The 288,358-nt window shown below is 42.9% G+C and overlaps 1 protein-coding gene across 1 annotated transcript; it reads right to left on the reverse strand.

Annotated features, from left to right (window-relative positions):
* Positions 1-7,737: 7,737 nt before the first annotated feature.
* Positions 7,738-207,696, reverse strand: NRP1 (neuropilin 1). The gene is given in 19 exon segments (XM_073677632.1): positions 7,738-13,122; positions 13,125-13,361; positions 15,349-15,405; positions 15,953-16,046; positions 16,626-16,900; positions 20,791-20,928; positions 31,498-31,554; positions 36,525-36,629; positions 38,510-38,654; positions 40,192-40,526; positions 43,129-43,273; positions 46,846-47,001; positions 100,896-101,062; positions 102,098-102,253; positions 119,379-119,606; positions 125,861-126,042; positions 201,998-202,178; positions 205,814-206,181; positions 207,415-207,696. Coding segments are annotated over 18 exon segments (2,856 nt in total). The 5' UTR covers positions 205,887-206,181; positions 207,415-207,696; the 3' UTR covers positions 7,738-12,997.
* Between the last annotated feature and the right edge of the window lie 80,662 nt (positions 207,697-288,358).

The following is a 288,358-nucleotide window of genomic DNA, read 5'->3' on the forward strand; positions in this document are numbered from 1 at the left end:
TGCGCTTCTCAGTGTCTGCGGGATGACAGGCTGGATGGCAGCGTTCTGCTGCGGTCCAGCCTGTCATCTCAATGTAGCAGAGCTGAAGCTGTCCTGGGAACCATGGAAAGGTAAGGATGAGGTTGCTTTATTATTTTACTTTTATTGCAGGAGATCGTTGGCTTCAGCTGGAATGGGCGTGGTGGTAAGTATGGTTTAATTTAGAACAATAAAGGATTGTGTCTTTATTTCAATTAAAGGACTTTATTCTGGGTGTTTGTGTTTTCTTTTAACTTTGTCTATGGGGTTAGTAATGGGGGTGTCTTATAGACGCCTCTCCATTACTAACCTGGGCTTGATGTCAGCTGGCATTATAAGCTGACATCAACCCCAGCCCTATTACCCCACTGCCACCGCTACAGGGCAGTGGGAAGAGCGAGGCTAAGTGCCAGAATTGGCGCATCCTATGGATGCGCCATTTCTGGGGCGGCTGACGGCTGGTGTTTCTAGCCTGGGAGGGGGCCAATATTCATGGCACCCTTCCTGGGCTATTAATATCAGCCCCCAGCTGTCTGCCTAGCCTTTGCTAGCTATTAAAATAGGGGGACCCCACGTCATTTTTTTGGGGGGGTCCCCCATTTTAATAGCTAGTAAAGGCTAGGTATTCCGCTGGGGGCTGATATTAGTAGCCTGGGAAGCTCCGTGGATATTACCCCCTTCCCAGGCTTCAAACATCTGCCCCAGCTGTCTGCTTAACCTCCGCTAGAGACTAAAATTAAGGGGAACCCCACTCCAATTTTTTTTTAAATAAATCCTTTATTTTAACACTAAATGACAAGTACAGTAATCAACACTATCACTGTACTTCTTATATATGTGACTGACATGTTTCTATCTATCTAATCTATGTGTGATGCTCTATTCCTTCTGTTCTAAATTGTCGGGTACAGATGCTGAAATGCCGGCCGGCTTTTTTAAAGAGACAGTGCATGAAAACACTATTATTTTTTTTAATAAATCCTTTACACTAAATGACAAGTACAGTAAGCAACACTGTCACTGTACTTCATATATATGTGACTGACATGTTTCTATCTATCTAACCTATGTGTGAGTCTCTATTCTTTCTATTATAAATTGTCGGGTACCGATGCTGAATTGCCGGCCGGCTTTTGTAAAGAGATGGTGCATGAAAACACTATTATTTTTTTTGATAAATCCTTTACACTAAATGACAAGTACAGTAAGCAACACTGTCACTGTACTTCATATATATGTGGCTGACATGTTTCTATCTATCTAATCTATGTGTGAAGCTCTATTCTTTCGGTTCTAAATTGTCGGGTACCGGTGTATGCCGCTGCTGAATTGCCGGCTTTTCATGTTTCACTGTTGGCACTGTTCCCATCGATTTGGCCAATCACTGTAATGCCACAACCACCATGGCTGTGGCATTACAGTGAGTGGCAGACAATCCCTGCATGATTGGTGCTCTAAATAGCGCCAGACATGCAGGACACGCTTTTGGTGCACGAACAGTTATCGAACATAACCTCGAACAGCCGAATTTTTTGCAAATCGTTCGGGTTCGTCGAACAACTCGAACACCGCCCAAAACAGCTCGAATTTGAGATTGGCGAACAGTTCTAGTCGAACACCGCTCATCTCTACTGGCAACCTCCTGTCTTTTAACCCAAACGACCGTGACCATTGGCATTCCTTGGCATAATGTCCTTCCTCACCACATCTTAGACAGTGAACACACACCGTACTCTGATTTGATGAACAGCACGCTTCACAAGCTGGGCATATTCTCTTTTGGAACCCACTCTTGGGTCTGAGGGATACAGGTTCTGGCCTGGAACGAATCAACTTTTTCACCTCAATCAACTCGGCTCGCAGTTATCCTATTACTTCTTCCCAGTCAGCGCTGGCGGTCCTCTCTTTTCTTGGTGATTTAAGGTTCCCTCTCGGAGGTGGCACTGGAGGGTCTCCATGATGATCTTCGGACAGGCCATCGGGGGTCTCCAACTTCAGCTGACACATTTTGGTGATTTTAGGAGCAGAGCCTTTCTTTAACTTCTGTTCGCTCCCTGACTCCAAACTAGTTGCCTCATTCATTTTTTCAATTAGGACTTTGTCTAGAATGCCAGGATCTCTAGGTACTGTTTCAGCTGCAACTTGATGTCTTTGCTGATAAACCCCATTCCCAATAATCTCAAGAACTTCTTCTGGACTAGTTCAGCACCAAACTTCTCCTCTGCTTCTACATCTCTGGATGCAAACAACAGTCTATCCTTCAGATCAATTGCTCTGAACAAGAAACTTTGGGGTGATTCATTATTTTTCTGTGAGAGGTTAATGAGTCAGTGGAACAATTCTGAAGTACTCTCTTCTTTATAGTGCCCTTTTAAAATCATCTTCAGCTGTTGTATTTAGCTGTCAATTGACTCTTCATTTCTAGCATACTACGGAGGTTCAGTCCTGGGCTGATCACTTTCACCACCCCCTCAACGATCTCATCTGGCTGGTAGCCTTTCTGTAAGCCTGCATCGATCTGGTGCAACAAGTTCATATAAGACAATTTCTCTTCCTGTTCACACTCTCCAATTTGTCCCAGGATCTTGAATTCTTTCCTTATGGCGATTTGCGGTGTTAGAGAGGACTGTCTTCCTGATTTATCTAACCCAAGCAGGGTAAAGGTTCTATCTGAGTCTGTCACCCGTTAAGAGGTTTTGGTCGATTCCTTCAGGGCTGTTGTTAGGGCTTTGAATTGTTCTTTCAATTCCTGTAGTTCTGCCTGCGGACGGAGATTTCCGCTTTTGGTAATTGGTGCCGCCCCTCCATCCTCCAACTTCAACCTGGTTAGAAACTGTGTTAGCTCCTGGAGGAACGTCACCATGGCGTCCTCAGCTTCTTTCTCCCCCAGCTGACCCATTTTTGCATTAATGGCAGCTAACAGTTGCCTGCAGTTGTGTGCTTTAGAAATCTATTCTTCTGACATCTTTATATGTTCTGCTACTGTTCTCAATTCTTCACAGGTTAACTAAAGAAGCAGCTCACTAATTCTGTCCATTTGTATTTCCACATCCATTGCTGCTACTGAGTTTTCTTTTAGGGCTGGTCCCTTTTAACTGGAGTAGCAGAGTTGAGTTGAGGTGCTGTGCTGCTGTGTTTTTCCAGACACTTTTCCTCTTCTCCCTCTACACGCTAATTCCCGCTCAGGATTCCCCACCAATGTTACACGCACTCTACTAGGTTCAGATAGCGCGAGACGGGTTTCATGAATTCTTTGGAATCCTGGGGGAACAGTTATTCAGGGCGACCATAGGCTGCAGCTTCTCTCAGGCACAGGATAGATTCAATTGCTGACCAGACACATCTGACAAGAATCTTTTTCAACAGTTTAACAGTGGAATTTAATCTGAAGTACGGCCAGTGCAATTCAGGGATATTACAGCAACAATCTTCATTACAGTACAGTCTAAGTTTTTTGAGCAACCAGTTACAGTAACAATACAGTAGTTTCTTCACAAGGCACAGTATTACAGTCTCTTCAGTAGCATAATTCAGCATAGATTAGATCACTTCTATGCATACACAACCACAGGTTTTTCCTTCACAAGGACACAATAGTACACAGCATTCTTTATCCTGCATGGAGATGGAGGGGAGGAGGGTTTGATGAGGGAGATGATCCCTGTGACACAGTTCCTTCCAGTCCTTATCTTCCTGCCCGATAATACACTGTTAGTTCAGGGAGTTTATCTGACCTGTGTTTAGTTTCTCTCCTGATCTGAATCCTGTTCAGTTGCCTTCTGTCAGATACAGATAACACACAACCTCTCCCTTCGGCTTTAGCCAGACTACAATAACAAGTTCCCCACAATCCCCCTGGTGCTCTGCTAAAACACTCCCTGTCTCCTGTGACTGTGTTAACCTCTGTAGTTGCTGGATGCTTCTGAAGCACAACACTTCCTGTCTCCTGTGCTTATGTTATTTCTAATAGTCGTTGGATGCTTTTGAAGCAACAGCACTACTTCTGCATGTCACAGTGGTACAGTGCCCCTATATGTAATAAAAAGCAGTGATATCACTAACAAGCCCTTGCAGCATGTGCCATTAATGAGGAGAGACTGCCATCTGCTGGCCAGGTGAAATCAAGTTGAACCAAATTGTGCTGGAAGATTTGCAAAGGGAGCGACTTTGTGTGCTGGACCTGATCAGGTGACCCAGAGCAAGAACTTCTTTGACATGAAAGCCCTGCGTGCCTGATCGTAGGGGGCTTTGGTGCCAAGAGAGCTCAAGGTGCAGATTTGCACAGGAGAAGACGCTGCAGCCAGAGAAACATGCAGCAGCAGGAAGCGTGTGCCAGCAGAGTGCTGGCTGCTTGCAGACAAGGTCCACATGACACCCGGTGAGATTCAGAGTCCAGATTGCAGCGGTCAAGACCAGGACCTGCACTCTACAACGGTCAAGCCTCGGAGACCAGACATCGACTATCAGAAGCCGAGGCCCAGTCCTGTCTGCCCCAAGCCCAAGAGACTTCCGCCAACAGTCAAGCAGAGAAGATCCACGAGAAGACTGCCAGGAGAGGCACGCCTGCGATTGAGGAGAGACGAGAGAGAGCAGGGCCGTCACTTCCAGCTATAACCTACGGTACTGGGGTCGGCTGGGATTAAGACAACAGGTTGGGAGGGGGCCGGTTGGTGTATCTGAAGCTCAACATGCTTTAATAGACTACGTCAGAGAGATATTTGAGGCCTAGTGGGAAAACCCAGTGACACCCGCTAGGGCCAGAGCTGCAGAAGGAACTTGCGTGGTGACTCCAACGAGGGTGCACCACCATTGTTAAAGGAACATTAACGTTATATAGTGAAATACTTTATTTGATATTCCAAGCTTATAGTTATTCGTTTCATTGTTCATTTGCCTAGTTACTAACGCCAGTTGTTCAGAGTTACTTTAAATTACTGTAGAATTTCTTCTGCATTTAAATAGAATTATATCTATCACTGACTGTTATTGCCTTCTGTTCTCTGTGCGGTTCATGCAGGCACCTGCATTACCCATACACAGGGTAGCCCCATACATGATGGTACAGTGCCCCCATTTTTCAAGAGCAAGGTGTCCCTTTACATTGTGGTACAGTGCCTCCATAAACAGGGGTGAGGTGTCCCCATATATGATGGTACAGTGCCCCCATAAACAGGAGTGAGGTATCCCCATATATGATGGTACAGTGCCCCCATACACAGAGATAAGTAGCCCCATAGATGGTGGTACAAGGTGTCCCCATACATGGTTCTAAAGTGTCCCCATTAGTAGTGCTAAAGTGCCCCCTAGAACCACCCAGAGGGTGTCCCCATAAATACAGTAACAGTTTGTGAAGCTGAAAAAATGCGTTTGTCCGTCCAGTTCAGCCTATTCTCATGCAATGTTAAATTAGAGGATGGAAAAAACTTCATGAAACAAAAGTCGCCTTTCTTAATCTTAGAGTAAAAATTCCTCTGGACTCCAAATAAATCCTTGGATCAACATCCCATAATTAAATAAAGTGAAAAAATCTCAGCACTAACGTGTTTTCTATTAGCTGCTTCTTTATTCTATTAAGTGATTAGGTGATGAAATAAAGAAAAATCTAACAAAACATCACAAGAGTACTGAGAATACTTTACCATATGTAATATGGACAGGAGCATTATGCTGAGCACCACATACAGCGGAGTGCTGTTCATCCACACTCATACTGTATATGATGCGCTAACATGTAAAAAATAGACCTTAGGGGAGCCTTTAATATATATTCATAGCTATTAGGTCCCCTCTCAATCATCTTTTTTGTAGACTAATTAATCTTCATTTTGATAGTTTTTCTTGGGTCTGTACTCTACCCATTCCATTTATAACATTAGCTGTCCATCTTTGAACCCACTGAGGCTCTCCTATGTTTTTATTGTATGTTAATGCTCAAATCTGAGGACAATACTCCATGTACGGTCTAGTGATATATAAGGTGGGGAAAATATGTACCCATCATGAACACCAACTTTTTTTTATTATTTTAAAGTGCAAAGTGTCTAATGAGCGTGTGCAAATTGTCATTGTGAAGGGGGGGGGGGGCGGCAAGGTCAGCCGAGTCATCGCCTATTATCATTGGTAGCTCCTGTGTTATCAGCTACAGGAGAGTTACCTGTCACTGTAATCTTGACTCTGATGATAAGAAAACTCCCGTAAACTCTACCCAAAAGTACCTGAAGACTTCAATTTATCAAAGTGTTTACAAAGGAAATCTCGAATAAAACAATTTAAAAAATTGCTAAATTTTTGTGACTTTTGGTGTTTTCACACAAGTTTTGGCTGACTACTCCAAAATGGGTTGAACTGGTTGGGGCGTGGTGAAGCAGTTGGGGTGTGGTGAAGCCTCCTCATCTAATTCAGGATGAGCTGTGGCATGCTGTACGCCAAAACATGTACTCCAGCATATGTGTGTGGAGGCGCACATCACTTTTAGGGCAGGTGTAGACAACTGTTTTCTCTCCATCTAAAAAAATCGGTCTGATTATGCTAATCAGACTCTGATCAGAGTTTCATTCATCAGAGTGGGATCCGATTTTCTCGAAGGAGAGAACAAAAAGAAGTTTCTCCTCCTTCTCCATTATGTCTTGTCCTTGAAAATCCGACCGCACTTGGATGTCGGATAGCACAGTCCAGTAAAATAACATGGGTTCGTTAAAACCATGGATATCACTCATCCGATTAAAACAGTCATCTGCACAAGGTGTTAGGAGGGGGTAGTGCCATTGGCCAGTGTAAAAATTACTTTTTTTTTTTAATTTTTGTTTAATAAAGATAAAAAAATAACTGTAAAACAAAACCTGATATAAACATTAGGTCATTTTCTGATCATAGATTCTTTTTAAGGCAGTAAAACATGTTGATTAAATGTTCTTAGCTACAGTATAGTGCCTTGTGCATAACCTTATGCACCTGAAAACCTGATTCCAGGAATGTGTTACTTGCTCAGCAGATTGCTATAGTTTCAAGACAATCAGTGTTTTATCAGCAGGAGATTAGCGCTGTAGGACAAGGTGCCATGTGACAAGCAGTCCAGCTAATCAGTGTAATCCCACCCACCACTATTGATTGGCAGCTTGTACACAGGAAGCTGCCAATCGATGGTGTGGGCGGGGTTATACACAGCTCAGCATTTAGAGCACTGATAGATCTACAGGAGAGACAACAGTGATTTTTTCAAAACTGCAGCAAGCAGTCCAGTAAGTGATACATCACTGGAAACAGGGTCTCTGCCCCTACATTATGATGATTTCAGAATACATAGCAAAAACATGATAACAGATTCCCTTTAATGAATTGCCCCCATAGTGCACTAATAGTGAATGAAAGTAGCACACAGAACTAAAATAATTTTTAACTTGCTTCCTTTCAGAGCCATTCACATATGCGCATTAAAGCATATAAAAATTACGTTTTAGCTTCTCTTTTAGGGTTAGGCTGCTTACTAGTGGCTCTATATTTCCTTTTAGTATTGTAACTCTATTCCAACAGGGTACTTCAGAGTCCTGTCCGATGGGGGTCCCAGGCATCAGCAATTATCAACTTTTCTTCGGATAATTTGATTAAAAGAGAATAATCCTTTAATCACAAAGCCAACCATGTTTACTTGTAGAAAATAAATTTTTTGATATCAATAAGATACTGTAAATATAAAAAAAAAAAGTTATGCAAAAGTGGAAATATTTTATGAAAATGTTTATTTCAACTGTATCTTTGGAATGTAGTAGTCATCGTTTGGGAATTAAGTTACAGTTCTATTTTATGTGATATTATGCAATTCAATGTCCAAGAATACAAATGTCGTTCAAAGTTAAGGCTTTGCAGTTCATTCCAAAACAACAGTTTACAAGTGTCATATTGTCATACAAAATAAAAATTTCTGTAAAAAAATTTGCACAAAATTTCATGATGATACAAAACATGAAGCAATAATATATACCAGTAAAATGAAATCATTTTACTACAGAAAAGTTTTTTTTTTTTTTTTAATAGTTTTCGATAAAGAAAAAAATATGTTATTTTTACATTTTAAAAATTATGAAACAATCTAAAACAAATATAAATGAACAATTTTTTTTTTTTAACACTGCCTTTACAAACAAAACCCTTCTGTCCAAGCGGAAGGGGGCGGCAACAAACTACCACGCAAATGTTGGCCGCCCTTTCTGGCTGGTAAAGGGTTAATAATAATGTTATCAACATATAATTTTAAATATAGTTTTCAGTGCAAGATTCCTTTCTCTCGGGTTCTAAAGATTCAGTATCATTTTTCCCAGAATCATCTCTAATGTGACGCAGATATGATAACAACTCAAACTTGACTGTAGAAATTTCTGAATTGTTTTTGACCATTACATTTTCAAAAAGGAGTAAATTAAAAGCAAATAAAAGTAATACACACAATATACAGAAAAGATCAAAATGCCCAAAGAAATCAAAGAGAAATCACTCCAGCCATAAGTGGGTGATTCTTACAAGGTGCTGGAAGAGTTGTCAAATACAACCTTCTCTACTGATAGCTACTTTGGGGTCCCTTTGTTTCAAAGCAACCAATCAGATTCTAGATAATCGTTTTGTAACATATTTTAGAGATCTAGGGCCTGATTCATTAAGACTAGCTATTTGTATGTCTTACTGAAGGCACCGGTGGAGTAAGATTTGCCTAATTTATTAAGAGGTGCAGACCTTTCAATAAATTAGGCTTATATTACAACTGCCGTGTTCGTCAACAAGAAATGTTACTCCAGTCAGGGACTGGAATATATTTCTGTCATAATTTATGCCACTAAAGTCTCGTAAATTCTGATGAATTTGTATGAGCTTCACCATGCACAGTTCTGTCTAACCACTTTGGCAGAGCTTGCTGGGACTGGAGAAAAAACACCAAAAGTCACAACATTTTTTAGCAACTTCGAGTTACGCAAAAATATTGCAACATATCAAGGTATTGTATACCAGAAAACACCTTAAAGAGCACCTATCACCAATTTTCTAATTTTTAACTGGATACATGATGTTATAGTGGCTGCAAAGAAGAACAATATATATATATATATATATATATATATATATATATATTTTAATTTCGCCTCGCCGTTGAGATATTATCAATCAAAGTATTTGGTAGCTAATAAGTTAATTCTTATTAAGTCAAAGTGGGTGTCTTCAGAGAGTTTTCACTGGTGGCGTGTACTTCTTCCCCCTATATGATATTTACCAGTCATGTGCAGGCAGCAACATTTAAGAGGAAGAAGAACACGCCGCCACCATAGCTTAGAGCAGGCTTTCTCCTGTGTGAGACGTACAGTGACAAGACAGCCACAATCTCACTGCAGAGCCATTACAAGTTGAGCTCAAAAGACATAAGTGTGATTACTGACATCTTTAAGCTCTCACCTCCAGACAGACAGTGTGAGGGGACGGGCGGTACAGCTTAGGTGACAGTGTTCTGAGATGAGGAAAGCTGATAGAACGATTTGTAATGTGACACAGCTAAACTCAGCTGTACTGCACCTTCCCCCACATGGCCTGTTTGGAGATGAAAGCTCAAAAATGTCAGTAATCAAACTTATGTCTGTTGTGATCACAGCAACTTGTAATGGCTCTGCAGTCAGAGCAGCGCAGGCTGTCATTACATCTCACATAGAAGTAGACTGTTCTAAGCTATGGTGGGGGAGTGTTCTTCTTTCTCCCTGAGAGTTGCTACCCACTTATGATTAGTCAACATCATACAGAGGGAAGAAGTACACGCCCTCAGTGAAAACTATCTGATAACACCCACTTGAACTTAACAAAAATGAACTCATCATCTACGAAATACTTTGATTGCGGATATCTACAAAACAGATAAATGGTTACATTCTACTCTGCAGCCACTATTACATTGTGTGTCCAGTTCAACATGAACAATTTGGTGGAAGATCCTCTTTAATGAATCAGGCCTAGAGTTTAATTTTATGCAATATTATTACATTACTTTTTACAAAACCTATATATTTTTTTGAAGTTAAGTTTAGCCCATATCTTTTTGACATTTCAGCTAGGAGCGGTTTGACTGTGTTGGTATAGGCTGTGGCAAAGTCATGTAACCAGGGGCCAGCCAAAAAATAAATGTCACATAGGAGAATACTAAGAGTAGTTATCCCTAAATCCTATAAGAAAATGACTGTTGAGTTGTTGCATAAGAGACATCAGAGAAAGCCCATCACTTGGGATCTACTCAGATCTTAATGTTCATTTTGTAACTGATATTCATTTCAATTAATTGGATTTGGAACCAGTAATTACAGCCATTTCTCGATTGGAAATTGTGACCTGCTCCTCCTTAGTTATAAATCAAACTAGTCAACATTTCATCATTTATTCCGAACGGACAACCGGAACTAAAAATGGGGTGGAACAAGATTCTTTCACAATATTGTTTATACAGATTTTCTAAAGTATTATAACAAACCCATTCTATCCCTTTTTACTCTGAGAGGGAAGAGGTATTTATTGCCGAGAGAGTATACACAAAATGGGCGGGTGTACCATAGACCTCTAGTATCGATGAGACATCTGCCTAGCATTTGTTTGATATGAGCAACATGTAACAAACAGACTGGGGTATGTAGCACCTTAAATATATTCCCGTCTCTTTTTTGTGATGCCGTAGGGATGTCACCAACCGAGTACCATACTACTCCCGACAAAGCACAAGGTCATTTCTAGGTTGTAATTTTATTATAACAGTTAATCCTGTTCTGAAATCACAAGCGCACAAGTCATCCAGACCCGTCAGATGACTTTTCTTGCAGGTTCATATTGTTGCCATAATTTAAGAATCCATTTGCCGTCTCAGTTTTCTGCTCTCCAGGAGCACACGAGACAGAACATAGGGGACATCAAATATTCTAACATGTTACAAAGAAGTAATAAATAATAAATTACAAAAGTTACTAACTGTGAAGAATTTGAACCTAACACACCCAACAAAAGCGATAAACATCAAAGCAATCATCAGCCTAAATAACATGTAAAAGGAGAACAATTTGGGTATAATAATAAGTACATCTTCTATTGGATGAGGGAAAATTAGGAATTTGGTAGAAATGAGTAAATTCATCCACCTGTTTTGATAGCAAACCAATTCATTTGTGAGAAAAGGGACATGATGATGGCACAAAGTAACGACTACGTACTTAGGGTAACACAAAGTTACATTCCTCTAAGTATATGGTCAATGACATATCATCTCATCATGGTCCCACATATATGAGCCCAAAGTCCAGAGTGTAATCCAAGTCCTCATACTATGAGGTCCAAGTTACATAGGTCTGCATATTGATAAGGTGATCATCTTATTAAAACCATTTGTAATTTACTTAGTCTGTAGCACAATGCAGGTTCTTGGGATGCCGGTGGCACACTACCTATTGCGCTACCTTAAGCAATTCCAAGTTAAAGGGTTATTTCCAACTTAGTTATGACCTATCCACAGAATAGATGATAACTTGTAGATCGGTGGAGGTCCGACCACTTGGATCCCTGCAGGACCTGAGATTGGAGTTCTAAAATGCCCCGTCAGTATAGGGTGGTGTCAAATCCAGTAACAATGAATTAAACATTTTAGAGCCCCATTCTTGGGATCAGTAGGGTTCTGAGGAATTAACCTATCACCTATTACGTGATTCCCTTTAAATCATAGAATTAAGACTTAATTAAGTTCCATAAAGGGCAACTGAACTTGGAACATTTTCATGTAGATAAGCCTAGAAAGCAATGATGTGTCATAACAACAGGTTAGACATCAACTACCATTGGTCTACCTGCGTTAAGACCCAACACTCTTCCACAAGGAATGAACAACACTTTTTTCGGGGGAAAAATGATACCGAAGCTTCTGATCTCCTGACAGAAAGTCAAAGTTAAACTTTGTAGGGTTAATGTCAAAACTTTCCCTTATTTGATAGAAACAAAGGATGGTCTTCAGCATGAGAGCTGCTTTTTTTTTGCCTTTGAGTCAATGGCAAAACCATTACATTGTCTACTCAGAGCTGAGTACAGATTGTAAGATACATTCTACAGAGAAGAACATACAAGGGATATTGCAGCTTTTTTACAATAAAGTTGTGGTTTCGACTTAAAAGAAAAACAAAAAACAAACAAAAAGAAATGAAATTCAGACTAAAAGCTTTTCAGCCAAAATGGTGGTTTTTCTAGAGCCCTTGCCTTATCGAGGCCATAAAAAAAAATGACCGTTCTATTACACAGTTATTGACAAGGGCCTATGATAAAAAAAGAACATTATTGTAATCAGTGAGAATACAGTCAAAACTAACACAAACACAAAAAGGCACTTGAGAGGACATCCACTAGCTAGTGCCGCAACATTTCCTCGAAGGGTAGACCGATACCCCCTATTGCCATTGCATTTGATGATGGTGCATGTACTGTATAGACATTTTTAAGCACTATGCTTCAGAACAACACTGAAACACAACAATAATGGATAGCTTTGCTTCAAAAATGCCAAAAAACATCATAGTGGCACATTTTAGGACTTCCTAAGCCTTTGTTACAGCACAAACAGATATGCACAAACATGAAATAGTCGTGCCGCGAGTCTGATGATGTGTAGGGGTAGGACACACAGGGTCTAGGTGTCCATCCGAAACCCCCCAGTGAGTGTTATCTCTGGGTTCTGTGCACAACCAAGAAGTATCCGCAGCAGGAAACAGAACAAAACGAAACAGAGGTTACAAAACCATAAAATCGATCATAATTGGTCTCAACACCAGCATCTGATTATCCATAAACAAAATAACGAACAGAAAAGCCAGCTGTACATGATTCAGATTGTATATACGTTCATAGTTTTCAGGTATATTCACTGAAGCTCCTGAGAGAAGTTTTGGCTTCACGACAACCAACGCACTTTTTTAGCCTAAACAGTAAAAGATCATCGGTCCGTCTTCACCAAGATTGACTTTAGTCTTTCCACCAAAAGTTTCTGCAACATTACGTTTCCTTTTCGCTGCTTCATGCCTCTGAATATGTATTCTGTGTGTTTAGTTTGTCCTTTTTCAACTTGACACCGTCCACAAGTTCGAAATTGTAATTTTCAAGGGCTGACAAGTTCCTCTGTGACATGACATGATGCCAACAAGCACAGTAGAGGACCACTCCACATATCGCTCCTAGGAGTACCCCCAGAGCACTCATTGCGATGATAGTGATAAGAATGGGGTCCAAAGCCTTCATTACTCCGCCTGGATGCCTGACGACTGTATCGTTATTCCAACCAGGATAGTTAGGTGTGATACCTGAAGAAAAAGAATCACCACTGTAAGTTTCACGCATTCATGGCTTTATTTTAGATGGTCTACTAAGAGATCGTACATCATGTTCATGTCCTTGTGTGCTTGCTCCTTACATAAACTTCTACTAACCCAATGTATGGATAGTCAAAGGGACATTTTGTATAAGACTGATATATATATACTGATATATGTTTAGTCCAGGGCCTTAGTAGTGGTCCTGGAAACAGGGATCCATGCCTCATGCTCCTTTCCTTCAGCCTCTGCACTAAGGGCTGTATCAGTCTGGCTACAAATGTCTCTTTTAACTTCATTGTCCATTATAAACAATCACAGTAAAATCCCCATGTACCAGGAGTGAAATGTGTTTAATCTGTGCCAAATTTTTCCACTTTTTTAAAAAACGTTGCATTTTATGAATCACACATCTGTAAAAGGCACATTAATGTAAAAATCATAAAACTAACTGAAGCATAAAAGTCAACTTGAAAAAAGAAGCAAATCATTTGATGAATTTGTTGCATGTCGCAAAGTCGCTAATTGAGAGGTGTTCACACCCAAAAAAATGGCGGAGATGCAATGGTGAATCAGGCCCTTAGAGCCTTGAAAAAAGACAGAAACAAAAAGCCAGTTTTAAAAAGTTAAACACATAATTGGGGACAAAACAAAAAAATAAAGATTCTTGTTTAGGGTTGTGCCTATTTTTCAAACTTCTCAACCCACCATGTATAGCAATCCAAGTGGCGCCATCTGGTACATAAATAAAAGCCGCAGCTCTGCTTCATCAGTATATGAGATGTCAGTTTAATGACATTCCCTGTAGAATAAGTCCTGCCCATAGCCGAAATGCATGGGCTCTTATATATGTCTTTGCAGCGGAGTGACACTACAACTCTCAGCATGGGGCAGATCTACGGTCACATGCATGTACAAGTCTACGTGCTGACGGGACCCTGTACTTTGTAGACTTAATGCAGGCAATTTCCTTACTTGATTTAAACAAAGGGATAATATCTGTCTTATTGATCGAGCATCACAGCTGCATATTGTAGATAAGCCCGGAGCAAAAATGATGCTGCGTTTGAGATAACTGGTAAATCAATTTGGCATTGGGACAATATTGCTGCTTGTTTATGATAAAGACATAGATTAGACGGCAAAATTATGCCGTAGCCCAAAGTGAAAAATCCCATTACATCAGATATTCAGGATTCGTGAAATGTATGATCGGCTTCTGTTCCATATTTTCACTTTTGACATTCTGCAGCGTCCTGTAATATTGATAGGGCAGGAAGTTGTATATCTGAGTCCGTTCATAAAACATCTCCCTCTGTAGCACATCCTGCCTGCATCGACATCTGCTGTAAAGCTCCATTTACAAGGATCACATATGGAGAATGGATGAATTGGGCAAAACAGTGTAGTGTTACCGGAGGTACATTTATGGCCTCGCCATGGAGTGATGACACAGGTCAAGAGCAGTCTCCATATGATGGCACGTTCCAACACATGGTATCATGGCACCATTTTTTTTGTAATATTGCAAATGCATGTTACAAATCATTGCTTTCAGCCAGTTGGAGGGTATTTTTGCCTTACTGATGCTATTGTACAGCCCTTACCTACCAACATTACTTGAAACAATCGATCATGGCTCCCACCATGCTTCTCCAATGCCTCCTTTTGAGCTTTTAACACTCCCCTTTACACCTCTTCCATGCCCCCTAAAGTGTGTTTGGATGCAGGGGCTCCATCTAATGTCAGTATATCGTGGCATCACACACAGGAGACCATCCAGGTCCCTCCAAAAGGTTTTGGCGGCCCCAGGAAATTTGCTAACTATTCTGGGATTCCGGTACTGTCTACTCATTTTTACAGGATCTTACAAGATGTGAGAGTAGTTAGGTATGCTATTATCGCTACTACTCCACCCTACATGATCAGTACCATGACTAAATGCAATGGTTGTGTAACATGCCGGCATAGGACATACCTTGTTGAACATTTGTTTGGTCCACGGTACCTGCTCCGGATTCTGGAGGCGGAGGCCCTAAATAAACCAAAAGAGTGTTATAAATATGATTGCACAAGTTCATATTCTACAATTAATCTGTGCTTTTGAGAAGGCATCATACACATGGTCAAATTATGGCTCTATACTACGAATTTAAAAAAAAAAACATGGAGTCCTCCCAATTGTCACCCGACAGATTTAGTTGGGGGGATATAAGGATCCGGTAGTTAGAACTTAACCAATCGTCTGATTCTTTGTTCAGTCGGAAAATAAGTTGCTGATTGGCGAAAGCTAAATGTACACAGTATACAGAGCCGGGAACAGCACAGCTCCGTTCACTGTCCAGTGGCTGTTCCTGGGTACTACAGCTCAGCTCGGAACTGAGCTATAGTACCCAACAATGACCACTACACAGTGAACGGAGCTGTGCCATTCCGGCTCTAAGTACTACCGGCTGTCACCGGGTGTCGGATCCCCACCAATCCTATACTGATGACCTATCCTAAGAATGGGTCATCATTATCAAAAACCTGGAAAACCCCTTTAAGTTGTGCAATAATAGACATTATTACCAATCTCATACCTTTACAATCTTCAGGAGCAATTTTATTAGCAATGATGATATCATCCACGGCAATTCCTCCAGTACCTTTGCCAATTGTACCCTCAACCACCACCTGGACACAGAAAAATTGCAAAAAAAAAAAAATGAAAAATTAAATTTTAATCAGCTAAATTATATATGCCCAATCTAGGCTTCCGTGTAAATGCTAAAATATTAACAGTAGCGAAAATCACTTTGGGTTTCCTTTACGGGAATGGGGGCCCTAGGGCATAAGCATATATAATTGTCACCTTAAAGAGAAAATAAATAGTAAGTTATACTATGAAGGTATTTCCCGCAATCCTTAAGGTAGCTGTATTAAGGGGCGTAGATATAGGGGTGCAGAGGAGTCAGTCAGACCTTGGTCTTGGAGCATAAATGGCACATAGTTGGTGGGAGATGGGGGTCCTATTAGATTCTGTATTTGACCCAGGATCTTCACCTTAGATTTTGAACATTTGTGTCTATACCAATATTTTTACATCATAAAATACCCAGGAAACAAATGGTAAAGTCAGGTCATGAGAACACTGCTGATCTCTATCCTTGGAATTTACCCAAAAGTAAACATCCCATCTTCCTACAGAAGGCTGGTACCAGCGACAGATACCAATGGAGAATCCACAAAGAAAACACAAGTGTTTCATCGTACCCGATAAGGCTTTATCGGCTTGTGCAGGGGGACTCGAGCTTCTCGCCATGTGTTATGATATTTGCTGTCGCTAGCTACCCAGAGAAGTTGGTCAAAGCCGTCTTGTCTTTCATAATGTAGCTTTATGCTCAAAGAGCCGACGTGAGATCCGGATATATGGTACCAGAATGTCAGGCATTGGACGGCATTCATGGGAGGCACAACAGGGCTGAGGAGGCGGACAACTTTACCACTGTGTCTTTCATCAGCTTCAGAGTAGATGAAGTTGCCATCTCCTGTAAAAGACAGATATATTGTATTTTCAGTGACATTTGTATTGATATGGAACGGATATATCTCTCTATGGTACTGGTATGGTACTCTATTACACTAGCATGGTACTCTATTACACTGGTATTGTAATATATTAAACTAGTGTAGTACTCTATGGTACAGGTATGGTATTCTATGGTATATGTATGGTACTCTATTACACTGGTATAGTACTATATTACACTCTTATACTGGTATGAATCTCTATGGTACTGGTCTGGTATGATACTCTATTACACTAGCATGATACTCTATGACACTGGTATATACTATATTACACTCTTATACTGGTATGGTACTCTGTAGTACTGTTATGGTACTCTATTACACTCTTATACTGGTATGGTACTCTGTGGTATTAATATGCTACTCTATAGTACTGGTATGGTACTCTATTATACTCTTATACTGGTAAGGTACTCTGTGGTACTAGTATGGTACGCTATAGTACTGGTATTGTACTCTATTATACTGTTATACTGGTATGGTACTCTGTGGTACTGGTATGGTACTCTATTACACTCTTATACTGGTATGGTACTATATTACACTCTTATACTGGTATGGTACTCTGTGGTACTGGCATGGTACTCTATTACACTCTCATACTTGTATGGTACTCTGTAGTACTGGTATGGTACTTTATTACACTCTTATACTGGTATGGTACTATATTACACTCTTATACTGGTATGGTACTCTGTGGTACTGGCATGGTACTCTATTACACTCTCAAACTTGTGTGGTACTCTGTGGTACAGGTATGGTACTATATTACACTCTTATACTGGTATGGTACTCTGTTCTACTGGTATGGTACTCCATAGTACTGTTATGGTACTCTATTACACTCTTATACTGGTATGGTACTCTGTAGTACTGTTATGGTACTCTATTACACTCTCATACTTGTATGGTACTCTGTGGTACTGGTATGGTACTATATTACACTCTTATACTGGTATGGTACTCTGTGGTACTGGTATGGTACTCTATAGTACTGGTAAGATACTCTATCACACTCTTATACTGGTATGACTCTTTATGGTACTCTATGATACAGATACTCTATTATACTAGCAATATAGTATTCTCCTTTATACTGGTATGGTACTCTATTACATTAGTATGGTAATCTTTTAGATTGGCATAGTATTTTATGGTACAGGTATGGTACTCTATTACACTAGTATGGTACACAATGGTGGTACTCTATTACACTCTTATACTGGTATGGTACTCTATGATACTTGATTACACAAGTAATGTACCCCTTTATACTTGTATTACACCAGTATGGTAGTGGTATTAGTGGTATGGCACTCTATGGTACTGCTGTGGTACTCTTTTATATTGGATTGGTACTCTATGGTACTGGTAGGTTCTTTACATTACTGTGTGGTATCCTACTGTACAGATTTGGTACTATATGGTACTGGTCTGACACTCTATTAGACAGGTAGGAAAGCTTAGTTATGGTTCTGTTGCTTGTCAGCCTGAGGGGATCTGCCTGGCAGCAGCAAGGCGTGGGAACGCCGTTCTTCCATCCTCCATACTGGCACCTTGAACCTTGCCCTATCTTAGGCGCTGGAGCATCATCTCCTTACAGTTGCAGATCCCCTCTGGCTGACAAGCAACAGAACCATAACTAAGCTTTCCTACTGTGTTTGATTCCCACCTTGGTATTTGATCCCTGATATATGCTCATATCTAAACACATTAGCGACCAAATGAATAAGGCCTATGTAGTGGCCGAAACGTCTTACTGTCACTTTCACGTCTATTGTCTGATTTCAGTTTTTGCCTGTAAATAAATGTACAATGCAATCAAAAAATTCTTTTGAGTGTGCGATTAATTAATTTCCGCATTGTCTGGGCACCATAGGCCCATTCCATCTGCACCGCTCTATATTGACCGAATGCTTGCTAATTATCTATCTATAGTATTATGTAGAAGCAGAGGTACCATTGTGAATGAAGGTAATGTAATATTTGCATATGCTAGAAAAGTGGGTCCCAAGAGTCAATGTAACCCCAGTCCGACACTGCTGATATGGTACTCTATTGTACTGTGTGGTACCCTACAGTATTAATTTGGCACTGTATGGTACTGGTATGACACTCTTAGACTAGTATGGTATGTTTTGATACTGGTGTTACACTCTTTTATACTGGTATAGTACTGTATGGTATTCTGTGCTACTGTATGGTACCCTCTGTACTAATTGGGTATTATATGGTACTAGTATGACACTCTATAAGACTACTATGTTACTTTTTGATTCTGGTATGGTACTATTTGTACTAATATGGTATTGTATGATACTGGTATTGTTCTCTATTGTACTAGTATAGTACTCTGTTAAGCAGTACGGAACTCTATGGTACTTTATTGTTCTGGTATAGTACTTGGCACTCTATGATTCTAGTATAGTTCCCTATAGTACTGGAATTGTACTCTATGGTAGTGGTATGGTTCTCCATGATACTGGTATGGTTGTGATATGTTACTCTATGATAATGGTATAGTCCTCCATGATACTGCCATGATACTCTACAAAAGTTCTCCATGGTACTGGTAAGGTACACAGAATTTCAAACCAAGTTAGATGGTGTTCTAGGACGAATATTCCCTTTAAAATCTACATTTTAGTAAAAAGTCTCATGTGAGCACCATCACCTTCTCGGGAGGGTGCCTGAAAATCCTTAACACATTTCTTAATAGCAGTTTTGTCATTTTACTTGGTTAAAAAAAATAGAAAAATAATGATTAAATATAAAAACTGCAATTTTATAGCTGCAATGAACTAGTGATGCCATTGTACTCGGGACCAACTGTGTGGAACAGATAACCAGTCTATTTAATGTGTGACTGCATGAGATGTGTACGGCTCACTGTCCAAAATGAAGAAAACTTGGCCGTTCGAGTACATTAGATCATGTTTCATTAGCAGCTCAATTCATCAAACACAGTTGTTAATTTTCTGCCCACTGCCCATCAAACAGTAGGGGAGAGCCTACAAACAATGGCATCCAGGAGTAAATTGATATAAATCTACTCTTTTACAAGAAAGCTCTTGTGTAATGCATGGAACTGAGCAGGATTTAGGAGTGAACCATCGCTGGCACTGCATGAATACTAATAGGTACTGTCAGCAACTACCGTCAATGTGCCCAATATGGTGGTAAAGTGGTCAATACAAAGTATATGTCAACAGTTAAAGGGTATGTACATTGTATACAGTCTGTACCTAACCTATATAAAAGTTGTAACCGGAGTTACTGCCTGTATTATTCTCCAGAGCTGCATTCACAGTTCTGCTGGTTGTCATTGGACATGGTTGGTAAGCTTTGTCACAACACTCCTAAAATGAAGCAGGACAGGTATTTTATTCTAAATCAGGTTACTTACTGCAACTAGTCTACTGATAGGGAATCTAGATTGTGAGCTCCAATGGGGACAGTGATGATGATGTCTGTAAAGCACAGTGGAATACGATGGCGCTACATAAGCAATGCATAATAAATAATTGTCTAATATTACAGTCAGTGTTGGACTAGGGTGCCAAGGGCCCACCAGTAACATCAACTCCAAGGCCCCACTCTTCAGCTATATGCAAATATTACATTATTCTCATACACAAATTTCAATATCAATAAACATGGGTTGATTGATAAATTAATAAGATACTGCCTCTATCTGTATATAGTGAGTTAAGTGTATTGTGCCAAAGTACTGCTCATAAAAGAGGGTAGTGGACCATTCCAGAATGGTGGCCCACCAGAGGATTCTTCTGTTCTCCGGTGGGCCAGTCCAAGCCTGGCCACAGTCATATAATGTAGTTGCGCTCACCTGTGTGATCCTGTACCGGGCCGGTCTTGCTGTTCAACACTGTCCATTTCAGTCCTGGCGTACCGTCGTGTTCCCATTTACAGATTGTCTTCTCTGATCCCCATCCAAATTTACAGTCGAGATCACTTGGCGGTGGCTCTGTAGAAACATAAAAACACATTGGTATTGAGAAACTTTGTAAGTAAATCCCTTTAGAAAGGGAAAAAGGCGGACTGAGATTGATCTCAGACTTCGGGCACCTTTACCACCAATCATGATTATATTGACTTAAAGGGGTATTCCTATCTCAGGCACTTATGGGAAATCCATAAGGATATGCCATGAAAGTCTTCTAGATGCCATCTCTGCCTCCAGAATAGGAGGGGGGTCCCCTGACTCCCGTCCTGCCTTGGATTACAGCCATTGTGAATGGAATAATAGGAAATCTCTCCATTCGCTTCTGCAGGGGCTGTGAATACTACATAACAGGCTTTCTTGGATAGTTTCCCATAGAAGTGAATGGAGAGAGCCACAATTCCATTTAAAGCAGCAATCAGACGGGGATGAAGGCACCCCTTTTTCCATGAGAAAAAAGTGGGTCTCAGAATCGCACATTTTTGGCACATGAGAAGGCAGTACACATTTAACCTGTCGATTTTTACATTTGAGAGACCCTGCAACTTTAATGTATTTGTGGGCCCCTTATGAACACTGACTCTCAGGCCCTGCTCAATTGTTCAAATGGGTAATCCACACTTTGGAAAATGGATACCGAAAATACATACTAATGTAAAATATTACAAAATTGAAAAATGGAGAGAAGGAATGAAAAGAAGGATTACATTATATATGCAACGCTGTGGATTATGTTGGCGCTAGTATTTTTACTATTGTATTTTTATTTTTAACCCTTTTTGTTGTCCAATGCACAGACTATAGGGTTGTAGTAGAAATACATAACGGGCGAGTGCAAATAAACGTTTCCACAAACTTGCCTTGCAGTTACACAGAAGAAGCCACTAGATGTCACTGTGCATCAAGATTCCCTATACACAAAGGCACAATGCCAAAACAGTCTCTGGCGTACAGCAAGGGAGCGGGTATTAGATGACACTATGAGATCCTATAAAATTGTGTGCATTTTATTCCGAGCTTCCCAACAGCCGTATACAATGTAATTGCTTTTCTTTTTTTTCCTAAAGGTTTAGGAAGATGAATAGAAGGATGTGTACAGCAGATAAAACTAATCTTGTTTATGTTTTTGACTTCTGCTGTAAAAATCAGGTCTCCAACATCCCTTCAACTCCCTGACTGCTTCGCTTTTTACTCAAGGAAGGAAACCCGTCTCAAAGAACAAAAAAATATTCTTCCAGGAATGTTGCCATTGTTCACAACAAAGTCAAATAAGGTCTTAGAAATCCGACATCCTTCCCCGGCTGGTGCATATTTTTCTCGTGATCTAATTGCCTTAATTTTCTGTATTTTGGATGCCATAACCTCAAAAACAGCATTTACATTCAACCCCTCTTTTTTTTCCCATCTGCTGCCAAACAATGTAATACTCTACAGAGAAGACGACTTTACAATGGTTAGCACCTCCGGTGCCCAGGGGGCGACGCGTGAAGTGCGTCTCCTTGGAGGATTCTTGTGTTTTGCTGACAAAGAAAAACACACATCCTATAAATGCACATATTAATGCAACACAACACTAGATGTCTGAAATCAGGCGCAAAGGGTTAACACTTGGATATCCATAGTCTGCTCAGTGCACTGAACTGCTCTACTCAGAATATTACTGACCCCTATAGAACGTCCATATCTCTAATAGGTCATATATAGGACCCTAAGACATGCAGAACATGAACATTTTTTTCTCCCCTGTAATCAAGCAATGGCAAAAGAAAAAGTGGTTGTCAAATTGTTAAACTTAGAACAATCCCTTTAATATTCACATACTGAAAATTATTTTGCTATGGGAAGAGTTTATTCATAGTTTTGCACCTGATCTTTGTCTTAAAAAGTCTTTAAAACTCCTATAAATATGTCATACTTCAGTATTTCAAGTACTGAGAAAAGTGGCCGAAAGCTTCATTTTATCGACAGATTGATTGATTCTTATGCCATAAATGTATGGTTGCTTATACTTTGAGACAATTCATTATTGCGTAATTTATCAAGATGTGTGCTTTTTTGTGTGTTAATCTTCATTTAGATCTCTGCTTACTATCAGTGTATAGATACTTGTAGTCTCTATATCCAGAGGCTAAAACTGCTCACAACTGAAGGTTTGCAACAATTGCAAAGCTAGCCATGCATATTAGTTAGCTGTTGGCTAAACAATTATTCGGCTAGGAGCTATCTCCCCCAAACCCATATGTCATGACTCTGTTGTTGGTTATCCCCGGGCTAGGGGTTCCTTGCCTGTACTAGATATCCCTGCTCCCCGATTACTTCTAATGTTGAAGATGCTGGGGACACATACCTTGCTGAGCTCCTGAATCCGCCCTCAGTCTGTTCCCTCCCCCCACCCAGGGAAGAGGGGAGTAGTAGTGAATGGCAATACATCAGCCAGGCTTACAAGGTAATATGTACAGGGATAAAGGAAAACACCAATCATACAAATATGCTCTCACAAACAACAGAGGGGAACACCGGGAGTGAAGGAAGGGAAAAATCTAAGTAGGAGAAGAAGAGGATTTGGACACAACCAAAACCAAGCAATAGTCTTTAGATAAATCCACCAAACACCTCCTCAAACAACAAAACTCCACCAACTCCTGAACCATGCGGCATGAAGCTAACTCTGGAAATGCCTGCTTGCCAGAGGCTAGTATATATAGGAGAGGGGATTGGCCAACACTGAACAGTTGAGAGCATCAGGGCAGGTAAGCTTCCAGGAGCTCTCAACTGAACAGATTAACCCCTGCACTGCTAGAAGAAACCTGCACTGTTTAATATGAAGGTGGAGTGCTTCTAATTAGTGCAGAGTAGGAGAAATCAGACAGAGCGGTCTCCTGGCTCCACTCTGACCCATGTCACTATACACAATGGGCGCTTGGCTGAACACTCCTGTGTTCTCTATGATAGGCAGATTTCTCTAGCAGCAACTTTTATCCGTGACAAACAAAATGATCAGCCATTGGAATTCAACATGCCGGATCCTTTTCTCCCCTGGCATCATCTTTCAGGGTAGAGTTGGGAGACCCCCATATACATTAGATGATCTGTCAATCCTGCGGAAATCTGTGGGTTCAGCTAACTTTTATCTAATGTGTTTGGGGGCGCGGTGGCTTAAAGGGTTATTCGAACGCCCCCCCCCCAAAAAAAAAGTTATTCCTTATCTGTGGGACAGGGGACAACTTATGGATCACTAGGGGTGCAATTGCTGGGACCCCAGTGATCCTGAGATCCAAGAAGAGCACTGACATTCCACTTAGAACAGAGCTGCAGAGCTTTGTTCTTGGGGTTCCAAAGTTCCGATCTTGAAATCATTGAGTGTCCCAGCAGTTGGACCCCCAGCGATAAGCAGTTTATCCCCTATCCAATGCATAGATAGATATTTGGGAATAATCCCTTTCACTAGCCTAGGAAATTGTCTGTAAGATAAAGGCGATGTTCCCATGTTCAGTATTTGGTCAGTATTTTACATCAGTATTTATAAGTCAAAACCAGGTTTGGAACAATCAGAGGAAAAGTATAATAGAAACACGTCACCACATCTGCATTTATCACCCACTCCTGGTTTTATCTTACAAATACTGATATAAAATTCTGACCAAATACTGAATGTGTGAACGTGGCCATAAGCAGCACAAATCTCTCCTGTGCTGATGGTTAGGCGCAATGTATAAGTTTAGATCAACGTTATCTGCTTGAATTCCGGACTGTTTAGCTCACAGAGGATTGTCTGATCTGGATACTATTGAAGCAAATCTTCAGCTGGAGACGTATAAGATTAGTAGTAATAATAACAGTATGCCCAATGCCTGGAGAGTCGACTAGGGCAGCTTCTGCACAGATGAAAATATTTTTAACAAACAGTCTTTGTCGCTGTTGTGCTGCTTCCATTATCTCAGTCCCAATGTTCATCCCTATGGTATTGTCTCTAGTCCTAAAAAAAGCAGATTTTCCAGCGTGCGCTGTCTCAGGACGCAGATCAGGTGGATGGGAAGTCAGCGCGTCTAGTGGCATCTTATGACTGCGCCAAGGTTATTACTACTAAGTAGCTCACAGGGAAACCAAATAGGTTTTCTTCTTCTACTGCACGGTGTAATAGCCCTGAAATCATGAATGAAGCTGCATAGTAATAATGGGTTTTGCTTCGAGACTGCAGGAATAGATGGCAGCGGATCGCTGTGGTTTCTGTGGTGACAGCACATCTGGGGCGCTTGAAATCATTCTTTGGAGACAATCCATCTACAAGATTCACATTGTGATTTGGTTGATGGAATTATGCTGTGACACACGGCTCTGCCAGGTACCGAAGCCATAGGCAGGACAGAATGAGGATACAATGAGGTTATGTAACCAGCCCACTAAATTATTATTATTTTCTTTTATTCACTATTTCAGTCCTTTACTCTGCACATTGTGACAAGGGGTATGTGTATATTGGAATGTCATATATACACTATATGGACAGTAGTATAAGGATGTCCCTCTTAATCATTCCCATTGCCGCAAACGTATGAAATCAAGTTCCTGGCCATGTCGTCTTCCTTTAATAACATTTGTGAAGAATGATGCAGTTCTGTATTAGAACGTCACCAGTATAACAAGTCAGGTCATGACATTTCTTTCCTAAATATTTTCCCCATCTCCTGTGAGTGATATTAAAAAGAGGAAGAACCACAACTACTCAGTAACGAAATAATGTCCCCCATCCTGGTATAATGTCCCCCATCCTGGGACCCTATCTAGTATAATGCCCCTCATTCTGGTCCAATGTCCCCATCCAGTCCCCTTACAGTAAAATGGTCCCCTGTCTGATATAATGTCTTCCATCGTGGTATAATGTCCCGCATCCTGGGTCCCTGTCTGGTATAATGCTGTCCATCCTTGGTCCCTGTCTGGTAAAATGTCCCCCATCCTGGTATAATGTCCCGCATCCTGGAACCCTATCTGGTATAATGCCGCCCATCCTGGGTCCCTGTCTGGTATAATGCCCCCCATTCTGGTATAATGTCCCGCATCCTGGGTCCCTGTCTGGTATAATGTCCTGCATCCTGGGTCCCTGTCTGGTATAATGTCCCCCATGCTGGTATAATGTCCTGCATCCTGGGCCCCTGTCTGGTATAATGCCCCCCATCCTGGAACCCTGTCTGGTATCATGCCCCCCATTGTGTCCCCATCCAGTCATCTTCCAGTAAATTTGTCCCCCCTAAAATTGTCCCCCCCCTTCTTGGTATAATATACCCCACCCCCTCCTGAGCCCATCCTGTGATAATGTTCCCCGTTCTGCCGCTGTTCTCTTACATGTTAAAAACAAAAAAAAGGATTCTTCTCACCTTCCCCCACTCTCATGACATGCAGCTTCCTCTTTTATAGCTAGAGTCCAGCAGCTGACTTCGGCGTGCCTGCTATTGGTGACCGTCACTGCTATGCGCCACCTCCGACTGGTACAGTGATGTCAGCTGCCGGCTTTTGATTGGCCAGAGGTATGTATTGCAGTGCAGGGAGCCAGCGGGTCACAGTGCCGCAATACATTTCAGCTGAATATGCATCCTCTGACTCACATCTAACTGAAATAGGCACTAGCGTCAGCGAGACCTGCTCTAGCACAGGCCCAGTCACGGTCGCAGAGGTTGCATCAGTATGGCTATGTTCATACGTTGCATTTTTGCAGCGTTTTTTTTTTTGCAGCATTTCTTTATGCAAATTTTCAGCTGTGTTTACAGTACCAGCAAAGTCTGAGGAGATTTCAGAAATCTCATGCACACAGCTTGTTTTTTTATTCCTGACTGTTTTGTCAAAGAGCTGTGTTTTTGCAAAATGAAGCATGTCACTTCTTTCAGCATTTTTGCAGCATTTTTCACCCATAGAAAGAAATGAGTAAGTGCAAAAATGCAGGCATCGGGTTTTGCTGCGTTTTTGGTGCCAAAACCTGCTGAAGCTGAATTAGGTTATTTTTTTTCTGCACTAAACTTTATCAGCAAGCACAAGAGACAAATGAACATTGACAAAACCACAGTAAAAATACGCAGCAATAACGCAGCAAAAAACAATGCAAAACTTGCTTTTTTGACGCTGCTTCTTTAATGCCAAGAGAGCAGGTTTTGCCTGCGGAAAAAATAAACGCTGCAAAAATGCAACATGTGAAAATAGCCTATGAGTGAAATCTGCAGGAAAAACGCTGAAAGAATTCACATGCTGCAGATTTAAATCTGCAAGTCAAAAATAAGCAACGTGTGCATGAGTCGTCAGGATTCTCGTTCACTTTGCTGGCATCAGGAAACCCATCAGGTTTTGTGACAAATCTGCGCAGAAAAAATTTCGTAAAAAACTTGATAAATCTGCACAGGCCCTAAAGTTGCAAATGCAGCTCTGCTACCTCCGTCACTACAATATCACTACATTTACCAGTGTTGATACCAAACCTAGTCTATTTGGAGATAAGGTTTCTTGCAAGCAGTTATGCAATTACTGAGATCGATGTCTCATGACTGTTGACAGCTGTACAAACTGAACAATAAAATATTATCTAGAATTGTAAATTTGGAGACAGAACAGTGTTGGAATGAGGCCCTCCTCTGCAGTCTTATCATGCGGCTCTGACAGATAAAAATTGGAAGATTCCAACAACTTATAATACAGAAACAACAGCTGCAGGGAACACTATGTGGCTCTACATGTCGATAGGTGGAACGTGGGAACGTATGCTTAGTTGTAATTTTACTTTAATCTGAATGTGAGAAACAGATAATGTCATGCTTCACTACTGAGAACGTATGACAGCAATAATGGAGGCAATGTTTTAATCATAGTATATGTTGTCTGTTACAGATTATTGGCACGTATGCAATCACGTAAGTCTGCTACTGTCCTACTTCGATCCGTGTTGTGGACCAAACTCACCAATGGAAGTCAATGGTCCCATGATAAAGAACGGCACACATATGTCATCCGTATGCTCTGTGTATTTTATTATTAAAGGGGTAAAAGATGGTAAGATTTTATCTTTATTCACTCAAGAATAACAGATGCAACAAGGATTGTACAAAATGACAACTGGACCAAAAATGGATCCAGCACACTGAAAAAAAAATCAATAATTTTTCACGTAAGAGAAACTGACGTTATACAGATTGACTGGTTGGCTAAATAGAAAAGGATGATGAATAAGAGAACGTTTTTGTGAGTCAGGAATCAGAAATATGACCTATGGCATAGGAGGGAAACCCAACTTTCCGACACTGAGCACTACATTGTGACCCAAAATCCTTTGGTAATCTTCAGATTGCATGATACCTCGTACACAGTCAAGGCACCCAGTGCCTGAGGCATCAAAACAACCCCAAAATAACTTTCAACCGCCACCATATTTGACTGTAGGTAGTGTGTTCTTTTCTTTGTAAGCCTCATTTAGTTTTCAGTAAACAGTAGAATGATGTGCTTTACTAAAAAGCTCTATCTTGGTTCCTGCGGTGTCGACACTTGCATTCCCTGGGCTCACATGAGGTTGTTATGTCACACGAGCCCTGAGCAAATCAGTGCTGGCATCACTATCCCCACGTTCGGATGTATTGAACATCAACAGGAAATCAGGGCTGCTCTCTCACTTCCTCCTGATGTTCGATTTGTCCGAAGGTGGGGACAGTGATGATTGGGCACAAGGCTCAGGTGACAAGCGCTCTTGAGCCCCGGGAAGGCGAGTGCTGACACTGCTGGAATGGCACCGACACCACTGGAACGGCACCAGCACCGGAGGCAAGTATGGCTGTTTTTATTTTAACGGGGCCAAACATGAGGAATGAGAAGGGGTTGTCTAAGTAGTGGACAACCCTTTAATCTTTCTATTGCATGCAATATAATGGATGTATTCTTCTCTACAAATAATGTTTTTAGAGGAAATTATGGAAGACAGAGAGAGCGCCAACAGGTTCATAGAGGCTCAATGCATGCCATACAGAATCCAAATGATTTTCCTTGCTGAATCTATTAATAGTTTTGTGAAAAAAAAAAAAAAACGATGCCGTCATTGACCTGCACTACACAGTGACTGTGTGACTTTACCCATATGGAAGAGTGAAACAAGCGATTAGGCCATAAAAGTCTGACTGTGAAATAGAGGTGGTTCAGACACTTAACATTTACATGGCAATGATTATCTTTAAAAAAAAGGTCCTTATTATTTTTCCGCCAGAGTAAGCCATTGATCCTCACCCACATCGCTGTCATCCTATTTAATTAAGTTTGCAAATAAAAAGGAGGTAAACGAAAAAAGTTTTGAAAAGGTCTCGTTAAATCCTCTCATAGTAAATCGAGCTGCTTAGTATTCACACAAACATGGCACATTCCTCTGCTCACCATGGAGAATCTACATGCGGAGAAAGGGACCAAATATATTTATGGAACAAACAGGAACAGATGCTAAGAAGTTTTACACAGAGAGAAAGAAAAAAACGCAGCTGTCTGTGGATCTTTCTTCCTCAGCCTGAGGTGTTTAGCTCGGAAAATAAGATATTATATCCCTAAGAGGAAAAAAATGTCCACCCAAGAAGCACAAATCACCAAGCAATGGCATACTTGTCAACTCTCCAGGGATGCCCAAGTGGCTCCTCAAACAAGGGGAGTCCTCCGGGATTCCCAAAACAGATGGAAAACCTCTGACAATGCAGAGCTTCCCTATGCATTTCCTATGCTCTGATGTTGGGATGCTGCTTTCATCAGACTCCGTAACAAGGCGCACGTTTAAGGGACAAAAGGGGTTATAGTAAAAGAAAATGGTGGGTTTATGCAAAAAAAAAGGCAATTTGTAAAAATTGGCATATATGAGTGAGATTGGGCCTACAAGGTGACCTTGGTCGTGACACAGGTTGTTGGATCAAAGATCCCTGTTCAAGGGACCACGAGTGTGACAGGCAAGTCACAAAGTCCAGAGCAGTTGTATTTTTTGCAACTTTTTGCCGTAGTGTTTTGCAGGTTGCAATAGAAACCCATTCACTTGCAATATGTAGCAGTGGCATAGAGCAGTGTTTCTCAACTCTAGTCGTCGGGACCCCCCAACAGATCATGTTTTCAGGATCTACTTAGTATTGCACAGGTGATGGAATTATTATCAAGGCATCTCACCTGTTCAATACTAAGGAGATCCTGAAAACCTGATCTGTTGGGGGGTCCTGAGGACTGGAGTATAGGAACACTGGCATAGAGTGATCTTTGGTCGCATGACCTGTGTCGTGGCCTAAAGGATGTCTATACGCAATAAAAAATATTGCATCTGAATTCTTCTGATTCTTTGCTGCAGGAGTGTAGCTTTTGGGGGCCCAGCCCTGATTCCCGAGTTCACCCAAAGGCCCTTTTGCCATTTGAAAGGCACCTGTCTTATAAATGGCACATGCTAGGTGGGGGGAATCAGTCAAGACGTTGCATTATGGGGCACAACCCACATGGAAAGATGCAGCAAATTATTTGGAAACTTGGCAATCTGTTCCACACTGATGCATGTAAATGCAACCACATAGTTCTTGGCAGTGGTCAACTTCTTCTGGCTTACAATTACAATTCCCAGCAATCCATCTAAGCTTGAGGCTCTCAAGCAAAGAATGTAGGTTGTATTTTTAATTGTATTATTGTCAATTTGTGGCCACAGACAAGATTCTAGCAAGATCCAAAACCATTCATGAATTCTTGAAAATAATTATGGCTTCTTGCTGAATGAAGCAGTATTATGGGTGACGGCTTATGATTAGAAACATAAGACTGATTTATTTTTACCTTTTAGTTGCTATTTATATAGCACTAACATATTCCAAAGAGCCGTACACAGAATGCCAACTTCATAGAAAGTCAATAAAACTTATTGGCTCCAGATTCATCAAAGCTTTTACTCCATAAAACTGGCTTAAAAAGCTTTAAAAAAAATTCCGCAATGCAAACCTGAGCAAAGGTGTTGCATGTTAACATGATTTTTCCTCAGTTCCACCAAAGTGTGCGGAACTGTGGAAAGACAGGGTGTGATCTCCCCCACTCATCAAATTCATGACGAGAGGTGCGGTTTCTTAAGCAACAAATCTTACTCCAGTCCCTGACTGGAGTAAGTTTTGTGGCAAGGCACACATGCAGGTTCGTGCCTCGCCTCGTCATCAAGACAGGCGTAAAGAACACCGGTTTTGTTGAATCGGGGCTATTATGCTTTTAAAGAGTAGTGGGAAACGGAGTACCTGCAGAAAACCCTCATAAGCAGAGGAGACTGTACATGCAATTATATACATATAAGAAGGCATAATTTTTGTCTAAAGGACCCCTAGACAGGCAGTACACATTGTATTCCAGTTCTTAGGTGGTCGTTATGTCCAAAAATTTTAATTGGTTGGACTAAAATGACCTGGTAGTTAACTTTATCTTGACCATGATATTGAAAAAGGACAACTCAGATAAGCAAGTGGGTTGGTTGTTCCACCACATAGAGCCCTCACCTGCTGACACATGGGCAGCAGCCATACTCAAAGTCCATGCTGCAGCTACAGTATGGTTTCTATAAATAAGCAAGTAGTGTATCTGATTTACCTGATTTTGTGATGTCTTCCGTTGTTGGTGTCTCCGTACTTTGAATTGTAGTTCCAGCTAAAATAAATAAAGGATATTATTAATATTATTATTGCAATTTGCAATAATCACTGATTCCAATATAGTACGACGGCTAAAAAGTAGAGTCTCTAATAAAAATGGTAAAATATTGCGCATCAGTCATATTAATAGGGCGATAACGTTGTGCAGATCATACGCTATACATCAAATGCATCATCATAAAGTGTTCACCGGAGTGAGAGAGGACGGGTGCATGAGTGCTGGGAACTTGTTTGATTGGCGTATATTAGCTCTCTTTTATTTTTATTATGTTGAGTGCATGGATTATTGGAAAACAGCAAATGTTGCGTTGGCAGTAATCATTGTTGTCTATGAAAAATTGCTTGTAAGGTAATTGGTGAAAACCAGCCATTCTATGCACGAAGCTAACAGTCAATTGTCAAGGCTGGCAGCACTCTCTAAGTTCAATAGTGATGTATGTGGTGCTCTTCCCGAGGAGTTCACAGCCTTGAACACATAGCAGTTTACAAGCAGAACAGCAAACACTTGGTTTAATGCAAAAAGTAAAGACAAATTAACATGAATTACAGAATATAATAGGGTTTAAATCATTAGAGTTTTCTAAAGGATTGCTCATAGAGTTGAACAAAATTATTTGGTCCGGCTGCCACTTTGGTAGTTCATAGCCCTGCAAACCTCCTTCTACCTGCCAGCATCCCGTACACTTCTTTTGTATAGTAGGCCTGGCGTAGCGGCATGACAGCTGCTTGATATTGTGCCAGACCTACTAGTAAGAAGAAGTGCCATGGATTATGATACTTCTTCTTACTAGTAGGTAGAGATGATGGTAGGTAGATGATGATGGCAGGTAGAAAGGACTTTTATTTGGCAGCCTTGACTATCAGTATGGTACCTGCAAGTCTTTTGCTTAACTCTAAATGCTCAAGGAAATTAAGGTCACTAATAACAAGTAAGATGTCCCACCATTAGAGATCTTATTGGTACCATGGCTCACCATGTATCCGTCATGTGATGGATCAAGTGATGTTACGTACATACAGTAGCTCTACCTCTATTTCACATTTTCGAATACCTCATTCAGCATTTTGATTCCAGTAGGATTCAAGTAATACTTTAAGGACCTGACCATTTTTTTGTTTTTGCTTTTTCATTTTTTTGCTTCCTTATCCAAGAGTTATAGGCCGATTTATCAAAGCAATTACCGTACTTGAGAATTTTGTGAAAAGTTACAAAACTTTTGCGCAACGTAGAGTTGTGCAAATAATTTACGAATTTTGGTGTTTTCATGCCAGTTTCGCCCACGTCCACCAAAATTGGTGAAGCTGGGGGAAAATGGGGCATGACGCGCAAAGCTTGTCTAATTCATAACGAGAGGCAGCGTGCCTTATGTTAAAAATCTCCCTGACTGGAGTAAGATTTGTGGAGAGCCGCACAGAGGTGCACACCACTATTCAGATGCACCTAATTCATAAAAAGGCTCTTAAGGCATGTCTGACTTCAGCTTGCCCCCTCTTCAAGATTGTCGAGAACAGCGCAGGTCTTGATGAATTGGGGCCATTATGTTCATGCTTTTCCTTGTCCATATCCATATGACAGCTTATTTTTTGCGGAACGAGTTGTAGTTTTGATTGACACCATTCACTTTAACATATCATGTATTAAAAAACGCAAAACAAAATAAAAGTGGGGTGAAATGGTGAAAAAAACAAAATTCAGCCATTATTTTCTGGTTTTGTTTTTTATTGGAGCTAATAAAAATAACCTGGCAAACTGATTTCTTCTTAGTTCAATTATAGGTATAGCTTTTTTAAAAAATTTTTTATTTCATTAAACTTTTATATTTGAAAAATATATATATTTTTTACTTTTCACTGTATTTGTTACCCCTCAATGGGACGTGGAATCGCTTTAGTATTGCAGTATATAGTCAAAATCACAGTCTCCTATGAATCCCAGCCTGTAGCATAGCTCAGCGGGTCCACCAAGATGATAATGTGGTTAAAAAGAAGTGATGAAAGCATGCTTCAGTCGCTCCTATCAAAGGCAGATGCTGGCTGTATAACACAGCTGGCATCTGCTGTGGATATCGGGCTCAGGTCCTGAACCCGCTCCATACAGCAGCACTTGACGTGTGCCAAAAATATGTCATACAGTATGTTGTTTAGGGTTTAAACGATTTTAACAAATACAATATCGTAATTCTTTTTGACCATGAAGGACGATCTTGAAGATTATGTATATCAGTAGATGCCTGCCATGTAAACAAATACAGGGAAGGCTGTAGACGTGGTTGCCGAAATCTGCTGTTGAGGACCTCGTCTTCCCATGTCAATGTAGAGTAGTTTGCAAAGTATGAGCTTTTAAAATACTTTTTTTCTTTGTAATAAAGGTAATTGCTAAGAATGTATTACATTTTTTTCTTGAAATTCAATAGTAACAGTATTACAAGGTATTTATATAGTCCAAAACTTAAAAAAAATGAAAAAGACGACTTTTCTTCTATTCGGATGAACTCCTGGCAATATCAAAGGGTATAGGTTTACTGTAATAAACTTTGATGTGAAGTGAAACTGGCATCGATTAAAATGAGATTCACACTTAAGGCGCTGGTAACAATTACAGGGGGCTTGTGTCACTCATGTGTTTTTTATTCATTTTATAACCTACACTCACTAAATGATCCCAAATGATCTACATCTGACTATCGCGTTACATATGAATGGCAGCTTGTGTGAGTTGTTGAAAATATTAACAGGTGTAATAGATCTCAGAGCAATCTGGGCAATTATTGGATTATTGGTTTTACAACAGTTCTGGGAAACTCAAATATCCTGCTCCATTCTCCACCTTTCCATATAAGATAATGAACTTTCAAGCCAGGAAAGTAAAGAGGTTTTTAATGATCCAGTAATTATTGCACAAAAAAGGCGAAAACATCCACACTTATAATACCATGTGGATATTTAACAAGGACCATGTGGTAATTCGTCACAACCATCAATGGTTTATATTACACTTTGCATAGTTGGGTTGGGATTTCTCAACAATTAAAATTAAAATTACCAACGAAAGAAATTCTAAACCGGACTATTGTTGACTTATTGCCCAATACCGACCCTAAAACAACCTTTATTTCAACTGCATAAGATAATATACTCCAGGCTTAATTGTAATAAAATAGTTAGGATTTCATAACTAAATCCGTTCCTGGGTTCTACACATATTTTTTCTCCCAAATATTTAATAATTAGGGCCTGGAAAAGTTATATAAAGCACTGAGCAGATGATGTGTTAATAACATAAAGTTTTATGACATGGAACCAAAGAGGTCTGCGGAGATGAATGAATTTCTAGAATTGATTAATTCATTGACTTTAGTCACGTGACTAATGGTCTTGGAGGTTGAGATGGTGATAAAAAAACATCTATTGTTGGGTCTAGTTTTTTGGCTTACACACATAACTATTTTTTGGGGATTAGTGTTATATAGTTTCATAATACGTCACCTACAGAAATTTAAAGGCTATATGTGCCACAATGCATCTATGGAACAATGCCTATTTAATACCGCATGCAGTGCATAATAAAGGATCATTGGGACTCTGCGGATATGGCTTAGCCCATACATGTCAAACTCTGGGCCATAGGCCAAATCTGGCCCGCAGGGTGATTTTATTTGGCCCACGACACCAGAACCACCACTCTTATGTGGGACTATTATGGTGTATGGAGGACTATGTGGGGCCCATTATTCTGTATGGAGGACTATGTGGGTGACATTATTCTGTATGGAGGACTATGTGGGGCCATTTTTCTGAATGGAGGACTATGTGGGACCCATTATTCTGTATGGAGGACTATGTGGGGCCCATTATTCTGTATGGTGGACTATAGGGGGGCATTATTCTGTATGGAGGACTATAGGGGGCCATTATTCTGTATGGAGGACTATGTGGGGCCCATTATTCTGTATGGAGGACTATGTGGTGTCCATTATACTGTATGGAGGACTATGTGGGGCCATTATTCTGTATGGAGGACTATGTGGGGCCCATTATTCTGTATGGAGGACTATGTGGGGCCCATTATTCTATATGGAGGACTATGTGGTGCCTATAATACTGGATGAAGGACTATGTGGGGCCCATTATTCTGTATGGAGGACTATGTGAGGCCCATTATTCTGTATGGAGGACTATGTGGGGCCCATTATTCTGTATGATGGACTATGTGGGGCCCATTATACTGTATACTGGTTGGCCCGCGACTTTGTCCATGTTTTTCATCTTGGCCCTCTGTGTGTTTGGATTTGGCATCCCTGGCTTAGCCTATAACTTTTGCCTTTAGATTATAATTCTACAACATTATATGCCATTATTCTGTTACGGCTCATGTACAAGCCTGTATTAGACATTTGTGTTATATGTATTCTTAAATGGCTTGTCCATTACTTCTTAGGTATTGATGATTTGCGGAGGCCACAAGTAAAGTGTCCCAGACTCCATAGTTCCATACACTATGAAGTGGAAGTTCTTTGGTACGACAGCTTGGCTCTTTTGCAAGTAAATGGTAGTTGATCTGCAGTACCTGTAAGTGGCCACTACATAGTGAATGAATTCTTGGTGTTCTGGCTCTGCAGAGTGTGCCGATGCCGTTGTTCAACTCCCACAAATTTGATATTGATGATATATGCAGTGTGCCACTGACTATATACAAAGGTACACAAAAGCTTAATGTATGGGAAAGGACATTTCCGGTACGCATTTTGATTTTGGGCAAAAATGTGGTTTATCCCAGAGACACCACCCAACCATACAGGGACTCTGTTTGGGCTTAGCCATTGGGAAGGGCGGTGGGCCATTGCTTCAAGCACCCAAGCTACAATTCACATTGAGTGATCAAATTAACTTATTCTGCTTCATGTAATTGTTTCATCAACTTTTCATACTAGCAAAATGAAAATGGCCCCAGACCAGTAACATTACCTGTCAGCTTGTAGTCTTCACTGGTTCCACTGTGGCAGGGAATCTGGTCATCGTCACAATCATCTTCCGCACTGATCTTGGGTGTGGTTGGAATAACTGTTGGTGCTGAAAAAAACATGATCAGATTTTTAGATTCAAGGTTTCTTTTCCCACTATTATTTTCATATGTAGTTTTATATTCATCTGTAGTGAATACTGGGATAATGATATTGCAGGTTCTAAACATAGACCTTAAGCCACAGCAATATAATTAATTGTTTTCACCATTATAGAATGGACTATACTTCTTGAAATTTGGTTGAAATTAAGTCTAAAATCAGGTTAATTAATTTGTATATTAAAGGGTTTTGCTGTTTTAGGTTAATAAAGCTGAACCACTACATGAATAAAAAAGTTTTATAACTTTCATTAGAAAGTTATAAAACTTTATAATAAATTATATTAATACTTCATGTTTCAATTCTGTTATTATTACGTTCAAACAAGTTATTGTTACATTTTCATCCAGGCAAAATTCTGGTGTATATTTCTTAACTAGGGATGAGCGGACCTGTGGATGTTCGGGTGCGAGCGAACTTAGTCCAAAGTTCGGTTCAGGTATCAGAGCTCTTTCCGAACTTGAACCCGACCCCATAGAAGTCAATGGCAATCTGAACCTTGGTGCTGTAAAATGGTCGTAGTAAGTGCTAGGGGGCTGCAAAAGTGTGTCTCTCTCTCACTAGGTGTCTGGTATGAACCTTAAACTTTTTAGTTTGGGTTCGCTCATCTCTACCCTTAACTAAATTCCCCCAAAATATATTTAGTTAAAAACTCTCTAATTGAAGGGGTTGTCCACTACTCAGACAACCCCTTCTCAATACCTACGTTTCCCCCTTGTAAAATACCTTTGATGCTGGCGTTGATCCAGCAGTGTTGGCATTGGCTCTATGGGGAAGGCTGCTGCTCTCTCACTTTCGCCAAATGTATGTGATTTTTTAAGATATGGGAGAGTGTAGTTAGTGCTTATTGGTCGTAGGGATCATTGTTGTATCAAGTGATCCCCAGGAGAGCGAGTGTCGACAACCGCTGGAACAGTGTCGGCACCGAAGGTGAGTATAAGTGTTATTATTTTACTGGGGGGAAACATAGGGATTGAGAAGGTGTTGTCCGATTAATGGGCAACCCCTTTAAATAGATATTATTTTTTTTTAGCCTATATTTTTACTGTCTTCTGTAAGTTAAGCTATTTCTAAAAGTTTCCCTCATCTTTAGAAATGAGCTAATACTGTATTATGGAATATAATCAGGTTTTTCTGTATCTCCTCTAAGCTTATGGGTTCCCAAAAGAGATACTACCAGACAGCCGAGAGTCCTTAATGTAATGCCAGATTCCTGTCTTTCTTTGTAGTGATAAGACATAGTGATGGCCTCTAGCTCTGAATACTTAATGTGGCTGAGATGTAATCGAATTCCAAAGCATCTGATCCAAAAAAGCATACATTGTGGCCATGAGAAAATATTCTGTGGTTACGTTTGAGTGAAGTGCTGCTTCCATTCTACATATATATGCCCACCTTTCCCCCACTATATGCAATAATAATCAGTTTTAGGGACCTCGGCCCTCTTCCTCCCAGAACACTGTACCATAATATGTCATAGTTGACATTGATTCATTAACCAATTAAGAGCAAGACACAATGTGGTCATTTGCTGAATAAATGCTAGGCCCCTAACAATATGCATTAGCGATGACAGATGCAAATGACCATAATGGGCCATCTACAGGATATGGAAAGAGGACATTGTGGGTAACATTAATGTTCCTACTATTAAGGACTGTAAATCCAAGAAGATTGGCCATAGGATAGATTATCAATGACAGAACACAAAAGCATTAGCGATAATGTAACTGGGCTCCAAGTACAATAAATACATATGTCAGGCTTTATTCTTTGGCAGACGAAAGTAAGGAAGTGTGTGCATATATAATCAATGGAGATCGTTACCTTCAACTTCACAACCCAGCAGCTCCATTCGTAACCCAAGACCTAACACCGATGCTCTTTCGGGAATGATGCGGATGTATCTGGTAGGTATGGAGGCAAAAGTGCGTAATTCTGGCGTGTCGTAGTTTGTGTTGCCTTCAAATGTCTACAAATATAAAATGAAAGAGTATTAACAAGATTATTGCATTGGGGTGACTGGCTTTACTTGTAGAGATCAGCTGAGTATGGATTCTTATAGTCAAAGAGCAGCACAGTGGCTCAGTGGTTAGCATTTCAGCACTGGGGTCTTGAGTAGAAAACCCACAAAGGACAACATCTGCAAGGAGTTTGTATGTTCTCCCCATGTTTATGTGGGTTTCCTCCGGGTTCTCCAGGTTTCCTTTCACACTCCAAAGACATACTGATAGGGAATGTAGATTATGAGTCTCAATGGGGACTGTGATGATGAAGCGCTGGGGAATATGATGGTGCTATATAGGCAAAGCATAATGAATAATAATAATGCTCTATGCAAAAAAAAAATAGAAATTGAGCTCTTTCCCAGAATGAATCAAAAGCACTTTGCTTGTGCCACCTATGAAGGTAGATAACTAACCCTGTAAGTCAATGTTTTGCAACATGACAAAAAATATTTTTCAAGCCAGAGACCATCTATAGACAGATTGGTACAGGGTACTTGCCCTTTAATCAGGTTTAGTTGGCTGAGATTCAGAATAGGAAGCTATCTCATTAGTGACCTGCAAGTAGCTACCTCCAAAAAGTGGCACTTCTGGGAGAGAGCTAATTTGCATGTCGTAGTAGTTCGAATTGGTAATGGAACAGCCACACATGAATCCTACTGCCCTAGAATCAGGTATTAGCACCAAACCCTGGATATTATAATTTGCACTCAATAGACAATTCTAAATTGTAGAGATAATGTAAATATGACATATAGATTGACATATATGCAAGACAAGCTGTCGGATATCCACCCATTCCTGCTATTGCAATGCCCTTGGCAACTGTCTGCCTAAATGTGTCTATTCGTGAAGGCTCTCAAAAGTTACGGAAGGTCTAGCTGCATCATGCAATGTATTAAACATAATCACCTTGTTCACATTTGTACCAATTGACTGTGGCAGCGAAGTAATAAGATCCACTTCAAGCAATTTGTCATCTAATCAAAAGATGTTTGACTGAAAGTTACTCCATTATTTGCATGCAAGACTAACCCGTTCCTGGCTTTAAAAATTTAAACATGTCAAGCTTCATTCTTGTAATTCGACTCAAGTCAAGACTTATCCTTGAGATTTTCTAAAATTCTCTTTTATTAAGAAAAGGTCTTTGAATATTTTGCATAAATAATGCCGCACTTATAAAAGACGCCATCTATTTATATGAATATTTGATACAGATGAAAGCGTTACATATAAGGCGATGCCGTGTTTGACTGGTAATTATGTTCTTTAATTTCACCTTACATCGTTCTTAGCCTTTGGTGTTGTGAAGACTAAAACCTAAATTTCTAAAGTAGTAGAAAGAAATCTTCATCCAAAATTTAAAGAAATAACATAATATTTTGATAGCAAAAGCTTGGCCACTCTCAAGTTCTTTAGAGCTTGGTGATAGATCCACCAGATCTACCAAGATCTACTGATACCAGAACTGTCTAAATCATTGGTCTGGATGCTCTTCCTTACCTTTGCTTTGTTCTTTCTTGAGTCCATGATATGTTCCCAGTCATGCCCATTATTGCTATATCCAATTTTGAACTTTCTCATGAAGACTTTATTCTCCCTGTGTTTTCCACCCTGAATGATAATGCCACGTACAGTCTTCTCCTCTCCAAGGTCAATCTGAAGCCACTCGTTGGTATATACATGATCGGTTGGGGGTAGAAGTGCCCAGCCGTTGTGGCTGGTTAACAGACGAGCATGCTCTGGTAGCCACTTACGATCTACCTCATTGGAGGCTGTAATTTGGGAATCGGATATAAGTCCTGAAACCATTCCCAACATTCCGGAACATGGATAATCTGCAAGGTATAAAATATCGAAATATGGAAATCTGTACATTTTTTTGTAATAGCAACATATTCTGAAGAACTTGATGGATAATATGGCATTCATATGAGTTACTAAATTATTAAAACCTATCTCTAATTTCTCTATATACGATTATTTTTGGACAGCTTCACCACTGAGCCATCTACCAGGCTACAAGAGCATTCAGGGGAAAGTAAATAATGGATTTTCTTATCCTATGTCCCCTTATCAAAGTAAGTGTTTCCAGAGCTGTTTGCCAGCTGCCATCCCTCAATACTTCACAGGAGTTCATGCTTCTGACCCAAACATAACACATATAATTCAATCTACAAACATACAGTTGTCAAAAGGGAAAGCCTAATTTTTTTTTTATAGTAACATTATATTAGCGAATCACTATTCATGTAACTTCCTTAAGCATGTGTGTAAGGTGGAGTTCAGCTTGCAGATGAACCTGAGCTTAAGGTCCTAGAAAGGTCTTTCCTTAGACAGGTATTCCCATTTCATTAAGTGATGGCATGACTCTTTGATATGCTGTCACTTAATGACTAAGGGTCACTTAATCACTTAATTACAAGTGGTTATTCCCCTGATCCTTAAAATGAACATCAGTTTTACCTTTGGACAGAGGTAAGTAAAACTGTGAAGTAAATGTAGTACCGTGGTAGCACTTTGGTACCTACATTCACAGGATTGGTGGATGTCCCAGAGGTTGGACCCCCAATAATTATTAAGTGATGGCATAGGTGTTACACACCTGTCCCGGGTATTCTGCTTTCTTCCCTTGGGTCCGCTGCCCTCTGTTGTGCTCCGCGATGGGATTTGCAAATTGCATGGATTTGTGATAAGATTTCCCTAAGACTATTTGAGGTCCATTAAGGCACAAACCTGTGTCTTGGGAGGGATTGAGACTCTAGTCCTATATTTGGTGTGCTCCACCTTCTGTGCTTTTTGTTTGTGCATACTATGCTATACGTCATTCCATCCCTGCTGGGTTTCCCTTCATCCATCTTGTTGCTCCTGAGATTCTGTGTGTACCAACTCCTCACTGCCTACATGCTTTCCAGCTTGCTATATCAATGCCTGGGGTCTGTGTGCTCACACAGACCTATGGCTTAGAAGACCACCTCAACTGGTTAGCCTAAAACTAGCCATATACCAGCCACATACCATCACTAAGATGAGAATATCCCTTTGAGGGCTAAACAGTAGCAGAAATGGTAGGTACTTAATGGCATCTCCATACACCAATGTCCCCAAGTGTGATAGTGGCCCTATATCTTAAAAGGTATGTGTCACAAAGTCTTTAAAGAGGTTTTCCCAAAATCACAAGTTATCCCTTTGTTGCTGATCGCTGTGAATCCAACTGCTGGGACCAGCAGCAATCCTAACAATGTGTCTACAGAATCCTGAAAGCAGATCTGCAAGATCTAAGGTGTGCAAGCTCAACTTTTGAATTTCCAAAAAAGACTGAGTACAACATTTGGATATTTTCAGCTGTCCCATTGACAATGGATGGAGTGCAAGTTGAGCATGTGCACCTCTGCTCTAATCAAGTCAGGGCTTTGCAGAGACCTGTTCTCAAGGATCTAAGGATGGTTGCAGGTCCCAGTGCTCAACAAATAATCTCCTAACCTATTGAAAGGGGATAACTTGTGATTTTGGGCAACATCCTCATAGTAAGGCACAACTCGGCACACGTGCTCTTTCCACATGCATAGAGTAATTTTTCATTTTTTCCATCTCATATCTCTCTATAACAAAGCTATAATTAGCAGTTTTCATAAAAATCTTCATTCCCTCTACTGTTAGATGTGCCTCTCAGAGCTGTAGTAGCTGTTCAGTGTGACATGATATTATAAATGGTTTTATGTTTTTTGCTTTAGCTGCGGGAGCAAAAACTCCAAACGTTTTCTTAGTTTGGTATATGGATGACATACTAAATGAAGCCACACAGCTGTGCTCAGGTGTTTATATCACATTAAATGGATACCTGGGGACTAGAGACGGTGGGAGTCAGGCGCAATCAACTCCTAATTGCACACACAGGGGCCTTGCGAACATCAGCAATGTAGTACACTTGGTGCTAAATTGGCTTGCTAACCCAAAACAATAATGTAGCATGTATTGTGTGTGAATAAGTAATTGTATCAATTAATAACCAGGGTGCAGCCTCAACAGTGAGGCAGCCAAACTACAAAGTTACCTTGTAAAAGGGAAAAAATGTAACTCCGCTTGTCGCAAAAAAACTAGGGATCTATAGTGCCAAAGGGCACGAAGAACAATGTGATGTGAGGTCAAAGCCCGCTATAATTGTACAGGTGAAGGAGCCTTCAAGGGCCTATTATTTCTCTAATAAAGGCTTTTATTATGTGGTTATTACGAGTTGACTTATTACAGTTTACTCTGCAGAGTATTGCTGATTGGCGAGAGCAGTGAACTCCATAATTACATATATTTTCCCGATTTCCATTCCAATAGACGTCAATGTAATTATTGCGCCCCCCCCCCCATTTTGCGGTCATTGAATTTTATAGAAAGGTGTCACGTAAAAGTTAACACATGAGCGTTATTCTTTTAACACGCACTCACCTGAAATTTTACAGCCGTAGACCTCAAATCTCAATGAGATGCCCGTCTCCCAAGTGACAGGGCGTATTTTAACAAACCGAGTCAAGACCGGCTTCGGGAATGGGCTGTATACAACGTCAATTGGGTTAGTGTTTCCTGGAAATACCTGTAGGATACAAATACTATCATTTCAAATTTATTGCATTTATAGAAATTTGCAGAAAAATTCATTTTTCTATATATTAACCCAATCCAACGCTGTGCAAATGAACACGATGCAGTTATACGATACAGTTATAATGGCAGGCGACTGTTCTTTAGTAACAGACCATATGGCGCATGGGGACCACTAGTCAGAACTGTAGATAAACTTTTTTCATATCGGGTAAAGGTTCAGTTCACTGACTTAAACTTGTAACTAAATACCTGGGTCAAGGAAAAGTGACTTTTTGGCGCTCCTCTGACATCCAACATAAGAGGAGCATGCTCTAATCTTTCCCAACTTTGCCAGTGCCCAGGGCTTTGGTTTCTGTATAATGTAATAGTCAACTTCCTTGAGGGAGCAATAAATGCACTGGTTTACACAATTATCTAGGCACAGATAGTACTGTCTCCTAATACCTTTTTCTATACTTTGTAGGTATAAATAGTACTGTCTCCCAATACCTTTTCCTATACTTTGTAGGTACAAATAGTACTGTTTCTCAATACCGTTTTCTATAATTTGTAGGTACAGATAGTACTGCCTCCTTGTCTCTTCCTGTAAATTATATTGGCAAATATAGTACTGCCTCTAAGTCTATTACTGAAAATTTTACAGGTACAGCCTCCTAGTCTCTACTCAGTCTATAAATGATATAGGCACATATAGTACAGTTTCCCAGCCTGTAAATGTTACACATACGGATAGTACTGCCTCCTTTTCTCAGTCTATAAATGATATAGGCACATATAGTACTGTCTCCCAGTCTGTAACTGTTACATGTTTGGATAGTACTGCCTCCTTGTCTTTTCTTGTAAATGATATAAGCACATACAGTATTGCCTCCCAATCTATTATTGTAGCTATTGCAAATACAGAAAGTATTGCCTCCTAGTCTCTTTCTCTGAACTTTGCAGGTACACTACTAACCTGTGTCTGTTTCCCTCAATTGTACTGCCTCCTTGTCTCTCCCTGTAAATTATATAGGTATGGATAATATAATATTATTTTCTTTTTATGTGATGTTTTTTGAATTTATGTCCCTTTTCTGTATGCCATTTATGGAGACTATTGTCTATTCATTTTCCCTATATATCATATAGGTACAGAGAGTATTGTCTTACTGCCTCTTCCTGTAAGTGATATAGGTACAGTTAACAACTCCTCTCTCTCCAGTTAAAGTGTGTAGGCACAGACAGTACTGCCTCATTGTCTCTCCCTCAGACCAGAGGTGTGATATTCCACTCCCGGGTAAGGGTGGAGTATGGACCAGGGCTCAGTTAGCTGCATACAGCACACACACCCCATTTCCGAGGGACAGCTCAACGGTACTCCCACTAGACAGAAGTGCAGGCACGACTGACTATGTCCCTGCCTGGAGTGGGGAGGGGGGTGGAACACCCAGTGCTGTAGGGGCAGATAGGGGTTGGTTCCTGAGCGTAGGGAGGAGCTCATTGGTTGCTGGTCACCTGGGCTCATGGCTAGAGGGAGGTATAAAAGGTGGGCACCATCTTAGTTCAGTGTTCAGTCTGTGAGGAGAGGAGAGCTGACAGGGAGCAGCAGCTCAGGCTGAGTGCTGCTCCAGAGGCAGGCCTAGAGAAAAGGCCGGAGCCTGAGAGGAGAAGGAGAAGTGGGCCTGGAGAAGAGGCCAAGGGAAGGAGGAGAAGACAGAACAGGAAAGAAGGAGAAGAGAGAGAGAAACAGAAGGGCTCAGGAACAAGAAGGTGGAAGGGACCCTAAGAACCCACGAGAATCCAGGGTGAAGGGTCAGGCAGATTAAGGGTACCGGATCCCAAGTTGGTGGAGGAGAAACTACCCTCAGCCAAAGACCGGTCGTCGTGATCATTTATTGGTGCGACACCTCATCAAACCTGCTAGGAAGGCACCATATAGGACAGCGGAGGACGGGGCCCACGTTTACCCGCACAAGTCCGCGGCAGCTGGACAAAAGTGGGTCACTGGTGAGGCAGGCCAGAGAAAGGATTAAAGGGGGTCCTGTGCCATGCTCCTGAACTGCCTGGGAGTTGACCGAGCCCCTCACCTGGTGGACGCAGCACGGCTTGGGCAGTCACCGCCGGTACCAAGGTGACTAGGACCAGTAAAGAACTGTGAGTAAAGACCCTGGACTGTAACTTGTTGTCTGTGTGCTCCTTCGCGCCTCCAGCACTACCGGTACTGGGACCTTCACCACCATCACTCCCACCATACACTACACTGCCCTGGGGCTGCACTCTTCCCGTGGGGAGTCACACTACTCTAGCTGCACACCTCATCAGCCCCAGCGGTCTGCATGCAGCGGCGGTTCCTAATAACCGCAATCCACGGGTGGCGTAGTCGGACATAATCAATAGCACATAACGGACTGCCACTGGTTTGACCACCCTGAGCCACGGACCGGGTCGCCACTACTACCCCCATCGTCTCCCTATCGCCCGGTTCCGAGTGCCCCACGGCCCAGGGGGCGAGTCATATGGATAATATTGCCTTTGTCTTTCTCTATGAATCATATAGATACAGATAGTATTGTCTTCCTGCCTATTCTTATAATTGATATAGCTACATTTAACAAGTCCTCTCCATCTCTCTCCAGTTAAATTGTGTAGGCACAGACAGTACTGCCTCCTTGTCTTTTACTATAAATGATTCAGACGCAGCCTCTGTAATTCGTTCATTCCTTATTTTTTCTGTTTATTCATTTCTGCAGACAGAATTAAGCAATAAAAGTAGAAACCTTCTGATATGAGAAATGAGAAAAACATGGCAGATAAGTTCACAAATGAAAAGATGAATATTTCAAAATTGTAAATGGCTTTTGCTGTGAATATATGAATAAGAACTGGAGATTGCTTATCAGCCTGTGTTAGTAAAATGTGAAAAATTGGGGCGGAGGGTGTTGGATCTTATACCAGCTTTATGTACCTGCAGACTATACAATGTAAAAGTAGTCTATACTATATATATACTAGATGTGAGCGACATTCTGGGACTATACAGCCTATGTACCCTCGCTCTGGTCTGAAATACGTATGCATAAATCTTGTTTTGCTATTGTTTTAGTTTCAATTGTAAAACCATGTAAAATTAAATAGTCTCCCTCCTAAGGACCATTCGTTTTATTTCAGCCATTAACAGAAGTGAGCAATGGCCTAAAATAACAATTTACCACAAATCATGTTTTATGTATTTCAACTGCGCTTTATAAACATTCACATATAATTCAGAGTCTAGAGAGATGTGTGTTCAGTTGCTTTTTACTTCTTTTTTTTCATCAGAGCTGGGGCGCTTTGTGTTTTTATAGTCCCCGTATCTTGAATTCTATATACGAGTCTCTTAAGTCCTTTTAAATTGCCCAGACCTGTTAGGGGAACTCTAGTACTGGCGAGCGACCGGAGAGGTATTAAACCAAAATGAGGCCTACCTCTAATAACGACTTTCATGGTATTTTAATATTAGTATGATCTTTTATTATAAATTCTTACTAGTTCCTATGATTTTTAATTTACGGGCTGCAAAATAAAAGGACCTTTGACTCTTACCAGATGTTTATTTCCATCTTTAAGGGTAATCCAGTCTTCTCCATTGGAGCTAATATCCACTTTATATAACTTCACGTAATACTTTTTCTTGGTTTCCTTTGATACGGCTCCCTGCATTCCAATTCCAGAAACAAATCGGAGCAGTCCAAGGTCTACCTGTATAATGGAAACAGAGAGGACATGTTAGTTTATATGTCATACACTGGGATCTTCATCTAGAGCAGGGATGTCAAACTCAAACACACAGAGGGCCAAAATGAAAGACTTGGACAAAGTCGCGGGTCAACCAATATACAGCATAATGGGCTGACATAGTCCTCTATAAAGAATAATGGGCTCCACATAGTCCTCCACACAGAATAATGAGCCCCACATAGTCCTCCATACAGAATAATGGGCTCCACATAGTCCTCCATGTAGAATAATGGCCCCACATAGTCCTCCATATAGAATAATGGGCTCCAGATAGTCCTCCACACAGAATAATAAGCCTCACATAGTCCCCCATACAGAATAATGGGCCCCACATAGTCCTCCATACAGAATAATGGCCCTACATAGTCCTCCATACAGAATAATGGGCCCCACTTAGTCCTCCATACAGAATAATGGCCCCCACATAGTCCTCCATACAGTATAATGGGCGCCACATAGTCTACCATACAAAATAATGGGCCCCACATAGGGGTGGTGGTTCTCGTGTCGCAGGCCAAATAAAACCACCCTGTGGGCCAGATTTGGTTCACGGGCCAGAGTTTGACATGTATGATCTAGTGAATAGTTGGATCTGGTAGTACAGAGTGGAAACAGAATGAGATTCCCTGTACACCTCTGGCGGTGGCTTATTTCTCTTAGGAATGAGAGGATTATCACCACCAGAAAGATTAGATGATTCCAAAATTTATGGTTTGGTGGATATTTATCTAAGGCCACGGCCCCACTATCAGTATTCGGTCAGTATTTTTTCTCAGGAGTGGGAGCCAAAACCAGGTGAGGAACAATCAGAGAAAAGGCATAATAGAAACAAGTCACCAATTCTGCATTTATCACCCACTCCTGGTTTAGGCTTCCACTCCTGAGAAAAAATACTGACAGAATACTGACCAAACACTGATAGTGGGACCGTGGCCTTATGTTAATAGTCACCTTAAGACTGAAGCATGTTTCTTGATTTATTCCTCTTTTGGCACAATACTAGTTTTATGAGTGGAGATGGAAATAGAAGCTTCTTGGCTTTCTTTGAACACTATTTGTTTACAATTTTACTTAAAAATATATGTCCATTATATCCAGAGGCGGGCATGCTTTTTAAAGGGAATCTCTCACCAGGTTTTTGCTACTACATCTATGAGCAGTATGATGTAGGGGTAGAGACCTTGATTCCAGCAATGTGTCACTTACTGGGCTGCTTGATGTCGTTTTGATACAATCCCTGTTTTCTCTGCTGCAGATATAGCAGTTCTCTGAATGCTGAGCTCTGTATAACCCCGCCCACACCACTGATTTGCTGTTTTCTGTGTGCACTGTGCATAGGCAGAAAGCTGCCAATCAGTGGTGGGGGCGGGGTTGTACAGAGCTCATGAATATGGAGGACTACATGCAGATTTACTAGTCTTCTAGTGATAATCTCCTACTGGTTAAATGGTGATTTTATCAAAACTGCAGCAAGCAGCCCAGTAAGTGACACATCACTGGAATCAGGATCTCTGTCTCTACATTATGCTGCTCTCAGAATAGGCGGCAAAAATCTAGTGACAGATTCCCTTGAAGTACTTACATGGCAGATCATACACAAGTCCGTTCAGAGTATAATACAATAGTTTGCCAAAAAAAATGCCTTCAACCTTCTGTCAATGTTTCCTTACTGAAATATTTACACATAGACATAGGAAATCTGTGTACGCTGACTAGCCTGCCACTTTGCATGTCCATATGTAGCTACATTTGTATAAAATCTATGCAATAATGTTGACAACGACTTCCAGAGCCCGCAGTACAGACCCTGTTTTGCCGCCTACATATATATTGGGCTTCCTATTAAGTCTCCGTTGAAGCGTAAGCGCAGACAGATTGATTCCATGAGTGCTCACTTCAAGAGCGAACACATCCTGCTCCCAGCAATACTTTATATAGCAGACATGTTATTTATTCCCCTGCAAATAAAATGCAGCAATATCCTGTCTTGTGGATTAGAGACTTTCTGTATCTGGCGTTACGCTCATATCTGCATATGCTAATTTATATTGTAGAAGGAGCTTCTGTTGTTTTGTGCCAGCACATGGGTTAACGTAACGCACACATATACGATGTATCCTTATTATGATTAGCATGGATTTGCAATAAGCTCATATACTACTCTGCAACTGAAAATGTAAACCCTCTCCTCTCAAGTGATTTCAGAGTGGTCTTAGGAGCTCATGTCCCATCCTGTGCTCTTACCGCTCTCAAGAGCCCTTTAAATCTCATGATCTCTCTGCTGTATCTCCTCATGTTTTCTGCTGTAATTAAATTATCCAGACTAAAAATATAAGCTTTTACTAACAGGCTGGAAGAAAGAAATCATGTAATTTCTACCATTAGTTTTGGAGGTACCTGCGTCATTCCTTGTTGAGGGAATGTAGTCGAAGGTCTCATGCAGATGGTTGTATTATAGCTCTGAGTTGTATAAAGTTATTTAGAAGTCTAAGGGAGCTATGCTAAGACCAGTAACTTTAAATTTATCATATGAAATGATGCCTAAATTATGGAATTTCCTATTAAATGCATATTACATCAAAGGGAAAAAATCTCCCTACTATGGTGGCACCATATGGTTGTCCATGGAGTGCCTATAGTTCAGTAGTATTGAATCACAGATACCTTTTAATGTGATCGTACAAACCTTAGTACAGTTATATGTGGGGAATTATAGAAAAGACCATTGAAGCAAACTGATATTCATAAGTAGGTGGTGTATTATCATATGTGATAGTTCTGAATTCAATTATAATAAATATTTTTCACTAATCCTGAATGAAATTACATCAACCAAACTGTGACTAGGTTGTATTAGGTTTCCAAAAAGATTCATTTATGGAATAAAACATTATAAAACATTGGGAAAAAAATAATAACATAGGAAAAAATACTGAAGTTGTGGTATGGTATGGAAAAATTAACAATTTATTTAACTATATAATTATTAGTACTCATTTTCAGCTTTGAATTACGTAGAATTTTTGCAGGATAAAAAGTTAGTGGGAACCTGTCATCTGATTTATGTTGCTGTATGTATTTTACTCTGAAACGTTGCGACATACTTTGAAAATTCAGCCAGGGACTCGGATGATTAGTCCAAGAAGAAACCAGTCCCGCCCTGCTCCTCAGACTGACAGGTCTTTCCATATACACACACATAGGAGAGAGAGACCTGGCAGTCTAAAGGAACTGCTGACGAAACTGCAGTCGAGGTAACTATTGAGCCAGAGAATCTACCATCCGAGACTACACCTAATGTTTACAGGTAAGCTACTCTTCCAAATTTTATATTTCAGACACCTATAGTATATATTATATATACATCTCTATTACCTCCTATTCTAATGAGACTTACTATATTGACTATAAGGTAGCCTCTTATATTTATTCTATTGCCCATTACTCTATACCCTAGACTCATGGGTCAAACAACATTGTAGTCCAGCTCACTGGTCTCTTACTCTATTGTATTAAGTTATGTCCTATTCCTATGTATATGTATAACTTTTTCTATCATGGTTTTAAAAAATTTTTTTTGCTAAAATAAACTTGTGATATATAAAAAATATATTGATCTATTGCTCCCTCCTTTTGTTCGTGATTGGTAAAGTCTAAAGAAGCATAGCAGGGAGAACTCATCGGAGGCCAGCCTCGGACTAATCATCCTAGTTGTGTGGTCCTCAGCTGACTTTTCAAAATATGTTATCTATCTTTGAAACGCTGTAGTGTTTCAGAGCAAAAACATGCACAGCTACAATAACGCACCCAGAGTCCGATTCATGCTGCCCATGGGTTCCCTTTAGGGTGCAGTCAGCAAATAAAAGAAAATAATATCATGGAAAAAAAAACTTCTAGAACCCAAAAAAACACTTCTGTCTTCTAAATAGTTATCTCTCGAAGTCAGACGGCCATATAAATCAGAACAAGATTGGAACGCAGTGCACAGACTGGCCGGAGGGGCTCCAAGTGTGACAGCTGCATAGAAATATATGAAGCTGTCACGCTCAGATTGGGATAGCCATTGGCCAGTCTGTACACTACGTTAAGATCTCAGTCCAATTTATATGGACGTCTGACTTTGAGAGATAACCATTTAGAAGTCAGAAGTTTTCTTTTGGGTTCTAATCTCCCTAGAAGTTTTTTTTTTCCCTTATATTATTTTCTTTTCTTTTGCTAATTTTAAAGTCAAGAATACTTGTTTATCAGGGATTTGCTAATACATTAATTATTTTCACTTTCTATTTATACCACTTCCAATTATGTTGGTTTATTTAGCTTTTTAGGGCTCAATTTCTAAAATGTAAAATCTCACATCTCAGCAAGACAAGCCCTGTTCACATCAGCCTGGTGATCAGCTGTTTTTGCTGAGAGAAGATGCAGCGCCCACTGAAGGTTAAATATTGTATTACATTCTGTCCATTCAAGTGTCAATGACCATGAATCTAAAAAGAGCAAAAAAAACTGTGGTTACTTGTATTTCAATTTAAGTAGACTTTTCCCATTGACTGAAAGCCACAGAAAAGTCTATAAAAAGAGCATGTTAACTAAAAAAAATAAAATATCTGGCAAAAGCTCCTGAACTGCATAAATTGATGAGAGAATCTGTTTAAGGAGAAAAAAAAGTGAATTCTTGTGCATTTGGCAGACATTCAATGTTCACATAGCAACCAGAGAAACTAATTACACAGAAATTACAGAATTTTACTTCGTTAATAATTTTTTTCTTATTCCACATATGATAACGGAAACTATAACTCCCTTGTGTAGGGTCGCACGAAATGTGTTACGTTATATCATACGTTCTTTATGATTGGATTATATTGGCATAATATTGCACAAATATTGAGATGCCAACCTATGAACTCATTCTTGTAATTTAATGGTATTACTAGAGTTTCTGAGTAATAAACTGGAGACTTGTGCAAAGAACAATTCACTGGAGGAAAATATCATGCATTACCTAATATTAACGTGTGAAAACCATTCACCGAATCGGAAATCTCAAATTGGCTTTCTCTTTGCTGTAGTTTGTAGTGGATGATCAGCACTTGTTGACCGATAGAGGGGTGATGATATAAAGCTGACCATCCTCTTGAGATAGCAATTGGGCAAATCGCACACCCATCAATAGATATCTGCCATCATGGAAGAGTTGGGAGTTCTCCTTATACATTGCTTCTCGGTTGATGATGCCGATATTTGCAATCAAGTATGCTTAATATTAAATGTCTTTGGCCAACGTAAGACCCGTTCCATATGTACTTATAAACTAAAACATATAGAAAACTGAAGCAGAGGTTGGAAGATTTGATCATGGAAGATTTGGAAGCCCTTGGACGATTTGACCATGTAATATGGGATTTACCCCCATGTAAACTGCCTGTGATATTATTTAGATCCTGATACCAAGTTTTGGTTACACTAAGGCATCTCTGTTGCAAAAAGTATCTTCAGTTGCCAACACCTATAGGCACGGTCAAGCTTCTGTAAATGGATCATTTATAGGTGGCTTTTCACTGCTGGTCCCCAGGAGCTGAGATACTCATGGAGGTTAAGGAGCTAAGATATGTTCTCCTCAATGCCTCCAATAGGACTTTCATTTTTTCTGGTGGAGAGCTAATTTGCATATTTTTTCCCAAGAAGCATTGCCCTGCCTATAAGACACATGTCTTCACAAGGAGAAACACACCCCTACACTGCTTTATTGTTTACATCAGAGAGAGTCCCAACTGTTGGACCACCACATACTGTATATGTATCTGATTAACATGCCATGTACATAAATGATAGGCACCCATGTTTAGATTGGGGGACAGGTGAATCCCCCGGTGGGCGCTTTGGCAGGAGTAGCCCAATCAATCCCACTTATATGGGCAGTGGTTGTCATATTTCACCATGTACAGACAAAATCAGCATCTCATAATTCATTCAACAAACTACCTAGTTTATTAATATATAGAAGCAGAGATAAATTTGTGAATGAGAGTAATGTACTGTTTGCCTATAGCTGAACATTGGCCCCCAGAGTCAGTGCTGCTGGTGGGCCCTTGGTGCCCTAGCCCAACACGGAGTACACCCTTTTGAATCTTATGTATGGAATCTGACACACCACCCAAGTCCCATTTCGTCATACTCATCGAGTAATATGGTTTTTGCTCAACTACTTTAGGATATTGGACTCCATCCTGTTTACCCAAACACAATACCAAATGGTTTTGGTCTCTGTATATCAATGAATAAGAAATTGGTTTATTGAAGACATTCAAGTTTTATTACTGGAGATATTACATAACGCAGCTGTAAATACAAAATGGGGAACAGTGTTGTTTTTGTTGGGTTTTTATTCCCATATTCCTTTATTACCGCTCATATTACATAAAACAGCTGTATATACAGAAAAAAAAGGAGGATGCTGCTTTTGTTATATGTTGATGCCTTGTTCCATTAAAATGTATCAGAAAACACTAATTATGTTGCTCTCTCTGGGACCAATACAGCATAAGTGAAGAGGAGGCCTGTGCGGTCTCGGAGCTTACGCAACACAATGTAGCTGCAGAATGATTAGCTGGCTGATTAGTATGTATCACAATGAGCAAAGTACAAGCACTGGATTCCCTTCGGGATTAGTGCAATTTATAGACATTGTAAGGTAGCGCTATTGATCATGTTGAGGGGCACTCACTTCACCGGGTCAATCAAAGCACACATGCAACATTTTCCGGTAATATGAAGTCCAGCAGTTTATTACACATCATAAACTGCTTATAACATAGTCCATCTCAGTGGCTAGCAGGAATGTTACACATGTAATATCCTAGAGCCTTTTTGGGGGCAGCTATGCCCGCTTAGCTTCAGATACAGACTTCAGCAAGGTACAACATCAATATTCATTTAAAGCACTGATTTACCTTAGCTGCTTCTATCAGCTCTGTTCTGCCACAGCTGTGGATTAAGGCTCCCGAGACTTGGTCTCCAGGCCACGTGCCTTCCAGGGCCAACGGTGTCCCAGACACAGGGATCAGGCCTCTAGCCTTCCAAGACTACTGGTGTCCCAGGCACAGGGATCAGGCCTCTGGCCTTCCAAGACTACTGGTGTCCCAGACACAGGGATCAGGCCTCTTGCCTTCCAAGGCTACTGGTGTCCCAGACACAGGGATCAGGCCTCTTGCCTTCCAAGACTACTGGTGTCCCAGACACAGGGATCAGGCCTCTTGCCTTCCAAAGCTACTGGTGTCCCAGATACAGGGATCAGGCCTCTTGCCTTCCAAGGCTACTGGTGTCCCAGACACAGGGATCAGGCCTCTGGCCTTCCAAGACTACTGGTGTCCCAGACACAGGGATCAGGCCTCTTGCCTTCCAAGGCTACTGGTGTCTCAGACACAGGGACCAGGCCTCTTGCCTCTCCAAGCTAATGGTGTCCCAGACACAGGGACCAGGCCTCTTGCCTTCCAAGGCTACTGGTGTCCCAGACACAGGGACCAGGCCTCTTGCCTCTCCAGGCTAATGGTGTCCCAGACACAGGGACCAGGCCTCTTGCCTTCCAAGGCTACTGGTGTCCCAGACACAGGGACCAGGCCTCTTGCCTCTCCAGGCTAATGGTGTCCCAGACACAGGGACCAGGCCTCTTGCCTTCCAAGGCTACTGGTGTCCCAGACACAGGGACCAGGCCTCTTGCCTCTCCAGGCTAATGGTGTCCCAGACACAGGGACCAGGCTTCACCACTGTTTCAAAAACCACCAGGATTTATATATCCTTCTGTGCGCACAGGACCTGTGATGATGTCACAGTCATGTGATCAGTCACCTGAAGGGGAGGTATGTGGTCAGCCAGAACACACCCCCTGGGCATTTTAGTAATACAGCAAGCCGCTGCATTACAACATGTACAGTCTTTTATGCATGAAGTCAATGTTTTGCAAACTTTACAAATGGACATAACAATTAGTCAGAGCAAATACAAAGAACCAAAACGTCAATTCATTGGAAAACATCTCAAGGTGACATAGATAGTACCTCTAAAGAAGTCTATGAAAGAGGCCGGTCTGTGGGTCTTGAGACCACCAACATTTGCTCAAAGGAATGAGCAGAAAACTCAGCTTATACTCAATTGTATGGACTCATAAGCTCCTTTTGAGATTGTACACTGCTTGGCTTGTGGTCGAGGATAAAGTGATTGCTTTTCCTTCTGGACCTCCACAAATATGTATGTGATTGACATGTCATGTACATAAATAATAAGCACACCCAAGTTCGAACTGGCCTACAGGGGAACAGGTAAATACCCTGTTGGTTCTCTGGGCAGGAGTAGCCATCACTAACAGGAGGAACAATTGGTAGTGATCTCAAGACCTGGACCCTCACCAATCAAAACTACTATGCTGTACTACATTGGCAGCACGGTGGCTCAGTGGTTAGCACTGTTGCTTTACAGCACTGGGGTCGTTAGGTTAAATCCCACCAAGGACAACATCTGCATGGAGTTTGTATGTTTCCTACGTGTTTGCGTGGTTTTCCTTTCGACAGTCCAGTTTCCTTCCAAAGAAATACTGATCAAATAATCTGGCGGGGACTATTGGAAGAGATGAGAGTAGTCTGGCGCCGCCCCCAGCTGGATTCTCCCCTCCTCACTTCAGGTGATTGACAGGTCTCTTCTTATGTACACATGAGAGAGAGCTGTCAATCAACTAACATTTCACAGAAAATATTCCTTGCTGCAATCGTGCAACCAGGCTCTGATTCATGCTGCCCATTGTTTTTACTATCTATTGAATTATATGTAATGAATGTTATAGCTCAATATTACTTGGACATAAGGGGGCGCTCTATGCTGAGCTCTTCCAGAGGAAGGGAGGAATATATTGAACAGGGGTCTCTGTTTCTTTCCACCCCGGACTGACCTGAATGTATAGGTTTAGCCATATAGTGAATATCATTATAATTAGGTCACTTTATCCACTATATCTTCTGTTCTCTTCATAAATTAATGACTGACTACCTAATAGTGGAACCTTGGAGTTGAAGAAGCAGCTTATTAAAATTCTCATGTATTTCCAGCTTTATTTTAATTACTGTTCGGTAGCGCAACCCTTCAATTTCCCAGCATGTGTCATGCACAGCAATTATTTTATGTAATTGAAATGAGAAACATGGCTGGACCGTCATGATGAAAAAAAAAAATGAAATAAATAACAATATCTATAGAGTGCAGAATCTCCCCCCAGACCTGCTGTGAAGCATCACAATTGTGTCTTTTTTTTTCTTTAGATAAGACGGAATAATTTTTTTTATCTTAATTTATCTTTTTTAATCTTTTTCTTGTTTAACAAGTTATTATCAATGTTACCTGACGTTATAGTCAATGTTCTATTATGCTGCAGTAAATTGGAAATATTGTAAATGTGACTTTCAGGATTTAGCAAAAGTTGTAAGATCAGTCATGTCGGTCGTTGCCTATAAATGAGGTTTACAACAACTTACCAACAGAAAATGGAAAATATATTACAGGCAGCCCCCGACTTATGAACATCCGACTCCTAGTTACGAAAGCAAGATGTTAAAAAAACAACAACTAATACTTACATAATCGTTCACCTCTCCGACTGACCGCTGCTAGTTGCCTTATATCCGGGCTACTTCTTTCCGATGTTGCACGCTGCATCTCCGGCCTCTTCACTACAGGTGCGGACTACCGGACACGTCCAGGCCTCAGAGGTCACTGCAAGTTGTAAGGTCGCAATGTTGTGATAGAAAGACGTGTACTGTGACCTTATAATGTGCAGAGATGTCAGAGGCCTGGACCAGAAGTCCGGGCCTGTAATGAAGAGGCCGGAGATGCGGCATGCAACGGTGGAAAGAAGAGAACCGGATGTCGTGCAGCGAGATGACCACAGAGGAGAGCAATGAGGTGAGTATTGGCAAAATCCCCCTCCAAAAAAACAAATACTCATCTCTCCAGCCGCTCTGATGCTCGTTGACCGCCGTCCAGTCCTCTTGTTTCCACTGTTGAACGCCGCATCTCAGCCTCTTCACTATAGGCCAAGACTTTTGGCGGCATCCAGGTCTCAGAGGTCACTCCGTAGCATATGTTTGCGCTGCACGTCTTCACGTTGTGATCCTTCAACACTCATTGACCTCTAAGGCCTGGATCCGACTGGAAGTACTGGCATATAAAGAGGTCAGAGATGCGATGCACTACAGTGGAAAGAAGAGGACCGGACATTGGGCAGTGAGCAGTGGGGCAGCCGGAGAGGTCCGCGATGAGGTATTAGGGTTTTTTTTGCCCACCCTGTTCCATCTTACATACAGATTTTTAGTTACAAACAAACCTACAGAACCTATCTAGATCATAACCCGGTGACTGCCTATATTTTGATATTCTAGTGAATAGAGTGGGGTTCGCTGATCTGGATTCCCAACTATTAGACACTGCAGAGAGTGACTATAAAGAATTTTTTTTCACCATGGAGATCTTGACACTTCCATGCCCATTGATTTCATTGAGAAATTCCTAATTATTGTAGCAACATTTAACACGTACTGCTGTATTCTCTTAAAGACCAGAGCTAATCATTGGGCAACCATCCTAACAAAAAGAAAATAAAAATGGACAACCCTGCTAAATTAATTTACAGCTATGTACCTGACCCCAAAAAGAAGGTATATAGTGAGCACAATAGGAATATTTTATATATTTTTTATAGTGTTTATATATGTTACCAGCCCCCTCCATCGCCTATAGATCTATAATTCCCAGAATGTTACTATCATGAGATCCATAGTATATGCTGCATTTTGTAGGGTGTCTATGGGATGCACAATTCTTATCATAATTGCTGTACTCTGCATTGATTTGGAATTTCGTAAAATTACACATATTCCTATTCCCCCGGTCTCGCGTGTGTCATGTCTACGGTGCAGGAATAACATCTGATTTATTGTAACGTTGGACAATATCCAGGAGGATCTATTTTGCAGTTGTAAAACTTGTAATGACCCTGATTTAAAATGATTAATCACATGTACGGTAGGTTTCAGGGATTTTTTTTTGTTCTACTCATCTGAAGCTATTTTTAGGCTTTCAGCGCTCAAACTTCCTCCAATACTCCGAGTATTCGAGGGCTTGATGAAAAAAACCTTTAATTACTGACCAGTTGTCTAGCGTGAGCAATTCATTATTGCTGGCAGGGAAAAGTGGCAGTAATTTCAGAGAAATTCCAGCCATAGTGTTCAATTAAACCCATAAAGTAAAATGCATCCATTAAAATATCAGGAAGTGGTTGGGAACACAGGCGGCCGTACATCTGAAACACAAGCGCTGCTATTATGCGCATAGGTAGATCAATGCTTACAGATGGCTCCAGGCCACAGAGCACCACAACAGCCGTCATTACAAGGATGCCAGAACTATCCACATATGTTATTATGGACAGCTCCATTTTGGACCCTATTTTACAAATTGAAGTCATAGTCCACTGGCGAGGGGAGGGGTCGGCAATTATCCTCTTTTAGACTTTTATGATTTTGAAAAAAAAAAAGGAAAATGAAGCAAAAACGTCAGAAGTGTTTCTTATCTGTGTTCTGGAGTAATTGTGATAATGATCTCACGTTTTAGGCTGTATAATGGGTTTCTACTATGAGTAATTACGGAAAGGCTTTAGAGACAGGTTCATAAAATTCACTCCGCTTTGCGTCTGAGCCATAGGATGAAGGTCTGTGCCAAGAAGCGCTATGGGCATAGGCGTCCATTCATCCAACGAGGGTCTTTTGGCCTCTTGATGGGTGGGATAAATTGGCATACTTTATCCAACACCCTGGGTTTTTCTATATAGTGAGGCCTCCACAAAAAATTACATTTTTTTTTTTACATTGGGACTATAAAGGTTTATACTATGGTAGCCACATGGATCAGGTGCTTGAATAAATCCGACAATGCACACAGTAGACTACATAGCTTGAGACCAAATCTCGAACTCCCATGCGCCATTTTTTTTATGGTCTCTATATGACAGTTTTCAGTAACCAATTCTCTTTTAAAGGGTACCAATCACCTAGAGAAAAGCTATTTATTTGGAGATATAAAGGTAATCTGCAGGTAAATAGAGTTTAAATCCTGTGTAGCTGGCTACAGGGAGAAAGTGATCTTATTTCCTCACTGTAGCTGCTTGCTTCCAGTTATTGGGCGGTGCCGAGATCTATTACAGTAAGGGATCGTGCAGATGACCATATAACTCGGGCGAGGGCTCTCTGTCCTTTTGACGGATAGCACTCAGTCTCATGTTAGTTATTCTATGGGGCTGTGCATATTGCCGATTTTTTCCTCAGAGTGAGACGACACAATTTGCCTCCGTGAATCAGACCCATTCAACTCTATAGGTCTGTGGAAAAAAAAAATCGGACTGCACTCGGATTACATCCCTGTGCGGTCTGATGTTCACTTGACATCATAGAGAAGGTGGAGAAACTGTTTTTTTTTTTGCACCTCTGAGAAAACCGGATCACACTCTGATCAAACTCTGATCAGAGTGTGTTTAGCATAATCGGACCAATTTTTTCGGATATGGAGAAAACGGTAGTCTGAAATTGCCAGCTCTTTATAGTGTGAGTGTGCTGTAATTACTCCCTGGCACATTGATTGACAGCCTGTTTTGCAGCATATGTGTGCAGTGTGTGTGTGTGCAATGTTAGTCAATGTGCTGCTGAGTGATTACAGCGTGCTTTCAGTATAGTGAGCAGTGACTGTGTAATTTCCCTGCACTGACACAATGACTGGATGTGAACGGCTACAGAGAGGAAATATGTTCACGTTCTCCCTGCAGCTGTTGCTCCAGTAAGCCTGCCAGACATAATATAAACGCTCTGTACTTGCAAACGACTCCAATATTTACAGGGAAAAAGTGTTTCTAGAGGTGACAGGTTCCCTTTAATCGCTTACCCATGACTCAAGCCCGTTCAGCCATTATAAGAGCCTAGTTCTTTCCCATAAAAAAAACTTGAATGGCCCAAAGCTTTCTGCATCATAAAACAGTTGCAAAAAATCCTGTTGTCGAACATGTAGGTGTGCAAAATTTTTGCGACATTTGGCATTTTTATGCTACTTCCGCTAAGTTTTTAAAATGATATCAGCCCCAAAGTATATGTGTTTCTTTTTCAGAAACAGCATCACTCTCGTCAACTGACAATGTCTGGAATTGTATCGTATCCCAAATTCTCTTAATTTGATCCTATCGAGCCTTGGAATGGGGAATGCCACACCAATAATGTTGTTGCTCCCAATAATTTTGGGCTTCCAGAAGAGTTATAGTACAGACTTATGTACTTTGGTTTTATCTGGAAAATAGCAAGAGTCGCCCAATATTATTCCTACACGTGCTGCTAATACAGAGAATACAGACAGAGTTATGAGAAGGGTGACCTTATACTCGGCCTCAAGAAAAAAGGTTTCGAAATCTTTGACGATGTATTCTTAGTATAGACTGAGGCAATAAGTAACATTTCCCAGCAGGAGGGAGGTTTTTACACATTGAGGAAATGTCATTGGAAACTGTCAGTCTTCGCTTTTTCGTTCCTATCTAAGTAAATAATGCTTACAAAATAGATTTCTTTTTAATTGATTTGCCTCTTCAAACTAATCTATTAAGAGAGGCTGTAATCCGCCAGCTCGAGGCCGATCACTCAGAAATGCTTTTAGACTTTGAAGCCTTCCATACTTCAACCATTGACCTGTCTATCGACTACATTGAGCTTCATTAGCTGCGGAGCATAGAAAATGATTGCGCAAAGGATTAGAAACGGTCTTGCTTTAAATATGGCGTCCGACAGAACCATTAATTACTGGAAAGCAGGTCACGACGGAGTATAACGGGTTACTTGTTAAAACAAGCAAATATAAATGTGTTACATTGCTGTACAATTAATTATGGATTAATCTTTTCTTTTTTTTTTTTAAAAAAAGTTCAAAGATTTTTAATTCCAAAAAAATAGGCTTAAACGGAATTGTTAGTTGGCCATTGGAAGACTAGACTAGAACCAAAGGCCCCCATAATCGCTAGATCACAGTTGTCCAATTTTTGAGCCCTGGAAAAGCGAATGCTGACACCACTAGAACGGCGCCGGCATGGGAGGTGAGTATAAGTGTTTTTATTTTAACAGGGGCAAACACTCAGATTGAGAAGGGGTTGTCCTTGTAATGGACAACCCCTTTTAAATTTTAATTCAGGAGATTCATTCAAATTCGGCTGAAAAGTTTCCAGATTGCAATTATAAGACATTTATGATGTTCTCAATTCTCTCCAGAAACCAAAGCATAATAAACAGAAAGACCTAGAAAGGGTTCATAAGTAGTGATGAGCGAGTATGTTCGGTTAACCCTTTCGGCGAGTACGCTCGGGCGAGTACCGAGTATCTTCAGTGTACTCGGTGATATGTTTTGATCACTCCCGTGTGCATGATTTGCGACTGTTTGACAGCTTTATTATATGTGAGGAATGCTTGTTTCTTAAGCATTCCTCACATGTATTAAAGCTGTCAAACAGTCGCAAATCATGCACACAGGAGTGATTCAAACATATCACCGAGTACGCTGAAGATACTCGGTACTCGCCCGAGCATACTCGCCAAAAGGGTTAACCAAACATACTCACTCATCACTATTCATAAGTATTAAAATACTACTCACCTCTCCTCTCATCAGTATTGCAGCTCCCCATCTGGTCCACCGCTTCATCCTTTACTCTCCCGTTGCTAACTCCAAGGCCTCTGGGATGTCCCATGCTGACTGGGCTGCTTGCATGTGATTGACGTCTATGAGGAGCATCCTGCCTAGTCAATGTATGTTGTGCTGGAGGCCGAGCGAGTATGTTCTGTTAACCCTTTCGGCGAGCATGCTCGGGTGCTCGCTGAGTATCTTCAGCAGTGCTCATATCTTCAGTGGTGATCCGTGTTATGTTTTAGTCACTCAGTGCTCATGATTTGCAACTGATTGACAGCTTTAATACATGTGAAGTATGTCTAAGAAACAGGCATTCCTCACTAGTATTAAAGCTGTCAAACAGTCGCAAATCATGAGCACTGAGTGACTAAAACATAACACCCGAGCACGCTCAAGATACTCGGGAAACACCCGAGCATGCTCACTCATCACTACTGAGGAGTCAGCGCCGGAAGACTGGAGTCATCGAGCGGGGATCTGCGGTTGCAGGACAGGTGAGAGGCAATGTGAGTATAATATATATATATTTTTTTTCTCTTCCCGGCCTTAACCACAATGCTTCAAATTACTTAAAAAAAATCATATCATGGCGAATCCATAATTAAACTCGTAATAAATTCGATACATCTAATCCTTTTCCTTCCCCCCAGGGAGATAAATTGCCACCAGAGTTATTGCAATTGTTGACTACAGTGTAGTAATTCATTCTGAATAAGAAAATATTTTAAAAACTCTTAAAGAAAAAATGAAATAAAATAAATAAAATAAATAATCCAATTTCAAACAATATAATTCGGCACTCAACAAATGTCCATTCAGTTTCCTTTATTTATGGATAGTAGGTACGTGGACATAATATTCCAAAAGGGACCTACGGCCGTTTCACGTGTGAATTCGCTTTCACCCTTGGATTATTCTGTGGTTTTGCTTTGTATCACTGAGCACCACTAACCAGCCACGAGTAAGGATCCCTATCTGTCCCTTTAATGGGGTGTTTCCCTTAATGTGATTGCTGCCGGTGGATAGTGCAGGTGAATTTTCTCATTCTTTGCTACTAATGAAAAAAAAGAAATGTTGATGATTTTTCAAGCTCGATCAGCTTCATCTCAGGCCTTTAGGACATACAGACTTGTAAAGGGTTGTATGACATTGCTCTCTATCACCTGCTTAATGACATCATATGTGGGTAGGGGCCATTGGGTTAAAAATGTAGTAGACATCTTTAAGGAGCCAAAACACCGACTCCTGGTGCCTTAAGGATGTAAATATTTTGATGGATCTCTGAATAACGCTGTCTATTTCATGTTCGTAAATGAATTGTGTGACATGTAATAAAACGAGTTATACATAGCGGTTCCTAGATACATAAATATTCTTGAAAGGTTACATGTAGCAAAAATGGATTATAGTCTTGAGAAGCAGCCAAGGCTCTTACTGAGCTCCCAGAGCTGTTATATTGGATAACAAATGGCTGCAGGTAAAAACAGTCTTCGAACGTGTCACCATAGACCAGTACGTATTCCCTACATAAAACTATCCCAAGGCTGTACAGAGCTACAAACACAAAAACAGATATGTTATGGGACTGATGCAATTGTCACATCTGGGAATTGCATCACTATATACAATGTGTACATTATACTGTTGCGAGCGGTTCCTTGGGTACATTACCATTAGCGTTGATTTGCTCACATGGGCCTTAATGTCAGACAAATATCTATTGTACTAAGTAGGTATCTGCAATGGCCACATGGGAATTAAGGAACACAGTTGCAATGTAAAAATACTCCCACCGGTAGGATTTGCATCAGCTCATTAAGTAATAAATTCGACATATTTTTGTATCATATTCCCTTAGAAAAATTTGGGTTTGTAAACATCAACAAACACGCACTTTCACATGGGACACTTTTTAAAGAAGTAGACAAAAAGAGGTACCGTATTTCCCCGAGGCATCAACCAATCAAATTACTTATGGACTCAGGATAGTTTTTTGCTATGTGATTTAGAGGCCAATGATTGAAATTTGTGACTTGCTGCAAAATATATGTCTGGTCAACAGCAGAGGTGAGAATTGTACTAGCAACTGATCATCCTAAGGAAAAGCATAAAAAAATAACACTTTGATTTGACATCTCCCATATGGGATAAGCTATGGTCATATGTACCGAAGGAGCTGTGGGTTTTCCATCCAGAGTTTTGGATGGTGGTAACCAAGAGGTAATGTTTCTCCTTGTGGAGAATGACATGTCAAGCCTTACATGCCGAGGTGAGGAGACTTTTAAGCCGCAATGCTCCTCAGGGAAATATGCAAATTTTCTCTTCAGAAAGGAGGATGGTGGTAACATAAACTTTGTCCCCTGCTGAGTTCTGCATACCCAGCCTCCAACAATGATGTCCTGTCACTTTTGACTACTACTTAGGCCTCATTCAGAGGCACGATTATTCTAACCAGAGAGTGGCCCGAGCGTCATCCAATTTTCTTGTACGTGGAGAAATTTAAGAAAAATTTTCTAAATCTTCTCAATCCTGACAGTACGTGAAAATCAGATCACACTTGGATGTCATCCGATTACAGTCCGATTTTTTCATGGGGACATTGACTGACTTTGCTGATTTTGATCCGACCTTCGGATCAAAATTGAACATGTCTCCGATATTTTTCGCGGACCACTCAGTCCGAGGAAAAAAATCAGACATGTGACTGGCCCCATAGACTATCACAGGTACGAGTGATATCTGTGAAAAACATGAATAGCACTCGTACACGAAAATTGCTTGTATGAATGAGGCCTTACAAGTAATTAGTGGGCAAAAGGGAAACTTGACACAAAATCAACACTTATGACTAGTGATGAACGAGTATGTTCTGTTAACCCTTTCGGCGAGCATACTCGGGCGGACACCGAGTATCTTCAGGGTGGCTTGGGTGTTATGTTTCAGTCTCTCTGTGTGCATGATTTGCGACTGTTTGACAGCTTTAATACATGTGAGGAATGTCTATTTCTTACACATTCCTCACATGTATTAAAGCTGTCAAACAGTCGCAAATCCTGCACATGGAGTGAGTGAAACATAACACCCAAGCCACCCTGAAGATACTCGGTGTTCGCCCGAGCATGCCCGCCGAAAGGGTTAACAGAAAACACTCGCTCATCACTACTTATGACCACTCTAGCCAATCCCAGGCTACAGATGTCACATGTGACAAGGCATCATCGTTGGAGGCCAGGATACAAATATTGCAAGGGAACCAGGATACCATCCCCTTGTGAGATCCTGTGGAGATACAGTAAGTATAAACAATTTTTTATTTTTAGCTGATCCATAGTGGCAAAATCACGAGCAAATGGTCCAAAAACGCATGATTCTGCTTGGATTGGTCAGTGCACATTTTTCGGCGGTTTTATGCAGATGTTGCAACATATGAACATACAACTATACTGGGGAAAAAATTGTGCGGATCGATGCAAACATCAAAGCAATGTTTATGGGTATCTTTTTGATTGTCTGGGTACAAAAAAAAATTGATTTAGAGAATTCAAGGAAATAGAAGAAGGTTCAGATTCAGAACCATTGGAATGGCCACAAAGAGTTTGTCTCTCTCTGTAGCACTTAACATTTCCACGTACTACAGGAACAAACTATTGATTTGTTAAGGATATTTTGTAATGCTTCATTGCGCCTGTGGTGGCGCTCCAAAGGAATTGAATACTTGCTACCAGATCCTTCCCCAGATTACAGCTCATCGCTGGGGGTCTCGACACCAAAACACTGGGTAAAAATAATGTTATTATGGAATTCTAACAAATAGGCATTGTATTTCAACCAGAGGCTTTAGGAAACAAAGGCAAATTTCTATGATAATTTAAAAGGAGTTTGCAATAAAATATTGCAATATGTCCAATATTTAATAATAAGCTGTTAAAAATGAAATCTAGATATTGTTGCACTGTCAGCGTTACAAGAAATGTCAAAAGGAGTTCGCTTTCTCTATTCTTCTGTAGCACAATTTGTACAATGCGAAAAGTTGAGTCCCTTTCTAAAAACTGAAAGAAGCTGTCTTGTAAGAATCGCATGAAAGAAAGGACTAATTTTAAACATTAAGATGCAATGGCTTGAAACAGAGAGGCAACACGCTGCTTTTAGTTTTAATTGTGTCATAAAACGTTAGATCTTATGAATGAATCCTTCCAGCCATTGAAACATAACATAATTAACCGTTTTGCTATTGATTTCCTCGGAACTGGCACGGTGCTGAGTTTTTCTTTCCGAGCAGCGTCTAATAGCCAGATACAAATGCACATTCCAGTGCCTACATCTCAGCCATGAATAGGAAGCGTCCTTGTCCAAAATCTAAGATAGAGAAATCTTAGAAAACTCAACACAAAGCTGGTACAGTGGGGAAGTGCTGTAGCCAAGTGGCGTTGGTGTTGTGTCTTAGAAGTCAACAATATGAAGAAGAACGCAAAGGAAATAATAGAGTCTAGAAGATTAAAAACTGAATGTGTTTCTGGAAGATTAAAGGAGACAATGCTTGCGGGGACGGTCGGTCTTGTGTGCGGAGTCTTTCGACTCTTTAATGCTTTTGTGTTCTTCATGCATAAATCAGAAGCAAAGGAAGAAAAATTATTTAATTCAGATGGATCCTTTGAACTTCCATTCCATCTGGTTCTCTTTCAATAATGAAATCTGTTTTAGTCGTAAAATATTGGCAAGAATGAGCTTCAGTCAAAATGGAAACAAAAGGAACTCAGTGCTCCAGGTTAGGAAACAGCCATGTCACAGTGTGTGAAAAGGGGAAAAACACTAACACTGTGGGGCTAAGAGAGTCCATGAACGGCCTCAATGATAGCTACAACAGGCATGTATTGTCATGGCACAAAGGCAATGGTTTCTTTTCGCTCGATTATGGCTTTGAGTAACGTATTAAGACTGCCTTTTCTCTGAAAGCAAATACTTTCAGTTATTGTGTGAAATACGTCAAAGTCATTTTGAACATGCATTGAATAAAAAAAAAAATCTGAGGCTGTGCCAGTGATTCATTTGGGTAACATTGGGACCTGATGGATTGCCATCTTTTTTTTGGCAGAAGAAAAAATGGGTTGTAGTTTTAATGTAACTTACTGGATTCTCCATTGAAAACTCTTGATAAGTTGTAATTACTTTAAAAACTAGATAACTTAAAGAAATAAAACCTTCTATGGATATGTGAACCGAAGGGTCTATCAATATACAGCATATTGTAATTAGTTGTGTTGTAGGGTTTCCTAGTATTATTACATTGTCTTCCGACGTCTCAAAAATGTTTCTGATGAAATTCCTTCTTAGGTGATAAACTGTAGCCATTGGTAGTAGAAACGTTTCTAAAGTCTCATGCATCTGGCCATGTTATGTATCTGTGCGGTCCGGAACTAATATTGATATTCATCCTAAATGTATAATACTAATATAATAGTTTAATTAGAAAAACTAATCTAACTGCTTTATTTATTTATTTTTTTACCTATTTCTGTTTTGATGATGATTCGTTTGAGAATCCCCAGTACATACTGGTGTGCTCAAACGGGACATTATCATGGGGCAGAGGCTGTGGTCACTGCCGTAGCCTCGGTCACCACCCTGAAACGAAGTGTCATCAGTAACCTCCATTTCAGGGGCTGGATTAGTCTCTTATGTACCGTTGGTTGTCAAAAGTGACATCGGTTTCAGGGCGGGGCTGGTCTCTGTTCTCCCTGCTTGCTGGGTGATCTCTTTAAAATGAGTACTGACAGTGCGCTCTGTTGATTCGGCTCATCACTTCTCATCAGAGCCAGCGAGGGAGCGCACTGTCACTGTGCACTGAAAAGAATATTGCACAGTAAGAAGGGAGCTTGTAATGAGTAAACATCAGAATTGACCAGAGACACATGCTCAGCAGAGGAGGAACTAGCCTACTCCATGAAATGGATGTCACTGATGATGCTTCGTTTAAGTGTGGGGATAGAGGCTGTGGCATTGACCGGGTCTTCTGCCCCCTGATGACATCCCATTTTAGTGTCACAGTATGCACTGTGGATTCTCAAATGAAGCGTCATCAAAATGGAAATAGGTAAAAAAAAATAAAGCAGTTAGGTTAGAGAGGGAAGCATATGGACATTTTAATTAAACCATATAAGAAAAGCTATTTTATTATGAAAATGAATATTAGCTTTGGACCACCCATTTAAAGGGGTATTCAAGTCATTATCTATTTAAAGATAACAACAGTGTTTGACACCCCCACTGAGTACAGCACTTGGCAGTCCCATAAAGATTTAATGTAGTGGCAGCGTGCATGCACCACTGTCCCCCCATTCAAATAGATGACACAATTCTGATGATTAGTGTGGGCCAGACCCCTACTGATTTTGTAGTTACCACCTGTTGTGTGGATAAATGATAACTTGTTAGAACTGGAACATCACTTTAATATGGTAACCGTGGATAAATGATAACTTGTTATAACTGGAATATCACTTTAATATGATAACCACAATAAGCTACGCACAGATGCTGCATGTCTATGGGCAGCTGGAGTTATATGGAGGATTTTTTTCCAAAGAAAAATATTGAAGCATGCTTCATTGTATAACCAATGACTCAAGATAGTTAATGGAGTCACCATTTGGGTTGGGTTCCTCCGGGTCTACAATATAGGTCTCCATGGGTCTTCCATAAGACGTTCATTTAGTACAGCACAGTCCATACTTTATGCACATTTCTCTTCATCATTTGTTCAAAAATATCTAATATTTTAATCATTCAGAGCTATTTTTCAGCACTCGGTATTCACCTGTTTCTAATAGAAATGAAAACCACAGACAACCAATTTACAATCCCAAATCTTTAAAGCTGGTTTAATAGAAGCCACATAACTCGACTCCTAAACTTAATTACAATTTAATTGCCAGATGGAAAAAAACATGGTATCTCTGCCACTTTATTAAAAATGCCTAGCAAAACTTATTCCAACTGGATTATTTTTTACTTAATTTAATTTGTCCTAAGAGGGATGACTTTTACAGCCGGCAGACTGCTCACAACAGCAGAAAACACATTACGGAAATCTACAATAACATTACGTAAAGTAAAACAGAAAGAGTACACTGTTCTATTCTGCATTAATTATTTTAAAATTTATTTAAAAAATATTGCTTAGAGTTTTGCAAATTTTTGCAACACTTTATAATTTCCATTTTTTTCTATCCCACGTATGCTACTTTACAGTTGCCTTTATCTCCGACTGTTGAGTGTTGGGAGTTGAGCGGCGGTTGTTTTCTCTCATTAGTAACGCTTTATCTCACAAAGCAACGTCATCTGTACAGTTTAAGACAAAAATATTAGATAATGTAGAATTTATCAAGGCTAAAACATGCTTCCTTCCAAATACAGGAAAATTAAGCTCTATTCTATCAAGGTTTATCTGTTCAGAGTGGTTAATGTGAAGAAGAAATGATAGTTTAAACTTTCGACTCCCGGGTCACAGGGTATGTAAGGGAGTTCATCTTGTGCTTAAAATGTCAGAGAATTTTCAACAAAAGCAATTTTTTATACAAATAAAAATTGTATAAAAACGACCAATACAAGATTTAAAACTGGTGTTTAGGCTAAGAGTAATAAGGAATTGGCTCAAATAAACTCTTAAGAATGCTCATCTGTCAACAGTCATATCTCTGATTCAGCTTAGCTGAACTTGCATGTTTCGCAGTTGAAGAAATCTAGATGTGAGGAATGAAGCGCACAATATGGAGGGAGAGTGGGTAAGAGCTTGGCTAAAGCTCACCTGGTGGAGAACAACTCGTATCTACTGTATGAAGTCATGAAGAAAAAACAGCTGCTGCTGCCCCGTGGCTGGTGGATAGATCCTCCAGGAAATATTGCATCCAGTTGGTTTAACGGTGGGCTGCGATAAATGGAGTGAACTGATTCTTCAAGTGGTTTGTTTTTTCGGCACTGAAACGCGTTGGAATAAAAAACCTTATTATCATCATTGTTGAAGAATCGGTTCACTCCAGGAGCGCATGCCACCTAATGTGTTTCATCCACCTGGATCCCATGTTTTACAGTTTTCAGAGGAAATAAAAAGTATTCCTAGATAAGTTATCCTCTATCTTTAGCATTCTTGGGATCACTGCAAGTTCCGTTAGTTGGACCCTCAGTGATCAGTAAGTTCTCTTCATCCTATGGATAGGGGATAACTTTTCATTCTGGGAATACCCCTACAGTATTTCTGGTCACAGCTTATATTCCTGGTCATTGAAATCCAATACCCTGCCATCTGCCACAGTGGGAGAAGGAGTCAGGGGACTCCCATACACATTGCCATCCTCACTGAAATAGTTGGGTTGGGTTTGGCCAATATAGCTGAGTATGGCCAACTTTAAAATTCTCAGTTCTTAAAGGGAATCTGTCACCAAGTTTTTGCTATGTAATCTAAGAGCAGCATGATGTAGGGGCAGAGACCCTGATTCTAGAAATGTGTCCCTTGCTCGTCTATCATTTTGATAAAATCACAATTTTCATTGCTGCAGATCTCTTAATGCTGAGCCCTGTATAACCCCGCCCACATCCCTGATTGGCAGCTTTCTGTGTACAGTGTATATTGACAGAAAGCTTCCAATCATTGGTGGGGGCGTGGTTACATTTGACTAGGAGGCCTGAGACACCTAGTCCTGTAGTAATAATCTCCTGCTGATAAAACACTGATGTTATTGAAACAGCAACACACATCCTAGTAAGTGATACATCAATGGAATCAGGGTCACTGCCCCTACATCATTCTGCTCTCTGATTACACAGCAAAAACCTGCTGACATATTCCCTTTAATCCATTCAAGAGTGTACACAGTATACAAACAGGTTATCTGGCTATTATTAACATCCTACATGTTGAATAATGAAATCTTTCTGCACTTCATTTGAAATTACTATCATATTGTTGCAGACCAAGAATGGTTTATGATTAGTGTTGAGCATTCCGATACTGAAATATCGGGTATCGGCCGATATTCGCGGTATCGGAATTCCGATACTTAATTCCGATACTATTGCAATATCGTATACCGGAATCGGAAGTTCCCATAATGCAATGAGACATTTTCATTTTATTCAGCCAATGAGGATCCTAAGAAGTGTGGGCACATCCTGTTAGGCATGTAGGCATCTTAACTAATGGCATGGCTGTGATTGGCTGCTGAAATGATGTCATGATGCACTATAAAAGCCACCGCCGCCATTTTGAGCTCACTCTGCTGTGAATTCAGTTAGGGATAGGACGCTGTTGTTCTGAGGGACAGTTTTAGCTACCTATTTGCTCTATACTGCTTTACCCAAGCTACTTTCTAAATCACTGTGCCTTGCAGTGCTAGTGCACAGTTCCCTGTGCTGTTCACCGCTATCTGCAAGGTCTGTGTGTGTGAGTGCAGCTCACCCTGTAGTGTGTGCTTCAGCCAAGTCTGGTTGTAGTGCACTCAGTGTGTGTCACTGCCTCATACATTGTCCTTTTTTGCCAATTCATAATTTTTCCTGATATCTCCTATTAGTGTGGTGGTTCCATCTGTATTCAGCTAAATTGGTTCCAAACACACTATATAGGAGTAGATAGAGAAATTTTTTTCCGTCTTGCAGCACTAGTGCACAGTGCTCTGCATCTGTACTGTTCACCGCTGTCTGCAAGGTCTGGTGTGTGAGTGCAGCTCACCCTGTAGTGTGTGCTTCAACCCCGTCTGGTTGTAGTGCACTCAGTGTGTGTCACTGCCTCATACATTGTCCTTTATTGCCAATTCATAATTTTTCCTGATATCTCCTATTAGTGTGGTGGTTCCATCTGTATTCAGCTAAATTGGTTCCAAACACACTATATAGGAGTAGATAGAGAATTTTTTTCCGTCTTGCAGCACTAGTGCACAGTGCTCTGCATCTGTACTGTTCACCGCTGTCTGCAAGGTCTGGTGTGTGAGTGCAGCTCACCCTGTAGTGTGTGCTTCAACCCCGTCTGGTTGTAGTGCACTCAGTGTGTGTCACTGCCTCATACATTGTCCTTTATTGCCAATTCATAATTTTTCCTGATATCTCCTATTAGTGTGGTGGATCCATCCATATTCAGCTAAATTGATTCCAAACACACTATATAGGAGTAGATAGAGGAGCCTTTCTGCAGCATTGGGCCCTGCAGCCCCAGCCAGATTAGTATTAGCCTATTTTTTGCAGCCTCATCTATTGCATTGTAGGTTACCTTCCTACATTGTAATAGCTACAAAAAGTTTGTGATACTATCGTTATTACATCTTTAGGCACATCCAGTGTCTTTTTGTGACAAAAAAAACCTAAATAAAGTTCACCAAACACTCCACTTTACAGTTGTGTAGGCCACATTAGCTCATATTAAAGTCTAGTCCACACTTTATAAAATTAGTGTTTCTTATACCTGTTAGCAGCTGTTCAGGAATAAGCACACTAAGCCCTTAGTACTTTTCTGCCTATCTTTATCAGTCTACCAAGATGAAGAAGGCAGGGAGTAAGGCATGTGGTCGTGGTCGTGGGCGTGGGCGTGGAGTTTCTGCAGGGAGAGGACGTGAGGATTCTGTGCCTGCAGGGAGAGGACGTGGGGATTCTGTGCCTGCTGCGGGCACCAGTGACTCAGCATCCCCCAGTTTTACCAGGGAACAGTCCTTTATGCGCAGCTTTGTAGGAGCTAGCCGTACCCCACTGCTGCGCGAGGACCAAATTGAAGCCGTTGTCGGATGGATGGCAGCTAACGCATCGACTTCAATTAGTTCCAGATCCTCTCAGGTCCTGAGCACTGAAGAGCACCCATCTGTCTCTTCACCACCTGCCAAATTGCCCAGGCAGTCAGAGAGCCCTGGACAGGAGCCATCTCTACTTCTGTTCTCTGAATCTCTTGGCTTGGAAAGAGGGGGCCAGCCAAGCAGAATTCGAGAATTTGAAGAAGAGGTAGTATGCAGTGATGCGCAACCGTTTTGTCTCTCTGAATCTGAAGAGGCGGGTGGGCCAGTGCCTATGGTCAGCAGCACACCTCAGTACGCATCTGATGATGAGACTCAGGTGCCACTTTCTGGTGCGTACTGTGCTGTCGAGACTACCCAGGAGAAGCAGTTGTTTGAAGAGGGTGGTGTAGATGATGAGGTCCTTGACCCATCATGGCGTGAGGGACAGGAAGGTGGTGGGAGCAGCTCTGAGGAAGAGATTCCCCGAACGGCCCAAAAAGGAGGGAGAGGGAGGGGGCAGACTTGGTTGCCTGTAGCCTCCACTTCGGCACCCATTAGGAGCATGGCTCTTCCAAAATCCAAAGCGGGCGCTCCCAAGACTTGCAGTGCCTGGTCCTTTTTTGACACAGTTGCAGATGACATTTGCTTTGTCAAATGCAAGCTGTGTAATCAGAAGGTGAAAAGAGGGAAAAGTGTCAGCAACCTCAATACCACAAATATGTGGAAACATGTGCGGACCAAGCACGTGGTGGAGTTACACAAACACACTGAAGACCTAGGCCAACCTACAGCGCCACCTACCACCTCTTCAGCTCGTGTTGTAGCCTCTTCCTCCAGCTCACACACAGCTGGTTCGGCTTCCTCACAGGATCGCCATGGAAGAATCTCTGGCACTGTTGTACAGAGACACAGTGTAATTCCACCCACAGCACCACTTTCCCAGTCATCCTCACACTCCCAGGCCAGTCTACAGCCATCGTTAGCACAGGCATGGGAGAAAAGGCGCCCATACTCGGCAAACCACCCCCGAGCACAGGCTCTGAATGCTGGCATTGCTAAACTACTGGCCCTTGAAATGCTATCATTCAGGCTGGTGGAGACTGACACATTCCGTAACTTTATGGCATTGGCAGTCCCACAATACAACGTGCCCAGCCGCTTTTATTTCAGCAGGCAAGCCGTCCCTGCCCTGCAACATCATGTGGAGGGAAAAATTAAACATGCGCTACAAAACGCCGTCAGTAGCAAGGTCCACCTGACCACTGATGCGTGGACCAGTAAGCATGGACAGGGACGATACCTTTCCCTCACTGCCCATTGGGTAAATGTTGTGGAGCCGGGTACAGATCTTGAGAGTGGCGCTGTACGTGTTCTGCCAACTCCAAGGATTGCAGGAATCCAGTCTGTACACATTGACTCCTCCTCATACTCCAGTTCCTCTGAATCAGCGCTGCAGGAGCCGTCACGGTCTACCTCCACATCGACCCGTGAACGGTTACCTGTTATGATGACCGATATGAGCACAGCCGTGGCCAAACGTCAACAGGCCGTATTAAAATTAATTTCTTTGGGGAATCGAAGCCACACAGCGCAGGAGCTCTGGAATGCCATCAAGCAGCAGAGTGACGTGTGGTTTGTGCCAGCGAATCTCCAGCCAGGCATGGTAGTGTGTGACAATGGCCGAAATCTGGTGGCAGCTCTGGGCCTAGGCAACCTCACTCACATCCCATGTCTGGCACATGTGCTCAACTTGGTCGTGCAGAGTTTTTTGAGGGACTATCCGGATCTTGATGCACTGCTTCACAAGGTCCGCATAGAGTGCGCTCACTTGCGGCGTTCCAGCAATGCAAGATCACGCATTGCAGCTCTGCAGCGCCGATTATGTCTTCCGGAACATCGCATCATATGTGACCTACCCACCAGGTGGAATTCAACGTTACATATGTTGGAGAGGTTGTGTGAGCAGCAGGCAGCAGTAATGGAGTACCAGCTGCAGCAGGCGCAAACAAGTCGCAGTGCGCGCCGTTCACACTTCACCACCACTGAGTGGGCCTCTATGAAGGACATTTGCCACGTTTTGCGTGCCTTCGATTATTCCACGCGGATGGCGAGTGCAGATGATGCACTAGTCAGCATGACTATCCCCCTTATCTGCCTGCTTGAAAAAACACTGCAAGCACTAAGGGACGAGGTTTTGGAAGAGGTGGAGGATGAGGAGTCACAAATGCCATCTGCTTCTCTACAGTCTGTGCAACGTGGTTCCTCACAAAGGCCTAGGCAGGGGACACTTTGTGAGGAGGATGAGGAGGAGTCAATGGATGAGGAAGACATCTGTCCAGAGGAGGGAGGTACACAATGCTCTAGTAGTCAGTATCTAGAGCGAGGGTGGGGTGATGCAGAGCAGGCAGAGATCACGCCTCAAGCAGGGGACAGCGTTTCTTGGCCAGTTGGCAGTCTGCAGCACATGGTTGATTTCATGCTGCAGTGCCTCAGAAACGACCGCCGCATCGCCCACATTCTCAACACGGCTGATTATTGGGTGTCCACCCTCCTAGATCCTCGCTACCGGGACAACTTACAAAGCCTCATAACACCATTGAACCGGGAGCGTAAAATGCGGGAGTACCAAGACGCACTGGTGCATTCCATCATATTCTCCATTCCAACCGAGAGCAGTGCTGCTAGTGCTTTACAAAGCAGCTCAGTGCGTCGAGGCAGTGGAGGAAGCTCTGCACAAAGAGGGAGCAGAAGCAGCGCCTCAGCACAAGGCAAGACCAGTATGGCCGAAATGTGGCAAAGTTTTGTGTCCCCGCCGCCACAAATGTCTACACCATCACAGACAGCTCCAGTCAGCAGGAGGCAACGTTTCCGTCAGATGGTGACAGACTACATGTCTTGCCCTCTTAGTGTACTCCCAGACGGCTCTTCTCCCTTCAAGTTTTGGGTCTGTAAGCTGGATACATGGCCAGAGCTTAGTCAGTATGCACTGGAGGTGCTAGCTTGCCCTGCTGCTAGTGTATTATCGGAACGCGTCTTTAGTGCCGCAGGTGGTGTACTAACAGACCGTCGCATGCGACTATCCTCCGATAACGTTGACCGGCTTACTTTTCTCAAAATTAACAAGGCCTGGATCTCTCATGAATTTGCCAGTCCTCTTCCAGAATAAATAATTGGTTGGCAACAGTATCCAGGTCTCCTGTTCTGTTCATGTTTCTACCACCTGAACTGTAATCCCTGAGCTCCAACACCGCCAGTTGGCGCTCGGAAGTGCCGTCTGCACAGTCAACACTTGCTGCCGTGTTATTGGGGTTCAGTAACGTCAGCTGTTCTCCTGCTGTGCGGACGGCAATTTCTCCTGATTTGTCCACATCCACTGTACTACACATTTTAAAGTTGCTCCAATTACTCCTCTGGCTCCTCTGTTTTCATTCTTATCCCTGGGCTCCAGCACCGCCAGTTGGCGCTCGGAAGTGCTGTCTGCACAGTCAACACTTGCTACCATGTTATTGGGGTTCAGTAACGTCAGCTGTTCCCCTGCTGTGCGGACGGCAATTTCTCCTGCTCTGTCCACATTCTCACTACTACAGATTTTAAAGTTGCTCCAATTACACCTCTGGCTCCTCTGTTTTCATTCTTATCCCTGGGCTCCAGCACCGCCAGTTGGCGCTCGGAAGTGCCGTCTGCACAGTCAACACTTGCTGCGGTGTTATTGGGGTTCGGTAACGTCAGCTGTTCCCCTGCTGTGTTCACGGCAATTTCTCCTGCTCTGTCCATATTCACTGTGCTACTTATTTAAAACTTGCTCCAATTACACCTCTGGCTCCTCCGTTTTTAGTATTTACCCTGGGCTCCAACACCGCCAGTTGGCGCTCGGAAGTGCTGTCTGCACAGTCAACACTTGCTGCCGTGTTATTGGGGTTCAGTAACGTCAGCTGTTCCCCTGCTGTGCGGACGGCAATTTCTCCTGCTCTGTCCACATTCTCACTACTACAGATTTTAAAGTTGCTCCAATTACACCTCTGGCTCCTCTGTTTTCATTCTTATCCCTGGGCTCCAGCACCGCCAGTTGGCGCTCGGAAGTGCTGTCTGCACAGTCAACACTTGCTACCATGTTATTGGGGTTCAGTAACGTCAGCTGTTCCCCTGCTGTGCGGACGGCAATTTCTCCTGCTCTGTCCACATTCTCACTACTACAGATTTTAAAGTTGCTCCAATTACACCTCTGGCTCCTCTGTTTTCATTCTTATCCCTGGGCTCCAGCACCGCCAGTTGGCGCTCGGAAGTGCCGTCTGCACAGTCAACACTTGCTGCGGTGTTATTGGGGTTCGGTAACGTCAGCTGTTCCCCTGCTGTGTTCACGGCAATTTCTCCTGCTCTGTCCATATTCACTGTGCTACTTATTTAAAACTTGCTCCAATTACACCTCTGGCTCCTCCGTTTTTAGTATTTACCCTGGGCTCCAACACCGCCAGTTGGCGCTCGGAAGTGCTGTCTGCACAGTCAACACTTGCTGCCGTGTTATTGGGGTTCAGTAACGTCAGCTGTTCTCCTGCTGTGCGGACGGCAATTTCTCCTGCTCTGTCCACATTCTCACTACTACACATTTTAAAGTTGCTCGAATTACACCTCTGGCTCCTCTGTTTTCATTCTTATCCCTGGGCTCCAGCACCGCCAGTTGGCGCTCGGAAGTGCCGTCTGCACAGTCAACACTTGCTGCGGTGTTATTGGGGTTCGGTAACGTCAGCTGTTCCCCTGCTGTGTTCACGGCAATTTCTCCTGCTCTGTCCATATTCACTGTGCTACTTATTTAAAACTTGCTCCAATTACACCTCTGGCTCCTCCGTTTTTAGTATTTACCCTGGGCTCCAATACCGCTAGTTGCTGCTCAGAAGTGCCGTCTGCACAGTCAACGCTTGCTCCAGTGTTATTGGGATTCAGTAACGTCAGCTGATCCCCAGCTGTGTGTCCGGCAAATTCTCCTGCTTTGTCCACATCCACTGTAGTACGGATTTAAAACCTCCTCCAAATACACCTCTGGCTCTTCTGTTTTTAGTATTTACCCTGGGCTCCAGCACCGCCAGCTGGTTCTCGGCAGTTCCATTGGCTCTTGTACCTTCTGCTACCCATCCGGGTTCCAGTACCGTCAGCTGGTTCTCGGCAGTGTCTTTGGCACGGGTACTCCCTCCTGCCCAGCCTGGTTCCAGCACGCCAGCTGTTTCCGGGTAGTGTCAACGTCACTTTGCCTCCAATGCGTTGTCCTGTCGTGTTGCGGTCGGGTGCCTGCAGTTTAGGTGACTCCTATGTGGGCTGCGGGATCTGGCAATGAAGGCTGGTTCCATAGTGCCAATAGGACAAGCACCCTCTGTAGGACTGTGGGTTTTGGTAACTGCGGCCGGCTCGCGGCCTTGAACTTTTTTTTTACATGGGTACCTTCTGCTACCCATCCGGGTTCCAGTACCGTCAGCTGGTTCTCGGCAGTGCCTTTGGATTAGGTGCCTCCTTCTCGGTATCCAAGTTCCACCAACGTCTGCTGGTCCTTGGTAGTGCTTTCTGGCACAGGTACCTCCTGCTTAGTAACCGAGTTCCAGTAACATCAGCTGGTCCTCGGTAGTTCCATTGGCTCTTGTACCTTCTGCTATCCATCCGGGTTCCAGTACCGTCAGCTGGTCCTCGGTAGTTCCTCAGCTTTCTTGTACCTTCTGCTACATTTCCAAGTTCAAGCTTTTTGAAATGGTTCTTGGTAATCACTCTGGATCTCCCTGACGAGGACCCTGAAGACGAGGACCCTGAAGACCAACCCTAAGAAGACGAGGACCCCGAAGACAATGACCCTGAAGACGAGGACCCTGAAGACCACCCCGAAGAAGACGAGGACCCTGAAGACCACCCCGAAGAAGACGAGGACCCTGAAGACCACCCCGAAGAAGACGAGGACCCCGAAGACGAGGACCCAGAAGACCAACCCGAAGAAGACGAGGACCCCGAAGACGAGGACCCCCGAAGACGACGACCCTGAAGACCACCCCGAAGAAGACCAAGAAGATGACCCTGAAGAAGTTGACCAAGAAGACAAAGAAGAGAAGACAAGCACCAAGATACAGAAAAACAAGAGACAGAAAACCAAGAAGCAGAAATACAAGAAGCTGCAGAACAAAAAGCGGAAGAACATTAAGCATAAGACTAAAAATCAGAGCAAAAGATAATATCTAAATTATAAGCAGAAGATGACTAAGCAGTGTATGGGGGTGAGTCCGTTCCTCCTCGTGGTGCCCCTGGAAAAGACCTGCTGCTGCAGGCCAAACTGAACGCGGACAAATCCTGTTGTAAATCTTTTGTGACGGGCAGAACGAAAGGTGTAATGTCCAACCTTTTATAGATAACAACTACAGGAATGCCTGTCACAAATAAGAATATGATGAAGAAGAAGAATATGAAGAAGATGAAGAAGTAGAATATGAAGAATGTAAAAAAAAGAATAATACGAAGAAGGTGAAGAAGAAGAAGGTGAAGAAGAAGTGGATGAAAAAGATGCTGAGGATGATGAAGGAGAAAGTGTGGGAGAAGTAAAAAAGAAGGTGAAGAGCATGGAAGTAGTGAAACATAAATATCTGACAAAATATAAAAATACTTAACATAGTTAATATTTCCGTAACTCAGAACATAATAAAAAAATATTAATTCCTGCTATTGCATTTGACTGGGCTAAACCTCTATGCCTTTATTGTCTCCCCCACCTCCCCCAATACATTCTACATTATTCTTAGTTGTTTTCCTTCATGTAGAAATAACCTACAAGGAAAGAAAGGGTTTATTTTAATTCCGATATTTATGTCCCATTGACTTGCATTGGTTTCCGGTATCGGAATCGGCGATATCCGATACTTTTTCGGTATCGGTCCGATCCAATCCGATCCGATATTTCCCGATATCGGAAGGTATCGCTCAACACTATTTATGATAAATGTAATGCACATGACTACTTTACATTTATACCAAACCAGGTTAAGTTCACTATTAAAAACCTACCGGTAGACTGTCGTACCTGCTATCCACAAGACATGAGGTACATAGCAAAGTAAAGGTTTTGTCCACAGGCGTTTAAAACAAAATATGAGAGCTATTACATTGTAATGATTTGTGCTGCTCTGTGTCAACATAACCGCTGATTCCTAATGCAAGGACTTATGATCTCTGTGGAAATGGACAATTATGGCTTCCAGTACAGAAATCAGCACTCTCTTCTCAGTGAACGTCTTGAAAATTGCAATCATAAAATCTGAGAATGTTGTGGATTTCATTAACATTTTCTTCCCTTAGGATTCCCTCTTGGACAAGAACAGAGGTTTTCTAACATTTAAATACCACAGGCTAAAATAGTTTCACAAAAAAACAGATGTAGAGCATTGAGACCTGATGGGATCCGAGTTTCTCAGCAATTGTTGGCCAGTTCTTCCTGGACCTGTTTTTTTTTTTTCTTGAGAAAAATGGCAAAAAAGTAAAAAAAAAAAAAAATCAGGTGTGTTTCTTTGCTTTTGATCAAAACCGACAGATTTAAAACTCGTTTAACTACTGAAAGGAATGTTACAAAAATAAAGATAACTCCCTTAAAGAATTTCTAAAGCAGCTGTTTATTCTTCAGGCTTTATTTTTTACATGACCCAAAAAAATGAAGATGACTACCTTGCATTATGTGATATGAAAAAGGACACAAAAAAGGAGAAAAGGGGAATCTGATTGTATATCAATTTTATTTTACTTAAACTGTGATAAAATATCTGTACTCAAATTAAAAGGAAGGTAAGCGGCCATTATTGTTTTTAAGTTAAGGAGAATAGTTAGAGATTCCACTTAGTTGAAAATTTCACTTTTTGGTTACAAATTTTTTTTTTTTTCGCTTTGTGCTTAGAATACATCTTTCAATTTATATTGTAAGCAGTCATTTAAAAGGTTTGTATGAAGACTGCAAGACCATAGGATAGGTGATAAATTGCTGTTCACTGGGTTCCATCCCTGCGACCTTCACTCATCACAAAAATGGCGGTCTGATGGAAATAGCCGAACACTGTACTCAGCTATCTTTGGCAGATTCATAGACTCTTAATAAAGCAGAAGAGTGCATACTCAACTGGCACCCTATGGGGACTCCGAAGAATCCCTGATCTCTTAATTGGTGGGAGTCTTTGTAATAGATTCACCAAGGAATTATCTATCCTGCAGATGGGGGATAACTTGCAATTGTTGTACAACCTTTAGTTAATAACAAGTAAAGGGTGGCTAGATGTGAGATCAGATGGCTATGTGCACACTGAGTCTTTTTGATGAGTTTTCTGAGCAGAACCTGATTGGAGACGCAAAGTTTTTAGATTTTTGAGGAGGACTTGGAATGTTTCCGTTCAGTTTCTGTTCCTAAAATTCCTCAAAAAACTCTGTGTAGCCTAAGGGCGCATTTACAATTGGCGAATACTAATACTGTTCGTTTCGCTGTAACCTGCCAGTGTAAGCAGGCTGTCAATCACCCAACGTACGAGCAAAACGCCCATTCGTAGGCTGCAATGATTTTAAGCTTGCTTAAAAATCATCGTTCTCGGCAACACACCATTCTGTGCAAACAGAACATAGACTTACTGTTTGTACGCATACAACGATCAATTAGCGATCATTCTGTGTGCATAAGAAGTGCGGTTGGCCTGTCTGAACAGGTATTAAATGACCACCGATCGGCAAACTTGTATCCAACTGGCGGTCATTGAAGGCCTCAAGTCAACTAATGTAAACCCTCCCTAAGGCACAATAGGTAGTACTTACTAACTAGATAACGACTTCTTCATAGAAACTGAAAGCGAGAAGATACAGATTAGATATTAGAAAAAACTTTTTGACAGTGAGGGTGATCGGTGAGTGGATCAGGCGGCCACGAGAGGTGGTGAGTTCTCCTTCAATGGACGTCTTCAAACAGAGGCTGGACAGACATCTGTCTGAGATGATCTAGTGAATCCTGCTTTGAGCAGGGGGTTGGACACGATGACCCTGGAGGTCCCCTCCAACTCTAACATTCTATGATCTATGATTCTTAGAATGAAAGTTACTTCATTGCATGCTGCTCATTCAAATGAATAGGTGACCAAGTAATAAATGGTTGCTTTGAAACTGCTATCTAATCTCATCTGAGGCTTATAGAGGGGTTCAAGAGAGGATGACCACCTTTTATGATGTCCATGTGCCTTAATAGGGTATAGGAACAAAAAAGCTGTAGTCTAAATCCTGAAAAAAAAACAAAGAATTACAGTTTTTATCTTGATTAGTACTGGAGGGAGAATCAACGTTCACCTACTTATTTCCAGATACCCCATTTATATGGACAAGATATGTTCAAGAACACGAGTCTTGTTCATGTTTTAGGGGATTCTTAATAGTCTCTACAGAGAGAGATACTGGGTGCACATAAATCATCCATATGTAGAAGACCTATGTAAAGAATAAATTCTTAGAAATAACTAAGTATTAATGTGGGTCTTTCTATGTGACGAGCTGTAGTGTATTTATTTGTAATGTAGAGGTTCATTAAAAAGTAAGAAATGAAGAAAGATGCTCAGCACTTTGTATGTTAATTTTTCTAGGGTCTCTAAGATACTGTAGCGAGCAAACATGTAATTTCCCATTACTCCTGCACCTTTCACAGGCTGAAGGATGTGCATGTATAGAGCTGAGCAATCTTTGCATTACACTTCTCAGCTGATTGCAGCCGTTGCTTTTAGTGTTTCATTAAAGTGCCAATTTATCTTAGCCCAGAGCAAATCCAGCTGAAAAATGATCGTCGCTCCATAAAGCCGCTCTGTGCACTTTTTACCTTAAACTTGTATGCCCAGAATAGATGTATCATTGGAGGAGCCTATCTTATTTACTCTGACATTGCAATAATGTAATCCTCTGTCAGATACAAAGCGAAAAGTTCATGTCTATAGATCAGTGAAAACCAACAATCAATGCTTGGTTAGCCAAAGAATAAAGTGAGGGAGGAAAGGTGGTCATGGGTGCTCTATGATTGCAGAAGCAATGTAGGATTACGATTATATTTTAAAGGGGTTATACATGACAAAAAAAATCATGACTGCTTTCTTTGTGAGACAGCGCCACTCCTGACCTTAGGTTGTGTGTGGTATTGCAACTCAGCCCAACTCGCTGCAATGGAGCTGAGCTGCACAAATGCACATCAGACAAGTCATTTTTTTCTGGAAAAAAAAATAACAACTATGTTTTTCAAATCCTGGACAACTCCCTTAAAGAAGCACTCCTCCTCCCATTAAAATTTTTAGCCTCTTAATATATTGCAGTCATCATATTATATAGCACTGTGCACTTACAATTGTTCATTTTGCCTTTCTACCCAGCTAATTCTTCTCTTTTCCATTAGGTTTATGACATCATGTGGTTAAAAACTGACTACCTGATTCCTTTTAAGCTCTATGTAGAAACAGGAAGTCTCTTTTTCTTGCATGAGTCATAAGTCACTGCAAAAGTTCCTGGTAGGGGGAGAAGCGGAGCAGCTGGATCAGGAATTGCAGGGGGGAATGACTCATGCAGAGAAAAGAGACTTCCTGTTCCTATATAGAGCTGAGAAAAGAGAAGAATTAAAGAAGTTGTCCACTACTTTTACATTGATGCCCTATCCATATCCATATCCCGCACGCGGCACCCCCACCGATAAGCTGTTACCAATGCCGACAGCGGCGGCCGCCGGCCGGAAGCGCTCACCTGCGGGGCTCTGCCATCAAGTGGTAGTAGCCGCTGCGGGGTACTGCACATCCCCCTCTTGAATAGGAGGCGGATGTGCAGTACACCGCAGCGGATGTACAGTACTATCGCGTGCGGGACCCCGGCCGATCATACATTGATGCCCTATCCTTTGGACAGGGCATCAATGTAAAAGTAGTGGACAACCCCTTTAACTGGGTAGAAAGGCATAATGAGCAATTATAAGTACACAGTGCTGTATAATATCATGATTGCAATATATTAAAAGAATAAAAACTTTTAAGGGGTGCTTCTTTATATAAAGGAAAATAATAGAATGAAATTTACTAGATTTTTTTTTTAAGAATTAATAAATGTTGATTAACCACTGACTATCATTAGAGATTTCCAGCATGAGAGACACCGAGATGTTACCACTTACTGGTTGAGTTGAGCTGCTACTGGAATCAGTCTTTTTATTAGATGTCATGTACTCTGCTGTGTATGAAGCCTAGCCTCTCCTAAATGAAGCGAGAAAACAACTGGGATGGGAAAACGGTAGCAGTAAAAGTATGTGACTCGCCCCCTGGGCCGTGGGGCACGCGGAACCGGGCAATAGGGAGACCCTGGGAGTAGTAGTGGCGGCCCGGTCCCGCGGCTCAGGGTGGTCAGACCAATGGTAGTCTGCTACTGTACTTTAGATAATGTCCGACTATGCCACCCGTGGATTGCGGTTATTAGGAACTGCTGCTGCAAGGCAGTCCGCTGGGGCTGATGATGTATGCAGCTGGGATGGTGTGACTCCCCACAGGAAGAGTGCGGCCCCAGGGCAGTGTAGTGGATGGTGGGAGTGATGGTGGTGAGAGTCCCAGTACCGGTAGTGCTGGAGGCGCGAAGGAGCACACAGACAACAAGTTACAGTCCAGGGTCTTTACTCACAGTTAGTTTCCAAGTCACTTCAGCTGGCAATGACTGCCCGAGCCGTGCTGCGTCCACCAGGTGCGGGGCTCGGTCAACTCCCAGGCAGTTCAGGAGTATGGCACAGGACCCCCTTCTTTCCTTTCTCTGGCCTGCCTCACCAGTGACCCACTTTTGTCCAGCTGCCGCGGACCTGCGCAGGTAAACGTGGGCCCCGTCCTCCGCTGTCCTTTATGGTGCCTTCCTAGCAGGTTTGATGAGGTGTCGCACCAATAAATGATCACGACCTCCGGTCTTTGGCTGAGGGTTGTTTCTCCTCCACCAACTTGGGATCCGGTACCCTTAATCTGCCTGACCCTTCACCCTGGATTCTCGTGGGTTCTTAGGGTCCCTTCCACCTTCTTGTTCCTGAGCCCCTCTGTTCCTCTCTCTCTTCCTTTCTTGTTCCTTCTCCTCCTGTTCCCACTTCTCCTCCTTCCTCGGCCTCTTCTCCAGGCCCACTTCTCCTTCTCCTCTCAGGCTCCGGCCTCTTCTCTAGGCCTGCCTCTGGAGCAGCACTCAGCCTGAGCTGCTGCTTCCTGTCAGCTCTCCTCTCAACTTCTCCTCACTGACTGAACCCAGATCAAAGATGGCTCCTCCCTTTTATACTTCCCTCTAGCCATGAGCCCAGGTGACCAGCAACCAATGGGCTCCTACCTACGCTCAGGAACCAACCCCTACCTGCCCCTACAGCACTGGGTGTTCCACCCCCCCTCCCCACTCCAGACAGGGACATAGTCGGTCGTGCCTGCACTTCTGTCTAGTGGGAGCACCGTTGAGCTGTCCCTTGGAAATGGTTTGTGTGTTACTGTATGCAGCTAACTGAGCCCTGGTCCATACTCCATCCTTACCTGGGAGTGGAATATCACACCTCTGGTTTGAGGTGCAATACCCCTGTAGCGGCCGAACCCTCGGGGCGCTACATATGCATCCAAGAAAAAGCCAATGGTCAGTTGACCCACCACTGCATATCACATCCGCTGTATAGATCTTACAAAATGAATAATATTTGCAATTTACATCATGTTAAAAAATGATCCAATAAAAACTTATGAAATTTCTTACATTGTAAGGTGTGATTCCGCTTGGCGTTCAGTGTCTAACAATGTGCAGGTGCATCTCATGGCATCAAACTATGTAAGAAAATATCACAACTCTTTACCGGCATGTGAATTGCAAATATTAGTTATTTTTTATAATCTATACATTGTATGTGATATATAACGGTGGGATAACCCCTTTAATGTTTTTCTATTTAGCCAGATGGACATTGGCTAAGCTGCTGAAGTTTCCAGGGCACCAAGGGTGCTTCTTATTTTTGACAGGGATCATTTAAAAGAATGGTTGTCAAACCAACAGCTGTACTAAGACCAAGAAAACTTGTCCTCGCCCTGACTTTCAAGATCCAAAAACATATTGCAGTATTTCTCGATTGTATTTTACTTGCTCCACTAAATAACGGTTGCATTATCTGGGAAACCAGTGTTCTGGAGACATTTATCTCAACGGTGCTTTGCTTCTCTGACATTTTTGGCTGTCATCCATGATTCCTAGCTATAAAAACCTTCAAAAGTTAATGCACCAACTAGTAAGTTGGAGAATGCAGCAAATAAATGTAAAAATACAACTATCCCTCTACTGTTGGAAAACCCCCAAAGTTTCGCATTCGGCTTTATATCCGATAGGTGTAAATATTTCATGCGCTTACATCACTGTTTCAGTGACTGTTTATAAAACAAAACCTGTTGTTAAAACAGATGATTAATGGAATTATTTTTCACCCGAGGCTAAAAAGCTTCATAAAATATTTATTTTATATACTAAAACATACATGCTGGCAACAAGCAGCGGTGCATAACGGTGACTTATTCCCCCAAGGAAGGTTTTACTGCAATTTACAGCGCAACTTCAAAACATCCCTTAAATAGTTGTGAAATTTTTATCAGGTTTTCTTAAAATTAATTACAGTATCGTATTAAAAGCTGAGTACTGTATGAAGCCAGATGTCTTTAACATGTGTGTACTGCTACATTGTAGCTTTGTGTTCCTAACGCTCATGCAATTTTCAAAATGACTTGTTAATAGAGTTGGATTTGTAGAAAAAGCCATGCAAGCCAGGAGCTGGGTTTTAGGGCAGGATTGGGATTAATAAACAGCACTGGCAATCCAGTAATGCCAGACTGCGTAGGTTTGTTTGGTTTATGCCCATAAAAGAAAAAATGGGCAGAGGAATAGGTAGTGGTCTTTGTTGATTGTTCTGGGCCATAGCCAAAATATAATTGTAGGCATAAACTATGGTGCGTAGGCAATTTTGTTAGTAGCATCTCTCAGAGTCAAGAGCAGTGACCCTCTAGCAGAGTTCCTGGGGGTCTTTGAGCTTTGATCAATGGTTCTCCAGAATACAGCAACATCAAGACCTATTCTTTTACAATAGTTTTTTCAGATTTCAGCCTTCTCAAACATAAATCAAATGTATCTGAGCCAAATTATGGCATTGGACAAGAATTATAGAAAGCATTACCCTCTCCTACACCAAGCTTCCTTGAGTCAAGAATGACATGACAGTAAGGCTGAGTTCACACGATGCGTATTTCATGCGTTTCCGCGGCGTTTTTGCAGTTGCGTAAACGCCGCGGAAACGCATGAAAAACGCATGGTAGAAGGGAAGCAATGTTCCCCAATGGAAATCCGCATGTGCTGTGCCCATGATGCGGATTTTTCCGCAGCGTTAACGCTGCGGTCAAAAATCCGCAGCATGTCAATTAATTTTGCGGAAACGCGGCGATTTCGCCGCCATTGACTTGCATTAGAACGCGCCAATTCCGCAAGACAGCATTTGTACTTGCGTTATTGGCGCGTTCTAATATGCGGATGGTACCCGGGTGTGGAGGAGAGGAGAGTCTCATCCACACCCAGGTACCATTAAAAAAGCTGTAAAAAAAGAATAAAATAAAAAATAAATGTATTCTTACCTTCTGTCGGCCCGCGCAGCGCTCCCGCTTGGTTCCCGGCACTTGCAGTGAGTTGTAGGACCTGCGGTGACGTCAGAGTCATGTGACGGGTCACGTGACGCTGACGTCGGCAGGTCTTTCAATTCAAAGTTGCCGGCAGCCGGGAACTTTGTAAAGCAGGACAGCGAGGGCCATCGGAGGTAAGTATATACACTCTCTCGGGTCACACTATATAAATCCATGCTGTTTGCATGGATTTATATAGTGTGACCTAGTTGTCAAGCACTTTCCAGGTGATGCTAAAATCGCCTGGAAAGCGCTTGTCAATCTGCATGCGGAAACGCATGTCAATCTGCATGTGGATCCGCATGTATTCTGCAGGAAAAACGCATGCACAATCTGCATGCGTTTTTTCTGCCAGGGAGATGCAGAAATGATGCAGAAATTTTCTGCTTCATTTCTGCATCGTGTGCACATACCCTAAAGGGACTCAGCAAAATGAAAGTTCACACCAAGCATAGGCGCTTGGTGCACCCATGGTGTGGCCAAACAGTTCAGTGCACCTTCCCCTCCTACTTGTTTTCCAGCTATCTCCGCCCTTCTCTATCTCCTTTAAAGCCAGAGCTGTCAATTGTGGAATAAGAGGGCGATGATAGATGCAAAATATGGAGTTGGAAATGTGCAATGAAGTGCTTGGCCATAACAAGGGTGCACAGAGCGCCTGGGCTTGGTTTGAAGAGTTTGTGCCGATAGATACTCCTTTAAAGAATAATTCCCAATAAATAAATGGCTGCACATTATTAGGTTACGCCATCACTTCATGCCCGACCTTTGGGAAACACCACCAATTATGAGAATACAGGGGAGTTTCATACATTTATCTATTTATTTTAATTGCTTAGAAAGCGCCATTAATTCCACAGTGCTTTACAGACATTATCAGTACTGTCCCCATTGGGGCTCACAATCAAAATTCCCTATCAGTATGTCTTTAGAGCGTGGGAGGAAACCGGAGAACCCAGAGGAAACCCACGAAAACACGGGGAGAACATACAAACACCTTGAAGATGTTGTCCTTGGTGGGATTAAAACCCAGGACCCCAGGCACAGTGCTAACCACTGAGCGACGGTGCCACCCCCACATCCATTTTATAGCTCTTTCTCTGAATGGGGGCATTCCCAGTCATCCGTTGCAGCATGCTCTTGGGAGTATGGGAGAAACATTGTGCAGGGAAAACCATGTAGGCAACGCAGTGCTGACATTGCCTCATTTTCAAGATCAGTGAAGGTGTAGATCAGACCCAATCTTTATGTGATGGCATATCGTAAAGACTTACTAGGAACATTCTTTTAAATGGTTCTCCGTGTATCTATAAGGTTGGGATTTACTGATCTAGAGTCAATGGTGGAACCATGAATGTTACCATGTAGGAAAAGTATCAAGTATCACTAATAGGTTTCTGAAATATGCTAAACATTACAGGTAGTGAAACTAATATTGACATTTTTGTAATTGCTAGATCAAATTTAACAAAACCATTAGAGGGGTATCTAGGATTAAAAACAGCATGGCAGCATTCCTTCCAAAAAAAACTGTCATTTATGGCCATTGGTTCTGGGTCACAGGCCACCATACATATGAAATATAAATTGTCCGAAACTGCCAATTTTGGCAGGATCATCAGACCAACCAATGTGTATGGGGGCCTCATGACTGTCCGATGATAAATGTTGGGGACATAACGATTACGTGAATTGAATTCTAGCACTCAGTCCTTTTGTTCTTTAACGAAAAAAGCTCCTGCCAGATGATTCTGGCGGCAGCTCTTTGATGAAAGACACAGGAGCGCTTGGCTGGGCCATGTAATCCTGTATATGGGAAGTCGGGAGAGACAGGAGTCAGCCGAATGATAGTCCAGCCAACATTTATACAGATAAACCCTATTCTAGTCAAGCTTCGAATTATGAAGCCCTAAATCCTCAGCCACAGAGAGAATAAGAGAAGGAAAAATATTACTCATTGTCCTCACAATCATGATTCATTATCTTCCTTTCCTTTTTATTCCCGAAACTTCAAATGATTACGATATAAACTACCAATCTTCCGCTCAGCACCACATGGTGACACAGCCGGCACAGCGTTCGTGCCTACTAAAGCCTTTATTTAAATTAACTTGTTTTTGAGAAACTTCAAAAGAAGAGCCTTATATTCGGGAAGTAGTATTTATAGAACCAAATCCCTTTCAGAGATGAGAATGGAGCCGATCCCTGATCACATATGTTATAAGCAGCTGTTTGTATATAGTTTATCACTTTGTTCTGTTTTGATAAAAAAAAAAAAAAGTAGACGAGGTTCTCACTAGTTTCATCTATTGTTACTATGGTAACCAGGTTATTTAGAATTTTCAAAAAGCTGTATAAATTAGTTATTAGCAGCATTTAGAATTCATTATTATTAAAAGAAATGTATCCTTATATATGTTTTTTGAAGCGACAGATGGTCTAATGTATATTTAAAAAAAAGTCTTGTTTTGCTAACGAAGTGCTTAAAATAGATGTGTGTAGTCGCATGATTGCTAGATCCCCCACGTGGCCGGCAGAAGAGTCTAATAAAATGGCGGAGGCGTGCTTGTCAATTAAGTAACGCAAGGTCTTTCTGAAGTGGCATTGTAAATTTGAGAATGTGTGTGAAGTACAATGACAATGGCTAGAGATGAGCGAACCCGAACTTAAAAGTTCGGGGTTCATACCGGACAGTTAACCCCGAACACGGACTTTTCTCAGAATATTTTCCAGCTCAAAATTTCAGCTTCCCATTGTTTTCAATGGGGTTTGGTTCTGGTTCCAATTCGTGTACAGTTCTGGTACCCGAACCGAACTTTGGAATAAAGGTCACTGCGCTTGGCATTACAGACGCCTTCTTAATCCTTCTGCCTTTAGGACCCAGCGGCGACCTCCCTCCTGCTGCTGATTGACACACTCTTGCCTGGTAGTTAAAAATACTCAGTTTGCTCAAGGGAATCACCGGTGATACTTCTATGTACCTTTGTGCAGGCTTAGAGCACTAGCAGTCGGCTAGCTTCTTCTCTGGTGCCCTTGGAGGACAGTTGGCGTTACTCCTCTGGTGTCTGTGTAGCACCCTGAGGATTCGGCTGCTACAGGGGTATTGCACCTCAGCCAGAGGTGTGGTATTCCACTCCCGGGTAAGGATGGAGTGTGGAACTGAGCTCAGTTAGCTGCATGCACTACACACATCCCATTTCCGGGGAACAGACCGATGGTACTCCCACTAGAGAAATGTGCAGGTACGACAGTGTCTGTTCCTGGCTGGAGTGGGAGGGGGGTGGAACATCCCAGTAGTGTAGGGGCAGATAGGGGGAGCAGCCTGGGTAAAGCTAGGAGCTCATTGGGTGCTGGTCACCTGAGCTCACACATAGAGGGAGTATATAAGGTGGGAACCATCTTAGATCAGGGTCAGTCTGTGAGACGTCAGTCAGTTGTCAGTCAGCCAGTCAGACAGTCTGTCTGAGAGCCTGAGAAGCAGAGCAGAGGAGAAGGAAGAGAGACCCAGAGGCGCAGAGGGGACTCCAAGAACCCAAAATTAGATCAGAGGGTGAAGAGTTGGCAAAAGGGTACCGGATCCCAAGCTGGCAGAGGCTACAGCACACCTTAGCCAGGAACCGGAGGTCGTGGGCAGGATCTGCCACGACCCTCACCAAATCCACTAGAAAGGCATACCAAGCATAGGGTCAGGGAGCCCAGAGGAGGCTTGACCACCAAGAGACCCGAGGGAGCCGGCCAAAAGTGGATCCCTGGTGGGAACGGCCAGAAGAAGGGAGAGTCAGAAAGGAGCTCAGGACCATACTCAAGAATTGCCCGGGAGTTGACCGAGTCCAGGACCTGGTGGACGTAGCACGGCTTGGGTGGTCACTGCTGTACACAGTGACCCGAGCAACACCAGTAAGTAAAACCCTGGAACTGCATTTTATGTCTCTGAGTCTCCTTGCTGCACCTTCACAACCACCATCCTCCACGGCTGACCCCCTGAGGCTATACCCCTCCCGTTGGGGGTTATACTACCAAAGCTGCACACATACCAACAGCCTCAGCGGACCCTGCTGCAGCGGCGGCCTTTTGACCGCAAATCAACGGGTGGCGTAGTCGACACAAAGAACTCTAATAACATCTGTAGGACTGCCACACACTGAGTTTGACACCCTGGGCACGGACCGGGTCACAGCCACTCGGAGACTACAACCCCCATCTGATCCGGCTCCGGGTAACCCTAACAGCACTGGCCCAGGGGGCGCGTCATCTGCTCAAGCTAAGTGTATCCAATTTGTTTGTCTACCTTGTTGTCTTTAGTTTGTAGTGGGGCCTGACCAGTGCTCTCCCTTCCCCCTCCCTATCTAGGACCAAGCTCCAGGGTCATCCAGGGCTTAGGGTCCTACTCGGCGATAGGTGTGGAACCTATCTAAGGACAGTAGGGTAGGCAGGGTGATATTAGATCTGCCTAGGGGTCTCCACTCCCCCCTTTCCCTAGTGTTTGGGCTTCCTCCCCATTTTCCCTACATGTTGCACTTAGTCTTTCCAACACCTTGCGTGACAGATGGCCACAGAATGTCAATGTGGCCACTAGACTGAATCTTTTTGCTCAACTCGATTGCCAAACTTTACATGTCTTCTACTTATACATTCTCTGTCTTAAAATCAGAATTTTTAAAATTTAAAAATTCCAAAATTTTAAAGAAAAACGAGGCTGATGAGATTTCTTTCAATACTAGAAATATTTTAAATATATTTCAAACGTTATGGCGGATTGTTTTCAATTTTTCAGAAACAGATGAAGATTAAAAGTTGACCATATTTGTCTTTAATTCGTGGATCTTGTGCTCGCACTATTGCATTTCTCCCATCTCACCATCAGGGTATAAGTTTCCTGCCTATATCCACTGGATTGTACAGCAGTAAGATGGTCGAGGATGGAGATAAAGGAGCAGATGCAGACAGTGAAGAATCACTTCATAAATAAGAAACACTCGTTGCTCGATTCCAATACATCCCACGTTTTCCCATGCACGTCGGCCGGACTTTATGAGTGGGTAATTGTTGCTGAATACCATGTTATTTGGCAAAGACAGATGACATTTTTAGTCGGCAGAATTGCAGCAGGAATATGTATAAAGGCTTGGAAGATCTGCTGATTGACCATCCATTATTCATTACATTCATTTTAGCAGCACGGTGTTTACAGTTTTGCTATGATGCGGTTTCTCAAGTGTTTCATTGCGCATTCAAGCTCTTCCCGAAGATATACGATGGAACGTCAGTCCTGATTCCTCATCTCCCTAACTACTTGTTCGCCTGTCATTTTAGATGTAGAGCAGCTTGGACATGTGTGTTAAATTTTTATGCCTCCCTATTATTAATGGTCGGTGAGTAAAAATGTAGTGAAATGCACTTTCATTAAGATATTATAAGCCGCATGGGAAATATGCTCAAAAGCCAGGTAGTGAGGAAAAGGAGGACGCCTGTGACCTTCTTTTCTATTGTTCTAGTTCCCAATACACAATGGAATAAAGTCATATTAATAGTAAGTCTGCATTGCTTCCGGGCGTTAAATCTACATTGTTATAAGGAAAGCTGTAATTAAAATCCTAGATAGACAGACAAACACATAGATAGATAGATAGATAGATAGATAGATAGATAGATAGATAGATAGATAGATAGATAGATAGAATAAAAAAGTAGATATCAATCCAAAATGGAACTCAGGTTCACACAGAAACAAAATAAAAAGGTAGACGGCACTGCAAAATTAATGATCAAAAATTAGCGCTACTTTGTTGACCCATCTCAAAGATTGCCCAAGAAAAAAACAGCAGTGCGTCTTTCACTAGTATACTTTCTTCTACAGCCAAAATCACTTTGAGATAGGTCAATAAAGAACCCCCACTTTTTGCTTATTAATTTTGGAGTGCCGTCTACCTTTTTATTTTGTTTCTGTGTGAACTTGGGTCAGTGTTCAGAGGCCAGCAACCTACATTTCACTGGTAGATAGAATTTTAGAATAATGGGTAGTCAATAGGTTAATCAAAAGATTAATGGAAAAAAATGACAGATAAATGGATGGATAGATAGAAGAACGATAGGCAGAAAGAAAGAGATATTAAAGGAATGGCAAGAGATAGATAAATAGATAAAATAACAGTATATAGAAATTTAGAATAGTGGGTAGTCAATAAATTAATCAATAGCTTGATAGAAAACAGATAGATAAATAGATGATAGATAGATGGATAGATAGATATGGGGTATATAGATAGATAGATGGATAGATAGATGATAGATAGATAGATAGATAGATAGAAAGATATGGACAGATAGATAGATATGGACAGATACGTATATCAGAGATAGAGGGATAGATAGATATGAAGACGATAGATGGATAGATTGATAGATAGATAGATAGATAAATAGATATTCATAGATAGATAGATAGATAGATAGATAGATAAATAGATATTGATAGATAGCTACAGTGGTGGCCAAAAGTATTGGCACCCCTGCAATTCTGTCAGATAATACTCAGTTTCTTCCTGAAAATGATTGCAATCACAAATTCTTTGGTCTTATTCTCTTCTTTTAATTTGCTTGCAAGGAAAAAACACAAAAGAGAATGAAGCAAAAATCAAATCATTGATCATTTCACACAAAACTCCAAAAATGGGCCAGACAAAAGTATTGGCACCCTCAGCCTAATACTTGGTTGCACAACCTTTAGCCAAAATAACTGCAAACGCTTCAGGTAACCATCAATGAGTTTCTTACAATGCTCTGCTGGAATTGTAGACCATTCTTCTTTGGCAAACTGCTCCAGATCCCTGATATTTGAAGGGTGCCTTCTCCAAACTGCCATTTTGAGATCTCTCCACAGGTGTTCTATGGGATTCAGGTCTGGACTCATTGCTGGCCACCTTAGAAGTCTCCAGTGCTTTCTCTCAAACCATTTTATAGTGCTTTTGGAAGTGTGTTTTGGGTCATTGTCCTGCTGGAAGACCCATGACCTCTGAGGGAGACCCAGCTTTCTCACACTGGGCCCTACATTATGCTGCAAAATTTGTTGTTAGTCTTCAGACTTCATAATGCCATGCACACGGTCAAGCAGTCCAGTGCCAGAGGCAGCAAAGCAACCCCAAAACATCAGGAAACCTCCGCCAGGTTTGACTGAAGGGACCGTGTTCTTTTCTTTGAATCCCTCTTTTTTTTCCTGTACACTCTATGTTGATGCTTTTTCCCAAAAAGCTCTACTTTTGTCTCATCTGACCAGAGAACATTCTTCCAAAACGTTTTAGGCTTTCTCAGGTAAGTTTTGGCAAACTCCAGCCTGGCTTTTTTATGTCTCGGGGTAAGAAGTGGGGTCTTCCTGGGTATCCTACCATACAGTCCCTTTTCATTCAGACGCCGACGGATAGTACGGGTTGACACTGTTGTACCCTCGGACTGCAGGGCAGCTTGAACTTGTTTGGATGTTAGTCGAGGTTCTTTATCCACCATCCGCACAATCTTGCATTGAAATCTCTCGTCAATTTTTCTTTTCCGTCCACATCTAGGGAGGTTAGCCACAGTGCCATGGGCTTTAAACTTCTTGATGACACTGCGCACGGAAGACACAGGAACATTCAGGTCTTTGGAGATGGACTTGTAGCCTTGAGATTGCTCATGCTTCCTCAAAATTTGGTTTCTCAAGTCCTCAGACAGTTCTTTGGTCTTCTTTCTTTTCTCCATGCTCAATGTGGTACACACAAGGACACAGGACAGAGGTTGAGTCAACTTTAATCCATGTTAACTGGCTGCAAGTGTGATTTAGTTATTGCCAACACCTGTTAGGTGCCACAGGTAAGTTACAGGTGCTGTTAATTACACGAATTAGAGAAGCATCACATGACTTTTCAAACAGTGCCAATACTTTGGTCCACCCCCTTTTTTAGGTTTGGTGGGAAATTATATCCAATTTGGCTTTAGGACAATTCTTTTTGTGTTTTTTCATTGAAGACAAATTAAATGAAGATAATAATACCAAAGAATTTGTGATTGCAATCATTTTCAGGAAGAAACTGAGTATTATCTGACAGAATTGCAGGGGTGCCAATACTTTTGGCCACCACTGTAGATAGATAGATAGATAGATAGATAGATAGATAGACATTTCTTAAATCATCTTGAGGAAGCTGTAACATTTTTGTGTCAAGTGCCTTTTCCTCCCACTGGAAATTGCAGTAGTTCAAGGGTCACACCGTTCACCCATTAGATATGTCAAGAGGGCGAACTGCTGGATGTTTTGTAAGGAACATCAACATTTTTTGAGGCGTAAAAGACAAGTTAGCAGGCTGTCGGCACGTATAGTGGTATTGTGTCATCCTACTTACAGAAAGGCATTGCTCTGTTGTCAGCCGATATTCCCCAATGAATGCAGCTATTCACTTACATAAAATAATGGTATGAGAGGAGAACATTTTATAGAAAGTTCCCTGACCGTGAATACTTACCACTGTCCTGACCCATTAATCATAGTTAAACCTAAGGTCTGTGAAAAATATAGATTCATTCCCTTTCTTAATAATTCTAGAATTTTCTAATAAAAGTCTCCAGCCATTGTAAAGATATATGAAAAAATGTATCAGACCAACACTTTGCATTTCCTTGGCATAAAAAAAAGTCTCAAAGAGGAATTCAAGGGTGGATATTCACAACATACCAAAACAGAGTTTAATGAAACACTTCCTTAATATAACCCCCCTTCCCAAAAGAAACATTGCCAACATTAAATCTCATGGTGAAGCACAAACGTAATGAATGCAGAGGCTCAAAATGAAGGTTTTCTGAGGTTCTCTCTAACTAAGCACAGAGGAGACAAAGAAAGAAAGAAGGAAATCCAAGGTATCTCAGTGATCCAAGCGAGGACAACTGCAGGTCTAAAGCTAGGACAACAAAGTAGACCTTTGCTAGGCTTAGAACAAATGACAATGTAGCTCCATCAATCAAAGCAACTTCCAACCACCACTATTTTATATTATAATGGACGTGTGTATCACTGAAAGTTGAAACTATCATCTTCCCAATCCAAAAGTATCTGCCCAATTTTTCCATGAAGTCCACCTTCTTGTCCCAAAAACCTACGAACTACAAAAATCATTTCAGTTCAACCTCACATATCAATAAGGTGGGTCTAGACTAAAAGCAGCCATACGCATTGAAACACTAGGCAAGCAGCTATTCATCAAAATCCTCCGCCCCCATACACACACGTTCAGTTTGATGGAGCGTGTATGTGTTTTAAATGAGGAGAGGAGAGTAAACCAATGCCAGACACCCCTGGTTGTGGTTTATCTTCCTTGAAAACAAAAATATAGGCCTTGCTGACCTTTTTGTCCATGACTTAGGTCGATTGAACACCCACCGAAGATTAAAACATACAACAGAAGGTTGGTCGTTCTCGGAGCTTTGGTCTTATGTGCATAACCACCTTTAGATTAGTGCAATCCATGACCGGCAGGTAAAAATCATCATCTTCTGGATCAATGTAACTTCAAACTGAGTTGTTCTCAACAAGAGCAAAAATAATACCTCATAGATAGGCATCAATGAAATATAGAAGCAGACTCAGATCTTTTATCCACAGTGACAGATTCTTAAGATATTGCAGCAATAGCAGCACAGCAGGGAACACCTAAATTAAAAATCTTAATTAAAATATCCTTTGCATCCGGTATTTTATGCATATGATGTAATATGCAAATGTCTCTGCTGTAATTGCTTGGCACATTGCCTCCCAGCGTGATCTGCCTCTTTTGCGTGGAGCAGAATCTCCATATTTTTATAAGCTTTATATGTGTTTTCTTCATTCTTGCTGATTACTTACTTTCATATCTATAAACAAGACCAAGAGTGCATGTACCGTAGAAACAACTGTTAGATCAGCCTAATCCGCCAACTCCCATCTGTCCTGGGATAGGCATCAATTATGGTGACATGAACCAGCACCATAAGGTGGCATCATTTTGATTTTGCTGTACCTTCCTCTATGTACATTAGTGAATTGGCGAGTTTATATAGGTTCTAAAGGGGATCTAAGATTTTTTTTAAATGCCCAGAAAGTAGAGGATGTATGAAAATAATTCATACTTGCTCGGTAAGTCTCCTGCCGCTCCAGATCTGCTGCTCCAGTGGTTGACGGGCTTTATTAGCTGTTCTGCAGTAAGTTTCCATCTCACTTAAGTGGCCACTCATCGGCCTTGTACCAATAAAGCTACTATCCCTGACTATCCCTGATAAGGCCATTAGTAGGTGGCAGAGATCATGTGAGTGGAATCAGAATACCATCAGTGACAAGCTAGGAAGATCGGCTGGAGCACTGAAGTATTTGTGGATCTACTGGGTGACTATAAATTTTCTTACTATTTTAAAGGGGTTGTCCAGGCTTTGGGTACAAGTCTGCAATCACTCTATGTGACTTCAGGTTTGTGTATCCTGACAGGGTGCACATTACACACTGTCAGGATTCTTCTGTGCCATTGGTCATGTGACCGCAAATATGCGATTTGCATACTTCCAGCAACATTTCGACTAGACGTGTCCGGCCTCACTCAATTCACTGGTATTGAGCAAGGCCGCACACGTCTAGTCAGCACGTGACCACATGTATGCAAATTACATACTTTCTGTCATGCCCCCACCCGCTCCCAGCGCTGGTATCGGTGAATCCTGACAGCACGCACACTGCATGCTGTGAGGATTAACAAGGCTGCACAACCCCTTTAATGCTTTCTGTCCATTTTTTTTTTAAATCATGGAAAACCCTATTAAATTCATGAGAATGCCTGTTATTATGGACTTTACTAACTTTTTCAACTTCAGTATATGTGTAAGAAATCTAAAAAACGACAAAAGGCAAGCATGTGCAAATTCAGGATTTTCACTATGAAATACCTGTATCCTAAAGAGAGCTATAAAATCACTAACAGTTTGGTCTCTGTTTCAGTTTCCCTAATAATCTACTAAATTGAGTTATATTATGTGTATGAACCTTCATGGCACTAAAGTGCAGCTTATTATATTAGAAATAGATGTTCAGGTATAATTCTGCATTGGCGTCTCTCCAGAACTAATGAGCCTGGGTCTTATTAGGGTATTTAGAACTGTACTAGTTCAAGGAGCTACAACTGCAAAGTCCCCAGAGTTTACCTAGGCTTGCTTATAAAGGTTAGGAAAAACTCATGTTACAACACTGTGATTTATTAGAAAGAGGTCCCCATTCAGAACCATCATCACCGAAATGAAAGTGTGTACAAATAGCCACCTTTGCTCTGGAGGCACCACTATTTCTGTGTAGTACATGTACAGACCACTGATTTTACTGTGTAATGCTTCATATTTCCTGAGGAGGCACTGCAGGGAAATTAAACACAAGCAGTTGGGTTTCCCAGCAGATGATTGCTAAAGGTCTCAGCTATGGACCACAGTAATCAGAGAACAAAACTATTTCTGTAGAATATATACAGAGAACAAAACTATTTCTGTAGAATACATACAGAGAACAAAACTATTTCTATAGAATATATACAGAGAACAAAACTATTTCTGTAGATTATATATATATATATATTCAGTGGGCACGGAAAGTATTCAGACCCCTTTACATTTTTCACTCTTTGTTTCATTACAGCCGTTTGGTAAATTCTAAGAAGTTCATTTTTTTTCTCATTAAAGTACACTCTGCACCCCATCTTGACTGAAAAAAAACAGAAATGTTGAAATTTTTGCAAATTTATTAAAAAAGAAAAAATGAAATATCACATGGTCATAAGTATTCAGCCCCTTTGCTCAGACACTCATATTTAAGTCACATGCTGTCCATTTCCTTGTGATCCTCCTTGAAATGGTTCTACTCCTTCATTGGAGTCCAGCTGTGTTTAATTAAACTGATAGGACTTGATTTGGAAAGGCACACACCTGTCTATATAAGACCTCACAGCTCACAGTGCATGTCAGACCAAATGAGAACTATGAGCTCAAAGGAACTACCCAAGGAGCTCAGAGACAGAATTGTGGCAAGGCACAGATCTGGCCAAGGTTACAAAAGAATTTCTGCATTACTCAAGGTTCCTAAGTGCACAGTGGCCTCCATAATCCTTAAATGGAAGAAGTTTGGGACCACCAGAAGTCTTCCTAGACCTGGCCGTCCAGCCAAACTGAGCAATCGTGGGAGAAGAAGCTTGGTGAGCGAAGTAAAGAAGAACCCCAACATCATTGTGGATGAGCTCCAGAGATGCAGTAGGGAGATGGGAGAAAGTTCCACAAAGGCAGCTATCACTGCAGCCCTCGACCAGTCAGACCTTTATGGCAGAGTGGCCCGACGGAAGCCTCTCCTCAGTGCAAGACATATGAAAGCCCGCATAGAGTTTGCTCAAAAACACATGAAAGACTCCCAGTCTATGAGAAATAAGATTCTCTGGTCTGATGAAACGAAGATAGAACTTTTTGGTGATAATTCTAAGCGATATGTGTGGAGAAAACCAGGCACGGCTGGTCACCTGCCCAATACAATCCCAACAGTGAAACATGGTGGTGGCAGCATCATGCTATGGAGGTGTTTTTCAGCTGCAGGGACAGGACGACTGGTTGCAATTGAAGGAAACATGAATGGGGACAAGTACAGAGATATCCTGGATGAAAACTTCTTCCAGTGTGCTCTGGACCTCAGACTTGGCCGAAGGTTCACCTTCCAACAAGACAATGACCCTTAGCACACAGCTAAAATAACAAAGGAGTGGCTTCAGAACAACTCTGTGACCATTCTTGACTGGCCCAGCCAGAGCCCTGACCTAAACCCAATTGAGCATCTCTGGAGAGACCTGAAAATGGCTGTCCACCAACGTTCACCATCTAACCTGACGGAACTGGAGAGGATCTGCAAGGAAGAATGGCAGAGGATCCCCAAATCCAGGTGTGAAAAACTTGTTTCCTCATTCCCAAGACGACTCATGGCTGTACTAGCTCAAAAGGTGCTTCTACTCAATACTGAGCAAAGGGTCTGAATACTTATGACCATGTGATATTTCAGTTTTTCCTTTTTAATAAATTTGCAAACATTTCTACATTTCTGTTCTTTTTCAGTCAAGATGGGGTGCAGAGTGAACTTTAATGAGAGAAAAAATGAACTTTTTAGAATTTACCAAATGACTGCAGTGAAACTGAGCGTGAAAAATTTAAAGGGGTCTGAGTACCCACTGTATATATATGGTGATTATGGTCCATCACTAGGACCTTTTGCAATCATGTGCTGGGAAACCCAACAGCGCATGTTTAATTTCCCTGCAGTGCCTCCGCAGGAAAAATGAAGCATTACACACAACCCATATGTAACTTATTTTAACTCTCCAATATATGATACTATACGTCACTCTATGAGAGAGATGGTGACCGGGTAGGGGTCCAGTCTGTATAGAGAAGAACAAAATTACAAAATATATTAACGTTTTGGTTCTAAGTTCTGTACCTTCATCAGAATATTACGGATTGCCGTGAATGGAACAGTATAGGAAGAGTAGCACAAAGGCATAGCGAGCATAGTCTATGGTTTGCTATACCTTTACGCTAAGTTCTCCTCTATATATTTATTTTAACTCTTTGGCATAATATAAGTGGTATGTACCTGTATCCATTCTTTAACTGTATCCTCACCAGGGGTCCATCCATTCTCAATATAGTTGAGTCTTGACCTTTCTGTCGACCAGTTAGTGCTATAATGTGAAGATGCGGTGATTTGGTCGGAAGTTATTTCCCCAGATTCCATCCCAAGGGCTTCTTTGCACACAAAATCTTAAAAAAAAAATCATGATACATAAGATCAGCAGTGTGATTTAGGAATCACCTTTGATACATGTATAACAGGATCTATATCACTTTTTCAGTACAACAAACAGTAGCATGACTATAGTAATGTAGCATGGAAGTCATTTAGTTGTTCATCCATATTGGACATGTGATTTTCTACAGAGGGGTCATCCATGTTGACAAATATAAGTCTCATTTCATTTTTCTATGGATTTCAGGGCTGTCCAACCTGACACCCTTTTCCTGCCAGTGGGCTTAAAGTAATATATGATGTTTTCCTTGTAATTGAGGTCACATATGAAAGCTTTGAAGTTAAGCTGATTTGCTGTTGCTGCTATAATGGATACTAACCTTACTAAATGCTACGAGGTCAGAACATTGCTCTTCCATGACAATAAAACGGAACTGCAGAAGGCCACATAATCTTTTCCAGTTGTTCTCATCCATGCCCTTCAAAAGTTCCAAAACTCCAAAATAACTTTCATGGAAGAGGCTCTGGCATGTTTGTTTAAGTGATATGTACTTAGATAACTGTAACCTTTTTAAAGCGTAACTCCAACTTTCAAAAAACTTTTAACATATCATAATATCATATCAGCAGTTTCGATTGGGTTTGATTATGACTTTGAATGATAAGGAGCTTGGAGAGGCAGGGTTAACACAAGACAGGTTAATCCTAACTCTCCAAACTTCTGATCCTTATTTTCTGGTCTCAGCACTTCATCTACCCTCAGATGAGAGCTGCTACCGTTTAATTTTAGAAACTGGTGGGTTTCCGGTAGAGATCAAAATTTCTGACTTGTCACTAAGAGATGTCAAAAGTTTTTTTGAAAGTTTCGTTACTCTTAAAATGTTTGTATCTATATGTCACACTATTTCTAAGTCATCTAGATAATAACTTCGCCTTGTATAAGAAAGGTGTCATATTCTTCATCTATTCTGTTTTATGCCGAAGTTTTTTCAATGCTTTATATGACTGGCCGCGCAGTAGAAAATATATATATAACATGCCGTGCTGACCTTGTTCTGCATTGCTCTGTAATACGGAATAGTTGGCTGAAAATCCTTCCTTTGCTATTGCATTGTCTGCATGAAAAACAACCGACATGATTCCAGATGAGGCTCTAACTCGCCCCGGGTTGTTCTGTCCACAGTAACGGCCAATGTGAGGACCCACTGTAAGAGAGAGGAAAAAAAATTGGTTAGCAAAAAAATTACATTTAGTAGAAAAATTATAATAAATACAAAAAAATGATTTAGCAACCTTTCCACCGACAATTGTATGTCATGCACACACATATTTATTGTCCTCTGATGAGACGCCACCGTAAAGGTCAGGAAATAGCTTTACTCGATGGTCGCCCACAATAATAGATACAGATCATAAACAAGATAATGGGCTTCTGTCTCTCTGACCTGAGCGAAGAGACCTTCAATTACCTAAGAGATCGTTGCTTTGAATCAGCAACAGCATCTACCATCCGCGCTGTATATTAAGTCTAGATGGAAAAATCGCTGCTATCAGGAGGAAATATAGGCAAAATGAGTTTGAAGTTTGTTAAATAAAAAGATGGAAAAACACAGCTGTATCGGCTAAGCAACAAATCAGTAAAAAGATAGAAATTTACCGAACCCAAAAGTCAATGTTTGCATGTGTAAATTATACAGAGTGAACACACACAAGCCATTTCCCATTATTTTAAGGCATCTGCCCTACTGGACGCTACTCAAAAGAATAAATAAATGTAAGATCTAGAGCTAAAAATATAATAAAAATATAGACAAAAATTCATCAAAAACATACGTACTATATGTTTTAGAGCTACCGTATATGAAGTTGCTAACATGACTTGGGGATGACTTCCCAAGGGTGTTTCCCAATTGGAAAGAATCATCTTGGAACAATCGCAATGTGACTTTCTTAATGGCAGTAACTTTTTACTCACAGGGAAAACGGTAAAAGTTTTCTTTTCCCAGGACTGAGATAGGTCATCAAAATCAAAAAGGAGTGGGAACTACTGACACCAGAGGCGGACATACCAATGGTGCAATCTATTCAGCTACATAGGGGCCCAAGAGGTAAGGGAGAAGGGAGCCCCTTTCCACCTCCAAAGCAGGTGGAATTGGGCGTTATGATGAGCTATTGGACTGTAATGGGCCCTTACACTGTTCTTGCATAGTGGCCAATTTTTGTCTGTGTCCACCAGTGACTGACACTCTTATCCAGTGGCATAAATTGACACTTATGGGCCCCAATGCACAATCTCCAATAGGGTTCCCAATGGTGGCTCAGTGGTTAGCACTGTTGCTTTGCAGATCTGTGGTCATGGGCTTAAATCCCACCAAGGACAACATCTGCAAGGAGTCTGTATGTTCTCCCTGTGTTTGTGTGGGTTTCCTCTGGTTTCCTCCCAAACTCCAAATACATAATGATAAGAAATTTAGATCATGAGCCCCAATGGGGACAGCGATGATGATGTTAGTAAAGTGCTATGGAGTAAGTGGCAATATATAAGTAAGCTAAATAGTAATAGTTTTTTCATACTTGTCAAAGGGACTTTTCCGTTTTCCGTTCCCCTAGGCTCCAGGGCCTGGGTGCGATTGCAACCCCTGCATGTATTATAGCTATGCCCCTGCCGCTACTGATCAGATTGTACCACATCTTCAATCAGATAATTGATGGGGTATCTGGAGCTGGATCTGGTGACCCATCTTTTTCAAATATTTTCAAAGTCTTGAAAAACCTCTTTAAAGTAACTCATTCCATGATTCTGCTGTGAATTGTTGGCAACTTTGAGTTACCGTTGAGCATTAAGGCCTAAGGGGCACTTAGAGTGGCTGACCGAAGCAGCAAAATGACCACCAATTGGCTACATTTCCCACACTTCTATGTGCACAGAACGATCATAACAATGATTGTTCTGTGAGCATAGAACAGTGTGAGATCGGCATCAAACCACCTGTTTGCACAGGACGATGTGCTGCTAAAAAACATGAGTCTTAAGTCTGCCTAAAAATATCTCACCCAAAGAAGGAGTGTTTTGCTCATTCATTAGGTGATTGCAGGCCTGGTTTAGACAGACCAAAAATGTGGAAACAAGCATTTGTAGGAACTCTTATTCTCGATTATCGGCGGTCTGTCTAAATGGGCCCTTAATGTTCTAGATTCCATCTCTCACAATTGATCATATTATTCCCAGGTTGTAAAATAGAAGAGGTGCACTGTAATCAGTCTCTGGTCCTTGATAGTTGAGCCCAGTTGGTGTCGTTGGCACAGTCGAGGACTGATGTACATTATTAATGTGAATCTTATGATACTGATGATGATGAGAGCCCTTATTGTCCATATGGGGGGAAAAGATGCCTCTCTAATAAGGTATAAATTAGAGAAATGCAGAATCGTCCAATTCTATTCAGAATAATTGCAGCATTGTGTTTTATTAAAGTTGAGTTTGAAATAATCTAAAATTACATTAAAATAAAAAAAACCTGTAACTTCTAATCTGTATTAAGTCTATATAGAGGAATTTCTTTAGACCGCAGCAGTCTCTATGGCCATTTAGTATTAATGTGAACTGTTAATTAGCTCCCTTTCCTTACAGAAAAAACCCCCATACAGACACAGTCATAAAAATGGGTTGAAACCACTTAAACAATAAATGTCAGCAGCTGAACTCAGGTGCCTTCTTTGAAATATACACAAGTCAGCCATTGAAGGGGAAACAGAAGAACACTGTTGGGTTGGGAGCTGTGATTGAAGACCCCGTTTGTGACTCACTGGCTTATAATTTTCATGGAATCATTTGGGATGTCTACATTTAGTTGGGCTGGATTTTGCCCTCTGGACATCTCAGTACTTTGCTGTGTCTGTGATTATTATATGGTCAGGAGTCGCAGAGACAACACCACACAAAGGAGTATTGAATTTCTAGGAATGGGCATTCCCAGTCCAGCTAATGCAATATTGATCAGTGGTGAGCCGGATAATGCACAAATTATTAATAAAGCACATACCAGAAAATATCTGTCTGTCTATGTATCTACAGTGGGTACGGAAAGTGTTAAGACCCCTTTAAATTTTTCATTCTTTGTTTCATTGCAGCCATTTCGTAAATTCTAAAAAGTTCATTTTTTTCTCAATAAAGTCCACTCTGCACCCCATCTTGACTGAAAAAAAAAACAGAAATGTAGAAATTTTTGCAAATTTATTAAAAAAGAAAAACAGAAATATCACATGGTCATAAGTATTCAGACTCTTTGCTCAGTATTGAGTAGAAGCACCCTTTTGAGCTAGTATAGCCACGAGTCTTCTTGGGAATGATGCAACAAGTTTTTCACACCTGGATTTGGGGATCCTCTGCTATTCTTCCTTGCAGATCCTCTCCAGTTCCGTCAGGTTGGATGGTGAACGTTGGTGGACAGCCATCTTCATGTCTCTCCAGAGATGCTCAATTGAGTTGAGGTCAGGGCTCTGGCTGAGCCAGTCAAGAATGGTCACAGAATTGTTCTGAAGCCACTCCTTTGTTATTTTAGTTGTGTGCTTAGGGTCATTGTCTTGTTGGAAGCTGAACCTTTGGCCAAGTCTGAGGTCCAGAGCATTCTGGAAGAGGTTTTCATCCAGGATATCTCTGTACTTGGCCGGATTCATGTTTCCTTCAATTGCAACCAGTCGTCCTGTCCCTGCAGCTGAAAAATACCCCCATAGCATGATGCTGCCACCACCATGTTTCACTGTTGGGATTGTATTGGACAAGTGATGAGCAGTGCCTGGTTTTCTCCACTCATACCACTTAGAATTATCACCAAAAAGTTCTATCTTCGTCTCATCAGACCAGAGCATCTTATTTCTCATAGTCTGGGAGTCCTTCATGTGTTTTTGAGCAAACTCTATGGGGGCTTTCATATGAGGAGAGGCTTCCGTCGGGCCACTCTGCCATAAAGGCCCGACTGGTGGAGGGCTGCAGCGATAGTTGATTTTGTGGAACTTTCTCCCATCTCCCTACTACATCTCTGGAGCTCAGCCACAGTGATCTTGGGGTTCTTCTTTACCTCTCTCACCAAGGCTCTTCTTCCACAATTGCTCAGTTTGGCAGGACGGCCAGGTCTAGGAAGACTTCTGGTGGTCCCAAACTTCTTCCATTTAAGGATTATGGAGGCCACTGTGCTCTTAGGAACCTTGAGTAATGCAGAAATTCTTTTGTAACCTTGGCCAGATCTGTGCCTTGCCACAATTCTGTCTCTGAGCTCCTTGGGCAGTTCCTTTGAGCTCATGATTCTCATTTGGTCTGACATGCACTGTGAGCTGTGAGGTCTTATATAGACAGGTGTGTGCCTTTCCAAATCAAGTCCTATCAGTTTAATTAAACACAGCTGGACTCCAATGAAGGAGTAGAACCATCTCAAGGAGGATCACAAGGAAATGAACAGCATGTGACTTAAATATGAGTGTCTGAGCAAAGGGTCTGAATACGTATGACCATGTGATATTTCAGTTTTTCTTTTTTAATAAATTTGCAAAAATTTCTACATTTCTGTTTTTTTCAGTCAAGATGGGGTGCAGAGTGTACTTTAATCAGAAAAAAATTAACTTTTTAGAATTTACCAAATGGCTGCAATGAAACAAAGAGTGAAACATTTAAAGGGGTCTGAATAATTTCCGTACCCACTATCTATCTAGCAAAAAATGGCAGCACTCCAGATGTGGGATAGTGGAAAAAATGTGGTCTTTATTCACCCATGTATGTGTGACGATTCGGCTCTTCAAACTCTGTGCCTTTCTCAAGCCATCTATCTATCTATCTATCTATCTATCTATCTATCTATCTATCTATCTAGTAATGAATGGAGACAGCACACCAAGTAATATGGCAAAAAAAACACAGTGGTTTATTAGCCCATAGTGGCAGTGGCAACATTTCGGTTCTGAGGTATGAACCTTTCTCCTACCATAGATATTTCTTAAGTTATCTATCTATTTGTCTGTCTGTCTGTCTGTCCGTCCGTCCATCCGTCCGTCTGCCTGTCTGTCAATCGAGGAAACAGAGGTTGCACTCCAAACATAGCAAAAAATGTGAAAAAAAATGTATTCCATGCCAAATGTACGCAATGTTTCGACGAAAGGTGTCAGCCTTTCTCAAGTTGAGAAAGGCTTACACCTTGAGCCGAAATGTAGTGTACCTTTGGCATGGAATACATTTGTTTTCATGTTTTTTTTTATATTCTTGGAGTGCAACCTCTTTTTCTCTTTTACTATAATACATTATTATTATCCATTGGCCAGTAGATTTGGAAGACAGCACCCACATTTTGCAAGACTGGTACAACTCCACTTTCTTTTTTCTTTTATCTATTTATCTAGCTAAAGTATCTATCTATCTATCTATCTATCTATCTATCTATCTATCTATCTATCTATCTATCTATCATCTATCTTTAAAAAAGATGAAGGCAGCACTCCAAAGTCCAATTTTCAGTGATTTATTGACCCATGGTCCCATGGTGACAAGACAACGTTTCGTTCCAAGTATGGAATTGGAACAAAATGTTTCCTTATCACCATGGGTCAATAAACCACTGAAAATTGGACTTTGGAGTGCTGCCTTCATCTTTTTGAAAATAAGTTGAGGTTTGGTATTGCGTGGAGGGCTTTGCAGCCCCTATATCTTTTTTTCCTCTGCTAGTGCTGAACCTCTATTTTTGTATCTATCTATCTATCTATCTATCTATCTATCTATCTATCTATCTATCTATCTATGTTTTTATTTATTTATCCATTTATCCATCTAGTTTGTCACTGGCCCCAGTTCATACATATAATTTCTATAATACTATATTTGCAAGACCTTGCTAGTCAAATTAAATCTATGAGCCATGGCAAATCATCCACTTACATTGCCAGTGTATCTATTATTAACGCTTATAATTAACAACTTCAGCCCAAATGTCTAGTCAGAGATGAGAGGAAGTAATTAAACTCGGCTTATCTCTCTGTAGCTAATTATATACTTATATTTATATGACCTTTCCCATTCCAGTTTATGGAAAAGGCTCCAACCATGTAATGTCAGCTCGGGAAACAAGGAACAACAGACGGCTCCTGATCGATGGAGATGTATGAGGAGGGAATCTATAGGCATGATGGTCTGTTTGCAGATTAATCTATACAAAGGACGGGTCTATGTGGTCAATAATTATGGAGGAAGGTAATCCTATTAGAGTCGCTGTAATTCTAGAATTATTTTTTTACAGGGAACACATTGCTTGACCCTAGAAATGGCCACAAATTACACAATGAAACTTTTTGGGCTCAGATGAATCAAATAGATCTATGTCTTCTCCTATTCAAGATTATGTCAAATTTTCATGCATCAGATGGACCGCTGGTTCTGTCGAAATCAGTGGTTTCAGTTGAATTTCCTAAAAGTATATGGGAGCATTCAGAGTCCATTCAACAAGCATCAACACGCGCATGTTCTCAAAATGACTCTGATTTTTTTTTTTTGCCTAAACCTGACTTTATAGAAAATAATTTTCCCCTTTAAATAATTTTTCATTTTTTACCTCTCCAGTTTCATCTAGCTGAATATGATCATGGACAATGGGCAAGTAGAATCCTAGTAACAAAATCAATTAAATTTCATTGCTAAGTACAATTCTTCTATCGACCGCACGAAACAAAAGGTTAAAGTAACACCGTTTATATTCCCTATAAATCTGATCTGATTACTTTCAGAGATAATTGGAGAAGCTGCGATTTCTGTTCTTAAGTGTTGTCATATCATCACGGCTGACTTTTTCTTCATTAAGCATACTTCCTGATATAAAACCAATAAAAAGTAAAAATGGAGAAATAAAACTAGAAGTAATAGAATCTCTGTAGCTGGCGGTAGGCAATATACAAGAGTCAATTGAGCCCTCTAATTTTTTGGGGGGATCGACTGATAAACTAACATATAGGGGGTCTCCTGCGTTGCTCAGGATTTCAATATTCGACTTCTTGTGCCCGCCTATGCCACTCTCTTTCCATAGTAGTACAGATGTTCATCTTTTCTCCTGCAAGTAAGATGTTAGGAAGTATAAAGCAAGAACAGGACGGCAACTTCTTTTGAGTTTTTACTGTATGTAGCCCTAATTTCCATATTGACCAAAAAATGTTGTATACATTGTAAAATTTATGTTCTGACGCAACAGATTTTTTTGTTCACTTATTAGCCACGATTTCTGCCTCGTTAGGTTGTGTTCCCACAATGAATTTTTGACGCTGCGTCTTTTCGCTGCATCAAAAACGCAGAATCTTACAGTTCCAGCAAAGTGGATGGGATTTATAGATATTTATGCAACTTGTCAATTTTTTTGCCGGCTACGCTGAGTTTTCGATGAGGATTTTCCCCATAGATTTTTTATAGATGTAGAAAATCTACAGGTAAAACACTCATATAATACGGAATGACTGTATCAATAGAGTTTTGTCCAAGCCAAAGTATCAAAAACAAAAGAGCTTAATTTAAAACATGACATGACAAAAAGAGACAAAAAAGGCAGCGATAGAAACTAGAAAAAAAAGTAAGAAAACGTACTCAAAAACTCAATGAAAAAAACCTAATAACCTAATTTAGCTAATAGGTGCAGAAATACTGTAGAAAATCTGCAACACCAAAAACTCACCAAATAATCATCATGACAATGATCATTGGGAAAATGATGCAATATATATTTACCCCTTTAAACGGTACAATTAAAGATAGAAGCTACAATTCACCCAAGTTGTAATATGACACCAATAGATTCAGGCACCAGATGGAGGCATGGGAAGGTGCCACAGGGGGGATCCATGTGCCTCCATGCAGCCTCTGTTGTGCACATGTGGTGTTTCACCAAACTTAGTGCCATAACCATCACTCCTGCTCAGGCTCGGACTGGCCGACCGGAGAACAGCAGAATCCTCTGGTAGGCCACCCCTGTGAAGGCGTGCTTATGAGTATTGTTATTACACTTGATTCTTATTGCAGAAAAAGGTATAATTAATTAAACAAGCTGGCCAAATTATTATTACATAGAAGCAAAAGTAAATTTGTGTACTAGGGTCAGGTTATTTTTGCATGTAACTGAACAGTGAACCCCAAGAATCACTGTTACTGGTGGCCTTTGCCAACCCTGTCCGACACTGCTCCTGCTCTTCACTGTGCTCAGTGTTAAAGGGGAATGACCCTTTAGTGTTTAAAGCTGCTCTTAAAGTCACCACCTCCTTAAAGGATAAGTGATAACTTGCTGAGTGGTGGGGGTCTGACCACTGGAATCCCCACCCATCCTGACAATTGGGCTCATCATATACCTGGATATGAGTACCAGTCCATTCATTCTCTATGGCACCGCTGAAGATAGCTGAGTACAACATTTATCTTTTTCCAGTAGTCCCAAAGAAACGCATGCTCGGGAATAACCTTTTAAAGGAGGTTAAACAGGACTTAATAAACATGGCAATTTTCTTCTGGAAATAGCGCCACATATGTCCGAAGGCCATGTTTGGTATTGCATCTAAGCTCCCTTTACTATGGGGTAGAAATGCACACAAGATCTGCAAACAGGTATGGTGCTGTTTTTGGAAGATAAAGCATAAAATATAAATTGATTTGTAACTTTTCTCTTATATGGATGGAAGTTACAAGGAAGCTGCGAACACGCAAATAATTGGCTGCAAAATATTGCTCCTCTTCTTTCACATTGCCTATAAATCTTACAGCGATTGTCCTCTGATTGCATTACCAGATCTTTTACGTTTTGAAGTATTGCTTTATTAAGCTGTTCACGTTTTTTTATACTTCTCTCCTGTTTGGATTGGTCCAATTGTAAGAGGCTCCGTTCCATCATTTCTATGTACACATTACTTTCAGAAGTGCAAGTCCCAATGACAGCAAAGTTAGACAAGAGGCAGAGGAAGTTGAGATAAAAGAGATTAATAGAGTGTTTAATTTGCTATGGCATTACCATCTATCGGCGCTCGGAGACACTGCTTTCTGTGCCTTCATTCACAAGTGTGTTTATTTTATTGACTTTAGCGTTGATGTCATGCCAAGGCGATCGCTCCGATACTGTATTCATACCCTAAATTACATTTCACTCTCAATATTACAGGGAGGAGAACTAGGGCTACAAACAATATGGATTGTTTTTTATTTTGTATTCTCATTACTGCTATTATTATATATAAAATATAAAACAAAAACTACACAACTTGCAACAAAGTAATAACAAACCGCTATGTCCATTCACTGGACCTCCACCCTCACCCTGCATTTACTAGATAGTCCTGTAATTACCTGGTGCTTCTTCATGCCTCATTGAGGTCACTATTTCACCACTGACACTCCCGTGAACATAAACCTGAGATCTGACCCTGAAACTTCAGAGATTTTAGGCACATCTCAGGGTCTGGGGATTTATAGCTGAATGTACAGGGTCATCCAGACCAGGCATCCGTCTATCATCTTACTGCTGTGATGTCTCTTAGCTGTTACTATGTATTAGTACTTACACCTAGTGATTGCATGTAGACATAGTGGATTGGGTGTGAATTGTAAAATCACATGGAAACACTGCTGGGAAAAATCATTGAAAATGGTTGGAAATGGCACTTGTATAACGGATATACACTGTGTTCCGAATTATTAGGCAAATGAGTATTTTGATCACATGATACTTTTTATACATGTTGTCCTACTCCAATCTGCATAGGCTTGAGAGGCAACTACCAATTAAGTAAATCTGGTGATGTGCATCTCTGTAATGAGGAGGGGTGTTGACTAATGACATCAACACCCTATATAAGGTGTGCTTAATTATTAGGCAACTTCCTTTCCTTTGGCAAAATGGGTCAGAAGAGAGTTTTGACGGGCTCTGAAAAGTCCAAAATTGTGAGATGTCTTGCAGAGGGATGCAGCAGTCTTGAAATTTCCAAACTTTTGAAGTGTGATCACCGAACAATCAAGCGTTTCATGGAAAATAGCCAACAGGGTCGCAAGAAGCGTGTTGGCCAAAAAAGGCACAAAAGAACTGCCCATGAATTGAGGAAAATCAAGCGTGAAGCTGCCAAGATGCCATTCGCCACCAGTTTTGCCATATTTCAGGGCTGCAACATTACTGGAGTATCAAAAAGCACAAGGTGTGCGATACTCAGGGACATGGCCAAGGTAAGGAAGGCTGAAAAACGACCACCTTTGAACAAGAAACATAAGATAAAACTTCAAGAATGGTTCAAGAAATATCTTAAGACTGATTTCTCAAAGGTTTTATGGACTGATGAAATGAGAGTGACTCTTGATGGGCCAGATGGATGGGCCAGAGGCTGGATCAGTAAAGGGCAGAGAGCTCCACTCCGACTCAGACGCCAGCAAGGTGGAGGTGGGGTACTGGTATGAGCTGGTATCATCAAAGATGAACTTGTGGGACCTTTTCGGGTTGAGGATGGAGTGAAGCTCAACTCCCAGACCTACTGCCAGTTTCTGGAAGACAACTTCTTCAAGCAGTGATACAGGAAGAAGTCAGTATTGTTCAAGAAAAACATGATTTTCATGCAGGACAATGCGCCATCACATGCATCCAACTACTCCACAGCGTGGCTGGCCAGTAAAGGTCTAAAAGAAGAAAAAATAATGACATGGGCCCCTTGTTCACCTGATCTGAACCCCATAGAGAACCTGTGGTCCATCATAAAATGTGAGATCTACAGGGAGGGAAAACAGTACACCTCTCGGAACAGTGTCTGGGAGGCTGTGGTGGCTGCTGCACGCAATGTTGATCGAAAACAGATCAAGCAACTAACAGAATCTATGGATGGAAGGCTGTTGAGTGCCATCATAAAGAAAGGTGGCTATATTGATCACTAATTATTTTGGTTTTTGTTTTTGCATGTCAGAAATGTTTATTTCTAAATTTTGTGCACTGATATTGGTTTACCCGGTGAAAATAAACAAGTGAGATGGGATTATATTTGTTTTTTATTAAGTTGCCTAATAATTCGGGACAGTAATAGTTACCTGCACAAAGAGATATCCTCCTAAGATAGCCAAATCTAAAAAAAAACCACTCCAACTTCCAAAAATATTAAGCTTGGATATTTATGAGTCTTTTGGGTTGATTGAGAACATAGTTGTTGATCAATAATAAAAATAATCCTCTAAAATACAACTTGCCTAATAATTCAGAACACAGTGTAGAGTATTAGAATTATGGGAAGAGACTCCTTTGTGATCTTTTTTTTAAATGACAACATTTAGTATCAATCTATAGCCTTCATATCTATCTATCTATATCTATCAATCTATCTATCTATGGATCTTTGTGCACATGTTAAGTATTTGCTGCACACATTTGTGCACCAAAAATGTGTCCCTGGGCATCTATCTATCTATCTATCTATCTATCTATCTATCTATCTATCTATCTATCTATCAATATATATGTATATATCTATATCCATATCTATCTATCTATCTATCTATCTATCTATCTATCTATCTATCTATCTATCTATCTATCTATCTATATCCATATCTATCTATCTATCAATATATATGTATATATATATATCCATATCTATCTATCTATCTATCTATCTATATCCATATCTATCTGTCTATCTATCTATCTATCTATCTATCTATCTCTATATATATCTCTATCTATGTATCTATCTATCTATCTATCTCCATATCTATCCATTATCCATTATCTATCTATCTATCAATATATATGTATATATATATATATATATATATATCCATTATCTATCTATCTATCTATCTTTCTGTCTGTCTCTATATCTATCATATCTATTTATCTATCTATCTATCTATCTATATCCATTTCTATCTATCTATCTATCTATCTATCAATATATATATATATCCATATATATCTCTATCTATCTATCTATCTATCTCTATATATATCTCTATCTATCTATCTATCTATATCCATATCTATCTATTATCTATCTATCTATCTATCTATCCATATATCTATCTATCTACCCCATATCTATCTATCTATCTATCTATCTATCTATCTATCTATCTATCTATCTATCCATCTGTCTGTCTCTATATCTATCTATCTATCTATCTATCTATCTATTTATCTATCTATCGTTCTATCTTTTTATTCCCCTAATTTTACATACTTTGTACATATTTTTATTTCTTCCATACTTTTCTTTCCTTCCAATAAATAATATGTGAGTGCTTTTATCCATCCGATGTCAGGATTTCTTGGCTAGCGTGACAATGGCTACTTGTTTTCCACCCTAGGATGTGTGAGTGACAAACTGGTGATGTGTTCCGGCTCCAGCATGAGGTGAGAAACTTTAATCAACGTGCCGGCTGCAGATTGCTTCAGCAAGAGACCTACAGCTGCGGGTGTAAAATAATATGTTGTGAATCTCAGGGAAGGGATTTTTAGCTAAATGAGGAAGCCGGGCACCTGTGCACGTTCACTCTGCGCCTGACCTTAGTGGAGAGGACGTGTGCATGTTTGCTTGGTTTTTACATTTCTACAGGTGGGTCCTTGTCCTGATCGTTTAGTCTTATGACCTAATTCCGGCAATAATATTTTTTAGATGAGACCCTGAGGGTTATATGCAAATATGTGCATTGGAGTCTATGAATAATGCATGCTAGAGTATCAAGTGAATATCATGGTAGTTAATTAACTATCTAGAAAAGTGAGCCACAGGTAAAATAGAATTGAAATTGTTTTCTACCACACAAAACAAGAGCATTCATAAACATTCGGAGATGCGGCTTCGCTGAGGGCTGCATTAAAGGTCACCTTTTACTTTTAGATGAGCAGAGAGATACCTTAACAATGGCCCATGCGGCACGTGGAGAAGGAGAAGCACCTAGCCATATGTGGATCCAGTGTCAGACTGAAGAACATTGGGCCCACCAGAGGATTTGATTCTGAGGGCTCACCTTTCTCCCCCACTCAAGAGCCCCATAGCAGTTGAAAGGTTTGCACTATGAACTCTCCTGAGGGAGAAGCTAGGGCCCACCGGAGGATTCTCCGGTTCTCTGGTGGGCCAGTCCAACCCTGTGTGGATCCATCCTACCACGCAGGTTGGCTTCCTAAAGGAGGATTACTATGTAATGGACAATTAGGATTTCTAAGCATCTACCACTGAGGGATAATTTGTGGGTCTCACTAATTTCAGGGGGGATATTTCAGCATTCATTTATTTGATATGGACAGTATAAGGTTAACTAATGAAGAATGCCCCACGATAACGTCACATTACCCCACATTTCTCATATGATATTTATAGTATTGGCATCTTCTTTTGTAGCAGAGAGGGCATTTGGTCTCTCTCACACCATACCCATGTGCAACTGGTACTTCTGCATCTTCTATACGTACGCCACATGCATCACCCCGTGGAGCCTAGTCCTTCCCTAAGTTCACACATCCGTTCCAAAATCCATATCAAAATCAGCTTCAAATACTCTTTGAATACTATTCCTATTCATTTCACTGGAAAATCCACTTTGCGGTTGATATAGCTAGTTTTTTTTTTCAGAGCTTTTTTTTTTTTAAGTTTTTTTGCAATGAGATTTTGAAAATATCGCCTTGGAAAAAAAATTAACAGAACACTTCTTTAAGGCGGATTCCTTGTAGAATCTTCTCCAAACTTGACGTTGTTAAGTCAAAAGTCACAAAATACAGTGTAGAAAATAAGTCTTCAAAGAACCGTTCAATACCTCTTCAGGAGAAAAAAAATGAAAAGAAAACTGACAATAAAAAAGAAGCGTTTCTTAAAGTGGATTTCTATTGGAAAAATGTTCTAAGCCAGGGACGTCAAACTCAAACACAGAGGGCCAAAATGAAAAACTAACCATACTGACCAACCAGTATATAGTATAATGGGCCCGACATAGTCCTCCATACAGAATAATGGGCCCCACACAGTCCTCCATACAGTATAATGGGCCCACATAGACCTCCATATAGAATAATGGCCCTACATAGTCCTCCATACAGAATAATGGGCCCCACATAGTCCTCCATACAGAATAATGGACCCCACATAGTCCTCCATACAGAATAATGGGCCCCACATAGTCCTCCATATAGAATAATGGCCCTACATAGTCCTCCATACAGTATAATGGGCCCCACATAGGGTTGGCGGTTCTGGTGTCGCGGGCCAAACATAATCACCCTGTGGGCCAGAGTTTGACATGCATGTTCTAAGCTCTCAGCAAGAAGAGCCTTATGGTATGTGCAGACGATCAGTGTTCGCTGCAGATTGGACACAGCACAAGTGCGCTGTGTGCAATCCGCAGCAGCCAGATGTTACAGCATAGTGGATGGGATTTTTAAAAATCCCATGCCCACTATGCGTCTGCGGCACACCCACGGAAACAGACATGCGGCGCGTCTTTCCAGACCGCAGCATGTCTATTTCCTCCTGCAGGTCTGCATGCGGGCTTTCCCCATAGACCTACCTTCTATGGGGAAAGCTCGCCTGTTAGAAAAAAAAAAAAATCATCCACCGCTCATTTGCATAATGAGCGGAAGCCAGAGGTGACTTCTCGGCCGCCTCGGGGCTGCAGCCGGCTCCAGATCGTCTGCACATACCATTAGGGTATGTACACATGAGTCTTTTTGCTGAGTTTTTGGTGCAGAAACTCCCAAGTATTTGAAGAGTTTTGCGTTTTTGAGGAGAATTTGGAGAGTTTCTTCTCAGTTTCTGCTCCAAAATCTCTTCTGAAAACTTAAGAGACAAAGCTAAATTTTTGAAGAGTAATCATGAAAGTTAAAAAGCAACTTTGCCATGGCATGTTTCATATCCAGATCTTACAGAAATGATGACAGACAGAAGATTTCATTACCAAGAAGCTTTTTTCCAGAGGAGAACTCCGATAAGCCAAACTATGGGCACCTGTAGACCTGATTTTCAGAATACTGGTGCTTAGGTATGGCATTACTGACACGGGCGTATGACTTGGGAGATCTCTTTGCATATTACTTCCCTGTTTTTTGCATTCAAGTATATATTGGGGTAAGTTATGGCAAATAATTGACAATGGGACTTCACATGGTTCTGTTATAGAAAAGGCGGGGTAATTATAGGAAAGAAAGAAGTCCATTTTAGCAGTGTAACCTTGGTCATTGTTGTTCTGTGAATTTCATTAATATGATTCGGAGTTGATACAGTTCCTCACACCCCTGTTGCCATGCGAGCTTCAGCTATATAACACATAGGATTTCTATTATTCTGAGAACTAATTAACATGTAAGAACTCCGTCAATGTTCAGGGAAGGAAATGTTCTTGACTGTAATATATTGCTCTGCAGAGGTGAGAAATGTCATTAGCTGCTATAGACAGCAGAAATAAATGAATTTCTGGTTTGTTTCGGAAATCTTCTTTTGCAAGAAAGTGGGGTAAACTTTGGCAACAAAAATGATACTAAACCTGGATGTGCACGGTAGAGCAATTGTGGCTATTTTCTTTGCAGATTGTTTGCACAAGCTCCATACACTTTTTACGAGTGTGTTAGTAAGTAGGCTTAAAAAAGTTACAATATGGCGTAAAAAATAGAATTTCTTGAAAAGTTTTCCAAAGTTTCTTAAAGTTATGAACAGCAAACCTGCTATACACATAAAAAAAAAAAAGCTTTGAAACCCGGCCAAAGTACTTGTTTATTAACTCGGTATTGTACTGGATAAGGCAAAAACTGTTACACTTCTACCTTAGAGACTCTACTGATTTGCAGAATGGGGGATTTGTGTCTCCTGACCTCAAGACGTTAGCCAGGAGGAGTTAAATAGAGAGCAGGTCGCGCATATGCCCTGTTGCTCTATTCTAGTCAACGACATTGACCAAACAGTCGGGCACAGCTCAGCGGAGAACGAGTGTAACAGGTTCCCATCTTGGCGATTAGTCGGAGCCATAATGGTTGGACCTACACTGATCTAACAACTATTACCTATAGGGCTCGTGCACACTACTGTAATAATCGGACTAGTGCTATCCATCATTTTGATGGATAGTATTCGTCTCGATGTTATTCTTTGGCACCGTGCACATGTCTGATTTTTTCCTCAGACAGAGGAAAAAATCGCAGCGTGCACAATTTGCCTCCATTAATCAGATAGAACTCGCCCATTCATGTCTATGGGTCCATTCAAAACATTGGATCGCACTTGGGAGACATCTGAGTGCGGTTCGATTTTCACAGACACACTGAATGGTGAAGATGGGTAGATTTTTTTAAATTCTCCACATCTGAGAAAATTGGATCACACTCTACGCAAAGTGTGATTAGCATAGTCAGACCGAGACAAAATCGGTCGAGTGACCCAAGCCGTACAGTGTAAACAGGTGATAACTTGTTTAGGCTGCCATATTCCTTTAAGACCATGCCAAGTGTCAGAAGAAAAAAGACTGGATCATGTTGGATTCCACCATGGATGTAGTCCAAAACCCCAGCAATCCTTCTGGTCTTTGTTTTCAGGTGGAAAAACTTTTGCAACCAATCAGTGGCATCATTTACATGGAACACTAATACCATGGCTGTGTTGCCAGTAGTAAGGAATATGACCACTGTGGCCACTGATTGGTTGCAGGGGTCATATAAACCACTGGAGCATCAGCGCTTGATCAGCAGGTGAAATAAGTGTGAATACAGTTTTGTGATTTTCAACTTTTTTTTTACATTTTGCAAATATATATGTTTTTTGGAACTGTATTGACAGCTTATAAAACAATGAAAGAGAGCATTAACTTTCCAATGATTCATATGTAGCAAATATGCGCTCATAATAAACATAAGTGTCCTTCTACTCACACAACTGCCCAAAAATAATGTTAAAAGTCTGAAACATGAACCGATCATCCAATGTGGCATTTGCACTTGTCGTTTATTCACCCATGACTGTGAATAGACTTTATAAGCAGATCCACAAGTCAGATTCATATCGATGGAATATTTGTACAACTTTACCACTGTCACACAAAAGGCTTTCTGAGACTCTAACAGCGGAAAGTGGGAACAAAAATTCACTATTGTTCTCTCGTGTGGTCAAAAGTGTGAAAACTGGGTTTGTGAATGATGTCCTTTGTGTCCAAAATGCTTGTAAATCCAGGACAGTTGGTTGCACATTTCTGCTCGCAGAATCCAGTGGTGATGCCAAACTGTTTTCTGCTACAAAAAGAAAAGCAAACTCATATTCGCAAATTATCATCTATCCTTTGGATTTGGGAACAACCCTTTAAATCACACAGACTTGATTTCAATCACTCACCTTCTGGAAATCCATCCCATATTTCCAAGTAATCATATCGACATGGTCGCCCAACTTGAGCATTAGTGTCTGGCTCCAATTCAAAGTTTTCAAATTCCATTAAGATCTCCGACATTTTTGGTGCAAAAATAATATATGTACACTGGGCGTTATTGGGGTATTTCTCAGGGTATTTTGGAGATTTGATAACTCCGTTTGCTGATGTGAAGTTCTGGGAGCATTCCGGACCTGAAGAAGGAGGGAAAAAGTATGCATCATTAAAAAAAAAAAAATACTCTCATCTCTAAAAAAAAATCCAAGATTTTATAGTTCTACAGGTCTCAAAGCTAATTGCAAGAAACAAGGGCTCTGTAGAAACATATCTCAGCAACTGCGCTAGTCAAATCTGAACTTCCATTTGTACGTAGCAATTTAAGCAGAAGGATTGTGACAAATATTAAGTCATGTGGGAACAATAAAAATCCAAGTTGTAAAAATTTTGACATATCCCCCGAGATATAATTATAGGCCCGTGAATCTTAAATCTTTAAAGCTACAGGTTGACAGCCATTTATTTCTGAATTACAAAGAAATCTCCGCACAAAGTGGGCGCAATGTGAAATCTGCAGAGGGAGCTTTTTTTTTTCTTTTTCCATCTATGCTCTTGCAACATAGATCCTAACATTGCCAGATGTGACCTCTGCCTTTAAAAAAAGTTAATGTGAAAAGTAATTCTTGGTTGCAGCCCGGGTGAGTGAGTGTTTCTGAGAGATGTTGACACAGGTGGGGCAGTAAAGTATTCTGTATGGGTCGCTCGCTTGATAAACTGTGTGGTCATATGCGGTGTGGCCCATAGTCTCTGGACACTACTGTTCACATGCAAAGCGTTAGCAAACTGGCTGTATTAGCCATGGTCAAATAAGCCTTTCCTACATGAAACAGGGAGGGCAAATAATACATAAATTATCCAAACATCCTTGTATTGGAAATATTTGCCGTTCATTTGTAAGACATATATTTGGTGTGAAAAGTTCTTGAAAGTTTTTCTATTTCCCAGATTCCATGACTCGCTAAGTATATGGATAGTTCATTCTGCCATTTTGCATTTTTCCTATTAGTCATGTAGATTTCCATAAAAAAAAGTGCCTAAACACAAGACAGGACAGCTATAAACTATGAGAAACTCAAGCATTGTCATCATACGGGAAACGATACCACTGCTTTTTCTTTTTTACTTAGAAGTGGTGGTTAAATCGCTGAACCACGACTTCCTGAATGATGCCAAAATTGGTGCATAAATAGGGGATCTTTGTAACCCTTCTTCCAATTCTGGGGGTGCTATGAAACACTAACAATGTGAAGTGGGAAGATGAAACTTATTTGGGAAGTGTCAAATGTAAGCTCAAATCGTGTTGTATAATTTATAGTTCCACAAATGGCCCTTTCCCCCTTACGACCACTCTGTATTTCAGGCATGCCTACAAATACTTGCTGTAGTGAGTGCTACCTAAAAGTGGCTGTACATGTTTAATAATTGTTGGTTGAATGAGCCACAACCCCTCTATATACATGAATGCTCAGCTCAGCCAAGCATTCATGGACTTTTGGTGGAAAGTGGAGAGTAAACCCTGGCCATTCACCTCTGGCGGCGTCTTATTTGCCATAAAAACAAAGGATTAGGCATATTGATATTCAGCATTCTTTATTTTTCTGACATCATCTGTTGGGGGAGAGTTGGATATCCTCCATATTATATATATATATACATATATGTATATTAAATAGTCCATGTGTCCCACCAAAATCAGAAGTTTTTTTATTGACTTTGCTTTATGTGTCATCTAATTCGTGCTGTGTGAATAAATTATAAATCAGCATGATTCTCAGACCAGCACCTGCTTTCTAAGCATCTATGTTTTCCTTTGAAACATTACAGCATTTCATAAAGAAACAAAGTTGAACGTGCAGATGGGACAATTTGATGGGTCCAGGAGGTATGTGCCAACCATTTTCTCCCTGCACACTCAACTCCTACTGACTACATTCACCTGACCATATGCTCGATCCGAGTGCTGTCCATGAAAATACATGGACTGAATATGTGAAAAGACTCGCAGTATGCACTAGTCTCACCTATTCAAGTCTATGGGTGCGCAAAAGAAATCGGATCCCTTACGGATCAGTAGTATAGCATCTGATTTGTATGGATACGTTGCAATTCTTTAACATCGGAAACTGTTTTTATTCTTGTGAAGTTTAATAACTGCTGATATATGAAATACAGATGTCACATGGATGACAATACAGATGAACAGACGTCTATTTTTTCTGTATGAAACAATTTTTTTTAGATTCTCATGTGAGGCTAGCCTATGTGTGTATATAGATAGAGACCTGTCAGTGTAGTTGAGCGGGCGTCGAGTGGTCAGCGGAGTTCTACCTCTTGTCCCCGCGTTTCAGATTAATACTTAAATGTTTGTAATGCTGGAGCCGGTCACTGATCCATGCTGGTTCGGGTACCATGAATCAACTGGTATGGGCAGCACGGTGGCTCAGTGGTTAGCACTGCAGCCTTGCAGCACTGGGGTCCTGGATTCAAATCCCACCAAGATCATCATCTGCAAGGAGGTTGTATGTTCTCCCCGTGTTTGTGTGGGTTTCCTCCAGGTTCTCCGGTTTCCTCCCACACTCTAAAGACATACTGATAGGGAATTTAGATTGTGAGCCCCAATGGGGACAGTGGTGATGATTCCTGTAAAGCGCTGTGGAATATGGTGGCGCTTTATAAGCAAAGCATAATAATAACTGGCAAGTTTCCTTTAACTGTATATACCGCCAAGCTTATAATTGAAGGGTGCAAACTAATTAAAAAGGAACAGTCAGAGCAATTTCAGAATCAATTCGAGGAAGAAGCCATTGTGAGATTGCACATCACTCCTTCTGTTGAAGTGAGTGCATTACATACAGCAAATTTCCAGGATAATTGACAAATCACCTATTTATTTTAGGGACTTCACCTTCCTTAGTTCATATCACAACACAAACAATCCCAAATCCTTTAATTTCCCTGTAATATTTCCTAGAATCCCATTCAATATTGGATGTGACCTGCCGCGTATGCCCCTACTGAGGATGACTTATATAGAACGGCATATTTCTCCAAGCATGACCATTTCATCTCCTGAACCCTGAGAAAGGTGCTGGGTGATTGACATATTCTTCTGTTTGCAGATCTCATTCCAGATGGCTGTGTTAATAAATGTAGACCAGGTTATGATGAGACGGAAGTAAGGAACTGATTATTGGGTTGTAGCGACTGGATTAGAATATTGTATGCAAGTCAGCAGGCTGTGGTGCAATAACAAATGCAATCAGCACAGCATAGATATAAAAGCAAGAAATAAAAGTGAGATTGTGAGGACCTGGGGAAGATTCAATTGATTTAGATGGTCCTGAGACAGGTATCATTATAGCACATGCTGCGGCTGTGAGTAGCTACCTTGATTTAATGAAGCTTTATATTCCTCTGTTATATCTTTGTACACAGTGAAATGTCACTTTCTTCCACGCATCAAGTCAAATTACTTGTTTAGATGAACATCAAGACACAGCAGGTTTTTGATTATCCAATAGTGTCAGAACGAGTCCCCACGTTACCCTCTAAATCAAGCAATATCGCATTTTACAAGCCATTTTGCGGCAGTTCCAAATGAAAACACGTCTTGGCCGAATGATCTACTTGTTCACATGGAAAGGCGTTTTCTCCCTTTTAATATCGTCATTGCGTCTGTAGCGTTATAATCACATAGGAACTAAGAACTACGTAAGGTACATGGAGCAAAATAACTTTCTAACTGTTGTCTTTTTGTAGACGATTTTCTTTTTTTGTCTACTGGATTACGTCGCCGTTTCTTTCTTCGAGGTTCCTGAATTTTGCGGCAAAAGTCAAAAATGGTCTTCATGTTTGTTTGACACTAACAGTTTTTTGTTGAATTTAGTTTAAAAAGCTGTAAAATGGTTCATTTTTTGGCAAAAATTTATGGCGTACGTAAAATCACTCCAGGTGGCGGACAAGTTTTTGGAAAGTCACAAATGATGAATCAAGTGAAAACATCTGGAAACCCTAAACTCTGACCACAATGGTGAACAAAAAAAAAGAGCAAAAACAGAAACAAACAGGCGAACACATGTAAAATAATCTTTAAAAAAAAGTACAAATTAAAAGAAGAATTAGGAACGAATGGAAAACAGGTGAAAACACCAAAAATAGACAAAAAAGGCACAAATTCAATCGTGAATCGAGACCAATCTGTTTTTCAATTTAATCCGGGAGGGTTGATTTTGGGCACCTGGCAGCAAGGATTGTAAAGCGCTGCGGAATATGTTGGCGCTACATAAATAAAAAGATTATTATTATTATTATTACTATTATTATTATTATAAGGAGGGTACAGTCTATGCTTACATTTACATAGGTTAGTACACTATGCTAATTTATATAAAGCAATAAATGGGCCTGCCCCAGAAGAATCACAGTGCAATGGGGACATACTTTAACATATATTTTTTATTACATACTTTGTAATATACTGACTGTAAACTTTAGTCCTATAATTTTGACTCAGGGAAGTATATATAGTGTATGTTGTGTGGCATGTGAGTGCTACAGTCAAATGGTGGCCATGTGTTGTACTTAGGAGTCATAATCGCTTGGCAGAGAGCTGAGTTGTCGTTGGTATGGCACTTGCCCACTGTGGCCAATGACTGGTTACTGCAGTCTCATGTTGGCCACGTGTAAATACATAACAGGAGTGGTTCTGGGTTGTTTGTGTTAGATCACTGGTGGAAAGAACAGGTATGCGAGAGTCCTAAAACATTGTAAGAAAGCTTGGTTGCTGCAGTTCTTCTTGTTTTAAGAGGCCACATGATATTTTTTATTGCCATTCACCAAGCACCTCATTATCACCAAGAAGGCACAGATCTTCAACGTAACAGACAACTCGCTTAATTCCAGAGGCAAATGGGGATGTGAATTACATTAACAAATGATGTAATATTAAACCATTGTAAAAGAAACCATGCTGTTCTCTCTATAGGAAGCTTCAGCTGAAGGAGAAATAGACCACGGGATTCTCAATATCAACGTGACGTTGAACTGAACAGCTGTGCAAACAGCACACTAGACTGGAGAGACATGGTGGGACTCAAACTGGACTTTCCATGGGGTGTGGGTGTGTTGAATTATAGGATTGTCAGTTTCCTTTCTCTTCAAGGGTAGAACCTCAAGAAAAAAGTTACTAAAAACTTTTTAGCATTATTCTTCTAATCACGCTACTCGAGTGACCACAAAATCAGAGTCCACATGTTATGAATAGGACAACATTTTCTCCAGTCTTTCACAGCGATATGCAGTTATATAGAGCTATCTAAATTTTTATCCAGTGGCATTGTAGCATATGGGGAACATGTCTGACTAAAGTCACATGAACAACCACATTTAATTTTATCTAGACCACTCCGCCAGTGTCCCATAGCTCACAGTCTACCTTTTTTTAAAGGGACTCTATCAGTAGGATCTACCCTCCTAATAAGCCATCTATATGGGCATACAGTCATAGGAAGCTGAATAAAATGATACCTTGATATTTGTGATCCGATGTCTTATTCCTGAGAAATCCATGTTTTTCTTAATATATAAATGAGCTGTTAGGATCTATGGGCCGGAACTAGATCTCCCTGAGAATTTTCCTCCAGAGCTTATTTTAAATGAAAGGAAGAGTTACCAGTGTGAGACATGTAGATCAGGTGAGCAGGTTGCATTTCATTACATGTCTCACACTGGTAACGCCGCCTTTCATTTAAAATAAGCTCTTGAAGCATATTCTTAGGGAGTCTTATACAGTATAAGAAAAATGTGGATATCTCTGGAATAAGACATCAGATCGCAGATATTAAGGTATCATTTTATTCAACTTTCTATGACCTACATGCCCATATAGACGGCTTAGGAGGGTTGATATACTGACAGAATCCCATTAAGGCATAATTTAAAGTGTTGTTCAAATATACTCTCCTGGTGCAGTGAATGCTGGGTGGTACACATGCTACGGCAATCATCCAGCACCCAGAGAATATGGTTCACGGGTACCATTTATTAAATAGGATCCATGCCCAATATTCAATGGACTTCCAATGATTGCATTGTACCACTCTGCGCGAACTAGGGTTTCTCCACCACCAATGTTAAATTTCACAGTAGAGTATGCCTGGACAACCCCTTGAAGCAGCAACATGTCAAGACATTAGTGCTGGATTGTCCCAATTTGTAGAAATGCTGCCTACTTATGCTTTGACACCACAAGCAGATTGGACATTGTCAACCTAATGTAAAAAAAAAGTATTTTTGGCAATGGGGGGTTAATAACAAGACCCAATAATCTGGATCCATGGTGCCAAAATTATAGGGAACTATAAAAGGAGATAAGATTGACTTGGAAACTGACCTGCTTTAAAGATTTCATAGCGAATTGAGAATCCTGCTCCATGTGTTTCATAGTCTGATACGAATCTGATGAATAGGGAAGGTCCGGTAGATACCACAGCCGATGGTGCGATTTTTCCACAATATTTGCCTAAAAGAAGACCATCTGCATTCTCCCCGCTGTAGACCTCTACGTAATCGTATCTAAGGAAAGCAAGGAAATGGTTAAAGTTAGTCCCATCATTCACTATTTTTGAGACATTATGAATGCGAAGAATCCTCATACATTGGAATACTGATACCATGGGCACAGCTGTACAAGGGTGCAGACTTTTTTTAAATTTCTCAGTTACCCCTATGTCATATAAGAAACCATCGGTCTTATAATTGGCACATAGTCGGGGGCCCTATTTTCTTGTGGATCAAGGACCTTCGTGTAATATGATGGAGCTATAGAAAAAAAGTATATTAAATACTATTTGGGGTAAAGTAGTTTAATAGCAAAATGAAGCCGAAAGTTCTGTTTGCATTAACTTTTTAGAACCACTTAAAAATCCATTTTTAAAACTATAGATAGTGTCAAAGTCTTGCTAAAATAGAAACGTCAAAATGACAATGAAAAGTATTATCTGTTATCATCAAAGAAAGCTTTGAAACTTGTGGAACATTTGTAGTTTTATAAAACGTGGTGTGGCTGGAGACAAGCAGTTAAAGGGCTTTCATATCTAGATAAATACAGTACCATCATCATTCTGGTTGAGATGTAAAAACATATTTATCTCATAGATTTGGAATGCAAAGCTGGCTATAAAGCTGTGAGGGTGCCAGTCCTGCTCGTGTTTGATGATGAATTACTAGCATGACTTTCTGGGCCGCTTGGATCACGACATCATCGCAAGTATAAAAACATTATGTCATCTCAAAGAAACCATTGGAAAATTCATTTTAAAAACAACAAAGGGTGTAAAATGTAATTGGTATCACATTATATTGCAGACATTGAACTGACTTTGATTAAGAGTGGTGAAAAGACAGTTCGACTGGCCAGGAAACTTAAGCATCCCTAGGAAACCCATGCAACCGTGGGTCTAAAATAAAACAAGAAATCTACGTACATGTTGTTATGATTTGTAGAACATGCTGGACTCGATTATAGAACAGGCAGAAAATGCAAGTGACCTCCATTGCTTAGGAGCATCTATTTCCCCCATAGCTGCCCCCAAGACATAGGAGAAATCCAACGTTATAAAAGATCTGGAAGGAGTGAAGAAGGGCTCTCCTAAATATATATTACTTTTGCTTGGATGGTACCTGATGTTCGTAAAATGGTATCAAGAAAAAGCCTGGTGACCATGTATATATGTTTTTTGCCATATAAGTAGCTGTTGTAGGGATGTTTGCCATTGTGGTCAAGTACTCTGAAGTAGACATCATCATGTATCAGTATAGACAAGGATGTGTGAAGGACAGAGGACATCATTAGAGAGGCAGCGGAAAGGTATCAATTAGGATAGTTTTATATTGTCATATATGTTCCGCAAACCCTTTATTTATCCGACACAATATATGATACTGTTAATGGGAATCTATGATCAGGTTTTTGATATGTAATTTGAGAGCAGCTTGTTGTAGAAGCTGAGAGCCTGATTCCATTGATGTGTCATTTACTAGGCTGTGTTTTGCTGTTTCAGTACAATCAGTGTTTTATCAGGAGGATTATCGCTACAGGACAGCTGGCCCTGTGCCTCCTAGTCCAATCCCACCCCCACCACTGATTTTCGGTTCTCTGTCACTATACAATGTACACAGAAAGCTGTGGTGTGTGCGAGGTGCGAGGTTATACAATAACTCAGCTCTGCTAGAACTTCAGCAGAGAAAACTGTGCCTTTATCATAATGGCAGCACACAGTAAACTAAGTGATACATCACTGGGATCAGGGTCTCTGTCCCTACATAATGCTGCTGTCAGATTACATAGCAAAATCCGTATGACATATTGCCTTTAATGAGCAATGGTAAGGACAAACCCTTTTATTTTTTCGCACATGGGTCTCCATCAACCCTGCTTTTTTCTCTTGGCCATAGAGCTGCAAAGAAACAATGCTAGCAGTAGGGACATGTTGTCCTACTTCTTAAGCTGGCCTTAGAAACTACATAGCTAGCTCTCCTCACTTCTCCATACACTGAAATGCTCGTGCGCTCTTGTGTTCTCTATAAGAGCCGCAGCCAGACTCATCTGGCAGTGGCCTATCTTCCTTCCGAACAAAAAGGGTCATGTATTAAAAATCCAACGGCCAAATCTTTCTTCGCCAAACATCTGTCTCGGGAGAGTCAGATGGCCCCCACACATTAGATAGTGAGCCGATTCTGCCGAAATCATGGGGTGATTTTTATCTAATGCGTATGGGGGGTTTTTAGAAGTGAATTCTCTTGGTCAAAATCTTTACTCCATTTTGCTCGAAATTACCAATCATAGAAAGTTTGTTAAAAAAACTTTTAGGCACATTGTAATCTCATGAAACGTAGCAATAGATGTTAATGGAATAGAATATCTTTACCAAGAGCGCCAAATATTTGTGTGCTTATCAAGTATGGCAAATTCCATTGCGAGTCCTCTCAGGGGCGTACATTTTCTAATCGAGAAACCACAAATAGTTTTTATGAAATTGGCTTTTAACATAAATAAAAAATAAATATAAAAATCAGTATCACATTTTTACAATCGGTAGGATACCGAATAATTCAAGTTAAAAACTGTAGATATTTATTTCCAAAAACTAAATGTGGCTATGAATGATATCCCGTAAGACCCACAAAGAAATTTAATTATCAGCTCCATCCATTTCTAAAACAAGCACAGTAATACAATTATCTATTTGTGTAGGCAATGCGTTTCCCAACATATGTATAATTTTTGGATGCAAAATTCAGCTATAACATCAATTTCTGACATGGTAATAATAAATTGGGTCTAGTTCTGCCTTTATGATGAACAAATATGAGATAACCCTGGACGATTAATTATTTTATCATGCGTAATGCTTCCTATAACAGCCTTGTACGCAGGTTTAAAGAGCACAAGACAAATGTTTGGTGGAGGTCCTTTGGGACCATTGCTGAGATGATATCACTGGTTAAAGTAGACAGGTAATGGGTCTTCCATGAAAAAAATAGCATTACCTCATCAACTTAATTTGTATTCCAGTATTGCTGAGCATCAAAAAGAAAGAAAAATGACACTGATGGGGTCATGGACATTAGCATACGTGGATTATTGAATTAACTGCACACAGCTCGATACATGTAGACCATCATGGTGGCTCTTGGGCTTTGTGCTACCTTAATATTCCATGTTCCGGGTAATTTGTAGAAAATTGGTTAGAAGTTGAAACTATTCAGAAGTCAAGGATTAATGAGCATTCAGAATTTTCTGCTTTCTTTTTTTTTTCCTAATAAGCACTGCACAAAGACACTGCATCTATTATTCCTCTATAAACTAATGCTGGCTATAAAACTGGAACGATTGCCTGGTTAAAAAAAAAAAAGAGAAAAAAAGTCACTTCCTGTAACTCGGTATGCTAAATGGCCAAGTTACAACTTTCCACAATCCATTTGGCAATGTATTTGTGCATAAAGGATATACAAATGATTTGTATTTCATTTGTTTGGCCTCAACTTATTAATTCCTTGTCTCGTCTCATATGTTGCTAATTTGTGAAAACAAAAATAACGTCGTAGAATGTACGTCTGTCGTGGATAGACCAGATTGGAAAACCTTAAAGGAGCTTTATGTAATAAAGAGTCTCATTTTATTTGGCGAAATAATGTAAATAGCGGATAAATTGGCTCAGCCATCAGTCAGATTTATAGATTGGCAAAATGGAGAACTGCCCAAAACCTCTGTTTTATAAGAGAGCCCTGAGAGCAGAAAATATTCCAGAATTATAGTAATGTTATTTTGGAATTGCAGCATTATCTAGGAACTATATTTTTAGGATTCAAGATGGCTTCATTCAGAGTATATATTTGCCTAGGATAAAGTGGATATTTAAACAAGGTTTAATTTAAATATAATCTAAGTATTTTTAAGGTGACTGTGGTATCACATTTTTTTTTATTTTGTTAATGAAAGGTTATGCTTAAAGAAGAGCAAACCTGAACTATAAAGCCCGGGGTTCGTACCGGCTGAACTCCGAAGACGGACTTCTCCTGGAAGTCCGTTTTACAGTTCGGGAGTTTTAATGGAGGAGAGAGATTTTCTAGCTCCAAAGTTTGGGTCCACATTGATTTCTATGGGATTTGGGTTTAGGTTCAAGTTTAGGTACAGTTCTTGTACCCAAATCGAACTTTGGACTAAAGTTTGGTCGAACCAGATGAACCCAAACTTCCACAGGTCCACTCATCCCAAGTTATGTTTAAGAATCTCTTCCTTCCAAAATTGCCCATTAAATGTGGAAAATTTACCCTATGACCAAATAAAGCTTTATCTCAGGGCTTTCCAAACTATTCTAACTATTGGAACCACGTCCAAAAAAAGTGGCACCCCAGTTGTCATCCAGATTTCCCAACAAAGAAGCCCATTCAAAAATTGATCTCTTACCTGTTCTGTCTTGAAGACTTACGGAGGGATACAACTGTCTAAATTTGCCATTTTGGAAACGAGTCTACTTGTCCATTAAAAATAAATTTGGAAACTGTTTTAGTGAATTTCGCTTGGTTCTATTTAAAAATCCTTACTATTTTCCAACTCTCGGAATTAAAGACATGCAGAAACCGAATAAGTCTGATTTATGTTCTGCCCATGTAGACATTTCCTCAACGAGAAGACAACAGCCCCTAAATTATGTGTGTCATGCTTACAAACATGCCGACGCTAAAACAAGAACGATATCCACCAGGGATGTTTTGTTCTGGCAAGCCTGTGGCAAGATCACTCCTGCATATTTCATTGCTACACTAGATGTGTAAGAACTGAATATTGCTTTATATCTGGGCCAGGAGAAATTATTTGCCTTATAGTAAAAATAAAAAGAAAAGACAATGTCCCCAACACTGGCAGCGATTGACCCCCTCCAGGGCAAGAAACTGTCACTCGCTCACAGGAAAATAACTAACTGAAAGGTTCACCAAGGAATCCGTCCAAGAAAGTGTTCTTTACAAAATCTGTAACAGCTATTATTGGCGGCTTAATTGTCCTTTTATTTTTGTCTCTGCTGATTTTGTAGAGTTTACTGGAGGGCACAACCACTGGGGAAATGTAATACACAGCAATAATAGGAAAAGAATCGCAAGAAAAGTCTATTCAACTATCTTTGTATAAATGCTGATCTCCAAGGTAAAGAAAACCATCGTTCATTCTAAAATGTCACATTGATGAGAACCTTCAGGATAACTTTGATCATGAGGCTTGAAAACTTTAAAATATAATTTTTGCTACAATTTTCTACATTTTTCCCATAGTGGGAGACAATAGTGGACACAGACAGAAGAGGGTCCCTGTGCAAGAACATGATATGGGCCCATTGTAGTCCAATAGCTCATCATAATGCACAATGCCACCTGCTTTGGAAGTAGAACTGGGCCCCCTTACCTCTTGGGGCGGCAGCACAAGTTATACCAAAGATATGTCCGCCACTGGTGGGAGAAGCTGGCCATTCACTAAGAGTCAAGTCGATCCATTTGATCTGTTAATAATCTAATGTGCGATGAGCTGCCAAACATCCCCTGAATTCAGATATAAGGGGAAAAGGGTTAGACATTTTGGATCTCAACATGCGCCAATCTTTTATATGTTGTAAGAATAAGACTAAGTTCATATGTCTGTTTAGGAAGTCCATTTGTCTTATACATTTTAGGAACAGACAAACAACATTCATGTACTGCGGAACTGTTTGATAACTGAAGCATAGGGGCCCCATTGATTATTATGGGCTCTGTCTGGTTTCCATTTGGTTTCAGATTTTAGAATGGAAGAAAAATTTCTGAATGTCATGCTTTCTAAAATCTGACACCAAATGGAAACCAGACAGAGCCCATAATACTCTATGGTGCTCCTCTGCTTCTGTTTACATCAGTTAACAAAATGATCCATTTTGGGCATTCAATCTGTTTGTCTGTTTCTAAAACGCAGCAGAAAAACACGCTGCTAATGGCCAACAGACTAATGTTTATGGGGTCTCCTGGCTCTCCCCAACAGATGATGATGTCTGTTCCAATTTATCCATTGGAATTTCGGAGCCCAATCTTTTTGTTCTTTAGAGAGATAAACTGGTGCCAGAGAAGTCTGGCAGAGAGAACATAGAAATAATCGGTAGAGCTGGGTAGGGGAATGGGTAAAGATTACTGTCTGCTAAACAATCATTTGGTCAACAGTTATCTCATGTGTTTGGGGGTTCTTAACAGTAATTGTAATTGAAAAACACAAAGCCTTCACAATACTGTACAATATTTCATGTTAGTGAGAAGTATAACCAATTTACTACCCATCTTATCTTTTATGCCATAAAGCAGAGGCCCCCAACCTTTCTGACCTTGTTAGTCACAATCAGCTATAAAAAAGGCTCGTGAGCCACATCCAGCTCTGAGAGAGGGTCGCGAGTCACATCCAGCTCTGAGAGAGGGTTGCGAGCCACATTCAGCTCAGAGAGGGTCGCGGGCCACATTAAGCTCTGAGAGAGGGTCACGAGTCACATCCAGCTCTGAGAAAGGGTCACGAGCCACATTCAGCTCCGAGAGAGGGTCGCAAGCTACATTCAGCTCTGAAGGAGGGTCGCGAGTAACATCCAGCTCCGAGACAGGGACGGGAGCCACATTCAGCTCTGAGAGAGGGTCACGAGCCACATTCAGCTCTGAGAGAGAGTCATGAGCCGCATTCAGCTCCGAAAGAGGGTCGCGAGTAACATCCAGCTCTGAGAGAGGGTTGCGAGTCACATCCAGCTCCGAGAGAGGGTTGCGAGCCACATCCAGCTCCGAGAGAGGGTCGCAAGTCACATCCAGCTCTGAGAGAGAGTCGCAAGCCACATTCAGCTCTGAGAGAGGGTCGCGAGCCACATTCAGCTCTGAGAGACGGTCGCGAGCCACATTCACATCCGAGAGAGGGTCGCGAGCCACATTCAGCTCCGAGAGAGGGTCGCAAGTCACATCCAGCTCCGAGAGAGGGTCGCGAGCCATATTCAGCTTCAAGAGAGGGTCGCGAGTCACATCCAGCTCTGAGAGAGGGTCACGAGTCACATTCAGCTCCGAGAGAGAGTTGCTAGTAACATCCAGCTCTGAGAGAGGGTTTCGAGTCACATCCAGCTCCGAGAGAGGGTCGCGAGCCACATTCAGCTCTGAGAGAGGGTCGCAAGTCACATCCAGCTCTGAGAGAGAGTGGCGAGACACATTCAGCTCTGAGAGAGGGTCGCGAGCCACATTCAGCTCTGAGAGAGGGTTGCGAGCCACATTCAGCTCTGAGAGAGGGTCGCGAGCCACATGTGGCTCTCGAGCTACAGGTTGGGGGACCCCTGCCATAGAGAATTATTTTATTGAACTGTTATAGGGGCTTCAATGTGGTGACTGAGATGAGATGCACTACAACTCTATTCAGAAAAGAACACATTTTCTCACATAATATACAGGGCCTAAAATCTCTAAAAATAAACTTGAGTTTTTAGTAGCAGGAATCTCCAGGAGATAATGTGATTTTGTTCAAGACAGGAAATAAACAATCTTTTCTCACAAGCTCCCTAGTGTCGTATATTTATAGTTGGCTGTGTGTCGTGTATTGTGTGACGCTTGGTGGAAATAGTGAGGTATTCAGGTGCACATAGGGCTGTATTCTCACAGATGCTCCTAATAACACATACACAGGAAGAAATAATAATGAAATACTGTCTCTAAGGGTAACGGCTTTACTAACGCAAGACGGGATGCAAATATAAGAAAAAAAAAACAAGAATTGAGATGTTTTATTAACGCCTTATGGATTGATTGTGATTTAATTTTCTATCCTAGCCTAGGTTACTACAATGAAATTAAAGGGTTTGTATAAAATAAAAATGGTTGCCTTCTCAGAAACAACAGAAAACTTGCCCATCGGCTGCGTATTACTGCAGTTCGGTCCTATGTTAGTGAATGAGGCTGTCTTGAAATTGCCAACTCAGACAATGGATAAAAGTGTCTCATCATCTTAAATGGATAAAATTGCAAATTTCTTGTAAAAACAAACAAATGTGGAATTTATTTGGTATTAAAAATCCTGAAGAACAGAGGGAATTTTAATTTTATTGTTTACTGCTCATTGCCAAAGTTGCCAGCTAATTTTTCAGTCTACCAGTGGTGAAAGCTCTCCCAGGTAAGGAGTGCAGTGCTTAGAAGCTCTTTGCTGCAGAGCTTGAAAGCACTGCTCTAAAGCAGCCAGTTTCAGTACCACTGCCCTCCCCTGGTGCTCAAAAGGCAAAACTGCTTGTCTTTGCCGCATGATAGAGCGTAGAGTTCAGGCTAATGGCACAACCATGCTGCTGGTCCAAGCTGATAAGCATTCAGGAGAGCACTGCCCCCAGCGAGGAGGAGTCTAAGAGGCAAGGGAGCAGTGTGTTCCCGTTCAACAAGATGAGAAAGTTGATTAATGAATGGAGACTTTAGATGTGGTGATGAAGACCTCTTTTGAAGGCCACGTTCAGTATTTGGTCAGTATTTTACATGAGTATTTGTAAGCCAAAACCAGGAGTGGAAAAATCAGAGAAAAAGTATAATAGAGACACGTCACCACTTCTGTATTTATCACCCACACCTGATTTTGGCTTATAAATACTGATGTGAAATACTAAAGTGTGAACGTGGCTTAGATCTCATCAATTAGCTAGAGCAAAGAGCTGCCACAAAGCATGTCCATTGACCTGAATGAGCACCATGTAATGCATCATTTCTCCAGACGTGGCGCTGTAACGGAATTGAACACTTGCTTCTGAATCCCCCACAGATTACAGCTGATGACTGTGGTTCATTGTAATCAACTGATTGTCAGTGCTCCCACCTTCTTACAGAATGTTCTAAGAAAAAAATATTCTTCTCTTCAAAGAATTATAAAATCATAATACTAATTTAAAAGAAAATATTCTACTCAATTTAGCAACTCATATGAGCGTTCCTAATAATAATAATAATAATAATAATAAAGTACAGTCAAAACTTGGAGACACATTGAAATGACACCTTCAAGCGTGGCTCCACATATAAAAAGCTGTTCATGGTTGAGTTACAAAACCATCCAAACACTATACCAGCATTTATAAATCACCGTTTCAAAACAAAAGGGAAAAAAAAAATAATAAAGTGGGTAGGCTGATACGATTTCCATATGAAATGATGTTCTGTAATAAGCTCATTCAGATGCAGGCAGTTTCATTCGGAAAACAAAATGCCTGTATATCAAGTATGTGTTTACCTTCCGTGCCAGAATGAAATACATAATACATACAGTATGTCTCCGCAGTCTGTTCCCGTAAATGATAAGGTTCAGGAGAGGGTCTCCGGCAGAACCATCTGGGCAGGACTGCTCAGCATTACTAAGTACAGAGCCTCAGACAAGTCTAATGAGAGGAAAAGATGCCCCGTTGTGTTCTCCGCAGAGAGTTGCACATAGCGCACATTCGATCCATGTATTAAAACTTTCTAAAAACAGCACATTCCGCTTCCACATACACTCAGAAAAACCTTTAGATCTTACCAACCAGTTTTCATGACCTAACAAAGCCGACAATGATTCTAGATTCTGGCCCATGCAAGATGAAAAGTACTTTCAAAAGAGGGCATACTACTGTACATTCTACTGATCTTTAAAGAGTCATGGGGGTGGAGCAATTCCTTTGAGGAGTCCAGCTGGCCAATCCTCCTCTCACATTGAATGATGTCCCAAAAGTCAGGTACAAGTGAGGTGTATGCGGTTTTAATCTCAACGCGTTTCGAATTTAACAAACGTCTTCCTCAGGAGAACCACGACTCATTGACAATTCCTACACCGCCTTTGGATCTTTATTGAGGATACAGTACCAGCAGCGTAGGTAACCAAATTTTTTCCATTTCTTGATTGACCACGTTGGAGCCTCCAACCTGTTGGTGTTACAGCAGCGGGAACAATTGCTTTTAAAGTATATAATCTTTGTAGTGAGTCACACAACCTCACAAACTGAGCTGTTAGGCTACGTTCACATGTCTTTCTTAATCTTAATCTTCTTTTTATTTATATAGCGCCAACATATTCCGCTTTACAATTCAGACAATTTACAGACATTATCGGCGCTGTCCCCATTGGGGCTCATAATCTTCATTCCCTATCAGTATGTCTTTGGAGTGTGGGAGGAAACAGGAGGAAACCCACACAAACACGGGGAGAACATACAAACTCCTTGCAGATGTTGTCCTTGGTGGGATTTGAACCCAGGACTCCAGCCCTACAAGGCTGCAGTGCTAACCACTGAGCCACCATGCATGTCCAGTAGTTACCCATTAGAACAAATCCAGCAGAAATCTTTCACAACTTTTTAGTCCGTTATTCACTAACTGATCTCTGCTGGATCTGTTATTTAACATTGGAGTCCATGGGCAATGGACCCATTAATGCAGCATCCGTTGTCGTCCATTTCTAACAGATCTGGCAAGAAAAGGCTTTTTCATGCCGGATCCGTTAGATATCATAGAATCATAGAATGGTAGAGTTGGAAGGGACCTCCTGGGTCATCTGGTCCAACCCCCTGCTCAAAGCAGGATTCACTAGATCATTTCAGACAGATGTCTGTCCAGCCTCTGTTTGAAGACGTCCATTGAAGGGGAACTCACCACCTCTCGTGGCAGCCTGTTCCACTCATTAATCACCCTAACTGTCAAAAAGTTTTTTCTAATATCTAATCTGTGTCTCCTCCCATTTAGTTTCATCCCATTGCTTCTAGTCTTTCCTTGTGCAAATGAGAATAAAGATGATCCTTCTACAATGTGACAGCCCTTGACATATTTGTAGACAGCTATTAAGTCTCCTCTCAGTCTTCTTTTTTGCAAGCTAAACATTCCCAAATCCTGCAACCGTTCCTCATAGGACATGGTTTGCAGACCAGTCACCATTCTGGTCGCTCTTCTCTGAACTTGCTCCAGTTTGTCTATGTCTTTTTTAAAATGTGGTGCCCAAAACTGTACACAGTATTCCAGATGAGGTCTGACCAAAGAGGAGTAAAGACCGATAATGACTTCACGTGATCTAGACTGTATGCTTCTGTTAATACATCCCAGAATTGTATTTGCCTTTTTTGCTGCTGCATCACACTGTTGACTCATGTTCAGTCTATGATCTATTAGTATACCTAAGTCTTTTTCACATGTACTGTTGCTTAGCTCTATTCCTCCCATTCTGTATATGCTTTTTTCATTTTTATTGCCCAGATGTAGTACTTTGCATTTGTCCCTGTTAAAAACCATTCTGTTGGTTGCTGCCCACTGCTCCAGTTTATTTAGGTCTTTTTGAATCCTCTCTCTCTCTTCTCTAGTATTAGCTATCCCTCCTAGCTTTGTGTCATCAGCAAATTTAATCAGCTTACCCTCAATTCCTTCATCTAAATCATTGATAAAGATGTTGAACAATACAGGTCCCAGGACGGAGCCCTGTGGTACCCCACTTGAGACATTCATCCAGCTGGATGTGAAGCCATTTACAACCACCCTTTGAGTCCGATCACTAAGCCAGTTATGAATCCACCTAACAGTTGCCTGGTCCATTGCATACTTGGTCATTTTTTCAATAAGGATGGTGTGAGATACTTTGTCAAATGCTTTGCTGAAGTCAAGATATACTATATCTACAGCATTTCCCTGATCCACCCAGTCAGTGATTCTGTCATAGAAGGAAATTAAGTTAGTCTGACATGACTTGTTAGTTACAAACCCATGCTGACTCTGGTTAATCACTTCATTCTTATCCATGTACTTACATACATGTTGTTTAATAATTTGTTCAAAGATCTTTCCTGGTATAGAAGTCAGACTCACCGGCCTATAGTTCCCTGGGTCCACCTTCTTCCCCTTTTTGAAGATAGGAACAACATTTGCTCTTCTCCAGTCTTCTGGGACTTCTCCTGTTCTCCAAGAATTTTCAAAGATTATGGAGAGTGGTTCTAAAATTTCTTCTACAATCTCCTTCAGTACTTTGGGGTGTAATTCATCTGGACCTGGAGACTTGAACTCATTTATGTTAGCTAAATATTCCCTCACAATCTTTCGGTTTACAGATAACTTGGATTCCTCTATTCCTTTAATAGGACAGTGAAGATCAGTTGATGTTACATTTTCTTTCTGAGAGAAAACAGATGCAAAATAGGAATTAAAAAGTTCGGCCTTCTCAACATCCTCTCTTACCATTTCTCCATTTTCATCCTGTAAAAATCCTATAGCATCTTTGACTTTTCTTTTACTTTTGACATACCCCCAAAATCCTTTTTTATTGCTTTTGACATCTCTTGCAAGCCTTAATTCATTGTCAGCTTTAGCTAACCTGATACGTGCCCTACAGGATCTGCAGACTGCATTATAATCTTCTTTAGATATGCCTCCCTCTTTCCATTTAATAAACATTTCTTTCTTTCTTTTTAGCATGTGTTTAAGTTCTGTGTTCATCCATCCTGGTTTCCTTAAATGCTTCCCATTCTTCCTACTTTTCGGGATTGTTAACGATTGTGCTTTGAGAATCTCATTTTTAAAAATTTCCCATCCTTCCTGGACATTTTTGTCCTTAAGGACATCCAGCCATTGGATCCCTCCTATTCTCTTTCTGAGTCTCTTAAAATCTGCCTTTCTAAAATCTAACCTTGAAGTTTGAGTCTTCACATGTCTTCCTCCTCTAGTTATCCAAAATTCTATAATAGCATGATCGCTGCCTCCTAGGGTCCCAGCCACCTTTACCTCCTCAACCATTTCCTCCCTGTTTATAAGGATTAGATCCAAAGTAGCAGATCCCCTTGTTTTCTCCCCTACCTTTTGGAAGATAAAGTTGTCAGCAAGAGAGGATAAGAATTTGCTTGACCTGTTAGTTTTACTTGAGAGAGATTCCCAACAAATGTCTGGATAGTTGAAATCTCCCATGACCACTACGTCATATTTTTTGGAGAACTTGGTCATTTGATACATAAAGAGTTCATCCATATCTTCAGCTTGCCCAGGTGGCCTGTAGTAAATGCCTACAATGGTGTCCTTTCCGTTGTTCTCTCCTTGTATTCTTACCCAAACAGTTTCCACAGAACTCCCAGTCTCTGAAGCTTCAATCTCTGTGCAGATATACGCTTTTCTAACATACAATGCAACACCTCCTCCTCGTTTATCAAGTCTGTTTCTTGCAAATAAGTTGTATCCTTTTAGCCTTTTATTCCAATCATGTGTATCGTCCCACCAAGTTTCAGTGATTCCAATGACATCATATTCCTTTTCCTGCATTAGTAGTTCCAATTCTCCTTGTTTGTTGCCCATGCTTTGTGCATTTGTATAAAAACATTTTAGTTTGTGATTGGTTTCTCTTCCTCCCATATTTTTATTATTTAAATTGTTTTGTCTTTGTTCTTCCTTTCCACTTCCAGTAGCAGAGATCTCAATAGTATTTGTCAGCTGTATGGCTTTTTCTGGCCTTTTGCTTCCCTTCCCACATTGTTCTAGTTTAAAGCTCTTCTGATGAGTGTAGCAAGGCGACTTCCAAATACATGTTTTCCAGTCTTCGTAAGGTGCACCCCATCTCTAGCAAGTAGTCCATCGTATAGGTAATTCATTCCGTGATCCAGAAATCCAAATCCTTGTTGACGGCACCATCGACGTAGCCAGTTGTTCACCTGTAGAATCTTATTCCACCTCATTGTTCCATGGCCATCCACTGGGAGGATGGATGAGAAGACCACCTGCGCTCCCAATTCTTTCACTTTCTTGCCTAAGTCTTCAAAGTCACTGCAGATGGTTTCCAGGTCCTTTCTTGCGGTGTCATTTGTCCCCACATGTATTAGCAGGAATGGGTAGTGATCTGTAGGTCTGAAGAGTCTTGATATCCTGTCAGACACATCTTTAATTTTTGCTCCTGGAAGACAGCACATTTCTCTTGAGGTTATGTCTGGTCTGCAGATAGTGGCCTCTGTTCCTCTTAATAGGGAATCCCCCATAACCACCACTCTCCGTTTTTTCTTCACAACATTCTTCTTTCTCCATCCAGGAGGATTCTGAGGGCTTACAAGGTTATTCATTGCTGGCAAAGTCTTATTTTGCTGTATTTCTTCATGGTTCTCCTGCGTGAGAGCCTGGTACTGGTTCCTGAGCAGTATGGGTGCTGACTGCCTCTCGATCCTCCTGCTTCTGTGGGTCACATGCTTCCATTCCTCTGTTTCGTCAGGTGCAGTTCGAATTTCTTCTCTTTCTGAATCATGAAGAGATAATTCTGCTCTGTCTAAGAACTCTTCACCTTCCTTAATGATTTTCAAGGTAGTTAACCTCTCTTCTAGATTTCGCAACTTTTCCTCCAACAGGGACACAAGCTTGCATTTCTGGCATGTGAAGTTTGGCTTTTCCACTGGCAAGTCTGTGAACATGTAGCAGGATATGCAGCTCACCAAATGGCTCCTGGACTCTTCCATGTTCTTATTGTTAATGTTCTGAAAACAGTGAAAAAAGCTTAAAAAAAAAGCTGCAAAATGCAAATTATCTCCTCAGGACTCCTCCCCTGGTTTACCGATGTCCTCTTTTCAGCTCCAACAGCCAAAATCCAGTGTTCTTTGAGCTCGCGGAGACTCTTCACTTACCCCAAAATGCAGTGGGAATATGCAAATTATCTCCTCAGGACTCCTCCCCTGGTTTACCGATGTCCTCTTTTCAGCTCCAACAGCCAAAATCCAGTGTTCTTTGAGCTCGCGGAGACTCTTCACTTACCCCAAAATGCAGTGGGAATATGCAAATTATCTCCTCAGGACTCCTCCCCTGGTTTACCGATGTCCTCTTTTCAGCTCCAACAGCCAAAATCCAGTGTTCTTTATAGATGACAATGGATGCTGTTCTAATGAATCATTACTGGACATGTGAACACAGCCTTACCTTATTCTTAATCTTACATTGTTTATTGGATAAGACCTTATTGCGCTTGCATTGTCCTCCTTGTCTCTCTAGTGGCTTGTAATGACATACTTGGTCTGTCAGACATCAATCAAGCCTGAAGGAGGACTGGACAATGTGCCTGGAGGAGCTTTTCCTCTGATGACTCCTTATTGGTCTTTAGAATATAACTAGCACTCTTTTCATAGTACTTTATCTACTGTATATAATGCATCAGAAGCCAGAATCTAGATGAGCAGCATTGTCAACCTCTTACCATACCTGCTTAGGGACCTGACAGGTTCCCCTCCAAGGGTGTTGTCTCTTCCCTTCGTATAAAAGGAGGTGCCAGGGTGAAGAGTTACTAACTAAAAAAATAGTTTTGTGGACCTATGGCACCATGATCAGCCATTGTAATGGTTGGCTTGTAATACTACGTTTCCCCTGCAGGAGCCCATTCAGATGGCTACTGGGGGTTTCAGAAGTCGGACCTGCAGCAAACAGCTGATCACTGGCTTGGATTTTCTTTTGGAAAAGCTTGCTGTCTTAAAGAGATAAACTATTTCTTTTAAAACATACTATTCAATTGACCACAAATATGTTACAGGGATATCTGATGGTTTACTAATGGAATTTGGCGGCAGCTGCAATCTTGAAAAGCCCATTTAACCACTAATCCAGCTAGTTAAGAACCATCTGCCTGTACCCTAAAGGCAAAACCCACATCTGCCTACAGACCTGCTACTGTATATACTTTATTTGCTTATTATTTCCTTAAAACAGAACCATTTCTTGTACCTAAAGAGATTAGATAGTTAGATAGATAGATAGATAGATAGAATCTGCCATATTTATGAGCTGCAATGAGTCAACTTCACCTTTGGACACAGCCGACCGTAAAACTGAGTATCTTAATATCCTGTGCAGTTCTGAAATTCCCTGATAACCTTATCACACAGGATCTCTGATATTTATGGGAAATCCAAATTACTCCTCTAAATATGGTGTTCAAGTAAAATTCTGCCATCTGGTACATATTATAAAGCCATTTGTAGCATATCTCGCTCAGAGCAAAATCTTCCTTCCTGCCAATTTTCCACCAAATAAAAAGCTTGTAATTTATATGCATTCTCCAAGCCCAGATTACCTCAAATTAATTGATAAGGCCAAAATGCAGAGTAAATAACTCAGGGATAGTTAAGCAAGAGGTCTACTACCACTATATCAATATTTGCATAGTGATGCCATTCCTGTTGTTTTGGTATTTCGGTTGTATGTAAAACTCTTGGTGCCAGGTGATCTGCGTGAGGATTTTCAGGTATGCCAAGAATTTCAAGTAAAGCTACTGTAATCTTCATCATCGGACTGTGAGAAATGGGAGGAAAATAATGTATAATTTAATAGAATAATAGTATAGAAGACACATAACTAACTACAATGGACTTGTAGTGGATTTTTCCATGGATTATTCTCCTTATGTCCCATATTAGAAAGTTCATTTATTTACTTGATCTATGTTTGATGTTGTTGCCTGCCAAATAAAACTCTATCTATCTATCTATCTATCTATCTATCTATCTATCTATCTATCTATCTATCTATCTGTCTGTCTATCATAACATACTACTGAAGTAAAAGAGAGGTTGATCAATGGGTGGGCAAATTCATGAAAATACTGTAAGTGTCCATGTCACGGGTTTACCAGAAGACCGCGGCGTCTGATTCCACATACTCCTGCACTGATTATAAGCATTCCACCATCGTATTAAACGGTGAAAGCAGAAACCTAGCAGTGCAGGGGTAAAATCTGTTCAGTTGAGAGTCTTTGAAGCTTTCCTGCTTTGATGGTCTCAGCTGTTCAGTGTTGGCCACTCCCCTCTGCTATTTATACTTGCCGCTGGCAATCAGGATTGACAGTGTTAGTTTTATACTGCCTGGTTCAGGAGTTGAAGGTGTTTGTTGTGGAGGTGTTTAGAGTGTTTTCTTAAGACTGTTGCTTGGTGATTTGTCTGTGTGCATTTCTCCATCCTCTTATATTTGTTTTTTCCTTCCTTTTACTTCCCGGTGGTCCTCTCTGTTGTTTGTGAGTGCATATTTTTATAATTGGTATTTTCATTTATCCCTGTGCGTCTTCCTTTGTTAGTCTGGTTTATGTATTCTTATACATAACTACTCCCCACTTCCCTGGGTGGGGACAGGACAGATAAGGGCTGATTCAGGAGCTCAGCAAGGTACATGGCCCCGGCGTCTTCACCATTCAAAATAATCCAGGGAGCAGAGATAGCTAGGGTGCCCCTAGCTTTAGGAATAGGGAAGGAGCCCCTGGCCCTGGGATATCAAACAACAGTCACGTGACAGTCCAAAAACATTGGGGGACATTTATTCAGACTGATGTACTTGATGCTGGTCTTAATATAAACTTGTTTGAGTAAAAAGCACCAAAATTATTAAAAAGCTCAAGCTATTTAATACGTCTGGTACATCCCTTGCTGTGCACATGCCAAACAATAAAATCTATGCCAGCCATTGGCATTTTAATTTACAGCACTTGCTGGTAAAAATTATGGAAATTTTGTTGAGGGGTAAAGATAGAACCCTCCCCCTTCCACAAAGCTCTTCCCACTTTCTACAAAGGTCCCGCGAGAAGCCAATGAAAGTTTAAAAAGCCTTAAATTATAGCATCTGCCACAGTTTGCAACTTTTTACAGCATAAAGTGTGGTAAACATGATAACAAGTGAAATCTGAGAGCATTCAAGATTCCTTCTAGTCACTATTCTTTGCATCTGTGTGCCTAATATGTACAGAATTTTGTCAAATTTTGCCCATTGAAGGGGTTATCTGGGACTCTAAGAAAGTTATCTAAAAGCATGATATGGTATAAAATAAAACTGTAAGCTATATTCCGCTGTTAAATTCCTCAGTGCCGTGCTGGTCAATCCCCATCAATCCTGTAATGATGATGCCAAGTACAAAATTCACAGTACTGCTGCAGCCAATCACTGAAAACAATACTGATGCAGCACGGACAGCACATGATGACTCTCGAGGTCTGTGATTGACTGCAGCTGTTCTATGGATGATGTACATGATGTTATCACCGCACGACCGGCAAATAACCTACTAAAATAGTCAACGGAGACCCTGCGGTTCCATACTATAGCGTTGTAGGCACTCCTAGTGGTGCCATATGATGTCTTACTGCGGTGCCATGTTACTTAGAAATTTTCCCTTATAACAAAGTATTTTAGGAGAATTTTCATATGGGAAAAATGGTCTTATATATGGAATAAAACAGAAAAACCTCTGCACGGCCCTATAGAGGTTATCATATGAATTCATAACTCGAGCCTTCATGGTGGGCCACTGCAAATAGGGTTGAGATAGGTTGTCTTTAAATCTCCTTTGAAGACGAAAAAGGGGTTTCATATGACGTGAAAGAACTTCTTCATTGGCTGATATCCCCCCATATAGTGCTGAATACTCAACATGTATTAAGGGAAAAATGCAGTAGAGTAATGTACAGCACCAAGGACTATGTGTTTTCCATTGGCTGTTGTGTTGACCAAAGCCCTAAGCTTTATTCTCCACCTCTTGCATCTTCTGCATGTCAATGTACATTGTACAAAAGCAAAGGAAGACGCTGAAATATCCATACAGAGGAGATTTGCAAAATTGTGCATGAGCCAACAACATGAAGAACAGCGGCTTAATGCTGCCGAAGCACTTCGGACCACGAAACTCAAACAAGAATTTAGGGAAGCTCCTTCTATGTAAACACATATTCCACCTCCGGATCTGGAGGTGTTTGCAGATGAACGTTCCTCCGTCTCATCTCATAAACCCCAAGTGTAGATCTTTTGTGCCAGCACAGTTAAAATAACTTAATTAGTGCAATTAGACAGGAATAACCATTTAATTGTAGATATAAAAAAATCTAAATCCATTAAGTGTCTCCTTTGATGTAGCCGACTGATTTAATGATTGGAATTAGTGCTTTTAGTATGTAATGCTGAATTCAAGAGAAAAAAAAATCTAATTAGTATGTGAAGCCACTACTACAGTGATCCACGTGACTCGCCAGAGCTTGGAATGACTTGTATTAATATGATTTCATGGATCCCTAATTCTTTAGATTTCCATGGAACAGGAAAAATTGCTGCAAGTAGATATTACCTATGTCGCCTGCAGGCATTGAATATGCTGGGTCATATTTACTGATTAATTAGTAATAATTAGAAGAGTAGGTAGGTATTAATTACCGTTTGCTGCATATTCTCATATATGCTAATATTCTAATATTGAGGACATTCAGTTTTAGCACCTTACAAGGTGTTCAGATGATTGCGGCAATTATTATTTTTCTAGACGCTTAGACTTATAATAACCTCTCTAGTCTACAGCGCTTATAGTGCAGCCACTTAGGATGGAGAGGGAGTGTTACTCTGAAATGTTGCTGTTTTCTATCCCTAATTTGTCACATAAGATATGAGCTGATGATTTAGTTCATCACTGTATATGGGATGCTTTCTATAGACAAGGTCTATGATTTACATATCAAGAGTGTGAACAGATGCCAAACAGCACAGATTCCTGATAGAAGGAAACCAACATTAACTTACACGCAGATATTCATATGTCAAGCACGTGGGTTTGAGAAAGAGGGATTTTTGAGGTCACTACCACCGATCTATCTGCAGTACATTGGTATACAATGGAATACATTGAAGTACATTGGAAATACCGTGTCCAGTTCTGGGCACCACGTTTTAAAAAATACATCGAAAAACTGCAACAAATTCAGAAAAGAGCTACCAGGATGGTGAGCGGACTGCAAACTATTTCATACGAGGAAAGGTTAAACGATCTGGGTATGTTTAGCTTGTAAAAAAGAATCATAAGAGGAGACTTAATAGCTGTCTACAACTATCTGAAGGGCTGTCACATTGTAGAGGGATCATCCTTATTCTCATTTCACAAAGAAAGACTAGAAGCTATGGAATGAAACTGAAAGGGAGAAGATACAGATTAGATATTAGAAAAAACTTTTTGACAGTGAGGTTGATCAATGAGTGGAACAGGCGGCCACGAGAGGTGGTGAGTTCTCCTTCAATGGAAGTCTTCACACAGAGGCTGGACAGACATCTGTCTGAGATGGTTTAGTGAATCCTGCATTGAGCAGGGGGTTGGACACGATGACCCTGGAGGTCCCTTCCAACTCTAACATTCTAGGATTCTATGACATATTGTTACTCTAAGATCAACTTTAATGCAGGTTGTCTGTTTTGCATAATTTTTTGTTTTATACATTAATAGGAAGTTATCTACTATGAAGCATAAATACAAGGGCACTGCGCTCACTTATATAAACAAAACTTTAAAAGAAAACAAAAAATGATAAGTACCTGATTTTTAAGGAATTAAAGGGTGAGGTTGTCTTTGGATTTTTTGATTGATTTCTGGTATGTATTAATATCCAGATGGAATAATGGGTCGTCTAATTATAATGCAAAAATATAGATGAAAAAAGAAAGCAGTGTTTGAAAACACACTGACAAGTGGAATCTTTCCAAACTTTTTTTTAGTTTAGTTCAGCATCTAGAAGCTTGGTATAACATATACCTGTATCTAGATAACACATCTCTTCACAGTGAAATATTCTAATTGTTTATTTAAACCCACAGTTCTCAGTCTTCAAACTATCCATAGGAAAACAACATCCACTCAAGTTTGTTTTCCGCATGTTATAGGTAGTGTTGAGCATTCCGATACTGAAATATCGGGTATCGGCCGATATTCGCGGTATCGGAATTCCGATACTTAATTCCGATACTTTTACAATATCGAATACCGGAATCGGAAGTTCCCATAATGCCTGCGCTCTGCAGTGTCTCTGAAGGATGACAAGCTGGATGGCAGAGCTCAGCTGAGATCCAGCCTGTCATCAGAATGCCATCCCAGCGTGGGAGAATTCTCCTGATCGTTTAAAAGCCGGCGGGCGGTAAAAAGCCGCCGGCTTTTAAACAATCACACAGCCCCATACTGCTTCCCCGCAGCCTCCCACCCCGATCCTCCGCTCCTCTCGCCACCTCCCATCCCGATCGTAAGTTAGGACCGGGCGGTGAGCGCAGCACCAAGGAGCGGGGAGCGAAGGACCCGGGCGGGGAAGCCGGCAGTGAAAAGACTTCACCGCCGGCTTTCCCGTTCTGTGCTGCGCTTTCCCGCCGGTTATTTCAAATGAACAGCTGAGGTATCAGGTGATGCTGATCATCTGTTCATTTGAAGTAGCCGCGGTGCCCTCAGAGGGTTCATGTGAGTTCATGCTTGACTGCATTGCATGAACTCACATGAACTTTCCCACGGCCACACAGGTCAGCCTCACCTCCCAGACGATCAGCCCGTCATGATTGGTGTGTGCGGGGTGTCTATGCGATGTCTGCGGGTGTGTGTGGTGTCTGTGCGATGTGTGCGGGTGTGCGCGGTGTCTGTGCGGTGTCTGTGCGATGTCTGGGGGTGTGTGCGTGCAGGCAGACATAGGCCGATGTGACACTACTACTCCCATCGGCCTATGTCTGTCCCCCGTCCACTCGTGCCAGCAGGATCAGCTCGATGGGAGCAGTAGTTCCCATCAGCCTGATCCTGCTATTTAAATTGCTCTACTGTGTCCCCAATAAATGTTAAATACATGTCATTGGTGGCCAGTGGTTACCTACAATAAATTAGTTCATACATTACCTGTCCCGGCCGATCGCCACCTAAAATAAAGTAAAAAATAAAAAACTACACCTATACTCACCTAGACACCTAATTCCCCGAAGCCATCGATCTCCTGTAATAAAATATAAAATAATAAACCACAACCTTATCCTTACCCCTCCGTAGTAGTCCACGAGTGTGCCACGAAGATCTCCAGTTCAGAGCAGCCACATAGAATGTGACCGCTCTGAACCGCTGCCGCCGCTAGAATGCCGGGGCCGTAAAGCAGCCCCGTCATTGCATAAGCGGGTTCGCCGGAGTTCAGGCAGCGCTGCTCCGGTTAGCTCCTTTACGGCCCTGCTGTATCGTGAGAAATTCCCACGGCACAGCAGTGCCGTAAAGGAGGTCTCCGGAGCTGCGCTGCCTGAATGCACTCCAGTGACCTCAGTCAGTGGCTGCCGTTGCCGGGAGCGGACGTGTTCCCGGCAGCGTGAGCTTACAGCAGCCATGACAGCTGTCACCATCTCCAGATGTGACAGCTGTGCATGGGAGATCAGCGCAGGAACGTGGACAGGTAACTATTTTTTTTTTTAGTAAACTAAGAATTAAATAAAATGGTGTGTTTTATTTCAAATAAATTATTTTTTTCTGGGTGTAGTGTGTTTTTTCTTTTTAACACTTTGTAGGTTAGTAATGGGGGTGTCTTATAGACGCCCATCATTACTAACCTGGGCTTCATGGCAGCTGGCGCTGACATGAACCCCAACCCTATTACCCCCTGCCACCGCACCAGGGCAGCGTGGAAGAGCGAGGCTAAGTGCCAGAGTTGGCGCATCCTATGGATGCACCATTTCTGGGGCGGCTGACGGCTGGTGTTTCTAGCCTGGGAGGGGGCCAATATTCATGGCACCCTTCCTGGGCTATTAATATCAGCCCCCAGCTGTCTGCCTAGCCTTTGCTAGCTATTAAAATAGGGGGGACCCCACGTCATTTTTTTTGGGGGGTCCCCCATTTTAATAGCTAGTAAAGGCTAGGTATTCAGCTGGGGGCTGATATTAGTAGCCTGGGGAGCTCCGTGGGTATTACCCCCTTCCCAAGCTTCAAACATCTGCCCCAGCCGTCTGCTTAACCTCCGCTAGAGACTAAAATTATGGGGGATCCCACGCCAATTTTTTTTTTAAATAAATCCTTTATTTTAACACTAAATGACATTTGAGGAGTTAATAAAGATGCAGTCCCTAAATTATTATTTATTTTTTAATTAATTTTTCCCAAAAATTTTGACGTGGGCTTTGCTATATTTTTGTATGCCAGCCAGGTACAGCATCCAGCTTCTATGAACGCTCCATTTTCCGGGGTGGCTGCGGACTGCAATTTGCAGCGGGGGGGGGCAGAAAGCTTGGGCCTCCCTGCGCTGCAGATTTCATCCCCCAGCTGCCTAGTTGTACCTGGCTGGACACAAAAATAGGGAGAAGCCCCACGTATTTTTTTTTTTTAATTATTTCATGAAATTCATGAAATAATAAAGAAAAATAGGGCTTCCCTATATTGTTGTGTCCGGCCAGGTACAAATAGGCAGCTGGTGGTTGGGGGCAGCCCGTTCCTGCCTGCTGTACCTGGCTGGACCCAAATATAGTGCGAAGCCCCACGTCAATTTTTTTTAAATTATTTTAGGAAATTCATGAAATAATTAAAAAAAAATTGATGTGGGGCTTCGCCCTATATTTGTGTCCAGCCAGGTACAGCAGGCAGGAACGGGCTGCCCCCAACCACCAGCTGCCTATTTGTACCTGGCCGGACACAACAATATAGGGAAGCCCTTTTTTTAAAAAATTATTTCATGAAATAATTAAAAAAAAATTGACGTGGAGCTTCGCACTATATTTGGGTCCAGCCAGGTACAGCAGGCAGGAACGGGCTGCCCCCAACCACCAGCTGCCTATTTGTACCTGGCCGGACACAACAATATAGGGAAGCCCTTTTTTTCTTATTTCATGAATTTCATGAAATAATTAAAAAAAAAAATACGTGGAGCTTCGCCCTATTTTTGTTTCCAGCCAGGTACAGCTAGGCAGCTGGGGGCTGGAATCTGCAGCGCAGGGAGACCCAAGCTTTCTGGGCCCCACCCGCTGCAAATTGCAGTCCGCAGCCGCCCCGGAAAATGGCGCGTTCATAGAAGCGCCATCTTCTGGCGCTGTACCCAACTCATCCAGGGCCCTGGTGCGGTGGCTCACTGGGTAATAAAGGGGTTAAGGCCAGCTTGGCATTATCAGCTGGCCCTAAGCCCGAAATTCATGGGGTCACGCCAATATTAGACATGACCGCCATGAATTTCTAGTAAAGTATTTAAAAAAAACACAACACCCAGAATAAAGTCCTTTAATTGAAATAAAGACACAATTCTTTATTGTTCTAAATTAAACCATACTTACCATCACGCCCATTCCAGCTGAAGCCAACGATCTCCTGCAATAAAAGAAAAATAATAAACCAACATCATCCTTACCTTTCCATGATTCCCACGACAGCTTCAGCTCTGCTACATCGAGATGACAGGCTGGACCGCAGCAGAACGCTGCCATCCAGCCTGTCATCCCGCAGACACTGAGAAGCGCAGGCATGCTTGCGCTCCTCAGTGTCTCTCTGTGACGGCATAAAGATGAGCCGAGGTCATGTCCAATGAACTCAGCTCACCTCATGCACGTCACTGCCAGCGTGGGAAAATTCTCACGCTGAAGCGCTGAGTGCAGGAGAATTTTCCCACGCTGTCAGTGACGTGCATGAGGTGAGCCGAGTTCATTGTCGGCTCATCTGGATGCCGTCACAGAGAGACACTGAGGAGCGCAAGCATGCCTGCGCTTCTCAGTGTCCGCGGGATGACAGGCTGGATGGCAGCGTTCTGCTGCGGTCCAGCCTGTCATCTCGATGTAGCAGAGCTGGAGCCATCGTGGGAACCATGGAAAGGTAAGGATGAGGTTGCTTTATTATTTTTCTTTTATTGCAGGAGATCGTTAGCTTCAGCTGGAATGGGCGTGATGGTAAGTATGGTTTAATTTAGAACAATAAAGAATTGTGTGTTTATTTCAATTAAAGGACTTTATTCTGGGTGTTTGTGTTCTTTTTTTAACTTTGACTATGGGGTTAGTAATGGGGGTGTCTTATAGACGCCTCTCCATTACTAACCTGGGCTTGATGTCAGCTGGCATTATAAGCTGACATCAACCCCAGCCCTATTACCCCACTGCCACCGCTACAGGGCAGTGGGAAGAGCGAGGCTAAGTGCCAGAATTGGCGCATCCTATGGATGCGCCATTTCTGGGGCGGCTGACGGCTGGTGTTTCTAGCCTGGGAGGGGGCCAATATTCATGGCACCCTTCCTGGGCTATTAATATCAGCCCCCAGCTGTCTGCCTAGCCTTTGCTAGCTATTAAAATAGGGGGGACCCCACGTCATTTTTTTTGGGGGGGGTCCCCCATTTTAATAGCTAGTAAAGGCTAGGTATTCAGCTGGGGGCTGATATTAGTAGTCTGGGAAGCTCCATGGGTATTACCCCCTTCCCAGGCTTCAAACATCTGCCCCAGCTGTCTGCTTAACCTCCGCTAGAGTCTGAAATTAAGGGGAACCCCACGCCAATTTTTTTTAAAATAAATCCTTTATTTTAACATTAAATGACAAGTACAGTAATCAACACTATCACTGTACTTATTATATATGTGTCTGACATGTTTCTATCTATCTAATCTATGTATGATTCTCTATTCCTTCTATTCTAAATTGTCGGGTACAGATGCTGAATTGCCGGCCGGCTTTCTTAAAGAGACGGTGCATGAAAACACTATTATTTTTTTAAATAAATCCTTTACACTAAATGACAAGTACAGTAACCAACACTGTCACTGTACTTCATATATATGTGACTGACATGTTTCTATCTATATAATCTATGTGTGATGCTCTATCTTTCTGTTCTAAATTGTCGGGTACCGATGCTGAATTGCCGGCCGGCTTTTTTAAAGAGACGGTGCATGAAAACACTATTATTTTTTTTAATAAATCCTTTACACTAAATGACAAGTACAGTAAGCAACACTGTCGCTGTACTTCATATATATGTGACTGACATGTTTCTATCTATCTAATCTATGTGTGAAGCTCTATTCTTTCTGTTGTAAATTGTCGGGTACCGGTGTATGCCGCTGATGAATTGCCGGCTTTTCGCATAATACATTCTACATTATTCTTAGTTGTTTTACTTCATGTAGAATTAACCTACAAGGAAAGAAAGGGTTTATTTTCATTCCGATATTAGTGTCCCATTGACTTGCATTGGTTTCCGGTATCGGAATCGGCGATACCCGATACTTTTTGAGTATCGGTCCGATCCAATCCGATACGATATTTCCTGATATCGGAAGGTATCGCTCAACACTAGTTATAGGTAAGACTCCCTGACATTGTGCATATATGCTTACACACATGTTTTTCAAACACTGCTTTCTTTTTTCATCTATATTTTTGTATTATAATACATACCAGAAATCAATCGAAAAATCCATAGACAACCTCACCCAATTCCTTAAAAATCAGGTACTTATCATTTTTTGTTTTCTTTTAAAGTTTTCTTTATATAAGTGAGCGCAGTGGCCTTGTATTTATGCTTTATATTTTGCCTTGACAGGTGTGGATGCAGACCCTGTTGTGCACTTGCAGCTCCTTTTAATTTTTCTTTTTAACTAGTCACTGCGACATTTTTTAACCCAATTTAAATAAAAATTTGTCTTCATACTAAACTTTCCTTCTATTAAGTGTAGAGTGCCAGTGCATCATTTATTATTTAGTTATCTACTATGGACTTTACTAGAGATGTCTCTGGTTTAAAATAGTTGTCCATTTTGAGTATAATTTTTTTAGTCTACACTGGATTTGCACAATAATAATAATAACAATAATAATTTTTATTTCTATAGCGCCAAAATATTCCGCAGCACTTTACAATTCAGAGGATGTTTATACAAACAAGAAAAGGCATTACAGAATAACTCGTAGTTCAACACATACCAAGAGGAGTGAGGGCTCTGCTCAAAAGCTTACAATCTATAAGGAAATAAGGAGGACACAAACGGTAAAAATAAAGTGCTTGTCATGTAAGGTCCATCCATCAGTATAATTAACAGAGGCATTCAAATAACGCTGCATGAACCAGTCACCAGCCAGTATCTGTACAAACATAAAGTGCTATATTGAGCGCATTGAAGAGAGAATAGAGAAGAGATGAGTGCGGTGAGTTGATAGGCCAGTCTAAAGAAATTTGTTTTTAGGACACGCTTAAAACTGTGGATATTGGGAATTAACCGGATTGTCTGGGGTAGTGCATTCCGGAAAACTGGGGCAGCATGAGAGAAATCCTGGAGACGGGAGTGGGATGTTCGGATTAAAGAGGATGTAGAGAGGACGAGTAGGGTGGTGAACAAAAATGAGGAAGGAGATGTAGGGCGGTGCAGAACTGCGGAGAGCTTTGTTGGTGAGAGTGCTAAATTTATATTGTATTCTGTAGTCAATGGGCAACCAGTGCAATGATTGGCACAGGGTGGAGGCATCAGTGTAGCTGTTGGACAAAAATAATCCTGGCTGTTGCATTCAGGACAGATTGGAGAGTAGAGAATTTAGTAAGAGGGAGACCGATCAGTAGAGAGTTGCCGTAGTGCGGACGAGAAAGTATCAGAGCAACAGTAAGTTGTTGCAGCGTCAAAGGTAAGGAAAGGTCGAATTCCATCATCTTGGGACCTGCCACCAGCACTTACAGAAGAGGATGTCCATAGTGCTTGAGCATGGAGTAATTCTTTCAATATACATTTTTTTTAAACAAGTGGATTTTTGGGGGGCTTAAGATAACTAAAGTCCTATCTCTCCGCTTGAAGTCTTCTTTAATATTCTTAGTCAGTAAAGAAAAAAGTATTTCTTCTCTATTATCCAAGGAAGTCACAAAGTACAAACAGCATAGACTGTTCACAGCCAGACCACAACAGGCTGACACGTTGGCTGAAAGCCATGTGTGCTATTCAAACAAGCTTTGTAATGCAATGTGGGATTTAAAGTAGATAGCCAGCCCTGTCTAATGAACTGTTCTATCCTGTGTGTGCCCAGATGATGTATGACTTCTTCATGGCCTCATCACATCGTAGACTCCCTGGACACTTAGCTTACTGAAAAAAAAAAAAAAAACCTTTTTCAAAAAATCTATACGCATTATGGTGGGGCGAGACATCGTTGCCTTTGGATACGAGATGAAATTAATATAAAATGCATCCTGGGTGTAGATGTGAAGAGTGGAGAGGTCTTCTCTGATTAGCCTCCCTTTGTAGAGCTGTATACAAGTCATATAGTCCTCGCTGGATATAGACCCTCTCAGCAGAGATCTGAACTCATTAGTTATAAATACCTTTCCCCTCCCCGTACATGGCACACAACAAACGTTAAATAGCCTCTTTACATGATTGAAATGTGTGTTGTCTTTATTAGTTCATCCCCATGGGAATTTTAAGGTCACTCGCTCTCCGCCTCGTCTTCTCCCTACCCCCTACACTTGCCTTCATACTTGTTGAAAAGGTCTTGGCTATTTCCAAAAGTGATGTATGCGTGTCTCGCTGAAATGTAAAACCCTTCTGTACTATCCTTAATTCAAACAAAGATTATGTTTTATTGAAATTGAAAATCATAGCGAGACCTCTAGGACCGGTGAAAATAAAATCCAGAAACCTTTCTGGTAAAAAGCTGATTTATTGCCAGGATTATACAATAGACATTATAAAGTCCATTCGGCCATATATATTAGGTTTAACCTTTAATGAGGAATTTGCAATGACCCTTAGTGTGAAAATCCCATTTATTTCCCATCAGTGGCAAAAGAGAGTTTCTTTCTAATGACAATAGACTCATTTTCTGTTCTGTTTCATTTGCAATCGTACAACGGTAACGGTGTAATGTACTTTCAATAAAAAAAATGTGAATTTGAAAAACATTTTAAAGAAATTGTAATGAATTCCATGTGTCCACTTGAGGCAATATCCAATTTTGTCATTGTTGGATATTTTTTTTTTTCATTTACAAGGATGTATTTTTATTGATTAGAAGTTATACCACATATTATTATTATTATTTTATTATTATTATTTATTATTATAGCGACATTTATTCCATGGCGCTTTACATGTGAAAAAGGGGTTTAATACAAGAACAATTACAATAACCTTGAACACAATGTGACAGCGACTGGTACAGGAGGAGCGAGGACCCTGCCCGCGAGGGCTCACAATTTACAAATTAGGGAAATCAGTAACAATAATATTATTGGAACATATTTTAATTTGTACCATTGGGACTATCTAATGGTAGGGTGGTCTATCCTTTTAATCTAGGGGGGGACTATCCCATTAAATAAAAGAGTCCCAACATATAGGAAGAGGATTGGGAAAAGGTTAGATATTGAACTTTGTAGAAGCCCCAATGTCATAGGTTCATCCAATCTAAGTCAATGATTATTGTATGTCACATGTATAGGAAATGTATGCAAAGCATACAAAGCAGATGCAGATGATCGTATTTTTGCTCTAAGTGCATCTGACGCGCCCCCTGGGCCAGTGCTGTTGGGGATACCCGGAGCCGGATCAGATGGGGGTTGTAGTCTCCGAGTGGCTGTGACCCGGTCCGTGCCCAGGGTGTCAAGCTCAGTGTGTGGCAGTCCTTATGATGTTACTAGATGTTCTTTTGTGTCGACTACGCCACCCGTTGAATTGCGGTCAATACGGCCGCCGCTGCAGCAGGGTCCACTGAGGCTGGTGATGTGTGTGCAGCTTAGGTAGTATAACCCCCAACGGGAGGGGTATAGCCTCAGGGGGTCAGTTGCAGAGGATGGGGGTTGTGGTGGTGCAGCGAGGATGGAAATGAGACGCAGAGTCGGGCTGTGCAGTTCAGGGCTTGTTTACTTACTGCAGTTGTTCTGGTCACTCCGGCCTTAAGTGACCACCCGAGCCGTGCTGCGTCCACCAGGTCCTGGACTCGGCCAACCCCCAGGTGATTCTGGAGCGTGGTCCTGAGCTCCCTTTCTGTCCTGTCCTCTTCTCTGGCCTTGGAGCTGCTCTTCTCCTCTGCTCTCTTCCTCTACAAAGACTGACAGACTGACTGACCCTGATCTAAGATGGTGCCCACCTTATATACTCCCTCTATGTGTGAGCTCAGGTGACCAGCACCCAATGAGCTCCTAGCTTTACCCAGGCTGCTCCCCCTATCTGCCCCTACACTACTGGGATGTTCCACCCCCCTCCCACTCCAGCCAGGAACAGACACTGTCGTACCTGCACATTTCTCTAGTGGGAGTACCATCGGTCTGTTCCCCGGAAATGGGATGTGTGTAGTGCATGCAGCTAACTGAGCTCAGTTCCACACTCCATCCTTACCCGGGAGTGGAATACCACACCTCTGGCTGAGGTGCAATACCCCTGTAGCAGCCGAATCCTCAGGGTGCTACATTCCCCCCTGGTAAATCACAGCACGTCCTCGGGCTGTAAGATATAAACATCCACAAACATACATTTTTTTTTCATAAAACATAAACATATAAAACATATAAAACATCATCAGCAGCAATAAACTTTTCATATAAACAACATTTTTGTAAACATTCCTGTCTCTGGTTCCTCCGGTCACGGTGCAACTTGTGACCGGGTAAAGTGCGACAGTCTCTTTTGGAAGAAAACAGTTTCCTATAAAACCGGTAGGGGGCGCTTTAGGAAGCGCAACTATATACAAGGGGATATGGCCGCTCTCAGTCCTCGGCCAGGTATTAGGAAGGATTGACCGCTCTCAGTCCTCGGTCAGTGGGAATAGGGACACACGGGATTAACAGTTCACTCTTGGCTGGTCCCAACGGGGACTATATTTTAACTAGAACAGTTCTTATACCCTGACGGGTAACTTTATACAGTCTCTTCACTACCGTACTCAACGACGGCGTCCTCCTGCTCTTTCTTTGTGGACAGTTTCAGTTTCAGGTTCAGACCCGTCCGGGTCCTCTTGCTCCTCCTCACACCGCAGCTCCTCCTCCGTCAGGCGATGCACATGGAGGGCGTAGGGTCCTTTGGCACATTTGTGCCGGGTGAAGGTGACCTCGTCTCCTACATACAGGTCACGACCTCTGTATCCCTCCGGCAGATGGCTTTCTACGTCTCTGCGGGTTACAAAGACGTCGCCGGGGGTCTGATGGTCTCTAATGAAGCCCCATCTGTGCTGCATGTTGAATTTTATCACAGTCCCGGTGGAAGGGGGACCATGAGCTGCACGGGATTCCTCCTGGTCCGGCTCTTCTGCTCCGCGCTCCTTATCTGCGCTTGCTGTTCCCGGACCCGCCTCTCTCTCCGCTCCCTCTCAAAGACCTCGAGCTGCTGGCGGCAGCACTCTGCACGCTCCGCTGCGGCTGCCCGAGTCTCCTGAGTGAACCCCATGAGGTCTTCTCCAGTGGGATCCCACTCAAACTGGGTCTCTTCTAGCGGGGGCGAGATCCTCTTTATGGGCTTTGGAGCCGGGATCAGGGGTTCGCACATGGCCCTTGCTTTTTGCAGCTCCAGCTGGATGTATTCCTGGGGCCATACGAAGGGCTGCCCATCCGGGCACGTATGCTGGGCAAATAGATTTTCACCCAGGTGCGGTACTTTGGGTGTTATGGGCGCTGTGGTGGTAGCGGCGCCCGGGTTGACCAGGCCTTGCGACCAGGCTTGGGGCACCCTAAAGGCAAAGGGCACCGTAAGAACGGCGGCGCCCTGGGTTACTCGGCCCTGCGACCAGGCCGGTGGCTCCGCGGAGGTAGGGGGCGCTGTTGGAATAGCGGCACCCGGAGGTACTAGGCCTTGCGACCAGGCCGGTGGTATTTCCTGCTTTGCCACGCTCGAGGTCGAGGCGTGTGACGTCACAGGGGTCGCGGCCGCGGTTTCCGGTTGAGGCCTAGTCTGCGGCGGTGACGATGCAGCGACGGGCACGGCAGGGGGAATTTCGGGCTCTGCGACGGGGAGCTGGGGCAGGCACGCGGTTTCCCGGCTCGGGGTAGAGACGTCCCCTTTACCTGCCTCCGTCCGTTCGGCTCCCTTCTCGGCGCCGTCTCCTGCCTTCATTCCTCCTGCGCCATCCTCAGAGGCGGTCTGTCTCCTCGTCTCGGGTGGCGTGCTCCGCTGACGGGTTTCGGTCTGCTGGGCCATCTCTCGGCTCCACTCCGCCAACGTCTCTCGTTGCACCCAGGCCAACCTCTGTGCGAGGCCCTCCAGCGCGGTCTGTGCACACTCCCGATCTCGGGGGAGCTGTGCTAGAATCTCCAGCAGGCCTTCTGGAGTGGCGACCTGCAACAGGCTCCTGACCACTGGGTCGGTGCTGCCTGGAGTGGCGGCCCGCATCAGGCTCCTGACCACTGGGTCGGTGCTGCCTGGCTCTCCCTCCATCTCCGGGTGTGCTTTCTCTGGACTCTCTTCCAGACGTCTTGTCTCCGGGTGCGCTCTCTCCAGACTGCTCCAGGCGACACCCATCTTTGTTCTCTTGTTCTGTCTCCGCCCACATCGAGGGTGGTCCCGGGGCAACTTCAGTTCCAGGGGCAGTTCTCTTACGCTGATGGACACTTCCAGCATCACAGTCTCTGTTGGTGGGGGCGGTTTCCGCTTTTGGCGCCATTCTTCGACCTGGCCAACGATGGGAGGTGGCCTCTTGCCACCCTCTGGCACGCCCATAATGGCGTCCGCTCCCCCAAGGCGGGAAATCTTCAGAAATGGCGGGAATCGTCTCCCAGTGGCGGGAAACTCCATGGATGGCGGGAAAAAGCTGCAAATGGCGGACAACCGGCGGGAAACGACCTGTGATGGGGCCCGATGGCGGGGACCCTCCGGAACCGGCGGGAGACTTCTTTTTAAGGTAATGGTGAACTTTTCTTCAGGCACGCAGTACCCGGTTGTTGCGGGTACGTTATCCTGCCGACTACGCCAAAGTTGACGCGCCCCCTGGGCCAGTGCTGTTGGGGATACCCGGAGCCGGATCAGATGGGGGTTGTAGTCTCCGAGTGGCTGTGACCCGGTCCGTGCCCAGGGTGTCAAGCTCAGTGTGTGGCAGTCCTTATGATGTTACTAGATTTTATTTTGTGTCGACTACGCCACCCGTTGAATTGCGGTCAATACGGCCGCCGCTGCAGCAGGGTCCACTGAGGCTGGTGATGTGTGTGCAGCTTAGGTAGTATAACCCCCAACGGGAGGGGTATAGCCTCAGGGGGTCAGTTGCAGAGGATGGGGGTTGTGGTGGTGCAGCGAGGATGGAAATGAGACGCAGAGTCGGGCTGTGCAGTTCAGGGCTTGTTTACTTACTGCAGTTGTTCTGGTCACTCCGGCCTTAAGTGACCACCCGAGCCGTGCTGCGTCCACCAGGTCCTGGACTCGGCCAACCCCCAGGTGATTCTGGAGCGTGGTCCTGAGCTCTCTTTCTGTCCTGTCCTCTTCTCTGGCCTTGGAGCTGCTCTTCTCCTCTGCTCTCTTCCTCTACAAAGACTGACAGACTGACTGACCCTGATCTAAGATGGTGCCCACCTTATATACTCCCTCTATGTGTGAGCTCAGGTGACCAGCACCCAATGAGCTCCTAGCTTTACCCAGGCTGCTCCCCCTATCTGCCCCTACACTACTGGGATGTTCCACCCCCCTCCCACTCCAGCCAGGAACAGACCCTGTCGTACCTGCACATTTCTCTAGTGGGAGTACCATCGGTCTGTTCCCCGGAAATGGGATGTGTGTAGTGCATGCAGCTAACTGAGCTCAGTTCCACACTCCATCCTTACCCGGGAGTGGAATACCACACCTCTGGCTGAGGTGCAATACCCCTGTAGCAGCCGAATCCTCAGGGTGCTACACATCCGACAAAACATGGAATTGCACTCGGGCCAATGTTATTCTATGGGGCTGTGCAAATGTTCGATTTTTTCTTCGGACAGAGCCGATCCGAGTGAAAAGTCACTGCATGCCCGAGTTTGATCCAATTATGGGATCGCACTTGGCCATGCAAGTCAAGGAAAAAATCGGACTGATCAGATGACATCTGAGTGACGTTCAATTTTTGTGGACTGACAGAATGGAGAGAATTGAAATATATTTTTTTTACATCTTCTCATTCTAGAAAATTGATCACACTATGATCAGAGTTTGATCAGAGTGTGATTAGCGTAATCGGCCCGATTCTCTCCGATGAGAGAATCTACGGCCATCTGCACCTAACCTAACACTAAGGCCAAGAGATTTTTAAAGACTTGTTTTACTATCCGACCCAGGATAGTAAATGACAGTCAATCAGCTACAGAGAAGCCGAGCGACTGTTGTTTAATAGCTTGTTTAGACAGTCGGACAGCATTTCCATATGCACAGAACGATTAGTAATAGATTATTCTGTGTGCGTAGACTGTGGTTGCTGTTGGCAGCACATCATCTGTTTACATAGGATGATGTGCTGCTGAGAATGATGAAAATTTAGAGCAAGCTTAAAAAACATTTCACTTAAGAAATGTATCTTGCTCATTCGTTAGGTGATTGGCAGCCTGTTTACACTACATGATGGTTGGGAGACGAGTTCCTTTGAACACTCGTTCACAATATCATCCATGGTGAATGAATCCTAATTGTTCAATGTAATCAAAGTTACCAAACTATATGTTTTTCCATAGGCAGGTCCAACACATAGGATAACTAAATTTTTTTGACTGACGGTGGGGTGTTTCAGTGGGAGGTTTCTTTACCATCTATGGGCCCGATTCATCAAAGCTTTTATGGCTAGAATTTTGTCGTAAAAAGCTTTGAAGTGTTGCAAAATTTTGTGACTTTAGGCATTTTCATGCCATTTTTTCCCAAGCTCCGACAAAGAGATGGGGCAGGATGTGGGTGTGGCGACAGCTGATTGTTCAAGTCATGACGATCGGCGCTTTCGCTACGCCACAAATATGGAAGAGCACTCCACTTGTCAAACGCTCCTGATTCATTAAAAGGCGAATAAGGAGCCTCACACTCCATCCCGCTCCCTCATCAAGACAGGTGTGAAGAAAAAGTTAAATTTCAATATGCCCAATCGTTATGTTCTCTGGGTAGGTATGCTGCTGCAAGTGAAGTCTGGCTACAGCTTACGTTCCTCTTCCAATTCGAACTCTGTCGAACCGAGTGTGAATGTTGATAGGGAACTTGGAAGCAGTAGTTGTATCTTAAGTGTATGGCCAACTATACTCATAGGACAACTACGCATCTATCTATGCCAAGGCTGGACATATCTGTGGTTCAACCTCTGCAGCCGAACAGAGGCCCAAGAGGTAAGGGGGCCCACTTCCATCTCCAATTAAGGCAGAATAATGCATTTTGGTGAGCTATTGGACTCCAAACGACCCATATACAGTATTATTCTTGCACAGGGGTCCTCTTCTGTCTGTGTCTGTCGGTGATTTATGCCCTTAGCAGAAAGCAATAGATACACTATGTACCACCATATTGCGCCTCAGCATTGTTTCAGGAATAGAATATCTCCATTATATGTCATCTAAATTAACAGTGCACAATTTATTGCTCTTAATGATTTCAAGACATATAGAGGTAAAATATGGGCATCTACTTCTCTGTAAGCGCCATTTCACGAAGAAATATAACGTGGACTTGTATTTTAAATATGCGCATGATTCCAAACTCTTTAGAAAACTTCAATAAAGCTAAATTAAGAAATTAAAGCAATTTAAAATATAAGTAGTGCACATTGTTGTTGTTTTTTTTTTTTAATTTGAAACAAAATAAAGACAATTGGTACATTGTTATTGTTTTTTTATTGTTTTTTTTTAATTAGAATTCTTTCAGAACAATGACCAAATTGTGTCTTTGTGAAATATGGGTAAAGTGTATTTCTACGTTCCGGAAAAATGTTCTAATCATGAACTACCTCTATTTTCTGGAACTCACAATCTAAAAAAGAAGGAGTTAAAGTCCAAGGTGTTTTAAATGCTGCTAAAAGCAAGACTGAATTCCCAACTACTAATTTATCCATGACCCTGTCCTCCCACCATTCTCTCTCTCTCTCTGCCAGATCCCTGTGATGTTTTTCAATGTAGACCATGGGCTTGGAAAGGTTATTGATTTAATATCAAGACTTTTTCCCTGCCAATACTTTTTTTAAGTAACAGAAATTATTGGGTGTTTTTTTATATAAATAAGCACTCTGTGGGTGTCTTTAGAAAGCAACCTTTTCACAAAGCTTTTAAATCCGCCAGCTTTTTAGTCACGAGGCAATCCATAAAACTGCCAAGTTCAGATTTTCAGCTATTACAGAAGCAATAATTCTTCTGTATTTCGATAGGTGGAGTTGACATCTTACCCTTGCGCTAATTAGGATTCAAGGCTTGGCTATTGTAACCGAATGTGCGAAATCATTTCATAGCAGCCTATGGAAGGAAAACCCTACTGATTCTAATTTGTCATAAGCTCAAAAAATGCACAAATATTCATTCGATTTCCCAACGCAAAACCATAAACTGTAATCTGACAATGTTTTTATTTTTCCTACTTGTCTTAGATTTATAACATATATTCTGCTTTTATTTCCAGGTTTGAATTTTGGCGATGTGTCAGATTTGAAGGGAAATGAGTGTCAGATAGAAAATGGAAAAGGTTAAATATCATCATAAATTGGAAATTTAATCATTTCTTTCTCATTTTATACGTCATCAGCTATCAGGAAAAGAGTTGCATCAGAACTCGACAATGTAGCTGTGATTAGCCAATAAAATCTGACTTCCCATAATTTCACCAAAATATCCACCAAAATATAGTTTCAGATGCAATTCATATGTGCCATAGTCAGCTGCAATAAATAATCACTTTTTTAAAAAATGAATGTTGATTTTTTTAACCTCGCGCCATTGTTATAGCTCAACAGATGATGCATCTCTGACACACGCATGACATATCTTCTCACCATTGGCCACATTTTAATTGAGGCATAGATTAAATACTCACCTTTTTTTGACATGCTTCCTGATGAAGCTGGGTGAAACGTTTGTTGGGGCATAGGGCTCCATATTATTGCTATGTAAGTTTGCATTCAATATTTTTGTAATTGATGTATATACGCAACCCACTAGGGAACGTACTTTAATGATCATATGGTTCCACTGTTATCTACTGTTTGTATACGGTTATCTACGGTTGTATGTTGTTAGCCCTCCATTGAGCTTCTCTGTTTTTATTTTTTTTTTAATGATTTGTGAAATTTTATATTCAATAAAAGTTTGTAATATTTGTGAGATATTTTGCAGCCCCATTTTCTTTTTTTTTGATTTATCTAATTTATGTCATAGTCAACTGCAACACATAATTACTTTTTTTAATCGATGCTGATTTTTGTTTTAGTCTTTTTGGCATAAATCTTTTTGAAATCATAAGATTGGTTGCAATGCTTAGACAGTGGAATATAATTTATGGGTTCTAGAAGAATTGTTTTCTTTCTATTGTCAGTAAATGAAAATTACAGCTTCTGCAAAATGTCTTTCTTACCCAGTATGCATGAATGGTCTACTGCCACTATCGGGCACCTCTGATGGTGGCTTACCTTCCGCGGGAACAAAAGGATTGGACATTGAATTTCAACATTCCCAATTCTTTGTTTTACCAACATCATTAGTCGGAGAGTCAAGAAGTCACCCTAAACATTATATATTTAGCTGTTCCATAGTAAAATATGGACGGTTCAACCACCAATAATGTTTATGGTCAGCTTAACAGTGGTGACATTCTGGGCCAGACTGAAGATCTTTTCTGTTGCTGGTGGTGGCCACCAGGTGTTATGTCTAGAAAAGTCAGACAATGTGCTAAAAGGCAGGTACAACTCAGCTGGTTTATTCTATTTACTGCCATCTGATATCCATTTACTTCCAGTTCTGTAAAAGAAAGCTGAGGTTTTTCTCAGTGCAGACTACAAGGGACCGGACCTAACATCTTGTTCTAGGTCTTCGTCGTACAGATGTCAGTTAAGAGGAGTGAGTAAAAACGTTGACTCATGCCGTTTAATAGAAAAATAATATATGTTTGTTGTCACATTCAAGGCAAGCCTCCGACAGACGTCCACTGAATTGCTGCTATACTTCTCAAGCCATTATTGAGTTATGGCTCTCCAAGGGCTGTGTCAATATATTGTTACACTGTAACATAGTGAGACACGGCAATGTGTGCAAAAACAGATTGAATGACGTGTCATGGGAGCCATGAATGTTCACCCTCAATATTGGACTTGTCTTCACAGAGGTCAGATTATTTTCATTGGTAAACATTCCCAACTCAATCTCCCGTATCTTCCACATGTTAATAATCAAGCAAAAACACCATTTAAGGACATGGTGCGAGGAATTCACATAAAGTGCTGGAAATCCACATTCCTTAAGTACAGAAAACATTCACGTTGCCGAGAAGTCAATACAATTTGGATACAATGTTACATTTACAATACATCACATTAAATGTAGTCTATGATCTCATATATATCTATATACTGTATGTAGCAACAATGTCATAAATGTCTGCCCGACAGGTGGTACTCAAAGCCCGTTACTCTTTGCTAAGTACAATTTATTGTTGTATAGACCCTGCTGACCCATTATATCATACAAGGCATTGTAGATGGGTCTACAGCTGTTCCTATTAATACCCATCTGTCCACTAAATCTTTTATAAGTATTTCAATACAAAGTGGCATCATATTAAAGTACATGTATTTTCGGAACATAATAAGATATATTCTGAGCAAAAAGGACATCCTATCAAGGATAGGTAGCCGGCTATGTAGCCTTCAGAACATTCTAATTCTTGTCTCCAGATATTGATGGTCCAGGACATCTGTTATTATGGCACCTGACAAAAATAATCCCAATATCAAGCTAGCAAGACTTCGAATCAATGGTATTTTACTATAACAGTTTATATTGGCACCATTAATATTCCAGCAATCACCAATGATCTTAGTCAGGAGTGAAGAGTAATGCTGTACAAATGGAACAGCCTCTAGAGTTCGGCAGCTCATGGAGTTCACAGACTTTGACTTCAAACCTATAAAGACAGCGGACTCCCACCCTAAGCTGTTAGTGGAGTGAATTACTTTCTCTTACACTTCAGATTTTTTTAACTTTTGTGCGGTGACATCACTCATTCCACTATACCCAGAGACTCATAAATTTGTCATGCTCGGCTTATATGGTTAGGACTTGTGTTCATTAGTGAATTTATTGGATTCTGTGCTATATCTGGTCCTGCTGCACCTTATCCACCAATATATATGTTCAAGGCTGTTTTTAATTAGAAAAGTATATGGATTCCACTTTCCCAGGTTTATTTGGAGGTGTATGCCTAAAATAAGGAGAAGTTTTTACTGTAGGGTCCCAACAGTAAGAGTTGATCTGACTAGGGTGGTGGAGTGCGCGATGTTCTGTTACTTTTGTGTTTGGGTTTGTATTGCATCCACAGTGTATGTGCATCTAATTCTGTAGGAAGTGCTGTCATTGTGTTTTGTGACTACTTTCGTCTATTTTTTTACTTTTTCTTTTTTTGCTGATGGTTTCACCTTTAATGATGTGGTCATGCCTGCCTTGTTGACATCATTAAAGGCATTCTCAACTCTTAGGAGAACCCCTTTTTGATCTAAATGTTTGGCGCTGATAAAATAAAAAAGCTTATACTCACCTCCGTGTCGGCGCCATTCCAGCGGTGTCGGCACTCATGTGTCCAGGACTCTTGTGCGGTTGTTGTGACATATGAGCCAGCGCCCAATCAGCATTGGCGTCACTGTCCCTGCCTTCGTACGAATCGAATGCCAACAAGAAGTCAGGACAGTGACTGCTCTATGACATCCTCTTGATGATCAACCACATGAGAGCCCCGGGAACGCGAGTGCCGACACTGCTGGCACAGGAGGTATGAGTTTTTTATTTTATTGGCGCCAAGCGTGGGGTATGAGAAGGGTTTGTCCTAGTAGTGAACAACTTGAACTGAGGCTGGCCATACACGGCTAGTGGCCAAACGATGCTTTGGCTGATTGTTTGGCCGACAGCTATCTCAACTGACACTCCAATGCACTGGAGGGTTCACACAGCCGAACTCTTCTATATTGTATATGAGAAAGCCTCCGATTGACAGTTTATTTCAGGCAGAACAATGCGATAGATGGTCTGAAATCGGACATGTGTGATCGACATCTCTCCCGACCATTAGTCTACCAGTGCCCCTTTAGACTCTTAACCAAATCTGTTGATATCAGCGAGTTCAGCCAACATTAATCTAATGTGTATTGGGCCTTAATACCTATAGACCTATAGACTAGTCAAGCCTTGCTTATTTGGTTGGGACTAGGTAATTGAGAAGAAAATGTTTTCATTTGGAAAGTATCCGAATAGAAGTACAAAATAAAAATAGAATCTTAATTGTCACAACTTGCACTTGGTAACTACCATGAATTTTTAGCCTGTTTTTCTCTTTTGTGTTCTTTTTTGTTCCACTTACAATAGCGCATTAAATATTTATGAGACGGCGAGGCTTGGAAAATGCACAACACATTTGTGCGCCGTGAAGTCATTGTCACCTGTGGAGAGCAATGCTTTATAAATTAGGACTGGTGCTGCCTCATTGTGCACCCTCACACTTCTTGCATCTTGGTGGGATTTCAGCATTAACAGACAAAGCTCTGCAAATTCCCTCTGAATCCAGTTAGCACCTCATTGACACAAGTCCATGGCTTACAAGCACCTGCAGTCCACAAAGCGCCTGCACATTATTAAATGTCTCGTGCAAGCCAATGCAATGTAAACAGACAGCAACTCTCTATCAGTTCATGGTATGTAAAACATATGTTAAAGGAGCACTCCGGTGATTATTTTTTTATTTTTCCCTTTGGTTTCAATGATGTGTATGTGTAATGAGTGCAGTAACATACTCACTGGTCGCTGTCTTCTGCCGTTTTCAGCAGAGCTCCGCTCAGTTCCAGCATCATGTGTCCTGTCGAATCAAACAATGTCTTCTGTGTGAAGTGGAGGTAACTTTTAAAATTTTCTTTATGCAAATCTATGAGACTCAGAACAAAACTAGAGAGTCTCGTAGACTTTCAGTGAAAAAGTAACCACTGCTCCACACAGAGGACACTATCTGATCTGACAGGTTACAAATACGGTTTTGTGGTGCCGGAATGGACCGGAGCACCGCTGAAAACGGCAGAAGATGGCAATTGGTGAGTATGTTACTGCACTCATTATACAAAGATCATTGCTGCCATAGGGAGAAATTTAAAAAAAAATTACCGAAGAGCTCCTTTAAAGGGAGTCTTTCAACACAAAATGACTGTCCACACCAAGTACAGACACTCGGTGCACCCTTGGTGTGGCGAAACATTTAAGTGCACATTCCCACCTACTTGTTTTCCATCTTTCGGCTTTACATACATGTTATTTTTTTCTAATATTTATCTCCAACCATTTAGATATGGTTCTGCCATTGTCCTTGAGTTGAATGTAAGACTATTGAAGCATTTGACTTCAATCAGATTTTTTACGGTCTGTCTAGAATAATTAATCTGTTTCCAGAATGCATAACTTTCCCTAGGTTTACCTGTTCCAATAAAGTATGCAGCGCAGCTGGCAGACAATAAATACAACTGCTCAAGTGCAGAACGGTTTAATCAGGAATAAAAGAAAAACACATTCATTATCTACAGAGAATTGAATATTTGCCATCTGCCAAAATACAGTAAAACCAGAAGGCGCTAAAAAAAAAAATAGCATAAAACCCTCAAGAGCTCATTCGTACAATGAAAATGTGAAATAGCTTATTGTAGTAATTTGACATCATGTGGAAAAAGATTCACAAACTCCATATGAAGAACAATTTGGTCATAATTGTATAGCTCAGTGTCTCTGTAATTTATAGCCTTAGTATTCATCAAATCTAATCTAAGACTGAAGATTTCTTAGTATTCCATTCATCTTTTTTATTGGGCAAATACAGGAATTTCTGTGCCTACCCAAGTTAGGGTCTTTATTCCATGAACTTACGTCCATGGGGTCTTCTGATGCTGAGATCTTTGGGCACAGCTCACATATTGACCCATGATCATTCCACCTTCAACATCAACACACTGGTGGTGTCAAAGATTTCTCTATCAAAACTGCATGACATTAAGATTCAGAACTACTCTAAGGGGTCTGCTCTGATCTCTTCAGTAAAATTTAGTGGGTCGGAGGTGGGATCATAAAATGGGCAAAAATTCTGTTCTTTGGTTTATAGTTAGACTTCGACTAAAGGCCTCCACACGCATTAGACTAACGTCAGCCGAACCCGCTGATATCGACGATCTAAGGACATGTGCAGATGATCGTATCTTTGGTCCAATTTTATTCTATGGGGCCTCGCACATGTCTAATTTTTTCCTCGGACAGAGTCAGTCCAAGGAAAAAAAATCACAGCATGCTTGATTTGGATACGATATTTGGATCGCACTCGGCCATGCAAGTCAATGTGTCCATCACGGACTGACAGAATGGAAAAGATGGAGAATTGTTTTTTCCAATCTTCTCCTCATCCGTGAAAATCGGAGCATGCTGTGTTCAAACTCTAATCGAATTCTGATCAGAATTTGATCAGAGTGTGATTATCATAATCGGCCCGATTCTCTTGGATGAGAGAAAGTACTGTCGTGTGACCCTAGCCTAATGTGTATGGGTGAACAAATTGACTGATGGTTGGGAGAGATGTTGATTGTGCATGTCTGATTTCGGAATGCCAATTGCATTGTTCTACCAGAGATAAGCCACTGGCCAACATGTCAACCGGCAGCTTTCTCATAGAGTAGACAGGAGCGTTCAGTCAAGTGATCACTCATGTGTATGGGAGTGTCGGCTTATGCTCCTGCTGGCCAAACGATCGATCGGTCAAAGCATTGTTCGGCCGACATCTGCCTAATGTGTATGGCCAGCTTAAGACTAAACTCCCAAGATTAGACGAACAGGGAGATACTGGCCATAAGATTTGCTTGCAACCCAGAAAGGAAAATTATTTGTGTAAATGGTTAAGATACTCAGTTCTGCGAATTCACACAAACATTGACCTGATTTCTCAAAAGTGTTAGTGAATGTCACATAATATCATGCTGTATATAGGAAATGCATAGATTAGATATACTTTTCCTTAGTGTCAGTTCTCTGGTGAGTATTATCTTCATACACCGCTCATACCCAGGAGCACAGTCATCCTCTGATACAAAGAAATAGCAAAACACTTCATTCCCTCCACGTGAATGAGGTGCTAAGTAGAATTAGAAAGGCTGTGCACAGCCTGCGTATATTTGTGTGTGTAAGCTCTACTTGTAGAAAACCACATGCAGAAATCTATGTCCTGGAAATTAGTTCATCACCTCCTATTTTACCAGCATCTCGCTGAGCATCTGTATTTGTCAGTCCCACCAACAAATTTTAAATGAAATATCGCTTCCAAGTACAGTCAGAGTCTCAACATCTTTTTGTATTGTTTTCATTTCCTATTGATATTTGCATCCCCAGTTTATTTGAGAATCAAATCAATGGAATCACAGCAGCAGCAGAAGATGAGCATGTTGAACTCTACAGCATGCAGTGACCTGTTTTTATGTGTTATGGACCATTTAGCTTCGCCAACACAATTGTTCTGTTCCTACATAATATCATGTTATTGGCAATATATCACATATTTACTAAGGGCAATTTGCTGCCAAAAACAATGATTTTTATGCATGCACCCAATGAATGAGCATTTTTGGGTGATTGCCAACCTGTTCAGCATTTATGGGCTCCTCTACATGACCCATTACATCCAGAATTGTTTTGCAACAACAGACCTACATGTCATATTGTTAAAGTGGACAAGCAATGAGTGCAAAAGATGCAAAAAAGAAGCTACAGACTGATGTAGATTTATATGGAAGGAAGTACAGGGTCTCCTAGAAATTATGTGCTCTATTACCCGGCAGTGAGGACTACGACAATTCTGGATTGGGTCCACCAAAGTGATTTGATATCTATATATCAATGCCCTTTTATACCTAAATATAAATCAAACTTGCATCAAATTTGCAGATGATGCAAAGCTAGAAGGAACAACTAACACTATAGAAGACAGAGAAAGGATTCTGAAGGACCTAGATAAGCTTGAACAATGGGCAATGACTAATAGAATGGCAAGAAAAACAAAAATTACATCTATAGAATGGGAAAAATAGAGCTAAGCAACAGCACATGTGAAAAAGACTTGAGTATAGTAATAGATCACAGACTGCACATGAGTCAACAGTGTGATGCAGCAGCAAAAAAGGCAAACACATTTCTGGGAAGTATTAAGAGAAGCAAAGAGTCTAGATCACGTGAAGTAATTATCTCCCTCTACTCCTCCTTGGTCAGGCCTCATCTGGAATACTGTGTGCAGTTCTTGGCACCGCATTTTAGAAAAGACATTGAAAAACTGGAGCCAGTTCAGAGGAGAGCTACCAGGATAGTGAGCAGACTGCAAACTATGTCACACGAGAAACGGTTAAAGGATTTGGGAATGTTTAGCTTGCAAAAAAGAAGTCTAAGAGGAGACTTAATAGCAGTCTACAAATATCTCAATGGCTGTCACAGTATAGAGGGATCATCCTTATTCCCTTTTTGCACATGTAAACACAAGAAGCAATGGAATGAAACGGAAAGGGGGAAGATACAGATTAGACATTAGAAAAAACTTTTTGACAGTGAGCGTGATCAATGAGTGGAACAGGCGGCCACGAGAGGTGGTGAGTTCTCCTTCAATGGAAGTCTTCACACAGAGGCTGGACAGACATCAGTCTGAGATGGTTTAGTGACTCCTGCATTGAGCAGGGGGTTGGACACGATGATCCTGGAGGTCCCCTCCAACTCTAATATTCTAGGATTCTAAACTAACAAAAAATGGGTATGCGGAGCTTAAAAAAAGTAGAATAATTTCATTCCCCTTATAGTGGGGCTGAAGTTTGCGCTAAGCGGTGGCTGACATTTTGAAATTTAGTGACCTCACCATTGCTTACTGACATCTTGATGTCAAGGAAACTCAGAGTAATAAGATGTATGTGTCTCTGCATGTTGTCTAATGACATTTTTATCATATTATAGAAGCTTTACATATGGGACCTTCTCTCTCACACTAAAATTGACATTATCTATAGATGGGAAACATGTCTCTTCATTCTTCCCCAGAATATAAATAGGACATTCCTGTAACAAGTTATATATAGAGGAAGACATTAATTTCATCTTTGCATAATGTAATTATCCATATATGCTTGGAGACTATTTGATTCTAATCTGTAGCCGTCTCCTGAGTGGTCACTTCCTGTTTTGTGCTGATTTTATGTGGTTTTATGCATTTTTATCTCCTTATATTTATAGCTGCATTCTCCATTACTCTTGCTGCATGTTGATATATTAATGTATTAATAACCCCAAAACGGACCTATTGATCAAAAGCCCTCACAAGGCTATGTTCATGCTGCCACCAGAGCTTACGATTTAACAAGAGCCATGTCACTTTTGTAATGGATCCCAACTGATCCCTTTGACTTGTATTAGTTTTTAAGAGTTTTGCATCAAAACTGTTTGGGTTACAATACAGAAAACAAACCGTCAGCTCAGATTTTTTTTCTTTTCTACAAAGCAACACTTGGAGGCTTTTAAGACAGATGACAGCAATTGAATAATGGGAATAATTTTGAATCCAGGTTCATTTAAACTCCATTTAACACAGAATAGCAAATAACCAGGGTTGTTAATTATTCAATATGTTCATTCACATAAAAGAGCAAGATGGAGACAGAACTTATTGTTAATGAGCCCTGTGACTTTAGTCCATTGAAGAAGGACAAATACTCTGGATTGATAGGATTGATAGCTCCGGGCTCCTTGCATGGTTCCTGCAGATGCATGCTGGGACCTGAACCACAGTGGATGCTGAGCCAGCTGGATATTGCAGTTAATGATTACTAGGGAATACTGATGTGCACTTTATTGACTCCACTACCCCACTGTACTTATGGAAACCTACTGAAATCTGCTTAAAATCTCTCCACTGTGTGTTATTCAGACAGTTTAAAGTTGTTGCTTTTACAAACCAACCAGGTTTCTGCTGTAAGCAGAAAACAATAGCTGGCCCTTTAAAATAAGAGCAGTCACACTGATCAGATGATCGTCACAGCTAAAATCATCTGTTTTTCCATTCAGTTATTCTGCAGTGGCCACTACAGGTAAGATGTGGTATTACATTCAGCCGTTCATTTAAACAGCCATCCATTATTATTATGCTTTCCTTTTATAGTGCCATAATATCCTTCAGCGCTTTACATTCATTACTATCACTGTCCCCATTGGGGCTCACAATCTACATTCCCTATCAGTATGTCTTTGGAGTGTGGGAGGAAACTGGAGAACCCAGAGGAAACCCACTGAAACACGGGGAGAACATACAAACTCCTTGCAGATGTTGTTCTTGGTGGGATTTGAACCCAGGACCCCAGCGCTGCAAGGCTGCAGTGCTAACCACTGAGCCAACGTAGTGCCCATTCATTTCCATGTAAATTTAGGACCAGAACAAGAGCTGTTGTATATTAGTGGTCTCCTTACAAAAAAAGTTCATGAGTGAAAGAATCCCTTCTCAGATGACCCAACAGGAGGTTTTTTAAGCCTCTAAAAAAAGAAATTGTTTTGATAAACCTCACCAATCAAATTTTGCTTATATTAAAACACAAAGATATTTTTAAATGGAAACGTTAGCATGTTTTCTACTCTATTTGATACACAGGAAATTCATTAAGTGCTGTATGCAAAACAACAACAACAAAAAGTTTCTGCATCTAGAGCATATTCCTTTCTTTCGAGCTGTCAGACATTTTTCTGCAAAGAAAAGCTGGTATCGAGCCTAAACAATAAACCCTCCATAACAAACAAGGAAGACCCGTCTTACAATTATGCAAAAGTAAGAAAGTAATTATTAACCTGCATAATAAATATATAAAGTAAGTAAAATAAAGTGCATTTTTAACAATATACAGACTAGGGATATTAGCGGGAAGAGGTGCGGAAATGGTTGCTAGAGAAGTGTGATAGCTTTGGACACCTTATAGATTTAGCATTGGGGCTCAAGAACTCCAAGCAGTTATGCCATACTCTATAACTAGATGCATAACTATATACAAATAAAACATAAGCATGAAAAGAACAGTGCCACCTTGTGGTCAAATTATCATGATATTGAATAAAATGCACCCAATAAGAAATAAACATTGTGAACACCATGATGGAACACCAATATTTTAAGAATACACAGACACTATTATTTTTTTTTCAATAAAGTGCCTCTCGATGGCAAGATTAAAAGAAATCAGCCGAGGTGAGTCCCGGAAATAAATAATAGAAATAAGAGTAAATAAAAGAAGAGCCTTCAGTTTTACCAATAAGATAATATAATTCCACATCATTTAAATTGCGGGGGCATAAAGTACATTAGAAACGTAAATCCCCCCACCTATATGTTTCACTCCCACCTTGTACTGAAATTCTGTGATCTCGCTTTTTATCGAGGGTTCATGCTGTTTTCCTCTCTTCAAAACTGTTAAGAAGTCTTACTGCTCTCAGTGTGGCATATTTTTCAAAGTATAGGATCAATACGGAAAACAACCTTAAATGTCTCGGGGGTCATCTTTCCATTTCTTTTAACTTGGTTGAATTTCCCTTGAAACGTTCACAGCCTTGGTAACAGTTTACTAGAATTGTCGGGAAATATTTGTCGGTTGCTACATAAAATAGTGTAAACATAATATGAAGAAAACACAGAGGAAAATGCACGTTTTGTATATATATATATCATTGTTAACAACTGCTTAGTATAAATTTTAGTAATTATAATTTGCACTTATACCTGGATATAAAATTAGAGGACATCTGGCCAATAACATGGTCCACGGTTTAAGCAAAAGATGGCTGCAATAATAGATGTGCAGAGGTCACAAGTGGCAACCTGCCAAATTACAGCAATAAAGTTAAAGTATAAAATCTAAAGTGGTTATTATGGGGCACCGTGGGCATATAAGTGCACCATGGGTGCAATAATTGATATTGGCCCCAGGTTTTGAACATTTTTAGATGCTCCATTTTTTCGGCACCTAGTCGCAATAAGTTGAATGCAACGTTGCCACAGAGGAAATCTGTCAGTAGGATCAACTCTCCATCTATATGGGCATGCAGCTCATAGAAAGTTGAATAAAATGATACCTTGATATCTGGTGTCTTATTCAGGAGAAATCCACATTTTTCTTAATAAGTAAATGAGCTGTTAAGATCTATGGGCCGGACACAGATCTCCCTGAGAATCGGCCTCCAAAGCTTATTTTAAATGAAAGGCGGCGTTACCAATGGGAGACATGTAATGACTGATAGTCTGCTCTCCTGTCTCACATTTGTAATGCCCCTTTTCATTTAAAATAGGCTTTGGAGGCAGATTCTCTGGGAGATCTATGTCCGGCCCGTAGATCTTAACAGCTTGTTTACATATTAAGAAAAATGTAGATTTCTCTTGAACAAGACATTACATTGCCGATATCAAGGTATCATTTTATGCAAATTTATATGACCTACATGCCCATATAGACGGCTTAGGAGGTTTGTTCCTACTGACAGATTCCCTTTAAAATGTTTGTCTTGTTAAGGAAATTTCTTTTATGAAGATAACCGTCCAAGTAATCTGTTGATCATTGAAGATCTGACTCTTAGAATCCCAGTAGATTAACTCCTATAGGTGGGAAAGGTTTCTTTATGGATATAGGCCACTACAAATGTAGTATTAAATGTTGGCCTTTCAAACAAATGGTTGGCCATGTAATTCATGTATGGGCTGGATCTTCACAGTAGAAGTCTTCTTACACACTGGTACTCTTCTCCGGCTCATAGAGGCATGGAATACCCCCATGAGATCTAAATGCTCTTATAGAGAGTATCGAAATGGGTAGTACAAAAGGGGGTTTCCATAAAAGTTTACAGTTGGAAGGCATAGTTATAAAAGAAAGATAATAGTGTTACTTACAAGTGGAATCTCTCCTGCTTTGACAGTCACACTTAGGACCAAAAGTAATGATATCCTGGCCACCAGTCACCAGATCTTTCTGTCAATTAATAACCTCAAAGGTGACTGGTGGTTGGGATGTCATGATTTCTGGTTTGGTAGGAGACTGTCGAAGCAGTAGCACCAGAGAAGTGGTAAATTCCAATGATAAGTAGCTCTTCCTTCTTTCTTTCAGTCTATAAACTTTTTTAAAAGTCAAGGAAAACCACTTTAAAGAGACGTCCAATTTAGGTATATATTTTAGGTACATTTATTATGTGATTAAAACATATGGCAACTTATCTAAGGAAACAATAAAAGTTACAAAGTAGTTAACATAGAATATACCAAAAGCAAGACAACAAAGAACAGAGGCAGGATATAGACAAGAAAATCATCAACACTACACTGAATTAGCCTCCATGCCCTCAAGCTTCTCCACAGTTCATGCATGGACCATTCGTAATTCTTTGTCACAGCTTGAATTTAGAAAAATAGGTCCGAAATAAAAGGTAATGCACAAAAATCATACAGCCATTACACCTCAGAATGGAATGTCTCTGGCTCACTCACTATGATGTCATGGTTTTATTAATCTTTTTCAAAGTCACTCTTTGTTCTAAAAAAGTGAGTAGATAAATTGCCTCCACCACTAGATTACCAAACTGCAGGATACTACACTCTGGTCTTTTATAGAAAGTATGGTTCACAGAGTTGTTAGTGGTGACACCGACATTATGGTTGTGCAATAATGACTTTTATTGGACTACACCTCAAGGAAACAAAAATTCCATTCCATTACTTGAAAATCAGCCCTCCTAAGCTGAACTTCTTAGATAAGAAATTTTTGACCAATCCAAGCCTAAAGTTACCAGGATGAATGAGGATTTCCACTGATGGCAATTTTTTTGTGAGAAAAAATACTTTGGGTGTGCACTGCAGTCAACAAGCATAATACTTTTTTTTGTAGGGTCTCCTTAAGAGGTCTCTAGGAGATAACCATATTTGTAATGAGGTTGAGGGTGCTATCTCATCTGTGTTCCCAACCTCATGGTGGGCACACGTGCCAAATGCCAGTTAAGTTGTCAGCCATCTCTCCTGACCTTCTTTCATACATATACATGCTTGGCTGAGTTGTGTTGTGTTAAGAGACAGAGAAAGAACCCGATGTAAGACACCTCTGGCAGAAGTGATTGGGCATGTTGAAATCCAACTACCTAATCCCTCTTTCTCCCAAAATCTACTGTTTAGGGACAGTCAGGAGGCCTCCATACTAATTGGAGGTTCTGTGTTTTTGCCCACAGGCTTGTCTGACATTAACAAGATTTCCAATTTTGGACAACGCCTCTACCCTGTGCTTTTCTCATTTTTTTCGGTTCAAGCACAAGAGTCTCTACCGCTGCTACCAGTATTTGTTATTGTCTGCAGCGCTGCGGACAATAACTAAGCTCAGCAGCTCTACTTGAGTTGACAGCACAAGCAGCTTAGAGCTGCTGACCTCAGAGATTGACTGCAGTGCTGTCCACGTGGCATCACCACTGCAGACAATAACATACACTAGAAGCAGTGGTAGAAACTCAGAGCTGAGTCTGGGGAGAGTGAGTAAAGAACAAGTTTTGTTTTTTTTTTTAAACAAACTTTAGCCAGGGGACTGGGGTTTCCCAAAACTGGAAAACCACTTTAATCTAATTTATATGGCCAGCTTTAGACTCAAGACTTCTGAAACCATAATGTATAGCCATATATTTTTTTTACATAACATGAAATTTCTTCTGTTTACAATTTACACCTAAATAATTTAGAAGTTTAGCTGAAGGGATTAACGAAGTCCATGGAAAATGTATCTTTACATTGTACATTAGGAGTTTCTTGACAGATTGTAACTAATTAACTCAAAGTGAAGTATTACCCATGAGAGATCCTTGCAGGTCCTTCATTAATATTTCCAACCTTTGAATGCTGCATAATGATTTCCCACTAAGCTTTAAAATACTGACATATATCCATCAACATGTATAAATACAACCTCCTCGGGGAGCTTAAAATAATAAAATCCTCCAATGCCCAATCCGAGAATTTTTTAGTGCTTAATTTTCACTTAAAATGTTTAAATTGTTGCACTTGAGACACAGTTTTTAGCCACTTGGGAAAATAAGAAGAAATTATAAAGTTATTCGTAATTAACCTCTTTCACTCCGGGGACTTTTTTCTTTTCTTTTTTTTTTCCACATTACATGTTGCCAAATCGTTTATTTTGTGTGACCAGTTACCTTTTGGTTAATTATTTAACATTGTCTGACTAGTTTAAATCTTGATAAATGGCTCCTGAAAGATCGTGTATAATTAATTACAACTGGTGAACACAACCTTCCCCCTACACAGTGGGTAAGAAGCTGGGGCTGTCTGACACTATGAAACACGTCTTCCACAGAAGTTTCCACTTTGATGTCTCGGCTTTAACTTTCATGCAGGGAATTTAAGATTCCACAGATTGGCTGTAAATGTCCAAAAATAACCTCTTTAATGTAATCCCCAGAACCGAGTCCTGGACACAGTCATGCGCTAAGACATAAGGAACTCTTCATTTAGATACTTTTGGATGAAGTTACTTGGACAAGACTATCATGTTGCTTTTACAAGCTTTTTGTAATGAGTTAACGTCCTTATGACTTCCCACAAGCTTCTTTTAAGTAGATCTGCAACTATTTTATAGAGATGTAAGGAATCCCAGCTAATAGCATAGCTTTAGGCTGTAAATATTCAGAACTTTTTTTTTAATTGCTCACTTTCCACATCATAGAAGAAAATAGTCTGTTGGTTACATGGTACCCCATAAAGACGTGATACTTTACCCTCAGTCATTGTTCTTTATATTTAGTACTATCCATCCTTCTCTAATGACCAATGAAATTAATGATCAGACTCAAGGCATATGTGACTTTAAAGCAGTTTTTTTCTATTTAATCTGAGAGCAGGATAATATAGGGCAAGAGAGCCCAATTCCAGGGCTATGTCATTTATTAGGCTGTGTGTTGTAGTTTCATCACAATCAGTGTTTTATCAGCAGGAATTTATCACTGCAGGACTAGGTCTCATGTGCTGCCTGGTCCAGCTAATCTGTGTAACCCGGCCCCCACAGCTGATTGGCAGCTAGCTGGCAATGCACAGTGTACACAAAAAGCTGCCAATCAGAGATGTGGGCAGGGCTATACAGAGCTCAGCATTCTGAGCTCTACTAGATCTACAGCAGAGAAAACAGGGATTCCATCAAAACTGCACCGAGCAGTCCAGTAAGTGGTACATTCCTGGAATCACACTCTCTTGCCCTATATTATGTTGCTATCAGATTACATGGCAAAAACTGCTGACAAATACCCTTCAAACAAGAGGTTTACCTATGAAAATAATTAAAATTAAATTCAACCATTAAAAAAAAAAAAAGTTAAAGACAAAAAAACCCGATATTTTACTTTGCCTACAATTAGGGATGAGCAGGCACGTGGAAGTTTGGGTTCTAGTACCCGACCGGAACTTTAGTCCAAAGTTTGGTTTGAGTACCAGAAGTGTACCTGAACCTGAATTAGAACCTGACCCCCATTAAAAGCAATGGAGACCCGAACTTTGGATCTGGAACAAAAATTCTTTCTCTTTTCCCCCTGAACTCCAAACATTGCAATAGTCTTTGTTCATTGTTTAGCTATGGACATTAACAGTCTGGTTGGCACCCCGAACTTTTAACTTTGGGTTCGCTCATCTCTATCTACAATTCAAGAACCGCTTGTTAAGTAACTTCAATAAAACAGCAATGATGAATTAGGGCCATGGAGTTTTTTGCATTCTGTAAGTATCCAACAAAGAAAAAAAATGTGGCACGCTACATTAGACACTGAAAAAGATCCCCCTTCCCCATCAGTGCAGTAGTACTAAGCCATAGTGACTCTACGTACATAGATGTCTATGCATACGACCTTGACCCTAGCCAACCAAGTATTCCTTTTTGTGGTATGTTATCTTATGCCTTTTCTTTCTCAATCTAAATGGCTAAGGCACAGAAAGATGTGTTTATCATCAACTGATCAGCCACCAATATGGTACCATCAATCAGTTTCTGCACGACCATCTAATGTGTGTGGTGGAAAGGTCGGGCAGCTGGATTTCAGCATACCTCATCCTTTTGTTCTCATGGGGAATAAAGTGCTGCTAGAGCTGTCTGTCACAGACTTAGGGTGCATTTATATGTCTTGATATTGCGGCATCAAAGGACCGCTGATTGGTAAATATTTACTGATTGGTCGTCATTTAGTAGCCTGTTTACCCAGGCACACTGATTTTCAGATGTACATTGAACAGTCTGTAATAGATCGCTCAGTGCATAGGCCGACATTGTTCTCTGCAACGCAACAGGATGATGCACTGACGAGAACGATGATCTTTGGTGCAGCATAAAAGATCATTTCACCCAACGAACCAACGTTTTGCTCTTTTGTTGGGGAATCGTCAGCCTGTTTGGACTGCAAGATTATTCTTGGTGACACTTGTCCACTATAATCTCAGTGTAGATGGAAATTTAAGCTTCTCTCCCTATTCAGAACATATGCACGCTTGGCCAATATGAGTATATGTGTGTGTGGAGCAAGGTGTTCGGGAGGGATAACTGTTGACAAAAGCTGAGCATTTTGCCATCAGCTGTTTAAGGTGTAAGGCCAGTTTTAGCACTAGGATAATCCCGAATCGCTGTACTAAATGCCTATGTCTGGCCACAACATAGTCCTAGTCAACATCCAACTAGTCCTAGTCAACATCCAACTAGTCCTAGTCAACATCCAACTAGTCCTAGTCAACATCCAATCCGTGATTTAATAATTCAGACAAAAGGTATATTACCAGGTAATATCTTGTACAGTAGTTCCTTGAGATCCAGTACACTATATAATTTTACTTAAAGGGATTGTCCACTACTAGGACAACACATTCTTGAACTAACCGTTTGGCCCTGATAAAATAAAAAAAACCTTTACTCACCTTTGGTGTTGGCGTCGTTCCAACGGTGTCAGAACTTGTGGTCCTGGGGTTCTGGTGCGGTGGAATGACATGTGACGCCGGTGCCAAATCAGCGCTGGCGTCACTGTCCCCACCTCCTATTGAATTGAACATGAAGAGGAAATCAGGGATCAACTGCAGCCCGGACTGACCCTTCATGTTCAATCTGTACGCAGGTGAGGACATTGACGCCAGCGCTGATTGCGCACCGGCGTCACGTGTCACAACAACCGCATGGGAGCCTTGGGGAGAGCGAGTGCTGACACTGTGGGAACGGCGCCGGCACGGGAGTATAGGCTTTTTTATTTTATCAGGGCCAAACATTTAGTTCAAGAAGGGGTTGCCCTAGAAGTGGACAACCCCTTTAAGAAAATGCTAATAAAGACTAATAATAAAGCAAAAAAGGAAAACTTTTCCTACAACTCACATTTTGTTCCAATTTACTTTAACATACCCATCTATATCCTTTTGTCTTCCTTAACAGCAATATTACATTTTTTTCCCCCCGTACATAGAGAACAGGAACAAATGAAATGACCTCTAGTATTCTGCTTTGGGGAAAACATGTTAGATGTGTGTTTATTGACCATTTTCTTTCATTATTTCTTGTAGTGTTTACAGAGGAGGGACCTTGAGGAAACCATAATAATGGACATTAACCAACATTAGACTTTCTGTCCTGCTATAAAGCTGCCTGCGTCCTTTGTTTAACGGCCTTTTAATCTCATTCAAATAGAGTATTGCGACAGGTTTGAGGGAAAAAAAAAAAGAAATCTACCATTTTTATAGACTTATTGGTGAGATCCAGATTGATTTACGACCCCCGATTAAACCTTCTTGAAGGCGGTGTAGCTGATTTTATGGTAGTGTAGCTTACATGGTGCATTATCCCATGCTGTTCCAAGCTGCTCCGTCCTAGTTTATAAAGCATTAGCTAGCTGGGCAATTGCTGCAAACCCAACACTATACAACAAGTGATGGATTTACATAAAAGTGAACAGACCCTATTCTTATGAACAAACACACACACACAAAAACTGGTGCAAACAAGAAAGTGTCCAGCTCCAGTTTAGACTTTTTGTTTTCCTGCCATCGGCATGGGAAAAACAAACAGATGAACGCAAAAAGAAAAAAAAAGAAAGTTTGCCAGGGAGAGCGGAATACTGATTTAAACAAGGATCTTAACAAAAATGAAACAGGCATTACAATTCAGCATTGATTCTAAGCGGTGAATACCGAACAATTTGCCTTTCTGCTTCTTTGTGTAATCAAATATTACATGCACTTGTGGAGCATTTACATCTTGCCAAGCCTCTGTACATTTGCAAGGTTATACTTTTCTAACCACAATTAAATGATTATGATTGATAAATCACCATGCAAAACCACTTAACGACTGCAAACAAACAACCAAAATAAAAAAAAGACGACGTGCCGAACTAAGCCAAACAGGAAGGAGTAAAAGGGCGGCTTATACACAGGTAACATTGCCAAACCAAGCAGAAACAATTCATGTAAATGTGACATTATAATGCGACAGTCTGAGATCTATCTCTTCAGGATGGGCTGATTTCAGAAGATATGTCGTAGGTTTTTATTTGTGCTTTCTTTAATACAGTGTTAGAAAATGACAGTACACCCTGTAAAATGTTTTAATGTTCATTCATGGCAAAGGCTTTAATTTAGCAGATTGCGATAAATGCATAATATTTTGTATGAATATGGTATATTTATGTGGTGTTTATGGTTTAAGAAGCACTCCTCCTTCTCCCATCAAAGCCTTTATTCTCTTAATATATTACTGTCATCATATTATATAGCACTGTGTACTTCCAATTGCTCATTTCGCCTTTCTACCCAGCTAATCTCTTTTCTCTGCTCTATGTAGAAACAGGAAGCATGGTGTCCCTGTAGAAATCATTCCCCTCTTCTACTCCTGACCCAGCTGCTTCCTCCAACCCCCTGCCAGTGACTTTTGCAGTGACTCATAAGTCATACAGGTAACATTGACCTCCTGTTTCTACATAGAGCTTAGAAGGATCCAGCTAGTCAGTTTTTAATCATGTGATGTCATAGACCTAATGGAAAAGAGAAGAATTAGTTGGGTAGAAAGGCAAAATGAGCAATTGTAAGTACACAGTGCTATATAATATGATGATTGCAATGTATTAAGAATCTAAAATTTTTGATGGGAGTGCTTCTTTAATGGGTGGATCATGGAGGAACAAGGGAGGAGGTATAGGAGAACTATCTATCTACTGATTAAAGGGGTAAAACAACCTTAGCCATTTAGCCTTTATCTACTGGATAGATGATAAATGCTATAACTGTATGAGTCCTGTTGGTTGTGACAATGGGCATCTTGGGTACTCCATTTCGCCAGTCACAAGTCACAGGGGAAATTAAGTATTGCATGGTGCCCATTGATATAAACTGGCAATTTGTGTAAGGTCTGGATTGGTTAGATCTTCCAAAGAGTGGCGCTAGAACCTGTGCCATGGACCGCTTCTATTACCTTATTATTCCTGAATATAGTGCTGTATATGTAAATATCTATATGTGTATTCTACTTCAGACAAGCCCTTTTAGTATCCAATATTAATAATTTATTGCAATCAGAATTAGGACAGGTGCAAACTACCATATTTTCAGTCTGAGAGTGATCCAACAAAACATCAGATCACGCTCGGACCAATGTTATTCTATGGGGTCGTGCACATGTCCAAGATAAAAATCGGAGCAAGCTCGATTTGGATCCCATATTTGAATCACACTCAGTCATGCAAGTCAATGAGTCCGTAGAACAACATCGGACTGCACTCGGATGTCATCTGACTGTGCTAGGATTTTCACTGACTGACAGAATGGTGAACATAGAAACATTTTTCTTTTCCATCTTTTGCTCATCCGAGAAAAATCGGATCATACTCTGATCAAACTCTGATCAGAGTGTGATCAGACTGTGATTAACATAATCATCACGATTATGTTAGATGACACTAAATACGGTTGTGACCCTACTTTTTTTTTATAAACCTTTGGAGATTCAAGTTCCTTGGATCAAACTGAGCAGACTTGCCAACTCTCCTAGCAAACCTAGAAATCTCAGAAGATCTCCCAGAAAACATAAATTTTAGAAGGTTTCATGTGCCCTGGTGTCTCAGGGAAGTGTGGATGGGTCAGAGAATAAATGTGATGGTGCATGACATCTAAAATGGGTCATGGCTATAACCAAAAACTTCTCACATAATGCTTTGCTCACCACAAGGAAAGCCCCCTCCCGGATGCTCATCCAGAAAAAGTTGGTAAGTATATAGCTCTGTGGCTTTCTTTGTGGTTTGTATGAACATGGGCATTTTACCCCAAATTCCTGGCAATATGATGGCGGTGCATTCTCTCTTGACCTGTCCAAAGGTTATAGAAACCATATTGGAGGACGATACAGTTGAGTAAGAAAGAATGTGGTATTTTATGTCCACTGCATTCCTTCCAGTCCTGTAAATGTATACGTATGCATTCCTTCCAAGATGTTCACAGAGCAGTACACAAAACTCCACATTAATCAGTTGTGTTTATAGAAGGAAAGTAATGAAGGGGGGGAAGTATAGGGTCTCCTCTGCTCTGCACATGTCAGCGCGGCCAAAGATGAAGGAACCACCTGAGATTTCCTGTAGGCCTTCATGGACCTGCTCATGCATGTTACAGCATAGGGTCCATTGTAAATAATGTTTGACTTCTATCAATGAAAAGTGCGCACACAAGCGGATTGTATTATAACCAGATGTTTATGTGCATGTGTGTAGTCAGAAATGATTAATGGAAACCAAAAAACTTCAGGTTAATTAAAATTGATTGCAATTTACAATGAGTAATTTGTCACAATACCTCTCAGATATTGCACACGAGGTAAACGATTGACTATGGAAAAGAACGGTTGATTAACGCCACTGCAGAGGGATATGAAGGATAGTGTCAATGGGCTGGATACTGACAATAAACCATATAAATTGCAAGGTTTTCATTATTCAAGATTCAAATTAAGCCAGAATTTAGTTTGTTTTTAGGAAATTAATCTTAAACATGGTCTAATCTACTTATAAGGTTGGTGAGGAACCATAAAATCCCTGGATGCTTTCTTCCAGAAAGAACACAACTTTCGTCCAAGCCCTGTGCGTGGTACTGTACCCGACCAATGGACAAGACCGGCTCTACATCTAGAAGAAAGCAACTTTGTCTTATGTCACATAATCACTTTAAAGAGGACCTGTCCTCCTGAATCTGGAGTTGTTTTTTGTTCCTCCACCTTTTCATTCCTGAGATAGGGTCCTCGCTTCCTTATTGTGCGCTGTATGTAAATCTAGTCTAATTAGCCAAAAGTACGTGGTCCTTTAATATTGTCTCTGGGAGTCTTCTTGAATACTGTGCCCACCTTGATTAAGAAGACCAGATTTACGCAGGGAAGAGGGGGCCATATCTCAGAAACTGAGATGCGTAAAGACAGAAAATAAGAAAAAAACATATTTAAGGCCAGTTGACAAGTTCTCTTTAAAAAATAATTGCACGTTCAAAAAAACTTTGCATCGATCGCTGTAGTGAAGGGGCAGAAGTGCTGAGCTGAAGACAGGCTCAATAGAAAGTCTGAGAGCGGTCTTCAGCTAACCCCCTAGGGCAGTGCTCTGCTGAGCACTTCTACTACCCCCTTAGTTACAACCATCAGTGTGGGTTTCAGCACCTGGACCCCCATCGATCAAAATTTCTGACATGTTAGTATGACATGTCAAAAGTTTCATTTTAAAAGCTAAACTACAAAGCTCTCAAGGAAATGCTTATTAAGTCCTCCACTACTATATCATAATAATAGGTGACCGTAGCATAAAGATCGGTTCCTATTATAATAGGGGTCTAATCTATGTCTTAATATATAATTGATCTATGAAAGCTAGATCCATGCTAGACACCAGGCAAAAGATGGTAATCTACCATTCATCACAAACATATACCTTAATGCTTTTGGGGCCTCAGGGCAATATATATACCGCATATTGGAGATACCTTAAGCGATGTGCAGATGAAGCTTTTTAAGGTGTTCATAAGTGAAGAGTTTTTCAAGTGGAAACCACTTCACAAAACAATTTTTTTTCTAGGGGTGAGGGTGGTTTGGAGGAGATTTTTTTTTTTTTTTCTTTACTGAAGTGGGTTTTGAAAGGATTTTGAGGTGTTTTAGGAGAGTTGTCCTTGGAGCTTTGTTTTCCAGTCTTTTGATTGGATAGTGCCTAGTTTGAAGTAGATTCCACCAGGATTCCACCAGGATCTGCTTCAAAAAAGTGTCATGCACTTTTTTTTTTCCACTAGGCTTTTTTCAAAATCTGAAGTAGAAAATAAAAGATAAAAAAAAAATCCTTCTACATATGAACAGCAAAGGGGATTAACATGGAATGAATAGGAATCATTTTTCAAAAGTTTTGTAAGCGATGTTTGGGGCATTTTTGGAACAGATTTGCTCGGAAAAACACTTTGTTGCCTTACTGTCATAAACCATTTATAATATGTCTTTAATAGTTAATTACTCCCTTGGACACCAGGTCTGGGTTTGATTGTTTATTCTGTACTCATTAGGGTATGCTCACACTGAGTTTTTTGAACAGTTTGTTTGAGCCGATCTTCTCCAAAATCCTACTCAAAAACTGCTTCAAAATCTTTTAGGACATCTACTTTGCTGTTCATGAGGAGTTTGTTGAGCTTTTTTACCCCAAAAGTTTGAACATAGCCTTAAAGTTACATGTGACTTCCTACAATCTTCTTTAAAATCTTCAGGAAGATTATGATCTATATGTGTCTGGTATTATGCATATAAAGAGAATATCATGATCTCCAGAAAGCAGGCAGAAAGAGTCTATAGTAAAGAATTTGAAGACCTGATAAACATAAAAAACAACTCTTCAGTTTGCCGGAGGGACACTTAACCGTTCATCTTTTTCCAGAATTCTTAGATGTCTGTGAAAAAAAACCTTAAAGCACCACTTCAGCATTTTTTATATCACTGCTTGAGTGGTGCTACTAATCTTAGTTGAGTTGACTGCTCCTAGTATATTTTTACCAGCCACCATCTTCAGATCTTCCTGGCGCCGCTCCGGTTCCACGCCCAACTTTTGTCTGACTGGAAGTCAGAAGTCACGGTCACAAGCTCTCAGTGTAAGTCTTGTTCTGGCGTTGTGCTGCCTCTCGTTGACTTACATTGAGTTGTGACTTCAGCCCGCCCAGCAAACACTGGAAAAATCCGGCAGGTCACAACCTGCAGAAGACAACCGGAGTGGTGCCAATAACATATGAAGATGGCGACTGGTGAGTATAACACCAGGGGCAGGGGACTTAGATTAGTAGCACCACTCCAGCACTGCAATAAAAAAATGGAGTCGTACTATTAATCTTAGTTGAGTTGGCTGCCTATAGTATTATATTCCCCAGCCGCTGTCTTCAGATCTTCACGGCGCCGCTCCGATCTCGCGCCGCCATCTTGTGAGCCCAGCTTCTTTCTGACTGGAAGTCAGAAGTAACGGACACAAGGTCTCAATGTAAGTCTAGTTTTGGTCTCATTCTGGCTCTTGTAGACTTACATTGAGTTGTGACATCCACCTGCCGAGCAAACACTGGAGAGATCTGGCAGGTCACAACCTGCAGAAGACGACCGGAGCGGCGCCAATAACAGATGAAGACGGCAGCCGGTGAGTATAATACCAGGGGTAGGGAACTTAGATTAGTGACACCACTCCAGCAGTCCAATAAAAAAAAATGGAGTGGTGCTTTCAGCAATATTGGCTCTTAGCACCTTTTGTTGCTATACATGTCAACTCCTCTCCTGCTCCCAGTTCTTTATTAAATATGTGTTAATTCATGAGCCATGAGTGTAATTGCTTAGAAATAATATTCTGTCATAATTTTAGCTACAAAGTACATGAACAATTTGATGATAAGCTGAGAAGTTGGGAAGCAGTAGCACTTCAATGGCTTTCCAGCAGATAAACCATAGTTCTGCTAAGCGCAAGATGCCGGAGTTTCGACATCAAACACAAATACAATGTCGTGGTTTTTTTTTCCACCTTCATCAGATTCTGTGTTTGCTGCGGCAGAATGTGAGAATTACGCCGTGCTAAATTTAGCAAGCAGCATAAAACCTGTTTGTCGTAGACTGGAGCTCTACAATAAGAAGTAATGTTTTACTCGGGTTTTATGATTTGGAAAGAAAAGTGTTAGTCATGCACCAAAGCAAAATGGCAGTCAGGCTGATGGCCGGCTATATATAAACTGCGACCATCTGATGGCGATGGAACAATTCTCACATGACAGACTTGGAAAGAGATAAATGTCATATCTTAACTAAGAGTCTCAACAGTGATCTGTGTGAGCAAACAACTTTCCGTCTCCAGATATTGAGCTTATTTATTAGGACGGTCGGATAATTTGCCAAGAAGAAAAAATGCTTATATAGTTTATGGGGCTGTCAATGTTTTGCAGATATTAAACCTTGTATATATTGGAAGCGATCTGCTTCATGTCATGGGAAGTCATAAGTCTCTACACAAATCTGCTTCCGAAAACTGCATAATGCAGTTCAGGACAAGAACTTTGGCTGTTACCAAGGTAGAAAAGTTTTACTCAGGATTCAATACATGCTTATTATATTACTATTGGTCAAAGATGGACATCTAATAAAACTTAAAGAGGTTTTTTACATTGATAGCCTAACCTTAGGATAGGTAATCAATGTCTGATCAGCCAGAGTCCAACATCCGTCACCCCCGCCGATCAGCTATTATCGGTGTCGGCGATGGCGGTCGCCGGCAGGAGGTACTCACTTGTCGAGCTGCTCTGTCTACTTGTAGCAACTGCCGCAGGGTACTGCACACCCGCCTCCTATTCAAATCAATAGTAGGCGGATGTGTAGTACCTTGGGGCAGCCACTATAAGTAGATGGAGCAGCTTGGCAGATGAGTACTTCCGGCTGGCCGCCACCGACACCAATAACAGCTGATCAGCGGGGGTGCCGGGTGTCGGTCCCCGACCGATCGGACATTGATGGCCTATCCTGACAGCTCCGTAGATTGTTTAGTGGCCGCTCCAGAGTTTATCCCCCATTCCAAGGAATAGGTCTTCAATATGTGAAGGCCCTTTTAGACAGACTAATAATTATGATTACTGATTATAATCAGAAAACAAGCCTAGGAACGCTCATTTCCTGATTATTGAATTGTCTAAAGAAAACACCAGTCACCCGATGAATGCGCAAAATGCTTGTTCATCAGATAAGACGATTACCTAACATCATTGTCAGCAACACGTTGTCCTGTGTAATCAGGAGATGTGCCGCCAATAAAGTGATGTTTGATGACCCCAGAATGATCGCATGCACCCAGAATGATCGTGCTAGTGATTGTTTCGTGTGCGAATAAGTGTGGTCAGCCTGTCTAATCAGGCAATTAAATGACTGCTGATCGGCAGAATCCATAAGCTTGGGCTTAAGAGTATTCAAGGGGTTGTACAAACCCATCAATTTTCCATTGACCCCCATACACCACACTTGGACTGGCCCACAGGAGAACAGGAGAATCCTCTGGTGGGCCCCTGTGCAGGAGTGGACCACCACCCTCTTATATGAGCAGTACTTGGCACTATATACTTGTATCACTATGTACAGACAAAGGCAGCATCTTATTCATTTAACAATCTACCCAGTTCATTGTTATATAAATTTTGACTGAGGATAATGTCACATTTCCATGTAGCTGAAAAGTGGGGCCCTGGAGTTTGTTACTGGTGGGCCCTTGGCACCCCAGTCCGACACTGACCACACTGAGTGCTTAGAGCTTCCATGGTGGTCTCAAGACCAGGCCTCTAAGCGATCAACATGAGAAACAACATATCAAAGTTTTAAAAACCTGCAATTATAATTATGTTCTATAAGTCGATGTCCAATATTATTGCCACCTAGATATTCGATCCAAAGCTCCTGCATAGGCATGGAGTTAAATGGGAAAATTCTGTATGTCTTAAGTCACCACTAGGGGGACTTCTAAAGCTTAATGCATAGTACTTATGCTTTGAACCCAATAGTAAAGCAGTATGCTGTAAAATAGCCATTGTCCTCCAGTCCCTATAAACATGCAGGTTCAGACAAACATGCACATTTTCTAAATAGGGACCAGTATAAGTTGCCTATGGCAATGATTTTTCCTGCTTGACAATAAATGATCAGGCATGTAGAAATTCAGCATGCCTGATCCTTTTCCCCCCTGTCATCCATTAAACAAACATCGATTGGACGCCTGATACAAATTAGTTGACCATCCGCCTTTGCCAAAATGGAGGGCTGAGGCAATGAATATGAATAACCTATGTCTGATACGAGGATGGAGATATTTCTGCAGCATTTGCCTGGATTCCTGCAAACTTCATGTATTTGAAAGTCACAGAAATGTCTCCATCATATCTTTCATGTGTGCATATAATGAGGCATTTTACACCAGGAGATTTTCCGCTGGTAAATCTGGCAATCATCTGAGGAACATACGTTTCATCGGATCGTTTATGCCGTCAAAGAAAATCGCTGTCCTGTGTAAATAGGGAATGTGCTACTGATAACATGATACTGAATTGGGGGACAGAACGAATGTATTATTGCCCTGTCCCCCTCATTTTTGGTCTGTGCAAACAGGATGGTAAACAAGCATCAAACTAATCTCGTATAGTCGACTGCCGCTCATTAACGGTGCATTGACGGGCTGAAATCAGAATGTCTAAATTCACTATTTGACCTTGTTTTTTTCGGCCTATCCTCACCCTGACAAGATAGCTGTTCCCAACCTCTTGAGTTATAAAGGGAACCAGTCATAAAATTTATGCTGCCGAACCATGGGCATCATGGATCAGAGCCTGGAAGCGCAATTGCAATCAGGTATGTCTTTCTCGAAGACCGTACAGGGTTTCAGAAAAAACATAGTTTGAAAAGCTAAAAGGGGACTGTAGGGAGAGAGACATGACTAGTCCGAACCCGCCCTCTCCCACCTCCAGTTCATTGCAAGTCTTGCTAATGCTTGTATATAGGGATAGATTAATCAATCAACTGTAGCGGTGCAGAGAAAAGCCAGTCGGGGACTATAGGGAGAGAGACCTGACTAGTCCGATACGGCCACCTCCCTGCTCCAGTTGATTGACAAGTCTTTCTCATGTCTGTACATACAGAGAGACCTGTCAATCTACTGGAGAGGTGCAGGGAAAAGCCATCCGGGGACTTAAATGAGAGAAACCTGACTAGTCCAGTACAGCCCCCAGCTGAATCCGCCCCGCCCCGCTTCAGTAAATTGACAGATCTATCCTTATGTATACGCATAGGAGAGATCTTTTAATTAATTGGTGAGGCAGAAGTCCTCCCAGGACAGCGCCAGACAAGTCAAGTCTCTCCCTATCCGTCCCAGGACGGCTTTTCAAACTATATTTTCTATGAAATTCCGCAACGTTTTAGAGAAAACCATACCTGTCTGCCATAGAGTAGTCAGGCACTGATTCATGCAGCCTGTCGTTTGGCAGCATGAATTTTATGACAAGTTCCCTTTAATACAATGCAAACTTGGAGGAAAAATGGATGTAAATCTGTGCTGCCAGAGATCCAATAACGGTGAGAGACCAAAATGATATGGATGCGGTTTTTAATTGTCAACGCGTTTCGAGGTGTTCATACCTCTTCATCAGGACAATCCACAACGTTCCCTTTAATGTTTCTTCTAAACAGAGTACACTGTACACAGAACATATAGGCATCCAGCCTCCTTCCAGCTTCCATAATGCAGTGCCTGTGAATTTTTTATGGCTCCCTAGATGATGACTTCTGACCCGATGGTAAGCATCCACTTCTTCCTCAGCAGCATTTGTCACAAGACATTCTCAATGATCACACTGATACAGATTACTGAGAAACGGGTTGTAAATGCAGAGCACTCTATCAGATGCAATCATGTTTATCGCTCCAATAAACATCACGTTTATAGCACGGCACTATGTGCGGAAATGAAGCATTTTATTCAATATCTAGAATAATAATTCATAAGCATCATGCATGTGTTTACATCAAGCAAATCAAATTATTCATTTTGCTGCCCTACTGAATTCTCACGCAAGACTGTCTAGCCATAAATCGTCATGAGGAAGTATGTTCGGGAGTAAAATGCTTCCATTGTGGATTTGTCTGGGATAGTTCATATACAGGTCATGAAAGAAGAATCTTTAGGTGCCTCCGATGTCCAGTCACATGGTTCGATATACAGTACAGACCAAAAGTTTTGACACACCTTCTCATTTAAAGCTTTTTCTGTATTTTCATGACTATGAAAATTGTACATTCACACTGAAGGCATCAAAACTATGAATTAACACATGTGGAATTATATACTTAACAAAAAAGTGTGAAACAACTGAAAATATGTCTTATATTCTAGGTTCTTCAAAGTAGCCACCTTTTGCTTTGATGACTGCTTTGCACACTCTTGGCATTCTCTTGATGAGCTTCAAGAAGAGGTAGTCACCGGAAATGGTTTTCACTTCACAGGTGTGCCCTGTCAGGTTTAATAAGTGGGATTTCTTGCCTTTTAAATGGTATTGGGACGATCAGTTGTGTTGTGCAGAAGTCTGGTGGATACACAGCTGATAGTCCTACTGAATAGACTGTTAGAATTTGTATTATGGCAAGAAAAAAGCAGCTAAGTAAAGAAAAAACAGTGGCCATCATTACTTTAAGAAATGAAGGTCAGTCAGTGCGAAAAATTGGGCAAACTTTGAAAGTGTCCCCAAGTGCAGTTGCAAAAACCATAAAGCGCTACAAAGAAACTGGCTCACATGAGGACCGCCCCAGGAAAGGAAGACCAAGAGTCACCTCTGCTTCTGAGGATAAGTTTATCCGAGTCACCAGCCTCAGAAATCACAGGTTAACAGCAGCACAGATTAGAGACCAGGTCAATGCCACACAGAGTTTTAGCAGCAGACACATCTCTTCAACAACTGTTAAGAGGAGACTTTATGCAGCAGGCCTTCATGGTAAAATAGCTGCTAGGAAACCACTGCTAAGGACAGGCAACAAGCAGAAGAGACTTGTTTGGGCTAAAGAACACAAGGAATGGACATTAGACCAGTGGAAATTTGTGCTTTGGTCTGATGAGTCCAAATTTGAGATCTTTGGTTCCAAACACCGTGTCTTTGTGCGACGCAGAAAAGGTGAAAGGATGGACTCTATATGCCTGGTTCCCACCGTGAAGCATGGAGGAGGAGGTGTGATGGAGTGGGGGTGCTTTTCTGGTGACACTGTTGGGGATTTATTCAAAATTGAAGGCATACTAAACCAGCATGGCTACCACAGCATCTTGCAGCGGCATGCTATTCCATCCGGTTTGCATTTAGTTGGACCATCATTTATTTTTCAACAGGACAATGACCCCAAACACACCTCCAGGCTGTGTAAGAGCTATTTGACCAAGAAGGAGAGTGATGGGGTGCTACGCCAGATGACCTGGCCTCCAGAGTCACCAGACCTGAACCCAATCGAGATGGTTTGGGGTGAGCTGGACCGCAGAGTGAAGGAAAAAGGGCCAACAAGTGCTAAGCATCTCTGGGAACTCCTTCAAGATTGTTGGAAGACAATTTCCGGTGACTACCTCTTAAAGCTCATCAAGAGAATGCCAAGAGTGTGCAAAGCAGTCATCAAAGCAAAAGGTGGCTACTTTGAAGAACCTAGAATATAAGACATATTTTCAGTTGTTTCACACTTTTTTGTTAAATATATAATTCCACATGTGTTAATTCATAGTTTTGATGCCTTCAGTGTGAATGTACAATTTTCATAGTCATGAAAATACAGAAAAATCTTTAAATGAGAAAGTGTGTCCAAACTTTTGGTCTGTACTGTATACATATTTATTTCTACATTTCTATATTGAAGGGGTGCAAGTTTGCAATAAAAAAATACACATTTTTTGGAAAATTTGTGCTGTAGGTCAATTTCTATAAAGAAAAATCCCACAGAAAATTCACTGCATTTCCATTACTTTTCAATTTACGATAGGATTGAAGTTTTTCAGACTCGTGCTGTCAGCACATTTTATTACCCTCATTGTGAACTGACTTCAAGTCTATATGGGTTACAAATTGGGCCTCCACCATGGGTGCAGTGTAGAGTGTCACATATAGTTACCCAAATAGCTTTGGGACCTGCAGCCTTTTGGGCCCTGGAATCTGCACTAATGCTAAAACCTGTCTTGATCGTCATTGATAGTGGAGTAGCAATAACTGGGACAGACGTCCCATGCCTTATTTTAGGTTTGACCACAGGCTCTTCTACCACTTTGAAGATCATTAAATGCCCCCTACTTTGACAGGGTTAACCTGAAAGTCTAATGTTTATGGTGGTCTCCTGACTCTCCCATGACAGATTATGTCAGAGTAGAGAAGGATCCAACCTATTGAATTCAACAGCCGATCCTTTCGTTCTTCCGGGAGAGAGATGTCTGGTAGCAGCTCTCTCACAGCCCGCTCGGGCGAACTGAATGTTCTTGCATAGAATGGAGTCTGGAGAGATTCCTCTTGTCTGAAAGATTGTTCAGCCAACAGCTATCTAAAGTTCATGGTTGGTCTTAACTCCACTGACTCTTCTGGCCAGTGTGGTGAGACAGGGGCAAAAGTTGGCGGCCTACCGTGTTCTTAATGAGAACGGGAGAGAGAAGTAAGCCCTAATAGACACCTTTGGTGATGGGTTATTGATGAACCCCAAACAACATATCCATGAGGCCAGGTGACTTCATCGTCCCAACCTGGTCTCCCCAAATGTATCCAATGGCTCTCTGATGCTCAATGGAGCAAATCCGTATCTTTCCAGTCAGGAACATATACCCTTAGTCCGGAATCGTGTAGAATCCAAATCTGTGTCTCTTTGGTTAAAGCCATGCTTCTAAGCTGATGGTCTGAGAGAGTCTCTGATCTTTGATTCTCCTTGTAAAGTCTGCCTGCTACAGAGGCACATGTCCTTTTAAGTAAGCATCCACAGGTCAAGAGTTAGGGATGATATATTACACAGGGCTCAGGTCTCATTGTTTGAGCTGATCTATTTACATAGTTGGTATAGGAATGGGCTCTTATAAATAAACATCTTGCTAGCGAAGTACAATATGTCATTCGCAAATTAAGAAACATCATTGTTTCCAAACGAAGAGAAGTCAACATTCAGTTTTATACACATAATAGTCTGTCCTTCTTGACCAGCCACAGAAATACACATACATTTACAAGTCAACACAAAGATAATAGTGTGTTTCTGTCGGATTAACAAATCTAATCGTCTGGCTGATTAAGATTATAAACTGTATCGTCACAGATGATGGCTTAACTCCTGAGTGCAAATTATTGGACACAGTGAGATTAAACATGCCTGATTCTTCTTTTCCATGACATCATCTGTGAGATGAGTGGTCCATCATACATATAAGATAGAACTGGCCATTTCTACTGCCTTTGTTCTAAAGTGTTTGAGCACCATAAGTTATCCCCTGGTGTCTGAGCAAGCCTAGCGAGACAGAGGTGCCACATAAGAAGATATAAATATTCTAAATGCACATGGTTTAATGACATATCACACTGAATGGAAGCTTTACAGAGTACGCATATAAGACTTCGGGGATTGGTGGTGGGCCATGAGCAGCTTCTGCATGAGTTTATTGGCCAACACAATAAAAGCTAATGCTCTATATCCTGGCTGATGAGATCTATAAGAGTGGCACAGCTAATATCTGACTTCATCTCCTTATAGCCTTTGTTTTATTGAACAGTTATTATTGCAGAGCTGATGGAAAGAAACCAATTACAACTCCCTCGGGCTCCTGCAATGATTAACCCTGGAATATTTGAGCAGTAAGACACTAACATTCCTCCTACATATCTAACTTCAGTTACAGACAGAAAACTCATGGACAACATCACCTTATCTAACTTTTAGGGGGGGGGGAACTGACAACTGCACAGGAGCGAAAAACTTCTGTCCACTTTCCAGGCTGTGGGATAATAAAATCCTCTCTTATCTTCGTTGTGACATCACTTTGTACATTGTTTGCTTAGTGTTAGCGATAGCGATGAAAGTTTTCTTTAGATTGAGGCTTCAACTCATTACTGCCAGCTGTTTGCTCACATGAAGGCAACGGTCAGGACGTTCTCCGTGACCAGACATAGTAGCAAAGGCTATGAATTTCTAAAATTCGCTGTGCGAAAAGGGCAATGAAGGGGGAGAACTCTTATTTTCTAAAGCTGAAATAAAAGTACATTCACTCAGTTCACTCATGGCCGGGGGGCCAACTGTCTGAAAAGTTAATTATAAACCCTCCAGTTGGTTAATCATTGGACAGGACAGAATATTCTGTAAATTGAAAATGCCAAAAATGGTAAAAAAAAACCAGTCTGATTGTCTGATTCTGTGGGTATGGAGTAATAGGACTGAAGGTCATACTGTTGATCAGTAATGGTAGCGATGGGATGTGGAAAAGGCAAATTAATACCAAGCTGTCCTGTATCTGAATAGGAAAGTAGTATCATAGCATGTATAGGATGGCTCAATATTGATTTTGTTATGGAGTGCTCACATGGAACATGGGAACTTATGCCGGATTACTAATATGAAACCATTACGGCCTCATGGTCTATATTGACAGACGCCATCTTTGGTGAGACGAGGCTCTCTGGCCCATATCTATTAAGCGATTTCTACCAGTTTGTGGCTGTACCTGAAAATGTTTTTACTTATGGTGTCAAATTTGAGAAAAAAGTTGCAACTTTTCACAGCTAAGTGTGAAGAGTTTGTGGTTTCCAAGTAATAGTCAAACTTCCTGAAAAGAAAGCTTGAAATTGGTGCAATTTTTTCTGAATATTTATATTTGATTTTCTTACTTTTAGGGCTCATTCACAAATCTGATTTTCACATATGTGTTCGATCCATGTTTTTCACAGATAAAACAACAACCCATTATAGTCTATGGTGCCGTTCACATGTCTGTTTTTTTTGCGGACCAAGTGCCTGCAAAAATTAAAAGATGGAGACCCGTCTGTTTTTGCTCTGAGTCATAGATCAAACTGGACAATGCAAGTCAATTTGTTAGTGAAAAAAGAACAACACATGGATGATACTCATGTTTCATCACTGTATTGTCCATTTATTGCTTAATGGCAAGGAGAAGCTTGAAATTTTTGCTTTTTTAAATGCTATGGTGATGCTAGAAACGGACACAGAGACCAAAAAACTATGTAAATTGGATATAAAACATGTGCTGGATTCTATTTTCATCCATCTTTTGGTCTAAGTGTCTTTTTATATACAAAAAAAAACCTTCTACAACCCATTAAGCAGTAAAAAACAGAACACGGACGACATAATGTATATATGTTATTTTTTTTCACGGACCATCGATTTGAATGGACAAGTTTGATCGATGACTTGGATCAAAAATGGACATGTCACTGTTGTTTTTGCAGATACTGGGTCTGCAAAAACGTGGAGCGCCCCATAAACTATAATGGCTACGTGTTCTGTCCCTGAAAAACACAAATAAAACACGTACGTGAAAAATGGACGTCTGACTGAGGAATAGGCTAAGGCGTCTTGTGCCTCATGCCCCATTAATATAATTAGTTCTTAGGAAATAATGTAATAAGATGAACATTGCTACAGGATATGAAGCAGCTGTCTCAGCTCCATGAAACCAACATTATATATATATATATATATATATATATATATACATACACACCATCCCTGCAGAAGTCCGAAACACTATATCGTAAATGAAAATTAAAAGCTGTTTTTGCTCAAAACTAAGTGGAAACAGGTACTGGGTGGGGTGTGGACCCCAGGTAAGCAATATAATGGATTAATATATGCCTTACTAGGGATAGTGTTCCAGAAGGTACAATGAATAAATGAGTTTTACTTGTAGAGAGGGTCCTGGAGGACAACTCCCACCAGTTTCAGCCACTTATAAGTAAACTACAAAGCAAGAAGTTTCCTTGCCTGAGGCCGTCCAGAAATAAGTATACCAGTCTTCATGAATACAGCTACTTTATGAGCGACGTATTTATTTTATGGCTGAATTACGCTTATGGTGGATGACGTTCTCTCGAAAGAAACATTGGGAACTAATTAGAAGACCAGTAAGTTCTGGTAGAGTTTCGAAAAGTCCAAGAAGAAGATTCTCCGCAGCCGTGGAAGAAAAAGAGGATCTGAGAGACAGAACGTCCCTGTCCTTCGCCTCTTCACCAGTTGTGTACGATCCGCTTCCTCACGCATGCCACTTGTACACAACAATGAGCATCTCATTTCTGTATGGTTACACCCTTCGTTTTACATTCCCATCAATGACAAGGCTGCCGGGAGCCTTCAAAAGAGATTCTCCGCATACAAGGAGTAGGACAATAATCCATGGTCTGCGCTTCAGTCTGGACTAAGGCAGAGGAAACAGGCGGGTGCCAGACTGAAGCATTTCCTGAGCCGAAACAAATATATGTTGAGGAAATGGTGTTTTATTACTTTTCTAAAGAGATTTGTTGCTATATTGATGCAGTGGAGATATAATGAGAGATTGTATAGTTTGTGTAAAACTCAAGAAACATGACTACTTTCTTGTAGAAATAGCGCTACCTTTGTCCGTGGGCTGTGCCTGGTATTGCAATCTACTCCATACGAGTAAATGCTGTAAAACCAGACACAACAGAGGAGCTTTTTGTCAAAAAGAAAATATTAAATACAGGTATTTCACTGGCAATAACAATTCTGGAGCATTTTTTCTTGTTCTTCTGCTCTGAGTGTTTTCTCTGTTATTTTTCCTGAATATTTATAAATAAATTGACAACTGGGCATTACCATTCCACTTGACAAAAGGGCGTGTCTCTTTATAGTCTGGTACTGTCAGCACTGATTGGACGGTATCAGACAAACCCCAAAATGGTAACAACGTCCAGTTGGAAATTTATTCATCAATTTCTGGGAAGAATAACAGAGGAACGGTGCAATGCAAAGTTCTAAAGAAAGATGCTCCAGAATTCTTAATTCATGGAGAATATAAGTATTTACTAAAACAGATTAAAAAGATGTAAAATACTCTTTAAAATGAAAGTGTTTTTTTTTTTTTTAATAACAAACCACATTGTAAAGTTGCAGGAAACTGATCTCTTTGCCCTCAAATTTAACAAAAATGCAATAAAATTATTTAATTCAGTATAATTCAGTATACATTTTTTTCAAACTTGGTGACCAATTGACAGATTAGCAGGAGATTCCCTAACAGACTGGATCTTTAAGGTTTTTTTCCAGAATTGGTAAAATATTACTTTTTTTTTTCTTTTCAAAAGCAGCTCCAAACTTGTCCACAGGCGGCCTGTGGTATTGCAGCTCAGCCCCATACACTTCAAAGGTGTTGACAACCAATGGACAGATGTGATGCTGATTCTCCACCCTTTTAAGGGAGTCAGGTTATCAGAAAGGAAGATCAAGTTTGCAGGAGTTGAAAAATACAGAAGACTCATTAAGAATTAATAAAAATTAGGAGAGGAAGATCAGCAAGGTGCTAGATTATCAGATTTAGGCCATGTTCACACGTTCAGTATTCGGTCAGTATTTTGCACGTGACATCACACTGTCATGTGATCGCCAGGAGAGCCACTGCATACACCGCTGGAACAGCGCCAGAACTAGAGGTGAGTATAAGGCTATGTTCACACATCATGTTTTTTTTGGCGTCAGTTTTCTGCAGCAAAACTTGACCTTCAAGGGCATTTTGTTCAGGATTTTTTTTGCAGTTTTGGTGCGTTTTTCAATGTTTTTTTTGCTGTCCTTCTGTCTCTTTTTATGCATGTACATAAAGTTCTGTGAAAAAAAGAGAACCTCATTCTATTTTGGCATCAAAAATGCTGATACAAATTTTGATGTGTTTTTGATGCATTTTTTCAGCGTTTTTTTTCACCACCCATTACTTCCTATGGGTGAAAAAACGCTGAAAGAAGTGACATGCTCTATTTTCCAACAAACTGTTGCAAGGCACAAAATCCTGAACAAAAAAAAACCCATGAGAATTCTGATTTCTCATAGACTTTGCTTGTACTGCAAAAGGCACCTGAAAATTTGCATCAAAAACTGCATCAAAAAACGCTGAAAAAAAACATGATGTGTGAACATAGCCTAAGCATTTTTATACAAATTGAGAATGGGTTGTCTGAGCAGTGGACTACCCCTTTAAATAAAATCCATAGTCCAGGGAAATATAATAATCCAGCAGCCTGCTGATCTTCCTCACCTGACTCCAGAGCATTTTAAGAAAGCTGCTTTACTCTCTACTCATTCATAGTATGGTGAAAAAATATATCACCATACAGCGCTGAATATCACACTATACATTATATTATGCAAATGTATCATGCAGCCTCCTAGCAACATAGTCACTCACAATTCAATCCATGTCTTTTCTAGTGACGGAGGCAGATTTATTACACCTGCGAGCTGGGGATTACCTTCTATGTAATGAAATCAGACCCAAACAAGACACCTGACCAGATCAATATACACATTGCATTTAATGATCCCTGCTTCACATAGAATACCAATCTAGAAATGATATGTCTGCTGCATGGAAACATAAGCACAGTCCTGGATCTATATGCTCCATGCAGTGCAATGTACTTGCTTCTCTGGCTAGGATTGCTTCATGTATTGACATGGCCTGATCAGTATGTGTGTCTATCATGCCTGATGTATGGAAGTGACATGACCCAAAGGACAGATTCAATAAAATGTCATCTATAGTCAATCTAGAACAGTTGAAACCAGGGACATAGTCAAAGGGGGTTGCAGAGCACTGGCGGACACAAATAGAAGAGGGCACCTGACACTGGTGGACACAGACAGAAGAGGGTTCCTGTCACTGGTGGACACAGACAGAAGAGGGCCCCTGACACTGGTGGACACAGATAGAAGAGGGCCCCTGACACTGGTGGACATAGACAGATGAGGGCACCTGACACTGGTGGACACAGACAGAAGAGGGTTCCTGACACTGGTGGACACAGATAGAAGAGGGCCCCTGACACTGGTGGACACAGACAGAAGAGGGCACCTGACACTGGTGGACACAGACAGAAGAGGGTTCCTGTCACTGGTGGACACAGACAGAAGAGGGCCCCTGACACTGGTGGACACAGATAGAAGAGGGTTCCTGACACTGGTGGACACAGATAGAAGAGGGTTCCTGACACTGGTGGACACAGATAGAAGAGGGCCCCTGACACTGGTGGACACAGATAGAAGAGGGTTCCTGACACTGGTGGACACAGATAGAAGAGGGCCCCTGACACTGGTGGACACAGATAGAAGAGGGCACCTGACACTGGTGGACACAGACAGAAGAGGGTTCCTAACACTGGTGGACACAGACAGAAGAGGGTTCCTGTCACTGGTGGACACAGATAGAAGAGGGCCCCTGACACTGGTGGACACAGATAGAAGAGGGCCCCTGACACTGGTGGACACAGACAGAAGAGGGCCCCTGTCAGTGGCGGACACAGACAGAAGAGGGCCCCTGACACTGGTGGACACAGACAGAAGAGGGCCCCTGAAACTGGTGGGCACAGGCAGAAGAGGTCCCCTGTCACTGACGGAAACACGCAGAAGAGGACCCCTGTCACTGGCGGACACAGACAGAAGAGAGCCCCTGTCACTGACGGACACAGGCAGAAGAGGTCCCCTGTCACTGGCGGACACAGACAGAAGAGAGCCCCTGTCACTGACGGAAACACACAGAAGAGGACCCCTGTCACTGGCGGACACAGACAGAAGAGAGCCCCTGTCACTGACGGACACAGGCAGAAGAGGGTCCCTGTCACTGGTAGACACAGACAGAAGAGGGCCCCTGTCACTGGCGGACACGGACAGAAGAGGGCCCCTGTCACTGGCGGACACAGGCAGAAGAGGACCCCTGTCACTGGTAGACACAGACAGAAGAGGGCCCCTGTCACTAGTAGACACAGACAGAAGAGGGCCCCTGTCACTGGCGGACACAGACAGAAGAGGGCCCCTGCCATTGGCGGACACAGACAGAAGAGGGCCCCTGTCACAGGCAGACACAGACAGAAGAGGACCCCTGTCAGTGGCGGACACAGACAGAAGAGGGTCCCTTTCACTGGCGGACACAGGCAGAAGAGGACCCCTGTCACTGGTGGAGACAGGCAGAAGGGGGCCCCTGTCAGTGGTGGACACAGGCAGAAGAGGGTCCCTGTGCAAGAACAATATATGGGCCCTTTGCAGTCCAATAGCTCCTCATAGTGCACAATTCCACCTGCTTTGGAGGTAGAAGTCGCCCCTCTCATCTCTAGGGTCTCAGGTTGCACCAATGATATTTCCGCCCCTGGTGCAGAGATACCAGTAACTCCAAGGCCCAAGTTCCCAGGGGAATCACTGGTTTTGCATTGGGTTCCCACTTTAATTTGTGTCTCTGGATAAGAAATGGTAAAATACATTGTAACAAGCAGTTATTAAATTGATCCGACATATAAACTATTTCATTGTCATTCCGCAGACTGGAGATAATAAAGTGATGGCCATCTCTGATGAAAGGCCTGTATTGCGCTTAAATGCATTTTCTATAGGTTAATCTATACATATTATAGACTGTTCCACTGAATAATGTCAATTCTACACAACCGTTCAAGAATTATCTGCCATTATTTATTTCATCCCCAGGATATGCAGCAAATTGAAACAATGTGAGTTCATTGCAACAAACAAATAAGATTCATTGTATATAATCAGCTCAATATTTCCCAAAGTTTCAAGACATTTCCAAACAGGATAACCACAGCAGAAAAAAAAAGTTCCGTTTTCATCTCTTAATTAAGACGGGCAAATAAATCAGAAAAAAAAACCTCACAGAAAACATGCCTCAGTATAATATTTCATTATACTGTTTCAAGCAAATCATCTGACATGGCTTTTAGTTTCCAGCTGTTCTATAAATGACACTCAGAAGTAACACAGTGATTGTTCTTAACATTCACCAGCAGATGGCGCCCAAGACTATACAGACTTTCCACTTACTTGCATTCTCTGTCTTCTAAATCAAAGTGAGGGTTGAAGTTGATAAGAATCCGCTGGTCCCTTTTGGGGGACTTGATCTTTAATATCCATTCACATTTCTGGGATGGAGTGTATGAATTTGGATATCCAGGGGAGACAACATAACCAGGTTCCTCTATCTGTATAGTTCCACCGCATTTGTCTGCATTAAAAAAATAAGAAGGGGAAATCAGAATTGTCACTTTGGGAGTCACTGATGGATCTATATAATTGGATCCTCTAATTGGGTATGTTTTTTTCTTTCGGTTTTCCTTTTTTTGTACTTGTCTGGGGAAAGATTATTTAAATGTTAACGCACTCAAATGTCAACTAAATAGCAGCCAGCCTTCTCTGGTTTGATGGGAGCGACTTTTGGTTTAATTGGAAACTGTGATCTAAATTAACAGGCACTACAATGTAATAAGGATTCATTCCCTAAAAAAATAAATAAATAAGATACAGTTCATTCTCCAGCAGGGACAAGTCTCAGGGGCACTTCAGAGTCTAGATTATTGTTGAGCAGTGTAATCTCATTAGTGAACATGGTTTAAGTGGAAAAGCACCAAAAAGATACAGGCTGCCCCCTGCATGGTCTTTAAATGATAAACCCTTTTACTGGGTCATTTACCATCAGTATCTGTTTAAGCTCAAACCAGGTTCCTCCTTTGTTTCATTAAACCCTAACCAACATGGAGCTATGCATCACTTGTGTGAAGACCCTCTATTGAAGCTCAGACCAGACACTAAACTTTTTTTTTTCTCTTACCCCACAGAGTTAAGTAGATCAAAGCAGCAGATTCCTCTTCCCATGTCTCACTGAGCAGCTAGTAAGGCCGTGTTCACATGTCCAGTAATCATCAGTTAGAACGGATCCAGCAGCAATCCGTTGGCAAAAGAGTTGTGAAGATAGACAAAAAAAAAAGATTTCTGCTGGTTCCGTTTTTTTTTAACATTGAAGCCTATGGAGAACGGATTCGTTAAATCGCCATCCGCTTTCTTCCACTTGAAACTGATCCTGTAAGCAAAAAGCGGATCCCTTTCAATGAAAGAAAAACACATGGCTATTTAACGGATCCGTTCTCCAGAGACTTTAATGTTAAAAAAATGGATCCAGCTGAAATAATTTTTTAAAATTAATATTTAAAAAGTTTTTGCCAACAGATTGCTGCTGGATCTGTTCTAACGGATGATTACTGGACATGTGAATATAACCTAATCATCTATTTGAAACAGATCCAGTAAGCAAAAAACTGATCCTTTTCAAATGGGAGAAAAATGGATGGCTATTTAACGGATCCGTTTTCCATAGACTTCTATGTTAAAAAAATGGATCCAGTTGAAATCAGTTTTTTTAGCTGTGTCTGCAGAACTTTTTTGTTAATGGATTGCTGCTGGATCTGTTACTGATGATTACTGGACATGTGAACGTAGCCTAACATGTAGGTATGCTACTAAAACCTCATACATGTCTATGGAGGTCATGAACTACTAGAACATATCTGGAGGGAAAGTATTTAAAAAATGAAATATTTAGAGGGGATGTTAGGAAATAAGTCACGCTGGGAAGTCCAATGATGGGCAGACTCATATCTCTCTAGTCCATAGACAGAATGTTTGCCCTGGCTACGAGATGGCAAGGAAAAAAAATACAAATTAGCCACTTTTACCTTTGCCAGGGTATTTAGAAACCTGGATAGGTAACTAAAATGTATTTTAGGGAAAGATTATTTTTTTATTGATACAAATAGACAGTGTGCACCAGACTCTTAATAAAGATGCAAACTACTTTGGGAACTTTTAATTTTCTCCATAAATGCTTGTCAATGTGCCCCATAGTGAAGATATTCCTCACAATTCAGGATGTTGTATCTGATTGTCTCCATTTATTGCCAACCAACAACATGCCAGTTGGTTAGCTGGTATTGTCCATAGTGTGTAAGAGGAAGGGAGATTAGATTGGGAGCCCATTTGATTGAAGTCATGTACAGTGCTGCAGAATATGTTGGTGCTGTCTATACAAGCTACAGGAAATCATTGGGTGGAATAGTTTATTCAGTATAGGTCCAACTCAGTCTATGGCCGTCTGTGCAGCTGCTTCTTGCATGGATGGTTTTTAGCCTTTCCACAACAGGGATCTGTCAGCTGTGCAATTTCGAGTACAAGCATGCAGATGCATGGACTGTTAAGGTAAACTGCACAGCCCCAATGAGCCGCTAAGACTGTGCACGTCTCATTAATGAGGGGAATTGTGTTTTTTTTTTTTTTTTAACTTTACCCTATTCCCTAATAGGTTCCCTGTGGAAGGGAAATAGCATCTCTGGATCTCAGCATGAATTTCTAAATGTACAGATTTTTTTATTACAGGAAAACCAGGTCAATTGGAAATGAAAGAATATGCACATGAAAAATGCATAGAGCTACCAGCATTTGTGGATGCTGCTTGTCAGGAATTAAAGTGAGAAATATGACTTTCATTATAGTGTTTGTTAAGCAAAGTGTTTTCTGTCTGAGGAGGCGCAAGTGGGGGGTAAGCTTGTAATAAACACATAGGATGTGTATAGGCTGGAGAGCTGACATTGTTTCCACTCTTGAAAGATGTCTTTCAATTTCCAGAAGGTACAGACTGAGATACATCTGCTGAGAGAGTCTCATACTGACTGTGGATAGGACTCTGGTCTCATTAAAGCCTTCTCCTTATCCTAGAGAACAGTATGGCAGAGGGATCTGGCATCTGTTAGACAAGTGACATAAAGCAGTCTTGTTCCTAGTCACTTGACAGAGTCACTTCAGTCAGCATTAACACAGCATCCTGTACCATCAATGATCCTTAATCTGTGACTTCTGTAAAACCCGCACATAATAATAAGATAATCGGGTTTGTATCTGGCTTTCTTCCATTTCACCAATGCAGGACATTAATAGGAGTAAGCTGGTAATGGCCTTTGACCATTAGGCCTAAATACACATAATAAATACATATTAGAGGCTGTGATATCTGGGGGAGCTTCATGCTAGAGCTCTGTTACTTTGAAAGGTGGGTTAATGGCATGACTGACTCCACTAAGGTCATTAAACAGTCCCTAACTGCTCCGCTTAGATAATAGTGTCTGCAAGTAATAGGGTTTAGCAAAGTGCAGCTCTGTATCAGCTATTTCCTGGCAAGAATATGCCCAGTCCATTATTCTGAACTTATTAAATCGCTTCTTATCCATCATGATACCAATAAGGCAAAATCAAGAATAAACCGTGAACAATACTGACAAAATTCAGTCTGATGATTAGTAACTAACTTGCATGAAATCATTTCTCTATTCCTCTTATATTTAGCACACATTCACTCCAATATATTAATATTTTACCAAAAGAAAGCTCAATTCTAAGAAACAACCAAAAGAGAATTGTACCGAAACGTTCATTTATATTGAAACTTATCCAATATATCATCCATGTTGTGTAGACCACAATATTGCATATTTATAACAATAATAATAAACATCATCTATAGAACAGAAATATATTCTCAGAGCCTTAGTTAGAAATGTAGAAACATAAGAATCCCCCCAAAAAAATGTTTTAATGTCTCAAATATATGTCTTAAAGACAATTCCCAACTTTTTGTGTTTAGTCTGAAATTCCAGGCGCATAGCAAGTAGTCAGCACTCAGTACAGCAGGGTGATGTTTATATACTGTAGAGTGCAGCATGATAACAGGTAATAGTGATAGATGAGCCTGGAGAGCTCCATTGTGAACAGATTGTGTTATATCACTGAATGCATGGGAACATCTGGAAGACTCACCTTCCTTAGTAGCACTGGCTAAATGGATGAGCATCACCCAGCAGCAGCAGCAGAAGACCAGCCTGCTATGCATCCTCTGGCTGGGTTGGTAACAGCACAAGTGATAACAATCTCCTTGAAAATCCTATACTCCTCAATCCAATTCCAGGAAAACACACAAAAATGTCCTAAAAGAGCAGGGACAATTGTGCCTTAGTGTTTGCAGTGTCCTGTATCCTGTCATTCACTTCAGGGTTTCCTCCACCACTTCCCACACTTGGTGATGTCTTCTGTATTCTGTTACCATCTCCAAACAGCAAAAGAAAATACAAGCTCCTCCTTAAGCCACTTTGGGAACTGATAAGGAAACCAAACGACTCCTTGCTTTCCTGGAGAAATAAGGAAGGAAGGACAAAAATATGATTAATGAGCAGCTGCACAGTAAAGCGCACAGAGCCACCAGAGCTCTCACAAGAGAAGCCAAGCTAATGACTTGTCTCCTTTACATGTATATCCCTGGGAGCTCTTTCAGGCAGTGTGTTTTAGCAGCATCTGGGCAGGCTCCAGTCTCAGGTCCCTTTGTTATATAGAGGGTCTTACTGGGCTGGGACTGGCAGCTGAGCCAGCATCAAGGCATACATACAGTGCCAAGGAGTATGTCATTACTCAGAGCTTAGCAAGCCCCCCAAAAAAGCATCCAAATGGGATGGAGTTTTGATCTGAGATGAATGACATTCACGTGCCATCTACCTATATACACCCCAACCTGCCAAAAAAATACCCATTGCCAACATTATAGAAGTATGTGTCCATAGACCATATCCAGAACAGGTAGCCAAGGCTAGACTTACATGAATTTCATGCCTTTCCTCCCTAATGATAAAAACCACCATCCTTTTAGTATCTCTAAGGATCACTGACCACAGCTTGTAGAAAGACTAAAAAAAATAAAGGAACAAATCCACCCAAGCGCTGAACTTCAACTGTTTAGAGAAACCCCAAAGGTCTGCAGCACATTATTGAGAGCAGCCCCTGTGCCAGGTAAACCCAAGTGAAACTGACAAGGCATGACCTGCCCATCTGCATCAGGTAACAAGCTCTGTAATTAAAGGCAGCTTCCCTGTTCTCAGTGCATTTCTTCATTTTACAAACCACTGCTTCTTAAAACCCCAAGGTGCACCCTCCTGCAAGTGCAAAAAGCCAGCATTAAATATAATGAGAAGACAGACAGGATGAGAGCTTGAGGCTACTGCTGCTGACCGGTGGCACATCTGGAGCTCTTGGTCCATGCCACTGCTTGTAAAGCCCTAACACTTCTAATGGTAGCAGATCTGTCAGTAAGATTATACATACTCAAGATTAAGATAAAGAAGCTGCTGGGTGTCACCAATCAGAAACACCAACAGGAGACAAGTGCAAGTTTGAGTAGCTATCATGCCCTTTACGCATGGCAAGCTCATGCCATAGATCGCAAAAAACAGTGTCCCTTCACTTCATGCATTAGCACATAGGCTGTGTATTGTGAAGGCACAGGATGGAGTGTGGAAAGCAAACTGCCAAGCATAGGTTTTAATACAAAAAAAAATAATATATATATATATATATATATAAATGCAGTTTACCTTCAGCTGATGCACAGTCCCCCTTATGGTGAAGATGCCATGGAAGGGTGATTGGTGGTAAGTCAGTGAGTATATGGGTGAGTGTCCTTGTAGAGGTATATAGCTGGCTGCTGTGTGTTTGTGGTGGTTGTACATGCAGGTCCTTGGAAGGATTTGTAAGATCACAGTTTCTCAGCATAGAAGGGAAGGGAGGAACATGAGCAGAGAGAGCTGAGAGACTCACAGTCAGAGCCTCTCTGAAGAACTAGCTAGTTCTATCAGATAGGAGGGTATGGTGTGCAACCCAACAGGCTAAGGAGGAGGAGGCTGGAGGAGGAGGAAGATGATCACAGGGGAGGAGGGAAGGACCTTCTTTTATGATGACTGTGCAGATCAGTCACTTCTTCACAGCTCTTTCAGTGTTTGGAGGAAGAGGCTTGTTACACAGTAACAGCTGTGCTCCAATGTAACTCATGGAGAGGAGCTGAGGTCCTGTCTCCATAGCTAGGGATGGGCAAGCGTTGTGCTCTGGAGAAGCTGTTGTCACCCTCTACCCACACCTTTGATTGGCATTCCTGTGTCCTCTGGGAAGGAAAGAGTTAAAAGCACACATTAATGAGAATTCCACTAGGCAATATCTGCCTTCTCCCCCACTTGGAAGGATTGTGACATTTTTTTAACACTACATATTCCGGAGAGGAACAGTGGCAGGCATGTCACCGCCTGGGGGGCAAACTGTTTACTTTGTAGGCAAGTGACCAACTGATTGACTTAGGAAAACAAAAGGATTTGGAAAGAACTGAAGAGTCTGCACCCCCCAGGGGGGCTGGGGACAGAGCATCAGGATACAAGCACGCAGATCGCCGGAAAGGGACAGATTGCTATTGCAATGCAACATACTGCTCAGGGACAAGGATGCTTCTCCTGCTGACCGATAGGGGGCAGACTTGTGCTCTGAATAAAGACCATTTATCTCATCCCCACAATTGGAAATTGAGAAAAGGTGAATTGTGTGTATAGTAGTAGTAAGGACCATTTATCTACATACATCCAAGTAAATAGTGAAAGTGATGTGCAAGACTTCAATCCAGTGCTTGCCCTTAGTCTGTGTGTATCAGCAATGGTGGTGATTGACACTTTGGGGATGTAATTGCACCTGTTCTCACCTACAGTAGAAAAAGTTATTATTTCATGTATGTTGTGGCTATTATTATATATATATATGACTAGCAACTTATCATTATAATAACCAATAAAAATATTTCTTGATCATTTAGCATCATGTATTCACGGTTGGAATCAGAAAATGCTAATGTATTGCAGATTATTTATTTTACTCACTTATATTGCGCCCTATCAGTATGTCTTTGGAGTGTGGGAGGAAACCAGAGAACCCGGAGGAAAACCACACAAACACGGGGAGAAGATACAAACTCCTTGCAGATTATGGGGATGCTATGCTAAATATAATATTAATATTATGTATTTATTTAACATTTAACAATATTATTAAATGTAAATAATCCAAGAGATACTTATTGCTACCTTCAAAGATTCATGTTGTCTCAACATGTTCTATTCACTGACTCATTACAGTTTGGGTTACATTTTGTGAATGTGTTGGGGTAATAGCGTAATTGGTAGTTCCCTAAAATATTGTTAGAGACAATTGCTCACTTCAGCTCATTTGCCTTCACTTTTCTAGTACATCAATTAGAAACGGACATAATTTATACAGACCATTACATTTTATTTAGCAGAACTACGGATTTGTGTTATACGGATCTGTAATAGGCTAGATGCAGACGACCGTGTATTCTCTCATCCGAGAGAATGGGGTCAATAATGCAAATCACACTCTGATCAGAGTATGATCAGAGTGTGATCCGATTTTCTTGGATGAGGAGAAGATGGAAAAAAAATCTCCATCCTCTCCATTCTGTAAGTCCGTGGAAATAGGACTGCACTCAGATGTCATCCGAGTGCAGTCTGATGGTTTCCACAGACTCATTGACTTGAATGGCCGAGTGCGACCCGAATATCGGATCAAACTTGGGAATGCTGCAATTTTTTCCCCGGACCCGCTCTGTCTGAGGAAAATATCGGACATGTGCACGGCCCCATAGAATAACATTGGCCCGAGTGCGATCTGATGTTTTGCCGGATTGCTGTCGGACCGAAAATACACTCGTCCGCATCTGTCCATAGGGAGCCTACACATTACTATAAATCCTATGGCACCACTGTGTGCCACCCTATTTATACATATTAATTTATTCCAACACATTCTGGATTATGGATGTATTCTCTCCTAGATACATTGCTTTGGATAAAAATATGATGTTTTGAGAATTTACAATACCGAGCCATGCAGATTAGCTACTCTAAGGTCAACATGCAGCGTTCCCTAACTAGAGCTGGCCATACATATGCGGTAGATGTCGACCCAGTGTTTATTGGGTTAACAGCTATCTCTGACGACTTCCCCATGTTGAGCTTTGCCAAACGTTCATGTGTTTTCTATGGGGCGAGTGGAGAAAGCTGCAGCAAGATCTGGAAACTGCTCATCTCCCAGAGAATAAAAGTGTAGCCCCATTTTGGCCACGGCCCCACTATCAGTATTTGGTCAGTATTTGGTCAGTATTTTTTCTCAGGAGTGGAAGCCAAAGCCAGGTGAGGAGAAAAGGTATAATAGAAACAAGTCACCAATTCTGCATTTATCACCCACTCCTGGCTTTGGCTCCCACTCCTGAGAAAAAATACCGCGGGAATACTGACCAAATACTGATAGTGGGACCGTGGCCTTATACGAACTGTAGGACCTCTCATATGTGAAGGACACACTCAGCAGTATGTCTATCGAATAAAGATCACTGGCATGGCGTTAGCAGTAAAAAATAAAGCAAAAGTAAAAAACAAAAAGGAATTTTAATGTCCCACAGCGTGGCATGCTATTTATCAGTAGTCTATACCTTGTAAAGCTGGTGTTCCCGAACCCTCTGTCCCTCAATGTGTCTCGTAGGGGACAAATCGGGAGGCCACATTACACATTAGATGGTCGGCTGTTACCTGAAAAATCATTGGGTTTCGGCAACTTTAATGTAATGTTTATGAAATCCGTAAAGGAAACCTGTCAGCACGTGTTCACATTTGGAAGTAGTGGTATTGATATGTAGGTGGTTTTTCTCTTAATAAAAATGACATCTTTTTTGTAGATAATTGATGTGCCAGTCATGAGAAATGTAGCATAGAAATCAATAAAATTCAGGCTGCAAGTGTAATGGGGGAATGCAAATGCACTTGGAAGTAAGCACATTGACCCGCCTCCAGTGCACTTCCAGCCTAATTTACCTATGGCTTCTAAGCTAGATTTCTCATGGCTTGCAAATCTATGGTCTACTAAAATGGTATCATTTTTATTGGGGGAACATAAAGGTTCTCTTTAAGGGAAGAACTATCAGGGAAAACATATCATCTCTCCTGATAAATCTGTTGCAATAAATACTTAATTCCCCAAGAAATAACAATGCTGTAGCATATTGTTCTTTGTGCTGTTCCTCTGCTATTCCTTCAGGAAATGTATAAATAAATTGAAACTAGATATCAACTGGAATTGTAACATCCAATTGTCAGATTATTCATTCGTCTCCAAGAGGAATAACCGAAGAACAGGACGACTCGGACCCAAAGAAATGCTCCAGAGTTGCTATTTTATGATTAATACAAGCATGTGCTGATTAAATATTATTACTACTACTAATAACAATATTTATAGGGAATTATTTCTGCAAATCCCTTATATAGTCCTCACCTTTGTGCCAAACTAAAGCTTTCTCGACCATTTTAATTAAATTGGACTTCATTCCCCAATAAAGAATTCATTTTCGCTTTGACAAACTTAGGAAAGACCCCAAAGAAAACTCCCCATAAACATATTTGTGTTTGCAGCGTGTTTTTGCACATCCCTTAAAATTGTTAAGTGATTATACACACATGACGTCTGCTACATTTCCAGACGGACGTGACTTTAATGAACAGTGTTGCGCCATCCACAGAAGAAGTGATCTCATTTTAACAATCCCAGAAAATTGTAAAGGAGTTTTTATTTGGTTTCTAATGAAATACAGCATTGTCCTGAGCTTCCATATATTTTGTGTATCTAACACATGACTGTCCATGGGGCATGATTTTATTTGACCTCACATTCACAGATCCATCTGGGTATGTGCTAAATAAGGCATGATAATATTTACTAAAGCCATGGTAATAAAGGAATGCTGCGGTTGCTATGTACTTTGCTAATGTAGTCATTGGCTGCTGTCTACATGTGCTTTATTGCAGCATCAACTCACCATTTGGCGTGCAGGGGGTTAAACTGTATCCCATTCACGATGTCAAAGGCCACATATTTCTAGTAATTGGGATCTGAGTCAAGTTCTCCCACGTTTGAGACAGAATCTGACTTAAACTACCACCCCATGCTCCACTAACCACTGTTTATATAACCGAAGGAGAGAAACAAACAGCTGAGTTATTCCAGATTGTCATTTCTCTATCTTTTGCTATATATGGATCTATCCATCTATCTAGTAGCAAAATTGGAACAGCACCATATAGTTTAAATCCGGGTGCAAGGCCTCCCAAGCAAATATCCGTTTGTAGTAGTAATACAGACAAAAAATGCAGGCAGCACTCCCAAAAATTTTTGGGGTGAAAAAAGGACTTTATTAGCCCATATGCTGTTTTTGGCTTTATTTATCTATCTATCTATCTATCTATCTATCTATCTATCTATCTATCTATCTATCTATCTATCTATCTATCTGTCCATCTATCTACTCAGCTACCTATTATCTATCTATCTACACATCTATCTACTTATCTATCTATTATCTATCCATCCATTTATCTATCTACAGTGGTGGCCAAAAGTATTGGCACCCCTGCAGTTCTGTCAGATAATACTCAGTTTCTTCCTGAAAATGATTGCAATCACAAATTCTTTGGTCTTATTATCTTCATTTAATTTGCTTGCACAAAAGAGAATGAAGCAAAAATCAAATCATTGATCATTTCACACAAAACTTCAAAAATGGGCCAGACAAAAGTATTGGCACCCTCAGCCTAATACTTGGTTGCACAACCTTTAGCCAAAATAACTGCGAACAACCGCTTCCGGTAACCATCAATGAGTTTCTTACAATGTTCTGCTGGAATTGTAGACCATTCTTCTTTGGCAGACTGCTCCAGGTCCCTGATATTTGAAGGGTGCCTTCTCCAAACTGCCATTTTGAGATCTCTCCACAGGTGTTCTATGGGATTCAGGTCTGGACTCATTGCTGGCCACCTTAGAAGTCTCCAGTGCTTTCTCTCAAACCATTTTATAGTGCTTTTGGAAGTATGTTTTGGGTCATTGTCCTGCTGGAAGACCCATGATCTCTGAGGGAGACCCAGCTTTCTCACACTGGGCCCTACATTATGCTGCAAAATTTGTTGGTAGTCTTCAGACTTCATAATGCCATGCACACGGTCAAGCAGTCCAGTGCCAGAGGCAGCAAAGCAACCCCAAAACATCAGGGAACCTCCGCCATGTTTGACTGTAGGGACCGTGTTCTTTTCTTTGAATGCCTCTTTTTTTTTCCTGTACACTCTATGTTGATGCTTTTTCCCAAAAAGCTCTACTTTTATCTCATCTGACCAGAGAACATTCTTCCAAAACGTTTTAGGCTTTCTCAGGTACGTTTTGGCAAACTCCAGCCTGGCTTTTTTATGTCTCAGGGTAAGAAGTGGGGTCTTCCTGGGTATCCTACCATACAGTCCCTTTTCATTCAGACGCTGACGGATAGTACGGGTTGACACTGTTGTACCCTCGGACTGCAGGGCAGCTTGAACTTGTTTGGATGTTAGTCGAGGTTCTTTATCCACCATCCGCACAATCTTGCGTTGAAATCTCTCGTCAATTTTTCTTTTCCGTACACATCTAGGGAGGTTAGCCACAGTGCCATGGGCTTTAAACTTCTTGATGACACTGCGCACGGAAGACACAGGAACATTCAGGTCTTTGGAGATGGACTTGTAGCCTTGAGATTGCTCATGCTTCCTCACAATTTGGTTTCTCAAGTCCTCAGACAGTTCTTTGGTCTTCTTTCTTTTCTCCATGCTCAATGTGGTACACACAAGGACACAGGACAGAGGTTGAGTCAACTTTAATCCATGTTAACTGGCTGCAAGTGTGATTTAGTTATTGCCAACACCTGTTAGGTGCCACAGGTAAGTTACAGGTGCTGTTAATTACACGAATTAGAGAAGCATCACATGATTTTTCAAACAGTGCCAATACTTTTGTCCACCCCCTTTTTTAGGTTTGGTGTGGAATTATATCCAATTTGGCTTTAGGACAATTCTTTTTGTGTTTTTTCATTGAAGACAAATTAAATGAAGATAATAATACCAAAGAATTTGTGATTGCAATCATTTTCAGGAAGAAACTGAGTATTATCTGACAGAATTGCAGGGGTGCCAATACTTTTGGCCACCACTGTATCTATCTATCTATCTATCTATCTATCTATCTATCTATATATCTAAGTATTATCTATCTCTCTATCTATCTATCTATCTATCTATCTATCTATCTATCTATCTGTCCATCTGTCTTGGGGCAATAATGGTATTAAAGATTTTTACCCAGACTGTTACAGGTGCCTTGAGATGGTACAGATGTCTTCTGATGGCATAGAAGGCTTTGCATGCCTTGTCTTTCAGCAACTGTATGGCTTGCTTAAAGCTCCCTGATTGGCTTATTTCTAGGTCCAGGTAGGTGTACTTGTTGGTTTTCGTAAGTGGACAGCTGTCTATTGTGAAGGGGGATGGCCTGCTGGTCTGTGCTTTCTCTTTCGAAACACCATATTAGTTTTCTTCCGGTTGATTGGCAGTGCCCATGTGGTGCTGAAAGTCTCTAGGATTTTCAGATTATCCTGGAGGCCTTTTTCAGTTGATGATAACAGCACAAGGACATCAACATACAGCAAAAATTTCACCTCTGTGTCATGGAGTGTGAGTCCTGGTGCTGAGGACTCCAGAGCAGTTCATTGATGTAAATGTTGAAGAGCGCTGGCCTGAGGCTGCAGCCTTGTCGCACTCCTCGGCTCTGTTGGAAATAGGCCGTCCTCCTTCCATTTACCCTCACACTGCATCTGTTCTTAGTATAGGAGTTTAAGATTACATGATATGTCTTGCCTCCTATTCCGCTCCCCATCAGTTTTAGGTATAGTCCTGGGTGCCACACTGAGTCAAATGCCTTCTTGAAGTCCACAAAGCAGGCATAGATCCTCCCATGCTTTGTATTGTGGACGTGGTTCTTGATGAGGCTGTGCAGGGTATAGATGTGGTCGTGGTGCGATGGTTTGGTGACGCGCCCCCTGGGCCGTGGGGTACTCGGCAGCCGGGCCTCTGGTTGCCAGGGGGTATCACGGTGGCTGGCCCGGTCCGTGACCCAGGGCGGTCAGTAAAAAGGGGGAGATATAGGGGATTTGGAAAGTTCGTGACGCCACCTGTGGAATGCGGCTAAGGGGAGCCGCCACTGCGGAGCAGTCCTCTGGAGCTGGTGTTACGGCAGCAGGGTGATGTGGTACTCCACAGGTAGAGCTAGCTCCAGGGCAGCGTGGGGTGTAATGGATGGTGGTGCAGGGGAGAGATGGCAGGACGGTCCCGGAGGAAAGACGGACACTCACACGGGGGTAAGCTTCAGTACCTTTACTGGTGATGTTGCAGGCACGGTCCAGGGTACTCCAGGTGAAGGGCGCACTTTTGGACTCTCCCCAGTGAGCGGGTATAGGGCCTCCTGATCTGTTGCTTCATTCTCTAAGCTTCTGACCTGCCTGGAGCTAGGCCTAGCTTGGTTACTGTCTCTCTTTGCACCTGCTGACATGGTGGTAGGGCCTTCTCTTTGGAGATCACTCTCCCTGGACGCTGGGACCTCCGTGACTCCTATCCCTGGTACTGTAATCAGCGTTTGGTGAACCTGGGACCTGTAGTCCTCCAGGGGTTCCGGTGGTTCCTACTGGGTGTAAAGGGTCCCTGTAGGTGTGGACCCGGTGTCCGGTATATATATTGGGGTGAGCCTGGTATGCTCCTCTGCCCCCTCGCTACTTCTTCCTTCTCTCGCCTTCAGCCCACTCAAGGCCCTCACTAGGCCTTCACACAAGCTGTAGGCCTTGGCTAGCCCAAGCACAGCAGCCAGTGTGCTGCTCTCTTCACTGCTCTCTGAGCATCAGCACGCTCTCTGCTCAACTCTGAGCTCCGTTCCTCTCTGTCTCTAAGCAGGAACTAATCTCTAACTGAGCTGCCTGGCTCCACCCTCCCTATATATATCCCTAACGGGCTCCCTTTGCTGGTCTGAGGTGGTAGGGTGGAGGTGTGTGAATGTGTGAGGGCCTCTTGTGGAGAAGTCCATCCATGCACCCTTCTGGGTTCTGTGGCACCAATGCGCAGCAGGGCGCCACATTCCCCCCTAGTAGAACTCAGTACTCCTGGACTGAAGCATTTTTCTCAAAACAGGTTTAAACAATAACATTTCTTCCCTTTATGGGAGGCACTTTCCTTGAACGTAACAGGTAACATTATAATACAATAATTACAACTTATAAATAACAATAAAGTTACAGCAAGTCCCGTAATCTGGTATCCATTTCACCGATGAAGGAACATGAGGGACCCGCCTGAAAACCCTCAACGTAGGCCCTGGGCATGGCTACAGGGCATAGGTGATCCAGGTGCTGGACCATGTCTTCCGCCACGCCAAACGGGTTTTTGTTCTGTGGTCACTTAAGGGGCACTCCAGGGAGTGCAACTATGTACATGACAGTTTTTGGGCTGCTCACAGTCCTCAGCCTACGAGTCTTTGTACCCTGACGGGTAACCAAATAAACACGCATATTTAATTTCAGTTTATACAATAAACATTATGCAATACCCTACTGGGTAACTATTTACACTGCAGGTATTTTTAACTTACTCCTTATACCTGACAGGGGTCTGGCCTTTTGTGCTACGCGATGACCTACGTAGTACTGGAATGCGTGTAGTGTGGATGCTTGCGCTATTTTCCGCTCTATGTGTTGGTGGACTGCAAGACTACCTTAACCTCTCTACGGGACTGGCAAGTACACTTCTTACTGGGCCTTCTGGCTCTGCTTCTACCAGTGATCCTTCTTCCGGGGATTCTTCCTGAGCAGGCTCTTCTGGGGCACTTACAGGTTCTACTTGCGGTGGAGAGTCTTCTGGCTGTTGGTAGAAGTGTATGACTGGTATTATTACAGCTCCATCCAGTTGAGGCCAATCTGCCGAGAAATCTCCTAAGACAGTATGGAGTACTTCTTCTTTAGGCTCCTCCGCTACGGTGAGAGGGACTTCCTCCTGGGGCTTCAGCGGACTTGGGCACAACTTCAGATGGTCTCTTGATACCGTTGCAGTCGTTCTTCCTCCGTCTTTGCTAATTAGACAGGTTTTTCTATTGTCGAACCTGGAATTCAACACAGTGTAAGGTTCCCTTTCCCACTGGTCGTCAAGCTTGTGGCTTCTTCTCTTTAGTTTCAGCACAACTTCTCCAGGTATCAAGGGTTTTGCGGGTGCACTCCTGTTATACTGTGCTTCCTGCTTATCTCTCACCCTATTTAGACTGTCTTCGACACTGGCCTGTACTCTCCTGTACTGCTCCTATCGAGTCGCATCCCAGTCTTCAGTGGACATATCTGCTTTTGGCTCTACCACTCCAAGCTCCAGGTCCATGGGCAATTTTCCGGGTCTTGCTCTCATGAGGTACGCTGGAGTACAATTACAGCAACCCTAACCCTAACCCTAACCCTGGGCACTACGATCTGCCATACCATCTCATGAGTCCTAGGGTTGACATACCTTCGGCACAGCTTCTCTCTATGGATGAACAGCCGGCTTCTCTCATTCCACAGTTGCTTGGCTTGTAGAGGAGCATCCTTCTCCAGGGAGGAACCTTCCTGGGTTATCAGTTCTTTGATACGGCTGACAACCGGGTCGCTGTCCTGGGTCTCCTTCCAACTGTGGTGAGGTAAAGGGTTTCGTGTCTTACGACGATACATCCTGGTGGTGCGCTGCTCGTGGACCATCCCATTTCTGTGGAAGGCTGGTAGCTCAATCTCTTCCAGGTCATCCACTTCTTCTTCAGTATCCGACTGGTGTGGCATTCTGGATAGGGCATCGGCATTGGCATTCTAGTGGCCTGCCCGGTACTTGATGGTGAACTGATAGTTTGACAGCCGGGCCATCTAGCGCTGTTCCATGGCTCCCAACTTGGCTGTCTCTAGATGTGTCAAGGGGTTGTTGTCAGTGTAAGCCGTGAACTTACTGGAGGCCAAATAGTGCTTGAATCCTTCAGTGATGGCCCAGACCAAGGCCAGGAGCTCCAACTTGAAGGAGCTATAGTTTTCTGGATTCTTCTCGGTCGGACGGAGCTTCCTGCTGGCATAGGCAATCACCTTCTCTTTGCCATACTGCTTCTGGCTTAACACAGCTCCTAGTCCCTCGTTGCTGGCATCAGTGTACAGCAGGAAAGGTTGGCTGTAGTCAGGGTAGGCCAGGATTTTTTCGCCAGTCAGGATCTCTTTCATCACTGCAAAGGACTCAGCCTGCTCTTTACCCCACTGGAAGGAGGGGTTCTTGCATCTGTTGGACTGTCCCACCAGGAGATCTTGCAAAGGTGCTGCCTTCTTGGTGTAGTCCTTCACAAATCTCTGGTAGTACCCGACCAGTCCCAGGAACTGACGTACCTCCTTGAGATTCTTTGGTTCCGGCCATTTCTGGATGGCAGTGACCTTCTCCTGGTCTGGTGCTACTCCTTCTGGACTGACGACGTGCCCCAGGTACTGAACCTTTCGTTTGAGCAGGTGGCACTTGAAAGGCTTCAATTTCATCCCATACCGGGACAACGATTCAAATACCTCCGCCAGGTGCTTCAAATGGTCCTCATACGTCTTGGAGTACACTATCACGTCATCCAGGTATAGCAGCACGGTCTCGAAGTTACGGTGTCCCAAACAGCACTCCATCAATCCCTGGAACGTTCCAGGGGCATTGCAGAGTCCAAACGGCATACTGTTGAACTCGCAGAGTCCCATCGGGGTAGTGAAGGCCGTCTTCTCTCGTTCCTCCTCAGCAACTGCTACTTACCAGTACCCACTAGTGAGGTCAAGGGTGGAGAAGTAATTTGCAGACTTTAATGCAGCCAGGGATTCCTCTATACGGGGCAAAGGGTATGCATCTTTATGTGTTATGCGATTTACCTGTCTGTAATCTACACACATCCTCATGCTTCCATCCTTTTTCCTGACCAGGACCAGGGGAGCTGCCCAGGGGCTACAGCTATCTCTTATTACCCCTGGCTTCCTTATGTCGTGCAACATTTCCTTCGCTTTCTGGTAGTGTGCTGGTGGGATTGGCCTGTAACGTTCTTTGATGGGTGGATGGTCACCTGTGGGTATATAGTGTTGTACCCCTTTAATCCTCCCAAAATCAAGTGGGTGTTTACTGAATACCTGCTCGTATTCCTGGTCCACCCTGTATACACCTTGTTTTTGATGGACTGGAGTGGCGTCAGTCCCAACATGGAGCTGTTGACACCAATCCTCCAACTGAGCTTCGGAGTCATTGTCCTCCACGGTATCTGGTGGGGTCAAGGATTCCACTGTGTGTATGGCGTTGTTATCCACAGTATACAACCTGGCCACAGTGGCGTATATTGGTAATTTAACTTCATCCTCCCCATAATTTAGGAGCCGTACGGGTACCCTCCCATTGCGTACATCAACCACCCCTCTGGCAGTTAAGAGTGTAGGTCTGTGCTCCGAACTAATGGGCTCCACTACCGCCTGTTAGTTCTGTCCTTTGAGACCTATTGCTGCTCTACACCAAATCAGCATTTCACTCATCGGGGGAATCACAATGGGTATCAGGTCTGTCACCCGTACATTACCAATTTCACCACCTGATAGCTTTACCTATTGCTGGTACATAAGGGCTCGGATCTCTTTCTGGAGCACCCTCCTCTGCCCTGGTTTGGCGGTGTCAGCAATCTGTTGGAGCAAAAACAACACTTCTCCCAAATGGTTACCGACAATATTTGTACCAAGTATCATATACAAGTCTGTATCACCAGGATTAGACTCCACTACAATCAGTCCTTGGTCCTTTAGTTCCGCTCTCCCCACCTTCACTGTCACATTCTTAACCCCTACTAGGTTAAGAGGAAGGCCGTTGGAGGCATACACGGAGAGGTTCGGGGCTGGTGGCTGGAGTTCATCTATGGACCAGTACCTTTTGTAGAGGACATCAGGTATGATGGTTACCTGAGATCCAGTGTCCAGCAGGGCAGGTGTCGCGATGCCATCCAGCACAATGGACAAGAAGGGTCTTCCTCCCACGAACCGATGGTACCAGTTTGATGGGCCTGCTTGATTTACTCCTGGGTGTCAGCCCTCGGCCCCAGAGTTTGCTCGTTTAAAGGACAGTTCCGCGCTGTGTGGCCTGCCTTCTGGCAGAGATAGCAGATGAACTCTCCTGGAGGGCGACGTTGGTCGTGGGTCCTCCCACGGGGTGGCGTTGTCCTCCTCCGGGGTGGCGTTGTCCTCCTTCTTCTTTTCATCCAGGGGACATCCTCAGGGCTGTCGGCGAGTAGTATCCTTGCTTCCGGCTCGGGCTCCTCCTGTAGCTGCAGGGTGCTCAAGACAGTGGCCAGGGTTTTACTTAACTGGCGCACTTCAGAGCGTAGGCTGTCCAGCTCACTAGGGGGCACTGTTTGCATCTTTGTTTCAGCCGTTAGTGAAGGAGCAGTGGGTGCTGCGGGCACTGGGGTGGCCCCACCCTGGTAACGCTGGATAGCAGTATCTGATGTTTCCAGGGGTTGCAGACCCTTTATAGCCATGTCCTTAAGGGTGTCAAAGGTGGCATCTGGATGGTCTAAGACCCACCACCGTACAGTTCTGCTCTCCTCCTGGGACTTCAACCCCTGGATGAACTGTTCCGTCAACATTTTATTTTCATTTTGTATGCTGGCTGGACTAACCTGTTTCAGGGCCCGCAGGGCTTCCTGTAAGCGCCAGGCGTGGTCCCGGACACTGTCCTCAGGTTTCTGGACACAATGGTAGAACCTCATGCGGAGATCTGTCTCAGAGCGGTTTTCAAACACAGTTTGCAGTCTCTTAAAGATGATGGATACTGATTCCTGGTCTGCGGCTGGCCAGGTTTCAACTTCCCGCTCTGCGGCACCAGTCAATTGTCCCAGCACAACAGCGGCTCTCTGTTTACTGGTCATAGAATACATGTCTAGCACACCGCATATTCTTCTCTTGAATCCGGACAGGGTGTCCGGTTTGCCGTTATACTGGGTGTGATGAACCTGTAGCCGCCATCTTGGTAATGATAAATCATATCCAGGGATGGCCACACTTCAGCAGCCCCCACCCTTGGGACCTTCTGTTAAAACGTCAACTAGATAGTTTCCCCCCATCCAGGCTCCTGTAAGATAAGAAGCCTACTTAACACTTGAATGCTAGGAGCTTCAAAGACTTCGAGAGGAAACACAGCCAGCAGGGGGGGGTGCTTCGTCTATCTGTACCTGACCATTTGTCCCATAGGACTAGTTTCTTTGTCTGTCACAAGCATGGAGGCATAAGATATAGAAACATGAATAGTACACGCATGTTGCGTGGGATGGGCCCATAAAAAAATATCACGGCGTCCCGGAGCCATTGCGCACACAAGCCTCCGCGGTAGACGTTTGTACGTGCTCTGGAAGCCAAGATATAGCGCGGAGCCATTCCTGAGGACCGTATGGTATCATAATTGATATCAAAAGGTCGGTTACGGCGGCCCGAATCCATGGGAACCCCTGGGGGTATCATGAGACCATCCCAGAAGAAGTTATTGGGTTCCATAGAATTTGGGCTTCTGATCGAAGTTAGACCTGAGGGTGGAGACTGAGCCAGCTGACCTCACCAGCAGTGGGCGGGACGGGGCAGGTAAGATAGCAGGACAGACAAGAGATAAGTCAGTCTTGACCCAAGAGTGGTGTGCTGAACATCTGAGCACCAGCTGAGGCCACCAAGGGGAGGAGCAGTCTGACCATGCGGTGGTAGGCCTCAGCCTGTAACAAAGAACCGTGCCTGCGATCGCAGAATCCTCTCCCTGCGTCACAAGAAAATCAAGAAACCGGTAACTGATATGCTGTGGTGATTCTGTGTGTTGTATTCCATTGTTGTATAGTTTAGCCTGACCTTATACCTGTGTATATTTAGTTGTATATCGTGTATCTAGTGTATTATTATAATCAATTACCTCAAGTAATTGTGGGCCTGCCTTTTATTCTGCATAACGAACGCACGTCCGTGTGAGCTCGGCTCAAGCCAAAAACGCTACCCAGGGTTGGTTCCTGACCCGATATAGGCCCATTCACGGACTGGGCGTATATCTAAAATAGGGACTGGTGGCAGCATACCAACTGGGGATTGGGGAAGGCTGGTAGTGACGGTCGGAGGTTCAGATATATATATTCCTGGCGCGGCCAAGGAAGATATATATACCACCCTCACTACAGAGGGCCCCGATACCCAGTAGGTTACAGGACAGTCTCTCTGGCGACCGCTTATCCTAGGTGCAGTTCCTTGACTGACCTGAGGCTAAGAGGGCGCTAGCGAGTTGTGCTGTGTAGTGACGTTACGGTTTAGTGACGTTGAAGGGAACACTCTACCGTGTTCCCTGCGCTGGTTGCAGCTTCCTGGCACTACTTTCTCTAGGTGCAGTACCTTGACTGACCTGAGAGGTAAGGGGGCGCCAGAGAGCTGCACCCACCGGCCGGCTTTCATCACATTGGTGGCAGAGCGGTGGGATTGCAGAATAATAGTGTTGTGGGACCCCTACTCCCAGGCACTAAAGACTGCCAGTGGTAACTTCCACTGCTGGAGTCTTAAGGTCAGCCCAACGTTAGACGGTCAGGCTAAAAGTATAACAAGGTGTGTGCAAACTCAGGGTTGCAGCGGTGTCGGTTACCAAGATGGCAGACGGCACCAGGAGCAAGACCCTGCAAGAGGCTAATGCTACGGTCCGTGTGGCAGGAGGGGAGGACATTGTTACTCATGGCGAGGAGGAGTCCAGCCCGGGCACCTCAGGGAGCCAGTCCCCAGTATACGGTCCCGCAGTGGGCTGCCCACCACCTACCCAGCCCAGCCTGTCCAGATCACAAGCCCTTTTACAAGCGGCTATGGCAAGTCTCCAGTCTCATGGCGATGCCGTCTACAAAACCCTCCTGGCAGCATCAGAGAAGGCAGCGGAGGAGGAGCGTGCAGAGCGGGCTGCGGAACGGGCTGCGGAGCGGGCTGCGGAGCGTGAAGCTGCAGAGCGCCGGGAGGTTGCGGAGCGTGCAGAGCGAGCTGCGGAGCGCCAGCACCAACTGGACCTGGCCCAGCGGGGGCTTCCGCTAGAGCAACCAACCCATCAGTAGACCAAGTCGTCCAAAGTCCGAGCTGAGGACTTCCCTCTACTGGAGAAGGATGGGGACCTGGACTCCTTTCTGGTGGCATTTGAACGGACCTGTCTTCAGCACCATCTGGCCCGGGATCAGTGGGCCAGATACCTGACCCCCCGTTTGAGGGGTAAGTCCCTGGATGCCTTGGGGGACTTACCTGCCGGGGAGGTACAGAACTACGACTGCATCAAGCGGGCCCTGATCCGGCAGTACAACCTCACTCCCGAGTCGTACCGCCAGAAGTTCCGGAGCCTGCTGCGTGGCCCCAAGGACACCTGGACCGATCATATGCGGGCGCTGTTGAGAGCCGCAGAGCACTGGACCTCGGGTCTAGCGCTTACTACCCGCCAGGAGGTCCAGGAACTGTTCGTCACGGAGCAGTTCTTGTGGAACTGCCCAGAGGACCTCCGACAGTTCCTCCGTGACCGAAAACCAACAGGGGCTTCTGCTACAGCCGCCCTGGCAGACGAGTATGCCAATAACAGGGCGCCTGAGCTGAAGAAGTCTGCCAGCAGCACCTGGAGAGGGGGTAAGCCCAGTCATGCCCCTGTTTCCCCGGCCCCTAGAACACAAGGGGTGTATCCCCCTGTTGCCCTCTCCAGGCAAGGACCAGACGTAAGACGTTGTCATCTATGCAACAAACCAGGACACTTTAGGGCTGAGTGTCCCCAGCGCCAAAAGACCCCATCCCAGTCCCAGAGAGCGCCCAATGTTTTGTGTGTGGGAGGGGGTGGTGGTAGGTCCCTGGACAACATCCAACCCGTCACCATAGGCCGTTCTGCGGTCATGGGACTGCGGGACACGGGCGCTGAACGAACACTGGTACGGCCTGAGGTGGTGTCCCCCCAGGACTTGGTACCAGGAAAGACTCTTTCCGTCTCCGGGGTTGGAGGCGTGGAGCCGGCACTTCCCGTTGCCATGGTGTATTTGGACTGGGGTGCCGGGAGGGGGATGCGGGAGGTGGGAGTAACGCCAAATATTCCCGCAAATGTTTTATTAGGGACCGACTTGGGGCGTCTAGTATCGCAGTATGTACCCTCTGAACCCCCAAGTTCGGCCCCCCAAGAGTGTATTGATTTGTCTGCTGCTAATGCCAACCATGTTGTATGTAGTGTGCGTCCTGCTGAGGAGGAGGGAGTGAAACCTGAGGGTAACACCTGCACAGACACAACACAAACAGGGTTAGTGAAAGCAGGTGGGGAGTGTGGGGATGCCCGCAGAGGTGCTCAGCCGGCGTGCCGTGACCTCTTGTCCTCCGGTGAGGGAGGGGGCGGGCAGGATTCTGTAGAGGGAAGCTCAGGGATGGAGAGGGGGGCAGCTACCGGCAGTGTAGGGCTCCCAGGGGTATCCAGGCTGCTGAGTATAGGCCCACTGCAGGGGGAGGAACAGGCCATGGGAGGTGGGGGTGTCCCAAGAGAGGAGCCGCCAGGTAAGACCCCAGGGCAGGAGTTCCCCACATCCGAGATGTCCAAAGGCCTAGGAAGCCTGCCTGATCGGGCGGCTTGGGCAGAAACAGAGGGGAAGCAGGCACTACCCACGGTCACAGCGGTCATAGCCGCTGTCACCAGGAGTGGGAGCGCCGGAGCCCAAGGAGCCTTGCAGAGGTCCGACGGCTTCCCCACTTCTGACCAAGTGTCTGCCGGGTCAGACAGCGGCCAGGTGACATGCCCGGAGGGGCTGACGGAGGATGTGGCAGTTTCGTCGATTCTGGCCACATCAAGTCAGGAATTTCAGGCTGCGTTGGAAGCAGACGACAGCCTGAAAGCTCTCAAGGAACAGGCGGCACAGCCTCCCATGGAGTCAGACTGCGAGCGTGTGGTCTGGGACCAGGGACGGCTGTACCGGGTAACGGTCCAGCAGGGTTCACCGGAGGCGTGGCCCAGGGACCGACAGTTAGTGGTACCCTATCCGTTCAGGGCGGAATTGTTGCGGATCGCACACGAGATTCCGATGGCCGGACACCTAGGGATCGCAAAAACCAAGGCCAGGATAGCTCAGCATTTCTACTGGCCTGGGATGGGAGCCGCGGTGGGTGCCTACTGCCGTTCGTGTGACACCTGTCAGAGGGTGGGGAAGGCGGGGCCGCGCCCCAAAGCCCCACTGGTAACTCTGCCAATCATCGAAGAGCCTTTCTCGAGGGTCGCTGTGGATCTTATTGGACCTCTGTCCACTCCCAGCCACTCCGGGAAATGCTTCATACTCACGGTAGTGGACTATGCCACCCGGTACCCGGAAGCGGTAGCTTTGTCGTCCATTCGGGCCGACAAGGTGGCTACCGCCTTACTGGAGATCTTCTCCAGAGTGGGTTTCCCCCAAGAAATGCTCACCGACCGAGGGACCCAGTTCATGTCGCGGCTGATGGAGTCCCTCTGTAAGCAAATGCAGGTGCAACATCTGGTGGCCAGCCCGTATCACCCACAGACTAATGGCCTGTGTGAGCGGTTCAATGGCACCTTAAAGCAGATGCTTAAGATGTTGGTCGACTCCCACGGGAGAGACTGGGAGCGTTACCTCCCACACCTCCTATTTGCTTACCGGGAGGTTCCGCAGGCCTCAACGGGGTTCTCCCCCTTTGAGCTCCTGTACGGGCGACGGGTACGGGGCCCCCTGGCTCTGGTGAAGGAAGCATGGGAAGGGGATTTGGCCACCCCCGAGGTGTCGGTCATCGAGTATGTCGTGCGCCACCGGGACAGGATGATGGCCTTGGCAAAGCTGGTGCAGGACAATATGGCCCAGGCCCAGGCCGACCAGAAGCGGTGGTACGACCAGAATGCTTGTGAGAGGACCTACCAGGTGGGTCAAAAGGTGTGGGTACTGGTCCCCGTACCACAGAACAAGCTTCAGGCAGCCTGGGAAGGTCCCTACTTCGTGCACCAGAAACTCAATGCCGTCACCTATCTGGTCACCCTGGATCACGCCCGTGGAAGGAGGAAGGCCTTCCACGTGAACATGATGAAGGCTCATCATGAGCGGGAAGCGACTGCCCACCCAGTGTGCAATCTTCCCGAGGAAGGAGAGGTAGAAACCCTCCTGGATCTGCTCACCCAAGCCAAGGCGGGTGGGTCCATCGAGGATGTGGGGGTTGGCCACCAGCTCACGGAGGACCAACGGTCCCAGCTGGGGACCACCCTGCACCCCTTCCGGGGGCTGTTCAGCAGCCTGCCCGGAAGGACTGAGATGGCTGTCCACGACGTGGACACTGGCGATCACCCGCCGATCCGGCGTTCAGCATATCGGGTCTCTTTCGAGGTGCAGGGAAACATGCGCCAAGAGATAGACGAGATGCTGAAGCTGGGGGTGATCCAGGCATCCAGCAGCGCGTGGGCCTCGCCTGTAGTCCTCGTACCAAAGAAGGACCGAACTACACGGTTCTGCGTGGACTACCGGGGGCTCAACGCTGTAACGGTCACCGATGCGTTCCCCATACCACGCATCGATGACCTGCTCGATCGGATGGCCGGGGCTAAGTACCTGACCATCATGGATCTGAGCCGGGGGTACTGGCAGATTCCTCTGACCCCCGCGGCAAGGGAACGCTCTGCCTTTATCACCCCTTTTGGACTGTACGAGTCCACAGTGATGCCATTCGGCATGAAGAATGCCCCTGCCACTTTTCAGCGGATGGTCAATACGCTGCTTGAGGGACTTGAAGGGTACGCGGCTGCGTACTTGGACGATATTGCAGTCTTCAGTCCCACTTGGGAGGATCACCTAGAGCACCTGCGGCAGGTGCTCGGTCGGATCCACCGGGCAGGCTTGACCATCAAGCCGGAAAAGTGCCAGCTGGGCATGAGTGAGGTCCTCTACCTGGGTCACCGGGTAGGCGGGGGGGTTCTGAAGCCAGAACCTGGGAAAGTGGATGCCATCGCATCCTGGCCCACTCCTAGGACCAAAAAGCAGGTGATGTCCTTCTTGGGGACCGCCGGGTACTATAGGAGGTTCGTCCCACACTATAGCACCCTGGCCAAGCCCCTGACGGACCTCACCAAGAAGAAGCTGCCCGTCGCAGTCGACTGGACAGTCGCCTGCGAGACAGCTTTCGGGGCACTCAAGGCCGCCCTAAGTAGCTCCCCTGTACTGCAAGCTGCCGACTTCGACCGGCCGTTTGTGGTACAGACCGACGCCAGTGACTTTGGCCTCGGTGCTGTGCTAAGTCAGGTCAACACGACAGGCCAGGAACATCCTGTCTTGTACCTGAGCAGGAAGCTACTGCCCCGGGAGGTGGCTTACTCCACGGTGGAAAAAGAATGCCTGGCAATTGTATGGGCCCTGCAGCGTCTGCAGCCCTACTTGTACGGGAGCCATTTCACCGTGGAGACGGACCACAACCCCCTCAGCTGGTTACACACGGTCTCTGGGTCGAATGGCAGGTTGCTACGCTGGAGCCTCGCTCTCCAGCAGTACCACTTCTCCATTCGCCACAGAAGAGGCCGTGACCACGGTAACGCTGACGGGTTATCCCGGCAAGGGGAGGGTGCAGAAGGACGCACGGGGGAACACAGGAATGTGCTACCCCCTCGCGCCCTCGTATAGGGGGAGGTGTGATGAACCTGTAGCCGCCATCTTGGTAATGATAAATCATATCCAGGGATGGCCACACTTCAGCAGCCCCCACCCTTGGGACCTTCTGTTAAAACGTCAACTAGATAGTTTCCCCCCATCCAGGCTCCTGTAAGATAAGAAGCCTACTTAACACTTGAATGCTAGGAGCTTCAAAGACTTCGAGAGGAAACACAGCCAGCAGGGGGGGGTGCTTCGTCTATCTGTACCTGACCATTTGTCCCATAGGACTAGTTTCTTTGTCTGTCACAAGCATGGAGGCATAAGATATAGAAACATGAATAGTACACGCATGTTGCGTGGGATGGGCCCATAAAAAAATATCACGGCGTCCCGGAGCCATTGCGCACACAAGCCTCCGCGGTAGACGTTTGTACGTGCTCTGGAAGCCAAGATATAGCGCGGAGCCATTCCTGAGGACCGTATGGTATCATAATTGATATCAAAAGGTCGGTTACGGCGGCCCGAATCCATGGGAACCCCTGGGGGTATCATGAGACCATCCCAGAAGAAGTTATTGGGTTCCATAGAATTTGGGCTTCTGATCGAAGTTAGACCTGAGGGTGGAGACTGAGCCAGCTGACCTCACCAGCAGTGGGCGGGACGGGGCAGGTAAGATAGCAGGACAGACAAGAGATAAGTCAGTCTTGACCCAAGAGTGGTGTGCTGAACATCTGAGCACCAGCTGAGGCCACCAAGGGGAGGAGCAGTCTGACCATGCGGTGGTAGGCCTCAGCCTGTAACAAAGAACCGTGCCTGCGATCGCAGAATCCTCTCCCTGCGTCACAAGAAAATCAAGAAACCGGTAACTGATATGCTGTGGTGATTCTGTGTGTTGTATTCCATTGTTGTATAGTTTAGCCTGACCTTATACCTGTGTATATTTAGTTGTATATCGTGTATCTAGTGTATTATTATAATCAATTACCTCAAGTAATTGTGGGCCTGCCTTTTATTCTGCATAACGAACGCACGTCCGTGTGAGCTCGGCTCAAGCCAAAAACGCTACCCAGGGTTAGTTCCTGACCCGATATAGGCCCATTCACGGACTGGGCGTATATCTAAAATAGGGACTGGTGGCAGCATACCAACTGGGGATTGGGGAAGGCTGGTAGTGACGGTCGGAGGTTCAGATATATATATTCCTGGCGCGGCCAAGGAAGATATATATACCACCCTCACTACAGAGGGCCCCGATACCCAGTAGGTTACAGGACAGTCTCTCTGGCGACCGCTTATCCTAGGTGCAGTTCCTTGACTGACCTGAGGCTAAGAGGGCGCTAGCGAGTTGTGCTGTGTAGTGACGTTACGGTTTAGTGACGTTGAAGAGAACACTCTACCGTGTTCCCTGCGCTGGTTGCAGCTTCCTGGCACTACTTTCTCTAGGTGCAGTACCTTGACTGACCTGAGAGGTAAGGGGGCGCCAGAGAGCTGCACCCACCGGCCGGCTTTCATCACACTGGGGGAGCCACTTCGCTCCAGGGATATACGGCAGGGCCATAGGTATTAACGGGGTCACGACCCCTGCTGGTGGAGCGGCCGCTCCGGCCTGTGCAGCGCCGGGCGCAGGTTGGGCACCAGGAGCGTTAACCGGTGCTCCGGCAGCTTGCTGGTCGTCAGCCATTGTTGCGCCCCCCTAGTGAACCGGAGCCTACCTTCTTCACTTTCTATACCAGGTAGGCCGCAGCTCCGCGGGCGACGGTCTTCTTCCAGGACCTTGCGTCACTCGTGTCTGACGTCAGAGCGTCCTCCGGGCTCCTTCTAGGAGCTGACGCTTCCTGGTTCGACGTCAGGGGCGTGTCCTGGGCTTCGCGCGCTTCCAGCGGTTACGCCTCTCCGATTCCCGCGGTTACGCCCCTCTTCTTCCCGCGCGGCGACAGGAAGATGGCGGACAATGGCAGGAAATCTCAGGAATGGCGGGAAAACTTCACCACAGTGAGTATCACAGTCTCTTAAGGCGCACAGTACCCGGTGGCAAAGGGCACAGAATCCTGTTCGTTGCGCCAAAGCTGACACGTACCCTGGGCCGTGGGGTACTCGGCAGCCGGGCCTCTGGTTGCCGGGGGGTATCACGGTGGCTGGCCCGGTCCGTGACCCAGGGCGGTCAGTAAAAAGGGGGAGATATAGGGGATTTGGAAAGTTCGTGATGCCACCTGTGGAATGCGGCTAAGGGGAGCCGCCACTGCGGAGCAGTCCTCTGGAGCTGGTTCTAGGGCAGCAGGGGTGGTGTGGCTCTCCACAGGTAGAGCTAGCTCCAGGGCAGCGTGGGGTGTAATGGATGGTGGTGCAGGGGAGAGATGGCAGGACGGTCTCGGAGGAAAGACGGACACTCACACAGGGGTAAGCTTCAGTACCTTTACTGGTGATGTTGCAGGCACGGTCCAGGTGAAGGGTGCACTTTTGGACTCTCCCCAGTGAGCGGGTATAGGGCCTCCTGATCCGTTGTTTTATTCTCTAAGCTTCTGACCTGCCTGGAGCTAGGCCTAGCTTGGTTACTGTCTCTCTTTGCACCTGCTGAACTGGTGGTAGGGCCTTCTCTTTGGAGATCACTCTCCCTGGATGCTGGGACCTCCGTGACTCCTAGCCCTGCTACTGTAATCAGCGTTTGGTGAACCTGGGACCTGTAGTCCTCCAGGGGTTCCGGTGGTTCCTACTGGGTGTAAAGGGTCCCTGTAGGCGTGGGCCCGGTGTCCGGTATATATATTGGGGTGAGCCTGGTATGCTCCTCTGCCCCCTCGCTACTTCTTCCTTCTCCTCTCGCCTTCGGCCCACTCAAGGCCCTCACTAGGCCTTCACACAAGCTGTAGGCCTTGGCTCGCCTAAGCACAGCAGCCAGTGTGTTGCTCTCTTCACTGCTCTCTGAGCATCAGCACGCTCTCTGCTCAACTCTGAGCTCTGTTCCTCTCTGGCTCTAAGCAGGAACTAATCTCTAACTGAGCTGCCTGGCTCCACCCTCCCTATATATATCCCTAACGGGCTCCCTCTGCTGGTCTGAGGTGGTAGGGTGGAGGTGTGTGAATGTGTGAGGGCCTCTTGTGGAGAAGTCCATCCATGCACCCTTCTGGGTTCTGTGGCACCAATACGAGCAGGGCGCCACATTGGCATGAAGCTTGCTTGGCTTTTGCTGAGGACGATGTGTTGGGTGAGGAAGGTGAGGATCCTCTTATTCAGGACGCAGTTGAAGAGTTTTCCCAGGTTACTGCTGACACATATTCCTTGGTAGCTTGCTGGGTCGTACTTGTCCCCGTTTTTGTGTATCAGGGTTATTAGTCTTTGGTTCCAGTTTTTGAGAAAGTAGCCAGCCTGCAGTACAATATTGAATAGTTTTGCTATCGCAGCCTGAATGTCTGGCGGGCTATATTTCAGCATTTCGGGGAGTACCCAATCTGGGCTGCTGGCTTTTTTACCTTTTATCAGTGTGATCCTTTCTGTTATTTCTGGCAATGTGTTCGGTGTGTCCAGAGGGTTTTGGAAGGCTTTAAATTTTTCCTCCTTATCCTTCAGTTTGTTCACAAGCTCTGTTTGTGCCGGGTTCAGGTCTTCACTTGAGATGTCTTTGTAAAGGTCCTTGAAGTACTGGAGCCAGATGTTGCCGCTCTGGATGTGGGGGTTGTTCCTTTTTTGATTGGATCCTAGGTGATTCCATAGTTCCCAAAAGCTGTTGTCTTCAAGGTCATCTTGGAGTTGGAGGAGTTTGGTGGTAATGTGGTTTTGCTTTTTCTTTTTGAGATTGGATTTGTAATTTTGTTGTATGGTGAGGTAGGCTTCTCTCATGGTGGGGTTGTTTGAGTTTCTGTGTTTTTTATTTGAGGCCATTCTTAGGGCTTTCCTTATAGCTTTACATTCCTTGTCAAACCAACTGTTGGGATTTTGCTTACTCGGCCTTTTGTTCCTGCATCTTTTCAGGTCGGACATTTCTGCCATGTCTATCTATCCAGGTACAAAAAAACGAAGACACCACTCCTCTTTGAAAAAATCAAAACAAGTGATTTATTAGAATCATGGAATACATGGAATCAATGGTGCTATATAAATAAATAATAATAATAATTAGCCCATAAGAGCTTGAAAAAGACTCACACTTGGAGCCGAAACGTCGCATTCAGCCCTTATGGGCTAATAAATCACTTTTTTTCTTCAAAGAGGAGTGCCATCTTCGTTTTTTTGTACCTATTTAAAGGTTTTGGAATTTGCCTGGAAAACTTGCACCCGTACAGCTCTCGTAGTTTGCTGGTGCTGCTTCTTTTTTTTTTATCTATCTACAGTGGTGGCCAAAAGTATTGGCACCCCTGCAATTCTGTCAGATAATACTCAGTTTCTTCCTGAAAATGATTGCAATCTTCATTTAATTTGTCTTCAATGAAAAAACACTAAAAGAATTGTGCTAAAGCCAAATTGGATATAATTCCACACCAAACCTAAAAAAGGGGGTGGACAAAAGTATTGGCACTGTTTGAAAAATCATGTGATGCTTCTCTAATTCGTGTAATTAACTTACCTGTGGCACCTAACAGGTGTTGGCAATAACTAAATCACACTTGCAGCCAGTTAACATGGATTAAAGTTGACTCAACCTCTGTCCTGTGTCCTTGTGTGCACCACATTGAGCATGGAGAAAAGAAAGAAGACCAAAGAACTGTCTGAGGACTTGAGAAACCAAATTGTGAGGAAGCATGAGCAATCTCAAGGCTACAAGTCCATCTCCAAAGACCTGAATGTTCCTGTGTCTTCCGTGCGCAGTGTCATCAAGAAGTTTAAAGCCCATGGCACTGTGGTTAACCTCCCTAGATGTGGACAGAAAAGAAAAATTGACGAGAGATTTCAACGCAAGATTGTGCGGATGGTGGATAAAGAACCTCGACTAACATCCAAACAAGTTCAAGCTGCCCTGCAGTCCGAGGGTACAACAGTGTCAACCCGTACTATCCGTCGGCGTCTGAATGAAAAGGGACTGTATGGTAGGATACCCTGGAAGACCCCACTTCTTATCCCGAGACATAAAAAAGCCAGGCTGGAGTTTGCCAAAACTTACCTGAGAAAGCCTAAAACGTTTTGGAAGAATGTTCTCTGGTCAGATGAGATAAAAGTAGAGCTTTTTGGGAAAAAGCATCAACATAGAGTGTACAGGAAAAAAAAAGAGGCATTCAAAGAAAAGAACACGGTCCCTACAGTCAAACATGGCGGAGGTTCCCTGATGTTTTAGGGTTGCTTTGCTGCCTCTGGCACTGGACTGCTTGACCGTGTGCATGGCATTATGAAGTCTGAAGACTACCAACAAATTTTGCAGCATAATGTAGGGCCCAGTGTGAGAAAGCTGGGTCTCCCTCAGAGGTCATGGGTCTTCCAGCAGGACAATGACCCAAAACACACTTCCAAAAACACTATAAAATGGTTTGAGAGAAAGCACTGGAGACTTCTAAGGTGGCCAGCAATGAGTCCAGACCTGAATCCCATAGAACACCTGTGGAGAGATCTCAAAATGGCAGTTTGGAGAAGGCACCCTTCAAATATCAGGGACCTAGAGCAGTTTGCCAAAGAAGAATTATCTACAATTCCAGCAGAGCATTGTAAGAAACTCATTGATGGTTACCGGAAGCAGTTGTTCGCAGTTATTTTGGCTAAAGGTTGTGCAACCAAGTATTAGGCTGAGGGTGCCAATACTTTTGTCTGGCCCATTTTTGGAGTTTTGTGTGAAATGATCAATGATTTGATTTTTGCTTCATTCTCTTTTGTGTTTTTTCCTTGCAAGCAAATTAAATCAAGATAATAAGACCAAAGAATTTGTGATTGCAATCATTTTCAGGAAGAAACTGAGTATTATCTGACAGAATTGCAGGGGTGCCAATCTGTATCTATCTATCTATCTACGTATCTGTGGCACCCCAGGGGTCTGGTTGCCACAGTAATAGAAATGTTACGTCTGAGAGCAAGTGGGAGGTTTCTCTGGTCAGGAGCCCTAAGCATGCAACACCTCCCGCCCAGACCTGGGAGGGGAGGAATCTGCCCTTATAAACTGGGTCTGGGGCGGGATTAGTTCAGTCAGAGTCTGAGAGTCAGAGCCTGGAGAGGGAAAGTTACAGCAGGAGCTCTGTAGGAGCAGTAGCTGAAGACCAGGGGCTGGAAGCTAAGCAGAGATATAGCTCGCCCTGGCAGAAGAAACCAAGTACTGGACACCGGAGTCCGAGGCTGTGGGGACTGATATTCACCCAGCAGCAGAAACCAGCCGGCAGGGGATTCCAGGTCCTCTGGCCATAGAAGCCCGGAGGCTCAGTCACAAGGAAGGGACCAGCACCGCCATCCAGGAGCGGAGGCTAACAGAAGGCCCCAAGTCACCAGCCATACGGGTGAGCACCACACGGTATACTCAGGGACGTGGGCTACTTCTACCCGCTTACAGCAAGGTAGCCAGAAAGAGTGCTGATAGACGGGGAGGCCTACAACTCCACCTGGCCAGGGGAACTCCTGTTTGCTCGCAGACTGACCAGGCCCCTTATGCTAGCCAGTACTACCGGGAGGGTCTGCCTTAATACCACCAGTAAAGACCCTGAACTGCACTGCAAAGACTCTGAGTCATTCCTGTTTCATCGCCGCGCCAGCACTACTAGTGCCGGGACTCCCGTGCACTATCACCCTCACCATCAACTACACTGCCCTGGGGCTCCACTCTTCCCGTGGGGAGTCACACTACCTCAGCTGCACACATCATCGGCCCCAGCGGTCTGCCTTGCAGCGGCGGTCTGTGCTGACCGCAATCCACTGGTGGCGTAGTCGGACAATTAACCTAAAACCCCCCACAAAATACCGCCATCGGCCTGACCACCCTGAGCCATGGGACTGGGTCGCCGCCACGGAGACTACAAACCCCAGCATTCCCCAGAGACCTGGTTCCGGGTAACCCACTACAGGGGGCGAGTCATATCTATCTATTATATATTTATCTATCTATCTATCTATCTATTATCTATCTACGTATCTATCTATCCATCTATCCAGCTGTCTATGTATCTATCTATCTATTCATCTATCTATTCATCTATCTATCTTCGTATCTATATCTACCTACCTCCCTATCTATCTATTATCTATCTATTCATATATCTATCTATCTATCTATCTATCTATCTATCTATCTATCTATCTATCTATTTATCTATCTATCTATCTATCTAAGTATCTATCTATCTACGTATCTATCTATCTGTTTACGTATCTATCTATCTACGTATCTATCTATCTATCTATACATTTTGAGATTCGATTCATGGTTCGTAAAAAAAAAAAAACCTTGCCCAGCACCATTTTCCACACTGCTCAAGCATCAGAGAGCGGGCTAACATCATATTAAAAATAATGAAAATTGACAAATCTCAAAATGCCAAATTGTCTTATCAGCCCTCATGCTTCATACTGCTGCAGCTCTGACTGTACAGCTTGGCCGATATATATCAGCCGAGGGATAAAAAGCATAAAAGAATATAGTAAAAACAACCTAAAGGTAACTATTAGGCTATGCTCACATGTCCAGTAATGATCTGTTAGAACTGATCCAGCAGCAATCCGTTGGCAAAAAAAAGTTGTGCAGACACAACTTTTTAGTCCGTTTTTCAATAACTGATCTAAATTGGATCCCTTTTTTTTTAACATTGGAAGTCTATGGAAAACAAATCCATGAATCCGCCATCCTTTTTTCTTTCATTTGTAACTGGTACGTTTTTTGGTTACTGAATCCAGTAACATAGCCTTACACACATGCAAAGACTAATAAGCCTCTATAGTGGGATCCTGGAGTATTTGCTTAAAGGGTACCTCCAATATTACAGGTGTATCATCTCCATTCAGAAAGGTAACTGATGGCAGAAGATACAGCAGGCTGGAGAGGCTTTGGGCATTGTGCAACATATATACTACTTTTAGAGGTGTACAAATACGGCATACAGAGGAGATAGTAACTTGTTCCAGGATTCTGGTGCCCCAAGTGGCCCACGGAATGGGTGACCATTAGTGATGAGTGAGCGTGCTCTTTTAACCCTTTAAATGAGCATGCTCTGGTACTCGCCGAGTAGTTTTGGCGTGCTCGGCATTTAAGTAACAGCCGCCACAGCACTGACCATATTACAGATTTGCATTGGAGCCCTGGATCTTCAACTTCCATTTTTTAAACATGTATTATCTCTTGCCCTATAGATATTAAACTATGTTTTGGTTTAGGATTCTACAAAACTAAGACATTTTACATTAAAATGTCTGAACAAAAGGACGAGTCTCATCAATAACAAATAAATGTTTCAATCTAATTCCACATTAGCTTTGTTATTGCGGCGCAAAGAACGTGACATAAATCAATGGATTTTATAAACACACTTTATTGTGCTTTTGTCGCAAATAGAAAGAATGACCGTGTTAAACAGGTTATGCAAACTTCAATCCGATTTACAATGACCGGAAGGAAAGTGAGGAAATGGCCAATTATGGTCGAGTTACTTACATGGAAGGAAAGGAGATTTTAGGAACCGTAGATATTCCCTCCCTGTATGTATTATATACATAGCACCTGCCAAAGATATACAGCATAGTGTGATTTTTTAATTATTAACAGTATTCTATTCAGTTTTATATATATATATATATATATATATATATATATACCTAAATTAATAAAACTAAATATAATCCTGTTAATTTTATATATATATATATATATATATATATATACACATATACACACACACATATATATATATATATATATATATATATATATATATATATACAAACAATTTTTTTTTTTTTTTTGCAAGTCAGCATGCTTTCAGTTGGTCACTGTAATTTTATCTCACATGAAAAAAACCATAAAAAATAACCTTTACTAGATATCATTAAAATATTGCCTTAAGCCACACAAACAAATACTGTATAACATAGAAATAGACATAAAATTTGTGAAAAGATGATCAAATACTGTTAGCTCAGATGGATATATAGAAAGACATCAAGCTATAGGCTATAACGTCTAACAAGACGACATGTAGTCCAGAGAGACCCAACCATTCAGAGTCTCTCACAAAAGCCTATTCTTATATAACAGTCATAGATCATAATAGAAAGATTGGCCACTAAGAGTACCGCTAGAATATATTACTCATTTATTTTGATTCAAAAAAGATCCCCGGTGGAGGCGACATCAGTACAATATAAAATGATTACTGAATCCTCTAATTCATCTCAGCATATCACCTGTTAATGTGAATATGCTTAATAACTAGCTGCAGTTAATTCTCACTGTAATTTTAGGCAACGTCATTTTATTTTGGAGAATGTATCATAAATGTTAAATCTGCCAATCATTTAATTTATAAAAATGATGTGGTCCCCTACCGCTGAAAATCTCTCTAAAGTGCCAGCCACTAGGTGTATCCCTTCTGTCTAACTTGCTGTCCACCACCTGCTGTAATATCTCTCTGGTGACAGAGATGCAGGGACAGATTGCATGAAGTGGTGGCCAGTTTTTATCTCTCTGCTCCTTCTCTCCTGTCTGTCAAACTGCATACAGGCATTATAAAGAGGCTGACTTTTAGTTTAGGGCAAGCAAGCCATTGAACAATAGTAGGAGCAATTGAAAAAAAGGAAGTTCATGTACCTATAGTGCTGGCAGAATACTTATGAATGAACCCAACCCTACAAAAAAATCCACGTCAAGTTATAGAGCATAGTTCTTGCACATATTAGACTTGATTGTTCACCAAAAGCAGTTTTAACTTGTCATGAGAATAGCAAAACCATACTTTTCTATAGGTTTTGTATGAAAAATGAAATGCACTTGAAAGTAGATTTTCAGACTCACAACATCCTTAGGTTGCTGTATATATGCTTAGAAGCAAAATGGTGGCTAAGTCGTTACATTTCCTGGCTCCAGTGACTGGGGCATAGGGTCACTCCTGATCCAGACCATTATCATATTACAGAATCTGATTGACTGTTAGGGTCTACATGGTCAACAGTTTTCAAAAATACCCCCAAATATGAGAAAACTTATGGGAACTTTCACATATAGATCTGGGAATGCTATTAGTGGCTTCTTTATGTGTTTTAGGTTTAGTGATTTTGGCTTTTTGCATTGAATAATGCATTTTTACATTTGATGTATAAAACATTTGTAGGAGATCACAGGAGGGAATATTGTGACCCCTCATCGCTGTGTAATACTACAACCTCCAGCTATTAAAGCAGATTCACTGCCCCAATGTTCATAATGTCAATGGGCAAAAGGCTCAGGCTGAATAATCATTCTCCGTTAAAATGGACTTGTAATGGATTGAGAAAATGGACCCAAGAATTCTGGAGCCAGACGCTGCAATTTACTTATACATCGTAGAAACATTTAATGGAGCAGCAGTAAAATGTATACACTCAGACACATATAATATTCTCTGTTATCATTGACAGCGCTTTTGTAATTGAGACCGAGACAGGGTTTCCGACACGGTCATATACTGTATATACTGGTTAGTGCATTATAGAAGCACTCTCAGGAACGTTAACTTAAAAAAAATCCTTAATATGTTTGTCTGAGAATTGCTGATGAGCCCCATGCTGAGGGGATGTAGGAAACAGAGCACTGAGACATTCTGAATCAGTACAAAAGGAAATGTGACAAAAAAACACCCGAAAAAAGTAGGCCTCAAATGTCTAAAAGAAAAGCTGTCTAAGTTGCCCATGGCAACCAATCAGAACTCAGCTATCATTTGTAAAACCGCTCTGCTAAAATGAAAGCTGGCCTGTGATTGGTTGCTATGGGAAACTAAAACAGATTTTCTTTTAGATACTTTGATGCTGGAGGCCTATTGTGTTTAGATTTTACAGATTAAATAATAGGGTTTCATAAATCTGCTCCACTAGGGCTATACTATATGAACATTTTCACTTGGTGCTATTTCGTTCCTTAATTAAAATATATAATTTCTTGCAATTGACTAAGAGGGCAGCGTGATCCATTTCTAGTGTGGTGAAATAATGGAAAAAAATGCCATTGTGGCATTTAATGTGCAATAAAAAATGACCTGGAAACATGTTTAAACAGGTCAAATTGATTACAACATTATCAAACGTGTAGGTTTTTATTTTTTTTTTCAGAGTATGTGCCACATGGTCTTTTACCTGCATCATTTTTGCTATAGAAAGACACTTCAGGATACCGCCAGGGATGTTTTCCTGAAACATCTTTTTAGATGTCTCTTCGGACGTCTGTTGCAGTGTCTTTGACGCCTTTATTTTTTTATATGATGTGTGTTAATATTGAGTGTCTTGCAAGCGGAAAACGTCACAAAGAAGGACGGTTGATTTCTTTTAACCTCTTCTATGAAAACCTGAAGCATAAAAAGACTGAATATACTGCATGCACTGCAAGTTGTTTTTGCATTGCTATGCATTTGTTCATTCTTTTTGGCATTTTTAGCGCTTGTTCTAAGTGGAATACGCCTGAGAAAAACATTACGTGCACATACCCTAAGTGGTTAAAAAATTCAGAACTTTGTAAGAAAAAAAAGTTTGTTTTTTTGTCACTATTATCTGTTACCCATATCTTTATTGTTTTTCCATCGATAAAGCTGTGTGAGGGTTTGTTTTTTTGGCATGGTGAACTGTCGGTTTGTTTGGTTTTGCAGCTTAGCATCATTAAATTTATTGGGCTCAACAGCAATACTAAGCACTGCTTATGGTCAGTATTTCTAAAAAAAAAAAGGGATCCATTTAAAGGGATCCATCCTAGCTACAAGAGTATTTTAAAACTGACGCATGCTCTGTAATATTTTTGGATTCTTTTTAGCATATTATGGAGGTATTGTCTCCTATATGTATTGCTTCTAAGAGAGAATATGGTACCAAATGGCGGTCTGTACAACTATGATGGTGAAGGTTCAGACAACTCTGACACTACTTACCCTTAATACTCATTCAGACGAGCATGTTATACAGATGTATGCTGTCCGTCTGCACCACGGACCGCACATGGATAGCACACGCACCCATTGTAGCCTATGTGTGAGTACACATGGCCGACTTTCCACACAGACCGGCCTGCATAGAATAAATTGCAGCATATACTATTCTGTTCCGATTTACAGAACAGATTAGTGCATGTATGCATGTAAATAGCAGGCAGCTCATCGCACTCATCCTTCCTCTTTGGTCAGACTTCATCTGGAATACTGTGTCCAGTTCTGGGCACCATGTTTTAAAAAAGACATCGAAAAACTGGAGCAAGTTCAGAGAAGAGCTACCAGGATGATGACCGGTTTACAAACAATGTCCTATGAGGAACGGTTACAGGATTTGGGAATGTTTAGCTTGCAAAAGAGAAGATTGAAAGGAGACTTAATAGCTGTCTACAAATATCTGAAGAGCTTTCACAGTGTACAGGGATCAGCTTTATTCTCATTTGCACAAAGAAAGACTAGAAGCAAGGGGATGAAACTGAATGGGAGAAGATACAGATTAGATATTAGAAAACACTTTTTGACAGTGAGGGTGATCGGTGAGTGGAACAGGCTGCCACGAGAGGTGGTGAGTTCCCCTTCAATGGAAGTCTTCAAACAGAGTCTGGACAGACATCTGTCTGAGTTGGTTTAGTGAATCCTGCATTGAACAGAAGGTTGGACCAGATGACCCTGGAGGTCCCTTCCAACGCTAATATTCTATAATTCTATGATATGTGGATGAGGACTTGGAGCTGCACACGGCGCCAGTCATATCCTCAATTTGCAGACGTGACTGGCTCGAGTTTTAGTACGGCCATCAGAACCCGCTGATTTTACATGCCGTAGTTCATTTCTAGACCATCTGACCCAAATTCAGCAGCCTAGTGTATGCTTATAAGGCCGCTGAGCTCGAGTCAGTTGACCCAACCTTGATCTAGAAATCACTGTCCATACATGGACTGTGAAACTTGAATGTGTGAAACCAGACTTTGGCAAAAAATAAGGGATTAGGCAAGAAAATTTTACCTGTCCTCATGCGAGAATCCACTAGTTTCTGACATCAAAATGTAAATGCTCTAATTCAGAGGTCTCCCCAGGGGCAGACACAGGCGGAAAAGGGATTTTGTGAAAGAACAGTATATGGGCCCCTTGCAGTACAATAGCTCTTCATAATGCACAATTCCATCTGCTTTGGATGTGATATTGGGCCTCCTTAACTTTTGGGTAAAAAACTCTTACATAGTTTCTTCGACAAAAAATTAAAACATTATGGGTCTTGAAAAATAGCAACACAAAACATTTTCTTTTTTTTTTTTTTTTTTTTTACAAACTTCAATATTTTTTTCATTACTTTACAAAAAAAAACCCCATACCATAATTGTTCTCACCTGGAGTATAAATTTTACAGGTCATTTTTACTATACAATGAACGCTGTAAAAGCAAAACCCCAAAAATAGTGGAGCTGCATTTTCTTCACCATTTCATCCCACTTGGAATTTTTTTTCAACATTTTTCAGTACATTAGTTACTGAAAATGGATAGTGTCATTCAAAACTACAACTCATCCCCCACAAAAAATAGCCCTCATGTGGAAAAATAAAAAAGTTATGGATCTTGGAAGGTGGTGAGGGAAAAATGCAAAAGGAAAAATTAAAAATGGCTGCAGAGACAAAGGGTTAAGAAATAATGATGTTCATTGAATGTCACCTTTACAAGTTATACTGCTCAAATGCCCCTTATCAGGTCCCGAGTCCCCCTTATAAAGTAATAATATCTTCTAAGTGCCACCTGAACAAGTAATATTGCCCCTAAAGGCCCGCTCTAACAATTAATAATGACCAGAGTTGCCGCCAAAAAGTAATAATGCTACCAGAGGGCCCATTGACAATTAATTATGCCCATGTACTCCATTAACAATTATTAAGGGGGTTGTCTGGGACTTTAACAGCACAACTCTGTCAATGGAAAAGTGGCTGCAGCCTGAAACTGCACATCAACCTCCTGTTAATTCAAATGGGGGACGAATGTGCAGTACTCAGCTGCTCCAATAGGGGGCAGATATGCAGTACTTAGCTGATCGAATAGGGGGCGGATATGTGACACGCCCCCAGAGCCGTGGGGTACTCGGCAGCCGGGCCTATGGATGCCGATGGGGGATATCACGGTGGCTGGCCTGGTCCATGGCCCAGGGCGGTCAACAAAAAGGGGAATTATTTATAGGGGATTTATAAAGTGTTCGTGACGCCACCTGTAGAATGCGGCTAAAGGGAGCCGCCGCTGCGGAGCAGTCATCTGGAGCTGGTGTTACGGCAGTAGGGATGGTGTGGCTCTCCACAGGTAGAGCTAACTTCAGGGCAGTGTAGGTGTTGTTGGTTGCGCTGGGCGTTGTAGTGCCGGGAGGGAAAGATGGCGCAGCTGAAATAATGGACGGAGGCAGTACAGTGCAGTCATCCGAGTCTTTACTCACAGTTCTTATGAAAGTTCCACTGGTGCACTGTACGGGTGCCAGCCTCCCACGTCGTGCTGCGCTCCCCAGGCAGGGGTTCAGCTCTTCCCCAGGCAGATTAGGAGCACCTGACGGAACCCCGCTTTTTTGTGTTCCTAGTTAGACCGTCTTCACGCTGGGTCTTCTCCCTCCTGCCCTGCGCTTCTCCACTCTCAATCCCGCTCGGGTGTTCTGAGGTCCCTCCTGTCTTGCTGGAGTTCCCAGACCTGCTTGACCCTCACGGAGATTAGAATAAGGCTGCGGCAACTGGTCTATGGAAGCCAGAAGCCTCCGGTTTTTCCAGCCGAGACTTGGAGTAACACGGCTGGTCCAGGGGCCGGCCTACTTCTTGCGGCCTACGATCCCTCTGTCTTCTGACAGATTCAGGGCGTACGGGTGCCGTCCTGCACTCGCCGTACCCCCTGGGATCCCTTCTTTAGATCGGAGCCTACTCCTCTCTCCCCTCCTGGGCCTATAGGACTGGGCCCTACTTATGGAGCAGAGCTCCTAAGGAGACTCTGCCCCCAGACAGACTTCTCTCACTGACTGTCCTACTGTCTGATCTTCCTTGCCACCTAAGATGGTTTCCCTTTTTATACCTACCGAACAAGTGCTCCCCTAAACTGCTTCCTCCACCCACACCCACTACTTTTTCCCCCTACCTCTGGGTTCCCCCCACTCCAGCCAGGGACAGGGCTCAGCAGCTGCGCACATGCATGTTGCCCTTCCAGCCGGCCTGGAGCAGTGTAGTGTCGAATGTGGGGGTTGGGGTTCCGGGCAGCACTCCCTCCTTACCTGAGAGAAGGAGACATCACACCTTTGGGTGAGGTGCAGTACCTCTGTGGCGACTGAACCTTCAGGGGCGCCACATATGCAGTACTCAGCTGCTCAAATAGCGGCAGATATGCAGTACTCAGCTGCTCGAATAGGGGGCGGATATACAGTACTCAGCTGCTCGAATAAGGGGCGGATATGCAGTACTCAGCTGCTCAAATAGCGGCAGATATGCAGTACTCAGCTGCTAGAATAGGGGGCGGATATGCAGTACTCAGCTGCTCGAATAGGGGACGGATATGCAGTATTCAGCTGCTCGAATAGGGGTGGATATGCAGTACTTAGCTGCTCGAATAGGGGCGGATATGCAGTACTCTGCTGCTCGAAAAGGGCGCCTATATGCAATACTCAGCTGCTCTAATAGGGGCGGATATGCAGTACTTAGCTGCTCGAATAGGGGCGGATATGCAGTACTCAGCTGCTCGAATATGGGCCGGATATGCAGTACTCAGCTGCTCGAATAGGGGCGGATATGCAGTACTCAGCTGCTCGAATAGGGGAGGATATGCAGTACTCAGCTGCTAGAATAGGGGGCGGATATGCAGTACTCAGCTGCTCCAATAGGGGGCGGATATGCAGTACTCAGCTGCAGCCACTATACGTTGACAGAGCTGTGCAGCTCCTGAGCAGTTCCGACTAGGAACAGATGCCGAATATTGCACCTTGACCAATCTGACATTGATTACCTATCCTAAGGATAGGTGTGGCACCCTGCTATCACAGGTACCACAGGACCCAAAAGGGTGCATGGACGGACTTCTCCACAAGAGGCCCTCACTACAAACAAACACCTCCACCCTTCCACCTCAGACCACCAGAGGGAGCCCTGTTAGGGATATATATATATATATATATATATATGGAGGGTGGAGTCAGGCAGTCAGTTAGTTCAGACAGAGAGAAAGTCTGAGAGCGTGCTGGCGCTGAGACCAGTGAAGGAGCAGCACGTCTGCTGCTGTGTTCTGAGGGCCCGAGTGTGGCCGGAGGCAAAGAGGAGAGGAGAAAGGAGTTGAGGGGGCAGAGGAGCGTCTGAAGCTCACCCCAAGACACAAGCCGGACACCGGGTCCGTGCCTACAGGGTCCTCTACACCCAGTAGGGATTACCGGCATACCAGGAGGATTACAGATCCCTGGTTGACCTGAAGCTAAACCCTTTACAGGACTAGGAACCATGAAGGCCCCAGTGTCCAGGGATAGTGGTTGCCAGAGAAAGGTCCTACTTCCAAGCGACAGGTGAGAGAACAACACAACACAGAAGCTAGACCCAGTTGCAGGTTGGCCAGGAGCTTAGAGAGAGGGAGAAACGGACCAGGAGGCCTTATACCCGCTCACTGGGGAGAATCTAGAAGTGCACCCTTCCTACCGAGTACCCTGGACCATACCGGACATCTGCACCAGTAAAGGTACTGAAGTGAATCTCCTGTCTCTGTCAATTACTCCTGCTGCGCCATCTCTTCTGCACTACAACGCCCAGCATCACCATCTGCCCTAACACCTGCCCCGGGGGCCCGCTCCGTCTGTGGGGAGCAGAAACATTCCAGCTGCCATCCCATCACCCCCGGAGGTCTGCAGCAGCGCCAGTAACCGTTACCGGGAACCACAGGTGGCGTCACGAGACAAACTGTACACTAAAACCCCTTTTCAAGAGAGACCCCAGAGTACGGGCCCGGGAGCTGACTGCCGTGACATCCTAAACAAGGTAAAAGGCCCGGGTACCGAGTCCCCTATATCCCCCTGGGCGAGACACTCTCTTCCTGGCGTCACGAACAGGATTTCGTGCCCGTTGCCACCGGGTACTGTGTGCCGTAATTGAACTGTGTTTGTACTGTGGTGAACATCGCCGCCATTACCGCATCGCAGCGCAGGAAGAAGAGGGGCGTAACCGCGGGAACCAGAGAGGCGTGACTGTTGGTAGCGCGCGAAGCCCAGGCCCCGCCTTGCGCCTCGACGCCGAACCAGAAAGCGTCAGGTCCTGGAAGGAGACCGTCGTCAAGCGCACTCTCTGACGTCAGCCGCGAGGGAAACGCAAGGTCCTGGAAAGAGACCGTCACCTGCGGAGCTGCGGCCTACCCGATCAAAAGTAAAGGAGGTAGGCTACGGTTCACTAGGGGGGCGCAGCCATGACCGACGACCAGCAAAACGCCGGAGCACTGGTTAACGCTCTCGATGCTCAACTCGCGCAACTCGCCCCCGGCGCCGCTCAGGCCGGAACAGCAGCCCCACCAGCAGGGGTCGTGATTCCAGTCATACCCATGGCCCTGCCGTACATCCCAGGAGCAAAATGGCTTCCCCGGTATGATGGTAAACCAGACACCCTGTCTGGGTTCAAGAGAAAGATATGCGGTGTATTGGACATGTATTTAATGACTGGTAAACAGAGAGCCGCTGTTGTGCTGGGACAATTGGCTGGTGCCGCAGAGTGGGAAGTTGAAACCTGGCCAGCTGCAGACCAGGAATCAGTATCCATTATATTTAAGAGACTGCAAACTGTCTTTGAAAACCGCACTGAGACAGATCTCCGGATGAGGTTCTACCTGAGGACAGTATCTGGGACTATGCCTGGCGTCTACAAGAGGCACTGCGGGCCCTGAAACAGGTTAGTCCAGCCAGCATACATTATGAGAACAAAATGCTGACAGAACAATTCATCCGGGGGTTGAGGTCCCAGGAGGAGAGCAGAACTGTATGGTGGTGGGCCTTAGATCATCCAAATGCCACCTTTGACACCCTGAAGGACATGGCTATTAAGGGCCTTCAGCCCCTGGAACCATCAGATACTGCTATCCAGCGTTATCAGGGTGGGGCCACCCCAGTGCCAGCAGCACCCACTGCTCCTTCATTAATGGCTGAAACAAAAATGCAAACAGTGCCCCCTAGCGAGCTGGACAGCCTGCGCTCTGAAGTGCGCCAGCTAAGTAAAACCCTGGCCACTGTCCTGAGCACCCTGCAGTTACAGACGGAGCCCGAGCCGGAAGGAAGGATCCTACTCGCCGACAGTCCTGAGGATGTCCCCTGGATGAGGAGAAGAAGGAGGACAACGCCACCCCGTGGGAGGACCAACGACCAACGTCGCCCTCCAAGAGAATTCGTCTGCTACAGTTGCCACAAGGCAGGCCATACCACCCGGACCTGTTCTTTAAACGGGCAAACCCTGGGACCGAGGGCCAACACCCAGGAGTAGACCAACCAGGCCCATCAAGCAGGTACCACCGGTTTGTAGGAGGAAGGCCTTTCCTGTCCATCGTGCTGGACAGCATAGCAACACCTGCACTACTGGACACCGGCTCACAGGTAACCATCATACCTGAGGTCCTCTATAAAAGGTACTGGTCCATAGATGAACTCCATCCGCCAGCCCCAAATCTCTCTGTGTATGCATCCAATGGCCTTCCTCTTAACCTAGTAGGGGTTAAGGACGTGACAGTGAAGGTGGGGAGAGCGGAACTAAAGGACCAAGGACGGATTGTAGTGGAGTCTAACCCTGGTGAAACAGACTTGTATATGATACTTGGTACAAATGTAGTTGGCAACTGTTTGGGAGAAGTGTTGTTCTTACTCCAACAGATGGCTGACACTGCCAAACCGGGGCAGAGGAAGGTGCTCCAGAAAGAAATTCGAGCCCTTATGTACCAGCAGCAGGTAAAACTAACAGGTGGTGAGATTGGTAATGCACGGGTGACAGACCCGATACCTATTGTGATTCCCCCAATGAGTGAAATGCTGATTTGGTGTAGGGCAGCAATAGGTCTCAAGGGACAGAACTACCAGGCGGTAGTGGAGTCCATTAGCTCAGAGCACAGACCTACACTCCTAACTGCTAGAGGGGTAGTTGATGTGTGCAATGGGAGGCTACCCGTACGTCTCCTAAATTGTGGGGAGGAGGAAGTCAAATTGCCAAGATAAGCCACTGTTGCCAGACTGTATACTGTGAATAATGATGCCATACACACAGTGGAATCTTTGACCCCACCAGATACAGTGGAGGACAATGACCCCGAAGCTCAGCTGGAGGATTGGTGTCAACAGCTCCATGTTGGAACTGACGCCACTCCTGTCCATCAAAAACACGGTGTCTACAGAGTGGTTCAGGAATATGAACAAGTGTTTAGTAAACACTCACGTGATTTTGGAAGGGTTAAAGGGGTACAACACCACATACCCACTGGTAACCATCCACCCATTAAGGAGCGTTACAGACCCATACCACCAGCACATTATCAAAAAGCCAAGGAAATGTTGCATGACATGAAAAAGTCAGGGGTAGTAAGGGATAGCTGTAGCCCCTGGGCAGCTCCCCTGGTCCTGGTCAGAAAGAAGGACGGTAGCATGAGGATGTGTGTAGATTATAGACAGATTAATCGAATAACACATAAAGATGCATACCCTTTGCCCCGTATAGAGGAATCCCTGGCTGCACTAAAATCTGCCAATTACTTCTCCACATTGGATCTCACTAGTGGGTATGGGCAAGTCTCTGTTGCTGAGGAAGACCGGGAGAAGACAGCCTTCACTACCCCGATGGGATTATACGAGTTCAACAGTATGCCGTTTGGGCTCTGCAACGCCCCCGGGACGTTCCAGAGGCTGATGGAGTGTTGCTTAGGACACCGGAACTTTGAGACAGTGCTGCTGTACCTGGATGACGTTATCGTGTACTCGAGGACGTATGAAGACCATCTGAAGCACCTGGCGGAGGTATTTGAAGCATTGTCCCGGTATGGGATGAAACTAAAACCTTCCAAGTGCCACCTGCTCAAACAGAAGGTTCAGTACCTGGGACACGTAGTCAGCTCAGAGGGAGTAGCACCAGACCCGGAGAAGGTCACTGCCATCCAGAAGTGGCCTGAACCAAGAAACATCAAGGAAGTGCTTCAGTTCCTGGGACTGGTCGGGTACTACAGGAGGTTCATAAAGGATTACACCAAAAAGGCAGCACTTTTACAAGGTCTCCTGGTGGGACAGTCCAAGAGAGGTAAAAGTCCCCCATTCCAGTGGGGTAAGGAACAGGCTGAATCCTTTGCAGTAATGAAGGAAGTCCTAACTGGTGGAGAAATCCTGGCTTACCCTGACTACAGCCAGCCTTTCCTGTTGTACACCGACGCCAGCAACGAGGGACTGGGAGCTGTGTTGTCCCAGAAGCAAAACGGCAGAGAAAAGGTAATTGCCTATGCCAGTAGGAAGCTTCGCCCTACTGAGAGGAACCCGGAGAATTACAGTTCCTTCAAGCTGGAGTTCCTGGCCTTGGTCTGGGCTATCACTGAAATATTCAAGCATTTCCTAGCCTCGACTAAATTCACAGCCTTTACCGACAATAATCCCTTGACACACCTGGAGACAGCCAGGATGGGAGCCATGGAACAGCGTTGGGTGGCCAGACTGTCAAATTATCAGTTCACAATCAAGTACCGGACAGGTCACAAGAATACCAATGCTGATGCCTTGTCAAGAATGCCCCACCAGTCGGACACCGAGGATGAAGTGGATGATCTCGAAGAAATTGAACTACCTGCTTTCCACAGAAATGGAATGGTCCATGAGCAGCATGCCTCCAGAAGATGTCATGGTAGGACGCCAAACCCTCTACCTCATCACAGCTGGAAGGAGACCCAGGACAGTAACCCGGTTGTCAGCCTCATCAAAAGACTGATAACCCAAGAAGGTTCTCACCTGGAGAAGGATGCTCCCCCACAAGCCAAGCACCTGTGAAATGAGAGAAGCCAGCTGTTCATCTACAGAGAGAAGCTGTGCAGATGGTATGTCAACTCCAAGACCCATGAAATGGTGTGGCAGATTGTTGTACCTAGGACAGATATCCAGATGGTGTTAGAGGCCTACCACGACCAAGCAGGTCACTTTGGCTGGAAGAAGCTGGAAACCCTGCTGAAGGACCAGTTCTATTGGGTTGGAATGTGGAGTTCCATAGAAAGGTGGTGCCGGAATTGTGGACCGTGTAGCCTCAGAAGGAAAGAATACGGCAGCCAGAAAGCACCCTTGCAGTCCATCAAAACAACCCAACCCCTGGAGATTGTCGCTCTGGATCACGTCATACTGTCACCCAGCAGATCAGGCTACTCCTATGCCCTGACCATGGTGGATCACTATTCCCGGTTCCTGGTGGTAGCCCCTGTCAAGGATCTGACAGCAGAAACTGCAGCAAGAACGTTCCAAGCCTGCTTCTGCAGACCCCATGGATATCCGGACAAGGTGCTAACGGATCAAGGCCTTGCTTTTGATGCTGAGCTATTCAAGGAATTCTGTCACCTGTATGGATGCAAGAAGATCCGGACTACGCCATATCATCCGCAAACCAACGGTATGTGCGAGAAAATGAATAACATCATCATAGATCTGCTGAAAACCCTGCCTTTGGAAGAGAGGAACCAGTGGCCAGAAAAGCTACCTGACCTAGTGGACCTGTATAACCACATACCCGTGAGTTCTACAAATTGTACCCCAGCGTACCTTATGAGAGCAAGACCTGGAAAATTGCCCATGGACCTGGAGCTCGGAGTGGTAGAACCTACTGCAGATACGTCCACTGAAGATTGGGACACAAGTCGGCAAGAGCAGTACAGGAAAGTACAGGCCTGTGTCGAAGACAGTCTAAACAAAGGAAGGGAAAGGCAAGAAGAACAGTACAATAAGCATGCACCAGCAGAACCCTTGGCACCTGGAGAAATAGTGCTAAAGCAGAAAAGAAGAGGTCACAAGCTTGATGACCAGTGGGAAAGAGAGCCCTACACCATGTTAAACTCCAGATTTGACAACAGTAAAACTTGCCTGATCAATAAGGATGGAGGTAAGACAACCGCAGTCTCAAGAGACCACTTGAAAGTGTGTCCAGGTCTACTGAAGACACAGGAGGAAGAAGCACCTCTTGTAATACCGGAGAAACCCAAGGAAGATGTAATTTATACAGTTCTAGGAGACTTCCCTGCGGACTGGCCTCAACTTGATGGAGCAGTTATCATACCAGTGATACACTTCTATCAGCATCCAGAAGAACCTCCACCACCAGTAGAACCTGTAAGCGCCCTAGAAGAACCTGCTCAGGAACAGGAAGAGTCCCCAGTAAGAGGAGGAACACCCGTTGAAGCAGAGCCTGAAGGCCCAGTAAACAGTGTACTTGCCAGTAGAGATGAGCGTTGTTCTACTCGAACTGTTCGCCAATCTCAAATTCGAGCTGTTTTGGGCGGTGTTCGAGCCGTTCGGCGAACACGAACAATTTGAGAAAAATTCGGCTGTTCGAGGTTATGTTCGATAAATGTTCGTGCACCAAAATCATAACTGGATTTTTTCTCAGTAATGATGAAAATTAATGTCAATACGCAGTTTGAGTGTACAGCGGGGTGGGGGGAGGGGCAGGGGATGGATCTCTGCAGGAACAATGAAGATCTCCATTTTTTTTTCTCTTTCCCGCATTTACAGTGGGGAGGTGCAATCTGTCAGCCTATCAGCAGCGCACACACGGAGCGAAGTGCTTTTTTTCACACAAGCAAGGGCATGTGTCATTGGCAGCGTATGTCACATGTCCTTGCCCTATAAGACCAAGCCATTTTCCCCGTCGCCACCATTTTCTCACTGCTGCAGCTGCGTGTTAGACGGCACCGCTGTTGCTGTGTGCGCTATACCTTGTTAATTTCAAGCCAATTTTCGCACAAATATACAGATAGCTTGGGAGTAGGGAATAGTTGTGATTGCAGTCCTTTTAAGGACTAGGTTACAGCATTTCCTACGACTTTTATCAGGCAGGTCTGTGCTCTTAAATAGATAGGTTGTGGGAGTAAAGACTAATTGTAATTGGAGTCCTTTTCAGGACTAGGTTACATCAGTTCCTATCAGTTTTTGCCAGGCAGGTCTGTGCCAGTGCTGTGCAAGTTTTTTTCACAGCATTTGGCTGAATCTAGCAAAGCTAATCCTTTTTGGCTTATTGCAGAGTGTGTTAGTCAGTGGAGTAGCCTATCTGTGTTGCAAGATATACCACCTGTGTATAGAATACCAATTTTTTTACTGCACCTAGTGAAGTAAAATCTTTTGGGCATAGCAGCATTCTATTAGTCCATCTATACTGACCTCCATCAGGTTGCAAACTGAATCTAATTTTTTTCTGCATCTAGCTCTGAAAAAATATTTGGCCTTCTAGCAGTGTGTCGGACTTTCTCTATTAGTCCATCTATACTGACCTCCATCAGGTTGCAAATTCAAAATAATTTTTATCTGCATCTACAGTACCTCTGAAAAAATATTTGGGCTTCTAGCTGTGTGTGGGACTTGTTGTATTAGTCCATCTATACTGACCTCCATCAGTTTGCAAACTGAATATATTTTTTTCTGCATCTACCTCTGAAAAAATATTGGGCTTCTAGCTGTGTGTGGGACTTGTTGTATTAGTCCATCTATACTGACCTCCATCAGGTTGCAAACTGAATATATTTTTTTCTGCATCTACCTCTGAAAAAATATTGGGCTTCTAGCTGTGTGTGGGACTTGTTGTATTAGTCCATCTATACTGACCTCCATCAGGTTGCAAACTGAATATAATTTTTTTCTGCATCTAGCTCTGAAAAAATATTTGGCCTTCTAGTAGTGTGTCGGACTTTCTCTATTAGTCCATCTATACTGACCTCCATCAGGTTGCAAATTAAAAATAATTTTTATCTGCATCTACAGTACCTCTGAAAAAATATTTGGCCTTCTAGCAGTGTGTCGGACTTTCTCTATTAGTCCATCTATACTGACCTCCATCAGGTTGCAAATTAAAAATAATTTTTATCTGCATCTACAGTACCTCTGAAAAAATATTTGGGCTTCTATCTGTGTGTGGGACTTGTTGTATTAGTCCATCTATACTGACCTCCATCAGGTTGCAAACTGAATATATTTTTTTCTGCATCTACCTCTGAAAAAATATTGGGCTTCTAGCTGTGTGTGGGACTTGTTGTATTAGTCCATCTATACTGACCTCCATCAGGTTGCAAACTGAATATATTTTTTTCTGCATCTACCTCTGAAAAAATATTGGGCTTCTAGCTGTGTGTGGGACTTGTTGTATTAGTCCATCTATACTGACCTCCATCAGGTTGCAAACTGAATATAATTTTTTTCTGCATCTAGCTCTGAAAAAATATTTGGCCTTCTAGTAGTGTGTCGGACTTTCTCTATTAGTCCATCTATACTGACCTCCATCAGGTTGCAAATTAAAAATAATTTTTATCTGCATCTACAGTACCTCTGAAAAAATATTTGGCCTTCTAGCAGTGTGTCGGACTTTCTCTATTAGTCCATCTATACTGACCTCCATCAGGTTGCAAATTCAAAATAATTTTTATCTGCATCTACAGTACCTCTGAAAAAATATTTGGGCTTCTAGCTGTGTGTGGGACTTGTTGTATTAGTCCATCTATACTGACCTCCATCAGGTTGCAAACTGAATATATTTTTTTCTGCATCTACCTCTGAAAAAATATTGGGCTTCTAGCTGTGTGTGGGACTTGTTGTATTAGTCCATCTATACTGACCTCCATCAGGTTGCAAATTGAATATAATTTTTTTCTGCATCTAACCCAGCCAATAGTTTTGGCCTAATACCACAGTTTGGCCACTCAGCTCTGCTCGGTTACCATCCATTGTTTTTTTGTGCAAACAACTCCAGAGTTGTGAATTAGTTAACCACCAAAATGAGTGGAAAAAGGCCTGCTTCTGGTGGAAAGGGGAATAGGCGTGTTGGGAAGGGGAAAAAAGGTTGTGTCCGTGGGGTAGGTGTTAAAGCAACAGTAACATCTGCAGAAGAAAGACCATCTTCCAGCCAAACTAAAATGTCTACTTCTTTTAGCGGACAATGTGATAAGATCCCTTTCTTACGGCCACGCCAATCGCTACAAATTCCAGATGAGGCACAAAAACAGCAGGTGCTTCAATGGATATCAAGTGCTCCTTTAAGTGGGCTCTCCTCCACATCAACTTCAACATCACAAATACTCCAGTCCTCAAAGGTGTCACCCAAATCGCACTTGCTTCCTCACAGCTCCCAAATCTCCAGCTGCCCGTCTGAGTATGAGGTAGAACAGATGGTTGAGTCTGCAGAGCTGTTTACTCATACTATAGCCTGGGAATCAGAGGTCGACTCCAGCGCTTCTGTGAATCCAGACGAGGAAATGATCTGCACTGATGCCCAGAATCTTTATGAGTCGGATCCAGGACCAGACGCAGAAGGTTCTGACCATAATGTAGACCCTCATTCCCAAACTGTAACTCCTGTTGGTGGAGACAATGAGGAAGACGATGATAAGACTCAAATACCTGATTGGAGCGACAACTTTAGTTTTTTGTCAGGGCAGGAACAGGTTGGCTCTGAGGACGACGGGTGTGATAACACACAGGGTGATGATGATGAGGTTGGAGATCCCACTTACTGTCAACCCACAGTCAGCCAAGAGATGAGGTCAGCAGAGGAGGTGGAGGAAGATGCTAGTGACGACGAGGTCAGGTTGCGCCTTCCTGGACAGAGACGTAGTACTGGAAGCACGTCAACAACTGCATCCTCAAACACAACTCTGCCTCTCACCACAAGTCGTGGTGGCTCTTCAGGTCGCATGGGTGCTAAGCCTTGCATAGCCTGGGCATTTTTTCAGATCGATAAAGATGACCCAACTCGTGTTATCTGTAACATTTGTCAGCAAAAGCTAAGTAGAGGCCAAAAAATACATAGTTTGAGTACTTCATGCATGAACCGGCACATGGACATGAAGCATAAGTTGCAGTGGGAAGCTCAGTGTGCTACAATGCGGCCTAGCCGGCCGGGCCAACCACCGTCTGCCATATCTTGTGCATCCGCGGCCTCTTCATCCTCTGTGACTGGGGGGACAGCAGTCACACCTGTTTTGGGGCGCAGACCTGCCACCTCTTTACCTGCAACAGCCAGCGTGATTGGCAAGTCATCATTTTCTTTGGAGGTGGTAACACCAGCTGGTGTTGAGCGCTGTCCGACATCGATAGCACCACCTTTGGATCAAGGCAACCTAACATGTCCGCCTGCATCTTCCTCACAGACCGGCAGTTTGCCGGGGACACCCTTATCAACCCCGTCTAAGCACAATAGCCAGCCCTCGGTCCCTCAGATGTGGACAAGTAAAAGACCATTTCCTCCTAGCCATGAGAAAGCTAAGAGGTTGAATTTCACCATCTGCAAGCTCTTGGCTACAGAAATGCTGCCTTTCCGCCTGGTGGACACAGAGGATTTTCAAGACCTTATGTCCGTCGCAGTGCCCCAGTACCAGATGCCCAGTCGGCACTACTTCTCAAAGAAAGGTGTGCCTGCGCTCCACCAGCATGTCGCACACAACATCACCGCTTCTTTGAGAAACTCTGTGTGTGACAGGGTGCATTTCACCACAGACACTTGGACGAGTAGGCATGGACAGGGGCGTTACATGTCGCTGACTGGGCACTGGGTAACTATGGTGACAGCAGGACAAGGGGCTGCTGTCCAAGTCTTGCCGTCCCCACGAGTTGTGCGTCAATCCTCTTTATGTCAAAGTTCCTCCACTGCTTCTGCCTCCTCAACCTCCTCTCGGTCTTCCACCTGCACCCAAAGCCTGTCTGGTCATGCCACAAGCTTTCTAACTGCGCAGAAGGGATCCTGCACACCTCCTTACTATGCTGGCAGTAGGGCTCAACGTCATCAGGCGGTTTTTACTTTGAAATGTCTGGGAAATGTGAGTCACACAGCTGAGGAGTTGTGGTCAGCTCTGGAGAACCAATTTCATGAATGGTTGTCTCCACTGGACCTGAAACCAGGGAAGGCCGTGTGCGACAATGCTGCAAACCTGGGTGCGGCCCTTCGCCGGGGCAATGTCACACACGTGCCTTGTATGGCTCACGTGTTGAACCTGGTTGTACAGCAATTTTTAGCCCACTATCCCAGACTAGATGGCCTTCTGCAGAGGGCACGGTCGCTGTGTGCTCATTTCCGCCGTTCGCATCCCGCAGCTCAACGACTTACATCTCTACAGAAGTCGTTGGGCCTGCCACTTCACCGGCTAAAATGCGATGTGCCTACCCGGTGGAATTCAACTCTGCACATGTTGCAGCGACTGTGGCAGCACCGACAAGCCCTGGTGCAATACGTTCTGACGTATAGCCTGGGCCAACGAGATCCAGAGGTGGGGCAAATCACGCTGGAGGAGTGGTCTCAGATCAGGGACCTATGCACCCTTCTGCACAGTTTTGAAATGGCGACGAAGATGTTTAGTGCTGACGATGCCATTATCAGCATGACTATTCTGGTGATTTACATGCTGGAGCACATGTTAAACAGAATTCGGAGTCAGGTGGTGGCACAAGAGGAGGTGGAGGAAGTAGAGGAGGAGGAGTTGTATGCGGAAGGGCTAACATCTGCAAGGTCCAGACGGTCGGCAGCACCAAGGCGGCAGGCATGTGAGGGTGGGGGAGATGGTTTTACCAGGGCGCATGGTAGCAGCCAAACTAGTGAGGAAGGTGCAGGAGCCCAGGAAGAAGTGGAGGACGAACTGATGGAAGACTCATCAGATGAGGGAGACCTTGATCACATTTCTGTTGTGCGAGGTTGGGGGGAGAGGACAGAGGAAGGAAGCATGATTGTTACCTCGCCACCAACACAACAGGGACTTGGTGCTCCTGGATGCGCAACACACATGAGTGCCTTCTTGCTGCACTACCTGCAACATGACCCTCGAATTGTGAGAATTAGAAATAATCCTGACTACTGGGTTGCCACACTGTTAGATCCCCGGTACAAAAGTAAATTTGCAGAAATTATTCCTGCCATAGAAAGGGATGCACGCATGCAGGAGTATCAGCAGAGACTGTTGCAGAATCTTACATGTGCTTTTCCACAAAATACCAGTGGTGCACGTAGTGAATCTCACAGTTCCAACTTGCCAACCGTGGGACCGTCAAGTGTTCAGCACTCAAACCGTAACAGAACCACAGTATCTGCTGGTAACATCAATTTTGCGGAATCATTTCACCACTTTTTTAGCCCATCCTTTGCAAGGCCACAGGAGACAAGAAGTCTGACACATAGTCAACGCCTAGAGACGATGGTACAGGAGTATCTCCAAGTAAACATTGAAGCCACGACTGTGTCACTGGACCCTTGCTCTTTTTGGGCTTCCAATCTGGATAAATGGCCGGAGCTAGCCACTTACGCCTTGGAGATCTTGTCATGCCCCGCAGCCAGCGTTCTGTCTGAACGTGTGTTCAGCGCTGCTGGTGGTGTGCTGACAGATAAGCGCACGCGGCTCTCCACTGATAATGTAGACAGACTCACGTTCATAAAGATTAACAAATCATGGATCCGAAACGACTTTTCTACCCCTGTGTCATCCTGGGGAGAGTAAAAGCTTGATGATTGGTTAAAATCACCCTACCAACCGTTTTAAGCTTTCAAATTACTAATCATGTTTATCTGTATCTTGACTGGAAAATAATTTGGGCTTTGTAGCAGTGTGCAGCACTGATCCTATTAGGCCATCTATAATAAGCTCCACCAGATTTAAAATTAAAAATAATTTTTAGCTGCATCTAGCCCGGAAAATAATTTTGGGGCTCCGAGATGCGCAAGACACATAAGTGCCTTCTTGCTGCACTACCTGCAGCATGACCCTCATATTGTCAGAATTCGAAGTAATCATGACTACTGGGTTGCCACACTCTTAGATCCCCCAAACTTTTCGATCAACCTTTTCATTTTAATAAAGACCAAAAAAATGGTCATTTTTGAAATTATAAGCATTAGCAGGTTGTTAGAAACTGAAATCAAACAGTTTTCAACTCAAAACTTTATTGTAGGTGATGTTACATTTTCACATAGGACCCCTTGTTCGAAAGGAGCTTCTGAACTCTCTCGTCCATTGAATTTGTCAGGTTTTGGATGGTTTCTGCTTCAATTGTTTTGCATGAGGACAGAATACCCTCCCAGAGCTGTTGCTTAGATGTGAACTGCCTCCCGCCATCATAGACACTCCTTTTAATGATGCTCCAAAGGTTCTGAATGGGGTAGAGGTCAGGGGAGCATGGGGGTCACACCATAAGTTTGTCCCCTTTTATGCCCATATCAGCCAGAGATGCAGATGTTTTATGTGCAGCATGAGATGGTGCATTATCATGCAGAAAAATGATCTTGCTGTGAAATACACGGTTCTTCTTCTTGAACCATGGCAGGAAGTGCTGTTTGAGAAAATCCACATACATTATGGAGTTCATCTTTAGCGCCTTCAGGGATCCTAAAGGGGCCGACAATCTCTCTCCCCATGATTCCAGCCCAAAACATTACTCCACCTCCTCCTTGTTGGCGCTGTAGCCGTGTTTGCGTGGGGTGTCCATCAACCAGCCATCCTCCACTCCATCCATCTGGACCATCGAGCGCTGCACGGCACTCATCCGTGAACAAAACAGTTTTGAAATCAGTCTTCATGTAATGTTTGGCCCACTGGAGCCGTTTCTGCTTGTGTGAAGTGGATAGAGGAGGTCGACAGGATGGCGTATGCACAGCTGCAAACCTCTGAAGGACCCTGCATCTTGTTGTTCGGGGGACGTTGGAGGCACCAGCAGCTTCAAAAACTTGTCTGCTGCTATGACAAGGCTTTCTTGCCGCTGCTCTTTTAACCTGATGTAATTGCCTGTATGAAAGAGTCCTCAATTTGCCCTTATCAGCACGCACACGTGTGTACTGTGAATCAGCTACATACTTCTTGATTGCCAAGACACTTCATCCTGATCATCGCACAATGTTGATTGTAGTCATGCCTTGACCTAAACACTCCACAATTTGTTGCTTCTCAGCAGCCGACACATCCTTTTTCTTTCCCATTTTGGCAGAAAATGTAGGCTGCTTAATAATGTGAGAGAGCCTTCTTAAGTAGTCTTGCCTTTCATTGGACACACCTGCCAAACTAATTAGCACAGGTGTCTGCAATTGCTTACAGTGATATAAAGAGCCCTGACACACATCACCATCAATGAGTTTAACTGACAAACAAACAAATTCTTCCCTTATCACTCCTAAACACTTTTTGCATAATAATTTGGAACGCAGTGTACATGTGCTTTTCCACAAAACACCAGTGGTTCACGTAGTGAATCTTACAGTTCTAACTTGCCAACCGTGGTCTGTATGGAATTGTTCAATAAAGGGCCCAAAATTAAGATAACATAGATGGGAGAGGTCTCTATGAATAGGAATTCCTAAGTATTTGATACCCTGTGAGGGCCAGGCAAAGGGAAAGTTGGACTGGATGGAATCCTATATGGATTTGGGGAGGGAGACATCGAGGGCCTCAGACTTCGCTGCATTGATTTTAAAATTTTACCATGTAACAAAGTGATCTATTTCAGCCATAACAGCAGGGATGGATATATGTGATTGAGTGATATATACTAGGACATCATCAGCAAATAGAGAGCACTTGTACTCGGTGCCTCCCACCTCAATCCACCTAATATTGGGGTTATGGCGAATTGATGAGAGCAGGTGCTCCGTCACTAGGATGTATAAGAGAGGGGACAGAGGACATCCCTGCCTTGTCCCATTGGTGATTGTGAAAGGTGATGAAAATGTTCTGACGCACCCCCTGGGCCTTGGGACACCCGGAGCCGGACCCTTTTTGGTGGATGCTGGTGGTTGTAGTCTTCGTGGCGGCGACCCGGTTCCGTGGCTCAGGGCGGTCAAACCAGTGGCGGAACTATTTATGTGGTTTTGATGTTTAAATGTCCGACTACGCCACCCGTGGATTGCGGTCAGAGTGAACCGCCGCTACAGGGCAGACCGCTGAGGCTGGTGTTGTGGGTGCAGCAGAGCGTAGCATAACTCCCCACGGGAGGAGTATAGCCTCAGGGCAGTGTATGCGGAGGATGGGGGTGATGGTGCAGGGCAGCAGCAGTAACGACACGGAGTCAGTGATGCAGTCCAGGGCCTTTACTCACAGTTCTTATTATCCAGACCACGTCTGCAGGTAACGGCTGCCCACGTCGTACTGTGCTCACCAGGTGAGGGGCTCAGACAACTCCCAGATAACTTTGGAGCACTTCACAGGACCCCCTTTGTGTGTCCTTTGTCTGGCCTTTCTTACCAACACTTCTGTCCGGCTGCCTCGGGCCTCCTCTTGGTAAACTTGGCGCCAGTTTCCCTGACCCTATGTGGTGCCTTCCTAGCGGGTGTAGCGAGGGGCTGCGCCACATAAAATGTCAGAGCCTCCGGTTTCTAGCTGAGGGTCGTTTCCTGCCTCCACTAGTTCGGGGACCGGTCTCCCCCTTTGGCCTGACCCCTCCACGCAGGTGGATTCGGGCGTGCGGTGGCGACTCGCCCGTCCGCACCCCTGGGATCCCTTCTTTCCTCGTTCCTGGAGCCTTCTCCGCTCCTCTTCCTTCCTTCTCCCTCTTCCAGGCCTGGGCCTCTGTTACTAGGCCCGCCTCCGGAGCAGAGCTCATGCAGAGCCCCTGCTCCCTGCCACTTCTGCTCAGACTTCTCTGCACTGAACTAAGATGGTGCCCACCTTTTATACTCCCTTCTCAATGCACCCAGGAACTGCTTCCTCCCTGCTCCTGCACTACAGGGTTCCCCTTCCTCAGTGTTCCCTCCCCCCACTCCAGCCAGGGACAGGGACTGTCGTGCCCATCTCAGGGGCATATTGGTCGCCCTGCCCCACGGCAATGTGGTGTAATGCATGCAGGTGTCGGGTCCTGATCCACACTCCATCCTTACCTGAGAGTGAGATATCACACCTCTGGGTGAGGTGCAATACGTCTGTAGCAACCGAGCCCTCAGGGTGCTACAGTTCCATTTATCTTCAGCCTAGGTGACGTATTGCGATACAGGGCCGTGATTTTGGGTATAAAAGGGTCCCCTAGACCCCTACCCCAAGCTTTTTAAGAGAATCATATATGGCGTGCCAGGAGACTCTATGGTATGCTTTCTCAGCATCCAACGAGAGTATCTAATTACAAATTTTTAACTGCATCTATCCCAGGAAATACTTTGTGCCTAGTAGCAGTGTCTGCTAGTCAGCGGATTATCCCGGCTGTTAAGCAAGCTACACCACCTGTAGTTTAGACACTTAATTTTTTCAAAGGAAATGCTTCGGGACCATGGGATACTTAGTGAAGAGCATCAGGAGGCACCCCAAGGCATAGGGGCTGGGACTGGCAGTAGGATGCCTTGCGGTGGACAGCCGAGCTCGATCCTTATAAAAGCTTTTTAACTGCAGCAGCTTTAGTGGACGCTACTGGAGCTGGAATTACCGCGGCTGCTGGCATGAGACTTGCCCTCCAATAGATCCTTGTAAATGGATTTAAAGTGTATTCATTCAAATTAGAGAGACAATTTAAATTAAAAAGCTTAGAGCTGCCTCCACCACAGGGGGGCTCGCTCGACCCACCAGCAGACAGGCACCAGTATTGGGAGAGGGGGGCTGGCCGTCAGGGTTCACCGCGGCTCTGGCACAAACCCGGCGACACGGAGGTGGCACGGGCAGGAGCGGACTGGCCGTGTCGGCTTCTCACTTTTTGGATTTTAGAAGGGCATGACATGCCTATATCTGTGTCTCCCCCTCCTTTTACTCCTCCACCTCTTTTATTTTCGCATGACTATATGTACTTGTCACTTTTCCATGTGTTAGTTATGTCTTCTGAGCAGTTTGTCAGCTTTTGGACACCTTTGAAGGTGTTTTCTATGTGTTTCTATGTGTTTTTGTTTGCCTGCCATTGGTTTTAACGGTGTTCGAAGGTGTTCGACGAACAGTTCGACGAACAGTTCGGCGAACACACGGCTGTTCGACTAATCGAACCTAACTCGAACACTACGGGGGTGGCTCAACACTACTTGCCAGTCCCATAGAGAGATTGAGGCAGTTTTATAATTTACCCGCACATACACCTGATAGGTTAACAGAGAGTGCATGCACAGACACCAGTACCACCCCAGTGCTACGAAGGTCCGCACGCAGCACAAAAGGCCAAATCCCTGCCAGGTTTTGGGATTAAAATATAAAATGCCTAAAGTATAAATAGTTACTCAGTTGGGTATTGCCTACGTTATTTATTTGTATGAACTGCAAATAATATGTGTTCATTTAGTTACCCGTAAGGGTATAGAGACTTGTAGGCTGAGGACTGTGAGCAGCCAAAAACTTTCCTTGTAAATAGTTGCACTTATCAAAATGCCTTCTTATTTGTTGCATATAAAAAGGACCTCAGAACAAAAACCCGTTTGGCGTGGCCAAAGACGAGGTCCAGGATCTGGATCATCTATGCCCTGTAGCCATGCCCAGGGCCTACGTTGAGGGTTTTCAGGCGGGTCCCTCATGCTCCTGTTGTTACATCTTCATCAGTGAAATGGACACCTGGTGACGGGACTTATTGTAACATTGTTATTGCTGTTATTACTATTGTTATTGTTGTTACCTGTTTTAAAAAATGCTTCAGTCCAGGAGTACTGAATTGTACTAGAGGGGAATCTGGCACCCTGCTACCACAGGTACCACAGGACCCAAAAGGGTGCATGGACGGACTTCTCCACAAGAGGCCCTCACTACAAACAAACACCTCCACCCTTCCACCTCAGACCACCAGAGGGAGCCCTGTTAGGGATATATATATATATGGAGGGTGGAGTCAGGCAGTCAGTTAGTTAAGATAGAGAGAAAGTCTGAGAGCGTGCTGGCGCTGAGACCAGTGAAGGAGCAGCACGTCTGCTGCTGTGTTCTGAGGGCCCGAGTGTGGCCGGAGGCAAAGAGGAGAGGAGAAAGGAGTTGAGGGGGCAGAGGAGCGTCTGAAGCTCACCCCAAAACACAAGCCAGACACCGGATCCGCGCCTACAGGGTCCTGTACACCCAGTAGGGATTACCGGCATACCAGGAGGATTACAGATCCCTGGTCGACCTGAAGCTAAACCCTTTACAGGACTAGGAACCACGAAGACCCCAGCATCCAGGGATAGTGGTTGCCAGAGAAAGGTCCTACTACCAAGCGACAGGTGAGAGAACAACACAACACAGAAGCTAGACCCAGTTGCAGGTTGGCCAGGAGCTTAGAGAGAGGGAGAAACGGACCAGGAGGCCTTATACCCGCTCACTGGGGAGAGTCCAGAAGTGCACCCTTCCTGCCGAGTACCCTGGACCATACCTGACATCTGCACCAGTAAAGGTACTGAAGTGAATCTCCTGTCTCTGTCAATTACTCCTGCTGCACCATCTCTTCTGCACTACAACACCCAGCATCACCATCTGCCCTAACACCTGCCCCGGGGGCCCGCTCCACCTGTGGGGAGCAGAAACATCCCAGCTGCCATCCCATCACCCCCGGAGGACAGCAGCAGCGCCGGTAACCATTACCAGAAACCACAGGTGGCGTTACGAGACAAACTGTACACTAAATCCCCTTTTCAAGAGAGACCCCAGAGTACGGGCCCGGGAGCCAACTGCCGTGACATCCTAAACAAGGTAAAAGGCCCGGGTACCGAGTCCCCTATATCCCCCTGGGCGAGACATAGGCCATCAATGTTAACGTCCTGGACAACCCCTTAAATGCCCCATGAGTGTCTTTGGCTCTCTGCGCTACCATGGATTTTAACTGTATCAGCGACCCGTGGACCCCGAGCCACACATCAAGCTGCAAGCCACACATCATTGACCCACGAGCACTAAGGGATGGGGATGCCTAATCTAATATATATCATGGTTTATATAGAAATAACTTATTTTTAGTGCCATCACAGATATAATGTGTGTCCACATTCATACTTTTTCATCTTTATATGAAAGCCGAGCAGAATTAATGTTTTAACCAACTGTTCTTGGCGAGTGTTAAAATGCCACAAAAACCTCCATATAAAAAGCCTTTTAGCAAACATGTCTCAGCAAACCTTTTGTGAATTGTGAAATCATTCCCTTCTGTTTGCAGCATTTTATTAAGGTTCAGTGACTTGCAAAGTGCAGAATGTGATAACAGGACCCTTCTCGCTTCACCCACAACAGAGCTGCTCACAACCGCCCCATCCCGACGAACCGTGATTGTAAATATCCTCCAAATCCAATGAACAGATCACGCGGCATCTGGTGATAATTGCTCATTAATTGATGCTTAATACCGTCGCTTTCATTGTTGTGTTTGCCGCTGCTCGCGGGGTTAATGATAGCGATATTGTTGATATTTCATTATTTCATAACAGTCGGTGTACTATTAACACTCAGACATGGATTTAAAGAGACGCTGTTATATGAATATATGTCAATTCAGTTTTTTGGATATATTCTGTTAAAGGGGACATGTCACAATGCTAGGGCATCTCTGTGGGGGGAACTTGGGCACGAATCTCTCCTGCTGGCAATGCATATTCTGCATGCTATATATATATATGGTTGCTTTTATTCGTGTGGCTTAATAGAATGAAAATGTCCAATTTTAGAGATAATTGTTTCTCGCTATGACTGCATTATGATCAATTTATTTTGTAAAATGCTTCCCATTTTATTAAGATATAATTGGCCAGAGCGGTGTTTACAAAGCCATAGGGGGCAAGCAGAGTCACAATAGCTCCATGCCGGGGAGATGAAGTCACACGTGTGTTTCCAGTGTGGTGCTTCTGTAGAGCCTCATCTTCTAGATGCTTCCAAGGGAGAATATCATTATAGTATATTCTGTGATTTAACATGACACAATATTTGTTTTTCAGATTAATATTGTATGTACAAAATCTCAGGCATAGAGCAATATGGTGCCATAAAGTTATATTTTATTATTATTTATTATTATAGCGCTATTCATTCTATGGCGCTTCACATGTGAAAAGGGGTACACATAATAAAAAACAATTTCATTAATCATGAACAATAGAAGTCACTGACTGGTACAGGAGGAGAGAGGACCCTGCCCGCGAGGGCTCACAATCTACAAGGGATGGGTGAGGATACAGTAGGTGGGGGTAGAGCTGGTCGTGGAGCGGTATGGTGAAGCGAGGGTTACTGCAGGTTGTAGGCTTGTTGGAAGAGGTAGGTCTTCAGGTTCCTTTTGAAGGTTTCCACGGTAGGTGAGAGTCTGATATGTTGGGGCAGAGAGTTCCAGAGTAGGGGGGATGCACTGGAGAAATCGTTTATGCAATTGTGGGAAGAGGAGATAAGAGGGGAGTAGAGAAAGAGATCTTGTGAGGATCGGAGGTTGCGTGCAGGTAAGTAACGGGAGACTAGGTCACAGACTTGTGGGTTGGCCGACGAACAACATGTAGGCCCCAATTCATCAAACAGTTTTTGCCAGAATTCGGGCATATATTAAATCTTGCAAACATTAGCTGCTCAAAATATTTGCAAGTTTTCGCATTTTTAAGACAGTACCAGCCAGCTATGCCAACGTTTTGAAAAATGAGCAGAGCTTCTCAAGGAAGGAAGTGGCTGAGCATAGTTATGAAATTCATCATAAGTGGTGTAAATTACCACAGAAATTCAATGGAGTACATTTTTTGCAGTGATGCATCCCTCTTAATGAAGGGGTGCTTCTTACTCCAGCTCACCCTTCATCAAAATTGGCGTGCAAAACATCAGTCTGGATAAATCGGGTCCAGAGAAGTTCAATCTATCTACAGAATTAGTTATAAATGAATGTCGTTGGTGATTATTGAGACTTCCTCCAATCTAGAGTCCCCCGTGTGAATTAAGTAGTGGTCTCCCATGTGTAATACATCTATATTTAATATTTATGGGCCCCATACACAATAGAAAACTTTCGGCTGAAAAATGGTTTGGCCGATCCTTCGGCCAGCAGCTGTCTTTTCACAAACTCCCATACACAGGAGCTCTCACTCTGCCAAGCACATCTGTGTTTCCTATGAGAGATCTGATGCTAGACATCTTTGGTAGCAGCTTACCTCACCGAAAACAAAAGGACAGTTGGTGTCTGGTGCTAAACGCCGAACACGGACTTCCCATGGAAGTCCGTTACAATGTTTGGAGTTCCGGGAGAAGTCCAGAGAGTGAGAGAGTTTTCAATGAGTTTCGTGTTCTGGTTCAAGTTTGGATATAGTTCTGGTGCGCAAACCAAATTTTGGAATAAAGTTTGAGTTGGGTTACAGAACCCAAACTCCCACGGGTCCGCTCATCCCTAGTCAGTGGAAGTTCGGACTCTGGTGCCCGACCCGAACTTTGTCCCAAAGTTCGGTTTGGGTACCAGAATTGTACCCGAACTTGAACCAGAACCCGAATCTCATTGAAAACAATGGGGACCTGAACCTTTAAGCTGGAAAATTATCTCTCTTTCCCCCAGAAGTCTGAACATTTGAGCGTACTTCCGGGAACAGTCCATGTTCGGTGTTTAGCCCCAGACACTAACTGTCCGGTACGAGCCCCAAACTTTTATGTTTGGGTTCACTCATCTCTAGTCCTGAGAATTCAGGGCTTAATAAGGCACATTTGATTCACATGAAAATTAATTTAGTACTAATATAATTTTTCCTACTGAATCTGAATTGCATTAGATTAGCTTAACCTTTCTTCCCTTTAATTGCAATCTATATAAATTACCAATATATATAAAATCAGGAATATTAGCACATAAATATTTCATTGCTCTATCCCTTTAAATGTCCAATTCTTTGTTAAAGCAGCACACAGATTTATCTAGAGCAATAAATACCATTTAGGTATATTTAAAGGTATAAAAAATCCAGTATATAGTGCCTTGTCTCCAAAACTAGAGACATTGTGCAATATCACATTCAATAACTCTTTTCCTCTTGACAACTTTACCACATACAATTCTTCTTTGTAGAAAAGGATTCGCTTTTAGAAATGTTTTCAATGTGTGCGGCCTTTAGCACTTCACAAATAAAGCCCTTGGCGGAAATATTGCAAGCAAAGAGTCCTAGTCACAGAACAATAAAACCCTGCTATGAGCCTCAGAAGGCATATTGGCAGTGTGTACATTAGGATTTACCTGTCCACAAACTATAGCAGCAAATGTCTAGAAAGATGAGTTAAAAATAAACTTTACTTCTACCTGTTGTCAAATTCCCCAGCATTATATTCAGGATATTTGCACTGGTGTCATTATCACACTTCTGATTATACAGAAAGGAACAAGTTGTTTTAAAGAAATCACCCCTGGGGTTCTTGAAATGAAACTGGTAATTTGTCAAGATCTATGAGATGTTATCATTTACCCACAATTTATAGAGTAATGAATTTCATAAATTATATTTCCCAAGAACAATGAACAAAAAACAGTGTTATGCCTCTCCAGGGGAGGCTGATCCTCGAAGCCTAGGTACGGAACAGCAGTTCTTATACAGCACGGACAGATGGCGTTGGTACAGCAGAGCAATTCAGATGGGACAAAGGAATCAGATGTGACAGAACAGATAATAGAGGAGTAAGGTAGAAGAACGAAAAAGCAGAGTCGACCTTGCAGAGCTGAATGACAAGTGAGGTTCAGTGATGTATTAGTGCTGAGTTAGTCACAGAGTCAGAGATGGAGCTGGTAACGATAAGACTGGAGTTCCCACTGACATAGCAGAGCTGGGATTGTCATATAGTGCAAGGCAGTACTGACCAGTGGTATAGCAGAGTTGCCAGTAATATAGCAGAACTCAGTTTGTCCAGTACAGCAACGCATGTAAATGGTGTAGCAGAATTTCCTGGACGATATAGCACAACTGAGTTTGTAATAATGTCTTGTATAGCAGAGCTGGTTAACAGTATAGCAGAGTTGCTCTGTGATATAGCACAGCTGAGTTTGTCATAGACTCTAGTTTATGAGAGCTGGCCAATGGTATAGCAGAGTATTCCAACAATATCTCAAAGCTGGGTTTGTCTCAGAGTCCAGTATAGCAGAGCTGCTCAGTGTATATGGCCCAATAGTAGTATCGTTTTACCGCATTTCCTGGAATGATTCTTAAAGGGGTTGTACGGGACTAAAAAATGTCTGATTTCTTCCAAAAGTATTTAGATTTGAGAGTCCTCAGTTGTTGTTACATTTTAATGGCTATCTGAAAAGATGGTAACAAATTGCAAGCTTTCGAGACTACTCAGGTCTCTTGTATAGTATACTACGCCTGATGAAGAGACCTGGGTAGTCTCGAAAGCTTGCAATTTGTTACCTTTTAATGGCTAACTGAAAAGATGGTATCAACCACTGAGGACTCTCAAATCTAAATATTTTTCTATCTACTGGCTAACACGGTACAAAGATATATATTTTTCCTGTACTTTCTTCCAGAAAGAGCACCATACATGTCCATGGATGTAGTCAGGTACCACAGAGTAGTCCAGTTAAAGTGAATGCTGACCCATAATACCAGTCAGAACCTGTGGAAAGGCCAGGGACTGTTTTGGGGAAAAACAACAACAACATATTTTTGCTAATCCTATATACCTTTTTTAAATATCAGATGACAATGGGCCTCTAAATATAATTTTCCTATCTCAAATACACTAAGGCCAATTTCAATGGTAAATAAATGATGTGATAAGTAAGTTTTAAGAGTAAATTGGAGTAGATTCATATAAACACGGGGAAACATCCAAACTCTATGGAGATGGTGAGCTTGATTGGAGCAGAGGAATGTGTACTGACCACTGAGCCACTGCGGAGATCCTCTAGCAACCTAGCAATCATTTTCTGAGAATATGAGAAAGGGGTTTTCATTTCCGACATTGCCAGCCATTCTGTATTACTCTATAATCCAGGACCAGGACCATTTGCATCATCACAGTTATAAGTGTCCTTAAGACATCAATGCTACAATATCACAGGCTTATAATGAATTTGTTACATTTTCATAAAAATTGTCTGATAAATGGCTGCTTTCATTTTGCCGACAAATTTTCTGCAAGTTTCTGACTAAGGCATGTAAACTCTATTCGTCTTGAACAAGGATGTAATTTACCTTGGGCTCCGAGATGTTTCCAGGCTTGTTAAACTTTGCATTGCAATATGTTTCATGTGACAAGTTGGCTGTTATATTAGGCTTACTTTTCTGAGTCATATGCATATGTTTTTTTTTAACGTAACTTGTTCCTATTAAATCTCTCTGTCATTGTTTTTAGTGAGGAAGAACGAAAGGAGAAGTTGATCCATTCCATGACAAATAACACCCAACATCTTACTGATTCTTGGAAGAAGTCATTGCTCTATAACAAAATGTGTAGGACTAAACACAAGACTTTGAACTTCACGTGAAATATGAATCAAGAAAAGACACAAATGTTTCAATGTTTCAGGCTAAAGTTATAAGAAGTCAACATTACCGGGTCTATGAGTCATTCAGGTAAAGCACCAAGGACAACATCTGTAAAGAGTTTGTATGTTCTCCCCGTGTTTGTGTGGGTTTCCTCCTGGTTCTCCGGTTTCCTCCTACACTCCAAAGACATACTGATAGGAAATGTAGATTGTGAGCCCCAATGGGGACAGTGATGATGATGTCTGTAAAGCGCGAATATGATGGTGCTAAATAAGCAAAGCATAATAAAAAATAAAATAAGAGAGCCCACAGGTCATGAGTTCTGCCTGGCATCACTATGGAAGCAAAAATATGCAGACACATGTTTCCCAGAGGAGCATTGCATGGCCTATAAGCCTCTTGGCTTATCAGACATGTCACTCTCTATAAGGAGAAACCTTACCCCTTACACCGCATATGTTGTATAGGCGCAGCATTAGATTTAGCAGTGGAGTGAAATTGTAACGCTTTACACAAATCTGCTCAAATCTGCAAAAATATCCAAAAAGAGGACACAAAACACATCTGAGTCAGTACATAAACCAAGTAATGCATTTTTATGCAACTGCAGAGACACATCCCAATCATAGTGGTTACAAGCACCTCAGTGGATACCTCAGCTATTAAAAAACACTACACAAAGAACAATACCAAAATTATCACTATACAGTGACCATATAAAGCTAAATACTAGTTCTGCTGACCAAACAATTAATTATAGAAGAGTTAAATCCAATAACTCACAGGTGACGTTCTTTCTGATGGAGTTGTTCACTTTTCCCATATTTTCCATCTGACCCAGACCTCCATGAAGACTTCTTCTTGCCCTGATTTGTCAGCAGAGTTTGCAATAGAGACACATTGGACTTCTAGCACATTTTTCCCAAATACTGTACAATATTTATGTTATTACTAATGAGTCCCCAAAATAATGACAATAAACAGCACCGCTGGCAACAATAGTGCTAAAGCCGTAAGAATATTGTTAGATAGTGTTGAAGCTAATAAAGTTGAAAGTGACACTGACCTGGGGATCCAAATAGGCCCTACCCATGTAAGTATGCCAATGGCTAGCTCTAACACTAAAGGGTCCATTAGCAGAATGAAAATGCATTAATGGGTACATTGCATTGCCTGAAACCGTCTTTCCTTCCAAATATCTCCATCTTCTCCTGATATCGGCAGTATTACACATTCTTGCAGAATCTACAAGAAACAAAAGGAAGATTAGCTTGCACTTTATCTGAAATGTAGCTGTGGAGGGTGCATGAGATAACCCAAAGGGCCCTTTGTTATATTAGATGACACTCATATTATAAATGACAAATAGTCGTTGTTATAGATTTTGGATTTGGGTCCTGGAGCTTCAGACTATGCCTCTGCACTTGCCCTTAGTTCTAACCTGTGTGCTATGTGTGTTACTACAACTATTATATTCATTTCAGCAGACGCTGAATATATCGTGAACTGCTTACTGGCCACTTTGTACCATGGAACAGATGTAGAACTCTAATAGCAAACATCAATGAGTTCTTCCAGTGCGGTACAAATAGAATTTTCGGGTCCATTTACTTTATATGACACACTGTACAATATCATTTATTTTAATAAGAAATACAATTATTTCTTCTTCCTATGTAGTCATTTTAGAGTTGAAACTTTACTTTAGTCATCATGATATAAAGTTACTTCACTCTGGGCAAGTAATGGAAATGAAAAGCAGAAGTTCCACCGAATATCATTAATTTTCTCTTTGATTTTTTTCTTCTGTCAAAATCCTTTTACGTTTATTAAGATTCACAAGAGTCCAAGTGAATCAAAAGAATATCCAAAAATAATATTAAGAGGTTCAGTGCACAGACTGAAACTGCAGTTGAGTCTCTCAAACCGGATAATATCATATGGAACAAAATAACAATGGCACTGCCAAGATAAGCTCAGATGCAAGTTACCGAAGGAGCTTGTTAGCTAGAAAACGTAAGAATTTTTGGAAAATAATAAACCAGAACACCGGGTGGTAGAGCTAGAAATCACTTGTAGGTGTAAATCTTACAGTCAATATCAAGCTGGACCTGCTGGCAGTCTATGGGGCAGACTCGACAAACCCTCCAGCACTCGCTAACACAAATACCTCAATTAAAATCTATGCTGGAAGGCTTAATGTAGACCTTACTTGTGTTATTTCTACCACCTACTAGGTGAAAATAATGTTTTATACGCTGGAAATCACCTGCTTCTCCACAATTAGTGGAAAACTAGAGTTTTGACCGTCGATCAAACACATTGCAGTAAGATTTGCACTCATTTATTAATGCTTTTTTTTTCATTTTCATTTCCCTATTTAATATTGTTTGTTTTGTTTGCAAGGCATCATGTCCTTTATGCCAAGCATAGACAAAGCTTTTTTATGGACCAGTTTTATTGGGAGAAAATTTGTCTGGAGTTAATCATTTTCTATAAGGTTGAGCATCTGTTTCTCCTCTCGGGAGGTGGATATCCGAAATTGGGCATACTGTGTTCAGCCATAGTCAACCCCCACACACTTATTTCTCTGCATGTCCTTGTTCAAGACATATGGCTCCTTTTGTTGATAAACCATAGTTTATGGCATGTACAACAAATCAGTCAAGGACCTAATTGTGATGGCTAGACAACTTGATCATCTCCAAAATGGCAGAACTTGTGCAGCGTTCCTAGCTTGAAATGGTTGGTACCTGCCAAAAGTGGTCCAAGAAATACAATAAGTTATTTGATGACAGGACTATCTATGGGTGTCTAGGGCTTATTGATGCTTTTGGGAAGTGAAGAGTAGACCAGCCAGTTTGGTCTGATCTGATAGAAGAGCTCCTGTGCCACTAGTTGTTGAAAGATAGTGTCCATCAGAACTGGACCATAGTGCAACGGAAGAAGGTGGTCTGGTTTGATGAATCCCCATTTCTGTATATCATTTGGATGGACGGGTATGTGTGTGTGCTTTGTTAACCTGTGAAAGAGATGGCACCATGATGCATTTTTGGGGAAGAAGGCAAGCTGTCTGAGTGTGTGTGATGCTCTGGGAAATGTTCTACTGATGAAAAACTTTGGGTCGTAGTATTTACTTGGATGTTACTTTGACATGTACCACCTACCTAAACATTATAGCAGATCAATTGAGAATTGCTCTATGTAAAAAGGTTTCAGCATGGCCTTACACACACAACTGTATATTAAACCTGTGGGAGTTACAGAAACATAAATGGATTGAACAACTATACAACCACTTCTCTAAAGGAGTCCATCCTGGAAAAAACCCTTATTGCCACAAATTGGGCCACTGAAACTTCTTACGAGCTTCTATTATTATCTCAGGTATGACAAGAGGTGAGGGAACAATTTAGTATTAGGCTGAGTTCAACTCACGATTGTCAGAATCTTGTCAGAATTATTATAATTTCTTTAACATTTTTTCCTGCTATTACTGGAAACACTTTCTTTTGATTACAGGGTACGAGAAGGAGATTCTGTGCAGGTCTCTTCATGAAAACTCAAACTACTTTACAACTCCTGTATCCTGGATATGAGACGCAGAGGGGAGGGGATGTCTCCTTCACGTTAGCCAAAATTTCCTTCCCTTGGGGGAAAAATGCAGTGAAGTCTAAAATTAGCTTCACAATCTTACAATTTTGCAATGACAAACAAAAAAATCCATGTGGAAAGCCACACATCAACAAGGTATCAGAAGAGTATATTAAATGCATCCCTTACGGAGAGAGCAGCCCACCATTGCGAGATCAGGTTTCATATACTCTGATGATGACATCATCCATCAGACTTGACTTTCGAGGACACCGAGACAAATAGGAAGATAATACACTGCAGGCAACACTTTTACCGTTGAGTTTTCTGCTACTAAGCATATGGAAAGTGCAGAAAATAATTAAAGCCAGGACTTTTGTATAGTTAGATTAACTATGAAAGTAATTAGAGGTCATGGAAAAACACAACACAGAGTCAATGTATTTACCATTTTTTACTCTAGTATTTACTGTATATCCTCTGAAGTCCTTTGTCTTATCATGTCAGGACATTGTGCATCCGACTTAGATCAGTGTCCTTGGGTTTCACACATTCCCAGTCTTAGCTGCGCATTGCAACTTTTTTGATGTACGTTCAATATGTTAGCCTAGTCCACAAAGATAAACATATCTTACTTCTTAATGCCAAGTCATTGTTTAACTATTTAGGTATTTACCTAAATTCCACATATCGTATATAAACCAGGTCTAGCTTTGTACATGTTAAAATAAAGGCAAAAGAATAATGTTGAGCGAACATGCTCGACACTGCTCGGTACTCGCCCGAGCATCACGCTACTCGGGATGTTCGACGAGCACCGAGCATTTCCACTTGGGCGGGAGCTCGGGTCTCCGCCCTGCATGTTTAGCGCTCTTTACAGAGCCAATGAACATGCAGGGATTGCCAGCCAGTCACTGTAATGCCGCAGCCATGTTGGTTGTGGGCATTACAGTGATTGGCTGGCCGCACAGCATCACCTCGAGTATTTAAAACTGGGCGCCGCCATCTTGGACACAGTCGCTCCGGATCAGACAGTGTAGGGACAGCGCTGCTGATTTAGGGAGAGATATAAACTGCGAAATAGTTAGTGTAGGGTCTGTAAAGGCTGCCAGAACAAACAAACAGTCCTTCTCAGGACTAATATCCATCCCAGATACCAGGCAGGCAGGCTGTATAGGAGACGCAGTGGTTATACCAGCAAACGCTGCATTACAGTCCTGTGTGCTGCTCCTGTTGCTGAAATTGCTGGACTTAGCTCCAGGTCTCAGGGGCCAGGAAAAATCCTTTTTTTTTCATCTAAATTCTCTTTTTTTTCCCTCCTTCACACTGTACAAATACCCGTCTTATTAACCTTTTGGTGTCCCCCCCCCCAAAAAAAAGCGTGTCTCTAATTTTTCAGACACAAATATATCTGTTGAAAATAGTCAGGTGTAGTCTAGAGAAACAGAAGTGTTGTTTTGCACTTCCACAGTTCAAACCTCTGTATTATCCACTTTTGGGCCATTTGTATAAAAAAAAAAACAGTTTGAGTGTGTCGCTCACTGTTCAGCCGCAAATATATATATTTAAAAAAGTCTGGTATACCCCAGTAAACAATAATTGTGGTTTTGCCATCCCACGGTAAAAAATCTCTATTATTCAGGTTTTGGTATATTTTCCGTAAAGAAAAACAGTAGTGTCTCCTGACTGTTGTGACACAAAAATATATCTGTTGAAAATAGTCTGGTGTAGGCTCGACAAATCCCAGTGTGGTTTTGCAGTTCCACGGGTCAAATCTCTGTACTATCCAGTTTTGGGCCTTTGGTATCTAAAAAAAAACAGTTTGAGTGTGTCGCTCACTGTTCAGCCGCAAATCTATATATTTAAAAAAGTCTGGTATACCCCAGTAAACAATAACTGTGGTTTTGCCATCCCACGGTAAAAAATCTCTATTATTCAGGTTTTGGTATATTTTCCGTAAAGAAAAATAGTAGTGTCTCCTGACTGTTGTGACACAAAAATATATCTGTTGAAAATAGTCTGGTGTAGGCTCGACAAATCCCAGTGTGGTTTTGCAGTTCCACGGGTCAAATCTCTGTACTATCCAGTTTTGGGCCTTTGGTATCTAAAAAAAACAGTTTGAGTGTGTCGCTCACTGTTCAGCAGCAAATCTATATATTTAAAAAAGTCTGGTATACCCCAGTAAACAATAACTGTGGTTTTGCCATCCCATGGTAAAAAATCTCTATTATTCAGGTTTTGGTATATTTTCCGTAAAGAAAAACAGTAGTGTCTCCTGACTGTTGTGACACAAAGATATATCTGTTGAAAATAGTCTGGTGTAGGCCCGACAAATCCCAGTGTGGTTTTGCAGTTCCACGGGTCAAATCTCTGTACTATCCAGTTTTGGGCCTTTGGTATCTAAAAAAAACAGTTTGAGTGTGTCGCTCACTGTTCAGCCGCAAATCTATATATTTAAAAAAATCTGGTATACCCCAGTAAACAATAACTGTGGTTTTGCCATCCCACGGTAAAAAATCTCTATTATTCAGGTTTTGGTATATTTTCCGTAAAGAAAAACAGTGGTGTCTCCTGACTGTTGTGACACAAATATATATCTGTTGAAAATAGTCTGGTGTAGGCCCGACAAATCCCAGTGTGGTTTTGCAGTTCCACGGGTCAAATCTCTGTACTATCCAGTTTTGGGCCTTTGGTATCTAAAAAAAAACAGTTGAGTGTGTCGCTCACTGTTCAGCCGCAAATCTATATATTTAAAAAAGTCTGGTATACCCCAGTAAACAATAACTTTGGTTTTGCCATCCCACGGTAAAAAATCTCTATTATTCAGGTTTTGGTATTTTTTAAGTAAAGAAAAACAGTAATAGTTTCTCCCTGATTGTTCAGATTGTTTAAAAGAGTTGGGTGTAGGCCAGAGAAATAGAACTGTGGTTTTCCTCTTCCACGGTTCTAATCTACTTTTTATTACCCTTTTTCCATTGATAGTGCAAGTGTAAGCTATTTTACTTCCTTTACAATGGGCAAGTCGCGTGGCAAGGGACGTGGAAGTGGACGTTCTGGTGATGGTTCGTGCAGAGGACGGGGCCGTGGCCAAGGTGAAAATGTGCCACAACCAACAGCCACATCTTCTCGCTCCTTGACCGAATTACTAGGGAAGCACAGAACAACACCTGTATTGAGAACTGATCAGTGTGAACAGGTTATTAATTGGATAGCAGATAATACTTCCAGTTACCTGGGCACCACCACCTCCGGTCTGTCTTCCACACGGTCAACTCTTAGTAGCCGTGAGTCTCGACCGCATACTCCTCCTCACCCTGATGCTCCTTCCTCCCACCATGCCGAGTGTCGTCAGACAGCAATTGATCCCACACTTGGACACTCTGAAGAGCTGTTCACTGGTCCATTTCCATATTTGTGCCCCTCGCCTGATACGCTTGAAATGGTGGAAGAGGAGATCCCATGTAGCGATGCCCAAATATTTGAACAGCCACGGCCACAGGAAGTCGACGCTGGCAATTTGTCACAAGAGGTGGACGATGACGAGACACAATTGCCAGGAAGTGAGGAGGAGCATCGTGGTGCGCAAGTGGAAGAGGAGGAGGTGGTGGATGATCTAGTAACTGACCTAACGTGGCAGGAGGACATGCAGAGTGAGGCCAGCAGCACACAGGGGGAGGGAGGCAGAGTACCCCAACAGGCAGGAAGAAGCAGTGTGGTGGCCGCACACAGAAGGCGGGCAACCGTTCCCCGTAACACCAACACCGTAACACCAACACGAGGGACGTTGCCAGTACAAGCGGTAGGTCTTCCAGAGTCTGGAATTTTTTTTAAAGACTCTGCTGATAACCCCAAAAAGGCCATATGTTCCACCTGCCATGCCAGCTTCAGCAGGGGTGACAAAACTACCAGCCTGACCACCACCAGCATGATCAGGCACATGGCAGCAAAGCACGCGACTTTGTGGGGTGAAACCCAGGGTCCACGACCAGTGTCAGCAGGTGTCACCACTGCTTCTTCCACTGTTGTGCGTGCAATAGAACCCCCTGTTGTGTGTGCAAGGCAATCCCCTGTCCATACTACATGTAAAGATGCCCCCTCGTCTCAGTCTTCACTTGTTATGGCAGTTTCTCAAGAAACAGCATCAACGTCCACGTCCACGTCCCACCGCAGCGTTCAATTGTCCATATCCCAGACCTTTGAACGAAAGCGGAAATTCGCAGCTAACGCCCCACAGGCCACAGTCCTAAATTCGCACATTTCACGACTGCTTGCGTTGGAAATGCTGCCTTTTAGGCTGGTGGAGACGGAATCCTTTCGCAATCTTATGGCGGTGGCCGTCCCTCGGTACTCGGTCCCCAGCCGACACTACTTTGCCCGGTGTGCCATCCCCGCACTACACAAGCACGTGTCCCAAAGCATCTGCCGTGCCCTCAACAACGCAGTTACTGGGAGAGTCCACCTGACAACGGACACGTGGACAAGTGCTTGTGGCCAGGGACGGTACATCTCTCTGACGGCACACTGGGCAAACATAGTGGAAGCCGGGACCCAGTCGGACCTTGGGACGGAACACGTCCTCCCCACACCGAGGATTGCGGGCCCTATGTCAGTCATAGTTGCCCCCACAGTGTATAGCTCCTGCGCATCATCCTCCTCCTCCTCCTCCTCATGTTCAGCCTCCATCTCAGTTATCACCACATCAGTTACAAGCTGGAAGCACTGCAGTACTGCCTCCGCCAAGCGGCAACAGGCTGTGCTGAAACTCATAAGCTTAGGTGATAAACCTCACACTACTTGTGAGTTGTGGACAGCTGTGAAAGAGCAGGCAGATCTGTGGCTGAGACCGCTGAACCTACATCCCGGCATGGTCGTGTGTGACAATGGCCGTAACCTGGTGGCGGCTCTGAGGCGAGGTGAGATCACACACGTACCATGCCTGGCTCATGTGCTTAACCTCGTGGTTCAGTGGTTTCTTAAATCGTACCCCGAGTTGCCAGATCTGCTTGTGAAAGTACGCCGCCTGTCAGCTCATTTTCGCAAGTCGGCTACAGCTTCCACCGCCCTTGCTGTGTTGCAGCAGCGTTTGCAGCTTCTGGCACACCGACTGGTGTGTGATGTCCCCACACATTGGAACTCTACCCTCCACATGTTGCAAAGGATTTGTGAGCAGAAGAGAGCAGTTGTGGAGTACCAGATGCAACAAGGCCGTCGATATTCAGGTCAGACTCCACACATAAGACCTCAGGAGTGGACCTGGATGTCTGACATATGTACCATCCTGACAAACTTTGAGGAGGCCACCAAGATGGTGAATGGCGATGACGCCATCATTAGTGTCAGCATCCCACTTGTCTGTCTTTTGCAACGCTCTCTGCAGAGAATTAAAGAGGAGGCATTGCAGCCAGAGTATGATGAGATGGATCAAGAAGCCGAAGTGGGCGATTACACACAGCCCAGCCTCATCTCATCCCAACGTGCATTGGGGGACAATGAGGGAGAGGAGGAGGAGGAGGAGGAGGAAGAACAGGAGCTGCTATCATGCGCTGTAGACGGTAGTACCTGTACAAGTGTCATACCGTCGGTTCAGCGTGGGTGGCCTGAGGACAGGGGGGAGGAGGAGGAGGAGGAGGAGGAAGAGGAGGAGAGCATGTTTAGTCGTCATCTTGGTGAGGACACGGAAATCTTGCCCGTAACCAGTCTGGCACGCATGGCTGACTTTATGTTACGCTGCCTTAACCATGACCCTCGCGTTGTCAAAATGTTGGGTGACAGTCATTACTGGTTGGTGACACTTTTAGACCCCCGCTGCAAGGAGAACTTTCACTCTCTTATTCCTGAGGTGGAGAGGTCTACAAAAATGGGGCAGTACCAGAAGGCCCTTGCAGCAGAACTCTTAAAAAAATTCCCATCTGAACACGCTAGCGGCAGAGGTCACAGTTCGTTGCCCAACCAAGGCGTACAGGCGAAAGAGATGCAACTCCAATCCAGCAGAGGCAGGGGAACATTGTCAACGTTCTGGGACAGATTTCTGACACCCGCCCAGCTTACAGGCCCTGAGGCGCGGGGTATTCTCACAAGGAGTGGAAAGTTTCAAATGATGGTGAGGGAGTACCTTGCCGACCGTACCAGCGTCCTCCGTGATTCCTCTGTGCCTTTTAGTTATTGGGTATCCAAGCTGGACACTGAGAATGAACTCGCTCTGTACGCCTTGGAGGTCCTGGCCTGCCCTGCCGCTAGCGTGTTATCAGAGCGTGTTTTTAGTGCAGCTGGGGGAATTATAACTGATAAGCGCACTCGCCTGTCAACTGACAATGCTGACAAGCTGACCCTTATCAAAATGAACAAGGGCTGGATTGGGCCAGACTTCTCATCATCACCAAATGACAGCAGAGTAACATAAAGTCAAATCCACTGTGTTATTTCGGGAGGTGTATTCACATGCACCGCTTCACACCCACACATGGGTATACGCTTCCTCATTTCGGCTGTTTAATCTTCTTCTCCTTATCCTCAGCCTCCACCACCACTATACCACCAGGGTGCCAGCATTGCAAGTTCCTCCGTCCTTATTTTTGTCAGCTTTTGCTTGGAAGGCATAAGCAAAGACTGTGGGAGACCCACTCCCCAATAATGGGACTTATGTTTGTAATATGCTGTACTGCATGGCTCTTGTAAGGGGCATTGCAAGTTGGTCGGTCCTAATTTTTGGAAGCTTTTGCTTGGAAGGCATAAGCAAATCCTATGGGAGACCTACTCCCCAATAATGGGACTTATGTTTGTAATATGCTGTACTGCATGGCTCTTGTAAGGGGCATTGCAAGTTGATCCGTCCTAATTTTCGGAAGCTTTTGCTTGGAAGGCATAAGCAAATCCTATGGGAGACCCACTCCCCAATAATGGGACTTATGTTTGTAATATGCTGTACTGCATGGTTCTTGTAAGGGGCATTGCAAGTTGCTCCGTCCTAATTTTTGGAAGCTTTTGCTTGGAAGGCATAAACAAATACTATGGGAGACCCACTCCCCAATAATGGGACTTATTTTTGTAATAAGCTGTACTGTATGGCTCTTGTAAGGGGCATTGCAAGTTGCTCCGTCCTAATTTTTGGAAGCTTTTGCTTGGAAGGCATAAGCAAATCCTATGGGAGACCCACTCCCCAATAATGGGACTTATGTTTGTAATATGCTGCACTGCATGGCTCTTGAAAGGGGCATTGCAAGTTGCTCCGTCCTAATTTTTGGAAGCTTTTGCTTGGAAGGCATAAGCAAATCCTATGGGAGACCCACTCCCCAATAATGGGACTTATGTTTGTAATATGCTGTACTGCATGGCTCTTGTAAGGGGCATTGCAAGTTGCTCCGTCCTAATTTTTGGAAGCTTTTGCTTGGAAGGCATAAGCAAATCCTATGGGAGACCCACTCTCCAATAATGGGACTTATGTTTGTAATATGCTGTACTGCATGGCTCTTGTAAGGGGCATTGCAAGTTGCTCCGTCCTAATTTTTGGAAGCTTTTGCTTGGAAGGCATTAGCAAATCATATGGGAGACCCACTCCCCAATAATGGGACTTATGTTTGTAATATGCTGTACTGCATGGTTCTTGTAAGGGGCATTGCAAGTTGCTCCGTCCTAATTTTTAGAAGCTTTTGCTTGGAAGGCATAAGCAAATCCTATGGGAGACTCACTCCCCAATAATGGGACTTATGTTTGTAATATGCTGTACTGCATGGCTCTTGTAAGGGGCATTGCAAGTTGCTCCGTCCTAATTTTCGGAAGCTTTTGCTTGGAAGGCATAAGCAAATCCTATGGGAGACCCACTCCCCAATAATGGGACTTATGTTTGTAATATGCTGTACTGCATGGTTCTTGTAAGGGGCATTGCAAGTTGCTCCGTCCTAATTTTTGGAAGCTTTTGCTTGGAAGGCATAAGCAAATACTATGGGAGACCCACTCCCCAATAATGGGACTTATTTTTGTAATAAGCTGTACTTCATGGCTCTTGTAAGGGGCATTGCAAGTTGCTCCGTCCTAATTTTTGGAAGCTTTTGCTTGGAAGGCATAAGCAAATCCTATGGGAGACCCACTCCCCAATAATGGGACTTATGTTTGTAATATGCTGCACTGCATGGCTCTTGAAAGGGGCATTGCAAGTTGCTCCGTCCTAATTTTTGGAAGCTTTTGCTTGGAAGGCATAAGCAAATCCTATGGGAGACCCACTCCCCAATAATGGGACTTATGTTTGTAATATGCTGTACTGCATGGCTCTTGTAAGGAGCATTGCAAGTTGCTCCGTCCTAATTTTTGGAAGCTTTTGCTTGGAAGGCATAAGCAAATCCTATGGGAGACCCACTCCCCAATAATGGGACTTATGTTTGTAATATGCTGTACTGCATGGCTCTTGTAAGGGGCATTGCAAGTTTCTCCGTCCTAATTTTTGGAAGCTTTTGCTTGGAAGGCATTAGCAAATCATATGGGAGACCCACTCCCCAATAATGGGACTTATGTTTGTAATATGCTGTACTGCATGGCTCTTGTAAGGGGCATTGCAAGTTGCTCCGTCCTAATTTTTGGAAGCTTTTGCTTGGAAGGCATAAGCAAATCCTATGGGAGACCCACTCCCCAATAATGGGACTTATTTTTGTAATAAGCTGTACTGCATGGCTCTTGTAAGGGGCATTGCAAGTTGCTCCGTCCTAATTTTTGGAAGCTTTTGCTTGGAAGGCATAAGCAAATCCTATGGGAGACCCACTCCCCAATAATGGGACTTATGTTTGTAATATGCTGTACTGCATGGTTCTTGTAACGGGCATTGCAAGTTGCTCCGTCCTAATTTTTGGCAGCTTTTGCTTGCAAGGCATAAGCAAATACTATGGGAGACCCACTCCCCAATAATGGGACTTATGTTTGTAATATGCTGTACTGCATGGCTCTTGTAAGGGGCATTGCAAGTTGCTCCGTCCTAATTTTTGGAAGCTTTTGCTTGGAAGGCATAAGCAAATCCTATGGGAGACCCACTCCCCAATAATGGGACTTATGTTTGTAATATGCTGTACTGCATGGCTCTTGTAAGGGGCATTGCAGTTCCTCATAATTTTTGGAAAGCCTTCCATTCACTGCTTAGGCCAACAGTGCACAGGAGACCCAGTTGCTATAAATGGAAAAAAAGGTTTAATTAAGGCCCTCTGACCTCCATGTCATTTCCAAGGGGCATTGGAGTGCCTCAAAATTTTTGGTAGGCATTGCACTCACTGTATGCCCTATAATTGTGTAGCCGAACCGCTCCTTTTGTTACAGAAACATATCCTACAAGACATATCTTGTTGACTGGCCTGATATTGATGTGAATGGTCCCTGTTCCTCCTGCTCTTTCTCCTTTGCCACTACCTCATCCATAATTTATCACCTGAAGCTTTGTTTTAACAGGAGTCATAGAACTTGGATAGTAGCAGGAAAACATCCAGCAATCCTCGGAGGAGGTAGGATATGCGCCAAAACGCTGACCACCTCAGGCCTAGCCGCTACTACATACATGCGCTTGCATTCCAACAAAACAAAGCAGATGCTAACTTCTATCATCCTCATCATGCTCCTCACCTTGGCACTCTCAACTCCCCTGATGGAGAAGCCAGGGCCCACCGGAGGAGTCTGGTTGTCTGGTGGGCTCGGCCAATGCTGCCCTAAAGCAGGCCAGGCTAAGAAAAGTGTGAGAAAGGTTACCGGGACAAATAGGGGTGGCTGGGGACCGAGTATAAACACCTGGCCGCCCCCTGGAGGCTGGGGAGCAAGCGGGGACATCCGGCCACCGGGCGGCTGGGGACTGAGTATGGATACCAGGCTGCCGACGCAGCCATGGCGTGGTGGCCAGATTCCGCCTCCACATGCCTAAAAGGCCCAATTTAAAGTGCAAGCAAGCAGTATGGTATTGCAGCCTGGGGGTGGGTGGGTGGCAGGCTGCATACTTGCGATTGCATTGCAAGGAATGGGAGAGGTACAATTGAACACTGCCCTGGGACAAGGACTTGAACGGGGATAGTTGCAAGTCTGCAACGACAGGTGCAGGGTGGGAGGCATCTTCGCATGTACCATGAACAGGGGTTTGGCATGCACACACTACAGCGGATTAAGCTCTCCTTCCAACTAAATGCACTGGGGAGGGCACAGGTAATGTTTTGGTATACGCGCTTAATCTTATGTATGAGGCACACCAGGACAAATAGGGGCGGCTGGGGACTGAGTATGGATACCTCGCTGCCGAAGCAGCCATGAGGTAGTGGCCAGCTTCAGCCTCCTCCAAACTAAAAGGCCCCATTTCAAGTGCAAGCTAACAGTATGGCATTGCAGTCTGGGGGTGGGTGGGTGGCAGGCTGCACACTTACACTTGCATTAAAAGAAAACAAAGCAGATGCTAACTTCTGTCATCATCATCATGCTCCTCACCTTGGCACTCTCAACTCCCCTGATGGAGAAGCCAGGGCCCACCGGAGGAGTCTGGTTCTCTGGTGAGCTCGTCCAATGCTGCCCTAAAGCAGGCTGGGCTAAGAAAAGTGTGTGGGGGGATGTTCCAAGGAGAAATAGGGGCGGCTGGGGACCGTTTATGGACACCCGGCTGCCCCCAGGTGGCTGGGAACCGTGTGTGATCTCCCGGCCACGGGGCGGCTGTGGACCGAGCATGGACACCCGGCTGCCGGGCGGCTGGGGACTGAGTATGGATTCCAGGCCGCCAACGCAGCCATGACGTGGTGGCCAGATTCCGCCTTCACATGCCTAAAAGGCCCAATTTCAAGTGCAAGCAAGCAGTATAGTATTGCAGCCTGGGGGTGGGTGGGTGGCAGGCTGCATACTTTTGCTTGCATTCCAAGGAATGGGGGAGGTACAATTGAACACTGCCCTGGGACTAGAACTTGCACGGGGATAGTTGCTAGTCTGCATCTTCTGATGCGTCAAGGATCACTTATGATGGGCACACTTTTAGACAGTGACCTGGGTGTCAGAGATGCTTCCAGGGGTCTTCCCCATGCTGTTCCCATGTCTTTTCAGCACTTTATGCATGTGTCACACAGCACATGGCCAGATAAGGTTGTAAATAGTGTTGAGCATTCCGATACTGAAATATCGGGTATCGGCCGATATTCGCGGTATCGGAATTCCGATACTTAATTCCGATACTATTGCAATATCGTATACCGGAATCGGAAGTTCCCATAATGCAATGAGACATTTTCATTTTATTCAGCCAATGAGGATCCTAAGAAGTGTGGGCACATCCTGTTAGGCATGTAGGCATCTTAACTAATGGCATGGCTGTGATTGGCTGCTGAAATGATGTCATGATGCACTATAAAAGCCACCGCCGCCATTTTGAGCTCACTCTGCTGTGAATTCAGTTAGGGATAGGACGCTGTTGTTCTGAGGGACAGTTTTAGCTACCTATTTGCTCTATACTGCTTTACCCAAGCTACTTTCTAAATCACTGTGCCTTGCAGTGCTAGTGCACAGTTCCCTGTGCTGTTCACCGCTATCTGCAAGGTCTGTGTGTGTGAGTGCAGCTCACCCTGTAGTGTGTGCTTCAGCCAAGTCTGGTTGTAGTGCACTCAGTGTGTGTCACTGCCTCATACATTGTCCTTTTTTGCCAATTCATAATTTTTCCTGATATCTCCTATTAGTGTGGTGGTTCCATCTGTATTCAGCTAAATTGGTTCCAAACACACTATATAGGAGTAGATAGAGAATTTTTTTTCCGTCTTGCAGCACTAGTGCACAGTGCTCTGCATCTGTACTGTTCACCGCTGTCTGCAAGGTCTGGTGTGTGAGTGCAGCTCACCCTGTAGTGTGTGCTTCAACCCCGTCTGGTTGTAGTGCACTCAGTGTGTGTCACTGCCTCATACATTGTCCTTTATTGCCAATTCATAATTTTTCCTGATATCTCCTATTAGTGTGGTGGTTCCATCCATATTCAGCTAAATTGATTCCAAACACACTATATAGGAGTAGATAGAGGAGCCTTTCTGCAGCATTGGGCCCTGCAGCCCCAGCCAGATTAGTATTAGCCTATTTTTTGCAGCCTCATCTATTGCATTGTAGGTTACCTTCCTACATTGTAATAGCTACAAAAAGTTTGTGATACTATCGTTATTACATCTTTAGGCACATCCAGTGTCTTTTTGTGACAAAAAAAACCTAAATAAAGTTCACCAAACACTCCACTTTACAGTTGTGTAGGCCACATTAGCTCATATTAAAGTCTAGTCCACACTTTATAAAATTAGTGTTTCTTATACCTGTTAGCAGCTGTTCAGGAATAAGCACACTAAGCCCTTAGTACTTTTCTGCCTATCTTTATCAGTCTACCAAGATGAAGAAGGCAGGGAGTAAGGCATGTGGTCGTGGTCGTGGGCGTGGGCGTGGAGTTTCTGCAGGGAGAGGACGTGAGGATTCTGTGCCTGCAGGGAGAGGACGTGGGGATTCTGTGCCTGCTGCGGGCACCAGTGACTCAGCATCCCCCAGTTTTACCAGGGAACAGTCCTTTATGCGCAGCTTTGTAGGAGCTAGCCGTACCCCACTGCTGCGCGAGGACCAAATTGAAGCCGTTGTCGGATGGATGGCAGCTAACGCATCGACTTCAATTAGTTCCAGATCCTCTCAGGTCCTGAGCACTGAAGAGCACCCATCTGTCTCTTCACCACCTGCCAAATTGCCCAGGCAGTCAGAGAGCCCTGGACAGGAGCCATCTCTACTTCTGTTCTCTGAATCTCTTGGCTTGGAAAGAGGGGGCCAGCCAAGCAGAATTCGAGAATTTGAAGAAGAGGTAGTATGCAGTGATGCGCAACCGTTTTGTCTCTCTGAATCTGAAGAGGCGGGTGGGCCAGTGCCTATGGTCAGCAGCACACCTCAGTACGCATCTGATGATGAGACTCAGGTGCCACTTTCTGGTGCGTACTGTGCTGTCGAGACTACCCAGGAGAAGCAGTTGTTTGAAGAGGGTGGTGTAGATGATGAGGTCCTTGACCCATCATGGCGTGAGGGACAGGAAGGTGGTGGGAGCAGCTCTGAGGAAGAGATTCCCCGAACGGCCCAAAAAGGAGGGAGAGGGAGGGGGCAGACTTGGTTGCCTGTAGCCTCCACTTCGGCACCCATTAGGAGCATGGCTCTTCCAAAATCCAAAGCGGGCGCTCCCAAGACTTGCAGTGCCTGGTCCTTTTTTGACACAGTTGCAGATGACATTTGCTTTGTCAAATGCAAGCTGTGTAATCAGAAGGTGAAAAGAGGGAAAAGTGTCAGCAACCTCAATACCACAAATATGTGGAAACATGTGCGGACCAAGCACGTGGTGGAGTTACACAAACACACTGAAGACCTAGGCCAACCTACAGCGCCACCTACCACCTCTTCAGCTCGTGTTGTAGCCTCTTCCTCCAGCTCACACACAGCTGGTTCGGCTTCCTCACAGGATCGCCATGGAAGAATCTCTGGCACTGTTGTACAGAGACACAGTGTAATTCCACCCACAGCACCACTTTCCCAGTCATCCTCACACTCCCAGGCCAGTCTACAGCCATCGTTAGCACAGGCATGGGAGAAAAGGCGCCCATACTCGGCAAACCACCCCCGAGCACAGGCTCTGAATGCTGGCATTGCTAAACTACTGGCCCTTGAAATGCTATCATTCAGGCTGGTGGAGACTGACACATTCCGTAACTTTATGGCATTGGCAGTCCCACAATACAACGTGCCCAGCCGCTTTTATTTCAGCAGGCAAGCCGTCCCTGCCCTGCAACATCATGTGGAGGGAAAAATTAAACATGCGCTACAAAACGCCGTCAGTAGCAAGGTCCACCTGACCACTGATGCGTGGACCAGTAAGCATGGACAGGGACGATACCTTTCCCTCACTGCCCATTGGGTAAATGTTGTGGAGCCGGGTACAGATCTTGAGAGTGGCGCTGTACGTGTTCTGCCAACTCCAAGGATTGCAGGAATCCAGTCTGTACACATTGACTCCTCCTCATACTCCAGTTCCTCTGAATCAGCGCTGCAGGAGCCGTCACGGTCTACCTCCACATCGACCCGTGAACGGTTACCTGTTATGATGACCGATATGAGCACAGCCGTGGCCAAACGTCAACAGGCCGTATTAAAATTAATTTCTTTGGGGAATCGAAGCCACACAGCGCAGGAGCTCTGGAATGCCATCAAGCAGCAGAGTGACGTGTGGTTTGTGCCAGCGAATCTCCAGCCAGGCATGGTAGTGTGTGACAATGGCCGAAATCTGGTGGCAGCTCTGGGCCTAGGCAACCTCACTCACATCCCATGTCTGGCACATGTGCTCAACTTGGTCGTGCAGAGTTTTTTGAGGGACTATCCGGATCTTGATGCACTGCTTCACAAGGTCCGCATAGAGTGCGCTCACTTGCGGCGTTCCAGCAATGCAAGATCACGCATTGCAGCTCTGCAGCGCCGATTATGTCTTCCGGAACATCGCATCATATGTGACCTACCCACCAGGTGGAATTCAACGTTACATATGTTGGAGAGGTTGTGTGAGCAGCAGGCAGCAGTAATGGAGTACCAGCTGCAGCAGGCGCAAACAAGTCGCAGTGCGCGCCGTTCACACTTCACCACCACTGAGTGGGCCTCTATGAAGGACATTTGCCACGTTTTGCGTGCCTTCGATTATTCCACGCGGATGGCGAGTGCAGATGATGCACTAGTCAGCATGACTATCCCCCTTATCTGCCTGCTTGAAAAAACACTGCAAGCACTAAGGGACGAGGTTTTGGAAGAGGTGGAGGATGAGGAGTCACAAATGCCATCTGCTTCTCTACAGTCTGCGCAACGTGGTTCCTCACAAAGGCCTAGGCAGGGGACACTTTGTGAGGAGGATGAGGAGGAGTCAATGGATGAGGAAGACATCTGTCCAGAGGAGGGAGGTACACAATGCTCTAGTAGTCAGTATCTAGAGCGAGGGTGGGGTGATGCAGAGCAGGCAGAGATCACGCCTCAAGCAGGGGACAGCGTTTCTTGGCCAGTTGGCAGTCTGCAGCACATGGTTGATTTCATGCTGCAGTGCCTCAGAAACGACCGCCGCATCGCCCACATTCTCAACACGGCTGATTATTGGGTGTCCACCCTCCTAGATCCTCGCTACCGGGACAACTTACAAAGCCTCATAACACCATTGAACCGGGAGCGTAAAATGCGGGAGTACCAAGACGCACTGGTGCATTCCATCATGTTCTCCATTCCAACCGAGAGCAGTGCTGCTAGTGCTTTACAAAGCAGCCCAGTGCGTCGAGGCAGTGGAGGAAGCTCTGCACAAAGAGGGAGCAGAAGCAGCGCCTCAGCACAAGGCAAGACCAGTATGGCCGAAATGTGGCAAAGTTTTGTGTCCCCGCCGCCACAAATGTCTACACCATCACAGACAGCTCCAGTCAGCAGGAGGCAACGTTTCCGTCAGATGGTGACAGACTACATGTCTTGCCCTCTTAGTGTACTCCCAGACGGCTCTTCTCCCTTCAAGTTTTGGGTCTGTAAGCTGGATACATGGCCAGAGCTTAGTCAGTATGCACTGGAGGTGCTAGCTTGCCCTGCTGCTAGTGTATTATCGGAACGCGTCTTTAGTGCCGCAGGTGGTGTACTAACAGACCGTCGCATGCGACTATCCTCCGATAACGTTGACCGGCTTACTTTTCTCAAAATGAACAAGGCCTGGATCTCTCATGAATTTGCCAGTCCTCTTCCAGAATAAATAATTGGTTGGCAACAGTATCCAGGTCTCCTGTTCTGTTCATGTTTCTACCACCTGAACTGTAATCCCTGAGCTCCAACACCGCCAGTTGGCGCTCGGAAGTGCCGTCTGCACAGTCAACACTTGCTGCCGTGTTATTGGGGTTCAGTAACGTCAGCTGTTCTCCTGCTGTGTGGACGGCAATTTCTCCTGATTTGTCCACATCCACTGTACTACACATTTTAAAGTTGCTCCAATTACTCCTCTGGCTCCTCTGTTTTCATTCTTATCCCTGGGCTCCAGCACCGCCAGTTGGCGCTCGGAAGTGCTGTCTGCACAGTCAACACTTGCTACCATGTTATTGGGGTTCAGTAACGTCAGCTGTTCCCCTGCTGTGCGGACGGCAATTTCTCCTGCTCTGTCCACATTCTCACTACTACAGATTTTAAAGTTGCTCCAATTACACCTCTGGCTCCTCTGTTTTCAGTATTATCCCTGAGCTCCAACACCGCCAGTTGGCGCACGGAAGTGCCGTCTGCACAGTCAACACTTGCTGCCGTGTTATTGGGGTTCAGTAACGTCAGCTGTTCTCCTGCTGTGCGGACGGCAATTTCTCCTGCTTTGTCCAAATCCACTGTACTACACATTTTAAAGTTGCTCGAATTACACCTCTGGCTCCTCTGTTTTCATTCTTATCCCTGGGCTCCAGCACCGCCAGTTGGCGCTCGGAAGTGCCGTCTGCACAGTCAACACTTGCTGCCGTGTTATTGGGGTTCAGTAACGTCAGCTGTTCTCCTGCTGTGCGGACGGCAATTTCTCCTGCTTTGTCCACATCCACTGTACTACACATTTTAAAGTTGCTCGAATTACACCTCTGGCTCCTCTGTTTTCATTCTTATCCCTGGGCTCCAGCACCGCCAGTTGGCGCTCGGAAGTGCCGTCTGCACAGTCAACACTTGCTACCATGTTATTGGGGTTCAGTAACGTCAGCTGTTCCCCTGCTGTGTTCACGGCAATTTCTCCTGCTCTGTCCATATTCACTGT

This window comes from Phyllobates terribilis, unplaced genomic scaffold (assembly GCF_046119375.1).
Source record: "Phyllobates terribilis strain yellow unplaced genomic scaffold, ASM4611937v1 Scaffold_4__5_contigs__length_816908805, whole genome shotgun sequence".
NCBI lineage: Eukaryota > Metazoa > Chordata > Amphibia > Anura > Dendrobatidae > Phyllobates > Phyllobates terribilis.